At 42.0% G+C, this 264,038-nt stretch overlaps 1 protein-coding gene across 1 annotated transcript; it reads right to left on the bottom strand.

Moving 5' to 3' along the window:
* Positions 1-23,860: 23,860 nt before the first annotated feature.
* SMPD3 (sphingomyelin phosphodiesterase 3) lies at positions 23,861-258,326 on the bottom strand. Its single transcript, XM_050922698.1, has 9 exons — positions 258,204-258,326; positions 170,408-170,500; positions 93,153-94,778; positions 66,473-66,548; positions 47,833-47,988; positions 41,285-41,374; positions 40,119-40,182; positions 34,378-34,540; positions 23,861-29,072 (listed from the first exon to the last, which is right to left on the bottom strand). The coding sequence occupies exons 3-9, from the start codon at positions 94,494-94,496 to the stop codon at positions 28,971-28,973; spliced, it is 1,995 nt and encodes a 664-aa protein (XP_050778655.1). The 5' UTR covers positions 94,497-94,778; positions 170,408-170,500; positions 258,204-258,326; the 3' UTR covers positions 23,861-28,970.
* Positions 258,327-264,038: the final 5,712 nt, after the last annotated feature.

Below are 264,038 nucleotides of genomic sequence, written 5' to 3'. Positions count from 1 at the left end.
TAGTACAAGTAAAAGAACTAGCTTGGCTATCTAACACCTTGGACTTGATTGTGGAACAGTTCAGTGTGGCGATAATGAACAGAATGCCACAAGGATTGATATTGGGCCCAATACTTGTCCACTAGTATAAGCTGCAAGCAGGAATATAGAATGAAACTATATTGCTAATGGGAAAAAATGTAGGAAGCAAAGTCAACGCAGAGGAAAAGGGCAATAACTGTATATGAGACATGGACACACTGGAATCGGTAAATAGTTCACATAAATAGTTGACTTATTCTTACTCTAGTCAATCAAGAAAAAGTATGTTCCTGTGGTTAGGGTAAAGAAATTAAACACAGAATATTTCTGGTGCAAAACCAAACCTAGTTTGGTGAGGAATAAATACCTATAGTGTGTGTGATAGCAATAATTCTGTATTGGATAATATTTAATAAGGTCACCTGGTAATCCTCTTTTTGGGAGGTAGGGTGGGTGAGGGGGAAGAGAGATGTTATTTCTAGCAATGTCAATGAATAACAAAGGGTCAGGTGGCACCTTAAAGACTAACAGATTTATTTGGGCATAAGATTTTGTGGGTAAAAAAATCACTTCTTCAGATGCATGGAGTGAAAGTTACAGACACAGGCACAAATATATATTGGCACATGAAGAGAAGGGCATTACGTTACAAGTGGAGAACCAATGTTGAAGGCCAATTCAGTCAGGGTGGATGTGATCCACTCCCAGTAATTGATGAGGAGGTGTCAATACCAAGAGAGGGAAAATTGCTTTAATAGTGAGCCAGCCAGTGGTGGATTAACAAATTTGCTGCCCCATGTCCCACAAAAAATTGCAGCCGCCCCTCCCACTCCCCGCACCAGCCTTCCTGAGCTCCCTCACGGCAAGCCTGGGCAGGAAGGGGGAGAAGGGGAGTTGTGGTGCACTCGGGGGATGGTGGAGGTGGAGTGATGGTGAGCTGGGGCAGGGAGCAGTTCCCTGCACCCCCCCCCCCCAAAGAGTTACTCCCTGCGCCCACCAGCCCCAGGTCACTTCCACTATCCCCCGAGGGCGCTGATACTTACTTCTCCCTCTGTCCCTCCCTCCCACTGCTTTTGTGCGGCAAGCCTGGGAGGGAAGGGGCAGAAGGGGAGTTGCGGTGCACTCGGGAGATGCAGCGGTGGAACAGCGGTGAGCTGGGGTGGGGAGCAGTTCCTGCCCCCTCCCCCCCGGGTTATTCCCTGTGCCCGCGGGCCCCAGCTCACCTCTGCTCTGCCTCCTCCGAGTGCTGCTACTCACTTCCTCCTTCCTCCCAGCACTTTCGTGCAGCAAGCCTGGGAGGGAGGTGGAAGGAGGGAAGCGCGGCGTGTCTGGGGGAGGAGGCGGGCCGGGGATTTGGGAAAGGGGCAGAGTTGGAGAGGGAGGGGGCATGAGCAAATTTGCCGCCCTAGGCCTAGGCCTTGTTGGCCTAGGCAATAATATGCTGCTGGAGCCAGCCACTCCCAGTCTGCAGAGAAACTGCAGAGCTACACTTAATTTGCGAACTTAACACCATCAGTTTGGGCTTGCATAAGGACTGGGAGTGGCTGGCTCACTACAAAAGCAATTTTCCCTCTCTTGGTATTGACACCTTTTCATCAATTATTGGGAGTGGACCACAGCCACCCTGACTAGGGTGACCAGACGTTCCGATTTTATTGGGACTGTCCCGACATTTGCTTGTTTGTCCCGCGTCCGGACCAATGTTAGGTCGAGACACTGGACAAACAAGCAAAGGCTCCGGAGCCCACAAGGGCTCGTGCCCTCCCCCACCCCGGCTGAGTGTGAGTGAGTCCGGCCTGGCCCTGAGCAGGCAGGAGTCAGAAACGGTACCTGGAGGGAGAGTAGGGGGTGGCCCGCGGGGCCAGGTGGCGGCTGTTCTCCCCACCTGGGCAGCGAGACTGGGGAGCAGCCACTGCTGCAGCTCCCACTGCCTGCTGGGGGAGGAAGCAGCTAAGCATGTGGCGCTTGGCATCTGCCACTTTGGCGCCCGGGCCTGAACCCCTTGAGTGCGGGCCTGCTGCGGGGACCCAGCAGTGCGCACGCTGTGCCCAGTCCCTGGCCAGTCGCGTCTGAGCTGGCTGCCCAGTTGGTGCAATCCCGCGGCGGAGGCATCGGCAGCCCAGCCCTCTTTGTTCCCTTGCAGGACCCGAGTGGGATGGTGGGTCCGGGGCCACCTGTGGGATTGCACCAGCTGGGCAGCCAGCCCAGACGCGACTGGTCAGGGGCTGGGCGCAGCGTGCGCGCTGCTGGGTCCCTGCAGCAGGCCCGGGGTTGGGGGGTTTGTGGGCACCAGAGCCGCAGCCACTGAGCTTGGCCAGCGGCCGCTTCCTTCCCCCGCGGCAGTGAGAGCTGCAGCAACGGCTGCTCCCAAGTCCTGCTGCCCAAGTGGGGAGAACAGCCGCCACCTGGCCCGCAGGCCACCCCTACTCTCCCTCCAGGTACCGCTCCCAACTCCTGCCTGCTCAGGGCCAGGCCGGACTCTCTCTCACTCCGGTCTGCGCTCCCCTGAGTCTCCTGGGCCTCCCTCCACCACTTGCAGAGGGAGGAGGAATCGGGGGTGGGGGATTTTTTTTTCTTTTTTGGCTCTGCCGCTATTTTTTTCACCTCTGCCCCGGACCCTCCACCCCTCGTCCCAATATTTGACCTGGGTGATCTGGTCACCCTAACCCTGACTGAATTGGCCTTCAACATTGGTTCTCCACTTGTAAGGTAATGCCATGCCTTTCATGTGTCAATATATATTTGTGCCTGTGTCTGTAATTTTCACTCCATGCATCTGAAGAAGTAGGTTTTTTACCCACAAAAGCTCATGCCCAAATAAATCTGTTAGCCTTTAAGGTGCCACCGCACTCTTCATTGTTTTTGTGGATACAGGCTAACACCCCCTGATACTGTAAATGAATGTAGCAGGAGGTCACCAGGAAGATGCATAGAGCCATATCTGCAGTTTGGTATCATAGTGGAGCTATGTTGACTTACACCAACTGTTGATCTGGGTAATAGTTTGCAAGAGATGGTAGGAAGTAGGTAACTGATTTTTTTAAAATTGTTTTGGGAAAGATATTTACTAGAGATCTACAAAGCTCTAAAGAGAATAGAGTTGCCAAGGGTAGCAATAGAAATTATTGGAATTCATTGGTTTTTAAAAGTGTGAAATAAAAATAAGTACAGGTGAAGATTACAGTGACTCATAGCAGTAAGGCAATAATGAATGATTTAAAAATAACAGCTAGATGGGGGGAAATAACCTTCTGGGAGAAAGAGAAGAGTGAGGGCAGGTTAAGCAATGGGAAATAAGTTTTATACAAGGAGGTGGCTGAGTTATTCTTGCTAGAGTCAAATTAGTTAACTCCTGAGGGAGTTGTGAAGAAGAAGAAATCTCTACTCCAACTGGAAGTGAACTTGGTTATTATTTGTACTGAGGAGGCCAGGGAGCCACTGTGCTAAGCCCTGTATGCACATAGTGACCTAGAAGGACTTTTTCTGCCCATCAGCTAAAATTTGAAAAAATCTTTTTTGGGTTTTAATAGTGGGGTGGATACACCAGAATCAAGCTGTAAATTAAAACCAGGCACTAGATGTAGCTCTTGTAATGGGAAAAGCTAAAATATGCATAACTGTATACTGTATACCTAAGCTGCAGAAGTTAACCCAAGCACCATCCACACATAAGGAAATGAATTTAAAGTTTCAAACTGTACCCTGCACAATTATGTTGCTGCAATTTGAGAAAAGGGGGAGCACTGCAACTATAGCCTCTGTGGTAAAGGACCACATCAGGTGGACATGTGCAGCAAGCTTTTCTGAGCCTATTTCAGCCTGCAGTTCTGGGGGCCAGCACCATTACTGTTTGCAGATGGCCCCAATATATTTTGACAAGCACTGGTATGCACACAATTATGGACTTGGCACATCTGCATGAGACTCTTCTGTTGGTATGGCAGCAGATGCCTACCAAGTAGATGGTGTGATCTGATGTATAAATTTGAGGCACTGTTTGCCTTTCTGACATGCAACACACATCAAGACATTACATGCTTACTGTGCACCTAATATAATTGTTCTGATGTCTGAGCACCTAAGTTTTGGTGGGAAATTAGTGCTTTCAAATGCAACATATTCATGTCCAACAGCTGTATTGACCTCCCTGTGCTGTGGACCCTTCCAGGTGGAATTATGATACTGCACTATCTGTAATTGCTTGAATAACCACTGCTCCAAAAAGACACTCATTCCCTGACATTGTGCATATCTTTAAGAAAAAACATTTTTCTGTCTCTGTACTATGCCATGAGGCACACCAAGAAATAAGCCACTTTAACAGAAAAGCACACTTTACCCAACAGCAATGCTCAAATTCCCATTTATTCCCAGATCCATACACCAGCACTGTACTAATGTAGTGTCTGAGCTAGAGCTGCTTTGGGCTGCGGCATCCAAATAAGCAGACCAAGCTTTGCAGATTACTTTATAATGACTATAGTCAGCCCTGCCACAACAGGCAGCAGGTTTGATCCCAGCTCAGACATGCCCAAGCTTGCATGCGATCAGCAGTAGAAACCACTGGGGAGAATTATAACTTACATTTTTATATACAGGAGGCTGAGTTTTTAACTAGTCACCCGTTCATGGAAGTGCTAGGAGACAATTAGTATAGTTTCTATTCAGATATGAGCCAAAATCAACATGAACAGGTAGTAGGAGGTGAGTATTTTGGATGTTAAGGTACATGGGGGTGTAGCAACTTCCTCACTTTTCAGTTTTAATTTTTTTTTCAGATTGTAATTATCTGCTCAAAGATCATTCTATCTTCCTTTCAGCCTTTAGATATAAGTGTTACTGGGATCATTTCCATGTTTAGTAACTAAGAGGAACAATCAATACTCATTAGAGCAGCTGAGACTGACACCAGTGAGCCACTAGAGAGTGCTGAAAATTCACTTTCTAATCCATTTTAGTTTTGGTTTTTTTAATGTATTTTTGGAGATGTTCTAGGCTTTCCCCTCAGAAAAGTACATAATGAGACAGACTTGTACAAGGCACCTGGCTGGCTTGTGTGTACATGAGGTATTTGATGCTAAATTAGACACACGATATATGCATGCACCTAATTTGAAAAATCTGGCCCTAAAAGGCTGCAATTTACCATAACAAGACTGCTATGGACTTATATATATGAACAGATAAGCAGCATAAAAAGAGCCTCCATCAAATGTGAAGAATGACAAGAAACATCCCCTGACAGAGAGGGGTCAGTGTGTGTTTGGGTCCTTGTAATCATGATTTACAGTGTCTTCTTTCCACAGAGCTGCAAGCACTTTACATGTTAGTGAATTAAGACTCTTAGCTCCTGAGAGATAGGAGGATATTATCCCCATTGTTCAGATCAGGAAACTAATGGTGCTCTGTGTGAGTGTAGTGATTCACCTACGCAGAGGTCATTGGAATATCAGGGCCTTAGAGCTTAAATCATTTGCTCAAGGCTACGTACCTCTGACAGACTCAGGAATAAAACTCATGCCCTGACTTGCAGTTGCTCTGCTTTAATTGTTTGTTTCCTTAATGCACATACAGTACTGCAACCCTATGAAGTTTTACTATGAGATGCAGCAGAGAGAGGCTTGGTAGCCGCAAATGATTGGTTTATCCCTCACACCTGTGGCAAGAAACATCAGGAGAAAACCAAGGATTTAACAACAGGGCTTGATGTTTGAAATGTATGAAATGATCTGCCTATTTTTCACCAGCTTAAGGCACAAATGACAGGGCCCAGCAATTCCTTGTCTCCATGGATAAGAGTAATAATAATGATTTTAGATTATTACCCTCCTGGCTGCAAAGATTTAGGCCCAGATTCTGCAACTGACTCTCCTTGGGCAGACCTCTGCATACAGGTGAACTCAGCTGGATGATCAGGGCCTTGCTTTACAATTACTCCAAGTAATAGGAGACTGCCTTCCCCCTCAGACTGTTGTGGAACAGGGCTTCACTTAAGCAAGATTGCATACAGTATTGCAACAACATCCTACTTAGATTAATGACTCAGGTACATTTTTGCCCAGTGTACCTGCTATGTCTAATTAAAAAGCAAGCATTCACCACACATTACTGAAGCCTACAGGGAGGGAATCCTCCACAGTCTTAGGGCCTAGCAAAGGAATCACAAAAGCCTTTGGGGCCCATGTGGGTGGGAGGACTTCAACAGCCTTCTCAAGTGTGCTAGGAAATGCTGCATCAATCTCCCTCTGCTTTCCCTCTTGTAGCGTGTTTGTGAGCTGTTAAAGCTGCTGTCATTCCACTGTGGCTGGTCTGAGCCATAGATATAATTCCCCTCCTACCTCACAAACATGGTGTGAGGCTTAGTGAATGAAAGATTATAAAGTTCTTTGATACCCTTGGATGAAAGAGGCAACAGAAGTGTCCAGTATTATTTATGATTAGTGCCCCAGGGACTCTATTGGAGCTCCAAGCTAGAAACTGCAGGCGAAAAGCAATGAAATGAGCATTTGGATAAAGCAGACAAGCAGCTAGAAGGGCAGGAGAGTGAGAAATCTTAACAGGAAATCTCCCTAAAACAACCATCTCCAAGCAATGGTGATTGCAAAATGCTGAAGCCTTAATTTTAATGACATACAGAAAGCATAGATAAACTAAATACTCTTGTTGGAAGGTTGCAATGCAACATTACTTTATGTCTTAACAGTCAGATGCTAACTCATAAGAATCCAAAACCAGACCCAATGCAGGCTGTTCCCTAAATCTGAGTGGCACAATACACCTCAGCTTCACACAGGTTCACTGTTTGCTAGGCCCAACACACACTTCCCTATAGAGCTTCCCAGCCTGCAAGCAGGGCCAGGGAAAAAACACCAACCAACTCTGAAATTTAAGGCACTGGCCTATGCTTTGACAGAGTTTTCAATACAGCACGTTACCCCTCTTATACCAACATCACAGATTTCCCCAGGCATTAAAACAGCACTTGAACTCTGATGACAACACAGAAAAGCACTGCCTCCTTCACTTGCCAGCCACCAGCTGAATTCAAGCCCTCTGTGTTTTCCCCACATTATTAAACCTGAAGTGCCTCCCCCCTGCTGCCATTTAACATTGCTTTACCATTGGGTTCAGTGGCAGCCAATCCGGGCCCCAGACAAGGGCTTGTGGTGAGGGAACGCCCCTGCATGCAGCCCCCAGTGCCTGAACTCCTGCTGCCTGGGTTGTTTTCCATGATTGACTGAGCCTTCCCCTCTGCTCAGGGGTTAGCACAGGCCACCATTTTGAGACCCTTTCTCAGTGGCAGGGTGGCTACGTGCAGGCTCTGAGCTGCACCAGGAGTCCTGCTGGCCCTGTACCCCCAAGGCTGGCCAGGCTTTGAGGGAGGCCAGTGGCTCTGAAGGGGCTGGAGGAGGGACCAGCAGACCTTCCCCATGCAGACACCAGCAGGTAGGCTTGAAGGGGGCTGGGGTGAGGCCAGATGGGCTCGTAGCCTGCTGGAGGTTCAGCTAGTCCAGCTAAACCTCCAGACTGAACCGGTCTCAGTTCCCTCTCAGACAGGCTGGGTAGGGGGAGGCTGCCTCTCACATGCAAAACTCTGTAGGTACATTAATGGGGGAGGGTCTTTTGCCTCATCTAATTCCCCTTTGGGTTCATAACCATGGTAATGTGTGGGGCACGTTGTGTGGGGACAGCCCATGGCAGCAGCAGCATTAGCCATTTGCCGCTCGCTCTGCTCCAGTTTAACGCTACAGATGCTCACTGACTGGCTGTCCCTCATAGGGGTCTGTGGTGCCTCCACGGAGCGTCAGGAGAGTGGTCAGGGGCTTTTTACTGTGACTGGGCCAGAGGAGGTGCCAGTTCTGTGTGTGTGTGTGTACACACACCACGGTGACTTTTCAAACTGAGAAAGGCAAGCAAGTTCCCTGCTCGTACGGCCACCCTGTTACTCCTGAATAATGCCCCACTCTGTGTTACAGCTGGTGTGTAGCCCAGCTTACTTGGGCACTGTGCCAAGCAGGGGGAATTAAGGACAGGGCAATGGTCTTACCTTAGAACTCCCCTGTGTGTGGTTGTGTAATCAACACCCTGAATGTTACTGGGTCAGTTTTTCTCCTTATTGATGTTGCACATCTGTGCAGAACACCTCCTGTGACCATATACTTCCCATGAATGAAACCTCTGTCTTATGCCTTTCAATGGGAAGCCTGTGAGGGGAAGGAAAATGTTCTGAGGTGTATGTGCTACTGAGTATGGTCAGTCTCTCCATGGGGGGAGAAATGTTTAAGTGGTTTCTTTTATGTCCCAGTTGAGAGGAGAGGCTCAGTTCTTCTTTTAGAGATGTATTTAAAACCATTGAAAGCAGGTCTAAGCCATAGTGTTTGAGCCAAGTCGGTTACTGAGCAAACTTGTAGGACTGTAGATGGTTTTGTTTTAAGGCACCGATATGTACAGCTGCAGTATTTAAGCACTGTACAATTATGCATCGTGCTGTGTGCATACTAATGCTAATGTTTTCGCAGTCTCCCTTGTTCTTGGGGAGTGAAGGTCTTGCTTTTTGGGTGGGGTCTGGGGTCTGGCTGGGGATTGGGGGTGGAAGGGAAACAATTGTTCAGCACAATTTCTTTGAGATTGGGCTTGCATCCTGTAGGAGCTTTGCAGCTAACTTGAATGGGAGTGGTCCATTATGACAAGAGAGAACCATTCCTGGTCCCTTTTACCACAGGAGTTTATTGGCCATCAGGAAGAGCTTGAGACAATATTCCCTGATAGTGTGTTAGGTAAGAGTGCTGATGGGATTGACCTCAGGTACCTGCTTGTAGATCCATTCCTATGGCTTGATGACTTTGAGTGGTTTCTCCCCAATCTACTGATAAAATGTCCACTGTCCTCCCACATGCCACCTGTATCCCAGTGTCCTCCAAGAGACTGGGATATTATTTCTCCAGATTCCAAGTCTGGTAGTGCATGAAGTCCTTTTTGTCCACACGGTTTGTGCAGGGACCACCAAGCAGATGCTGCTGCCGTAAGAATGCTGCGATGAAATCCTGGCCCCATTAAGTCAGTGGCTAAACTCCCATTGACTTCAATGGAGTCAGGATTTCATCCCTGGAGCCAGGCGTATGGGAATTGGGGGAAGCAGGGGACTATGTATGCATGTCCCCATGCACATCCACACACAAAGTGCAAATCATTGTGTTGGAGTGGTGAGGAAAGAGGATGAGAGGGCAACGGCTGGCCAAGCCATCGGTTGACCAAGTTGTTTCCTACAATAAAGGTGTTTTGAAGCTCTGTGCATTAAGATTGGTGGTGGCACATGGGGAGGCTAGGTGCCTAGTTGAGTTTGGGATTTACTGAATAAGGTATCAGAGGGGTAGCCGTGTTAGTCTGGATCTGTAAAAGCAGCAAAGAAATCACACAAATCAGATATTAGGAATGGCAATATACAAAAACCTGTAGGATAACACTTCAACCTCCCTGGCCACACTATAACAGACCTTAAGGTGGCCATCCTGCAGCAAAAAAACTTCAGGACCAGACTTCAGAGAGAAACTGCTGAGCTTCAGTTCATCTGCAAATTTGACACCATCAGCTCAGGATTAAACAAAGACTGTGAATGGCTTGCCAATTACAGAACCAGTTTCTCCTCCCTTGGTTTTCACACCTCAGCTGCTAGAACAGGGCCTCATTCTTCCTGATTGAACTACCTCATTATCTCTAGCTTGCCTGCATATATATACCTGCCCCTGGAAATTTCCACTACATACATCTGACAAAGTGGGTATTCACCCAGGAAGGCTCATGCTCCAAAACGTCTGTTAGTCTATAAGGTGCCACAGGATTCTTTGCTGCTGAATAAGGTAGTTCTGGTAGGGAGAGCACGAGAGTCTGAGTTCTTTCCTCGAGGAGGTGAGAGGAGCAGATACATTACTGAGCTCTGCTGCTGCTTTGCAGTTATAGTGGTTGGTGGTGGTGTCACTTGTGATCCAGTTTTTGGATGAAACACATGACCTTGCCTGCACTGGGGGGCTAGCGTGTCTGTACCTTTCAGTATTTCTTTAAGTCAGTCCCCACAGACTAACCAGTGCAGCATAAACCAAGAAGTGTCCCAGAACAAGGTAAGGTGGTCAAGCACTCCCATTCCCCTCCAACAGAAAGACTCTCTGCCTGCAAACAAGGTTGGGTATTAAATGTTGTTTCTACCATTGGAGCTGCACCAGGCCAAAATAACATGAACTTTCTTGGGGCGGGGGGAATAAATGGGGGGTTATAACAAAGCATGTACCATCCTTGCCTCCATTGATACTAGAATGCCAATAAGCTAACACAGAGCCCCCAATCGAATAAGGTGCATTTGGCTCAGAATGGAAAATCTCAGTGGGTGAGGGATATTCATTCCAGTATTGGAATGTATGTTGCAGATTACAGTATATTCATTGTCTGAAATCCTGTCTTTGAACAGGAAGTGTGAAGGTCAGAGTTTCAGGGTGACCTGTGAATTGGCTTGTGGTTAAGTGTTTTAGGTTTATCTTGATACAAGTTCTTCTTTTCTCTTAAAAATTTCTTTATAGTGTTAGAACGCTCCAGCTATAAATAAACTAGTGAGATCAAATTGTCTCAAAGGGGAAAGCCTCTGGGAAACTTTCATACAGCAGGGGTCTTCCACTGATGTCAAACTTGCTCTTTTGACAGAACCAGAGTGGCCCCAGTACAGTATGATGGTTCTACTTGCTTTCACAGACTCTCACTTCCTACCTGCTTACAGATCAGCATTCTAAAGCATTCATCGCTGTCTTGTAAGAAGATTCTGGGGAATTGGACGACACTCGCTTCCCCCTTCGCCCCCGTGCTCTTCCATAGGTGCATTTATTTTGTTTTTGCATGATGCCATAATTGACCTAGAACAGTCCCAGAAATACTAGCAGCACAGCTTATATTGCACAGCAGAATAAGTGAATTACAAGGGCAACCTCTTTATTAACCAGTCTATCCCACCAGCCCTAGGGGCCCCACGTTACGAGATCTAGGCATTTACACAGAAATAAATGTCAAAAACTCATAAGCACTCCAAAGGATGAAATGGGGAGTCAGACTGTCAGAATCTGAGAGACTTTGTCATTAGTTTTTAATAACGAATAGGATGACTTTGTGGTTAATGCATCAGACGGGATCAGATGAGAGTTCAGTTCTTGGATCTGCCACAGACTTCTTGTGTAACTACGGGCAAATCACTTAATCTCTATGTGCCTCTATTTCCCATCTGTAAAATAGAGAGAACATTTTCTGTTTCTGTCTTTATTTAAATTGTAAACTCTTCTGGCAGGGACTGTCTCTCACTAAGTTTGTGCACTGTCTGCACAATGAGGCCCTGATGTTAGCTGGCACTTAAGCAATGATGTAATACAGATAATAACCAAATGTTAACAGTAATGGAAGGAGAAGGTGTGATGTGACTCGCAGGCAGGGGATGAGACAATGCTGACGGAGAGGGCTGCTCTTATGTCTATGACCAGGTTCTCTGCTGGTGTAAATCGATGCTGCACCTTTGTCTTCAATGGAGCAATGTCATTTTACAACAGCTGAGGAGCTATTTGTTCCCATAAAGGGGTTTTAGGTTTTATTCTCTGGAGAGTGCTGAATTCCTTCAGTGATGGTTTGTGGCGTAGAGGATGAAAGCAGAATTCCATATTCCTCAATCCACAATGGAGTTCATGCTGATGTCAGTGGGACACTTGTGCATGTTTTTAGGCCTGTTGTTGTATTCTCCCAATGACCGATGCGACATCCCCATTTAGAACCCTGCTATTTCCTTATGTGTCACACAGCCAGTCAGCTGAGTCATTCAGTCTGGCACACTAACATAAACATATAATCACCCAACAGATCATCTGTTCAGAGCTGTGTAGCACATTATAGCCAACACACCCTTGCCAACTTGCAGTTTCTCTCTGTCTTCACACACTCATAGCCATTTATTATGGAGCTTAATAAGAGAAGACAACTCTGTCCATGCCCCTTAAATTGACTTCCTCAATGGGACTCAGGGCTTCACACACCTGTAGCCTTCTTTACCTCTTCTTAGAGTTGAGGGATTTTGCTGTCTTTTGAGGCAGCCTGCATGAAATTACCAAACCAGCCAATGGACTTCAGGTAAAATAATTGTGTTTAAAAATAAGATTTATTAGCAATAGCAATAAAATTGTAGTAAAGCAAAAGGTACCGTTTGAATAACATATTTAGACTTGTACTTTTCATAATCAGAATTAGACCTGCTGTTCTTCTCAGAAACATGCACAACTGGAGTGGTTCCAGGGTAGTTAGGAAACTCAACATTGAACATTCCTCATCGGGTTCAGAAGAGAACAGCTGTCCCAATTAAAAAACAAGACGTTATAGGTGTTCAACAGGATCTGTGAATTCTCCCGCAGCAGAGGAGGGCTGGGTTGATCCCAGCCAGAGCAGGGAGTTTCGAGTGCCACCTTCTTGCACTTGCCTGGCCCGCTGCACACTGGAAGGGAATTCATCTCAAGGTGGTCAGGTGGCAGTTCTCTGTTCCGTATCTCCCTGTACAGATAACAAACTAGTTCAGCCAGCTAATAAATGAAAGCAACAAATAATTCCCTCCCCTCTTAAATTTATCATTTGTATTAGAATTGCACCTAGGAGTCCTAGTAATGGACCAGGATCCCATTGTGCTGGGAACTGTACCTTCCTCAAAAAGTCCTGTACTGGGATTCCTAGTGCAGTAAGGAGGTGCGCTGATTTATCAAATCCTCTTGGCAAAACTCTCTTCTCAGGCAGCGTCTAGGTCTGGGGCCATATGGAGAAGCTTTGCAAGGCTATCATCACAAATCTTGGTGCTGGGATCAGCTGTCAAGGTGCTGCACCTCAATATTGAGGGAATTTCAGTGGCTAAGAGGCATGTCCTCCTCTCCAGCTGTCTGCAGAATACAAAGTGCATGTCATCTTACTTCAGGAAACACACTCTACTACTCAGACTTAACTATCAATTCTTGGCTTTGCTGTTGTCTCTCGCTTCCGTCACAGGCAATACAAAATGGCATCCTATGTTAAGGAAGGATTCCAGCATCAGATCCAAATGGTGTCATTGAATAGCAGGCTATAAAAGTGAAGGACCTGATTTTTTTTTTTAAACATCTACAAACTTCCAACTGGCCTACTGTTGTCTTGCCCGCCTTCTCAGGACCTTCAGTCTAATGTGGCAATTTTAATTCACAGAATTCCCACTCATTATGCCCTGATAATGATGTGGATAAAGTAAAGCTAGAGTAGTGACCATTGATGGTTGGCCTGCAGCTTCTGTGTGATCCTATATAGCCACACACTTTCTACAGTGACATAAAGACCTTGAGTTCTTTTCTTAACTTTTCCTTTTCTCCATCTAGACAACACCTTGTGGTCATAGAGCATAAAGTGCTTGATAAGGTTCCTCGATTCCAGCATCAGCCATGCCTGATCACAAGAGACATGCAAATTCCATCTACAAACAGTCTCCAAAAACCTCAGTGGAATTTCCAGAAAGCAATCTGGGATCTGTTCCAATCCAGTTTGGAGTCTCTTGGGGGTAAAGATTCAGAATCAGATATTCCAAAAAACATCAGTGTCTGCAATAAAGTTCTGGCCGCTGTAAAGAAATCTATACAGTGATTTCATCAACAATTTATTACTGGATGGTCATCTGATGGAACCAGATCATACCAGGAATTTAGATCCAGCAAGAACGAATAGCGGGCTTTTGATAAAAGTAGAGACCATTTTCACCTTCTTGATCAAACTAGGCAAGAGCGATGGAAAGATACTGTTACCACGTTGTACCCGGAATGCATTCACTTCAAAGCTTGACAAACTATTAAGAGACGGAGCAGAGATTTTAGTCTGGGCAAGAGAGAATACCCAGTCACAGCAAACTCCATTACATTGCAGCTGGTGGCCAATGGCAAAGTCCCTGTTCAAGACAAAATTTTGAGACTTAGTTAAAATGTTGGTTGTTGAGAGATGAAAGGCTATGAGTGCGGACACAAACCTGATGTTTCCTTTTACTGTTCAAGAGCTTGACCTGGCTATGCATCAACTGCAGCCTAACAAGGTGCCTGGTCTAGATAACATCCACAACTAGGTCATCTCTCACTTTGACCCAATCACCAAGAGATGGGTGCTTTGATTTTTGTTGCCCCTAGAATTATAACATTCCCAAAGTCTCTTGTGGAGCAAAGGTTATAGCTGTCCCAAGGCCGGGGAAACCATTGACAGACCAAAGAACTACCAACCAGTTTCTCTGTCTTTTGTTACCTATAAACTGATGGAGAGACTAATATTGATGCAAATTAATGAGGTAGTCAAATCTCACATTCAGACTCGATTCAGGCGGGGATGATGCACCCAAGATCTTGTATGACTCGAGACATAGAAAATACACTTGAAAAAGGAAAGAGAATTGGTGCAGTCCTGGTTGATCCGACAGCAGCCTCCAGTGCTGTGTGGTGCGTTGTCTTGACTGCCAGAATGCTGCATATGATTGCTAGAATATCAGGGTTGGAAGGGACCTCAGGAGGTCATTTGGTCCAGCTCCGTGCTCAAAGCAGACCAATTGCCAACTAAATCATCCCAGCCAGGGCTTTGTCAAGCCTGACCTTAAAAACCTCTAAGGAAGGAGATTCCACCACCTCCCTAGGTAACCCATTCCAGTGCTTCACCACCCTCCTAGTGAAATAGTGTTTCCTAATATCTAACCTAAACCTCCCCCACTGCAACTTGAGACCATTCCTCCTTGTTCTGTCATTGGGTTCCACTGAGAACAGTCTAGATCCATCCTCTTTAGAACCCCCTTTCAGGGAGTTGAAAGCAGCTATCAAATCCCCCCTGATTCTTCTCTTCTGCAGACTAAACAATCCCAGTTCCCTCAGCTTCTCCTCATAAGTCATGTGCTCCAGCCCCGGAATCATTTTTGTTGCCCTCCGCTGGACTCTTTCCAATTTTTCCACATCCTTCTTGTAGTGTGGGGCCCAAAACTGGACACAGTACTCCAGATGAGGCCTCACCAATGTCGAATAGAGGGGAATGATCACATCTCTTGAACTGCTGGCAATGCCCCTACTTATACAGCCCAAAATGCCATTAGCCTTCTTGGCAACAAGGGCACGCTGTCGACTCATATCCAGCTTCTTGTCCACTGTAACCCCTAGGTCCTTTTCTGCAGAACTGCTTCCTAGCCATTCGGTCCCTAGTCTGTAACAGTGAATGGGATTCTTCCGTCCTAAGTGCAGGACTCTGCACTTGTCCTTGTTGAACCTCATTAGGTTTCTCTTGGCCCAGTCCTCTAATTTCTCTAGGTCCCTTTGTGTCCTATTCCTACCCTCCAGCTTATCTACCACTCCTCCAAGTTTAGTGTCGTCTGCAAACTTGCTGAGAGTGCAGTCCACACTATCCTCCAGATCATTAATGAAGATTTTGAAGAAAACCGGCCCCAGGATCGACCCTTGGGGAACTCCTCTTGAAACTGGCTGCCAACTAGACATGGAGCCATTGATCACTACCCGTTGAGCCTGACGATCTAGCCAACTTTCTATCCACCTATAGTCCAATCATCCAGTCCATACTACTTTAACTTGCTGGCAAGAATACTGTGGGAGACCGTATCAAAAGCTTTTAAAGTCAAGGAATAACACATCCACTGTTTTCCCCTCATCCACAGACCCAGTTATCTCCTCATAGAAGGCAATTAGGTTAGTCAGGCATGACTTGCCCTTGGTGAATCCATGCTGACTGTTCCTGATCACTTTCCTCTCCTCTAAGTGCTTCAGAATTGATTCCTTGAGGACCTGCTCCATGATTTTTCCAGGGACTGAGGTGAGGCTGACTGGCCTGTAGTTCCCCGGATCATCCTCCTTCCCATTTTTAATGATGGGCACTACAGTAGCCTTTTTCCAGTCATCCGGGACCTCCCCTGTTCGCCATGAGTTTTCAAAGATAATGGCCAATGGCTCTGCAATCACATCCACCAACTCCTTGAGCACCCTCGGATGCAGCACATCCAGCCCCATGGACTTGTGCTTGTCCAATTTTTCTAAATAGTCCCGAACCACTTCTTTCTCCACAGAGGGCTGGTCACCTCCCCCACCCCCCTATGCTGTGCTGCCCAGTGCAGTAGTCTGGGAGCTGACCTTGTTTGTGAAGACAGAGGCAAAAAAATCATTGAGTACATTATCTTTTTCCACATCCTCTGTCACTAGGTTGCCTCCCTCATTCAGTAAGGGGTCCACAGTTTCTTTGACTTTCTTCTTGTTGCTAACATACCTGAAGAAACTCTTACTGTTAACATCTCTTGCTAGCTGCAACTCAAGTGTGATTTGGCCTTTTTGATTTCACTCTTGCATCCCTGAGCAATATTTTTATACTCCTCCCTGGTCTTTTGTCTAATCTTCCACTTCTTGTAAGCTTCTTTTTTGCGTTTAAGATCAGCAAGGATTTCACTGTTAAGCCAAGCTGGTCGCCTGCCATATTTACTATTCTTCCTACACATCGGGATGTTTTTTTCCTGCAACCTCAATAAGGATTCTTTAAAATACAGCCAGCTTTCTTGGACTCCTTTCCCCCTCATGTTATTTTCTCAGGGGATCCTGGGGGGGGATCAAAGTCTGCTTTTCTGAAGTCCAGGGTCTGTATTCTGCTGCTCTCCTTTCTTCCTTGTGTCAGGATCCTGAACTTGACCATCTCATGCTCACTGCCTCCCATCCACTTTTGCTTCCCCTACTAACTCTTCTCTGTTTGTGAGCAGCAGGTCAAGAAGAGCTCTGCCCCTAGTTGGTTCCTCCAGCACTTGGACCAGGAAATTGTCCCCTACACTTTCCAAAAACTTCCTGGATTGTCTGTATTGCTCTCCCAGCAAAAATCAGGGTGATTAAAGTCTCCCATGAGAACCAGGGCCTGCGATCTAGTAACTTCTGCTAGTTGCTGGAAGAAAGCCTCGTCTACCTCATCCCCCTGGTCTGGTGGTCTATAGCAGACTCCCACCACAACATCCCCCTTGTTGCTCACACTTCTAAACTTAATCCAGAGACTCTCAGGTTTTTCTGCAGTTTCATACCAGAGCTCTGAGCAATCATACTGCTCTCTTACATACAATGCAACTCCCCCACCTTTTCTGCCCCGCCTGTCCTTTCTGAACAGTTTATATCCATCCATTACAGTACTCCAGTCATGTGAGTTATCCCACCAAGTCTGTTATTCCAGTCACATCATAGTTCCTTGACTGTGCCAGGACTTCCAGTTCTCCCTGCTTGTTTCCCATGCTTCTTGCATTTGTGTATAGGCACTTAAGATAACTCACTGGTTGTCCCGCTTTCTCTGTCTGAGACAGGAGTCCTCCCCTCTTGCTCTCTCCTGCTTGTGCTTCCTCCTGGTATCCCATTTACCCACTTACTGATGGTGCAGTTCATCCAAGAAATTATTCATTACCAAAGCTTCATCCTGCAAGTGAAGGTGAAAATCAGTTGCCTTAAACAGCTCCACAGCGGCCCTCCACAAGGGTCACTTTTGCCTCTCTGTTCAATATATACATGTACAATCTTCCTGAAAAACAATCTGAAAACTGTATGCTGATGACATCTGTATTGGTGACGCTGGAAACAACTTCCACAGAATTGGAGGGAATCTCAGACAAGACATGGATACTTTTGTCCACTTACTTTCAGCAATGGAAAGTAATTTTTAGTGAAACCAAGAGAGGGGCAGCTACTTTCCACCTAAACAATCATCTTGCCAATCAGCTCATCTCAATCCATGTCCAAGGATGGCTACTGCCATTCCCACCAGCTATCACATATTTGGGAGTAAAACTTGACTTTAGCCTGACATGTTGCCCTCACCAGGCATACCTGAAAATGAAGAATTTTTCCATATCACCTTGAAAAGAAAACTACCAGGAACCTCCTGAGGAGGTCACCACACTCAGCTTATTGATGTGGAGCTGAATTTTGCCACTCTTATTATTTGGGGCTGCTTGAAGTATACACCAGTCTCCAGGCTGTACATGTTAGTGCATATAGTTCTGCCAGACCTTTGATGAGATGCCATTACTGTGACATCTGCCTGGAGAGCTGTGACCAGATTAAACAAACCTATTACATTTCTGGTTGACTGGTACCCCATTCTCAGTCAGGAAGCAACATACAGTGCCAACTAAAAGGTCTGCTCGTAGTCAGGGGAGGGATCTCAATCCTGCTGACACCACTGCTGATCTGACCATGTATTTTTGTTACTACAGTTCACGTACTCTTGGACAAGAGCACCACTAACCCTTTACCATGCACAGATTATCAGTGCTGTCAGGGAGCCAGAAATGATGTCCTCACAGAGTGGAATCACCCCAAGGAAACAAGATTCCAGCGCTGCATCTACCTCATTGTCTACTTGATTGTAGATCTTGAACCAGGCTCCAGAGGCTGCTCTCTGACTCTACCAGAGTTGCCAAAACTGGGCACCAAACTTAGACATCAAGCTCTGATGTCTACGTAGGAAAGAAGAAGGAAGGTTGTTGGTGCTTTTTGCCTCTGTCATGAGCCAATGGTAAAGAGACACCTTTCTAGTCCCAAGCAAAACACTTGATTAGAATAATCACTGTGTTTCATTGAGTTGTCTTGAACCCTGATTGGGTCTGGCCCTGAATAGCTAAAACGGGGTGGAGGGGGACGGGACTCGGGGGTTATCCATGGTTAAAGATATGGAAAAACATTCCAGGAGGAATAGTTCCCTTCCCTCCCCAGCAGGAAGATGCATGCAAATGGCCTCCTCTTTGATTTTTCCCTTGGAATGTCTTTGGCCAGCAGTTTGCATATTCTCTAAACAAATGATTTTCAGGGCAAACCAATGGGCCCTTCCCCTATTGACCTCTTTCTGTGTACGTAGCTCCTCTTAAGGTTTAGTGGACATGATGATTCAGCTGAAATGTGGAATGTTCTGCAAAAATCCAGTACACCTGCGTACTTTAGATGGACAGAAACCTGATTATTATTATTATTATTTTATTATTATTATTTTTTGACTGACCCTACAATATTTATCCACTATTATTTCTGTCAACGCATAAGTTAGAACATGTAAATGTGGCGTTTAACAGTGGAGCAAACAGTCGGTCCATAGAACAGCTGAGCTGGCAAAGGTTCCAGGGTGAGGTTGAAACATACACAAGGCCAATTGAGGGTTAGTGGAGAATTCCTCGCTGGGGTAAGCAGCAGTTTGTGCTATTTGCCAAGAATCGTCGTCCTCCAACCCTGTTCCAAGTAGTTAAAGAAGCAACTACAGCATAAGGTCCTTGCTGTGAATTACAAGACCCTCTGTATTAGAAAGCAGAATGTCCATGGCTATAAATAGCTTTTCCAGCAAACATGGCAAAGAGAAATTATATGTAACCAAGAAGAGATTTTTACCACAGTCTGAACTGCCATTTTTGTAAACAACTTTATTTTGGGGCTAGGTTAGTACAGAGGATTAGTTTGAGTACTAAAACAGTAAATGTCATTAGCAAAGTATTTTGAGCACACTTGCTGGCATCCCTATTAGACTAAGGATAAATTTCACTTAATTAGTGTCTTGTATGTGTCCTGCCATTCATCCCTTGGGATCCCGAAGGGCTTTTTGTGCTTAATCATCTGACATACAAACACTCAATGGGAGTTCTGACTTCAGCAGGGCCAGGATTTCACCCAAAGAGATCACGTTAACCACCAATGAAATGCAATCACTTCTTGATTGGCAGGCATCGAGTATTTAACAGCACACTGCAACAGTACACAATTGTAGCTTAAACCAAGACATGAAGAATACTGTACTCAGCTGAAATAGTAGAGAGAATTTAGGTACCAAGAATGTTATCGAAATTGTAATTTGGCCAAGATGCTGAAGTTAACAATGCTCCAAAACTCTTGTGATTCCTTGGCATCCTTAATTAAAAAAATAGTCAGGATCTCTGCTTCCAACCAATGTGAAAGATGGCACCTTCACCATCACATTGCCACTTATGTTCCACTGCAGGATTCATTCATGCTTATAGGGACAAGTGCCACCTATCAAACAGTTTTGAGAGTAGTGGTCGTGTTAGTCTGTAGCCGCAAAAAGAACAAGAGTACTTGTCGCACTTCAAGACTAACATTTACTTGAGCATAAGCTTTTGTGGGCTACAGCCCACTTCATCAGATGCAAAGAATGGAACATATAGTAAGAAGATATATATATAAATACACATACAGAGAACATTATCATTACAAAAGTTTTTTTCCTCCTGCTGATAATAGCTCATCTTAATTAATTAGCCTCATCTTAATTAATCAGCCTGATGAAGTGGGCTGTAGCCCACAAAAGCTTATGCTCAAATAAATTTGTTAGTTTCTAAGGTGCCACAAGTACTTGTGTTCTTTTTACTGAATGGTGAATCCATCACTTTCTACAAGTACCTAGCTATCCTTCGGAGGTTTCCCATCCAAGAACTGAGCTAGCCCATACTGAGTATGTGAGCGCTCAGTGGGATCCCAGCATAAGGTGATATGGGTGCCATTGTAACTACAATAGTTTAGAACGACTGTATTGTTTTATCATATAAACAGAGCACAGAATTATAAGAGAACAGTTCCTGGCCCTGAAAGGTTTACAATTTTAAACAGACAAAAGCAGATGAATGGTGAGGGAAAGGATTATAACACAAAGGCAAAAATGATTGAGGCAATGTTAGGCACATAGCTTGTAGTTTTCATTATATTTGTAGTTCCAGTTTTTAAAAGCTGTACCCTGAACTACTGACACTCTTTGCTACCTTATGCCGTGATCACGAAACCACTGTTTAGTCCTTTACCCATTGTATTTAAAGAAGTCTTCACAGTTTTCTCTTTCTCATATGGGGTGTCACTGTCATTTTGTCTATAATTTCAAACTCTTCTATAATTATTAAAGCTGGCTGTTGATACAGACACTCATCCCATAGTCAGCATACTGCACTGTACCATATGCACACATTATCCTGCTTGGAATTCACGTGGGTCAGTGGTTTAACAAGGTTAAATTGTAATCCTTTTCCTCTTTGGAAATGCACTTCTATCCTTCACCATTATTTGCAAGCAGCACAGCTCCTCTGACAAAATACAGCAGTAAGCTAGTAATAACCCCTGCATTTCATATGGCTAAAGCAAATGGATTTGTATCAATTACTAGCTAATATAGTGCTTGGCATATGTATCTGTGAGGCAAATTCCATTTTAGCTAGATGAAAAGTGGTCAGAGACATCAATATTCGCTATGCTAATGACAGCACAGCAGTGAAGAATGCATTAGGGTTCCCTCCGAAGCTCATCAGACTGACGTTTCCTGTTGCTATGCTTTGGAAAAGCGTCAGAAGCAAACGTGTCTGCTGTTTGCTTTTCCAGTCTGAGGTTGAGTTTACAAGTTTACTGGCTGCTATTAACGTGACTATCTTACGTCATGATTTGCAGTGTTCGGTTCGGGTTTTGTGCAAAGCTCTGCTAATTTAGGTGATGAGCATTTGTATCTACTTTTAAAATGTTTTTAAAAGCTCTTCCTCCCCGGGGACTGGATGACTCTAGAAGTCTGTAATGGGAGATGCAGCCTAGGTTGTTGTTTGCTACTTAACCTGATAGAGATTTGAACAAACTGTTCGTACTATGGGAGTATTTGGGCTGTGTGAAATGGTCTGGTCTTATTTCCCATTTTTTTTTGGCCAACATGCATCTACACCACAAAATATATTCCTACAGCTAATGTTAATTGACACACTTGTGAGCACTCTCTGCAGTAAACTGGCCTGAATTATACACCCATCCTACATGCATAGAGTATGGAGGGTGAACTAGAATTCTTTCTTTTGCAGATTCAGATTTTACTGATTCTTGAGCGAGGGTCTTTATATAAAAATGAGTGGGTGTGGGCAGGCAGGGTGGGAACCTGCCAAAATGAGAGGTAGAATCTACTGTTGTGCTACAGCAACAATGCAAAATACTACACCAGAAATTAGAGATAGTAGTGCTTTGGGGTTTTACTGTGGTGTTTTTATATGACTGCTGGGGGAATTCTGCACTACTGCACATGTGCATAATTAATGAGCCACACTTGTGTTTATTTTTTGTGCAGAAAAAATCTTCTGCTGAAATGTTGCTGCAGTTCTGCCTTTTTCCCAGCAGAGGGCACTGTGGTGACAGAACAAAGTAGCAGCAGCTCCCGGACAGTTAGGGAAGAGGAAGAGCCTGCCTTCCTTATAGCACCTGTCAGGCCAGATCAGGAGACAGCGTGGAGTGCTGGGGGTGGGAGGGTCAGACAGGGGCTCATGAAGGCTAGTGAGGGAGGACAGACTGGGGCACGGGCTGAATGGGAGTGGAGGCACAGGGCCACCGAGGAGGGAGGAGCAGGGCCACATTGGGGAGGGGGTACAGAGCTACATAGGATAGGAGTGGCTGAGAAGGGGCACAGAGAAACATGGGGATGGGGGAGGGGTACAAGGACACAGAGGTGGGACTGGCTGAGTGGTGGCACGGGGATGGGGGAAGGGATGCAGGGCCATGGGGGGAGTGAGAGTGGAAGGACACGTGGACAGGGGATGCAAGGACACATGAGGAGTGCAGGAACACAAGGGGACGGGGCAGATGTGCCTGACTGAATGGGAGAGGCTAGGGGTCAGCCTGGGTCTGCATGGGGAAAGCTTCTTAACAATCCTTCCTCCCCCTCCCCCCAAAAAAACAAACAAACAAACCTGTATTCCATACTTTTCCCACCACTACCCACAATCCTCCAAGTTCACACTTAGGCAGGCTGATTCCCAGCAATGTATTTCCCTCTCCCCCAGCTCCTCCATTACCCCGACTCCCCCAAGTCTTTGCACTGCTTCTGAGGGATGTGGGAAATATGGTTCTGTATTGTAGTTTAAATGAATTATTATTCAGACCTCTGTATTAATATGCCTAATAAGGAATCTATTTTTCAACAAACATTTCCTGAATCTTTTTTGTTGTCTGTATTGTTAGGCGTACTTGCTGACAGGTATAAAGTGCTGTATAAGCCTGTAACTAATTAGACTGTAAACTGCCTGGGACAGAGAGTGTAGCTATGTGTTTCCATAATGCCTGTGACAGTGGGGCCCTAGGTCCTATAGTAGTGCAAAACATCATCATCTGAGGACTAACACTGCTGCTGGTAAAGAGAAGTTTGCAGGTGGTGAAGAGGTACAGACCAAGAAGGAAGTCCAACACCCCAGAGGTTCCCCACAGCAATGGTCAAACTGCCTGCCAACCCAAGGTGCAACAGCGACAGTAGGGTGCAGACAGGCTCAAGAAGGTAATAAGGGAGCAGGCTACAGGGGCAAGTCTCTGATTTCCTGTTTCACAAGATGAAAAGGTCCCTTCCTAGCTATTTCAAAGAAATGCATGCACTGTACACATTCTTATTGGCTTGTGCTCAAGAGTTTTTTTCTATTATCAAAGAATAAAAAAAGAAAATTATAGTAGGGCCCCTGTGGATTCTTTTCAGGTGCCTTTGGGAATGGGCAAAAAGGGCTGAAACACCGTAGTGGATTCTCTTCTTAGTAAAGTGAATTGAGTCAATAGAAACTGAACTCTGAACACTCATGTATTTTTTTTTATTAATTTTAACAGAGTTGACTGGAAAAACAGGCTTTTTGGAATCTTTACTATTTAGTTCAGGGATTGGACTGAAGTCACAGGGGCACCAAGATTTACAATTGTATAACAAGAAACACTGGCTCTGTGAAATTTTGCTTTGCAATTAGCATTTATTATAGAAAGAGGAAGGAAGATGGTCTTGTGGCTAAGGCACTGGACTGGGATTCGAGAGATTTAGGTTCAGTACTATGGTCAACCCTAGATTTCCTGGGGGATGACGTAAAAGTCACTTGATCTCTGTGCCACTGATCCCTCCATCTATAAAATAGGGCTAATACTTTATTTCTCCCTTCCTTTAATAGTTTAGATTGCAGAGCTCTTCATGATGGCAACTGATGTCTTCCTATGTGTTTGTATCATAGTTCTATCAGCTGCATTAGACTCTTTTTCAGCATTAATATTTTGTAGACTCCAACACATTGAAACCAAAGTAATAAGTGGACTGCAGAGAAATGTTTGAGCCTTGAAATTTTATTATCTTGTTTGCATCAACCATTAATTCCTTTCAGCACCAGTAAAGAAAAAAGCTATTTTTTTTCCAAAATATCTTGTTTTTATCAGGTGTAAGACTGTGGTTTTCTTACAGGCAAAGAAAACAATGAACATGTTTGGTTTCTTGGTTTTTATACATTTATAACAAAATGTCAGGTGTGTGCTTACCATATAAAAACATTAGGTCCCAGAAGGATACAATACCAAAAAAATCATTGAAATAAAAAAGTCATTTTTATATTGGGTTTCTAAACCTCAGCATTAATACAATATTTAAAAAACATCAAGATTAATAGTCGTATTTAAAACAAGATGATTATGGACAATCTTAATACCTATTTTTAGTGACCCTCATTGTGATGGAGGAGAGCCAGGAATTCTTCCAACACTCTTGAATCCTATGTGTTCCTCTTCTTTCATCCCTCTTGACCCAGAAGGAGAGGGGAAAAAATAACTTAGCCCAACCTAAAGTGGCCTGAGAGCTGCTCATATTAACCTGAGGACAGTCAGATCTGTTTAATCTGAATCACTGGACAAATGCCATTTTAACCAAAAAAAATGTTTTTAAAGGAAAATAATTGTGGGCCCCATAGTAAATCTTTAGCCAACTAGGAGGCAGGGCCTGGTTGTGTCAGCTGCTGGGACAAGACATTGCAATGAGGTGTAAGAGAATTTTGATTCAGCAACATCCTCTCCTCAAAGTGAACTCAGTTCAGCAGGATGCAGAGTACCTGCAACTCTTCTTGAAGCCAATGTTGAGTACAATTCACTTTACTGAGCAGCCTGTTTTTTGTTGGTAGCTTGAATGGTTGCTTAAGTTGAGTCTAACTGCATACTAAACCAACTCCATCACAATACATTAGCCAAAATCTATCTCTCATAAGTACAACATTACACTATGTGGAATTCAGACATAATGTCATAAGCACTCTTCCTCAGTGCTTGATAGAGACTGTAGCACGGTATCTCATTTGATCGCATATAGTCCAGTGATGCCTTTCAGAGCCCCAGGCCAGCAAACAAACAATGCACAGATTAATCAGATCTGAATGAGCCCAGAAAAGCTGTTCTTTTGGGCTGAAAGCCAGTGGGATTTGGGTGCCTAACACCCTTAAGCCTTTTTAAAAATGCTATCCTTAGTTTACTTATTTAAGGAACATTCTCCTGTTCTTCTAAAACTACTCGTAAAATGAGAGTTGAGTGTAACAACAGTAGAAGTTGAAGCTTCAGGCATGTGTGTATTATGTCTTTTTTTAAAAGCCATTAAATGACACTTCACCTAAAATGTCCATAGTCATCCCATAAAGAACTGGTACTAATGTTCAATGATGTTACATTATTAAATACAAAGAAGTATTATCACCCACTCTTTGGAGAGATCTGAAGTTCTATGCCTAATAGGGTGAGTAGCTGTTGAAAGTTTAACTCAAACCCTTGGTAAATTATATATTGCTAATGGGGCTTGTCATGCTGTCCTTAATCAGGCTGGAATTTATTTTAGAGGAACTGCTTGCGTCTTAATTTCCTGTAGTAGTTATTTAAAAAAAAAGTGAGGAAAATGAAAATATCCCATCACATGACCTGGGTTCTAAGGCTTTTTGGATGGATATTCTACCAATAGAGTTACTGTCTGAGTGGTTCTTTTTGAGTCAGCGTGGAGAATATGGTTTCTGTTCCTCTTTCATGTGGCGCACTGTTCTCTGGAGTGGGAAGTGTGTGTTCTACAATCTTTTAAATGCATTTTCTAAATCCCTTAAGTGTATCAAGGCATCAGAAGGCACAGGATCGATGCAAATAAAGCAAAGAGCATTTGTACAATGGAGTCACAATACTATACCTCCCAGCATCGTCCTCCTGCAAAGTTAGATCCATAAGATTAGTAACAACTAACTATATTTGTTAGTGGTGTATTTTGTTTTGTTTTTAAATAGAGACGGTTTTACAATTATCCATTTATCAACCATTAAAAACAGAGAGCACTGAAAAATTAAGAACATCAAAATCTAAGAAACTGCTTACTTCAAAATTGAAAAGATCTCTCATCATATCTCAAAAGGGCAAGGAAAGTGCCTGTGTTTGAGTCGACATGACTTCACAGAACTAAACTAATTTAGACATCATTAGTTTTTACTGTAAATAGCGTAACATTGTTTGGCAGTAATTGTTTGTTTACATCCCACACTGATATCAAATTCACTGATTATCAGTTACAGTTGCTGAATTTATTGACAAACTAATTTACAGTATTAGGAAAGCTATTAAAAATACTGTACCTCAGATTTAGTTCTACTACTGATAGCAATATGGCAGCATAGCTGCTGGGCAGTACACAAATTGCTATTGGTACTGGTTTTTTTAAAAAGGTTAATAAAATACAAGCAAGATAGAAAATAGGATTACAAGCTTTTTTTTTTTTTTTCTTCAAAGTCTTTCTGAGTTAACTGCAGAGCTGAGAAAGCAGGAAACTGCACACACACACTCTGTGTATACAGAGAAAGCTACAGAGGGAAATAAGTAGTGCATTCAGCTTCTACCTCTTGGCACTTGGTTTCAATTCTTGTTTAGACCAAAAGGGGTGCCTAAATTTGGTCTCTTTCTAGTCTCCATTTGTTGTATGTCACAAACCCCCATGCAGTTTGGCACAATTCAGGTGTGAGAGGCAGTATGTGTTCGAGGGAGCCCACGACTGGAAAATGAGGGATGTGATGGGTCAAGGTTGAGATGCAATGGCAGAGCTGTGTGAGGGGAAAACTTGCTAGCACCTGTCTGGCTCTAGCCAGTGATATGTCTCTTTCATTACACTAAGGGCTTCTCTGCATGCGGAGTGACACAGGTTTAACTAAGTGTTTGGTTTTTAAATGTAGGTAGTTAAACTGATGCAAAAATCTGCATGGTCTTGTTTCTGTTTTAAACAGGATTATTTCAGTTTATAGCAGGTTTAAACTAAAGCACAATAAGTGTTCACACAGATGTTTGTATCAGGTTGGCTAAAAATTGTTGTTTTAAACAGGTGCATGTTGGGCCCAGATGAGATGTGAATTCAATATTTACGGTAGAGAATGGGGAAAACACTGTAAAAATGGAACAAGATTAGGGAGGAATGGCTTGGATTAAAGAGCAGCAGGTAATTAGCGGATTGTGTGGGCCCAGACGTATCCTTTTGAGTGGAATACACTTCTCCCTCGGAAGAGAAGCCTATTTCTATAGTGTGGTGTTCGCCTTTGCTTCCATCCTCTGCTTTGCTCTTGCCCCATTTTACATTCCTACGTGGACAAAGGGCCGAGAAGCTCAGTTATGAATCCCCCTTTTTAATTACACGAGTCAGGGAGGTAGGAAGGTGAAAAGGGTAGGGTACTGGGATGGAACAATAAATAGAAGACTCACTGCTAACAGAGGGGCTGATGTACATGTTTGTGCAGTGGAAAGAGAGAACCACCACCAAAATTATACAAATTAACTGGCCAAGACTCGAAGACTGAGGGCACAAAGAATTCAGGGTTGTGTCCCAAACATTACAAATTATTTTCAGTTCAGCAGGAGAGTTCTCGTGTGGATTTCACGTCCCCATTTTTTCTTTCTTTATTCTGCCACCACTTTTTATTCCTTTTGAAAAATCAGTGTCCTAACCAGTCTTTTGTCAATCACACTCACTCTGCTTTCTTCATCTGTTCTCCGAAATTGTCACTTGTTTTTCCTATGTCTCACATGTTTGTTAAAAGCCTTCCTTATTCATTGTATCCAGTCAAGGCAGAGAATTGACTCTGGTATTACCAACGGTACCACATGAATCTATTCAAAATGACCATAATAGTCTACATTAGCATATACTGTAAATCAGAACTGCCCTAAATGTGGGAAAGGAAGCCTATGACATTAAAAGGGGACTATATTCTTTCTCAAAGTAAAAGTGATATTCTGTGCATAGCAAACTTGTGCTCTATTCAGGAGCTGTTACTCAGGCAAAACTCTTGTTGATTTTAATACGAATATAGTTAGAGACTGGATTCCTAAACTTCAGTGTCGGATTTTTAATCATAATCTTACTTTTTCAGAGTCCTCCATTTAAGGATTATCTGCCAATTGGATACAGTTTGTTGTTTTTTTTTTAAAGCCCATCAAATTCATTGGAAAATGTTTAGCCAGTCCTGGAATGCTTTTCTTTGGCTAGTTTCAGATTTTGAATTCTCATTTCTATTCTCATTTCCCCCATGATATCTTAATGACTATTTATCTTAGAGTGGCATGCAATGCGGGCGCATGCTACTGATGCAGGCATGCTACTATGACATTAACCGGCTTGGAAAAAGAAAAGGGAAGAAAAAAGCTTTAGCTTAGTTTTACAAAGATATATTATGCAAAAATCCATCGAGCAGCACTAACTCACAGACGGATTACAAACTAAATTGTGCTATATATTAGTATAAAAACATATTTTAGTAAGAATGGCACTGGTTCAAAAGGTATAAGGACTTCCATCTTGGTTCCTTTCGGTCCACAGTGAAAGCGTTGAGATACAGCCCTGCCCTGTTGCCTGACCAACTTGTGACAATGGTTTGTTATTAGTCCTAACCCACATAATTTCTTCCCTTTATATCCTCCGATCCTAGTACATTTTTAAGAAACTTGAAAGCCAGTTGAGTTGTGGGGGGTAGCCTGGGTCAGGTCTAGTCATCTTTCCTAACGTGGCACCAGAAAAGTTCTTTTCTATCCTCTGATATAGGTCATAAATTGAAACTTTCCTCTTCTAATCTTCTAAGCTGGTCAGTTTTAAGAATCCTCTTCCCCTGTAGATACCATCAGACGCATAGCGACTGGCAGGTGGTCTGTCAAACCTGCTAACTGTGTAATAAAGTTGAACTCTTCCACTTCCTGCAAGGGAACAAAAAAGTGCAAAAATCAATGCAGGGTATTCAAAATGCACCAGGCTTAGATTTTCTACATCTCCTCCCAGTTTACTTTCTTAAGCCTAAAACCTGTCTCCCTGCTTCCATGGATGTAATCAATGCTCTGGGGGTGGGGTTCTGAGGTGGCTGAATGTAAGGCTGTAGAGACAACTTTAATTTTGGCATTTCCTAACTCTTGTGTGCTTAGCATAGGGTGACCAGATGACACAGGTGAAATATCGGGATGCAGGGGGGGCAAAAAAAAAATGCTGCTAGAGGGCCCTCCCCCCCCCCCGCACCAGCTTGCCTTGTCTCCACCTCCCCCGTAGGGGAACGTGCCCAGCTGGTGCAATCCCACCCACTCAGACAGCAGCATTTCAGGCAGGCAGCAGCTCTGCCCTGCAGCACAAAGCACCCTGGGATTACGGAGTGAGCATCTGGGGCGTGCTCAGCCTGCAGCCACTGTGACCCCATCGAGTTGCCCTGCGTGTGGGGTGAGTCTGTCCCCACGTACAAGAACGGCCCCAAGGGGTTCGGGGCAAGGCACATGCGTGCACAACAGCTGGGCAAAGGGGCCAGGGGACACGGGAGCCCTCGAGGAATGGGGGCCACCAGTCAACCCAAGAAGGGGGCTGGTGGGCAGCAGCCCTGCCCCTCAGACATGGGGTCTGGGCGCAGCACTGGCAGCCTGGCCAGGCACCTTGCAACCTCTCCCACCTTCACGTGGCTCGGGAGGCTGGACAAACAAGCAATTTTGTCCTCCCCAAATCCTCGCCCTTGCCCTACCTTCTTCATGGCTGCACCATGCACGCTGGTGTCACCCCCTCCCTCCAACACTTGTGCTGCCATACAGCTGATCAGTGCAAGCCTGGGAAGGAGGAGGAATGCGGTGTGCTTGGGGAAGAGGTGGGGCCAGGGTGGGGATTTGGGAAGGGATCCAATGGGGAAAGGAGGCAGGCGGAGTCAGGGCAGGGGGGCACGAGCCCCTCCGGGCTCCACCTGTGCACTGGAGCGGAAGGCAAAATTGGTTGTTCAGTGTCCCGATTGAACATCGGTCAGGATGTGGGACAAACAAGCAAATATTGGGACAGTCCTGATAAAATCAGGACATCTGTCACGCCAGCTTAGCAACCTCAACCTTCTTTAATGTAACTTCCTGTAACTTTAAAAAAGGCAAACAGGAAAAAACAAATTCTGTCATGTGTAACCATATTGATATCAGCAGGGTTAGAACTTTTAATCTGTCACAGACCTCTGCTATTTGAGGAATACTTGTTAGCACTAAGAACAAGAGTACTTGTGGCACCTTAGAGACAAATTTATTTGAGCATAGCTTTCGTGAGTTAGGCTAAAATAAATGTGTTAGTCTCTAAGGTGCCACAAGTACTCCTGTTCTTTTTGCAGATACAGACTAACTCGGCTGGTACTCTGAAACTTGTTAGCACTAATAAGTTGACAAACCCTTTGGCCAGCCACTAGAGGGAGATATGGCACACTTTTTGCCAGTGAAAAGAACAGGAGTACTTGTGGCACCTTAGAGACTAACAAATTTATTTCAGCATGAGCTTTCGTGAGCTACAGCTCACTTCTTTGGATGCACAGAATGGAACACACAAACAGGAGATATTTATACATACAGAGAACATGAAAAGGTGGAAGCATGCATGCCAGCAGGAAGAGTCTAATCAATTGAGATGAGCTATCCTCAGCAGGAGAAAAAGAACTTTTGAAGTGATAATTGAGATGACCCATAGAAGGTGTGAGGAGAACTTAACATAGGGAAATAGATTCAATTAGTGTAATGACCCAACCACTCCCAGTCTCTGTTTAGGCCTGAGTTAATTGTATCTAATTTGCATATTTGAGTTCAGCAATCTCTTTGGAATCTGTTTTTGAAGTTTTTTTGTTGCAAAATTGCCACCTTCAAGTCTGTCACTGAGTGGTTAGAGAGGTTGAAGTGTTCTCTCACTGGTTTTTGAATGTTATGATTCCTGATGTCAGATTTGTGTCCATTTATTCTTTTGCATAGAGACTGTCTGGTTTGGCCAATGTACATGGCAGAGAGGCATTGCTGGCACATGATGGCATATATCACGTTGGTAGATGTGCAGGTGAATGAGCCCCTGATGGCGTGGCTGATGTGATTAGGTGCTATGATGGTGTCACCTTAATAGATATGTGGACAGAGTTGGCATCGAGCTTTGTTGCAAGGATAGGTTTCTGGGTTAGTGTTTATATTGTGTGGTGTGCAGTTGCTGGTGAGTATTTGCTTCAGGTTGGGAGGCTGTCTGTAAGCAAGGACTGGCCTGTCTCCCAAGATCTGAGAGAGTGAGGGATCATCTTTCAGGATAGGTTGTAGATCTTCGATGATGCGCTGGAGAGGTTTTAGTTGGGGGCTGTAGGTGATGGCTAGTGGCGTTCTGTTATTTTCTTTGTTGGGCCTGTCCTGTAGTAGGTGGCTTCTGGGTACTCTTCTGGCTCTGTCAGTCTGTTTTTTCACTTCAGCAGGTGGGTATTGTAGTTTTAAGAATGCTTGATAGAGATCTTGTAGGTGTTTATCTCTGTCTGAGGGATTGGAGCAAATACGGTTGTATCTATCTTAGAGCTTGGCTGTAGAAAATGGATCACGTGGTGTGTCCTGGATGGAAGCTGGAGGCATGTAGGTAAGTATAGCGGGTCAGTGGGTTTCTGGTATAGGGTGGTGTTTATGTGACTATCGCTTATTAGCACAGTAGTGTCTAGGAAATGGACAGCTTGTGTGGATTGGTCTAGGCTGAGGTTGATGTTGGGATGGAAATTGTTAAAATCACGGTGGAATTCCTCGAGGGCATCAAAGCTTTCTGCTAGCTGTAGAAGAATGCTGAGACTCGGGAATCCTGTTTTCGATTCCAGATTTGGAGGCGTGTACTCTAGTTTATTGCAGAGCCTTCTGCCACTTGTCCCAGTCCTCATCCCAGGTTCTCCATCTCGTGACCCCTCTGAATTCAAGTTAAGCTGATTCCTCTTTCTCTTCTGTGCTACTTGGGCTTCAGGAGCACTGAGATATTCAGAGCACAGGAGACAGTCTCCCTGCTCCCAGTTCTGGACTTGTGTCACAATGGTCCCCAGCAGCCAGGAGGAACAACAGCAGGGAAAGTCCTGCTCAGTCCCCACAGCCCTTGGGTGGTGCATGCCCAGTGCAGACAGAACCTTCAGACAATTTAGCTGCCAAACTTTAATGAGTCTGTGAGCATCTGTGAACTGAGACTTTCAGAAGCTCATAATTTGGATTGCGATTCACAGGGTTGGCAAAAGGCACACGCCTGACCCTAACAACACTTCTTCCCCTCCAAACTCTGGAGTCAAAGCACGGAGGAGCTAGCGCTTGTCAATAAAATGGTTAAGCAAATCCGTTAACCTGGACAAAACAAAGTATGTTTTCCCCTAACCTCAGAAAGAGATGAACTTTTTGATTATTTTGAGGGGGAAAAAAAATCAAGCTGACATCTGGCACAGAAAACTTAAGCCCAAATTGACTGAAGTTTGGCAAAAATATAAGGTACCAAAAACATGGTCTTCTAATGGGAAGTGTTGGAGCAACTTTAACTACTGAGGTCTCCACAGATGCCCCCACAATTTTTTCCCATGCTATGCACCATCTATCCCTGTGGAGCCATCCCCAGTGCAGCTGCTGATCCCAGTGCTTCATCCACCAAATCTGTGCCACACTCAGCCCCCACCTTGCAGCCCGGCCTGCCCAGGTGCAGTGTCACTTCCCATCTCTGAGGAGGGACACAGGCTTCTGGAAGAAGGGGGAGGCTGGGCAGGCTCCATGTGTGGCAGGGAGTCCTAGTGCAGGAGCTGGCCCCAAAGCAGCAGTGCCCGTCACCCATTTCCCACTCAGGTTTGGCTCCATGACCCCTCTCTCATGCTCGGGCAAATGGGGTGGTACAGCTGGGCCAAACTGGTGTTGCAACATGCTGTACAAAGTGTCACCACACAACTCAGGTTTGGCCCCACAGCCCCTATATTATGTGTACAGGGGTCATAATGCCACTCAATTTTTAGCCCCTCCATCATGACGAAGGAGCCATAGGCTAAAATCTGAGGAGTGTTGCAGCCCCTGTGCACTGTGGTCCCAATGCTGCTCACTTAATTTTGGCCACAAAGACATAATTGAAGGGCTGCCAGGCCAAACCTGAGTGGGCAGTGGGGCTATCAGTGATGCTCCTTCTCACCACTGCCAATAGTATGCACTATGCATATGGCTACGGGCATCATAGGATGCCACTATCTGCACCAAATATATCATTTCACAAAAAACTACGTGCAATCTTAATTTGGCTCCCTTGTGTGCTTGTATTATGATTATATTTAAGTACACGATCACTTTTTTTTTCCCTTCTGCCTCATTCAGTGGCCTTATAATGAGACGCTTTGGGCAGTCTTAAGAATAGGCAGCTTTATCACCTCTGCATATAGTATCACATAGTGGGTTTAAAATTACTTTGAGGATCTCCCAGACTCACGGTGTATTGGAAGTACAGTGTATTTGTTTTATCATCATATCGTGTTACACTGGCCAGGATATTCTATAAGGTTTTACAAAAGTTCAAAAATTGGTGCCCATCAAATGAAAAACTAGAGAGTAATGCTAGAGGGCATAAGAAAAAGCACCTTCTGCCCCCCAAAATTACCCCTGCCAAATTTAAGGCTGGAGGAAAAAAAATTTGCATTTTTATTTTGTAACATCCTTCTACTTTCCAGGAAGCCGTATGCAGTAGCTAATTCTACCCTAGATGCCCCTACCAAGAGTAAACTCCATTATGCTAGTCACTATATAAACATGAAATAAGGTAGAGTAGAGGATGTACTCACTGGTGCTATGTGAGATATTAGAATCAAACCCATTTGAACTGAGCCTATTTTTGAGATCTGATGCGTTCCTGAACAGAGCCCATGCTCACAGAAGTTCAGCAAACATTATCTTAGGTTGCTTAAACACTTGAGTAGCTGTAAAAAGCATCGAAGAGTCCTGTGGCACCTTATAGACTAACAGACATATTGGAGCATAAGCTGATACTTGAGTAGCTGGTTAACCTCTTTACCCCACCCCACCTCCAAGGCACCTTCTCTTACTTCCAAGAAGTCCCAGGCTGCCCAGGACAGAAGCAGGAGAGAGGGTCTGAATGGTGAGTTCCCGTTTGGAGATGCGAGTTTGAATTTAGCCCTGTAAGCAAATCTGCAGGGCCTTGTGTGCCATCCAAGCACTTTACATGCTGAGTTACACTTCACTTCACTAGAGAACTCACCACTTTCCATTCCAGGTAGACACCCTCTTCTGTGTAAAGCATGTAGTCAATCCTCCTCCCACTGCCTTTTAGTGATGCCTTCCTCCCCTTTTGACTTGAAGAATGGTTCTTGCTGGTGGGATAGACCAAGTATCCTTTCCTCCCTTCTTCGCTTTCCAGCACCCTGGTTTACAAAAAACAGAAGCCTGTTAAATATTTCCCAGCTCTATCCCTGTGTGTAAAATAAGCTATCGTCAGTATTTTTATTGCAGGCCCCCCCCAACACACACTGCGCTATTCGGAGGAGTCTACAGGGTAACCAGTAGCAGAGTGAAATCCATTGTTTCAGGCATGCATTTTACAGCATAAGGTTATATTAATCTGCAGCTGACTGAGGGGACAGTTCTGCTTGGACATTCTCACAACGAGTCTCAATACTGATATTCCACTATGTGTGTGGATCTGACCCTGATGTCAGCAGGAGTTTTGTACTGGGAAGGAAAGTAGAATATTGGCATAAAGATCCACCATGTGGATTTCGTATATACAATTACTGTATTTGCAGTACCTGCAGCAACTCCATATGCAGGCTATCAAACTCATCTGGTCATCAGCATGTGCAATCAGAAATGTTGAGTGTTGTTTGAGACATGCAGATATGTACATCCTTTTGTGCATGCACTCTTATGAAAATGTGGGCGAAAATGTACAAATGACTTTCAAAACCAAGTAGTTGAAAATGATTTACTTTTCTTACCTGTCAGAACCTGAGCTCAGAGGTCAGTGGTTTCCCTTGTAAAAGTTGATTACATCTTTAAACTACATCATCAACTGTTGCAGCAGAAACACTGAGCCATGAACTTGGGTCCTAGCAGGTACAAAGCCTTTAAGTTCATCTTGAGAAAAAAATGACATTTTGATGTCCTGGCTTTTTAAAATGATCATGAGAGAGTGAGTGTGTGTGTGTGTGTGTGTGTGTGTGTGTGTGTTAAAGGTGACAAGCACAGAACTCTTATGAAATGATTTGAAGTTAGGAAGAGACATAGTCCCTACTTTTATCATCATCTCTCAAAATTCTATCCTTCAAAAGAATCTGAACTTTGATAAGGCAAGAACTGCAACACTTAGAGGACTGTTTTAGTTTTTTGGCGAATTGGGAGTAAATGCAAATTGTAATTGGCGAAAGTTGATTCTTATAAGAAGCACTTTACCCACCTTTACAAGATGATAATCCACCATAACACATTATGGTTGGCTATTAAGTCTATGGAAAATAAATGTATTGCAGATCATTTGTTTCCTCTGATTAATTTCAATGTGAATGTTCTGATGGTTATTAAAAATAATCTGTCTAGGCTTATATAACTATTTCACAAAGGGAAATTTTCTTTCATATAGGATGTTTCAAATGTGGACAGTCATGTAATTAATTGTGTTAAATTAGCTTACTCGAACACGCTGATCCCACAACATGAAGAATCAGACTGTTCATTCTACAGCTTGTTTCTGAAAACAGTGCTCTTTCTGAAAGCCTCATTTAGATTCAAGAAAATGATCTGGCTCTAATGAAGCTGACCTCCATTGAAAAGCAGGAGCCCACACAGACTTGGTAAGCGCAAATTAAACAACAACAGTTGAGCAAAAGTTGCGCAGAGCTGGACCAATACTGCAACAAAAACCCAAACCCCACAATTTTCATCTGTGCAGTCACTTCATTTGAAAGATGACTTCACTTGAGCTGTACTTACACCCCTTTTATATTCACTTCCTGTGCCCATTTCAGTGGCTGAGTCATCTACACAAGTGTTTATGGAAAAGGAATTTTCATCTCAAATACTCCAGGACAATGAATTTTAAATTTTCATGCACCTGTATTCTCAGTAAAATTCAGGTCGCTTATATGTGAGGGGCTGCTGCTTGACACAGCAGGTGCAGAGGGTGTATGCCATGCCACAGAAGTAGCAGCACATAACTACTCCATATGAATGTAATAAGTTATGCCTGGCCAATATGATATATACAGCAATCTAAACTTTATAGGGCTGATGCCTCAGATAAGACCTAGAACACAGAAAGGAGAAAGGGTTTAAAAAAAACCTTCCTAATCTTTTCTCCTTGTGAGATTTAATAGCCCCAGGTGGCTTTTTTAAAACCTTCCTGCCTATTACAAAAGTTTATGACTCCTCCAATTAGAGCATGGAAACAATACCATGTGACTATAGTGGCAAGTCACAACTAATCAGCACAGCTTATTTTTAATATTGAATATCAGACTGTCTGATGAATCCACACCTGCAAAAAGTATGACACATGAGTGAGAGAATGACGTTCTAGAGTCAATTTCACTCCATCTCCACAAAGCTCGGGTAAGTCATCTCACAACCCAGGGGGGCTGGAAACTGCAGGCCCCACAGCCTTTCTGCTGCTGCTGCTCCAGCTTGTGGCATGGAATTGTGGGCCACAGTCTCTTCACACACATTGCTTTGGGGCCTCTGAATCTCATCTCTTGACTGGTCCCTAATGGGGTCTTCTGTGTTGGACTATGAAGACCTTGTTGCAGTATAGAGTCCCAGTACTTCTGTACAACCAGTGAATACTCCACACCCCACCGACCTTTTGTGGTGCTTAAATGATGCAGATGGCCTTGTGTTGGCTCTCTGCATCAGGGTAAATTTCACCTTCTGTGAGAAGAAATTACTTGCCCTAAATTAAAAGTTCAGCTTTATAGCTAAGGCTCCTTCAAAATGGAAGTGTGTTTACATTGCCCCATTGTTCAGAAGTGGAGTCCAAGTTGGAAAAGATCAATATCTACCTTATTAAGTTGTCCCAGCTTTACAGAAAAATTAGTTAACAAACAGCTTGCTCATTATTTATGCTTATTATATTCTGCTAATCAGGGAGTCAAGCTTGTTCTAGCTCGTATGATAGTTCCCATTACTTATCCTTTTAATAAGGGACAAGTCTGTGCTGTACCTTCATTGATTCTGATTTGCTGAACTGTTTCCCAGAGCTACCTCTGCCAACATAAACAGTTTGTTAAATTGGATAGGTTTATATTGCAGCCAAATTTTACTACTGAAGGATTTCTGCAGGCATCTATTTTAAGCCCACTCTGGTTTGCCATCTACATTAACAATATAAATCGGACAGCTGGAAGCTCCTCTCCATCTTTATGCTGATGATACCATTTTAGATTCTCTATGCACTTCACCACTATATCAGTTATGAATGCGCTTTGATTAGGTTTTTAAAAGCATTTTAATTACCTTTTACAATCTAAAATCATTAATGTAACGTGGACTCTAAAATTACAGATAAATGATGTTGTTATAAATCACTGACCAAGGCCTGAATCCAAGTTCCAAGGGTTCCCTTCTGCAGGGGATGGCCTCTCTAAAGCCTTAAATCACTTTCAGAAAAGCTATGAATGAAAATCCCTGTCCTCCTTTAAGGCCTGATTAAAAGTACATTCAAGTCAATGGAAAGATTCCCACTGACTTCAGCAGGCTTTGGATGAAGACTTCAGAGGGTGAAAGAATTGTTAAGTGTTCCAGGAGAAGAAGAGCCCCGATGCTACCGTGGCAGGTAAGGAGTCTTTCATTTAATCCTGCAACAAAACTCCTGAACACCTTTTTTCAGTCATACTTTATATTACGGGTGCACATAAAATAATTTCTAAATAGTTAATACATGACAGATGTTTGAATAAATGACTAATAAATTAAGAGTTCAGTGGATTGCTTATAACCATCTATACTATTCACTTATTCATGTATGTAACATAAGTATTTATCCTTTATAAACCCTTTATCAAGTGTGACGCATCTTTATTACTAAATGCAAATAGCTCCTTTTTATGGTTTTTTTTGGGTATATTTATTTTTTATTTTAATAGGAACAGTAAATCTGTTAAATGACAAATTGTCCCAAAGGACCCCTTGAAAATTAATCCACAAAAATTTTAGGGAGCTCCAGTTTGTAAGTCTCCATGCCTGCACTTGGAGCCATAAAATGGGAAATTGTATTCACATGCATATTTACATTTGCAGATTTGCATGTGCAGGCCAAATGGACCCCTCTTTTACTTGCATAATACCTTTAGTACAGGATAGTTTTGCATCTTGTACATCTGAATGGATGTGCCTGCAAATGTGCATGTAAGAGAGGGGTCATTTGGCCTGCTCAGGCAAATCTGCAAATGTAAATAGATCTGTAGATTTTGGAGGACTGTTGAAAAGTTTGCCTTTAATAACTGCTCCTGACTGCTTATTAATACAGTGTTCCTAAAACAGGCTACAGTTTGTAAATTGTTGAATAGAGGCTAAACACAGATTTTATCTTTTAAAAATCAGTAAGTTCTATGCTACTAAATTTTAACTTAGTTGAGTTTCATGACTACCCTTGTTTCACATAGTTAACCAAGTAACTATTCAAACCACCTTATTATCACTCTAGTATATTTCATTTATAGATTCGCTTGCAGAAATTCCGTAGAAAGTACCTGTAAGCATGTTTTGATACCATGCAGCAGTTGGATCTTCTATACTTATCATTATGAATTATACAATCTACTAATGAAGACAAGATGTCCAAAGGACAAACACATGCTCGTCTGTTAAAAATGTTGCTCAGCAAAGTATTAACCTAGCATCAGAACTGCTTCAACAGTATATTATCTAAGCGTAGGTCTCGTATAGTCCTTAAAGAAATATCTCCTAAGGTTTCATCAGCCTTTGGGTAAGTGGTCTTTTGCAGCAGTGAGTTTAAACATGCCCAAGACACACAGCTAAATCAAACATACCATAAGCATAAACTGCAAATACAGGCCACTACTATTGGCTGATACTCTGATTTTCTTTTTCCCATGGCATGTTTGATATGATCATTTTCCCCCTCCACCCCCTTCATGGTTTATTTATATGTAATGAATTATGGGAGCTTTCTACTACCATGACAGCATCTACATACCTCACAGGGTTAGTCTGTGTTGAGTTTTAGTTCTTGGGCCAGTTATTTTATTCAACTAGTCCCCTCATTGTTAGTACCAAGTCTGCTGTACTGATCAGCTGTGGCGAGAACTTCAAACAGGCTGTGCTATGCCCAGTCTGGTAGCATTCAGAAGTTGGTTTTATTGTCCTGTTCCAGCAAACTGAATATATACACAGATGTGAATTCACTGAATATTAGCCAGCTTTGAATGTTGTCGTGCATGTCTCTTTTGCTAATATAGTTAATAGCCACAGGGTTTGGAGTCATGATCCAAACTTCCCCAAAATTCAAGGTTGGTTAGACCTAGAGTTTACTTAGTCCTGTTTCTATTCCCCCTCCACACCCATTTCATTTTTAAAAATGTTTTGGTGTAAATTTAGTGCTGGTTAAAGATGTCAGAGTGACATCGCTAGAATCTGAAGTCTTCCACTTGGCCGTAAGACAGCATGACTCCCCTATATAGTGCGTTAATCTTCTATTTATTATCTATACATATTTACATTATGCCACGTTCACAGTATTCCTGCGGGTCAGGCAGGACCACCTATAGAGATGCAAAGTCAGTACAGTTTCTAGAGTTAATTAAATCCTTAGTACCTCTGCTGCTATTGCCAAATAAAAGGTAAGCAACACATCTCTCAAAGGCCACCAAACAGCCATCGGATAGTAAATTTTAGTCACTTATCACCGGAATTAAAACATTAAATGGAAAATGACAAACTAGCTTTTCAATTAATTGTCTGTAAACAGTGAAAGAGGGACTGAGTGCATACTTCTGTAGGTTATCTGGAGTGCACACTTCTTCGTCATACAATCCTTCAGGATCTAACAAGGTACCTGTGAACAAAAAGGAACACGTGGCTCAGCATACCTATTGCTACTTGCACCTTGTGTAGTTAATTGTAGCGGTGCAAAGGGAGTGGAATCAGAAAGTGTTCCTTTCTGATTTTATATTCACTTTGCATTTGCTTTGGACAACGGTGCTATCGGTTTAAGATATGGCCTCCCATCAGGGACTGTTTCTTGCCCATGCAGGCTAATGCTTTTGATCTAATGGGATTCTTCTATTTCAGAACGCATGCAAAAATACTCCCTAATTGCAATGAGGATGGGAATGCTTGTACTCAGTTTCTCCACCCTCCCTCTTTCTGATCCTTAAGTGTGTCTTCTCCCTTGCCTCCTGCACAGAACGCGCCCCCCCCCGCATGAACTTTTTAAACCTTTCTGGCAAACTACCCAATCTGACCTACCCTAACCACTTCCTCAATCAGTCAAATCAAGGTAATTAATTAAGTGAAACCACCACTCCTGTTTTTAAATGTTTTTCATGGAAGTCCAGTGGGCAAAGTAATCTCTAGTGTAACTCAGTTGAAATCAGTGGAATTACACCAGGAATGAGTTTTTCCCTAAGGTATGCAGTTTGAGGTGGATGTGAAAATGAAAATGGTGCCAATGAAATTATTTAATTACCTTGTCACAAACACTGATTTATAACATCAGCAATTAATGGGGCTGGAAGAGTCTAGTCATAAGCTGAATGCTTCAGTTTACATACAAACAGCTTGGTGTAACTGAGAGACTAGAATTGGAATACAGAGAAACCACAATGGTTCAGCTGGGTTTTAAAAGATAATTTTAAAGTTTCTAAACTGCGTCAGGGTACTTGAGTAATCTTATAAACTGATGCCATGTTCAATTCCAGCAAGGTCTGCATTTTGGTAGAAACACCTCATCCACTATTTGGGTACATTTTTATAGCCCAATAAAGCGTTCTGAGGCTTACAAAAGAGATGACACTTTTAAACCACAATTTGTACATATTTAGTCCCTGTTTAATTGTTACTGCCCCTTAGTTATACCACATGCTGCCTACAGGTGGTGTCTCAGGAACATATAAGGTTAAATCAGTTGCCTCTGACAGTTTGAGACAAAACCTTACCAATTGCCCATGGTTTTTCCTCCCCAGGACCAAGTCGGCATGGATCTTTGTAGCGTGTAAACAGGGAGTGCTGCTGCTCCAGCTTGTCCTCTGCAAGTCCAAGGAAGGCAAATCAATCACATAGTGCAAGCTTTAAAATACAGTGCAGAAACTGGTACCGTGCAAAAGGCAAACTTGACTCTCCGATCTGTGTCCTCAGCTCATGCCCCTGGAAGGGAGAGGAGGTTCCTCCCATCACTCTGAAGAAACCTCTCTGGTCAAGACTACAGCCGCACTAATTTAATTTGGAACCTGCTTTCATTTTGGTTTCTAAGGTGATATTAGCAATATTCTGTAATGAATTTTAAAAAACAAATAAACCAAAAATCACAATTGTAGTCAAGATTCTTATTAACCATGAGCTACATTTTATAAATTCTCTAAATCTTAGTCCTCAGATTTGACAAAAGCATTTCCTAAATGTCTCCCATTTATCATTAGTTTAATGCTAAATTGACAACTGAAGGAACTGCTGCCCCTTATTTATCTTCAAAACAGCTTTGATCGCAGGCAAAGCAATGTAGATTTCCCACCTTGCCTGGGTAATTTACATAACTCCTGTCCTGGAGGGACCACTCTCCATGCCCTTTCAATTTCTAGTCCGCAAGACTGCCAACAGCGTACCAATTAGTGCCAGTTGTGATGGTGGCACATGCTTGAGGAACTGGGTTAATATCACCAACTCATTTCAACTGGCCCACTGAACAGACAACAAATGATGACTTTTGGGCACTAATTAACTGGGCTGGATTTGAACTAGTGACCTAAGGTGAAAGACCTTAGGCGAGTTGAGATTAGTGGCATTAAAAATGTTACTTGTATATTTCAAATCCTCCAAAACTGTAAATCATGAAAAATAGGCCAATTCCTATTCCTGGTCACCTCCACTCCCTCGTTATATATACGGTCTTGTTGCATCTTGTCTTAGGGCTTGGCTACACTGGCACCCCCCTGAGCGCTGCAAGATACAGCGCTGTAAAGTGCCAGTGTAAACAGTGACGCAGTGCTGGGAGCGTGGCTCCCAGCGCTGCAAGCTACACCCGTAAGGGATGTGGTTTACGTGCAGCGCTGGGAGAACTCTCTCCCAGCGCTGGTGCTCTGACCAACTTTGAAATTTCAAGTGTAGCCATGCCCTTAATTAGGAGCCTAAACTCTTTAGGGCCAGATTTTTAAAGGTACTTGGGCATCTAGAGGTGCAGATCGGTGCCCAATGGGAGTTAGGTGCTTAGTGGGAATTTTTCAAAATTGCCTAGGCACCTGTGTGCATTTTTAGGTGTCTAAATACCTTTTAAAAATCCATCCCTTACTGTTACTATGCAGTGGTACAGCACCCAGCATAATGGAGTCCTAATGTCACTGGTGCTACTGTATAAAATTAGTTGTTAATATCCTATTCTCCACTGCCTGAATGCTCCAAATAATTGTCCCCACCAACAAAATACCACTAAGAACAATGATTCGCTATTGGAAAATATAGCACTTTAAACAGAAGAAAATGTATCAACAACAACAAAGACTCACTGCCAAATCCTGCCCATCTGATTTTTGGGAGTAATTAATGGGCCTGATTCTCCATTGCCTTGCGCTATGTACTGATGTAAATGACTATACAATATAGGTATTAAATGTTAGGCAGTGCAGAACTAGACTCGCTGGCTTCATATTGACAAGACATATGGTAAGTTGGGTATGTATATAGTCTCTGCAGTGCATTTGCTGAAGTTAGAAGTTTGTGGTATGACTGCTTCACAAGATGCACTGTTCGCGAAACACTTAAATTACATAACTAACAGAGTCAGAAATGATATTTTGTGTTGTGATATTGTTAGCCTGAGTATTAAAGTAGTCCAAATTACAAGCAGCATGCCACATGCATTCTCAATGCTTAATTTCTGCCAGAGCACAATTAGTACCAATTTATCTACTTCAAGTCTAATAGCAAATATATGCCGCTAGCATTATTTTATGTAACAACAAACTAGTACTATTGACACTGGATCAAGGAGCTAGGAGAACTAAAATTCAGGGTATACTATTAATTATAGTAAATCTCGTATCTAGTAGTATTTGCAGGATCAGACCCTCAAACTGAAAATACCAACACTACTGTAAATCCAATAATTTTTTTTAAACCTATTAAACTGGCAGTGTCCCTTGATAATTTTCTTCTTTGCAGCACTTCCACCATTTTAGATTTTAGAATTTCTTATCAACAGTTCAAGTTCCCTCTAGGGATCCCTGGAACATTCACAAGTGCCTGCACTTGGAACTAATGTGGACAATAGACTGTGACAAATGACAAGGCAACAAAATCCATAAATGTGTATGAAAATGGACACACTCAAAACGAGGGAGAGGGAACTTCTTTGAAGTTTGAGCTAGATGTATCATCTAAGGAGGATATTGCCCTGCATCAACAGGAGCAAACTAGACCTGCTTCTACAGGAGAGCAACATCATTCTTGCCAAGGGATGATGATGCGTGACTATCTCAATTCCAACTAGAAGGGGTCAGAAAAAGGAAACAACACATGTTCAGTCTGTAGCCACATATGTACTAACCATCCACTGCCCCTGAGGATGTTACAGGCTCTTATATCATTGTCTCTGTTTTGTCCCTAGCTATATGGCCACAGGATCCCATTCTTGCATTTTGTTCAATATATCTTACTGAGCTGAGAAGTGATACCTCTATTGCACCCGCATTGTCTCAGCTGCCTTGAAAGTTGCTGTCTTTAGAACCACAAGACAATTCTGGGGATGAGGCAGTAATAAATTAGCGGATACATCTTGGAGGAATTGCAGAAAACTAGAGTATTTTAGATGTGACAGGTACACTTAAATCACATCCCTCCTCTCTCAGCAGGTTATTGATTTTGTTCAGGTATTTTTATTTTAGGACCAGATGAAATCTGTGCAGTTTTATTTCTCCAAGTTTTGCTCTGTCACAGGGTTTCATATGCCTACAAACCTTCTTTGGAGAAGCCATGGAAAGGAATAAAATTCTGCGATGATTAATCCACTGCCATGCAGCAATTGTTACTATTCATGGCTGAGAGGTACAGCCTAGCCCCTCTCATTGAATGTTATTTTATCTCATAGCAAAAGATTTAAAATATAATAGATTTCCATCAGAGTCAGACCACATCGGCCTGACATTAAAGACAGCCTTATAATAAAGTTCCTGATAACTGAGAATTCAATGTACCGATGTTAGAAGTGTGATAACTCCCTAGTACTAGGGTACAAATGACTTGCTGCAAATGGCCCTAAAACATGGGGTGACTTGTGAATGTCAGATGGATTAATGGTATAACTTTCAACAAAGAGTTAGAGCTGGATTTTCACGGGAGGAAACAAACCATTCTACAATTTCACAGTTTGTAAAAAAAGCTGGCAAGTCTAAAAATATTCAGTTAATATTTTTTCCTTAAAACCTTCTGGACTCTTTACAGTGCAAAACTGGTAAATACTGTATCAAAATTTAGTACTTAAAAATACAAAACCTACATTAATCTAAAGTACATTACCTAACAAAGATCTGTGCCTTTTTAAATTAAAAACATTCCCCTGCAGAGTTGTAAACACAAACACTGCAGCATTGTTCTAACTTAATACATGAGAACTAAAAAGTGAGACTGACTATAAACAGAAAATGAAAGTGGTCAACTTAATTTCAACTTCCATTTCAAAAGTGAAAAATAGTAAACTGCATCAATAGCAAAAATAACAGATTTTCAATGCTTTTAATGATTTAAATTGTTAGCAACATATCTAAGAACAGCTTTTACCTTGTTAGTGTCCCTTTAACCATGGTTATGTTTCAATTATTTAAATCCCTATGCAAACATGCCTACAAAAACTCAACCACTATATAAAAATATATTGTCAACCAAGTAACATCTGACACTTGGCTAAAATGCACATACTATGAATACATTGGATGAAATGATCATGTTTACAAACTAGGAAGTTTCTTTATCTCATCAGAGGTCAACAATTTTAAGATTTGGAGCAAAGCTACACAAGCATGTAAATAAATGAATTTTGATTGGCTGTATCTGAATTCAGCTAAAATTGATTTACCTCTGAGCCAATAAAGCATAGGGACATTTTTGCTTTACTAATAAACTCTGGTCAATAAATCTTGACTTTCAGCTCTAGAATGTTGATTCATAATTCTAGATGCCAAGTCAGCGTCTGCCAACTTCATGTTCTGTTCTTCAGAAACTTTTCTACTCAACTTCAGGGTTCATTGGAGGTGCAATAACTAAATTGACTGTGAGCATTTGATCCAAAGCTGAGTATGAGAGGTTATTCATCTCCTGAGAATCCTGGCTGCCAAGTGGTAGCACATGTAAATACGAGACAAGACCAGGCAATGCAGGGCCAGTCAACATTTTGAATTTTTTCATTTGAACATCTATCCAAACCAGACTGATTAACCTTGTCAGTTGTGATTAGCACTATCTCGATCTCATCAGCAGTTTCAAAAGAAAATCACATTCAAAGACATGATATGAGAGAATAGTAGTTATTTTGGACCGTACAGGAGGTATCTTTTTCTTTGACATACCTGGTACACCCAGCTTCATTAGACGGGATAGATTCCCTATGGACACTAATATCTCCACTAAGCAAATGGGCTTGAACAGTGACTAAGAATCCATAAACCTGGTGGTCCTAAACTTTAGAGCCCAGTCTGAACACTGTAGCTTGAATTCATCTCTAACTTAGCTGACTAAAAGCACAGTATAAACCAATATGCATAATAGAGAACATATTAAGAGACTCACAGTGATCATGATTGTTCCTACCCCTTGTCTCACTGGTTCACACTCTTGCGGTCCTAGTGTATCCATCTCATTGTATGGTCACATAGTAGCAGTAGCTCAGACACCGTGAACTTTCCTCTCAGATGTAGCCCTCTCCATGCTTTTTGCTATCTCCAGGCTGAACTACTATAATGTGTTCTATGTAGGCTACCACTGGAGGTCATTTGGATGCTTCAGCAAGAGCAGTTTGCAATCACCTGCCTATTAAGTGGGAGCGTGCACACACGAATATACACCACCTGTGATTTACACTCTGTGCTGGCTTCCAAGCTGCTGCTTGGTGGTGGTAGCTAGTATCTATAATGTTGGTTGAAAACCTCCCCCCCCGGGCACAGCAAGTTACAGCGCTGTAAATCGCCAGTGTAAACAGCGCGGCAGGGCTCCCAGCACTGTAAGCTAATCCCCTCGGGGAGGTGGAGTACCTGCAGCGCTGGGAGACCTCTCTCCCAGCGCTGGCGCCGTGTCCACACTCACTTCAAAGCGCTGCCACGGGAGTGCTCCCGTGGCAGCGCTTTGGAGTTTTGAGTGTAGCCAAGCCCTTAGACAACCCCTCTCCCTATACTCTTCAGATCAGTTGCTTTTCTGGAAAAGCTTCTGTTGTTTGGGCCCAGGGTTAAACTCTGAGCAAACAGCAAGACATCATTAGTAGACAGCCTTTGGTTCTGAAATTTGCTCTCTGCTACAGTCCACCAGAGTCCAAGTTCACTTGCTTTTGGAACACAATGCAAGACTTTTTTTACTTGGAATATTTCTTAATTTTAGAACATAATTTGGAGGGGATCCCGCATTAACGCACAGTAGTGGTAGAAGTTGGGATGGATTTTTTGATTGATTTGTGCCAATTGCCGGTAATAATTGTTCTTTTTAATTTCTGTGGTATGTCCAGCTAGTGTAGTGATGAGCCAGTTGAAATAAATTAACATCAATTTATGTAACTACCTATACACACTGTGCAAACACATACAGTTGATGCCATTAAAAACATGTACTGTATCATGTTTGACTTTATCCTAGTGTGAGAGATAGTCTTTACTCAGAATTCCACTGTAAATTTAACATCTGTTGGTAGTAAATGTCTACTTCTAATGGTGCCTTCTGCCCTCCATATGTGGAATAACTTCAAAAAATAAGTTAAAAGAATATTAAGGTTGCAAAGTCAAGTCCTTAAAGTTAATAAATGCCAGAATTAAAGTTGCCTTTGGAACATTAATTCAGCCCTCTTGTGCGTATGATAGTCTTTAATTCACAGTTATGTAAGATTTCTTCCACAGTTACCCAATGATTATATGCCTGTTGATATATATATATTAGCAACTAGAAAGAAAGGATATATAGGTGCCATAGTGACAATAAAAATGCAGAGGAGGTAAGAGCTACCTGTCTGATAGTTTGGTGGAGATTGTCAAAGGCACAAATGATAGGACTGCCCTTTGTGCCTTAGAAATCTCTTTAATGAATAGGCATCTCTTAAACATTGAGTTTGCCCACACAGATTAACAATCTTTACTCCCATTTTTTAAATTTTTATAGCAATTTATTCTTATTTAAATGTGATTGCAAAAGCCACATACAATTGCAGATCACTGCTCTAAAACAGTTAAAGGAGACGTTACAACATCTTAGTAGCTCACTGTGATGTTACGTATTCAAGAGGAAGGGTAAAAGCTTGTCTCACCAGATGAGCAGTTGTCAAAGTTGAGATCGCCACAGATCACATCAAAAGCCACCAGCTCCTCTGGATTGGCTGTGCTGGAGGAGGAGGTAGATTTTCGGAAATCAGCCAGCCAATCTTGAAGCAGATCAAGTTGCTCACATCGAACTGTAGTGTCTCCTATGGGAAACACGAAGTAAAAAAGCCTGAGTACAAGGGAATGTGCCTAAAACAACATTTCACTTTGCCGACAGATACTCAGAATGCTGCATTCCTCTTGTGCAGCTAATGGACATTGTTAGGGACGTAAAGCAAAACACACAGGAGGGTGATAAAAGCACAAAACCACTCCAACCCCTCCTACCCACCCTCTCCCAAAACAAGCCCTTGTATTGCATCTTTTCCCCTACTGCATGGTGTATATTTAAACAATTTGGGGCAAGGAATATCTTACTATTTGTGTGTAAAGTCGCTGGTATTGTTTTGGACAGTATGAATAAAATTCATCCTCTGTGCAGAGACCTTGCACAAGGCCTATACACTGCGCAAGTCCTTGACATAAGGTAGAAGTGGGATTTAAATACTTTATAGACCTTCTGCTGCCTCTCTATACAGGGTGAATTACGCTCTCTTTAAATGTAGTTTTTTATATGTAATTTGTATAATGTTAAGGTATAAAGTAAAGCCTTCATAAGTTAAGAAGTTCTAGAATTAAGGTTGCATATGCATTATGATACAGTCTTTAATTACATGATCCCAACCTATTTTGTCCACAGGATCTCCACTCCATTCAGTGCTCAGAATGGATGGTCAAGATTTCATTTTATACTCATTCTTTGATATGAGGCTATAGGCTTGCTACCCATTCAAACCCTCCTCGGACTACAGAATTGTTAGTTTCCCCAGGAGCTTTACGATGGCATGCACCACTGTAAACACCATGGATAGAGAAGAGCTATTTAAGCTATATGACAGCATTGGCACAAGAATAAATGGCTAGGAATAAATTTAGGCTGGAAATCAGAAAAAGGTTTCTAAAATCAGAGTAGTGAGGTTCTGAAACAGCCTTCCAACTTGAGTAGTGGGTGCAAACAACCTAATGAGTTTACCCTAATTGTGAGCTCATCTGTGAAAAGTAAATGAAAATTAATAAAATGTTACATTAACCTATAAACAACAAATGTTGGTGGGAAAAGATGCAAAAAAAGAGACAGACTGAATCAGTCCAAACAAAAAGACCTACTGATGTAATTCAAGGACTGTGTTATGAGCATGCCAGATAAACAAGAACAATGTGAGCCCAGAAATCAATGAACCAAACTTGGTGTCAGAAATTAGGCCTGCTGGTGGATAAAATAGTGGGAGGATGGACTATTCCGCCCTTCACTCCCTTTCAGGGTCATTAAAATAAAAGAGGCTTTGAGATCAAAGTTGTTATAAAGGAAGTGCAGGGGGACAACAGCTGACTAAAGAAGGGAAAAGAGCAAGCTTCACTATCATGGTTGCCACCCTCCCTTATCCGAGAGATCCACTGTAATATCAGTGGGCCTTTGTAGTCTTGATCCCAAGAGCTGTCCTTACCAGACCGAGCTAACAGAGGGACTTGGATGACATTGCCGCCTCCACCAGTTCTGGCTGAATCTTGACTGCCACCAGGAACGTGAGACTTTGTCACCCAAACCTAGTGTGTCTTTTTCCTTCCCCACTGTTTTTCTTCTATTTCCTATGCTTCTCCTTTTGTCTTCTAACAAGTGTCTGGCTTAGCTAGCCAAGACTGCATATTTTGCAACATTACTGTAAGCCTGTGAGCAAAGAGGGAGATAAAAGCAATCCCCTAAACAGCCTGATGCTGATATAAATTTGCCAGTTCTTGTAGTGGTTGAAAAGCCTGTATGCTGTGCCCATGTTTTACCAGCACTGAAGTTGCAATTGAGAGTAAACACCAGAGAAAGAACCTGCATTTTCTTTTTTTCTTCTGCTTTTGTGTGTGTTTTGTCTTGGTTTGCTTTCTAGGAAACAGGATCGGACTTTAACAACAATGGTAGCGCCAGACCATCTCAATTAACTTATTTTTTCCCCAAAAGAATACCCTCTAAGAGACTGTTAGACAAGGGGATTGTTCCTTCCAAAGACTGACTTCAGGGAAAGGGAAAGGAACAAAGGATGTTGTTAAAATGAAAGCCTGACTTAATATGTTATAGAAATGAAGAAAAAACAGTTTAAAGCATTTGAAATCTATCTTTAATAAAAGGTTCAAGGGATTTTTAACTGTTTGCCACAGTATTTAGCAGGCTGAGGTCTCTGTATATCAAACATTGTTTAAAACTATTTAATGTTGGACAGTGACAGGATTGTATTAATACCTTTGACTCTCTGGGCCCATATATTCCATCTAAATAAATACAACAGATCATCATTTCCTTTTTCCTATGCCAAGACTGGGTAGGGCCAATGTTATGAGCAGATTCCATTCACGTCTGTTTAGAACCAGGATTTGAGCCTACTGGGGGTTGCTAGGATGGCTTTATATACTGTATTGTTCCACCGTCGTCCTGGACATCTCTGGACTCTCATTTTCATAGACAACACATTTGGGCAGTTTTAAGATGAAGCTTGGTAAATTTATGAACAGGATTATATGACACTGTTTTCTGCAATAGCAAGGGACTGCATGAGATGATCCAGGAAGTCCCTTCCAAGTCCTATTTAGCATCTGTGTGCTACACAGACACTGATGGATTTAGCTTCAAAACTCCCCTTTTAATGGCAACTGAAGCACAGACCTTAATATCAAAAATGGGCACCCAATTTGAGAGTCCTGTGGCCTGATTTTTCAGATAATTTATCATTTTCTAGAATTAGCCCTGTGCTGCCAATAATAATCCATCCATTCAGCATATCTTTAAAGAATGAAATTCCTCTGTGAAAAAATTGGTGGATCCAAACATCTTGACACTCAAAGAAGAAAAAAATTGTGCTCAGCTTCCACTCCAATTGGGCATCTCTGGATATTTGTGGATTTTTGTCTGATTGGAAACATTCTCTCAGCTGAATAAGATATAGCAGGAATGTCTCTGATCATCCATATTAGCTAATAAACTATTCCAGGGTTTTGGAGTAGAAGAAAGGAACTATACACAAAAGTATATGAGAGTATATTTTACCAAAGGAGTACAATAGCTAATCCATCTTGGAGCTCATTGAGAACACTTTTAAAATAATTTATTTTATAGCTCCCAGTAGTATGCCAGCCACTTCTGAGGAAATACTTAGAGAAAACTGCTGTGAGTTCCAACCTAAATGATAGACTTGATCAATAGATTTTATCAAAATCAAATTTTGTTGTTGTAATTACTTTAAGAAAGCCAGTAAAAGTCCGACTGGTGGGGTGAGTGGGTGAGAGGGAGAAAATTTGTTCCTAAAATAATTATCATTGTATTCTCCCTCCCACTTTTATTCTGTTTGCTACACACAAAATAACTAGCTAGGCATGATACTTGTAACAAATGATGATTATCTTTGATTTTCTGGAACTAGAGTGTGAACTCAGGGAGATAGCTGGCTCAGCCTCCAAATGATAAACATGTCAAGGTAAGAAAGAACAATGTTTCTTTCCTTCCACATGAAATGAAGATTTGATTTGAAATGTCATGTTCCGAGTATATGGTGAACAACATGCCCAGAATCACTCCTTATGATGAAATAGCTTGATTTGTATGTTATATTATTCAGTGTTTTAAAACATCCCAGGCATGTCAAGACTATCTCAGACATCTGCTATCCCTGATCACACAGTATGTAGATGGTGATTGTTTAATACTGAGGGTTATTTGTGCTTATAAAATACATATCTGCTTTTTCTCAGCCACATATGGTAAGTAAGCCGTAATATCAAAATGTTAACTTACATGCATCAAGGGGATGGGAAAGCTAGGCTTTTCTGGCTTGCGGAAAACGCCCACCAGCCACTCCTTGGCGTAAGATTAAAGAAGAGACCTCCCTCAGATGCATATCTTGTGAGATCTGCACTGGTAGTCCTGATAAGAACTTCAAGTGCGAGTTTTATAGCATGCACATCCTATAAGACTTGCAAATGTGCCTGTTATGCAATGTTGATGTAGCCATGCTGGTCCCATAGTATTAGAGAGACAAGGCTGGTGAGGTAATATCTTTTATTGGACCAATTTCTGTTGGTTTCGACTCTTTCGTCAACAGAACGTGGTCTAATACAGGATATTTCCTCACCTCAGTTACCAGATAGGCTTTTTTAATCCCAAAGATGGTGAGCACAGAGAGGGGACAAGTGCTGGTTTATACCCATGGCACTGGTTTTTATTAGTGCTCAGAAGGGAAATTAGAGAGCTTGTATATATGCACGTTGGTTTATATGTGAGGATATTTGGTAAACATACTGAGCAAGCATGCACACATTAAGACAGATGGCAAAGGATGTTCTGAGTTATGCAAATGGTTTTAACGTAATGGGTGTGAGGTTAAGCCTTCGGGATACGTAACTAATGCCTTTGATAATCTGGTAACATATCGTTGAATACTCAATGAAAAATGTGCATCTGAGTATCTTCTAAAGGGGACTATTACTCTCAGCTCAGCCTGGATAACAACGTGCATAACTTAACACCACCACAGCGTGCAGCTATGTGAAGGGCAGCAAAAGCTCCCCAAGGTGAAAACTTTGATTTATAGTTTTATGCCAGTGGGAACATAGTCTAATAAAGCAGGGGACTGGGGCTCTGGATTATATTCATTGTTCTGCCACTGACTCGCTCTGTGGATTTGGATACATATACGTTGCGCATTAAGCCTGGGCTCTGACTCATGTTTGAGCCCAAACCCGCCTTCTGTCCACATACAAATCAGTCTGACTCAGCTCAGCAAGCACTCAGGACCCAGGTCCTATGACCTGACTAAAGGGAGTGGGTCAGAGGCTAAGTCCTGCTGTGACTCTGATCCAAGCCCATTTTGCAGCGTGGACAAAGGTCAAACTTCAGACCTGAGTCAGAAGGTCTGCGTAGTGCAGTACGGATGCATTAGCATGGCCGTCAGACCTGGGTCCAGCAATTGTAAACCTCTTGATGCTAACTGCCAGAAGGCCCAGGGATCCATAGGGAGCTAACAACCAGTTAGTACAGGCAAGACTCCCGACTATCAGCCCAGGGTGCCCCGAGAAGTGTCACATCCAAGTTAACAATGCAGTGTAGACATACCCTAAATCTACAACAGCTTTCTGACCCCTCCCATAACTCCCCCTTTTTGGTGGGGATTCCCATGGTTAAAACACGCTGAAATTTCAGATGTAAACATCTGAAACTGTGAAATTGACTATTTTTAAAATTCTATGACCATGAAATTGAGCAAAATAGACTGAATTTGGTAGGGCTCTATTTATAACTATGCTAGAGGCTAGCTCTCTAGGTGCCTTGTCTGCTGCATTCACTGCAGCCTGTAGGAATTTTTTGCCACTACTTTCACCTTCCTCAATGAAGGATTAAAATTGGGCTCTGTCGTCATGGGGATGTTTGTCCTGTAAAGTTTGCGAGTCTACAATAGTTGTTAAATCATATTTTGCTAACAAAGCCTGATAGTGATACAGAATTGCAGGCTTGTCGAGGAGAAAACCTTTCCTCCTGAAAGGTGGAACTTCTTTGAGCCTTTGTCAGCCAGGGTGGTGTTAGGATGTTGTGACTTTGCACCTTCCGTGGCTACCTGCCTCAGCAGCAAGTGGGCCACTGGATGGGTGAAAAGGAACTCGGCTCATCTGGTCACTATGAATTAGTGACTCTCAGCTCTTTTAGGTGTAAGGGCTAAGAAGGCCAAGGTATGCCAAATCACTCTGGATGGCTCACTCTAGGATGGCCTCACTTCAGAGCATCCCACCTTACTTGTATCTGAAAATAATTTGCTGTCTTCTGTAGCAGAGCCTGGTATTGCTTATGGTCGTCCAGCAGACATGATTAAGATTGAGTGATGATTTCCTCTTCTTCCTCATAGCCCGTCAATCCAGGAGATGTTGTGTGGGAGAGGTGCAGTAGGACTTGTGGATGGATTCTGGACACCTGCCATATGGGTCCCACTGGCCTATGAGGGGTCGACTGGTTGATGGGGACCCACGGCATTGGGTATCAGCAGTCCCTGGGAAAGTGGCATCCAGATCTCCTCAATTCCCTGTTAAGACGCATCTGTGAGGAGATGAATGATCAGCCGGAATGTTTGACTCATCCAAGTTGGAGTTCTACTCTTGCTCCACTGACGGAAGCATTGGTACTGGAGGGCGAATGCTCATGCCTGAGGGTTAGTGTGTCAGTGTGTCAACGTCTCTCAGAAGGGCCGGAGAGGAGAGGGGATTGAGGATAACAGAAAGATACTGTCTGGTGAATATGTGTCTGCACATCCTGATGTTTGGAGTATTCCTGCAGTCGAGACTGACCATTCCAATGTATCCTGAGATGTTGCAGGTGGCCCATCACCACTGAAGAATCAAGTGCAGCATTCGTTGATGAAACTGGTGGATGTCAGCATTTATGTTTAGGTGTCGGTGCCACCAACAGATCTTTCTCTCTTCTGTGCTTTACAGTCCTTCCTGGGAGTCTTAAGCAGTCTAAGACTCCTTATGATCCACATGTTAAGGCTCACTGTATTTGGACAGGGCCAGGGAGAGATCTCTCTTCTTAGGAACAGACCTGGATGGGGATCTGTCCTTGTATTCATGAGAGTGCCTAGGCACAGCTTTAAGTCAATGTAATTTACAAAAACTTGAAAAAGCCACTGGCAACGTAACTTACATCAACTTAAGTGGTAGTGTAGACAAGTCATAAGTCTTTTAGCAGTAGGCAACTTGGACAGATATCTGCTGAACAACTCCCTTCACTCACTCATCTTCTTGATTACATTAATTCTAATGTAAAATCTCGCTTTTCTTCTGCACATCTATTATCATTTACAAAATGAAGCCAACACTGTCTCTCCTGCAATCTTTGCTGGAGAGGCTATGGACACACAAGTCAGCACAAACATTTCTTGGAACTACTCCCTGATCTATAGTTACTGGTTACAGATACATAGATAGGGATACATAGGGAGAGGATGAGGGAAAAAAGACATGTGACAAATATGTAGGCACCTTGCTTAATGCGCTACTGGAAGGTGCTCAGATATTATGGTGATGAGCACATTATAAGAATCTATATCAAACAGAGCCTAGACATACTTTCAGTACACAGCTTGATAGGAATTCAATCTATAATATTCTTAGAAACACCCCTCCTCACCACCGCACTACAAAACCGTACAGAATTACAATTCAGAATGTTAATGGTAGGTGCTAGCAAATGTATTGCCAAGCTATGGCTCACAAAATGGAGCCCTACAATTATAAACATGGTTAGACAAAACAGAAGTAACACACATGGAATAAATTATAGCCCGAATCAAGAGATTCAGCATTCATTTGATGAAAGAGAGTCCTGTTATTTGCAACATATAAAACAACAAACTTCCCTTCAGGCACAATGTTGGTCACAAAACAAAATAACAGCACATGATGATTCTGGCTTTCCAGAGAAATGGTAGTTTCACTTACCATATTAAGTACCTACTTATGTATAATGAAGTCACACCAAACTCTGTGTAGACTAACTTGTGTGTATGTGCGTGCGTGTGCTGCCATTAGGAGAAAATATTTTTGGGAGGAGGTATGGATGGGGTTAACCTGCTGATGTCCCTCTCTCTGACCTCAGACTCTGATGAAGACCCTTTGTTCTTAAAGAACAGTACTGAGGAAATCTGTGCCTTGACAACTGGTTCAGACTAAATTCCAGCAAAATTATGCTGGCTTGTTCAGAGAGATGATGTGAAAAGAGGTGCACTTCCCCATAATTCTTGATTTGATGCTTCAGGAAGCATAGGACAAGAGGCTTCAACCAGGCTACTGTGGCAAAGGGCCACATCATAGTCCTTGATCAGGAAAGAAGTATTAAAGGGGTGGGAGGCTGAGCAGAGGACTGTTTTCTTCTCTGAAACTTCTGTCTCTTTTGTTGTGGCTCACAGGACCTCAGGGAGGGAAGGAATTGGATTGGGCTGGATCTATGGGCCGCCTGAGACTTGTTGAGTTTTCTCTTGTAGATCGGTATATAAATACCAAGAGAACACAAGGTAGCTTTAGAGTCCTTCGGTGTTCGCAGAGATTCATCCATGCTATCTGCAAATAACTGGACCCATCAAAAGAAGTTCCTGCACTCTGGAGCTCTTTCGGAAATTCAGAGAGTTGGAGCCAGGAGGCTCTTCTCATTCCCACTGCTGAAGCAATCGAACAGGTGGCGGTATCAGCAGCTCAGAGGAGGCTTGCGGGGCTGACCTGGGAAGTAGCTGACCCTCTGCAATAACTGCCTGGAACTGTTCCTGTGTTCTGTCAGTAGATGATCCACAAAAGAGGTCAGTTTGGTGTAATTCACACGGTTGTACTTTGTCATCAAAGCCTGATAACCGGCAGTTCTGAACTTTCTCCCCAGTATGTCCCTACGCTTGTGGTTTTTGTCATGAGGCATGGTCTTAGCATGATGCTAACTACCATGTTCATTCACTGAGTCAATTACCAAAGAGTAGGTGATGGATGAGAAAATAACATTTCTGAGTCCTCTTCTGGGACATAATACTTCTTGTCAACTCTTTTTTGCATGTAGGCAGAATAGAAGCTGGGGTGTGCCAGATGATCTTCACTGCATTCAGAAGAGTCTCATTAACAGGCAAGGCTCTACAGGCTGAAGAGGGTGAATGGAGGATGCCAAACATCTTAAGATGAGGCTCTGTCTCCTCCTCAATGGTACTCTGTAGTCTGCGACCCTCCTGACCAGGTCCTGGAAATGTTTAAAATCATCTGCCAGGGATGGAGGAGGCGGCATACTGCTTCATCTGGGGATGAAGAGGAAATGTTCGCCGTAGGAGAAATCCCTTCATCAGCTCTAGCCTCCTGTTCTTCTGGAGGATCAGGCCTCCTGGAGGGAGTAGGTGATGCTGGCTGCTCCTGTCTATGACTGGTGGAACCTGATGCTCTGGAAAACTGTTGGTGATAAGTTGCCCCGGGGTCCCAATATGGACATGGAGAAGGTGCATAAGACATAGGAGGAGCCACCCAAAGGTGCTCATACTAGCGAGGCATTGGTGGTAATTGTGGGCCACAAACAGTTGCAGCTTCATCAGAGGCTTCTAAGAAGCGGCCTCTGTAAGAGTTAGGAGGAGAGCCCTGAACTGACATTTGAGAGAAGAAGGAGAGATCTTCATCAGAATCCTCTTCCTTAAGTTCACTCTGGAATGGTGGAGTAACTGGAGAGATGTGAGGTGAAACAGTTGATATTGGGCAAAGTTCAGGCAATCTGGATGTTCTCTGTACCAACAGCACATTGGAGCCAAGAAGCAGAGGGTTAGGCATCTCAGATACAGCCAGGCCTGGGGACAATGGAACTCCTGAGGCCGAAGTCTCTGCTGAGGTAGTCGTGACCACAGGCTTTGGGCACTCAGAGGGAAGAGCAGTTGTTGATGGAGCGGACAGGGAGCTGCAGACAGGGGAGTTTGAGAGGGAGAGCAAGAGATCCCACTGCTGAACAGGATATCAGGTGAGAATACTAGCTGTTAGTGTGAGTGAGTGTGCTCAACTGTTTGAATTTTAATTGTGATTCTGATTTCAGGTGACTTCAGTTTCAGTTACAGCTGCTGTGGCAGTCGGAACTGAGTGCCTGACCTTGTTCCCTTGATTGCCTTTGATTGGCCTTCCCCAGTGTGACTCACAAGGGGGTGGGACTGACCTAGGCAAGCAGGCTTAAAAGCCAGAGGCAGAGTGACATGGGGAGCTGCAGATAGCGGAGTTTGAGAGGGATGCTTACGATGGTTAGGAAGACTCGCAACATCTGTGCCAGCACTGCTTCTGTCTCCTCCACCTGCGCCTGTAGCCAGACAGAGCACCTGAGTATGGATGCTTCTACCAAGATCCTGGTGTGGTTTTGCAGGGACTGTAACTTGCAATTTCCACTTATTGATATCCAGGCTGGGGGGGCATCTAATGTGAAAGGTGCCTACTGGTGGACTCTCTCAGGCAGGTGGGAGAGCTACAGGAGGTGGTGGCTAGGTTGAGAAGCATCCGAATCCACGAGCAAATCCTGGACAGTGTCCATGTGGAGACAGCTGAGGTAGCTGTCCCAGTACACAGGACTGATGACACACCCATGGTGGAGGAGCAGATGGCTCAGGGTGGACACTGGCAGCTGGTTACTTCTGGCAGCAGGCAGTGCTCCACCCCTGCTCCAAACCCTCTTGCTGTGGTAATAGGTAACCGTTATCCTCTTCTTGATACAGGAGAGAAGGAATCACCCCCTACAGTAAAGAAGGAGACGCCTCGTACCCCTAAGGCTGGGAGGTCTGCTGCCACCACTGCGAATAGGAAACGTAGGGTAGTGGTGGTCGGAGACTCTCTGCTGAGGGGGACGGAGGCGCTCATCTGTTGCCCTGACATTTCATCTCGGGAGGTATGCTGCCTGCCGGGGGCCCATATCCGAAATGTTACAGAGGCATTGTCGAGGATTATCGAGCCTTCTGACTACTACCCCATACTACTCATCCATGTGGGCACAAATGATACTGCAAAGTGTGACACTGAGTGGATCAAGAGTGACTACAGGGCTCTGGGAGTACGGGTGAAGGAGTTTGGAGCGCAGGTGGTATTCTCTTCGATTCTTCCTGTCAAAGGTAGGGGCCCAGGCAGAGACAAATGCATCATGGAGGCGAATGCCTGGCTGTGAAGATGGAGTCGCCAGGAGGGCTTTGGCTTCCTCAACCATGGGATGCTATTCGAGGAAGGACTGCTAGGCAGAGATGGCGTTCACCTTTCAAGGAGGGGAAAGACCCTATTTGCACACAGACTGTCTAACCTAGTGAAGAGAGCTTTAAACTAGGTTAGACGGGGACAGATAAGCAAAGCCCACAGGTAAGTGGGGAACATGGAGACCTGGGAGATGGGTCGGAAACAAGAGGGAGCGTGGGTGATAATGGCAGAGAGAAAGGAGGGTCAGGGCAAAATTGGGAGGCAAGATCAAACCAGTATCTTAGATACCTATATACAAATGCGAGAAGTATGGCTAATAAGCAGGAAGAACTGGAAGTGCTAATAAATAAACACAACTATGACATTGCTGGCATCACTGAAACTTAGTGGGATAATACACACGACTGGAATGTTGGTGTGGATGGGTACAGCTTGCTCAAGAAGGATAGACAGGGGAAAAAGGGAGAAGGTGTTGCTTTGTATATTAAAAATGTACACACTTGGACTGAGGTGGAGATAGACAAAGGAGATGGAAGCGTTGAGAGTCTCTGGGTTAGGCTAAAAGGGGTAAAAAACAAGGGTGATGTTGTGCTAGGAGTCTACTACAGGCCACCTAACCAGGTGGAAGAGGTGGATGAGACCTTTTTTTAAGCAACTAACAAAATCATCCAAAGCCCAAGATTTGGTGGTGATAGGGGACTTCAACTATCCAGATATATGCTGGGAAGATTACACCGCGAGGCACAGACTATCCAATAAGTTCTTGAACTGCGTTGCAGACAACTTTTTATTTCAGAAGGTTGAAAAAGCTACTAGGGGGGAAGCTGTTCTAGACTTGATTTTAACAAATAGGGAGGAACTCATTGAGAACTTAAAAGTAGAAGGCAGCTTGGGTGAAAGTGATCATGAAATCAGAGTTTCCAATTCTAAGGAAGGGTAGAAGGGAGTACAGCAAAATAGAGACAATGGATTTCAGGAAGGCAGATTTTGGTAAGCTCGGAGAGCTGATAGGTAAGGTCCCATGGGAATCAAGACTGAGGGGAAAAAACAACTGAGGAGAGTTGGCAGTTTTTCAAGGGACACTATTAAGGGCCCAAAAGCAAGCTATTCTGCTAGGTAGGAAAAAGATAGAAAATATGGCAAAAGACCACCTTGGCTTAACCACGAGATCTTGCATGAATAAAAAGGAGTCTCATAACAAATGGAAACTAGGTCAGATTACAAAGGATGAATATAGGCAAACAACACAGGAATGCAGGGGCAAGATTAGAAAGGCAAAGGCACAAAATGAGCTCAAACTAGCTATGGGAATAAAGGGAAACAAGAAGACTTTTTATCAATACATTAGAAGCAAGAGGAAGACCAAGGACAGGGTAGGCCCACTGCTCAGTGAGAAGGGAGAAACAGTAACAGGAAACTTGGAAATGGCAGAGATGCTTAATGACTTCTTTGTTTCAGTCTTCACTGAGAAGTCTGAAGGAACGCCTAACATAGTGAATACTAATGGAAAGGGGGTAGGTTTAGAAGATAAAATAAAAAAAGAACAAGTTAAAAATCACTTAGAAAAGTTAGATGCCTGCAATTCACCAGGGCCTGATGAAATGCATCCTAGAATACTCAAGGAGCTAATACAGGAGGTATCTGAGCCTCTAGCTATTATCTTTGGAAAATTATGGGAGATGGGAGAGATTCCAGAAGACTGGAAAAGGGCAAATATAGTGCCCATCTATAAAAAGGGAAATAAAAACAACCCAGGAAACTACAGACCAGTTAGTTTAACTTCTGTGCCAGGGAAGATAATGGAGCAAGTAATTAAGGAAATCATCTGCAAACACTTTGAAGGTGGTAGGGGATAGCCAGCATGGATTTGTAAAGAACAAATCACGTCAAACCAATCTGATAGCTTTCTTTGATAGGATAAGGGGTCTTGTGGATAAGGGAGAAGCAGTGGATGTAGTATACATAGACTTTAGTAAGGCATTTGATACGGTCTCGCATGATATTATCGATAAACTAGGCAAATACGATTTAGATGGGGCTACTATAAGGTGGGTGCATAACTGGCTGGATAACCGTACTCAGAGGGTAGTTATTAATGGTTCCCAATCCTGCTGGAAAGGTATACAAGTGGGGTTCCGCAGGGGCCTGTTTTGGGACCGGCTCTGTTCAATATCTTCATCAATGACTTAGATGTTGGCATAGAAAGTACGCTTATTAAGTTTGCAGATGATACCAAACTGGGAGGGATTGCAACTGCTTTCGAGGACAGGGTCATGATAGAGAATCTAATGTTTGTCTTTTTAATAGATGCCACATCTTTATATAGCTGATCTATTCTTTTTCTATCATTATTCCTTTTTTAAAAGGTGAAATGTTTTGAATCAAGTAATTAATACACTTGACAGAAAACAGCTGTGCCAAACTGTTAGGAGTTTCTTTTCCATTTCATTACGCAAATTAATATGACTAACTGAAGGACATGTAGGCTCTTAACTGTAATTCTGTTGTCTTTGATGTAGCTTGATAGATAAGCCTGAAAATATGAAGCAAAAATACGAAAGTAGAAATACGAAGGGTACTTTATTTTTAAACGGAGAAGCTTAATGCTCTGACTCTGAGAAGTGAACATGTTTTTTGTCCATTCTGTTTTTGTTCTCTAATGTTTTTTGGAATTTGACAGCACTGGTGTCAAAGCCTAACAGAGAGTGGATTATTGGGTGGTGAAAAGGAACAAGAGCTAAATAGAAGCTAAGAATCTAAATCAGGACTCAGAACAACTGCGAACCTAGGCTCCAAAAAACAAATGCTCAGAGCAAGATTTTACCAGAACACAGCAATAAAAATAGAAAACTGAATAATCTTACATTATTAAAATTGAGCTGAAAATTCACGTCTCTTTTTAAAGCTATTCAGTCTCTTCAGTGATTGCCAGTTCTGTTCCAAAATATCTCACTGTTTCTGAAACACTGACCAAACAATATGTGTGTTACTTGTCCTTGATTAGGTTAATGTGAACATGCTCTGGCCTGGAGCACAGGTTCAAGGTTCCATCCATTTATAATAAATCTATGTTTTGCATAAGCCCATATCTGCAATAGTCTTAGTGCAGCCCAAAAGGGATGCAATGTTCTTCCCATCTACTTCGAGCACAATTATAGCCACATTAATAAAATACAGCTGATTGTGGGCACACACAACTCCTGCTAACTTGGGGTCTGATCCTATGTGTTGAGTAAGGGTTTGCAGAATTGTCCTTTGTTTTATTATTGCAACTGCTATAAATTTTAACCTGAACAGGACATTTTTGGTTTGAGAGATAGGGCAGCTAATTCTCACAGCTTATTTTCCAAACCTGAATTGCTGATATTGCAAAATGTATTATGAACTTGTACAAATCAAATCCTTAGAATCCAGTTAGTGTAATAAATGAAATAGCCTTTGAACAAATAACTTATTTTGGAACAGTGACTTACCCTTAAATAACTGATTCTTTGAGATGATGTAGGCAGCATGAAACCAGCTGTAGGTGTCAGTATTCCTCGTGGGCACAAGACTGAATTATTTTGAACAGCAGTGTTCATTGGGGCCATTCATACACCCTTTACCTTCTTGTGCTCTTGTATGAGGGCACAAAAGGTGGGGTGGCCGCAACTCTCTCTGTTTCCTCATAATTCAAAGCCGGCACTAGCCAAGAACTATGAAAAGCAGGGACGGAGGGCAGGCCATGGGATACACACTGACTACAACATCTTGAACAAAATAAGTTACTGTGGTTCTTCAAGTATGTGTCAGTGTGAATCCCACTAGATGGTGGGAAAGAGGCATTTCAGCTTTATCAGTCAAATAACAATTGCAGAACTGCTCTCCCGAACTCAGCATCCGATCTAGCTGCCATGTCCTGGGCAAAAAGTATTAAGAAAGGTCAGTGAGTTGGCTCCATGTTGCAGATCTCAGATACTGGCATGTGTCTAAAGCAGGCTGAAGGCACTGACTGTGTTCCAGGGGAGCATGCCTTGATGTTTAGAGGGAACAACTGCCTGATAGCAGGTGGAAATACATTGCATGATCCACTTAGATTTTCTGTCACAAAAGGCTTGGCCTTTGGATGAGATTGATATGGCTACCAAAAGATGGGGAGACAGCTTTTATGGTACAGTGAGACCTATGCTAACTACAACATCTCAACATTTAGGTCCATCAATGGCTATTAGGGATGGTATCTCTAGCCTCTGTTTGCCTGAAGCTGGAAATGGGCGACAGGAGATGGATCACTTGATGACCTGTTCTGTTCATCCCTTCTGGGACACCTGGCCACTGTGGGAAAACAAGATACTGGGCTAGATGGACCCAATATAGCTGTTCTTATATTCAGAGAACCACTGTTACTGTAGGGTAAGCAACTGTTCTTCATCAAAAGCAGTTATTTATTCAAAGACTGTTTCATTTATTACATTAACTGGATTCTAAGGATGTAGTCTTGGTAAGGTAAGAGAGCATGACTCTTGAAACATCCACCTTATGTAGTTTCTCTTCCAGCATCAAGTGGGTTTTCAGGAAGAAGACTGGCAGGTTGATGGACTGATTTAGGTGAAACTCCAAGACCACTTTAGGGATGAACTTAGGGTGTGGTCTCAATATCACCCTCTGTACCATACTGGGTCAGACCAAAGGTCCATTTAGCGCAGTATCCTATCTTCCGACAGTGACCAATGCCAGGTGCCCCCGAGGGAATGAGCAGAACAGGTAATCATCAAGTGATTCATCTCCTGTTGCCCATTCTTTTCACTATGAGTGGTATCATGGCAGGTGTTTGCCCAAGAGCCTTAGCAGGATTGAGTAGCCTTTCACTTATAGAGAGGGCCAGAAGTTGTCAATATTTCTAATACCTCATAAGACTTTTCTTGCATCATCACTGTCTCTATTCTAGGGTTTGTGCAATTACCATGACAAGTTCTTGAAATGACCAAGTACAGTGCCAGTACCTGTGCTGGTGCCACAGCTTCATCAGAAGATGAAGAAAGGTCATTAGGTGGTGAAGTAGGATGATGATGATACTCTGGACCCAGGTCTGATTCCTCATGGTACTCCTTGCTGTCTGTTGTCAGTGGTCTGGCCAGGGATGCCACCAGAGAGTGTTGCCAGTACCATGGTCTGTGCTGGGGAGCTTTTACTCTGTGCTTTGCTGGTAGGCTGCTCTTTATCACCAGGTTTTATGCCATGTGGGGCTTGGTGATTTTCTTCCCAGAAGGTGCGTGGTCTGTCTCTGTAGAAAGACATTGAGTTCACTTGGAGTCTCTGCCCCCTGCGCTCAGGGTGGTCTCTCTTCATACCAGAAGGCATTGGTTTCTCCATCAGTGCTGATATCAATATGAGTACTGGGTCTTTTCCGGGCATTTTCTTTTCTATGCTGGTCTTAGGTGTGGCATGTTTGTTCATTGGGGCGCTCAAGAGGGTCTGTTTATCTGGTATCTGAGTTCTACTGTCTCCTCCAAATCTTCATAGATTGCTTTAGCAGATGAAACTTCAACTATGCATGCTCAATGAGAATGACTAGCATACCAAGCACCTCTCTAGTATATGGATCTCTCCTAAACAGAAGAGGCATCTGCTGTATCCATCTTACAGGGGAATTAACACTTTTCAAGAAGAGCAGGGCTTAAACTCCTCAGGGGTAGAATCTGCCATGTTCGGGTGCTCTGTACTGACTGGGGGCATACAAGACAGTCAATCTGTCAACGTTCAGTCCAGGTGGTAGAAATGTTTTTGGTTAGCTGATAAGTCCAAAAACATTTGGAAAAAAATTCTCCAATCTAAAACAACGTTTTATTTAAATTTTAAGCTTTTCTACCTTTAATTTAAAAAAATTAACTTAAAAGTAACTTTGAAATGAAATATTTTGAATTGAAGTTGAAACACTTTATTTTGAAAATGTCAAACATTTTGACTTTTTTTTTAATTGTAAATGGTTTTTCAACTGAAAGAATTAGCCAATATTGACATAAATTCTTTAAATGATTTGGTTGATTCAAATCTGCATTGTTGGGGGAGGGGGGCATCAGAGAATTTTATCCGACTCTACCAGATGGGTTGATTTTGTTCATGGTGGTTCTTTATCAATGGATCAGAAAAGTTCTGAACATTTCAAAGAATTTCAAAAAGACTTAGTGGGTGGTAAAGCTTAGTTGGTCAGACCATTTCCAGGTTCTGTCTCACTGTACAGAGAGAGCTTAAGGAGACGCAGGGCACATGCACAGCCCCGACAGACACTGCTATTCAAGACTCTGGTCTCATGTACATAAGGGGCATATGTACCTACAGTGGGATCCACACTGATACATACACTAAGAAGAGCTGAGAAATCTGCTGATAAAGAACATCTTCCCCATTCTTTTAAAAAGAGTTCAAATATACACAATTCGTAGTCTCCCAGGCACTGCTGGGCTTTTTATTGTATTTTATATAATTTGTTTTACATGATGCTGGAAAGTATCATTTCATGAAACAATGCATATAACATAGCAAGCACTATATATGGTAGTAGCTGAAGAAGTGGAAAATGTTTTTAAAATAGGACCAGCAATATTTTCTAAACAGAGCATAAACTTATTAACAATTTATGTTGGAAATGGCAAGCAAAAAATCAGGCAGAGAATCTGGGCTTCTTCCAACTTTTTGATTTCTACTTGAACTGCTCTGTGTGATGACTTCACTTAGCATGGTTTTTCAGGGTGCAGGAAGTTATTCTATTAATAAACTTTTATTACAATTTTCTGGTGTGTTAAAATGAGTCTCAGAAAACACTATATCTTTGGATTCTGGGAAATATCTTGTTATAGGAGCAAGTCAAAAATCAGAAACTTGCTATTTCAAAGTTTTTGTCCCCAAGTTGGGATGAAAAATTCAATTTTTTTCATGAACTGGACAATTCAGAAAAATGTTGATTTGGGAATGTCAAAATATTTTGTGTAGCCTTGGTTTGACAGTAATCTCTGTCACCCTGAGCTGCTGAATTCAGGAGTCTCATGCCCCCAATTCCTCTTAGGGGTCTGGTTTCTACATGCCGCTATTGTCCTCTACAGGCCAAGGAGCCAGGCCGACAGGCAATTACTATTAGGAACTGTGGCATCCCAGTTCAACATTAATGTGTCTGCATGATTAGAAATGTGTTTTGATTTGGGTTAATCTGACCCTAACTAAATATTTTCTTTAGCCTTTCCCAACAGAAAATTAATATTTCCATTTTCCCATGAGAATTTTCAATTTTGTGAAAATTATATTTTCTGTCTCAAACATTTCCATGGAAAATTCCTGACCAATTATGGCATTGTGAACAACAATTTTTTTTATTCTTCTTAGTGCAGCAGTGTGAGTTGCAGCATAATATATAAAAATAGTGACAGTTATGGCTCAATGACAGATGCTTCGGAAAATAAATGGTTTATTTCTCCATTGTAGCTAATACTTGGGAGTTTCTTTGATACCTATCGGCCTGATCCTGCATGGTGATCAGCACCCTTAATTTTTAAGCCAGAGTGTAGTGGGTGCTCAGAGTTGCACAGGTTCAGGTCCCAATGTGCAGTCACTAAAATCTTTACTGGTGTGCAACTTTTGGTTGTGTTTCAAGAAGTGGCTGAAGAATCCATGATGTGTGGCTTTTACAGATATCTTATTTTCTCTTTCCATCCCCTTGCTACTTGCATGACACTGTTACAATGTGGGATGAGGAAAGATGTTTTGCTAATATGCTGCTCTTGTGCTTGATGATGAGAGAAACTTCTGGCACAGAACTAGAAACACAATAAGAACAAAATTGAGAAAAGGAAATCCAGACAATACCTGCCAGAGCTTGCAAATGAGTGCAGGAAATGTATCCCACAATTCTTTGGTCCTGAGGTGTATTTCCCACTTGCACCTAAGAGAAAGGAAGAAAGAAGGCTGTTAATGAACGTCACTACTATGCTCAAGGCCCTCTGTCCTGTGCAGAATAGAAGATTTCAGTTGTTCAATAGAAGCTCTTGAGTTACACCCCTGAAAATACGCCTTCCCTCCTTCATCCAATGCCACTTTAAGCACTTAAATGGATCTAAGAGAGGCAAAAACCACAGGAGATTTTGCCTTAACAGAAGTCCTACTTGCCCTGTCTGTTCACTGCCTAACTTCTCTGTCCACTGCTACTTCAAACTGCAAAGCATTCCCCATTACTCACTCTTGCCCATCCACATCTCAGTGGTTATCTGCCTGCAAACAACTTGCCAGCCCCAATCCTACCCGCCCCTCCTGGCGTGTGCAGGATTAAAGCCCCACACTGAAGCACCCCAGGAGACTAATTAACCGTCTCCACACACACACAAATCTAGACATTTACAGAAAACTGGAATTCAGAAAAAGGGAAGGAGGCTTTGGAAAACAAAACAAAACTGTACACTATTTTCTCTATTTCACTACGTTTTCCCATTATTTTCTCTATTGCCCAATACTGTTTTTTGTTGATGGGGGAGAGGGAGTAAGGGCGTTGGAGAATTTTGCTTTGTGTTTCAATGAGACATTTACATTTTCCTCCTGCAGATTTTCACAACAGCAGCCTCTGTACCTGCCAACCAGAGCAAGGAAAATACATTTTTTCCCCTCACTCTTCTAGATTCTCCCCTAACTTGGGCATTCCACACCCTCTAAAATACAGGTAGGGGATTCTTCCTTACAAGGGTTTACTTCCATGGTAAGTGGAGAGGGGGTTTCGGAAGCCCATTTTGCTACAGTGTAATGTACTCCATCTCTCCCACACACACGTTAGACTATAGCTCTGTAAGACAAACCTCTTGGAGGACACACAGGCACTAGAACTAAGTTGTGCTTTATTCTTTTAATCTTATTTAGCACTAGATCTGCTTCAGCCTTATTCAGCTACCAAATAATAGTGGTGAATAAAGAAGAGATTTAAAAATATATTAGGAACAAAAATAATCCTGACAATGGTATTGGTCCATTACTAGATGGAAATACTAGAATTATCAATAATAATGCAGGTCAGGCAGATGTGCTCAATAAATATTTCTGTTCTGTATTTGGGGAAAAACAGATGATATTGTCTCATTAGATGGTGATAACATACTTTCCATTCCACTGACATCTTGAGAGGATGTTAAACATCAGCTACAAAAGACAGACATTTTAAATTCAGGATGTATAGGTAACTTGCATCCAAGAGTTTATAAAGAGTTGGATGAGGAGCTCGCTGGACCATTAATACTGATTTTCAATAAGTCCTGATGCACTGGAGAAGTTCCAGAAGACTGAAAGAAAGCTAATGTGCTAGTTTTTTTAAAACGGTAAATGGAATGAGCCAAGTAAGCATAGGCATGCCAGAGCCTTTCGTTGATCACAAGCAAAATAATGGAGCGGCTGTTACAAGACTCAATTAATAGAGAACTAAAGGAGGGTAACATAATTAATGCAAAACAACATGGGTTTATGGAAAATAGATCCTGTCAAACTAACTTGCTTCCTTTTTTTTAATAAGATTACAAGTTTGGTTTCAAAAGTACTAGTGTTGATAGAATATACTTAGATGTCTGCAAGGTACTGAATTAGTACTGCATGACATGTTGATTAAAAACAAGAATGATGTAAAATGAACATGGCACACATAAATGGATTAAAAACTGGGAATCAGCCTCAAGTAGATGTGTTTCCAGTGGCATCCCAGCAGACTAGTTCTTAGCCCTACATTATTTAACAATTTTATCAGCAATCTAGAAGAAAATATAAAATCATCACAGATAAAGTTTGCAGATGACACAAAAATTGAGGGAGTGGTAAATGAAGAGGACAGGTCATTTATTCAAAGTGATCTGGATCACTTGATAAACTGTGTGCAAGCAAACAATATGAGTTTTAATATGGCTAAATTTAGGAACAAAGAATGTAGGCCATACTCGCAGGATGGGGTACTCTATCGTGGGAAGCAGTGACTCTGAAAAACATTTGAGGCGTGGATAATCAGCTGAACATGAGAACCCTGTGTGACTGACTGGAAGAGACAATGCAATCCTGGGATGCACAAGCAGGGGAATCTCAAGTAGGAGTAGAGAAGTTATTTTACCTTTGTATTTGGCACTGATGTAACCACTGCTCAAATACTATGTCCAGTTCTGGTACCCACAATTCAAGAATGATATTGATAAATTGGAGAGGGTTCAGAAAAGAGCCATGAGAATGATTAAAGGATTAGAAAACATGCCTTATAATGATAGACTCACAAACCTCAATTTATTTAGTTTAAAAAGGAGAAGGTTAAGGGGTGCTTTTTTATTACAGTCTGTAAGTGCCTACACGGGGAAAACTATTTAATAATGGCCTCTTCCATCTAGCAGAGACAGGTATAATGAGAGCCAATGGTTGGAACCTGAAGCTAGACAAAATCACACTAGAAAAAAGGTGTACGTTTTTAAATGGGAGAGTAATTAACCATTGGAACAAATCTCCATCAATGACAATTTTAAAATCAAGATTGGACTTTTTGTAAAAGATCTGCTCTAGGAATTATTTTGGGGGAATTCTATTGCCTATGTTGTACAGGAGACCAGACCAGATGATCATAATAGTCTCTTCTGGCCTTAAAATCTATGAAGTAAGGAATTTTCCCACACTTGATATGATCTGTGAAAGGGTCAGGCAGATTTGCAGTCATTGCCTTCATGGAAGCACAATGACTGATCATTAGCTAGTTCTTGTGGGAACCCTGCACCTTCAAGGAGTGTAGATGGAATCATGGCTTGTTCCCTCAAGGTACTGGTCAGCTGTACCTAAAGATGAGGAAGTATGCTACACTCTTTTAAAGAGTACAGTAATGTAGATACTCCTCCTAGGAGTCTGAGAACTTCTCCCCGTAGGGTGGTGCATCTTTGTAAAACCTCAGTGAGGGCATGTGGTCAGCAGACACAACTTAGCCCTTAATGGGGAAATAGTCATCAATGGCAAGACTAAGATGAAACCTACCAGCTATGCTTTATAGACTGAGGGCACATATACTGCATGCAAATCAAACCAACTCTCTACCAGATTTCTAGAGAGCAGAATTCTGAGGAAGGTCTGCTTGCATAGAACTTATGACAACAGAGCATAATAATACAAGAGAACATCATGAAAATCACTTGATAGACACAGACTTCAGATGGATTTTTTAAAACTGACTAAGGGTGGAGCATGTGTACAGAATATGTTCTGAACCGATTAAAGTTAATACCAAAACTCACACTGACTTAAATGAGATCAGGATTTGGCCCTAGATGAATGGAACAGAGAAGCTGCTGCAGGTGCTTGATTTTCCTGCTCAGGATTTAAAACAATACAGTATGTCTATCAAAGAAAATGCCTGGAAGGGAAAGTTTTATCTGACCCTCAAAAAAATAAAACCCACAGCTTTGCTGATGACTCCTGTATCACCAGACTTGACGAAGCCACATTAAATTTCATCTGACACCCTTACATAAAAATGCAACCTGGTTTTAAGATGAGTAGAGTTTTGTCCATTTATTTGGATTTTCAGGTTCTCCAACTGTCTTGAGAAATATCCTATTACTTTTACAGGCTTTGCAAGCAGTGAATTTACAGGTCATTTATGCTTGATAATGTCCTGTCAATGTTCATTATTTTTCCATCTGGAAAAAGAAGGCACATAATAAAAATCTTACATTGCTCTAGGCCTAGCTTCCTCACTCATCTTTTAGCCCGTTTTCCAACTGGATTTTGGGAGCTCATTACTGTTCACACACAGTTAACTACTTTAAAGATCATTTCCAGCTAAGTGATGCTTTTCTGTAGAGATCCTATGCTGAGCCTATAGGTGGCTCTAGGGAAAGTGTTTTTAATACAATAGTATATAAATTCCTATAGAAACTACACTCATGCCCTAGATGGGTTAAACTTGCACAGAGGTAGAGAAATTCAGTGTTCAGACTTTGTGTTCTTAACTGAAGTGGAAGGGGAACGAAGACAGGAGAGGTTTGGAATTAACTCAGCAGTTTTACCCCAAAGCCAGTGGATCCTTGCAGACCCACAGGGATATGAGGGAATCCTGACTGGATGCCACTAACTCTTGCAGGAGACTCGCTCTGGTTGTTCCTGCAGGCTGCCTCATTACATACACAGCATTTTTCACGTACATATTAAATGAGTCTTACGCAGCAGGTGCAGCACCAAGACAACATTGTGGGGTTGTTAGTTTAAGAACAACAAGCCTCTATCTTATAACACAAACCAGGGCAAAATATATATTTTTCAAGCCATCTAACCGCAGCCAAGTGAAACGAGATTTTTCACTCAACTACCAAAAAGGACATCTACATCTCTAGAGTTTCTGGCAAATTACACATTTCTCCCACATCTGAGGAGAGACGAGCCTCTCACTCTGCCCTGCAAAGGGAAAAACAGAAGTTGCAAAACTGTTCTTTATTGTGACAAGAGTGTACACTTTACACCTCTGTGTCCAAAACTGGCTGAACCATTTTCACTTTCAGGCTGTGACCAAATGTGGAAAGTTTCAGTCTGAAAGATCAGTCTGAGTAAGTTTTATAGCCAGCTGAAAAGGCCTGTTAGAACGGAATCATTTATGCCACATTACCTTTATAATTGATCTGAGAAGCACAGCTACGATTTATGTATGTACATGTAATTGTATTCACATTATATATCAAACTGTATTTTATACACATATCTCACACAGAAACACAAAGTCTATCCATAATATGTATGTGTGTGAACAGATATGGAAGAGGCCTCTCTGTTTTTGAAATTTCAAAAAAAAAAAAATAGTACCAAGTAACAGCCAAAAAGTTAACATGGCCAATATTTCCATGGAAAGTATCAACGTTCAAGTGCTTGCTGAATAGCCCTTTCCCCAAACCTAAAATTCTGCCATTTTGTAATACGGAGCTGATTTTTTTGTTTCACTGAGTGTCATCATTACCCTAAACCATTGGGCAGGGTATCTGAAGCAGTCATGATGGAAGAAAAGATCTGTGGTTACAATGGGAAAACAAAATACTTGCAACCGCTAGCCCAGTACAGCAAAAAACCCAGCAAACTAAATATTATTAAATAAAATTTGATTACATATTCTATTTGTTATTCTGCAACTGAAAAAGCACTAAAGTATGGACAGCCATGATAGTAATATTATGGAGGTCCAGTAGCTAACCCTATAATTCTGCACATAAGCAGTTCATTGTTTTCCTGAATACCGCGCGTCCTCTGAGCGTGCTCTATTTTAATGGCTATATTATATTGTGAGAACTCCATCTGGACAGCTCTGTAGCCAGTACAGTGGGAAAACAACCCAGAGCATTCACTGTCCATGCAACACAGATCTTGGTGCATTAGTCTGCCTTTGGAAGGAGTTTCCACCTTCACAGAACTCAGTCATGTGGTCAGTATTTGACCAGCAGATTGCTCAAGTCTGGGACAAGTAGTAAGTGTCTGTTTCTGGTTCTTGCAATTGTACTAGGGCAACCCAATTCAAAATCACCCAAACAGGAATTCACTTTACCTGAACTGCATTGTTGGTGCTAGAAGGTCAGTGTCATAACAGATAATCTAGAAGACTGTCCCAGGAGGCATTATCCTACACACTGTTTTCCAAAAATGTCAGACAGACCACAGGCTGAAGTTCACATAAACCCTGTTTACTGCCACCCAGGGCTCAATCTTCCCACCTTTCCTTTGAAAATATTGTAGTCTATACAATGGGACTATTAGCAAAGTAAAATACACTCACTGTGCATAAGAATGGGGATGTGGGACCCCAAGAGCCTAGATTACAAAACAAAATAGTAGCGTCTGGACAGTGTGATTGAAGATCACATCCAAAAGTACCACAATTAGAGTCAGTGGACTATTCACATAGTAAGGAATGGAGCATTTACGCAATAGTTTTTCAAGTGCTTTCGTATGTTTCAGGTTGAAGGGTGATAAGTGTCAAATATGACCACTGTCACAACACAACTGATTTTCACATCATGTGACTATTAGCCTGACAGCAGGAAATATCCTGGGTTTTCTCACTAAAACAAATGTTTGTTATCAATAATCTCAGGAATGGCCTTTCAGTCCCCTTTTCTGCCTTGTTACAGAGAATATTTTACAGGACATATGAACTTAACGGAAAAATCTTGCTCTCATCAATGAAAGAGTAAGAACCCCAAATTAGGCAGTTTTGGAAAACTATATTACGAGCTATACTATGGCTCTAATACAGCCGCACAGGGCAATATGGGAGAGTACAACTTTTAACTCTAGTTGCATTAGAACTGCCCAGATTGTGATTCCAGGTGTGGGGATGAGACCAGGGTTCCATTTCTGATGCTTCGCACTGTGAAGCTGGCAAGACATGAGAAAGTAGTATGCTGTTATCTAAAGCTGTAACAGATCACTTCTGCCACAGCACCAGCTCAGAGGACCACAGGAAATGCATTGTAGAGGGGTGCCTGAAGTACACAGTGCCTCTCAGGGCTACACCCCTGTGGTGGTGCTGTTTTCACACCAACCTTTGCTCTGGAATGTGCCTAAAGGCAAAATATAGCTCAAAATACATAATTTATTGTCACCTGCCACTGCATCCTTCTATTGAGTCTCCTGTTATAATGGCATGGGATTGTGAAGAAGTGCTTGAAACTGCATCCCATCCAAATTCAAAATCCCATTGCGTATCAGGCTCGATATTTGCTCATTTGGACATTTCTGAAGTGTATCTGTATCTACTAGGGAAAATTCCAATAAACTAATATTAAAATACGCCTTTAAAGATTCCAAACCATTTTTGGTTAGATAAGCCACAGCAAGAGGAGCTAATGTATAATGGCCATACATAGATACATACATACAAACAAAAACAAAGAGTCCGGTGGCACCTTACAGACTAATTTGGGCATACGCTTTGTAAAAAACCCACTCCATGCATCTGAAGATGTGGGTTTTTTTACCCACGAAAGCTTATGCCCAAATAAATCTGTTAGTCTGTAAGGTGCCACTGGACTCCTTGTTGTTTTTGTGGATACAGACTAACACAGCTACCTCCTGATACTTGACATACATACATACATCCTGATACATCCTGCTAAACTCTGATGTTATCTAAAGCCAAGAGAATGTGTATGTGATTGAATAAAATGTCCTGCTTATATAATTATACACTGACAAATGCAAAATTAGTAGCTCTCTCAGTATTATACTGCAACATACAAAACATGTTCCAGTTCACAGTACATCTGCAAAGGGAAAACAAGATATAAATGCACACCCACTAATCAAACATTAGGACAAGTATGGAAACATCCAAGGATAGATTCTCATCTCTGTTACACCATTGGAAATCTGAAGCTTGTTAGTTACTCAGCAAATAAAGCTCTGAGAAGAGTTTTTTTTTAATTTCAAAAAGGGTTTAGGAGGCAATTCTGCTAGGAAACAAGCATAAGTCTCTGTTGCTCCTTGTTTACACTGGACCTTCACTTGTGAACTATTAAATCAGTGAACAGCTCTGCAGCCTTCATTTTCATTCCCAGGAGACTGAAATCAATAAAAAGCCCTAGAAAGTGGATTCCTTCTTTTCCTACACCACTCCCCAAAATACCATAGCCCCGAGTCGGGCCTAACAGAATAAGACATTGATTTCCGAGGCACCCCAAGTTGGAAAAGGGGAGAAAACAATTTAATGCCGCAAATCCCTCCAAAAGACAGGAACTGTGTGATGCAGTATACATCCAGCACCCTCTGTTATGGGTGAGAAAAATCATTCATTTGATAGGCTTTGGCTGCCCATTCAGATTCTAAATTTCTCTTTATAATGAATAACAAAACACACTGTCATAGTGGCATGAGTTAATTTGAAGATCTGCCTCCAAATGACAGAGCTCCATGATAAATTTGCCTAACATCATGGCAAAACTCAGTCAGTTACCTTAATACTGTGTAATAGGTAAGACTAGCTCAAACTGACAAGCATAGTGGTTTGAGATTATAGCAATACTATTCTCTCCTTAACAAAAATTGTGTTTAGGAGCACTGCTATTGAATACCAACTATTCAAACAGGGGCTTTCCATTCTGATATACAAGTAGACTGAATGATGTTATTATTTTCCATGGAATAAAGCATTCCAGATTAAGAACACGAGCATGACACATAAATAGGACTTTACAATATATAGCACAGTAGCCTATTGCTACAGGAAAATCCTCCTAATTAGATTTCATCAATGTGGCTCAAATGCAAGGGAATGCTGAGAAATCTTGAGAAGAACAGAGTGTGAGTTTGAACTATGAGTTATAGACAGAGCTATTGAGAGAAGGAGAAAGAGTCTGCATATCTATAAATAAAAGCTAAATATCTATATATAAAAGCTAATAGTAATAGATACATATTGAGAGACAACACACATAATAAAGGGGAAAAAATGGAGTATCTAATTTATCCCTGTGATTGGAGTAAGAATATTCCATGATAGTAATCTCTCAAATTGTTTCAATAAATCACCTAATGAATACTTGTATCAATAGTGCCTCAACCAGTTCCCATGGCAAAACATTCTCTAAGGGACTTGTCTAACCCAGGGAAATCGACCAGCATATCTGAGCAATTTCTCTGCAGTAGACAAACCTTAATTCCTATTGTTAAGAGTTGTTTTCTATCTTCTTCCTTCAGTTTCTCCTTTCCTTTTTTTTCAAGCAATTGCTTCTCCTGAAGCTATCTCAGCTCTTGTGACTAGGCAAAGCTATTTATATACTTAATTGAAGACTTCTCTTTCAGAATTGGGTTCAGAAATCTTGCATGATACTGAAGTCACAACCTGTCTTTTCAACTCACAATCAAGAGGCAAGACCATAAATCGAATACTGAATTTGCTTTAGGCTCCTCAGAGTCAGAATGGTACAAACATATTGGAAAGGATAAGAGCAACAAAAACGATTGCTGCGTTGGAGGGATTCACTTATGAGGAATGAGTGAAGGGCTATATACACATTCCATAGCCAAGCTATATTTAAGGGGTGACATGATGGCCAGTTGCAATTCCCATAAAAACCAATAATACAGAGGGATTATTGAGAGGTATAACTAAGCATAAGGGGATGAAACTATCAGAAGAGAAAATTTAGACCTAATATTGGCAAAAATCTTCCTCATAGATCAATCAGACTGGAATGATCTCCAAGAACAGTGGAAATCCCATTGCTTGGAATATCTAAACTAGTTTAGAAAAAGCACTTAAAATATATTGCAAGAAAGAATTCTGCTATACTGGAATTGGTTTAATGTTGAACCAAGTCAAAATATTTTGATTTACAAATGGTGAACCATATCATTTTGACCAAAAATGTCTAAAAAAGTATTTCAACATGTCCAAATTAAGTCTTTGAGTTTTGCCTGAAGATTTTCAGTTAAAATTTTTTGGCTGTTCTCCTCTTTGATTATAAGTCTAAATTTTCTGCAGAAACCAGTCTTTTTTCATAAAACATTTCTTTTAGGCAAAACTAAATTTTCTGTTGAAGAACATCTGGAATGGAAAAACGTCAACCAGTTCTACTGGTGATTCCCTTGCATTGCTATCCTATCGGTTAGATGACCAAGCCTAATGACTCCATATAGCTTCCAAAGAAGATATATTTTATTCCTACAACATTAGCCTTTGGTATCTCTTGATTAGCTTAGATAGGTTCTACAAGATCTGCAAAAATCGTTATTTTACTATTTTGGCAGCTTTCTGTCTCTCTTGCCTTCAGGGATCTGTTGCAGTTTCTAAAGGAGATACATTAGTTATGTTATGTTAATAATTTATTATTACTATATTATTTAAGCACGTTAAATTTAAATAAATTAAATATAAGTTAAAATGTTAGTGAGATTAGTTCAAAACTCTCCTTGGTACCCATCCTACCAACTACTGCTCTGAGTTCATGTCACGGCAGTTGACTTCACATTGAAGTGGGGGGGAAATAAGATGCTTAAACAACTGCAGGGGAAAATACAACTAGCAAGATTTGCAGGAGTTTTAAAGTGGAGTGAAGGGAGAAAGTGAAACTATTTGAATATAATCAATACCATTAACTGGCAATTACTGGCTGTGGAAAGGACAGAACCTATGCTCCATAATCTCCCCACCCATGCCCTATCCTTATGGCATTTAACTTCTCCCAAGCAGAAAAAGGGAAAGGACAGGGCCAGTAATTCAGACTTTCCTGTCACTAAAGAGGGAAAAATATCCTTCTTAAAGATATTAATTGTAACAGGGTGGAGATACGTGGTATTAAAAAACAAAACCCCCAAAATACACCAATGTCTGACACATCCGGGCCTACCAGACACTAAATAATTTTTGCATTAAAATTATATGATAACAAAGGTTGAGTGTGTAGAAAATATTTAGGTCACCTCTCTGACTTAAATGGAACTGCTTTTAAAAGTTGCTTAAACAAAGCCATGCATGGCAGTATATGCCCCTTTTATACATATTAGGAAAACTGCAGGTATGGGAGTAACAGATTTATTAAAAAAAAAAACAAGAACCATCCCAGCCCTCAGCCCAGATCCCCAAATAATCTTTTATTCAGTTCACAAAATAAGTAAACTACCTTTATACATACATACCCACCCCTTCCCAGTCCCAAAGAGGCATAGGATTCCTACCAATGCTGAAATCCATCTTGGAGCACCAGCAAATCTGAACACCTACTCTGGGTTGGCTGCTTTCCTGAATGTTGTGAGTTCCAGAGACCACCCATCTTAACTTCCTGTCCTTTTCACACCTTTTTCCATTCAGCTGATCCCATCCTAAGAAAACCCACCACACTGCAACAAAAATCATGGTACATTTGCTGCCATCACACTGCTCTTCCTGCTTGTGGTTTATACAACTTTTGCCATCTTTTGCTGCCTTGTCTATTTAGATAGTAAGCTGTTTGTCTAATCTGTCCTTAAAATCCTCCAATGATGGAGATTGCACAAACTCCCTTGGAAGCCTATTCCAGTACTTAACTATTCTAATAGAGAGTTTTTCCTAACTCCTCCTAGCTTGGTGTCATCCACAAATTTTATAAGCATACTCTCCACTCCATTATCAATGTCATTACTGAAAATGTTGAATTCTGCTGGACCCAGGACTGATCCGTGCAGGACCCCACTAGATATATCCTCCCACTTTACAGGGATCTATTTATAACTACTTTGAGTATGGTCTTTCAAACAGTTTTGTACCCACCTTATAGTAATTTAATCTAGACCACATTTCCCTAGTTTGCTTACGAGAATGTCACGTGTGACTGCATGAAAAGCCTCACTAATACCAACATATATCCTGTCTACTGCTTCCCCTCCATCCAGTAGGACAGTAATCCTGTCAAAGAAGGAAATTAGGTTGGTTTGGCATGATTTGTTCTTGACAAATCCATCTTGCTTATTATCTGTTACCGTCTAGGTATTTACAAACTGATACTGTTCCAGTATCTTTCTAGATACTGAAGTTAGGCTGACCAGTCTACAGTTCTCATTGTTCCCCTTTTTAAAGAGAGGTACTATATTTTTCCTTCTCCAGTCCTCTGGGACCTCACTTGTCTTCCATGACCTCTCAAAGATAATCGCTAACATTATCAATATTGTTTCAGCTAGTTCCTTAAATACTCCTGGGTGAATTTTGTCAGACTCTGTGACTTGAATACATGTAACTTATCTAAATATTCTTTAGCCTGTTGTTTCCCTATTCTGGCTTGTGTTAGAACATAAGAATAGCCATACTAGGTCAGACCAAAGGTCCATCCAGCCCCGTATCCTGTATACCGACAGTAGCTAATGCCAGGTGCCCCAGAGGGAGTGAACCTAACCGGTAATTATCAAGCGATCTCTCTCCTGCCATCCATCTTCACCCTCTGACAAACACAGGCTCTCACCCTTGTTGTTAATATTAACTGTAATATTAACTGTATTTAAGCATCTGGTAAAAATTAACCCTTTTAGTGTCAAGTTAAACAAAATAGGTATTAAACATCTGAGCTTTCTCGATGTCATACATTATTACCTCTCGTTCCCCACCAACTAGTGGACCTGCACTTCCCTTCATCTTTCTCTTGCTCTGAATGTATTTATAGAACCCCTTCTTACTACCTTTTATGTGCTTTGTTAGGTATAACTAATTGTGTCCCTACCCTTTCTGATTTTGTCCCAACATGCTTTTGCTATTCTTTTGCCATGTTCCCACTTTCTGTTGGATTCTTTTTTGATTTTCAGGTCATTAAAGAACTACTGATGGGACCATACTGGCTTTATACTATTTTTCCTATTTTTTTTTTTTTTTTGCATTGAGATAGTTTGCTATTGTGCTCTTGTGTTGTTGTCTCTTTGAGGACTTGCCAGCTCTCCTATACTCCCTTTTCCCTCAGATTTTTTTCCCATAGGACCTTACCTACCAGTTCTCTGAGTTTGTTGAAGTCTGCTTTTGTGAACCCCCATTCCCTGACTTTGTTGCTCTCATTCTTTCCTGTATTTAGAATTACATATACTTTCACCCAAATTGCCTTCTACCTTCAAATTCACAATCAGTTCCGTTAGTCAAAAGCCAGTCTAAAATGGCTGACCTCCTGGTTACTTCCCTCACCTGCTGAACCTAGCAGTTGTCCCAAGTACAGTGCAAGAACTAAATGGAGATTTTATATTTTGCTGTATTACTTTTCCAATGGATACCTGGGTAGTTAAAATTAATCTCTGACTAGGGCCCTCAGATGATCCATGGGTGGATGCTGACTCTGTGTCCATTACTGACAATTCATCATGCAACTGAAGCTTTTGGTGTGATTGTTGACCCTGTATAGCAGCATTTCTTCATAAATGTGTTGTGTAATTTGTTGGATTCCATCCTAATAATCTGTCTGTATCAAGAAAGCCACTAAAACCGAACTAGTCCTGATGGATTGCTGGATTTGGCTACAAATATGATCACTGCTTCACAATTTGCCAGAATAAATACAAAATTCCCAGACAAAAACTATGTTTAAGTAGAATTAAAGGTAAGAGTAAATATCTGCAATTTAAGGTAAACTACAGAGATGTTGTAATTGTTCCAAAAATAAGCTTATAACCCCAGGAAATTCACAGGTTAAACTTAAAAGAATTCCAAAAGAATTCCAAACATTTTAAGGGTATGTACATGCAAAGTTAGGACACTCAGACAACCACTGAGAACAATGAGAGATCTTTCTCAAAACAACCACCAACTGAGGGCAGCTGTGGTTTCAGTCCCATTGAGAACAATGGAAGATGGCTACCATTTTGAAAGAAGGCAGTTCTTTGTGGAATTCTCAGTAGGAAACTACTGTATCCTTCAGCCTCTCCTGAAAGATGAACTTTCAGCTATGAAGAATAATGAGAAAAAGTGCTCATACATTCTAAAACAAAATATTCAAATGTAAACAATACAAGAGATTAGAGTGAGTTTTAAGTATATCAGAAGTTTGAACGTGTTGTGTTACTGAGATCATTGGGGGAAATAAAAAATAAAAAAGTCTGAAACTGGTTGCTAAATTTCTTTATGAACCCATAGGAATTTCAATTCCTAAAGTAATAAACAGATTTACTTGTAAATTCTCAGAAATTCATTCTGTACTCAGACTCTTCAGAGTAAGTGCTGTAGTTTTAGTGAGGATACGTTATATTTTTCATACATTCCCAAAAGAAGAGTTTTAATCTCTACTTCAAGTGCACAGCACAACACATCCTTAATTATGGATTTACTACTATCTCCATAATAGATTATAGGACAGCCAATAGCTCTGAATGCAGCTGATTCTATTCTAAGTCTGCTCTGAAATGCACTTTTTAGCATTTGTTACTCCCTGGAGGTTTCTTTTAGCAGATCAAAGAGGAATTCCTTGAATCACCCTCTAGGGAGAGATCTTCTTTTTATAGTAGTGATTTGAATAGCTTTTACTTTGATAAAGTTTCTTCATTCTCCCTCACCAGCTCTTCCTGTTTTTTTTCCAGACAGACTCCGTTTCAACAGCACATTCAGCAAATCCGTATGTTTTGTAGAACAGTAAGTGGTAATGTGATTACAGATACCTAAGTTACCATCATTTAGTTTTATTTGTACGATTGATTTGGCAAACTTTCTGCCTGAAATGTGGAACATTCATTAGGTGCTTGTACCTGTAGTGGGTTATGGAAATTATTCTCTTATTGCCCTATGTTCAAAGCTCACAAAGTGTAGCTCACTGTGTTAGGGGTTGTACAAACACATCATAGTAGATGGTCTCTAGGTTTACTTGGCCCTGCCTCAACATGTTGGGGGGGGGGGAGGGGGAAAGGGGGCTGAACTAGTGACCTCTTGAGGTCCCTTCCAGCCTTACATATCTATGAACCAGATGGTTCTTGATCTGCAAGGAAACTATACTCCTTTTCTATATATCATGCTACCGCTACTACTAAACAATTAGTAGGCACTGTGGATGAAAGCTCCATTAACTATTTGATTGAAATTGCACACAACTGGAGCCTCCTTTTCAAATAAACTTCCCACTTCAGAGAGTTCTGAATTAAGATTAGGAGGTGGCATAGTTTTCCCACTCAAATGTAGGGCAAAATGCCATAGAACACACTGCGCTATGAGAAAAACTATGGGTGCATGTACGCTTCAATAAAAGATCCGCAGCACAGCCGCAGTTTGTCTGAGTCAGTTGACTTGGGTTCAGGGGTGTTATAAAATTGCAGTGTAGAACAGGGGTTGGCAACCTTTCAGAAGTGCTGTGCTGAATCTTCATTTATTCACTGTAGTTTAAGGTTTCGCGTGCCAGTAATACATTTTAACGTTTTTAGAAGGTCTCTTTCTATAAGTCTATAATATATAACTAAACTATTGTTGTATGTAAAGTAAATAAGGTTTTTAAAATGTTTAAGAAGGTTCATTTAAAATTAAATTAAAATGCAGAGCCCCCCGGACTGGTGACCAGGACCCATGCAGTGTGAGTGCCACTGAAAATCAGCTCGTGTGCCACCTCCAGCATGTGTGCCACAGGTTGCCTACCCCTGGTGTAGACAGTCAGGCTTGGGCTGGTAAAAATAAAAACACATACAGAAGAACCCTGTACTTCCAGTGCTCACACAGGAGTATGGGAAATTGATGCTTCAGCCAGGCAGCGGGGCTCCCACAGTCAGATTTCATTTTAGTTGTGGAAAAATGCAGATTTTTATGTGTTTTGATTGAAGAAGTTTGAGGTTTTTGATCATGGAAAACTAGGATCCCTGATGAGAACTCACAAATATTTCCTTGTCTTTGTCCTATCAGCAAAAACATTGATTTATAAAGAATGGGCCACTGTCAACAGAGAAATATACAAATTTCTGAGTTTATCTAAACCATTAGATAAACTGGTTTATTTTAAGCCATTTTTCTGTTCTATGCAATAACATTGTATTTGTAAGCATCTATGAAGTAGACAAAAATACATAGTAACAGAGGGCATGATGTATTCTGTAGCATGTTACGTGTAAGTAAAGATGTCCACATACCAGGACACCTCACTACAGCACTGTGCTATTCTTTATTCAGAAGGGGAGAGATACAGGGTGTTAATATTAGCCAGAATGTATTAAAGTGAGATGGGGAACTAACAGCCTACTGAGATCCCCAACCTGTGCCGGGGTAGGAAGGAAGCTGAGGTAATATATCACATCACAATGCACACAAAAAAAAATATCAAAAATCAAAACCCAGCTTGAAAGAGCATTGGAGTTTCAGTGGCAGGGAAGTTGACAAATTTTATGGCACACACTCTTGGGTGGAACAAGTGGATGAGACAAAGTCCAAACTTAAAAGAGGTTGTGGGTAAGACTTCACCTTCTGACAAACACAGTGCACTGTTTGTTCAGAATAAAAACTATTTGATTTTTTTCCTTACCTAGTGGAGATAGTATCATACATTTTATATAAAAGAGAATGTGTTAAGTTATTCTTCAGCTGAGTGTAGAACACAAAAAAGTGTGCATGTGTGTGTGTGAATGTACTCATGTTAAAGCAAAGTTCATGACTACCATGTACGTGCAGAAGGCCCTGCTTGTATTCACTTTCATCCAATCAGGAGGCAATCTGGCTTATCAGACAGCATCCGGAGCACAGAAGAGCAAGTGTGCCAGTCATACTTTGCAAAGATATCTCATTCCTTTTTGGAGTGAAACAGTATTAAAGGCTATGACAGGAAATGTAAAATCTGCAAAACAGAGTCCAAGGTTGTGTCCTGAGGGAGTTGTAAACAAATGGGGAACTCTGTGCTAGAACACAATGTCACCAAATCCAAGGCAGAGTCTTGCAAGGCCCAAGTTGTCAGAGTATGAAAATGGATTGGTTTTCCAGTGTGTTTGGTAACTTTTTCTCATTAGTCTTCAGTGGCAGCAGAGACCAGTTGATTTAAGGCATTACACATTAAATTGTCTCTTAGATGTGAGTCGAAATTTTTTCTCCAAGATCTCTCTTATTATGTACCAAAGGGATCCTCATATTTGAGATGGAGAACACTGCTGGAGGTTCAAGGGTACAAGGTGCTGGGTTGACAGTTCTGAAGACTTAAGTTCTCCATTTATCCATAGAACAGGGAGAATACAGGGAGCAAAAGCCCCTCACAGCCTTGCTAAACATCGATTTCATCAGTAAACATCAGTAAACATCGATTTCAGCTCACACATTGAAATCGGAAAAAAATTCCAACAGTAACAGTTGGTGACTCGGTGCAACACCTTGCGCCTGCAGTGATCAGATGTCACTGACCTTGCAGCAGCACAGAGAACACTCTGCAGCCCTGTGGTTATGGGAGGGAGGGAAGGACCAGTATTGTGACAATGGAGCTGCAGATGGCTCCTTGCACAGCCACAAGGCCAGTGACACTGGATTCCTATAGGAACATGGTGTGTGGAAGGCTGCAGTCTTGGCAGGGCAGAGCAGAGACCCTGAGCCAGGGCCATGAGAAGGCCAAACCCCAGCTGTGTAGGAGGCCATCCCACTGCTGAATGGCTTCTGCCCGGGGATGGAGCCGTTCAAGTGGGGAGGTCTCCTCAGCGACCGGAGGCTCATCTTCCTCTTCCTCCTTGCAATCCTGGTCAGTGGTCTCTATTCTGCCCCACCAGGACTGCAGCCTTCCCTACACCTTGCACCTGCTGGGATCAAGTGTCATCAGTCCTGCAGCAGCACTAGGGTGACCAGACAGCAAGTGTGAAAAATCAGGACAGAGGGTGGGGGATAATAGGAGCCTATATAAGAAAAAACCCCAAATATCAGGACTGTCCCTATAAAATTGGAACATCCGATCATCCTAAGAAGCACAGGGAGCCATTTGCCGCTCTGCTGTCACAGCCCTGCTCATTTACTCCCAGCCAAGAGTGCTGGAGCCCACCCTGGTCAGGAACTGTTCAGAAGTGAGGTGGCCTCCCATGCAGCCCAGAGCTCGTTCTCCTCCTTGCAACCCAGGGTCTCTGCTCTGCTGGCCCAGGACTACAGTTTCCCCTGTACATTCTGCCCTGGTGTCTTCGGCCCCGCTGCTCCACAGGGAGCTCCCTGCAGCCCTGCTATCAGTGCTGGCAACCCCCTGTAGCCCTGCCTCTCAGTGCTGACTAGACGTAATCCCAATTCTACTCCCTCAATTTCCCACAGCTTTAAAAATACAGTGAAACCCCGCTATAACATGACGTTTGGGTTCCAAAAACTTCCATCGTGCTAAATGCAGGGTCGTGGTATAGTGGGGTTTCAAACCAGTCAGTTTGTCAGTGGTCCCCAAAGCGGTGCATTGATGTGCGCCACCTAGTGCCTAGTGCCCAGCAGGGGAGAGGAGCCGCGGCCCCTGCCTGCCGAGACAGAGAACTCCAAGGCTGCGGGCGCCGGTGCTCTGTGTCCCCGGCAGGTGCAGGGCTGCGGCTTCTCTCCGGCTTCAAGAAGAGCCGCAGCCCAGCGCCTGCCAGGGACAGAGAACTCTGAGGCTGCGGGCACCGGTGCTCTCTGTTCCTGGCAGGCACGGGGCCACGACTTCTCTCCGGCTTCAAAAGGAGCCGTGGCCCCCCACCTGCTGAGGACAGAGAGCACCGGCGCCTGCAGCCCCAGAGAAGCCGCGGCCCTCCCCGCCTGCCGGGGACAGAGAACATCGGCGTCCACAGCCTCGGAGTTCTCTGTCCCTGGCAGGCGGGGGGCTGCGGCTCCTTTTGAAGCCGGAGAGAAGCCGCGGCCCTGCACCTGTCGGGGACAGAGAACACCGCCACCTGCAGCCCTGGAGTTCTCTTTCCTCCGCAGGCAGGGGGGCCGCGGCTTCTCTCCCCTGCCATGGTGTTGGGGACCACTGGTACTGTAGAGTACTGTGAAAACATTATCTAAATTGTATCTGCCTTAAAGGGGAGCCAACCTATGATTGCGTTACATGTGATTTCATGTTATAGCGGGGCGCGTTATAGCGGGGTTTGACTGTAATTAATAATCAGGGGGAAAAAATAAAAAAATCAGTATCAATTGTCAAAATTTGAAAAATAATAAAAATTGAGTTCTGCCAAGCCTATTAATATGCCTTAATCTTGACCTGGACATATCACCTTCTACAGAGGAGAAATTAGTTCAAGCTTCCATGCCAAATCCATGGTCTAGCTCATGAAATTGTCAGCCAAAGTGCCAAGGAGGATGATGGCTTCTGTGATGGACTATAAAATCCACCTTTACACAGACATATAAAATCCCCTTTACATAGGCCCATGAAAAGCGGTCAGCTGGCATCAAGTCAGCCAGCACTGATCAAGGCTAGGTTTGAACCAATGTTAAAAGACTTTGGATTCCATTTCTCTCTCTCTCTCTAGTTCTGGCTCTGCCACTGACCTACTATGTTACCTTGAATATGTCACATCAGCTTTTTGTGCCTCAATTTATTCTTCTGCAAAATAGAGATAAGGATACAGACCTTTCTTTGTAAAGTGCTTTGAGATCTATGGATGAAAAGTACTAGGTATGAGCTTGAGTGTTTTACAGATATTATTAATGATACTTCAGGTATCTATAGCCCCAGATAAACTATATTGTTTGTCTACACAAATCTCTCAAAATCCAGAACTTCACAATTGGGGGCAGGGTAATCCTAATTTATACCAGAGCTCCCTCTTCACTGGAAAAAAGGGCCCATTTCAAATATGCAAGTGTGTGAAATGTAGGGAACTTTTTGGTGAAATAGCCTCATTTTGTAATGCAAAATTTCAACCCTCAAATTTCAAATAGTTTTGAATTTAATTTGAATTTAATCTAGCTTCTTGCTGCATTTGCTCTATAGCAGAGGACAGATGGTACCATTAAAATAAGAGACACACCCATACCCTCCTTTCCCCTGTGCACATTCTTCTGATTTTGGAAGCTAGCTTTTTTTCTGAGATTCTGCAAGTTTAAGGGTGTGTCATCATGATGGCTGGAAACGGTATGTGATTAAATACGTGACCTCATGACACTCACCCCAATCAACTCTTCTTCCCCTCATTCTCCGCCCTCTTCCCCACAGTACAGAGGACATTCCTCTTTTACCTTGAGAGTTGAATCTGTGGTACAGGAGAGGTAAGGGGAAGATTCTGAAGTACTACTCTGTTTTTGAAAGAGACAGCTTTCCTCTTCCTAAAATGGCAGAATGTTCTCCTTTCCACATGAGGCAGCCAGAATACAATCACACAATCCTGCAATATGCCAGCCTGCATAAAGAGTAATTTTAACTCTATCCCTGACATTAGAATGGGGAGCAGCTAGGCTCTTCCTCAACAAGACTACATGAACTCATGCTGAGATAAACCCTTAATTTAAATCAGATTAGGTTGGATATGGTCCAAAACAATGTGGGAATAACTACCAGTAAATGAAAATCTTAATCTGGAAACTAGTGACATCCAGTTCCAATCACTGGCTCCCAAATGTTTATGAATAATCAAAACAGGCTCTAAAGAATGTACTTTGTGAGAAGATAGATAAGGATTGCTTGGGAATATATTTGCAAAATGAGCATGTGGAGAACAGCAAGTTGAAGAAGGGTTCCAGGGAGCATTTGGAGGCCGAGAATGAAGAATGAGATGAGACTAAGAAGAGCCAGATGATAAAGCATGTAAAATTAGTGGAGAATAGGACTACCAGACACCTTGCGTTTTGTCAGGGACATTTTCCATGTTATAACCCTTATACGTTACACAATGTTCCAGCTTGAAGGAAATAGGCAGCAGATTATCTCATGGCCACATGGCTCCCCCATGGTCAAGGGAGCTCAGATGCTGCTCTCCTGTATTAACTCTTAAGCATGGGTCACCATATTTTCTGTGAAATAGTTAATTTGAAAAGACATCTTTCAGGTATGGCAAAAAAACAATATCTTGCAATCAGATAGATTTTATGCTGATAATGTGATGATTAACTTAGTGCTCCCTTGATTTAATGTACTGGCACTTGGATGACTTTTAGGAACAGGGTTCTACTGAAAATTACTGAGATTGGCCTCTGCTCACATGTAGCCCAGGTAAGCTTTTATTAAAAACACAGTTGTCTGTCCTATGAAATCTCATCACTATTGTTCCAAACACAACAAAATGAATTGTGTCACTTTGTGATAAGAGCTCTAGAGCTTTACAACACTAATTATCCTCCAGGGTGTGTTCCACTGAATGGTATTTGCTTCCTGCAGGAAATAGACTTCCAAGCTGCAGAGATGTCTGCAGGACTATATGTTATGTACAGATGCAGACATCCCCACATAAACCCTTATCTAAAGCCCATTGAAATCACTGGAGATTCCTGCTAACTTCAGTGGTCTTTGGCTCAGGCCCATAATATCCAAGCCCCTCATTTGCTGTAGGTTTTTGTTTCAGTAATACATAAACTCTGCTGTTTGCAAAGTGTTAAAAACTTTTACTAAACAAATAAGTTGTGGCAACACTAAACTACATAGATCATCCTGCATCTTCTCATGAAAGAAAATGACCTGTGGCCACTTAATGTACAATGCAAACTGAAAAGCATTTCATAGCACAGAGTACAAGTAATTCAGAATAAAAACATTTGGGGGAATAAAATACAACAACATGTCAGAATCACACAGGCGTGAGAAAAATATTATTTTCAGGCTGAGTCTGAGACCTGTACCAGTTTAAGTGATTTTGGCCCTTCAGGAGTCTTTATAGTAAATTGGACCCTCATCCTCTGCTAAACTGTGACTTTAAGAACTTGAATCAATAATTAAGTCTATCATCCCAATGGTATCTGGAAAAGAGGCTTAATTTTCTGCAAGGGGGAATGGAAATACTGCTGACTTCCTAGCATGGTAACAAATCAATGACGCAGCAATGGGCAGCTGAAAGCAGATTGCTTTTAATCTCTTAATCCTTAATATATGCACAAATTGAAGTGGAATCATTGTGACCTTAGTAGTTTCCATATTGTAGAGTGTTTATGCTCATTTTATGTATGCAGCTCTGAATGATTAGAGAACAAACTTTAGCTATGTTTATCAATAAAAAAGACCCTAAGCTACCAAATTCAGATCCAAAATGTGAACCTCATTAGCTCATGGTGTACAGACCTAGGATTTTGGTTCTGGAATACATATAAGGAATGGTAAATGATTACAGATTATATATGTATGTGTATGTTTGCTTATCTTCTAATTCCCATATTTAAAGGTTCTGATTTCATTGTTATTAGGGTTTACCAAAACATTCTATCAGCTATCCATCCACCTGTAGGCCTTATAGACAAAATTACAGGCACATTGTTGTTCATCACTTGCATTGAACCTTATTAAACTGTACTTTCAGTCTCTTAATGACTATTGCAACAATGGATTTTGAACAATCTAAGGTGCATTTTTGCAAGAAAAATGTATCTGCTTTGAGCACCTGAAACATTTTATTTGTAAATGAAACCTTGGACTTAAATCATTGGAGAAATAATTCTTAAACTGGAAGTATGTGTGGCACTTTGTACCTCAAAGCAGCACCCTGGAACCCCCATATTCACCACCGTCACAAAGCTTACAGGGAGTGGAAGAAAGGCAGGATCAGTAAGGAAAGCTACCTTGGTGAGGTCAGAACATGTAGGGATAAAGTGAGGAAGGCTAAAAGCCGCATTGAACTGGACCTTGCAAAGGGAATCAAAACCAATAGTAAAAGGTTCTACAGCCACATAAATAAGAAGAAAACAAAGAAAGAAGAAGTGGGGCCGCTATACACTGAGGATGGAATGGAGGTTAAGGATAACCTAGGCATGGCCCAACATCTAAACAAGTACTTTGCCTCAGTTTTTAATAAGACTAGTGAGGAGTCTAGTGATGATGGAGGGATGATAAACGGGAATGTGGATATGGAAGTGGATATTACCGCAACTGAGGTAGAGGCCGTACTTGAACAGCTCAATGGGACGAAGTCGGAGGGCCCGGACAATCTCCATCCGAGGATATTAAAGGAACTGGCGTGTGAAATTGCGAGCCTGTTAGCGAGAATTTTTAAGCAATCGATAAACTCGGGGGTTGTGCCGTATGACTGGAGGATTGCTAATGTAGTTCCTATTTTTAAGAAAGGGAATAAAAGTGATCCGGGTAATTATAGGCCTGTTAGCTTGATGTCTGTAGTATGTAAGGTCTTGGAAAAAATTTTAAGGGAGAAAGTAGTTAAGGACATAGAGGTCAATGGTAATTGGGACGAATTGCAACACGGATTTACTAAAGGTAGATCGTGTCAAACCAATCTGATCTCCTTCTTTGAGAAGGTGACGGATTACTTAGATAAAGGAAATGTGGTAGATATAATTTACCTAGATTTCAGTAAGGCGTTTGACACGGTTCCGCATGGGGAACTGTTAGTTAAATTGGAAAAGATGGGGATGAATATGAAAGTTGTAAGGTGGATAAGGAACTGGTTAAAGGGGAGACTCCAGCGGGTCATATTGAAAGGTGAACTGTCAGGCTGGAAGGAGGTCACTAGTGGAGTCCCTCAAGGATCGGTTTTGGGACCAATCTTATTTAACCTTTTATTACTGATCTTGGCACAAAGAGCGGGAATGTGCTAATAAAGTTTGCGGATGACACAAAGCTGGGGGGGATTGCTAACACGGAGAAGGACAGGGATACTATTCAGGAAGATCTGAACCACCTTGTAAACTGGAGTAATAGAAATAGTATGAAATACAATAGTGAAAAGTGCAAGGTCATGCACTTAGGAATTAATAATAAGAATTTTAGATATACGTTGGGGGCGCATCAGTTGGAAGCGACAGAGGAGGAGAAGGACCTTGGGGTATTGGTTGATAGCAGGATGACTATGAGTCGCCAATGTGATACGGCTGTTAAAAAAGCAAATGCGATTTTGGGATGCATCAGGCGGGGTATTTCCAGCAAGGATAAGGAGGTGTTAGTACCGTTATATAAGGCGCTGGTGAGACCCCATCTGGAATACTGTGTGCAGTTCTGGTGTCCCATGTTCAAGAAGGATGAATTCAAACTGGAACAGGTTCAGAGACGGGCTACTAGGATGATCCGAGGAATGGAAAAACTGCCTTATGAAAGGAGACTCAAAGAGCTTGGCTTGTTTAGCCTGGCCAAAAGAAGGCTGCGGGGGGATATGCTTGCTCTATATAAATATATCAGGGGGGTTAACATTAGGGAGGGAAAGGAATTATTTAAGTTTAGTACTAATGTAGGCACGAGGATGAATGGGTATAAACTGGATATTAGGAAGTTTAGACTTGAAATTAGACGAAGGTTTCTAACCATTAGGGGAGTGAAGTTCTGGAACAGCCTTCCGAGGGAAGTAGTAGGGGCAAAAGACTTTTCTGGCTTTAAGACAAAGCTTGATAAGTATATGGAGGGGATGTTATGATAGGATCGTTAATTTGGGCAATTGATTTTGGATTACCACCAGATAGGTCTGCTCAATGGTCTGCGGGGAGATATTGGATGGGATGGGAACTGAGTTACTGCAGAGAATTCCTTCTTGGGTGCTGGCTGGTGAGTCTTGCCCACATGCTCAGGGTTTAGCTGATCGCCATATTTGGGGTCGGGAAGGAATTTTCCTCCAGGGCGGATTGGCAGGGGCCCTGGAGGTTTTTCGCCTTCCCCTGCAGCGTGGGGCACGGGTCGCTTGCTGGTGGATTCTCTGCAGCTTGAGGTCTTCAAACCAATTTTGAGGATTTCAATAACTCGGTCCTGGGTTAGAGGTTGTTATAAAATTGGATGGGTGGGGTTCTGTGGCCTGCCTTGTGCAGGAGGTCAGACTAGATGATCATATTGGTCCCTTCTGACCTATGAGTCTATGAGTCTATAATATGTTCTGTACAAAATATGCCTTGTGAGGTATCATTTTAAAATTCTTGATCTGTTGAACTTTAATATCCTGTTTGATTGTATGTTCTATCATTGTATGTGAAGTCATGAAGTTTTGCGCTGTGTGTATTACGGAAATATGTTTGACGTTGGGAACACCCACAACCAGCCTTTCAGGTACAACAATGGAGTAGCCAGATGTGCTCATGGTCCATTAAAGGGAATCCAGACTCCCAACAACCATCCCAGAAGACTTCTCAGAGAGATCATATAGACTATAGAGGCTGCTTGACCAATGGGGGTGGATCTCCATGTTACAAGCATAGATCTTTCCAGCAAGCTGGAAGAAACTATCAAGCGGGGAAGTGACATTAGGACTTGGCCTCAATCTCCCCACAACTCAACACCTGGAAACATGTCTGGAGGACAAAGACTTTAAACTGGGGAGGGTGGTCCTGGGCTGGAGGAGAGTTCCAGCCTGAGTACTGAAGGTCTGTGACCTGTTTATACTATCAGAGTGAGACACTGCTCCATTCAAATCCTGTTTAGTTCACAGAACTCAGATAGCAAATTTACTTTTATTTCTTAGGTAATCAACCTTGATCTCTATACGTACTACTTATAACCACTTAAAATCTCTCTTTCTGTAGTTTATACATTTGTTTTATATTTTACCTAAAACAGTGTGTTTTGGTTGAAGTGCATGGGAAATCTCAGCTCAGTTTACAAAGGCTAGTGTGTGTCCTCTCCACATGGAGGAAGGTCAGACTGGGTAATGAACTTACACTAGTCAGGCTTCTGTCCAGGGCAAGGTAGTACAGTTCTGGGGTGCAAGGCTGGGGAGTTGTGGGGAATTGGCTGAAGCCTTCTATTGTTGGTTCATGAGTGGTTAGGAGAAGCATTTGTGCAACTCAATTGGGTGTGTCCCTGCCTGTGGATGTCTGCGTAAGTGCAGTACCTGCCAGAGCTTGTAGCTTGGCAATAGCATCACAGTTTAAGAGGGAGCTCAGGTTGGTGGGACAGAGGACTCAGTGGTCCCGCAGTCCAGGCTGCAACCTGGGAAAACCCGTCACACTATGTCAAAGGCCAGAACCTGAAATCTAATACTCCTGGGGATTTTTGGGATACGTTTAGATTAGAAACCCTGGATCTGAGCCTAGCCCTACAGTTTTGGTTCTTAGTCAAATTCAGAATGAAAACGGGTCTGGTTTCTAGTGAGATATACAACCAATCTCATAAGAATTCAACACCATGTGTTGCCAGTCTTACAAAACCAGCTCATTTCATGGAGATGTCTAGTATCTGCCTCCTCTGACCCTGAAAAGCACAACTCTTTACTTCAAATCATATATTCTCACAATCATCATCTTATTTAAATTAACTGTCCTAAGAAAGTGGAAAAAAACAATGCTCTCAAACTTCTGAAGTGGAAAATAGAACGAGCAGCTGCACTCCGAGTGTAGAAAACAGTCCTACCAAAGAGAAGCATCTCAGACCTGCTCTTCAAAGCCTGGTGAATTTTGCAAGACAACCCTCTTGAACAATCACTACGTGACACAGGCTCCCCAGACTTTTTGGTCCACTTATTCTGCACTTGGTACTCACCTAATTCTTTCACTCTGCATGAACTACTATCATAATTTTCAGTGCCAAACATTTTCCTTTGGTTTTGCTTACTTCTTTATCAACTGTCACCTCATACAATGAGAGAGGCATCATTACATGCTAAAAAGACAGTTCACATATCTCTTGAAATAATTTTAGTTTTTGTTTTGTTCTGAGGCTGCCTGTCCCTCAAATATCCCCAATTTCCTCTGTAAACACACAGCACGAGTGAATTTGTTAGCGTCATTGTCCCTCACCTGTTAATGTGTCTCTCTTGAGGCTTATTTAAAGCATACGTTTTAATAAAAGATTTCTTCAAAATGAGAGCAAAATCCCAAGAGAACAGCTTGATACTTTGACACCCTTAAATCTGAAATCAAACCCTAGCCCCAAATCTTCAACATTTCATGCATGTCTATTACTTTAGTACATTCCCTAAGCCACAAATTCTAGCCTAAATGTAATCCAGCTCTGAACACTGCTTCTCTGATCCATCTCTAACAGAGTTCATTTACCAGCAGCACAGCTGATTTATAACCAAGCATGAACTAGAGACAGTTATGGATTTCAAAAAGAAAGGGCCTTACCTTGAGAAACAAGGCCCCCTTGGAAGCCAAGGAGTCTGTTCCTTTTCCATTGGGGTAACAGTGATAGGCAGCATCCATAATTGGGTAGCGGCTGGCAAAAAGCAGGCCACTGTTAACAAACTTAAAGCTGCAGCAGCCATGGCAGCCATAGACCCCAACATCATATAGAATGTATTCAAAATAGTGATGGAGCTGCTGTTTCAACTTCTCTGCTGCTCTTTTGTCAAACACTTCCTGCAAGCACAGGAAGTCCAAGTTGGCAGGGAAGAATGCAGAGATCTCATGGTCAAAGATTTCATCCATATGCTTCTTTTTCCTCACAGAGGTCTTCTTCATGACCGAGGCTTTGTAAAGGAGCTTGTTGTTGATGTTACTTTGGTCCACTGTGCCATCTCCAATGCGAACCTTAACCAGGGACTCTCGCGAGGCAGTGTAGCTGTCTAAACTCCCAGAATCTCCTTCTTTTTGTTTATGGTTGGGTATTTGACCCTTTGGGCTCTCTCTTTCACTTTCCAAGGAGTGTTCTGCTGGGCTACTGATATTAGCCTGGCCACTAATGGCATCCGCTTCTGTGTCTGAAATATGGCCATTATCCTCCCCACTTATGCGCACGATACATGTGTTGTTGTCCTCTCCCTCATTTAGTTCCCCTCCAGCTTTAGTATCTCTGCTATCCTCACTGTTATTTGAGCCAGAATTGTCTCCCTTGTACTCTACAGATGATGTCCTTTTGATGCCTACACTGACAGCACGATTAGTGCTATCTCCAACTTGGGGAGAGGCCAAGCTGCTGAAACTGGCTGCACTGATGGATGTGTTAGTGGGGGAATCTATATATATTTTTATCTGTGGTCTGCTTGCCCCATTTCTGATTCTCCGCCCAATTTCTCTAGCCCGTGCCTGTGTGCTGAACACATTGTTAAATCTTGCCAGAGAGTCTGGTAGCAGACAAACATTGGCACTACCAAAGCAGAAGCTTTTCCCATTGCCTGCAGCTTTCCATTCAGTAAGTAGTGTAGCGCCATTGGCCTGGCTCTTGTCTCCTAGCCTGGAGTAGATATATGGCCTTCTAGCTGACTGGAGAGGTGACCATAACAAGAAGCCAACCAGGGCAAAAGGAAGAGATGCCAACAGCAGTGCCAAGTAGATAGGAGTGGTAATAATAATGCAGAGTGCTTGAAAGTAGCATGGATCGTCTGCCCTTTGACGTTTCTCATAGGTGGTAGGAACAAAGGAGGCAACAAGCCTGTCTGCAAACCAATAACATGGGAAAATCAGGCCCCAGGAAAAGGAATGCAGAACTGATAGAAAACTGTTGGGAAATGGGGAAGTGTACAAAACCATTGCAACTCAGTTATGACAACACCTCAGGGACTACTACATGATGTCACCGTCAACCATCCATCAGAACACTGGGGTGGAGGTCAGGGAAAAATCGTCCAGCCAACCGTTTGGGTTTCCAAGTGTAGTAAACACGTATCACCTTAAGAGCACCATTTCACTTTGTCAAGTAAGAGGGAAACAAGGCCACTGTCTCTCTGTCTTTTTGGCACCTATATTCTTCAAAGGAGGTCATTGCTCACTGCAAGGTATCATAATGAATCTCAGATGGGGCAGATGAAAAACCTGTAGAGACAAAAAAGTAAAAATAGACTTAATATTTACGCAAGGTTTGAAGCATGTTTTTCACCCACTCACACCAGTTTTTCTTCTAAGTCAATGGTTATTTTCCTTTTGGTTGTTGTCATTTCATTTTAAATGGCAATGTGACTGTCCGCTAAACATTGGGTGATATCTTCTTTCAGCTATTTGAAGTAAATCTGCAGTAACTCCATTCACCTGTACCTCTCAACCTGGCCCATTCAACGCAAATGAGCTTAAGGTTGCCATGAAAATTATAACACAATTCTCTGCTGTTGCAAATTTGAAGTCTTAACTTGAGTACAACATTAACAGTTTTTTTGAATTTTATAATCTCTCTCTCTTTGAAGGCTGCAATGTTATTTAAATCAAATATATCTGCATCTCATCAAATTCCATTCGCCAGTTATTTGTAGGTAGTTCTAAAACAGTATTATATTTAGCATCTTATCACTTAAGTTAATCAGTCTTGGAGTGACATAAAAGTTCTTGGATGAACAAGAAGAGATTTATGTGAGTTGGGTTTGAAGGCAAAGGCACATTGTGATAAAGGGCTGAGAACAATTTGATATTTGTTTACCAAAACAAAAAAGCCTTAGCTATGTTGTTCTCTAAAATTTGCATTAGGGTAGCTACAATTATGGCAACTCCACTCTGCTCAAACGGAGATACAGGGGAGTTATCCAACAGGTGGACAGCAGTGAAGGTAGGTAATCAGTACAGCCATGATAAAGGAGCATGAAACCTGAAATAAGAGAGTAAGCATGAATAAAAGGATTTTGTATTCTTCATCTTAGGCTAAATAAATTCAAATCAGTGTCTTTGTCAACACTGCTATTAAGACTATGGAGTGACAAGGGTTTTTCATTTTTTGAATAAAATTCCCTTCTAGAATTGATTTCTATAATTCTAAAACCTAGAATTTCTACAGTATTAAGCCATGCTGACTAAAGACATACCAAATGAGAAAGAGCAGGGATATAGTGAGCTATGCTACAATGCTCATTTCTTTCCTTTCATACTTGGGGAGGGGACAAGATGAGGATTGCAAGAGAATATGGTCACAGCTAATATTTGGGGCTGGATCCACTGATGACTACTTGGGCACTGACAGTGAATTTAAGTGGTTTAGTGCATATTTAGCTCTTATAAGGGCCAGAAACTAATGGGCATTTCTATTAAATGTGTTATAGCAAGCAAAACAACTACATAGCAAGAATAAGTATAGCTATTGAGAGAGTGAACATGTGCAGAAGCTTGGGTTAGACACTGCACTGATATATTATTAGCGGAAAAACACAGTTCCTCAATTTTCTTTCACTATGTAAATTTCCCTCCCTTTGGACCAAGCTCTTAGTATTGATTTATGTTGCCATCGCTAACACATTTCTTTGCTATGTTTAACATGAAGTACCAGACTGCAGCCTCAGAGTCTCCTGTATAGGTCAACAGTAATAAAAAAAATTAGACAGTTATCATTTGTGGTTTCAATAGTTCTCCCTCCTTACCTGCCATGTTATCTGTTTAAAAGGGATGAGAAATTCTTCCCTAGTTCTAAGTTTTCTTTCCATTGTGATAAAACCTTCACATCCCATTTCTACAACCGAAGACTAGAAACAATGATCATTAAGGTGAACTGGAATTCCTCTCCACACAAAACTATCATCGGCAATGAGCCTGTTTTGTTCTGGGAAGTGCAAACAAAAATCTAAATTACCAAGTCATTAGGCTGAGTTTTTTTTCTATATGACAATGCCTTGTAAAATCTGACCACTACATTTAAGAGTTCTTTCCAAAAATTACATTTCAGCTCCACTCCTTCTTCCACGCAGGTAAAAGGCTGAACTTCCATTGACTTCAGTGACAGTACAGAAGGATCTGAACCTTTACTAAGGATGTGGAACATTCCCTATTATTTTAATTAAAAAATGGATGCCTAGAGTGCTTGGTTTGGAGGATGTGATAAGATTCACTTTTGCAAATCTTTGATCCTTCTCTGGAGCAAAGAGCTTAGAAGGCTATGCATCAGATCTGAATCTGTTTTTAGATTCCCTGGGACCACAGGTTAAAGTTTCAGCATCAGCTAAGTTATTCAACCTTTTGAAGGAAGATGAACTGAGTTTCTTGCACAGTTTTTACTGTGTGGTGGTCAGATGGATGAGACCAAGTCAATCCCGATTCAGAAATGCACTTAAGCACATGCTAAAGCTCCTATTGACTTAAATGGGACTTCACCACATGCTTAAATGCTTTGTTGAATAAGATGCCTGAAAGCTGAAGTTCTTGTCTGTTTTATGTGAACAGTGAAAATCCCATGAGAGTGTTCATAAAAGCAGGGGTTTGCCCTTCAACCAAAATTCCATCAGCTTGAATCTCCTCTCATTTACACTAGTGGAATAACTATTTAAGTCAATAGTAATACATCAGCGAAAAAAATAGTGTAGAGAGGAGAATCTGGCTCACCGTCAATGCTCCACATAAGTACGGATATAGCAACACTAGGAAGAGTGTTCAAACGAAAAATTAAAAAGAGTCCCTTTCCCTAAATAGCTGACACCAAGTCTCTGAGAAGAGTCATATTCTCCCCATCACTCAAAAGCTAACTACACCCTTTGCTAATGTCAGAAGGCCAACATTATTCACTGGAGTTTCAGTGAGCCCTACAAGTCTCTCAGTTCTCTGGGCTGATGGAAGTGCTCCAGCATCTCAGAATCTGACTGAGAAGCGTCAATTTTTTTAAAATCAGCTCAACACATTTTTCATAATATCATAACATAAAATCAGTTACTCAATTTAAAGAAAAGTCTTATTTTTCAAGTATGAAGCAACTGACTTACTATTTATCATCTAACTGTTGTTGGGACATTGGGGTGGTGCTGATGGAGAAAAACTAATACATTTGCTCTCCTGAATTTTTCCAAAAGATTTTAGGGCTTTTAAAATAATGTAATGAGACTACACAGAAAGGAGTCTTTCCAGTCTTGCATGTACAAATCAAAGTAACTTAAACTCCATCCAATTATGTAATTATCCAGTAGACCAGAAGATGTGTGAAGAACCCTCTCTAATCTACTGGGTACTTAAAATGTTTTTTTTTAAATCCCTGCCTAATTACATAATTACCCAGTAGGCCTGAAAGGCTCTAATCTGCAACAGTCTCCTGGGTAAATAACACACAATTGTTTGGGGCATGGGAAGAGAGGGTGGAACATGGATTTATATTCCAGTTTTCTGTCTAACAATATGTAAGATTTTGGTGGAACTGATTCTGTTCTACACCAGAAGCTCAATTTGAATTTAATATTTCCTCTCTTTTGTACCTCTTTAAAAATACCAAACAAATAGAACTATGATAGAGACATAATGATTTATCACATCAATTTTCCTTGGACAAATGCATCCTTAAATAGATCATGGCAGATGCAGTGGCTCCCAGGGGGACATATGATTCCTGGTGTCAGTTTTGTAAATAATATAGTTAACACCTACTGGATGACAGGACACCGAAAAGCTAACTAGAGTAGGCCTTCACACACTCAATGCAAGTCTCTTATGGACTTAAGGGTCAATAAACTGCATATTAAGTATTCTTCAAGTGAACCATAATATGATCAATGAAAATGGCTTCAGAGTCAATTATACAAGCATAAAGACCTCTTGCATTCAACATGATCTAAATATGCTGTTGTACAGCTATTTCAAAAAAAAGATGTGTACAAAAAATATTGTTGACTATGACTTCTGATGGCAAAAGCAAATCAATTCAGAAGTAGGGCTGACACTGTTTTAATAACATTTAGCAAGAATGTAGAACTTTGTAAACAGTAAGGGCCTACCTACTGCACACAAACATACAGAAGGACTGAGAACAAACTAGCCCTAACTAAAAATACCTATCGCAATACCCCTGGGGCAGTAAAATATCCCCATTTTACAGAAACTATGAGAGAAGTTAAGTGATTTCCCCACCACACAATCAGTGGCAGAGCCAGGAACAGATCTCAGATCTCTGACTTTCAGTCCTGTATCTTAGCCACCAGAACATGCCTCCCCCTCTGCCAATCACATCCAAGATGCACAAAAAGCAAATGAACAAACAGAACAAAAGAAGAGAAGAGATGTGAAATTTGTGCCACTCCAGCTCTCCGTGATGCTAAGAAAGAAATGGCTCTGTATGTGTGAGCGACAGTTTGTGCTTTTGAAAACATGAACAATGATGTCAGTAATCTCCCTCCTAGAGCGGTGGTTTAAATGGAACCTGAGGCTAAGTGCATAATTCCTCATGTTGAAGGATATTACTTGGTAATCCAATGCTTTATTCACAGGGGTTGGAGGGATTAAGGGAGAACTGAAGATTGTGCACTAAACATATTCTTATAGCATACAGAAGGAAAATAACAGTTGTCTTTAGTTGTTTACTAAATGTTTGAAGTCTTAAAAAAACAATTTATTTTTTAAACCTGCTGATGTGGAAGTTCTTGGTTGAAGTGATAGCAAGGCATCTGGTTAAAAGATTTCAACTAAAGATTTTTAGAATTAGTATTTTCTGTTATCTAGAGTGTCTCAAAAAGTGCACTAAAGAGAAGGTGAGGTAATATCTTTTATTGGACCAACTTCTCTTGGTGAGAGAAACAAGCTTTAGTGGTTGCTTGGATTGTTTACTTGCATGTCTTATTAAATTAACAACAGATGCACCTATTAAAAAATTAAATTAAAAATTCCCTATCTACTTGCATAGTGATTTGATGAAGAGTTAGGAGCTTCAGAAATTTTTACTGTAAGTGATTTGGGAGCGTAAATCACATTCTCAAAAGCACCTAAGTGACTTAGAAAGTTACATCAAATTGGCTTACACAGTGAGTTTAGTTTCTGAACTGCCTTTTTTGAAAATGGGGCTTAAGCTACTGAACTAAATGGTCCACTGGTTTGATCCACTATGGCAGGTCCTACCTGAGACATCTTTACCAAAAAGAGAAGCATCGTCTGTAACCACAATACCATTTAAGGTTTCTGAAGTACCATTCTACAATCAAATTTGCATGACTGTAAAGGATAGAATTTTAAAAAGCTCTTAAATCCCTCAAATCAATGAAATTTAAGCTCCTAAGCAACTTGGGAGCAGTGTTCCCTCTAATTTTTCCCACCTATGTGTGGAATGAATTATGTTATTCATGTGGCAGGGTGGGACTGAGGCATTCGGAGTGTGGGAAGGGACTCGGGGCTGGGGCAGAGGGTTGCGGTGCAGGAGGGTGACGGTTCTGGCTCGGGGTGTGGGCTCTGGGGTGGAGCTGGGGATGAGGGATTTAGGGTACAGTTGGGCTCCTTGGGGCTCCAGTGGGGAAAGAGGACTCCCCCATCCAGCTCTCTCCCTACACAGCAGCACCTGGGCTGGGGAAGGGAGGAAGCCTCTCCCCTGGCTGCGACAGGCCCAGGCCAGACTGGGTCAGAGGCACTTGTCCCCTGGCCAGCAGGCCCAGGCCAGGCTGGTTTGGGGCCAGGGGAGGGGTGCCTGTGCCCCAGCTAGGGCCGGCGCTTCCATTTAGGCGACCTAAGCAATCGCCTAGGGCGCCAGGATTTGGGAGGGCGGCAGGCTGCTCCGGTGGACCTCCCGCAGGGATGCCTGCGGCAGGTCCACCAGAGCCGCGGGACCAGCGGACCCTCCGCAGGGACGCCTGCGGCAGGTCCACTGGAGCCGCAGGACCGGCGAGCAGCAGAGCATCCCCCGCAGCGTGCCACCGTGCTAGAGCTGGCCCTGCGCCTAGGGCGCCAAAAACCCTGGCGCCGCTCCTGCCCCCAGTTGCAGCAGGTCTGAGACTGGCCTGGGTCGGGGCCAGGCGAGGGGCGCTGCAGCAGATCTGGAGCTTGGGGAGAGGCATCTCTCCCCGCTACAGCCCTGAGCATCTGCGCAGAGCTGAATAGGCAGCTGCACGGCCATACAGCTTAGAGGGAACTTAGCTTGGTAACTTTTGAAAAATTTACTCTTAGAATCTATTGATTAACTTATAACAGAGTTTGAATACAAAATGATAAACTTAGAGACCTTAAATGGTGTTATTGTTATAGACAATGCGTCTCTCTGGGGTGAAGCTGACTCACCCAAAACTGCCACAAGTGGTCCATCTAGTCCCATAGCCTCTCTCTGACTATGGCCAGTGCTGGCTGCTTCAAAATCGTGCTCAAGAACCCCTGCAATAGGAAGTTATGATATAACCTGCCCCCAGGTAAAGTTTCCTCCAAATTAGAGTTGTGTAAATAACTGATTTTTTGATTCACTAGCTGTTACAAAAAATTGAAAAAACTCTCATTATTTTGGATTGACCTAAAATAAAAATAAAAGATGTTTCATTCAACCACAAATTTTTTAAAAAATTTGTCTCCAGTCAAACTAAAATCATTTTGGTTCAGCTTTTTAAGATGTTATTTTTTTTAAACTTAAACTAAGTACATTTCCAAACAAAAATAATTTTGAATAAAAAAAAATGTTTTGTTTCCAGACTGTTAAAATGACACATTTTGATTTTTTTGACTGAAACAATTCAACGGATTTAACACAAATTCACAAAATGTTTTGATCAATCCAAATACGCATTTTTCAGTGAAAAAAGTTTCAGATGAAAAATTTTGTTCAGCTGTACCTCTATTAATTAGAGGTACTAAGCTCTGTTTACAATAGAGGTTGATGTATGCCCTGAAGCATGAGGATTCATCTTTTACTTCCAGAATTCATCTTTATCAGGCAGGGAGAATAGAAGTTCCCAATCTACCTTCTGTATATATTACTTTTATCACAGAATCACAGGACTCAAACAGGTCATCTACTCCAGCCCCCTGGACTTATGGCAAGACTAAATATTATCTACACCATTTCTGACAGGTGTTTGTCTACATCCCTGGTAGGCAACCTGCAGCCCATCAGGGTAATCCGCTGGCGAGCCACGAGACAGTTTGCTTATACTGACCGTCCGCAGGCACAGCCGCCCACAGCTCCCAGTTCCAGAGCACTTGCAAACCTTCCCAGCTTAGTATCATCTGCAAACTTTATAAAAGTATACTCTTTGCCATTATCTAAATCAGTGGTTCCCAGACTTGTTTCGCCACTTGTGCAGGGAAAGCCCCTGGTGGGCCAGGCTGGTTTGTTTACCTGCCAAGTCCATAGGTTTGGCCGATCGCGGCTCCCACTGGCCGTGGTTCGCTGCTCCAGGACAATGGGAGCTGCTGGAAGCGACGCGGGCCGAGGGATATTGAACAGAACTGGACCCAGAACTGATCCCTGTAGGATTCCACTCAATATGACCTGTCAGCTTGACTGTGAACCACTGATAACTACTCTTTGGGAATGGTTTTCCCACCAGTTATGCACCCACCTTACAGTAGTTCCATCTAGGTTGTATTTCCCTAGTTTGTTTATGAGAAGGTCATGCAAAACAATATCAAAAGCCTTGTTAAAGTAAAGATATACCACAACTATTGCTTCTCCTCTATCTACAAGGCTTGTTACTTTGTCAAAGAAAGCTATCAGATTGATTGGACATGATTTGTTCTTGACAAATCCATGCTGACTGTTATTCTTATCATGTCTCCTTTTATTCGTCTCCTCTCTAAACAGTCCCAATCTTTTCAATGTCTTCACATGAGAGTTTTTCATACCTCCAGTCATTTGCCACCTATCTCAGAACCCCAGATATTTCTACTATGTCCTTTGTGAGACAGAGTGACTGGAACTGAACACAGTATTCCAGGGAGGGTGTACTATTAACTTGCATAATGACATATTTTTGATATTATTGTCCATGACACTCCTCATGCACCCTAACAGTTTGCTTGCTTTTATGATTGCTGCTGCACATTGAGCAGATATCTTCATTGAACTGTCCACAGATAAATGCATTGGTAGAGGATTTGAAGAAGGTGTTTGTTAAAGGAGTGGAAATGGGGAGCGGCGGATCTGGGCTCCTATGACTGGCATGGCAGGGAGTCAACCCCTCTCCTTTATAGCTCACCTTCACCTTCATTTGAAGGGGGGATAGTAAGGTCCACGTAGTGGGTAGGCTGGGGACCAGGATGGCAAAGGGGGAAGGTTGACAGAAGACCGCCAGGTATATACTGAAATGATCATGCACTGTACACTTTTACCTTCACAGTACACTCCCAGACAGTTGTTAATAAAGTTGCGGCCTAATTAAACCACATCCAGGTCCTCTTGTCCTTCTGGCATAGCCAGTTAATGATGCTCAGGTCTTTTCCCTGAATTGTTACTGTTAATTGAATTGTCTGACAAAATTATATATATTTTTATTTTTCCTTAGTATAATACTTGTATTTTGCTAATGATTTATTAGTGATGAGAGTTTCTAAAATGTAAATAAAGAGAAAATCTTAACTGAATCAATTAGTCTTAATTATTTGCTCAGCTGTATTGTGTATGCCACATTATACCTCAGTTGTATTGTACTATTTCATTGTTCACAGATTTAAAATGGGTGAGGGGAAAAAAAGCACATCTCTGGAATATTTCAGTAAATACTACATGGATTTTTTAGAGAACATGTGTTAATTCTAGACAAAGAGTTTCTTCTTCTTAACCCCAAAGGGGGGGGCCAGCCAAGCAAAATTGAAGTGAGTTGCATGACATTGTGACAGGGCGCAGGAGGTCACAATGCCACTCGCTCAAATTTGGCTCCCTCCCCAGATCCAAGCAACACTTTGACCCCATCGCTGGAGCTGGGTTGCAATGCCTGGAATGGGGAGCTAAACCCAGCCAGCCCCATAGGAGAGGAACCACTTCAATCAGCACAGGACAAGGGGGTTTGTAGGTCAAAGCAGGACAGTCCTGCAAAAACTGGGGCTGCTGGAAGTTTTGCATATGCATCACACTGGTAGAAGTCTCCAAAAAATAGGCTGTGACACTTTCTCAAAGACAAGGTCACAAGTATCTTTTACAATGGAAATTGTAGAGCACCCTAAAGATAGGGGTTGCTAACCTTAAATCATTACAGATCCAAAATTTTTACTGAAATCCTGTTGTCCTATATGAGAACATGACATGGTGATGCAGCTGTAGGCAGTCATTGTAGATATACTGTGGGAGCATTTCAAAAGCACTTTAACTCTGCTCTCACTGAAGTCAATGAGAGTTTTACAGCTTTTGCAAGTTCTATCCACCAACGACTTCTGGATGTGAATCCCCACAGGGTCTACAGCACATGGTATTGAAATAAGAGCGTTACTGTAGATGAATAAAGCTGCATACAGTCTAAATAAGGATTCGTTATGCAGAGATGAAGGAGTATTGTTACAGACTTGAATTTTCATGTGAATTTGGCACATTTTTCATGATCTTTTAAAATGAACTAATCAAACAAACAATCTCCAAGTGCCCTGTAACTTGAATCTATAAGCTATCATCAGGCGTAACCCATTTTAAACATTCTGTCAAACTTAATTGAGCTATCATGTACAAATGTATTTAAACGTGTATTCATAAATCTTGTAGGATGCCTATCCAGGGCTGTCAGCCAACAAATGAAGCAAAAATCCACGAATGTTCAGATTAACTTTTTGTTTAAATGAATGGACCCAGCACTGCGTTTAGCATGCTTATTGAGGAGTTCAGTGCCATACACTCTGCAACCTTTTATAAGAACAAAAAGGTATATAGGACTTGGACTGGAATTTTCAAAGGCACTTAAAGGAGTCAGGCACATCACTACTACTCAATTTGTATAAGAGCTGGGCACCTAACTCCCTTTGGCACAGCCTTGGTAGTTCAGGGTATTTGGAATGGGATACGAAACATAACTGATAGGGGTAACTGTCCAACTCTGTTACAGTCAGATCAGTAGGACGAGAAAGTTTCCTTCTGTTGGCTACTTAACAGCTTAGATAACATGAGTTGGCGGTTGCAGTTGTGTTCACTCAACACAGCATTTGGTTTTAATTGACATCCTTCCTGTCTCCCTCAGCAGAGAAACTAAGCACTGAATTGGCACGGAACCTAAGCTACTCTCTCACATCTAGAGGTAGGTTTCTCTATTTCAGGGTTGAGACCTACTGGTGGTCAAAATGGTGATGCTTGCACTGTGCTTTGCCTCTTGTGTGGATAGACAGGAAACTACCACATCTCCAGAGTTCTCAATCAGGTATTTTTACCTGTCCCAAATTCTCTACGAATTCTCAGACCAAAAAAACCTCAAGCCCTATATCGAACTGGAGTTAAGGTTGAAAATACATATCACTAACTTTAAATGATAGACTGTAGTAATTAACCAGAATACAAGTATTGTATATCCAGGAAATTAAGAGTTAAGATTAGATTTAAAATCCAAACATGTTAATATATAAAAATGCATGTTTATCAGACAAATAATGGGAGCTTGCTGAAAAACGGGATATATTTTTCATTAAAATTGTCAATCTATTTCCAATCAAAATTGCTAAAAATGTTTGAACAGCCCTGCAAGTAGCCTTAGTTTTGCCCTGTTGCAAAAGATTTATTTTAAATTTTCTGGGAATTTATTTCTGTACTGAAAGTGCTATAAATTTGGAGATGATACCCTATATCATTCAGTCATAAGAGACTTAACCATTGCTTTAAATGTAAAGTTCAGCTCTAACAATGGAATCACAACCTACAATTGTATCTCGTGCCCAAATGGAGCCCTATTGATTTAATTGGGGTCTGTCCATGCAAATTAGGTTGCAGATTTAGGATCATAACAAAAAAGATGGAAACATGTTTCTAGGTAAAAGAACTGTGCAATGTAATTTTTTGTTCTTTTGCAAACTGTTTCATGAAACCTGAATAAATGTCACAAGTGAGCTACATGCATTGCTTCAGAAAACTATTAATTCTCATTTGGCTGGGGATATAACCTTGAACACAAGTGCATTTGGACAATGCATGAGAACAAACGTATCACTTGTGTGTGCTGTGGTATTGCTTGGAGAGCTCTGCATGACTGCCATACAAGAAAGAGAAAGGATAGAAGCATTTTCTCAGACACTAGAATGAGTAGCTGATAAGGCGTCAAAAATAACTTTAATTTAGCATTATCTGTAGAACTTCACAGAGTGCAGTATGGCAGAGAATGGAGGCTCTCAGTTATCCTCACTGCTGAAAGAAGAATTTTGGCCATTAATTTTACTAAACTCCTCTGCCTTATCAATGGAACCTCCAAATGGAAGTGCCTCAAAAATGCAAGCCCCAAGTTATGTGGACATGAAAATAGACACACACACTCAATTATTTTAGTGATGCACAAAGACCAGGGATACATACTTCATTATTAAAACCCTTATTTTGTGGGTGATGTCATTACACTTTTTCTTCCACGTGAAGTCTTTATGGGATGTCACCCAGGCTGTTCTTTAATCAGTTGAAACGTTATGATTGAGTGATCTGGGATACTCCTCTCTCAGCCCCAAGAGATGGATACGCTTCTGCCACAGTACTCCCAAACCCTTCTACCCTGAAGAGCAAAGGATTAGGACTGTGATGAAAACTTCTGACTCCTGCATAGCAGTGTAGAGCATATACTCTTAGGCCAGAGAGCTCAGTAAATGGCTTTTGTTAATGCGTGTTTTATTAATTATTAGGGCAGTTTTGTAAGGCATTTTTAAAAGATAGTGTCAAATTTGCAAAAATGGCCTATAATTTTGCATTATCCAAGTTTGTGTGTGCCCCAGTAATTTGTACAAACAACCCGAGCAGTTAGACATCTGCCATGTGGAAACCTGCATGTTAGGGTGTGCAGTTCTATACAAACTGAGGAGGCAAAAAATAAAACAAACAAACAAACAAACAAAATCCAAAGCTACCTCTGCTCATATAGTATGCTGTTGCACATAATGTGCCTCTCAGATTCTCAGAATGCTCCTATAACAGCGCATTGCAATAAATCTTAAGAAAGTTCTTGCAGTCTCCTGGACTGGCAAGTGATAGAAGTAAGACTCCATAACATATTTCTGCCAAGTGCGGAAAAACAGCAGGCATACAACTAGGGGTTTCAAGGGAGACTTGCTATTGGGCAGGACTTGGAAAAATCTCATCCACCCACTTGCTGATCTCATTGAATACCTGAAAAGCAGAACAATCTTTATTCTGAGTCCTTATTTGGTGCAGAGTTGTAGAAGGTCAACCACAGCATGCAAGCGTGTGAATCTATGCTTCTAAGCTCTGTTTATACAATAGAACTGGAATGGGCTCTATTTACAAAATCATTTTTGGTCTGGTTTAGCCTCCTATTTCATAGGAGCTTGTGTAACTCAATAATGGTCAAATAAATCTGATCTTTGCGGACAGGTTGTTTAATTAATCTTAGTGAGGGAAAACAATATTAACTTTGGCTGCCAGAGCCAGAATTTGAGAAAACTTTTCCTATTCATATGTCACCATCTCTGCTAAAACTGACAAAGAGGCCAGAATACAACATCTGCTACATACATTGTGTGGGGGTTTCCCATTAAGCAGCGAGGCTATTCATTCTCATGTGACACCCATGACCTTCAAGCTTCTCATTAGCCAACTATGGGTCAATTAGTGACCATTCTTCATAGCACTGGTCTCTTTATAGCTGAAACTGGTTCTTATCACCTGGTAACAAGTCTCTGTAAGCTACAGTAAACACATGAGACCTTGCTATAAATAATAGTACTTCTATAGAGGTGCTCATCTACTGCTCTCAAAGTACTTAGGAGAAGTTCATTACAATTATTCACATATGGAAAAGTTGAAAGGCAGACAGGTTGTGACTTGGCCAACGTGTCACAAAGTCTGAGACAGAGCTGATAAGGGAAATCAGGTTTCCTGACTCTCACTCTCATATCCTATCCTGATCATGTTGCCTCTGAGCAGACAGAATTAATATTGTACTGTGGTGATCATAAAAGAGTCAGCATTTCCCAAAATGCACCACGTAGTGGTCAGGCTCGGAAACAGGATGTACTGATACTCTTTCGAGATATCCTGTTTTCATAAGAGTTGCGGTCCTCATGACAGATTTCCAAAGAAATATCCAACCATTGAAATTCTCATCTAAGCCAAAATTTCTGAGATTCACCAAACACAGCTCACTGCATCAGCAACCAGGTTAATCTGACCTTCCGTAAATAAGGAATTTAAGCAAGATTAGAGCACTACTTCTTGCACCATGGTGTTTCAAATCTGTTCCAGGTTCTATCAGAAATGTTTTTTGTTTTGTTTTTAAACCCACTCCATCACTATAACATTGTTAGACTGGACTGTTTTAATTCTTTCATATCCATATATGCAACAGAGAAGGTATAAAAAGATATATAGCATAATAGGATTTTTATATTCAGTCTAGTTAACCTGTACTTTGGCTGGGGGAACAGAGGGATTTCTTGACATCTTTAAACAAGCTATGGCTGAATTGTGCTCAGATTTTACAAAATATTTTCCTCTTAAACGCTGGTGCCTACAATATTTGATAGATAATCCCATCTGATTTTGATCAAGGGACACTGGAATCACAAAGGTTGGATCAGAATCCAGGTCAGAACTTTTCCAAAGTTAGCAGGATTCTAGAGCCACCGTTAAGAGGCTGGGGCTTAGTGTAGTGATGAGGCCCTGCTAGACAGTTTGGAACAAGAAGTGGATCATAAAATGTGTGACATTCACATGGGTTCAGATCCAAGGGTTTGATAAAGACCCATTTCTAGTCTTTCATACATACAAAGGGGTAATTAGCATTTGCATACGCAGCTGTCCATTCAATTCCTCATCATAATGAAATTCTTTGACATGCTATACGGCATCAGCTTTGCTCTCAATTATTTACTTGTTATTTATGCTCCCAAAAGAGAATCCCTGAACAGTCTTTCCAGGTTCTCACATTACAGGAAAAAATGGCTGATCGCAACATACTCCAACTTGCTCTTCAAGTTAAACTTCTTTTTCAGTTTTAAGCATAATAACTTTAGTTTTTCAAAAGACAAAAATCAGTATCGATAAAATCTGTTCCTCTCCTTTAGGAATCCTGTTTAGAAATCCTGAAAAATTAAAAAAAATATATGTTCCATATGATCTGAAGGCTTTAGTGCTTTAGTATAGGAAGCACTGATTAATAAGCAAACATCTTTGGAAATGTATTAACACTGATTGACAAGAACCAGGTTTCTTGTCTATAGCCTACAACTCTTCTGTTCTTATTGTTTGCTAACAGATACTTGCTCATGTCAGAATGTCTCTAATTGCATTACAGTGCTGCCTTTCAGTCTCAAATTTCCAGAGATTCCTAGTCCATATATATATAAACATATCAATGGGTGGGCACATTTAGCACAACCAAATAGTAGTGAAACCGCAGAGGTATTTTTCTCATTTATAGCTGCTGGTGCCAGCCAGTCAAAATATTTTAAACCTTTGTATAAGAAAAGAAAGAATAAGAGCAATCCTGCTACTGCTTATGTCTGTTGTTTGAACAGTGATCCTTGTTTAAAAGAAAACAGGCAAGCAAAACTGTGTCAGAGGCAGCCGTGTCATTATCCCTCACTACATAATACAAAATAATACATCAGTAAGAGACATTTACTAGCATCTTAAATATAATATAAACATTAATGAACAAGCAAACAATAAGCAACTATTCAGATAATCTGGTGTTGCATGTTAGAGCACAGGAAATGCATCTCAGTATTGTTATCAGCTGCAAATTAGACATCTCAAAAGTTTCTGGAGGTTAAATTCTATATTTTCCTTAAATTTAGTCATTTTAATTGTCCTTCAGTTACATGTGGTCATAACCATGAGTTAACCAATAGTTAAATTGACCAAAGTTCTACTTTTTCTTAATTCATGTTGCAACAATTTTGAAAGTGTCAACTCTTCCATTTGTTCCAATGGTGAGGTGCATTTTCGGTCTCATTTTTTTTTGGAACAGGTGTCCCCACCTAATGAAGTATTGGCAAAATATCATACTCAGAGACAGCTGCAGAATAGATTTAGTGAAAAGCGATAGGATTTTTAAAACTGTTTTGAAATATAATTTCTATAGGTCTATTGACTTTTGTGTGTATGTATATTTATATACAAACATACACTTGAGAAAATATTTATTTAGCAATTTAAAATTAATAACTACAGTTTTCTTTTAGCAACATCATATGAAGATATAGTAGCACTGAACTGAAGGTAAATATGGTTAATATTTAATACACTGGGTTTTTTAAATTTTACTGAGCCAACACTGTCAAATTCTTTCACTTGCAATTGAAAGTAAAATGTTTAACTAAAAGAGCAGTTGTTACATAAACAATCAGTACAGGCTATGTGCCTAGCTAGAGTAGGAGATGAGAAAATAAATCAAACTTAACAAATCAAAACAACACTGATTTTGAAGGTGTTGAAAATCTGCATCTTCATTTAGACTTGGGCTTATCTCCAATATGAATAGTATGGTCCTCACAGAACTTTTAGCATACAAACATCTCCCAGACCTCTATTTTCTCAATTTCAGTTCTATTGCTATAATGATATTGAAGAGGAGCCATTAGGAAAGCAATATCTGGGCAAGACAATATCTTGGTAGTATAATTATTTAATTGAAAAAGTGATCATGGTGGATTAAAGTTTGATGATGATCAAAAAAGTACATGTGAAAACGGAACCTTTTTATTCAACAGGGCTGCTTTGTGTATGTATATTCAGAGCCAGAGAACTAAGTTTAATGTGAAAAATTTTGTTTTTACTAATCAGCCCCTGCAGAGTCAGCACAACTCTGGGAACTGAACTTGATTTTTTTTTTGGCATGTGGATCATCAGTATAATCATTAACTAAGTAAAATGTACAGGGCCATTTGTGCGGCCCATTATCTTTAAATGGTACCCTCAGTACATATGCAAATCACCACTGAAGTTAATGGAGTTGCACGGGTACAAATGAGGCCAGCATTTGCCTGTAGAATCTTTATTATTTGTGATGCATGAGCCATAAAGATAGCAGATTTTTAAATCCAATGATGAGCTTGTAGTGTTGAAAGCTTTTACTTATAACTAAACAAATTTGATCTGGAAATCACCAGGCTGTGGTAAATGTGGGACCCCATATAATTTCTAAAGAGTCAATTTGTGTAGCGGAAATGCATCTCTAAAAGCATTAAGGAATCCTTGCAGATTCTTTATTAGGATAGATAGCTGTGCACGTCACATGCTCAACTCTGCCATAAGATACCTTGGTCATGAAACCAAGTGGATATGGAACTCCCCATTCCATTATGAGTAGGCTTGAGAGGATAATATTTGTATTGGTAAATGCCAATAAACAGTGATTTCACTGTACAAACAAACTGAAGACAAAATATTTCCATAGATGATAATATGAATGTACAGATAGGAAAAGTAAGGAAAAAAATGCTTGAGAATTTATTAGCGTTTGAATTAAGGAAATTTACTTTGTATATTTTGACATGTGATATTGGCTTCCCCACACACACATAATTTCATGCAACTGGGCAAGTTTTCATCAATTTAAATCTAAAAAAAATGCTTAAAAATAAACAAACATCGGTATTTGCTGGTGAAGTTATATTAAAAAAAAAATCAGATTCTGCCAAGCCTAATTTTGAGCATGTGCTTCCATTTGGCATCAAAGTGGTTGCCACTAAAGAAGTCCATCCTTACCACCTACTGGTGGTCTGATTGTCTCACTGTACTTTGAATAGGTTAAAATGATAGTGACCAAGTGGCATCTGTTGGCTTTTTAATGGCAACCACAGTTCTCTTCATTAGTTGTTACTGGTTGTGTGCAGTGCCATTGCTGGGAACTCCCCGTGCCTGTGCTATAATTTGCAGGTCCTATCAGGTACACTCATATAAATGCTGCAGATAAAGCAGCCCTTTGTTGGTCATGCCTAGATCTCCCACCCAGCCTTTACGGGGATTATTTCCAGAGACAAATTTGCATTAATGAAGCAAATGCATACTGAGCATCAGAGCACGGCCCGGCAGAGTAACTGATTATTATGCATCCTGAGTTCTGTAAAATTGTAAGTGAAGTGGAGGGAACATACTGTTAAGCACCTTACATAATTCATCCTGGTAATTTAAATACATTCTTAAAACAGCATCCCCTGGATTCCTAGCTTTTTAAGTGTTTAACAAGGTGTACATAAAGAGGGTAATAATTATAATAGGGGTCTAATGAGCTTCACTATCAATGGGAGTCAAACACAGTATATTTCTGAGATAATTATTGCAGAGTTCACAAGTGTACCAGTAAGACTGAAAAAAAACAACAAAAACTGGAGCAAACAAGAGCAAACCTGCTAAAAGAAGAACCCTTATTTAATTTTACTCCTAATATATCATGTGAATTTAGCTTCAGACAAGTGCTAGATTTTCAGCACTAGGAACTGAAGGGTATCCACACAGAACAGTACAACAACATGAAGTACCTGAAAGTCCAGTGTGCCAGGGCCACATATATACAGAAACCGTTTTCATGAACAGGACAAACTTGGATGCTCAGAATCAAAAGTACAAGCTACTACAAAGTGACCTAAAGGAGTAACTCCCTTGACTGTATGTATGTAGCAGGCTGTTAAAATCTTTGGGTCCAGCCACTGACAGACATGCCCCAAATCTGTATATTATACAAGTACCTCTATATCAGAATCTGTGGAGAAGGTAATTATCTCCATGCTCCTTCACTGTTAGCAGGCAATGCTAAATAGTTTTGTGAGAGACATCTATCTATCTATTGGGGACTGGAGTGGGAGACTATAAACTCACATGGGGCAATAAACAGCCTTCAGCTGGTTCAACTTTTGGCTATAACTGCCTGTGCTGGACTGAACAGATGACAGAGATAAAAAGCTGGATAGCTCATTAGCAATTTCCTAAGCATCCAGTCTCCCTAAGCTATGAACCATCATACCAAAGGACATTTTTGCTTGTCCAGCATTTTTAATTGTTCCTTTTGGTATTACCACTGAAGATATGTTCTAATGAGAATGCTCTTCCTTATAGCACATCTTGTCTGGAGCATGCAATTAATTCATCACCCTGTGATTAAGATCACAGCCAATCACTTTGGAAGTGACCTGTCACCAGCTGAGCCCTGTGACTTCACTGAAGCAAAGAGGCACAGATAGTGAGCAGTAAAAGTAGTAAGATCTTGCTGTTGCTCATGCTCTTAGGGCTGGAATTTTCAGGGTGTAAAGGGTTTAGGCGCCCAAGTCTCACAGGCCTCTTTGAAAACTCCAACCTAGATAAACAGCAGACTAGAAACATTTATGTTTAAGCACAGTTGCTTCTGGAAGGGCTCTTGAACATGATTCCTTGTATATAATTATCTGTAGCCTTTCCATGACTTTTATGTACATGTAAAATTATAAATATATGTTATACACATATGAACATATATATATACACACATCACTAAAATTACAAGAGAAAGAAAAACAAAGAGCAGAAATATGCAATGCTCTGGATTAGTATTTAAATTTGGTATGTTCTGAAAACTTTGTCCAAGAATGAAATCCTCTCTTTAAAATCAGACATTAATTATTAGGTTAAATATTGCCACACTGAATATTTTCTACAGCACTCAGAACTTTCTCTAGTGTGACATTATCTCTAGACACACTGAAAATAGATACTTCCTAGTTTTGTCTTTGTGATAGGACAAACAACATAAAGCTGGTTAAATATTTTTTTAAAACCTTGTGTTTGCAAACCTTTGTTTGGATTCCAAATAGCTATTCTGTTTGACTCTGTTTGTATCTCTTATTTCCCATTTGCAGACAAACATTCTCACATGCAGGTTTTGTTTGCTCAAATGTTTGGGGAATGGCCGTTTTTAATACCAACCCCCTTGTTTCCCCAGGCGAAAAAGAATGTTGGCTGTTCACCATTTGTTATCCTTCTATTCAGCCAGTTTCAGTCCTCCGGTCAGGCAGGAAAAATGACATCATATGACATGGGTAACCAACCAAACCCAGAAATTGTGAAATGTTCACTTTGACTACTTGCTTAGGACCCACTGTCCACACACACACACACCAGAATCAATCAGCAAACAAGTCTCCAACAGAAAAAAGTGTGAAGTTCCCTGGGTAATTGATTGCAACAAACAATTTGAGTCAACCAATTCTAAGCAGTCTTTCCATAGCTGGGTCTCTTCAAGAATGCCATTCAGCCCACTCGGTTTTGCAGTCACTAATGCTCAATACCAGTCTACATATTATCTTTTACCAAGTATAGGAATCTATCTGGATGAAATGCTGTGAAACAAAAGCTGATTGGTGCTGAAGAGGGCCAGGAACCTCATGCTTAACATTCCTTTTCTAGTACTTTAGTCACTGATTATCTAATAGGGTACGATTCAGTTCAAATGTTCCTCCATTGTGTTGCTCTCAATAGTATATTTGGAAGGCTAAAACAACAAAGAGGTTTATGGGGCTTTCCAGGGGAAAAAATAACTTTAATAATAATCAATTTTGTATTGTCCTCCTACCCACACATGTACTTGAGCTGCACCCCCTCAGCACTCGTAACATGGCCTACTTTCATAATCAAGGGGTAGATTAAGCAATATGCTTAAAAACACAGGTTAATACTCTTTACTGCCAGTGCTATTGTCATAAAGAGATAAGTAAGAGTTAATAGAACAGAAGTACTTCATATCTCTTTTGCCTGGAAAGGGTTGTCAAGATCAGTGAGCCGGCTGTCACCTGAGCAGAGGACCAATCAGGGGACAGGATACTTTCAAATCTTGAGGGAGGGAAGTTTTTGTGTGTGCTGTTAGTTTTTGGTGGTTGTTCTCTCTGAGTTCTGAGAGTGACCAGACGTGCAACCAGGTTTCTCTCCAATCTCTCTGATACAGTCTCTTATATGTCCAGAATAGTAAGTATTAGGTAGATAAAGCGAGTTAGGCTTATGTTTGTTTTCTTTATTTGCAAATGTGTATTTGGCTGGAAGGAGTTCAAATTTGTATTTTGCTGAAAGGATTTTAATTTGTACTTGTATACTTAGGCTGGGAGGGTATGCCCAGTGTCTTTAGCTGAAAGACCCTGTAACATATTCCATCCTAAATTTACAAAGATAATTTGTACTGTTTTTTCTTTCTTTAATTAAAAGCTTTTCTGGTTTAAGAACCCGATTTTTTTTTATTCTGGTGTGAGACCCTAGGGGACTGGATCTGGATCCACCAGGGAATTGGTGGGGAGAAAGGAGGGAAGGGGGAGAGAGAGGTTATTTTCTCTCTGTGTTAGGATTACTTTCTCTCTCAGGGAGAGTTTGGGGGGGGGAGAGAGGAGGAGGGGGAAAGGTGGATTTTCCTCTCTGTTTCAAGATTCAAGGAGTTTGAATCACAGTGATCTTCCAGAGTAACCCAAGGAGGGGAAGCCTGGGAGAGGCAACGGTGAGGGAAAGGGTTTACTTTCCTTGTGTTAAGATCCAGAGGGTCTGGGTCTTGGGGTTCCCCGGGCAAGGTTTTGGGGCGACTAGATTGTACCAGGCACTGGAATTCCTGGTTGGTGGCAGCACTACAGGTTCTAAGCTGGTAATTAAGCTCAGAGGAATTCATGCTGGCACCCCATCTTTTGGACGCTAAGGTTCAGAGTGGGGAATTAGACCATGACAGCTATATTTTTAAATAAATGTTACAGGCTTCAAGACGTTAATAACACTGGATGCACAATATTCATTTGTCCATTTACTACTGAACAGACACTGTAATGTTTCCTGTAAATTCTTGAAACATCAAAGCAGCTGAGTACCAGCTTCTGCTGTAGAGATACAAGGGGCTTTCATGAAGCATTGAGGTTGGGAAGATGCTGCAACCCATCCAGAAGGACATACTGTCTCTAGCCTTCTATGAAATGCAATTAGATATGTTGAAAATAACCTTCTATCTACAGTATTTGCACAGCCCTCACTATCTTTAATATACTTTTCCTCACACCTCTATGAACAGGGCAATGCTACTATCCCCATTTTACAGATGAGGAATTGAGGCACAGAGAGGCTGAGTGACTTGCCCAAGATCTTATAGGAAGTCTGTGGCAGAGCAGGGAATTGAACTGAGGTCTCCTAAATCCTAGGCTAGTACCCTAACCATTGAACTATCCATCTTAAAAAGGTAGGTTATATAAAGGATTTCTTTGCTTTTAAAGAAGTTAGAATGGTCATTCATACTTAGATGTTCAAAGATGACATGCGTCCAATGAAGTGGGTATTCACCCACGAAAGCTTATGCTCCAATATGTCTGTTGGTCTCTAAGGTGCCAGAGGACTCTGTCACTTTTTAAAGATGACTAGTGACTCTGGGTGCCTCAGTTTAATTTGAGACATCTTAAAGGAAAAATGGTTACTCATCTACTTGTAATTTTTCTTCAAGATGTGTTGTATATGTTCATTACATTATAGGTGAGTACACATCCTGTGCACTGGTGCCAGAGAGTTTTCCCTAGTGGTATCTGCTGGAGTGGCCCTGCAGACATCCAAGTGCATCATGCTCTGAAGATAAGGTATAAAAGGTGGAGTCACCCACCTCTCCTTCAGTTCCTTCATACTGGAAGCCAATAGTAGACTCCACTGCATTGGGAAAGGGGGTGGATTGTGCAATGGACATACATAACACATCTTGAACAACATTTATGAGGGAATAACCATTTTTCTCCTTTGAATGCCTGCATATGTCAATTACACTGTAAGCGACTCTCAGGCTGTTATCCCAGGCAGTGGTTCTCAGAATTTCATTGGAAGAGGGACTGTAGAACTGTTTCCCCTATGCTTGTACCTTCCCATGATGCAACAGACAGTGCATAATGTCTGGTGAATGTATGAATGGAAGACCATGTCGCTGCCCTGAAGATGGATATCCATAATTGAGATGTATGGCACAAATATTACTGACACCGAATGTGCTCTGGCTGAGTGAGCTGTGAGTTTGTCAGGAGGCGTAATCCCTTTGATAGGGTAACATACTGAAATGCAGCTGTTGATCCATCAGGTCAGAGATTATAATATTCTTTCTGGAATGCATACCAACTTGTCTATATGGTGAATCTGAGGACGACAGACTTACTCAAGCCATACCTGCAACGTTCTGAGATGCAGCCTGGCATAGAATCATAGACATGTAGGGCTGGAAGTGACCTGGAGCTATCATCCAGTCCAGCCCCCTGCAGTAAGGCAGGACCAAGTAAACCTAGACCATCCCTGACAGATGTTCTTAAAAACCTCCAATAATGGGGATTACACAACCTCCCTTGGAAACTTATTTCAGTTACAAAGTTTTTCCTACTATCTAACATAAATCTCCCTTGCTGTAGATTAAGCCCATTACATCTTGTCCTACCCTCAATGGACATGGAGAACAATTGATCGGAGTCCTCTTTATAACAGTCCTTAACATATCTGAACACTGTTATTAGGTCTCCTCTCAACCTTTTTTTCCTCAAGACTAAACATGCCAAGTTTTTAAAAACTTTCCTGATAGGTCAGGTTTTCTAGGCCTTTTATCATTTTTTTGCTCCGCTCTGGTTTCTGAAATTTGTCCAACTCCTTCCTGAAGTGTAGCACACAGAATTGAACCCAGAATTTCAGCTGAGGCCTCACTAGTGCCAAGCAGAGCTGATAGTTTCCTCCCATGTCTTACACGTGACACTCCTGTTAATACACTCCAGAATGGATATTAGCCTTGTTTTTGCAACCGCATCACATTTTTGACTCATATTCAATTTGTGATCCACTATAACACACACATCCTTTTCAGCAATACTACCACTTAGCCAGTTATTCTCCATTTTGTAGATGTACATTTGATTTTTCCTTCCTAAGTGTAATATTTTGCACTTTTCTTTATTCAACTGCATCTTGCTGAATTCAAATCAATTCTCAAATTTGTCAAGGTTGTTTTATATTCTAATTCTGTCCTCTAAAGTGCTTGCAGTTCCTCCCAGCTTGGTGTCATCTAAGTTTTAAAAGCACGTTCTCCACTCCATTATCCAAATCATTAATGAAAATACTGAGTACTACCAGACCCAGGACAGACCTCTGCAGAACCCCAATAGATACACCCTCCCAGTTTGACAGTGGACCATTGATAACTACTATTTGAGTATGGTCTTTCAGCCAGTTGTGCACCCACCTTATAGTAGTTTCATCTAGACCACATTTCCCTACTTTGCTTACAACAGTGTCATGTGTGACTACAACAAAAGCCTTACTAAAAACCAGATCTATCACACCTACTTTTTCCCCTTTATCCACTAGACAAGTAACTCTGTCAAAGAAGGAATTTTGGTTGGTTTAGCATGATTTGCTTTTGACAAAGAGAGGATGGCTATTCCTTATAATCCTGTTATTCTCTAGCTGTTTACAAACTGATTGTTTAATGATTTGTTCCAGAATATTTCCAGGTATCAAAGTTAGGCTGACTGATCTATAATTCTTGGGGTCCTCTTAGTTACCCTTAAAAAAAAAGATATTATGTTTGCCCTTCTAAAGTCTTCTGGGACGCCGCTGACCTCCATGAGTTCTCAAATATAATAGCTAATCGTTCCAAGACTGCTTCACTTAGTTCCTTAAGGATTCTAAAATGAAGTTCATCAGGCCCTGCTGACTTAAATACATTTAACTTATTTAGATATTCTTTAACCTTTTATTTCCCTATTTTGGCTTGCATTCCTTTCCCCTTGTTAATATTATGTTGTTTATCTGGTCACCGTTAACTTTTTCAGTGAAGACTGAAGCAAAACAGACATTAAACATCCAGCCATTTTGATGTTCTCAGGTATTAGCTCTCCTTCCCCACTAAGTAGATGACCTCCACTTTCCTTCATCTTTCTATTGCTCCTAATTTATTTAAAGAACCTCTTTTTACTGCTTTTTATGTCCACTGCTAGGTGTAACTCGTTTTGTGCCTTAGCCTTCCTGATTTTATCCCTACATACCTGTGCTATTCTTTTGTACTCTTCCTTAGCAATTCATCCATATTTCCACTTTTGGTAGGATTTCTTTTTGATTTCAGGTCAATAAAGAGTTCCTGAAACAACCATATTGGCCTGTTACTAGTCTTCCGACCTTTCCTTCATATCAGGATAGTTTGCAGCTGTGCCTTTGATATTGTCTCCTTAGAAACTGCCAGCTCTCCTGAACTCCTTTTTCGCTTAGGTTTCCTCCCCATGAGACCTACACCTTACCAGTTATCTGAATCTGTTAATACCTGCTTTTTTAAAAGTCCGTTCTCCGAATTCTGCTGCTCTCATTCCCTCCTTTTCCTAGAATCCTGAAATCTGTTAATTTCATGGTCACTTTCACCCAAATTGTCTTTCAACTTCAGATTCGCTAACGGTTCCTCCCTGTTGGTCAGAATCAAATCTAAAATGGCTGTTTTCCCTGGTTATTTCCTCCACATTCTACCTCCCTCCCCTCCCCGCCAAAAAAATTGTCTCCAGAAGCTAGAAATGGGTGACAGAGGATGGATCACTTGATGATTACCTGTTCTGTTCATTCCCTATGGGCCATCTGCCATTGGCCACTGTCAGAAGACAGGATATTGGGCTAGATGGACCTTTGGTCTGACCCAGTGTGGCCGTTCTTATGTTCAGTACATTCCAAGAACTTATTGGAAAATTTGTGTTTTGCCAACAGATGTCTGGATAGTTAAAGTCCCTCCTTACTACCAGGTCTTGTGTTTTGGATATTTCTGGTATTTGTTCTAGAAATGCATCATCTACCTCCTTTTCTTGATTTGGTTGTCTATAGTATGCCACTATCATGACATCACCACTATTTTTTATCCCTTTTATCTTTACCCAGAGACTTTCAACTGGTCTGCCTCCCACCTCCTTCTGGACCTCAGAACAAGTGTATGTATTCTTCATGTATAATGGAACACCTCCCTCCTTTTCATCCTGCTTGTCTTTCCTGAACAAGCTATATCCCGCTATACTAATATTCCAGTCATGAGACTTATCCCACGAAGTTTCTATGACACCAATTAAATCAAAATTTTGCATACGTACTAATACTTTCCGTTCTACTGGGTTTATTCCCCATACTCTTTGCATTTGTGTATGGACATCTAAAATGCTGAGCAGATTCCCTCTGCTTATTTCCCTCTTGTTGATCATAGGACCCTAGTGTAATATTCTGTGTCCCTACCAAACAGTGAGCCCTCTGTAAAGGTTACCTTTTTATGTTTAATTGTGGGCTTTTCTCACCTGGCCCCTTAAATCCTAGTTTAAAGACCTCCTGACTAGGTTGGTTAGTCAGTGCACAAAGATGCTCTTCCTCATCTTTGTCAGGTGGGTCCCTTCTCTTCCCTGAACAGCATGCCATGGTTGAAGAAGCTGAAACCCTCCCACCGACATGATCTGCACAACTATACATTCATTTCCAGGATGAGTACATACCTGCCTAGGCCCTTACCCTCAACCAGGAGGATGGAGAAGAACACAAACCCTTCATCCCAACTCCCAGACCTCTACAGACACTGTTGATCTGCTCAGGGTTATGCCTGGCAGTACCATTAGAGCTCATGTGGATAAGCAGCCTGACGTGGTCAGAGGAACTGATGAGCCAACTTTCCACGTCTTGGTCACAGGCTCCAGGCAGGCAGCACACCTCCTGGGACGCCACGTGAGGCTGGCAGATGGATGCCTCCATCCCCCTCAGAAGGAAGTCACTGGCTATCAGCATTCTATGTCTCCTTTTCTTGGGTGCGGTGGCTGTAAGCCTCCTAGCTTTGGTCTACTCACCTCCTGTTGCAAGTACAACATACTAGTTCTTCACCTTGATGGACAGGGGACTGGGGGGAGGGGAGCAGTGAGCACAATCTACTGCCCAAGGTGGCCTGCAGCCAATTTCCTCCAATAAAGTAGCCAGTTCACCTTCCTCCTCTGGTGCTGGTGTAGTCATCTGTAGATGTCACATATACATATGTAGCCATGTGACCTAGGAGCCTAAGCAATTCCTTTCAGTGATCTGAGGATGGCCCTTGAGGAATGCACCGAGGTCCCCAATGGTCTGAAATCCCCTATGGTCTGAAAAGAAGCAGTGAGAGGCTAAAAGGCATCCTTTAAAAAAGTGGAAGTTAAATCCCAGTGAGGAAAATAGAAAGGAGAATAAACTCTGGCAAAGTTGGGTATCAATATGAAAATTGAAATGTGGATAAGGAACTGGTTAAAGAGGAGACTACAACGGGTCATACTGAAAGGTGAACTGTCAGGCTGGAAGGAGGTTACTAGTGGAGTTCCTCAGGAATCAGTTTTGGGACCAATATTATTTAATCTTTTTATTACTGACCTTGGCACAAAAAGTGGGAATGTGCTAATAAAGTTTGCAGATGAGACAAAGCTGGGAGGTATTGCTAACACAGAGAAGGACCGGGAAGATCTGAATGACCTTGTAAACTGGAGTAATAGTAATAGGATGAAATTTAATAGTGAAAAGTGCAAGGTCATGCGTTTAGGGAGTAATAAAAATTTTAGTTATAAATTGAGGACACATCAGCTGGAAGTAATGGAGGAGGAGAAGGACCTCGGAGTATTGGTTGATCACAGAATGACTATGAGCCGCCAATGTGATATGGCTGTTAAAAAAGCTAATGGAGTTTTAGGATGCATCAGGCGAGGTATTTCCAGCAAAGATAAGGAGGTGTTAGTTCCGTTATACAAGGCACTGATGAGACCTCATCTGGAATACTGTGTGCAGTTCTGGTCTCCCATGTTTAAGAAGAATGAATTCAGACTGGAACAGGTTCAGAGACGGCTACTAGGATGATCCAAGGAATGGAAAACCTGTCTTATGAAAGGAGACTCGAAGAGCTTGGCTTGTTTAGCCTAACCAAAAGAAAGTTGAGGGGGGATATGATTGCTCTTTATAAATATATCAGAGGGATAAATATCAGGGAGGAAAAGGAATTATTTAAGCTTAGTACCAATGCAGACACAAGAACAAATGGATATAAACTGGACACTAGGAAGTTTAGACTTGAAATTAGACGAATGTTTCTAACCATTAGAGAAGTGAAGTTCTGGAACAGCCTTCCAAGGGGAGTAGTAGGGGGGAAAGACCTATCTGGCTTTAAGACTAAGCTTGATAAGTTTATGGAGGGGATGGTATGATGGGATAGCCTAATTTTGGCAATTAATTTGGCAATTGACCTTTGATTATCAGCAGGTAAGTATGCCCAGTGGTCTGTGATGGGATGGGATCTGAGTTACTACAGAGAATTCTTTTCTGGATGCTGGCTGGTGAGCCTTGCCCACATGCTCAGGGTTTAACTGATCACCATATTTGGGGTCAAGAAGGAATTTTCCTCCAGGGCAGATTGGCCAGAGGCCCTGGAGGTTTTTCGTCTTCCTCTGCAGCATGGGGCCCGGGGTCACTTGCTGGAGGATTCTCTGCGCTTGAGGTCTTCAAACCACAATTTGAGGACTTCAATAACTCAGGGCTTGTCTACATCAGAAAGTTGCAGCGCTGGTGAGGGAGTTACAGCGCTGCAACTTTGAAGGTGTACACATCTGCAGGGCACCACCAGCGCTGCAACTCCCTGTTTGCAGCGCTGGCCGTACTCCCGTTTTGTCTCGGGTGTAGAGGATCCAGCGCTGGTGATCCAGCGCTGGTAATCCAATGTAGACACTTACCAGCGCTTTTCTTGACCTCCGTGGAAGGAGGAAGCCTCTGGTAATCAAGCTGGTCTCCTTTCCCGGTTTGCTCTCTCGTTCCCGGAGCCCAGAGCAAGCAGGTCTCCTTCCCTGCGGTTTGCTGGGTGGCTCCGGGAACGCGAGAGCAAACCGCGGCGAAGCGGGTCTCCTTTCCCGGTTTGCTCTCTCGTTCCCGGAGCCCCGAGCAAGCAGGTCTCCTTCCCTGCGGTTTGCTGGGTGGCTCCGGGAACGCGAGAGCAAACCGCGGCGAAGCGGGTCTCCTTTCCCGGTTTGCTCTCTCGTTCCCGGAGCCCCGAGCAAGCAGGTCTCCTTCCCTGCGGTTTGCTGGGTGGCTCCGGGAACGCGAGAGCAAACCGCGGCGAAGCGGGTCTCCTTTCCGGGTTTGCTCTCTCGTTCCCGGAGCCCCGAGCAAGCAGGTCTCCTTCCCTGCGGTTTGCTGGGTGGCTCCGGGAACGCGAGAGCAAACCGCGGCGAAGCGGGTCTCCTTTCCCGGTTTGCTCTCTCGTTCCCGGAGCCCCGAGCAAGCAGGTCTCCTTCCCTGCGGTTTGCTGGGTGGCTCCGGGAACGAGAAAGCAAACCGCGGCGAAGCGGGCCTCCTTTCCCGGTTTGCTCTCTCGTTCCCGGAGCCCCGAGCAAGCAGGTCTCCTTCCCTGCGGTTTGCTGGGTGGCTCCGGGAACGAGAGAGCAAACCGCGGCGAAGCGGGCCTCCTTTCCCGGTTTGCTCTCTCGTTCCCGGAGCCCCGAGCAAGCAGGTCTCCTTCCCTGCGGTTTGCTGGGTGGCTCCGGGAACGAGAGAGCAAACCGCGGCGAAGCGGGTCTCCTTTCCCGGTTTGCTCTCTCGTTCCCGGAGCCCCGAGCAAGCAGGTCTCCTTCCCTGCGGTTTGCTGGGTGGCTCCGGGAACGAGAGAGCAAACCGCGGCGAAGCGGGTCTCCTTTCCCGGTTTGCTCTCTCGTTCCCGGAGCCCCGAGCAAGCAGGTCTCCTTCCCTGCGGTTTGCTGGGTGGCTCCGGGAACGAGAGAGCAAACCGCGGCGAAGCGGGTCTCCTTTCCCGGTTTGCTCTCGCGTTCCCCGAACCGCCGAGCAAGCAGGTCTCCTTCCCTGCGGTTTGCAGGGGGGTTCGCGGAACGCGAGAGCAAACCGCGGCGAAGCTGGTCTCCTTTCCCGGTTTGCTCTCGCGTTCCCGGAACCCCCCTTGAAGCCGCCCAACAGCGCTGCAGTGTGGCCACATCTAACACCACTTGCAGCGCTGGTTGCTGTAAGTGTGGCCACTCTGCAGCGCTGGCCCTATACAGCTGTACTAATACAGCTGTAACAACCAGCGCTGCAAAACTTTAGATGTAGACATGGCCTCAGACATAGGTTAGGGGTTTGTTATTGAAGTGGATGGGTGATATTCTCTGGCCTGCACTGTGCAGGACGTCAGACTAGATGATCATAATGGTCCCTTCTGACCTTAAAGTCTATGAGTCTATAAGTGTAAAAATATAATTAGGAAGGTCAAAAAAGAATTTGAAGAACAGCTAGCCAAAGACTCAAAAAGTAATAGCAAAAATTTTTTAAGCATATCAGAAACAGGAAGCCTGCTAAACAACCAGTGAGACCACTGGACAATCGAGACGCTAAAGGATCACTCAAGGACGACAAGGCCTTTGCGGAGAAACCAAATGAATTCTTTGCATCGGTCTTCACGGCTGAGGATGTGAGAGAGATTCCCAAACCTGAGTCATTCTTTTTAGGTGACAAATCTGAGGAGCTGTCCGAGATTGAGGTGTCATTGGAGGTGGTTTTGGAACAAATTGATAAATTAAACAGTAATAAGTCACCAAGACCAGATGGTATTTACCCAAGAGTTCTGAAGGAACTATATGTAAAATTGCAGAACTAGTGACTGTGGTTATCATTTAAGTCAGCTTTTGTACCACATTACTGGAGAAAAGCTAATGTGATGCTGATTTTTAAAAAGAGCTCCAGAGGTGATCCGGGCAATTACAGGCCAGCATGCCTGACTTTAGTACCGGACAAACTGGTTTTGAAACTATAGCAAAGAATAGAATTGTCAGACACGTAGAGGAACATAATTTATTGGGGAAGAGTCAACAAAGTTTTTTAAAAGGAAATCATGCCTCACCAATCTACTAGAATTCTTTGAGAGGGTCAATGAGCACGTGGATATAGTGTACTTAGATTTTCAGAAAACCTTTGACAAGGTCCCTCACCAAAGGCTCCTAAGCAAAGTAAGCTGTCATGGGATAAGAGAGAAGGTCCTCTCATGGATCGATAACTGCTTGTAAGATAGGAAACAAAGGGAAGGAATAAATGGTCAGTTTTCAGCATAGAGAGAGATAAATAGTGGTGTCCCCCAGAGGTCTGTACTGAGCTGAGTCCTATTCAACATATTCATAAATGATCTGGAAAAAGGAGTAAACAGTGAGGTGACAAAATGTGCGGATGATACAAAACTGCTCAGGATTGTTAAATCCAGAGCAAACTGTGAAGAGCTACAAAGGGATCTCACAAAACTGGGTGATTGGGCAACAAAATGGCAGATGAAATTCAGTGTTGATAAATGCAAAGTAATGCACATTGGAAAACATAATTCCAACTATACATATAAAATTATGGAGTCTAAATTAGCTGTTACCACTCAAGAAAGAGATCTTGGAGTCACTGTGGATAGTTCTCTGAAAACATCCACTCAATGCGCAGTGGCAGTCACAAAAGCAAACAGAATGTGGGGAATCATTAAGAAACGGATAGAGAATAAGACAGAAAATATATTGCCGCTATATAAATCCATGGTATGCCCACATCTTGAATATTGCATGCTGATGTGGTGGCCCATCTGGAAAAAGATATACTGGAATTGGAAAAAGTTCAGAAAAAGGGCAACAAAAATGATTAGGGGTGTGGAACAGCTTTTGTATGAGGAGAGAGTAATAAGATTGGGACTTTTCAGCTTGGAAAAGAGACGAATAAAGGGGGGATATGATAGAGGTCTATAAAATCATGACTGGTGTGGAGAAAGTAAATAAGGAAGTGTTATTTACGCATTCTCATAACACAAGAACTAGGCATCAAATGAAATTAATAGGCAGCAGGTTTAAAACAAACAAAAAGGAAGTATTTCACACAATGCACAGTCAACCTGTGCCAAGACTATAACAGGGTTCAAAAAAAAGAACTAGATAAATTCATAAAGGATAGATCCATCAATGGCTATTAGCTGGGATGGGCAGGGATGGTATCCCTAGCCTCAGTTTGCCAGAAGCTGGGAACGGGCGACGGGATGGATCACTCAATTACCTGCTCTGTTCATTCCCTCTCTTGCACCTGGCATTGGCCACTGTCAGAGGACAGGGTACTGGGCTAGATGGACCTTTGATTTGACCCAGTATGGCTATTCATGTGGCATTCAAATTTACTGCATCTCTCATACACTGTTTATCCCAGTAATTTTATGGTCCTTTGGTCAGCAACCAAAACACTTTTCTATTAGATTTAAAAAACAAAAAAAACAACAACAAAGCCTGGTTTGGGAGCACTTGACATACCTAATGTTCACATGCAGTATGCCACAACAAAGCCACATATAGCCTCCTCCAAGGAACTGGGAAGGGACTGCATTATAAATAGGTCAAAAAGCGCCAGTTACAAAAACTGAAAATGAGAATATGGGAAAATGAGAATAGAATAATCCAGAATACCACATTACAAGAAGTAATTATAAACTTGTCAAAGAAACCATCTGCAAAGGTGGTCAGAAAGCTAAATGCTACAGCTGCTATTAGACAGTATCTTCCATATTTTGTCATCTAAGCCTTGTGTCACAGTTATAGGATAAATTGCACCTTTGACTTCGCACTGGTCTCTACAGAATGCAGTCCCCTGCATTCTCCTGTCGCTGGTTAGAATTCTGCAGTTCTCCCACTGACAGATCAGATCCTGAGCTACAGCCCCACCAAATGTGATTCCTCAGCAGTCTTAACTGGTTTTAGCACTTGCAAAAGAATTCCCTTTGGGAGCTGTGACCAGTAGGTAAATGCAATGACTCAAACCAGCTTCTTCGAAACACTTTACTTACTTATTTATCCAGAGGAAAATAGCAGTTAGAGAAGAGCACAGCAGAAGCAGGAAACCGGCCAAACAACCAGTGGTGCCGCTGGACAACTGAGGTACTAAAGGAGCATTCAAAGAAGACAAGGCAATTGAGGAGAAGCTAAAATTAATTCTTTGCACTGGTCTTCACTGCAGAGGATGTGAGGGATATTTTCCAAAGCTGAGCCATTCTTTTTAGTTGATAAATCTAAGGAACTGTCCCAGACTGAGGTTTTGGAACAAAAATGATAAAATTAAATTGTAATAAGTCACTGGGACCAGATGGTATTCACCCAAGAGTTCTGAAGGAACTCAAATATGAAATTGCAGAACTACTAATTGTGATATGTAACCTATAGATTAACCAGCCAGCTGCCATGCTCTTCACACCTGTGAAAGAAAGAGTAATGCTCCCTTTAGCCTTATAGCTATTGCTTGCCTTTCAAGGACACAGAAACAGGCATCAAAACATGATTGTTAAAACTTTAGACCTTGGCTTATCCTGTGAGGCTGAAAATAGGGTAGTCCAGTTCCTCCATTGATTCTTTTTGCGTGCTAGCTGTGGTCCTTCTTCCCAGGTGATGCCAGCGCTTGTCATTGTCATTTGTCAGTTCTGTCTTGGCCTTACTTGCTTTCTTTTTCCTCCCTCGAGCACTCTATTCAATCACTTGCTCAGCAAGTCTCCCATTTTCTATATGGTGTACATGTCCCAACTACCTGAACCTTCTCTTTTTTTTTTTTGGATGATGATGATGATATTTTCTAACACATGCATGCCTGGCTTAAGATGAGTATTTAGACATGGGTAAGGATACATTTCTTGGGAGACAGGATTAGGGAAGTAAATGGATCAGCAGGCTAGAAACAGAATGTCTGTGCTAACTAAGATCGGTAAATGGGTTGGTGTGACCGGAGGTCCTGGGGAGCCAACTGAAGTCACTCAATTGGGGTGAACTGCAAAGAATGGGACAGACAATCCCCAAAGCTGGTGGATAGTCAGTTGGGGATTGGTCCTGCTTTGAGCAGAGGCTTGGACTAGATGACCTCCTGAAGTCTCTTCCAACCCTAATATTCTATGATATTCCAATACTTAGATTTACCACGCCAGCACAAAACAGCTTCTATAATACCTCACTGGTTATCCAGAAGCCAACAACACAGTTCCCTTAAAGTAACCCAGCCTCAGGCCTCCACCCAGATACCCAAGTCAAATATGATGATGATTACTGAAAATCTTATTCTTCACATAGAAAAGTTCTACCAATTCCAAAGGATTGGACATATTACTTCCCAGGTTAATTAATATTTCAGATTTTACCCAAATACATGCTTACAGCCAATTCTCATTAATTAAACTAAAATTTATTTGAAAGAGAGAGAGAGAGAGAGAGAGAGAGAGAGAGAGAGAGAGAGTGTGTGTGTGTGTGTGTGTGTGTGTGTGTGTGTGTGTGTGTGTGTGTGTGTGTGTGTGTGTGTGTGTGTGTGTGTGTGTGTGTGTGTGTGTGTGTGTGTGTGTGTGTGTGTGTGTGTGTGTGTGTATTGGTTAAAAGATCAGTATACATACAGACCTGAGTACAGTTTTTGAGATCAAATTCATAGTAGAGATGGTCAGCTTTGTAGCTGCAAAGCATTCTTTAAGAAATAGTTTATAGGTTATAGTCCAATGTCCATTTTCAGGGACATCCAGTCAGGACTGGAGATCTCAACCTTTTGACTTAAGAGTCCCCTGCATGAAGCATTAAGCAGGTCTGAGATAAAAAGGATCAGGACCAAAGGGGTTTTTATACAGTTTCAGGTCTTCTTTGACAGCTCAGAGTCCTTCGGTGAACAATAGGCAATTATGGTGACTGGAAGTAGATCTGCTTCCTAAGCATCACCAGTAACTAGCTACACAAATTAACATAAGGCAATTTATCCATTAGGCAGTCTATCACAAACTTTAAAGAGACATACAGACAATCACATTATTTCACCCAAGATTCGTCTAAATGTTAATATTCCCTTTTGATCTCTGAATCAATAGCTATAGTGACAGAGAGGAACTGTCTGTTTACATGGCTAACATTTAACAAGATAGGAGTACACACATACAATTAGTATCACCTCTAATTTCTAACAATATAGGTTTGCATTTCAAAGTTTTAGCCTATATATCATGGAGTGGCCCTAATTACCATTCACATACTTTTCTAACAGGTCTCTAAAGGTTGGCTTTGGGTCATTTAGCCTGCACGGTGCTTAATCCTTTCAGGGCATGTGTCACACTTTGTACAAGATTTGTTCCAATTATATAACAGTGGTAGCAACAATAGTTTGCATGGTCATACTTTAATCAGATAACGTCACAGTCGGTAAGCTAAGAGACAGAACCTCCATACTAGCTAAGATAAGGGGGTACACCCAGTGAACCATTTACAATAGACAAGATAAGCCTAGAATGTAAGATGAGGTAAAGAGTAAATTGTGCATGGATAGTGAGTGGATTGAGCAAGCTGTCCAAGGAGTGGTTCCAACAAAATAATCAAGCCAATCCCAAAACGTATGATGAAATGTATAGTAAAAGCAACATAATGTGTAAATTTATATACAGGAAGAGGTTTTCTGTGTAACTTTTGATGTATGGTACTCTCTATACCCACCCCTATGCTCGAGACTGTTCAACTAACTTTAGCTTTAGTGTATGCCAAATAAAGAAACCTGAGTGATGAGACTGGAGTCAAACTGAGCTCTCGGAAGCCGAGTGGAAAGATGTCTCTGAGGGCATTCCAACAACATGAGGAATCTGTAAACCACAAAGGCCACAGGGACATAACAGATATGTCTTTCCATGAGGTATACCATAACTACTGCGTAACAGAGTGGGAGGGATGGCAGGGAAGAGGGGCAGAAAATCAAATCCAGTTCAATTTCATCATAACTCTTAACTTATTGAAATATGATCATGATTTGCTTCCCTCTTCTCTCCACATTTGTATTTGTTATTCACAGACTGGATTTCGTAGGATTTTACTTCTATCTTTGTCTTTTCTTTTCTGAGAATCTTCTGTTCTCTATCACTGAATTCATTTCACTCTGTGCATGTCAATGAGCATTAAAGTTATCTTTAGTTTCAGTGTTTTGAAATGCAGGTGCCGTGCACCGTGCCTGTACAGACAGCAACATTCAATAAAAGGAAGCAACAGTCTGGAAGAAATCATTGTCAATGGTTCACGTTTGGTGGCTCATCTCATGTAAATGTTGTTATGGAAAAATAAGAATTTTAATAATGCAGAGCAGAGAGCCATCTGACATTGTGGTTTTCACCCTTTGAGCTCTGACATCTTCTCTGCAACTCAATACACCAAGAGAAGCACCTTTGTGAGCTGACCAAGAAGAGACTAACTGGCAAGTTGCAAGTATGGTGGTTTAGAACACTGTATTTGTAGTTCCAAGAAGAATTACATTATCTAAGGATGCCTGAAAGCTATTCCAGAGATATAGGCTATGCAGAAGATAAACCAGAAGATAACCTAAGTGTTTACAAACCTAGCATCATATAATCCAAACTGCCACAAACTTGGCAATGCACTGGTCATGGAAGAATACAAATATTTTCATTTGTGGCTCTGGAGACCATGATCTAGACCTAGTCCCATCATTTATGCCCATAGAAGTGTTGGGTGTACGAAGAATGCAGGACCAGTGGGGCTCCATGCACTGTTTTTGAAGCAGCATTACAAATCTGGCTCAAGCAAGGTTCTCAGATGAAGACGGGTCTTGTCTAGGCAAATAGAAATGCACTTTGCTTTTAGAAGGGCCAGTTACATCATTTACTAAGGGGGCTTTATCAATAAGTATCAATATTTTGGTGACATGTTGCATGGATATTAACTGCATGATACATACTTCTAGTGTTTCACAACCACATTGCTTCCTTTTTACACTAATTACACCTTTTTTCTTCAATTTTTATAGCTTTTTTCCTTAAAAAAGGAAGAAGTTGCTCAAACTCTTATGTATCTATAGATAGGCCAAGACCATTTATCCAACTCTGTCACTAGCTAAAATTAGCAGAATTTTATAAATAAAATCTGGATCACCTCTTATTTGGGTTTTACAAAACCAAGAGCCATCTGACACAGGTTTTACAAAACAAGAATCATCTCCAGCTTTGCTTGTGAAATATCAGTATGTGAGAAGTCAGCCAAGCTGACAAGAAATGTTTTTTTTTAAATTGTAGTCTAGGTAATTACCTTGAAAGTGTTGCAAAAAAAATAAAGAGCGTCTAACACATTTGCTGTGAATAGGTTAACAGACTGTTCTATGTCTTGGGTACACGTGATCACCTCACAGGTAGGTTTCTCTGGTAACTGCACTGTTGTTTATTTAGTAGTAAAGTACACACATTGTGGGGACACACACAACAGCATAAAGCAAGAATAAGACCATGGATCAGAATCTGTTCCATTAAAAGTATTAGACGCAGGTGTCTTCCATTCATACAGTGCTGCTGGAACTGGAGTCTTACTTATCTGTTTTTCCCCCACCTCCTTCTCATTGTTTTATTATTTGTGTTATTGTAGCACCGAGCAGCTCCAGTCATGATGCCATTGCACTAAGTGCTGTATAGACACAGAACAGACAATCCCTACCTCAAAGAGCTTGCAATCCAAGTATTTCTTCTTATAAAAATCATGTATGTGGCAAGGGTGAGATCACAAAATAATGAGAAATCCTTAGTAGTTAATCAGATGGTAATTACTAAATATTAGCACTTCTTCAAACCACATCAGTGTATTTGAACAGTGTGGCTATGATAAATGCCCAACCCTGAATCCCATACTTCACACTATTTAAATATAATGGGCCCAGTTCTACATGTATTACACTAGTGCGGTTTGTGCACCTCAGTGGGGCTGCACAACTGTAAGTGCAGAGCATGGCCCACATTACAACTGACAATGCTGTATTTTTTCCTCTGGGCCAGATTCCTCCTTCAGATTAGATTAGAATAGACTCAATGGTAGCTAGATGTATCTCAGAGCACAATTTGTCCATAGGCCCCAATCTTTCTAGTTTGTTCCATATGGGCAGACCCCTGCACCCATGCTGAGCCCTGATAAAATTGACAGGGCTTGGCATACACTCTGGGAACCTGCTCAGGCAGAACAACTTGGAGGATCGGAGTCTTAGTCTTTATGCAAGTTGTTCATTTGAACTGCACATGCCTGCTTGACTTTTCCACTAAGATTTTGTCTGTGTGAATTAATGTGTGTGTAGGTGTGCATAAACTTTAAATTGTATATTTGCATATATTAATATTGGCTGGTAAAGTTATGTGATTACATAGCAGCTTAATAGCAGGAAAGAATTGGGGGCTTTTTCTTGGTTCTGGTCTGCCTACCTAACACTGTTTGTCTTCCCTCTGTCTGGTGCTAATGGCTCTATGGGGGAGTGCTTTCAATCACGCAATGCAGAATATTTTAATATATACAAACTATACACTACACACACACACTTTAATCTACCATAAAATATAATAGCTGAGACAGAAAAGAAAAGAATAAAAGGCTGCAGCAGTGTTCTCTTCATACAGTCTTTTCTCTCCACTGCACAGAATGTCATGCTTAAATATTCATCACAGCAGCTTTAGAATCAGCAGGGGTAATTCTACTGTGCAATGATCCCAAGGGGGAGTGAGGGAAATTTCTCAGACTTGGAGACAGGTCCATTCTGGATCCTTCTAAAACAGTATATAAAGAAATGTCAAAATATACTATTAAGCATTTTCACCTGACCATTTGGGAAGGCGGGGGGGGGGGGGAGGGGGAGGAGAGTTTCAAAGGCACAAATGAGAGTTAGGCACCCGACTCCTATTGACTTTATATAGGAATTGGGCATTTAACTGCACTTTGTGCCTCTGAAAATCTCCCCCTGAAAGACTAGCTACTCTAAGGGTATGTCTATGCTAAAAGTGAGAGTGGGATTGTAATTTTAATCTAGCTAGCACAGGTAACAATAGTAATGTAGATATAACTGCCTGGGCTCCAGCATGAGCTAGCCACCTCAGCCAAGGTTCTGCAGCCAGCTTGTACTCAGGCGGCTAGCTCATGCTGAAGCCAATGCCATCACATCTACACGTGCTCAGTTACTATGCTCACAAAATTAAAGGTAGCACACATGTATCTTCCTGCATTACAATAGCACCTTCATTTGCATATTATGCAGATCAGTGCCTACTAGGGTAACATATGAAGTGTCTTTGCCAGAGCAAAAAAATGCTGTTTGCACTCAATCCATTCAAAACAGAACCTGAAATATCACACGTGATGAATTTTTATATTCCTAGAACCCCTCAGTGTAAGTGTAAATATCTCTCTGTCTCTAAGAGGATAAGGTAATTTATATGCTGAAATGAGAGATCCCTTCTAATTTGCAATGGCAGGGAGAGGTGGGTTTTTGAACAGTCACGCATCAGTAATCCATCAATCCTCTCTAAATTGGTTTCTAATTAGCCAATATGCCAACCAGTGGCTCATTATTGCTTTCTGAAGCAGATGGCAGTTGCAAACAAGTACACTGCAAGAAACCTCCAACTGTGCAAAAGCCAGACTTCTAAACCCTTTTCTTTCTCATTTGTACTAGCCTTCTCTTTTCCTGTAATTTGCAAAGAAAAAAGCACACAATTCATTACAATTCAGTTTTTCCAGTCAGACTCAACACAACTAAAATGGTGGAATACTTTATCTCCTTGCAGTTCATCAGCAAACAGGAAAGCATCTATTGTCTACTATGGGTTGGGGAAGTGAAATATATACTACAGGCCGGGGGGGGTGGGACGGGGGACAACAAGTACTATAGGCTGGTGCCACATGGCATGCAGAATCACAGACTGTATCATTCAGGGGTAATTTGTGTAGATAAAACCCTATTGATGGAGCTGAAATTTTCTTGCTTTTACAACAAAGTTAGCTCTTAATTTTAAATATATATTGTGGCATTAACAGAAAATAAGGAAACTAATGCCAGCCACTGAGCAACAAAGCATGAATGCATCACATTTCTTCATAGGAGCTGTAGGAGTAGTAATGGGATCATAAAATAAAAAGATTCCTATGTATGAAAACAGAATATTTTCTGAGGTGATGTTATTTAAATTATTATTGAAATGTATCTGGACATGTGTTAGGCAAACAACAAAACTAGGAAAAGCACCCTAATATTACTATTACCATGAACGGTCTATCAAAACTCTCTTTATTTCACCTGCTTGTTAAGGTCTTTCTTAAACTAACATTTTCAACTCTTTGGAGCAGGGACTATCTTACTACATGTCTATACAGTATCCACTAAAATGGAGTCCTGATCTAATTGGGGCCTCTAGATGTTACTGTGTGTGTGTGTGTGTGTGTGTGTGAGCTTCCACATCCAAGGAATAAGCATGAAGTATTTTAATTATTCACAGTAGTTAGTTACCGGTGATAGAAATGTTAGTATAGAAAAGAACTTGGATATAGGTACCTCTGACAAAACTGAAGTCTAAAGCAAATAATGGGAACAATGAAGTCAATAGCAAAAACAATTTACTTCAGTGGGACCTGAACCTCAGCCAACATATTTTATAACTAGCAATAAACTAACAGGGAAGCATAATAGGAATAACAAATCCTTCATTTTTGTTGCAGACTGGAGCCATGAAGCTGAGTATTAGGAAAGCTAACATTTATTCAACAGTCAACATTTTTGTGTGCTCTGCCATTTTTAGGTAGCATTTTTCAGTTTTCCTTCACGAGACTCATCCTTTCCACAAAAATTTAAGACCTGTTATTCCAATAGTCATTGTGGTTGCCTGTATTGTGAACAATGCATTTGGGAAGGTGCAGTTTTATTGCTAAGTGACTAAGTTAGCTTACAAAGGTTTGAACTGCAACTGTGAAACTGATTTAAAGAAAAATATGTTCAAATGAGGGGAAAAATCTTTTGGAATAACCTTAGAAAGATAGGAAAGGGATTTTCCAAGGCACAAAGGGCAGTTAGGCACACAAGAGTTCTTTGTGCCTTTGAAAATCTCCCCTTTAGTTAAGAAAGGACGTCAACAGAGAAGTCTTGCAGTTCTTATTGCTCTTTTTCCTAGCATTACAAATCAGTGCTGTGCTCCACTACTGCAAAAACACTGAGATAGATTTATTCACTTTCTTGGAATTAAGAGGAAAATACTCTCCAATACAAGCAAAATACAATGACCAGGAAGCACTTTAAGAGATTCTGCTAATGGAAAAGGTCACACTATTCCAATGACAACTATTTATCATAATATGTTTTAAATCCATGTACACACAATTGAATTTTTTATATACACGCACTGTTTTCTGGAACACAGTAAGATGCTGTCTCCTTGCCATCAGCAGAACGAAGACAGAGACCAGTGTAGGCTACAATTGCAGAATGGATATTCAAAGATCTAACAGGAAACAGCGTGTCTGAAATCCACCATTTAGAATCATGAGTCCATTTTCAGATTCTTGAGCAAGGAGACAGATGTGCAGCACACTCTGAAGCAATCTTGCCCAAATCCTCACTTGAACTCCTTTGCATATCAGACTCCTGAATGCCTTGAGAAGAATGGAGCATGCACAGAGTTAACAGCTACATGAAGACACTGTACCTAGAAAGAAATGTGTTGTACTCAAGGGCTATTCCGCTCAGGCAAACCTGTATGAATAAACACAATGACTAAATTAAATTGATCAGAGTTTAGTAAAACTCATATGTTTGATATATCCAAATTAGTTACCAATTTAGAGATGGAAGAATCCCATGTGTTTCAGCATATTAGAGTTTAGCAAGAGATTTTCCTTCATTTAAACCATTATTTTTCATGAGAATCTTACTTTTAAAATATGTAGTTCTAATTAAATGATAGCCTGTGCAACACAAACCATATATCCTTCCTCATCAACAATCTAGCCTGCTTCTAGAACTATGGTTTTCAACCTGTGGTCCATGGACCCCTGAGGGTCCACTGACTATGTTTAAGATTTCCAAAGGCATCTGCACCTCCACTGGAAAATTTTTAGGGGTCTTCACAATCAAAAAAAGGTTGAAAATACTCTTTGAGAACTACTGGAGGAGTACAATAGTAGTAATAAAAAGGCATGCAGATGCTTCAAACTTGTCTTTTTGCTAGACCTCAGTGTAGATTGTATAGCAAAAATTTGGCACCCCCTTTGAAATCTAGAATTTCACAGAATAGAATCGTAGAAATGTAAGGCTGGAAGGGAACTCAAGAAGTCACCAAGCCCAGTCCCCTGTGCTAAGGGAATACAAAGTAAACACAGACCATACCTGACAAGTGATTGTCCACCCTGTTCTTAAAAACCTCTAATGACGGGGATTCCATAACCTCCTTTGGAAACCTATTCCAGAATTTAACCATCCTTATAGTTAGAAATTTTTTTCTAATACTGAAACAAAACCCTCCCCAGCTGCAGATTAAGCCCATTACTTCCTGTTCTACCTTCAGAGGACATGGAGAACAATTTATCACTGTTTTCTTTATAACAGCTCTTAGCTTATCTGAAGACTTATCAGGTCTCTCCTTGGTTGTCTTCTATCAAGACTAAACATTACCAGGTATTTTTTAACCTATGCTTCAATAGGTTCTAAATTTGGCAAAATAAATTCTCCTCTTTGTACCTGATTGCCCTTAAGTTAGGTTAGTTGAAAGAGAATCATTTTTAGGTTCATGGACAATTTTTTTCCTTGAGACTAAGGCTATGTCTGCACTGTACCACCATGCTGACTACAGGGGGTGTGAATTGCAGAGCATACCAAGTGCCCCATGTGGATGCTGCTGGAGCAAAATAAAATGCACCTAGTTCACAATAACGCACAGTAGTCCTCTTTCAAACAGCCTTTTGGTGCACACCATCAGTGTTCTACAGTCAGAGCGCAACACTTTGGTCCTCTCTGCAATTCACACCCTGTAGTCCACACTGCTGCAGAGCTTAACACTACAATTTGGGCTGTATCCAAAAAACAGTTTCAATATCAGTTCTTGAAAATTGTTTTGCTGAACTGGTCAAGGTCACTACTGTGTCAAGAACATTTTACAATAACCATTTTATGAAAGGGTTTGTTCTATGCTTGCTAGCCGTCACTTGACAACACAATTGTGTTCAGTGAAACCATTTTCAAGAATAGGTATTTAAATCAGTTTCTGGTCATGGCCCAAACTGCAATGCAGGTGGATCCTAAATTACCTCCAGGAATACAGCTGCTACCATAGCACTGTTCGTGTCTGACATTAAGATACAAATCTAGAGCAAAAGTACAACCAACAGGTCATTCTGGATTTCACTGAGCTAGTATGAAGTTTCAAACACATGGGAGAATCCTATTTACTTTATATGATAGATAGATAGATAAAATAAACTACAGTTTTTCTTTTACAGCCTTTCTGAACAAACTTGTTGAAAAAATAACACCCTGCAATTTAATAAGGAGAGACAATTGCTATTTTTGTTTTCCTTTTCATCTATCTGCTATAGGAACACATGCACTTCATATGATGTGATCTCATTCTATAGAAGCAGCAAAGAATCCTGTGGCACCTTATAGACTAACGGACGTTTTGGAGCATAAGCTTTCGTGGGTGAATACCCACTTCTTCAGATGCATGTGGTGGAAATATCCAGGGGCAGGTATATATATGCTAGCAAGCAAGCTAGAGATAACGAGGTCAGTTCAATCAGGGAGGATGAGGCCCTGTTCTAGTAGTTAAGGTGTGAAAACCAAGAGAGGAGAAACTGGTTCTGTAGTTGGCAAGCCATTCACAGTCTTTGTTCAATCCTGAGCTGATGGTGTCAAATTTGCAGATGAACTGAAGCTCAGCAGTTTCTCTTTGAAGTCTGGTCCTGAAGTTTTTTTGCTGCAGGATGGCCACCTTAAGGTCTGCTATAGTGTGGCCAGGGAGGTTGAAGTGCTCTCCTACAGGTTTTTGTATATTGCCATTCCTAATGTCTGATTTGTGTCCATTTGTCCTTTTCCGTAGAGACTGTCCAGTTTGGCCGATGTACATAGCAGAGGGGCATTGCTGGCATATGATGGCGTATATTACATTGGTGGATGTGCAGGTGAATGAACCAGTGATGGTGTGGCTGATCTGGTTGGGTCCTGTGATGGTGTCGCTGGTGTAGATATGTGGGCAGAGTTGGCATCGAGGTTTGTTGCATGGATTGGTTCCTGAGCTAGAGTTATTATGGTGCGGTGTGCAGTTACTGGTGAGAATATGTTTCAGGTTGGCAGGTTGTCTGTGGGCAAGGACTGGCCTGCCGCCCATGGCCTGTGAAAGTGTGGGATCATTGTCCAGGATGGGTTGTAGATCTCTCATCTCAGGTACTTCAAAGCTCAACTATTTTATTCATTTGCATTATTTCACCAGGCAAAAAAATACACTGAGATTAATGATTTAATTTCTAAGGATGCCTTGGGGCAAAAAAAGGGAGGAAATAATGTATTTTTAAAAATGATGAACCCAGATTCACTTGAGTCTACACTAGTGGAAAGTCTATTAAGGAGAAATGGTAAGCAGGCAGCAACCTGCCCTGTATCAGAGGAACACACAGTCCAATGTAGTTGGTGTTGGCTGGAGTGGATGCAATGAGCTGATGCTGATACAGTGAACCCTCTACCTGCAGAATTCCTATGCAGCCTCAATAGACATTTATACTTGGCCTCCCCAGTGGAAACCCCAATGGAATTCAGAGAGTAATAATGCCTATGTAATAATGCCAGAGAGTAATAATGCCTGGGAATGAATACAGGTTATACAAGTGGCATAACCCTCACTTCTCTGTGTCATCTTGGCAGACTTAGCCTTTCAGCCTCACTGTAGTGAGCTTTTGCTCTTGTATAAAATCTCAGTTTATTTGACAAATAAAATATGAGCAAAATATGGCAACATATTCATCATTATTCAAGGCTTAAATGGTGTCTGAAGAGTAAAGAGAAGAAGGTGTTCACTGTATCTGCTCTGGCTGTAATAGCCAATAAGATATTGATTCATGACTTATTTCCTTCCAGCAGTGCTGGCTGGTGCCCATCAATCTCCTTCCAAGAATTTCCATAAATATTTCTCATTTAAACTCTCCAGGCTTCACCCACAACTACTGAATTCATGATTTCTGTATTTTAAAGATGGGTAAATCCTGATTTTAGCACTCTGCAGCCTGGCAAGCACCACAGAGTGTTAGCTTTACTTTGAAGGACAAGAACCCTCTCCAGAGTGTCTTAAAAGTAACCAGCCTCACCTCCTTTTTCAAGGTACAGCAGAGAGGGGTAGGGGGCAAAACTACTGGGGAGCGATGTGAAGTGGGAAGGCAACACCTCCGTCTACTTCAGTTCACGAAAGGGTGGAGTCTTCCAGATTTAGTGGCTGACAAATAGACAGGGATATCATCCAAGCAGCCCTAATTGCCTAGAACTGAGCCAGCAGGCACCAGGGACAATGATAGAATGGCGTAGGTCTACAAGATATATCTTAATCATCCCTTCATACACTGAGATTTTGAGAGGCTCTACCTGAGCCCCTCATTGACAGACCACTGATACCAGTAATTCTGGCAGAGAGGCAGGCCATTATCTAGAGGGGACTGTGATCATGGGGACAGAGATCTAATTTGTATGAGTTATTTGCTCTCATCTTAGCAATCACTGCATCTCTCCTATTGGGCTAGGATAACTGTCCACAGGTTCAGGGAGGCCAGCACAGGACTTTTCTCAATGGAATACAACTAGACAGGGCCTTTCATGCATGCCCAAATTTCTCTACATTTAGGTTAAGATCAAAGGTTTTGGTTCAGCTCATTACAGAGATAGGGATTAGCTGCAAAGATTTGGAACCAAATCTGGGCTTTATGCATAGTTTGGTGAGGAGCGAACCTAGGGTTTTGTCTTAAGCCCATCACTATTATTCTTTTATAATCTGAGTCATCACTCTCCACTGTTCATTGTCTTTTACTATAATAATTGTTCTTTAACATTTCTTCTCAACATACTTTTATTATAAAACACAGTTATAAAGACTTATGGACAGATATCTAAATAGCTTCAAAAGCAAACACCTCAAAGACATACCAAATATTAAATGGAATACATTTATAACAATGCCAAATTTTGTCAGAGTTCAACAACCCTCTACCTCTAAAATTATCCAGTAAAGAAGACAGACATATTTGGGACCAGTGTTAAGAAGGAAGCTAGAACATCTGCCATGGCGATGCCAACTATGCGAAAGTGGCCAACTAAAGAATCCTTCCATTGAACAGTACTTAGAGAGGGAACATAAGAACAGCCATATTGGGTCCATCCAGCCCAGTATCCGGTCTACCGACAGTGATCAATGCTGGGTGCCCCAGAGGGAGTGAACCTAACAGGTAATGATCAAGTGATCACTCTCTTGCCATCTATCTCCACCCTCTGACAAACAGAGGCTAGGGACACCATTCCTTACCCATCTTGGCTAATAGCCATTAATGGACTTAACCTCCATGAATTTATCTAATTCTCTTTTAAACTCTGTTATAGTCCCAGCCTTCACAATCTCCTCAGGTAAGGAGTTCCACAGGTTGACTGTGCGCTGTGTGAAGAAGAACTTCCTTTTATTTGTTTTAAACCTGCTGCCCATTAATTTCATTTGGTGGCCCTAGTTTTTATAGTTTGGGAACAAGTAAATAATTTTTCCTCATTCACTTTCTCCACACCACTCATGATTTTATATACCTCTATCATATCCCCCCCTTAGTCTCCTCTTTTCAAAGCTGAAAAGTCCTAGCCTCTTTAATCTCTCCTCATATGGGACCCGTTCCAAACCCCTAATCATTTTAGTTGCCGGGACTTATGGAACTTAACAAAAAAAGACAAGGAAGTGTGACTCAGATTAGACAGAGATGCTGGAGCCTTGTTCATGCCCTATGTGATAACTGATGGCACAGGACGGATTCAGATTCAAATAAATACAGGCAACTAACTTAATAAACCAAGCTGTTCAGAGTTAATAGAAGTGTTCTATGCTGATTTATGTCCTTTGCTGTCTTGACTATTACTAGTGGCTTCAGCATTAGCGCATGCATCCACATATGCATGCATGCATACACGCATCCCACCCTTCTACCGTAATATCTCATGTTGCTATTGGTATTCCTCAATTGTGTAAAATTACAACAACTTCTGAGTGTGGTGTTTTCTCTTGGTGGGACTGGCATTCACGCTTATATTTAACTTTATCAAAGTACAAAACAAAAATATAATAAACAGACAATTCCTCCCTCAGTGAAAACCTACATTGATGACTAGATACTTTCCACCAACTCTTCTCATTGTAAGGTTGCCCTCCTAAAAGTTCTTTTCCCAGCATGTCTTTCTGGGGCTAGTCCTTTGAATCTGGCAGAGAAAAACCAGAGCAGCTATTTTCCATCTGAGTATTACTACCTCTCTCTCTCTTTTAGATACTAAGTAAAATTAACTCCTGTTATGTTTTCCCTCAGTCATTCCTAATGAAATAGTAAAATCTTACAAGAAAGTATACTCCTAACAGGATCCCTATGATAACAGATTTTGTATGTCATTATATCATGCAAGCAATTTGCAAGCTTTCTTCTCAGAGAATAACAGAATCCATGACTTTATCTCTTCCCTAAACAACTGTTCTGTACAGCTCTCTCCTTTCTCCAGTGGGTTCCAATCGTCTATACATAATTTCATTTTCCTTCCAAAGCTAGTCCACTATATTTGTTCAATTACTTCCTGAGCCTGCCCCAATGTATAATCTCACTTCTAATTACAATATCAAATGATCAATCACTGAGGCTCACACTATTTTGTCTTTTATATATCCTATATTGGCTCATTTCCTAAGGTAAATGTATAACTGTCTTTTAGCTGGGAAGCTGTTGACCTTCCTCTGAAAAGAAGGAGCTCTGAAGTGATTTAAAAAAAAAAAAAAAAAAGCAGCATATTTCCATTGTTGTTTTGAAATTACAATTCCAGTCAACATCCAAATATGGTAAGATCAGTGTCTTGGCCTGTTTGCAGATCTCTCTCATTATACCAAATCTTTGCCTTTTCTTTTCATGCTGCCTGAAGGGTTATGACAGTTTCCTATAATAAAATTTTTAATATTATTTCTGTCATTCACCTCAAAGTAACCAGCCCTGCTGAGGTAGCCAATTTATATCAATCATTCTTCCTTGAGCAGTACAAGAAATAAGCTTGCTCACCATCATGCTGACACGGACACTGACACACACTTGATTCAGATAATAATAGTCCTGTTGATTTCCTGATGTATCCTAATACACTAAATCAGGGGTTCCTAAACTTAATTGCACCACAACCCACTTCTGAGAACAAAAATTATGTCACAACCCCAGGAGTGGGGACCAAAGCGTGATCTCGCCCAAGCCCCACTGCCCTGGGGGACGGGGATGACCAAAGCCCGAGCCCCACTGTTCCAGGAAGGAGGGCCAAAGCTCAAAGGCTTCAGTCCCATGACCCACTTTGGGGTCCTGACCCACAGTTTGAGAACCGCTGGACTAAATCAAAGACATTTCCTTTAAATTTTTGTTTGGAAGTCAGCAGAATTTCTCTTTGAATCCCTTTATCCATGAAGCAACAGGGTTTATTTTCCACTCCTTCCTCTTTTTTTCCACTGATAATTTTTCTCTCTACCATTCCTTTCTGACTCATTAAAATTGACTCCTTCTAGAATGATTTCTGATAGGTGAGAAATGTGCCTAAGCACCATTCTCAAGCATATTTAGTGTCTGTAGATAATCTTCTCCTTCTCTTATTCTTTAGAAGAATAGTACTGCTACTACTATCTGAAGCCAGGATAAGCTGAACCACACCAGATCATGGCTTACAGCTGTTTACCCTCTCTAAACTAGGCGACTACACTAGTGCAGTTACAGCAATTGCTGTAATCATGGCAAATCCACACTGCAAGCAAAACCTCTCTCTCTCTTTCTTGCAGACAGAGTGAGAGGAGAAATCGAACTGGCTGTCTCAAATTTTCTCTCCAATGCTCTAGCACCAGTACAGCATCACCAGGGCTAGCAGCAGTGCATACAAGGCATACGCTTTATATCATTGTCACCTAGGCATTTTCAGTTCAGACAAGGTGACAGGAGTCTAACAAAGTTCTATGCCACACTAAACACATCTGCGAACATATGTTCTCTCTAATGTGCACAAATTGTACACAGAAGTTAAATCTTCACAGAAAAAAATCTGCATGATGTATGAATACACCTTGAATACTGTGAGCAGTTCTGGTTGCCCCACCTCCAAAAAGATATTAGAATTGGGAAAAATTCAGAAAAGAGCAACAAAAATGATAGGGGTATAGACAGAATCCATATAAAAAGAGATTAAAAAGAATGGGACTGGAGAAAGTAAGTGTTATTTACCTCATAGACTCATAGACTTTAAGGTCAGAAGGGACCATTATGATCATCTAGTCTGACCTCCTGCACAATGCAGGCCACTGAATCTCACCCACCCACTCCTGTAACAAACCCCTGACTTACGTCTGAGCTACTGAAGTCCTCAAATCGTTTTCTGAAGACCTCAAGGTGCAGAGAATCCTCCAGCAAGTGACCCGTGCCCCAAGCTGCAGAGAAAGGCAAAAAACCTCCAGGGCCTCTGCCAATCTGCCCTGGAGGAAAATTCCTTCCTGACCCCAAATATGGTGACCAGCTAAACCCTGAGCATGTGGGCAAGACTCACCAGCCAGCACCCAGGAAAGAATTCTCTGTAGCAACTCAGATCCCAACCCATCTAACATCCCATCACAGGCCACTGGGCATATTCACCGCTAATAGTCAAAGATCAATTAATTGCCAAAATTAGCTTCACATAACACAAGCTGAGAGTTGATGACAGGGGATGGATCACTCAGTGATCACCTGTTCTGTTCATTCCCTCTGAAGCACCTGACATTGGTCACTGTCAGAAGACAGGACACTAGGCAAGATGGACCACTGGCCTGACCCAGTATGGCTGTACTTGTATTCTTATTTGTCTAATTATTTGTAATAGGAACTGAATTGACTTCCACTAAATTAGATAATTTTTCAAAATTTCACAAGGTTATTTCTCTCAGTCAGCAAATAAAATTGAATATTGTTCATTACTTCTTTATTTCAATTTAACTTAAGGAAAAAGATGAAGGGTGATGTATTGCTTTTATTGAACAAACATTGCTGATTTGTCTAAAAGCATGTGTGTGTCTCCAAGTACTGGGATACTGCATACTATAGGGAGATGCTTTGCAGAGACTTCTAAAGCATGCAGTATATCCTTTACAAGGTCTTTAGGTAAGACTGAGCCTCAAATTTAAGTTTTAAGAGGCCTTCATGTGACTAGTGAAGTCCCTTTGCAATTAGACAGCAGAAAAGAATGCTGAAGAGAGTGCTGTAACAATTTGGTACAATTTTTTTCAGACAAAAGAGCTGAATAATAAATTGAGATGAGTACAGTAGTCTCTTTTTCTGTTTACTAGAGGTTCGTGAACAGAATTTGAAATTAATTTATTTGATTCTTCAAATATTCCCCCCCCCACTAAGAACTGTTTATGAAAATGGTCATTAAAATATTCAGAATTTGCTCAATGTTGGTAAGCCACATGCATCACATAGCACTGTTTTCATTCTCCGACTGATGGGCTTATGAAATTTACTAACATAGTGCAAAGTTTTAATTTCAGATACTGCAACCTTATGTATTTTTACATATAATTTCATTTTTAGTGGATAGTTGAATTTAAAGGTCCCCCCACCGTATTTATGCAGTGAAGCTTGATCACTTGAATATTTGCAGAAAAGAGAATCCAGTGGGTCATGCAGGGGGACTAAATAAAATTAGTATTCAAATTCAAATGGATTATCATGGAATTTTTCCCATACACTTTGCTGAACTCTAACAATAAATAATAGCAGGTGGAAACAGAAATTAGAAGGGGCAGACAAGGAAGAAAAGATAAGTGTTCCGATGAGATTCGAAAAGAGCTAATGAGCTGCAGAAGGATGCTCCAAGTGGCAGGAAAGGCAGACAAAAAAAGTTGTCTCACCATAATTAGTGAGATCATGAAGGGGCAGAAAAGACCAATGTTGGGAGTCAAATAAAGCAATATAATAAAGGCAAAATAGACTTGTCACAGTTCAGGGCAACTGCACTTGTATTTTTCCTCAATAGTCCAGAAAGTGCACCCAAACCTCAGACTTCCAGCTCTCCAGCTATTGCCTGGATGGTAGGGTGACCAGATAGCAAGTGTGACAAATCGGGATGGGGGTAGGGAGTAATAGGAGCCCATAAAAAAAAAATCGGGACATCTGGTCACCCTACTAGATAGAGATATGCATCCCGCCCTCTTCTGACTGAGGTATTTCCAATTGAATACCTTCACTGTGTATTTCCCAGCACAGACAAGTTGCCAGGACACGTGCTGGCTTTTTTTTAAGAGATGGTTAACAGATGTAATTGCATGCAATTGCATAGATGTAGTTGCAGTTGGTACATTTTTAAGTACCATGCAGTTTCTTCTATCAAGCCTGTTTTATTCTTAATGTAAAAAGCAGTACAGAGAACACATTAAACAATAAAAAACCTACAGGCTTACAAGAATTAACCCCAACATGGATTCTGACAGGACCAGTCAGTCAACCCCTCACTCAATGGAGATTCCTTGTGGTTACCAGTTCATCACAGGGGTTCATCTCAAAACCAGCACCCAGTCTTTCCAACCCTACCAACAGGATTGGGGTCCTCCATGGACCAGTTGTCTTATCCCTTTGCTGGATCAGAAAGAAGTTCATGAGCCAATTTAAAACCAAACTATTTATTCAAAACCCCTTTCATTGTCTGTCTCTCCCTGGAGAATCCAATTTGAATTAGTATATGCATACCAATCGGGGCAGAATTGGGGGAAGGAGGAGCTTGGCTTCTCTGAAGATGTTACAACTTAGTGCAGGGGTCCCTAACACGGTGACCGTGGGTGCCATGGGCATCTAAATACACCCTCGTCCTGGTTGGCGGTGGAGCATCCACCAAAATGCCACCGAATTTCTGCGGCATTTCAGCGGCAACACCTCTCGATGACGCCGCTTTCCACCAACAAAGCAACGTGATCGAGAGGCGGCATCACTGAAATGCCATAGAAATTCGGCAGCATTTCGGTGGATGCTCCACCGCAGCCACGGTCCTTCGTCTGGCTCCCGCCAGACGAAAAGGTTGGGGACCACTGACTTAGTGAATTTGCCTAATCACCCCCCTGCTGTTCTCCCATGGAAGTACACACATTTCCACGATAACAAACATGTGATGGAATTTTTAATACTATGAACTCCAAAGACATTAAAACTTATTCAGTAAGGTTTAAATTTACTCTTAATTCCATAAAGTTTGTCCAGTCCATAATACAGGTCAGTCTGTCACAAGTCTGAAGCAAATTTATGGAAGATTTTACAATCTTGGAGGGCAAATTTGAACGGGATCGTGAAATGAATGAGAGAACACAAGTTTTTGTGCAAAGAAAGGTCTGGTTTGAACAGACAATGCAAGTTGAGTAGCAAACTATGTGGTAGATATATTATAGTAATGATCTTGCCTCTCATCACCAGTATATACTGCTGTTGTCATCAGAAGCATTCAGATGAGAAGGGACACTGGAAAGACACCAAAGGAATTTAAGAGCCCAAAAATGTAGTAGATAGAGGCTGTATGCCATAGGGAGCTGTCTAATGACAAAGAAAATGTACTTTTGTTTCTGAAATTGACTGTTACAGAAAGCATGCAGTTTCCTACTGAGATACCTGTATTATTCACATGGCTTTGAAAACAAATAGCACTGTGGGGATAGGAAATTTCACAGACTATATATAGATTCCTGCTCATCTGTTCAATAGAAATCATTAAACGTTTGTAGACTCATTCACCTCCTTTTCAGTGATTTATAAACCAAATCAGATAGTTAAATATTTCACCTGCTGATGTCCAGGCTGGGTGGCTTTGGCAAGAACTCAGATTTCTAAGCTAGACTGATCAACAGCTTTCAGCATCCAGCAGTGAGGGTCAGAATCTTTACACGAACATCGCAATCACAGTGCTATTGGAATGTAAGCTGGCACTGAAATATAGACAATGGGGTGAAATATTACAATTAACTTGTATTACAATAGTGCCTGGGTGCCTCATTGTGCAGACTCTATACAAAACACATAGAAAGAGGTAGTCCCTGCCCAAAAAACTTACAATCTAAATATATGCAGGTGGGAATTTGAATCCTGGGATGGATTTTCCAACTCACATTTTGTTTTGCTTTTTTAAAATGCAACTATTAGAAAACTACAGCATGTGTATTGCAATATATTATTGGTTTTAAAGAAACTTTATGCAAAATAGTGGCCTTCTAACATCATTTACTCCACAGATCTTATTTCTCTTTACTCCCTTCTTCAACCACTCTTTTCATGCAATCTCACCTATGCTGACACATGAAAGCCTTCTCTTCAGCTGCCATCACACAGAGCATCCTTCTTGCATCTCCTCCACTTCAGCTCTCCATCTTTCTTCTAAAACACATTTTTCCTTTGCTTACATGTCTTTTTAATTGTATCCATTTCCAACTTTGACTACCAGTAAATATTTTGATCAACAGTATTAAATATATAACAACTATGTGCAATACCCGTTGAGTTTAATGGCAGTCACAGTGAATACTCAAAAAAAATTCCTCTAATATTAGCATGTAAAAATGATATTGTCACCAGTACTAGCTGGTATAGAATAGTTTACTAACCTGTGTTGACAGAAACAACATGAGCTGATATTAGAAGTCCAAATTTTACTCTCGAATATGCTACACTGTGTTTGTACATTTTACTGCTAGTATATTTAACTGTATTTATTTAGTTATAAATATGAAAACACAGACCTATAAGATTTCTGGGTACTCTGACAATTACTGTTGCCACAAAAATATATCACCAGAGGCATTAAAAAACAAACTTTCAAATAGGAACAAGTATCACATTACTTTGCCACCACTACAAACAAGGCTTAGAAAACAATCCTGGTGGGTTTGTTTATGAGTTTTAAGGGTATTTTTACTTGGCTCGTTTGTGTGGTTTTTTTTTTTGTCTTTGACAGCTAGCATGATCCACTGGCAGAAGTAGACAATTTTCCAAATGGCAGAAACATCTCTCTCCTCCAAGAAACAAAGTCTGCATTGAGACCTGCTCAGTAAGTATCTTCAGAGACTTCCAGCAACCAGTAATTAATGTTTATCAATTCTAGTGATGATCATATTAGGAGAACCTTTGTTGGGAGACTTTCATAATTTCATCATATGGTGTAATTTAAGCTCTATCTGAGTCTAAGTGATAATTAGCTGGGGTGAAACGAAAAAGATATTTCAGGAAGCTTGTCAGACCTTACTATCATCTTGGAAAGCTCTAGTCACAGAGTTCTGCAGAATTGGCATAAACATTCAAATGGATGCCTCTGAGACCAGACCAACCACAGCATAATGCTATTCTTAACATCTTTAACCAAAATCCCTAATGTTTGTATTAGATCACCATCAACATCCAGTGCAATCATAGCCCACTTCCTGAGTTTCAATTTTCTCCTCCTCTGTTTCTTCACAAATCAAGGCTATTTTAGTAACATTTAATCTATAAGCATATCTTTCAGGATTTAAATCCAAAAGCGGCTCAGTGGAGTAGGATTAGCACACCAGCACCCTAGTGGATCCAGCTGTAAACTCCAGACTCTGCTCCTTATTCAACAAATTAATCCACGGAGGGAAAGGTCAAGTGACAGGTTTCTCCTGCAACATCCCAGCAGAAAATGGAGTGGATAAAGAGTAACGAGTGCTAGGAGAAGCCATATGTTTATTACACTTGATGTTTTAATATGCCTTCTATTTTTAGAATGCAGTCAGAGTTAATATGTATAAGGTGCACTTTCAATCAGGTGGTTAATTTCCGCATTCAGGCAATCTGATGCGTTTTAATTCAGCGCAGAGCTTTGCTTACACATCAGAATACAAAGTTCATTTCCTGTTTAGTAGGAGGCAGATGGAGAGAATAGAGCTACCTCTTAAATCAGGTTTTCATCTGTTCTGCCTGAACAATGCATGGTGTAAGATTAAAGTGACTTTAGCTTTGGTTTGTGCTAGTTCAGGATTAAAGGCTTTGTGTTAGCCACAGACCTGCTTATTACTGCTTAGAGGATGAAATTTTTAAAGTTTAATCTCGATGAATAGACATATATATTGTATGTTGCCTTAACCTTGCTGTTACGCCCCATGTCAACTGTTTTCCATACTATCTACCTCTTGCTTGGCCAGGCACACCCCACTTCATAGGGTGTGAATTTATAAGTTTTTTTAAATGTTGTTACTTAATTTATTTCCCTACTTTGTCTATTTGACAGCAAGAACAAGAGACTTTAAAAAAATACAGCATGTTCACAGTAACGTCATAAATGTCAATAAGGGTGGCAGACTATGAGTATTATGTAGCACTAGCAGGTCTACAATAAAATATTGTCAGATTTTGTTTCCAGTGGGATCCCTCAGAGTTATCAGTGATCTGAAAGAAAAACTTATTACTGATAAAGTTTGCAGAGGACACAAAAATTGGAGGAGTTCATTGATTCAGAGTGATCTGGATTGCTTGGTAAACTAGATGCAAATAAACAATGTCTGTTTTAATATGGCTACCTGTCCATGTGCACATCTAGGAACAAAGAATATAGGTCATACTAACAGGGTGGGAGACTCTATCCTGGGAAGCAGTGACTCTGACTATGATCCCCCTCCTAAAAAAAAAAAAAAAAAAAAAAAAGATTTGTGGAGGTCACAGTGGATAACCAGCTGATCATCAACTCCCAGTGTAATGCTATGGTGAAAAGAGACAATACAATCTTGGGATGCACAAACAAGGTAGAGTAGAGAGGCACTGGAATACTGTGTCCAATTCTGGTGCCCACAATTCAAGAAGGATGTAGATAAATTGGAGAGAGGTTAGAGAAGAGCCACGAAAATGATTAAAGGATTAGAAAATATGATTTACAAGAGTTCAATCTATTTATCTCAACAATGAGTCAGTTAAAGGGTGACTTTATTACAGTCCATAAGTATCTACATCGGGAACAAATATTTAATAATGGTTCTTCAACCTAGCAGATAAAGGTATAACATTATCCAATGGTTAGAAGTTAAAGCTAAACAAATTCAGATAGAAAAGGATGTGAAAAGCTTTAACGGTGAGAGTAATCAACCACTGGAACAATTTACTCAGGGTCGCAGTGTATTCTCTATCACTGACAATTTTAAAATCAAGATTGGACGTTTTCTAAAACATCTACTCTAGGAATTATTTCAGGCAAGTTCTTTGGCCTATGTTATATATAAGGTCAAAGCAGATGATCACAATGGTTCCTTCTGGCCTTGAAAACTATGAATCTATTGTTATTCCATTGCTTTCAATGACAGTTTCATCTTAGTATTGACTACAGTATTTGGCCTACTAATAATATTTAGCTCTTGGAGAATATGAGCTGTCTATGGGTATGTCTTCACTACCCGCCATATCGGCAGGTAGCAATCGATTGCTCGGGGATCGATATATTGTGTCTCATCTAGACGCGATATATCAATCCCCGAACGCGCTTATATCAATTCCGTTAACTCCACCAACCCGAATGGAGTTGCGGAATCGACAGGGGGAGCCATGGACATCGATCCCGCGCCTTCAGGACAGTGAGTAATTTGATCTTAGATACTTCGACTTCAGCTATGTTATTCACGTAGCTGAAGTTGCGTATCTAAGATCGATTTTCCCCCTTAGTGTAGATCAGCCCTATGATAATAGAGGGATTCTAAGACAGCAATAAGATTAGAACTTACAACTTTTTGTCTCTCAAGGATAACTGTGCCACAATGCTGTTGAGTCACTGACATTTTCATAATGGTAAATGCTAACAGTAAGAAGTCTATTATGGGTGATCATTATACACTCCCTGGTGCCCATAGTATATCAAACATTTATAATGAGCTCCACAAGTTCAAAACTTAGATAAGATGTACGCTCAAAGTATCTAGGAAAAAAGATAAATTGATCAAGCTTTGCCTTAGAAATCTGATTCTAAGAGTTATGCTCATCCAATCTTGATGATGTAATATGAAGATTTTATTTGTGAATCTGGCTTGGGAGCATTATTCTCAAACAGCAAAGCCATAGGTGAGTTATCACCAGTCATACTTGCATATCATACCACATCCTCATGTATTCTGTGTATCCCACATTTTAAATAAAATTTTCCTAAAATAGTTTTTAATTTATTTTATTTTATTTTATTTTTTAACTTGGGACAAATTTTGTATCCATCTGTTGGTAACTAAGACACCAGGCTTAACAAAGACTCCAGCTGTGCAGGGATCAGATATGGAGAAAAATATGACATTTTTAAACCTCTAAAAATGACACCAGATATCACATTATTATGTATAAAAAGCTAATATAAAGTTCAACATCTCAGACCCTTCCAGGGCTAGACGAGAGTGCTGGCTCCTGTTGGAAAAGGGTACATCTCTACAACCTAATGGTATAAAGTTCCTGTTTCTACCCTTCTAGGGTCACAAGATATTGAACTTTGAAATCATGACACTTTGGGTCTAGAAAACCTGTCACAGGCCTAGCATTCAGAGCTCGGTGAAGTATTTTTGGAAAATTGTAAATTCTCAGAAAAATGCTTCTTTCAGGGCATTGGAACTGTTTGTGAATTTTGCACACACTTTTGGGAAATAAATAAAAACATACATACAAACCACCTTGAAAGCAAAAATCAAAGTTATATTTATGAAATTAAATATCAAGGAACCAACACGCAAAATGCTTTGTTTGACCTGAACTAATTTTGGGTGGTTTTTTTTTTATTTTGTTGAGAAAAGCCAAAACAAATCAGTTTCAATTCAAAAGGAATTTACTCCCTCCCCCCACCATCCTTTTTGGTTTGGCCACCAAACCAAACCAAACATTAGCTCAACTCTAATTGCCAATCCTTGGCCTGAGCTACTTCTGATTCTGGAGTATTTTCATATTTTTGGGGTACAAACATTTGAAGCAAACATTTTAGAGGTTGACTAAAACAAAACAACAACAAAAAACACTGGCAGATAAGGGTCTTCATATATTAAAATAGGTCACAGGGAAATACTTTAGTGGGTTTAGGGCAGGTGAGGCAGTCAAAAGTGCATGATAAATAAATGTATCTCACGGCTTTCTGGTTTATCACTCGTATACCATCTCCATGTATGTATATATTGAAATTCTAACTGGGAGTCACTGTGTAACAGATTACATTGTTAATACTGAATTTAAATATCTATTCCCCCTTCTCAGCCTTACTGAGAAAATACCTAGGAATTGGATTTGCCTTACTGAGAAAGTACCTAGGAATTAGGTTTACCTTTTGAAGGTTCTCTCTGGAATATGAAAGACTTCCTTCTGCCACATCTAAAATGATTCATCCAGGCAAAACCAGTGTCTAACAAGAAAGACTTGACAATGGAGCTGCTCTCCTTTATAATTTTTGTCTAGATTATTATTTATAATAATTCTCTGTGTGATAGTAAAGTCAACTTTAAATTCTTATCGCTACAATATACTCAACTGCTTCCAGTCGGTTTAATCTATGTTCCAGAGCTTTAGCCATCTTAACTTTCTAGACAGTGATGTATGTCGAGTGGCAAACCCGCGCTTCGATTTGTTCCATGTTTAGGTTCAATAAGTCCTTTAAATTCTTAATAGGCAGCAGGTTTAAAACAAACAAAAGGAAGTTGGGTGGGTTTTTTGTTTTGTTTTTTTTTACACAAACCTGTGGAGCTCCTTGCCAAAGGATGTTGTGATGCCAAGATTATAACAGTTCAAAAAAGAACTAGATACACTGTACATTCATGGAGGATAGGTCCATCAATGGCTATTAGCCAGGATGGACAGCTGGATGTTTGCCAGAAGCTGGGAATGGGCAACAGGGGATGGATCACTTGATGATTACCTTTTCCGTTCATTCCCTCTGGGGCACATGTCATTGGCCACTGTCAGAAGACAGGAGACTGAGCTAGATGGACCTTTGGTCTGACCCAATATGGCCATTCTTATGTTCCTAGTATCTACAGTAAACTCGAAAATTTGTTTAATTAGCTTTTAGCTTGGATTTGACAAGTTGGCTGCATTTTTACTTTTAAATGTAAATTAAAGACACTCTTCTTTGTTGCTGGACTGAATGGCATTTGAATGTCATGTTCCAGAAAAAAAATCTCATGAAGGACATTATTTAAATGTATTTAGTATTCATTCTACTCCATTGTTTTACAGCACTGAAGTACAAGCAGTGTAACAGAGGTAAAACTATTGTAATTTAGAGGTTTTTAATTAGCTGTTATTTTGTCAAAGACACTTCTACTTAATCTAACAAAGACTAGTAAGTTTTGCAGCTGCCTGGGCTTTATAAAGCTTTCAGTCTTCATGGATGTCTTCCAACCCAGGTTTTACACTAAACAATGCAATTTCTAGAATGATTCAAAAAGCATTAGCAAAAACACACACAGAATTTCCATGTATATAACCAGTCTCTGTTTTTTCCAGGAAAGTTCAAGTAAACAAACCTGGCATATATAGTAAGTATAAATGATTATATCTGAATTTAGCACGTATCCTCTCTCTCCCCAACTCCTCCCTCTCCCCTTCCCATATCCACCAAAGACACTTAAAACCTATAGTTACAATTAGTGTATATGACGGCCATAAAAATCACCATTACTTGTACAAGCTCTACTCATGAATAACTAGCCTCTTATTCAGGGTGAGCAGATGTCCTGATTTTATAGGGACAGTCCCGATATTTGGGGCTTTTTCCTATATAGGCTTCTATTACCCCCCCCCCACCCACTGTCCTGATTTTTCACACTTGCTATCTGGTCACCCTATCTTATTCTGAATCAGATTCTGCCCCGCCTCACGCAAGAGTATGATACTGGGAAAGGAAAAAGGAGGCCTCCCTACCCCCTGCAGTGTCTGCTTAACTGTCACAAAGAAATGCAGTCCCTAGGCTCAGTAAAGAGCAGAATGTTGTGCTGAGTATACCCCTCGGGAGTATAAAGCACCCAAAGCGAGCAAGGAGAAAGCCATGCAATTATCCCACCCCTTCTTTATGCTGGCTGCAAAGAAGGAACAGTGTGCAACAGGAAGCAGGCCATGCCCCGAGTGTTTAGTATTGGATGTGCATACCTGGCATGTTGGACTTTTGGAGGGTGCCCAGAGAGGAATTCTGCTTTCCTGATACTGCCCTGCACAGAGGAGCTCTGCACTTTATCTCACTCTGAGATGTGCCTTACAGGTCTAATCTAGCCCATGGATGGGTCAAACTTTTTATTTTTTTTGTGAAGCTCTGACTGTAGAGTAGTGGCACAGAGCAGGAACAGCTGGCTTCAAGTATTTGACTGCTTGTCAGGATGACTGGGCTGCGGATAAGATTAGAGTCAGAATTCACTCTCCCCTTTCTTACACATACATCTTGTAATATCTTACATGGAAGATGGATTTCTCTGTCCTGTGCCTTAAGATGCAGAGCTCCCTCACACTATATGGCGATAAGCCACTGAACCATGTGAGTGGGGTGCGGAGAATGACAGAAAGACAGAATTAATGTAGAACACTAATACGCCACTTGCAGTATATAATCTACATAGGGATTTAGTGTAACAAACTCCTCACCCCACCCCATGGAAAGGTACCCCCCTACCGACTAGCAGAGCTTAATTTCACAGCATTCATCTCTGCTTGGTTACACACCAGGGAACAGTGTTGCCATGGTAACTGCAGGTTCTATGGCTCCCCCTCCCTCCGATTAACAGCCATAAGAGTGTTTTCTGTGAGCTTCAGGATCAGGTAAATGCTGATTGATAGCACTGGTTGGTATGGGTGGAGGTGGTTTATTTAAAGCTGCAGCTAACCCGGCAGGAGGGAGCAACACAAGCACAACTTGCCACAGATTGTAGAGCAATTCAAACAAAACTTAGATGAAGATGGACAGATTAGTCTGGAAAAAATCATACATGGTTGCTTGTTATTCTGTCTGACACTGTAGCTGGAGAGAATTCTGATATCAAAGCCTTTTAGCAATCTGAACATAGTTACCTATAGGGGGCTTCACCGATCTTCTCTACCACCCCAAGACAACTGTTTATCTGATTAAGTCTAACAGCAATTACCATATCACAGTTAGGGAGGGAGAGTGGGAGTGCTGAAGCTGCCATGTCCCACATAAGAACCAACACATTGAGGGTCACCAGATTAATAAAAACACCTCATGGCTTAAACTGTGTAACAGCCAACTGGGTTATATTGCCTTACATGCAGCATCTGCTGTAGGTCTGCAAGGTAAGAGCGTAACAGTTCAGTACAGAGAAACCATATGAAAAGAGAAGTTAGTAATGTGCTAAGAAACAGGTAATGTGAGTGAAAAAAAGATCCTTGGTTATCTCTCTTTTCCTTTCTGACACATGCACCTTACATGGCAGATTGTGAAATACATGACCATTGTCTCAAATGGGTTTATTGCATCACATTTTTCAAAGGAGAATATATTTCTCAGTTGTCTAAAGGAGCCCCCAAGACTGTCTCTCCTCTCCCTCTCTTCCCATTGCCAAGGGAAGCTCCTCCACCTCCCTAGACACCCCCACCCCCAGGCCTGAAGATAGTCTGAACCTGACAAAAGTGGCCAGAGTCCCCTAGTGTGTCTGAAAATCCTTCAGTGCCAGAGAGCAGGAACAGCTGGCTCTATACCACTGATTTTCACACCCCCTGGTGTAGAAAGTGCCAGAAACTGTCAAGAGGCTGGCAAACCCTGGTTACTCTAAATTGCTTTGAGGGCTATATCACATAAGATCAGCCACATGTCAGCCAGGCCTGAGCACTGGGCCCAATGGCTTTACTCCTGTTTAACTGGTAAAAGATTTGGCCCCTAATGGTTCTGCCCACTAATTTATCGGCAAAGTGACTATTTAATTTGCTCTAAATATATCTGTTTTCTAAGTATATCCTCAGTTTTCAGGATTTTGGCAACAACAGAAGGGTCTGAGATAAATTCTTCTGTTATACCCATGAAAGTCTATGAAAATCACAAGGATTGTACTGTGTAACTGAATGCACAATTTTCCCAATGTTTTTAAATTTACTCCTAGCTCAGTTTTGCTCACACACTTCAGATATATATTTTTAGTGTGAAATTTAAATTTAGAGAAGGAACTGCATTAGTGAAATGAAAATATCGGAGTTTTATAGTAGCCCAAATATCATCTTGTACAACTTAGTCTAATGTATTTTGTATTCTATTCTGTTATCTTCAGTAGAGGGTAACCACGATTAATGTATTATAAACTACAGATTCAGTCCTATGAGGTACTAAAGGGTCTGACCCCCATCCAGCAAACCACATATTTAACTTTAAACATGAGTAGTCCCATTCATTCCAATCATATGGATTCAATATGTATGATCCCAAGGGGACTATCCATGTGTTTAAGTATGTGCTTTGCTAGATTAGGGCCAGAGTGCTCAGTAATTTAAAGTACTAGCACTGTGTACACAGTAACCTCATTTTTACTCAAAATCAGCTGTGCTGCTGGGTTTTTTAGTTTTAAGATATAAACAAACAAGAAATATTAGTATTATCAGTAATCCTGACTTGATAATACTAGTATTATCAGTAATCCTGGCTGGCTGTTATTAGGTGGCACTTTCCCACATGTGAAGGGATTTGAAGACGGACAGGGTAGTAATTTTATGAGTGAGTCTGGAAAATTGTTTCATGCCTGAGGGCTGGTACAGAAGAAAGCATCACACAGATGAAAGATATAGTCCTAACCCCCAAGTAGATTACAACTGTCATCAGACAATATAAAACACACCATGGGACCTACAGGAAGGTCCTACTGTAGACCAACATTTTATTTCTTTGATAGTTGTTTGGTAACAGGTGTGTGATGCTATTTTTGGTGATAAAGATTATTTGTGAACCCCATAAAAATGAATACTGAACTCAAAGGTCACGACTTTGAGTACTAAACCAAGCAAGACATCTATCCTTACACAGCATATATAGCAGACAAAAGTTTTTCCTTTGTCATTCTCCTCTAATTGAAAAGCAAAATTTGAATGACAAGTATGTAGAAACCAGATCAATGTAATTAAAATAAGGATAATGAAAGCAATTCAGTACCAGAGGAAAGGTCTTGGCTTCTGTAGCTATGGTAGCTTAATAACAACAGAATATTTTTAGAAGGTCAGGGAAGTTAAAAATGTAAGTCAGAAAGGGTGGGTTTATAATCTTCCATTTGGAATTTAAATGGTTCACACTTAAATGAAATAGAAATCTTTCAGAAGGATTAGAATGTCATTGGACAGTAATGTATTAAGACTAAATGGGTCTCGATTCCTACACAACTAAAAGGGCCCCCAACACCAAAAGAAAGAGAAATGGGCCAAATTCTACTCTTGTTCCCACTCAAATTCAGTGACCTTAGTGGAAATGCAGAAGTGTGACAGAGATCAGAATTAAATCCATTTAATTCCTAGAAACCTACTATTTCTTTGTTTTAAAACCAGTTTATTTAAAGTTAAGTGACTTAGGTTGTTTTCAAACAGAGCAGAATTTGCCCCAAAGTTATTTTAGAATAACCACATTAAGATTCGGTTTCATATATAGTGAGACAGTTAATATGCAAATTGTTGTTGTTTTAACAGCTTTAAAGAAGGACAAAGGAGTCGTTCTTCAAGCTATCTCCCAGATATTCATCTGGAAACATGACCTGCAGTGTAATTAAGCATGTCTTTGCATATCAGAGAAGAGAAAAAGGATTGGGAACCATCTCTAACACTATTTACCTATTTCCCATCACTGCTCTATTTTCCCCATTTGTAAACGTACATCACGGATAATCTTGACCCAGTTCTGTTTACCTATAGTACCTGACAGCTGTTGTGAAGATTAACTAATTAACACTTATAAAAACACCTTGAAATTAAACACTACTATATTGGTCCTAAGAATAACTACTACAGTATCTAATGACTTTACTGATCTTTAACATAATGCATTACCTTTTCAATCAAACCGTTTGAGATGCTTTTATAATATCCTGGCATTTCTACAGTAGTTAGAAAATGCATCAATTGAAACTATACCCTGGGCAACTATATAATGATGCATTATTGCAGTACAACTAGGGACCATCCCTCTGCTTGCAGAAATGTAGGTAGAATTTAGCTTGATGGTTTATGGATTCCCACCCCCCGCACACTGAATTATCTGTACTGCCAAATCTATTTCTTATATTGTAATTTGGTTTTTCAAAGAGTCATTCATTTCTCAAATTAATGCAAAGAGATTTTTCTCTAGTTTTTAAATCACATCTATTTCAGAAGTGTTCTGTTTATTTCCTTTTATTGGTTACCCACACACTATTTCTATTTTTGGCAGCAGAACAAATTAAATCCTAGGCATTCTTTCCCAGAACACCTTTGCTGTCGAACACTAAGGTAAAGAGTTGAATTAATTTGTGTAAATTTGCTGATTTCAAGTAATCATCCCACACTTCTCAACCCTCATGTTTACTCTGTGATCCCTGAGACTGTTTTGTTTCATAACTGCTCTAAATTAATGTCATCCCACCAATGGAAGTCAACCCTCCCTACCCTCTCCTCCTGTGAGTGTTCAGAACATTTTTGCCAAATCACTGGGGACCAGGTGGATGTTAGGTTAAAATATTTCACGGTTTGAAGCTGAATAATACTAAACTGCTCACTTTATTCTGAGAATGGAATCCTGGGTACATATACTACTCCACTCATGCCTAATAACTGAATGACAGGCAGAAATAGCATTGATAATGACCAAAGTTATATTTTTACTACATTGTGAGGAATGTAACCTTCTGGTCTTCTTTGTTTTGCCATTGGAAAGAATGAATTGCCTCTAAAACAAGAGCTTTAAGACATTCCTGAATAAAACGGTGGAGTATAGGACTGACTAGTATATTTAGAACCTAGAGCAATACATGGTGCAATTTTATTTCCATCATCTGGATTCTTATAAGGATGGCTTGCATATTGTTCTCCTGGCTCGTAAAGTTGCTACTGTCCCACACTGATGATCATGTACAAAACAAAAACCATCAGTATATTTCAATCTTGATAAAAATAAAATAGTGGTATGCGTTCAGAGGTTAGCTGCAAACGGAAATCCTTCAAATGCATTTTGGGACACTTCATCATCCAAATTTGTTAATGGAAAAAGCAGTGCAAGTATAGTAGGCAAAGTTTAAAACATAAGATGATCTATAAGTCCACAGAACCCATTTAAAAAACCTACTCAGATTCAAGCATGTTCACACTGTCTCCAATTTATTTGCAATAATCTCTGGGTATCAGTCTTAGGTTTGTGGCTCATGGTTAATTTATAAAGGCTGGAACCAATGAGGAAATGCAAGATTGCATTACACAGCTATGCACTTTTTAATACGGAATAGAAGCATAAAGTTTTGATTCCTCTCCATATCATGACCATCATAGGTTTTTCATATCATTTGGAAACCTAGATGTATTTTATTTGGGAACTGAACATCTGTATTTTAACACAGACCTGAGTTCTGCATTCTCACATTCCTCGTGCAGTACCATCTGTCTTACAGCTATGAAAAAAATACCTTTGCCTGTGTATAGCATCTCTCCTCCCAAATCATTTTTAAAATAGAATGCAGCAGCTGTTTAACAGGTGCTCAGATACTATAGAAATAGGCACATTTAAAAAAAACTCAGTAGAATAGTATACAGAATAGAACTCAGAACAACATTGAACAATACCATATGGTAGGAAGTAAAGAATTTTGTATGCATATGATACTACAGAGATGGAAAGTGCAATTACCTGGAAAGAAATTTGGTCAGGGTATAATAGTTAACAGCCTTATTCTTCTGAAGAATGCAATAGCACAGTATCTCTATCGATCACAAATTTCCTGGATGTTAGTTTCTTAAATTGTCTAAAAACATGGCAGTACCCAAGTACCACCAGAGTTCAGTGCTGATTCAGAAGGAAGCACTCCACATATTAATTCTTTCCACAGCACCTAGTTGTCTCTTATAAGTCCCCTGCCAAAGTACTAGGTTGGTCTAAATTTGCAGTTAGAGATCTGCTTGGGATTATAGCAAAAGTGATTTATGGCTGTAAGCTATTTAGAAGCATTTCAGTTGTTTATATAAATTTCCACTTGTATCCATTCAGTCCAGTCTTCACTCTCAGAATGAACATAACATGTTGTTAAGAAGCACGCTAACTGTTTTGGTTATTTCATGATATGACCTAATCACATGCAATGACGAGACAGGATTTAATAAAGGCAGCACAGGAAATAAAAGGAAATAAGATTATACTAATTCAAACACTGAATAACAAATGGACTGGCTGTCTTAATTCAGGCAATTTGAATTATTAATGAACCATTTGCTTATTCTATTGGAAATATTTCCTCAGCTGTCTGGATCAGGAAATTGGGCCCTCTGCTTCTAAAAGGTCAGGCGCAACAGAGTAGAGAGAGCTGTTCTTTTCCGCAGACTGATTTTCTGCATTCAAACAATGAAAGGCACGACCTGCTTGTCTTTAAAAACAAATGAGCAACAGAGAGCAAAAGTAGGAAGACTTAGGGAGGCAGGGGAAATCAGCAGGACAAATTTTGCTCCAGATTCACACCACCAGAAACATCAATTAAATCAAAGGAGATATTCTGGACTTGCACCATTATATCTGACAGCAGAAATTGCCTGAGTTACTTTAGATGGAAAGCAGCTGAGACAGAAAGAAACAGACAAAGCAATACAACAAATTCTAAGGAATATACTGGTCTGCTGTCACAATTATGAGCTTCTGAACACATGTCAGTCATGCATGGGTCAAACACTTCCTTAGTCAAACTGCTATAATGATCCTCTAAGACTTTCTGTACAAAAGCTAGACAGAATTCTTGAAATTTTGGTGAAAAAACAAAGCACAAATGTTCAAAACAATTTCCTTTTTAAAAATTTACAGAGCTAGTAAAAATAATCTTTTTAAACTGTCAAAAAGAGGTAAAAATTTTATGTGAAAGATGTTCACCATTTTCTGACTAAATCTATTCCTTAGTCCCAATCTAGGGCATATATGACAGAATACTATAAAGTAGTTGTAATCTAGAGCAGGGGTTGGGGGAAAAGGGTGGAAGGCTTCTTAGAGTACCATGCTTATAGCTTTTCAAGCTCCATACCAAATTTGCTTAAAATAAGACTTTTTTTCCCCCACTCCAACTCTACCTGGAATCTACATGTAAAGCTACATTCATTCTGGCTCATGCATCATCTCTAATCTGAATTTGATACTCCTTTTTGGTTAAGATTACTGATAATGATGCATAAACAGGAACAAATACAGCATACTACTTTTGATTTGTGCATTGGGTGGGAGCCTATCTAAATATCGTTACAACCATGAAAATAAATCCTTATAAATGCACTGTCTCTGTCAAACTGTCTCAATTTAATAAATTGAATCTCAGGCTGGCGTTCAACTGCAGAATCATTGGTGAGCACCAATGATCCTAGAAATCCATCTGCCACAGAAAAAAATGTGGATTTTGTATTTTTACAGAGAATCTTCAGTTTTTAAATGTTGTGAAAAAAATTAAAATAAACAAACTAAATTTTACTAAAACTACTAGTCTCACTTATTCAATGCATGCAACCTCCCCATCTTGTGGCTTATTTTTGAATGAGCTTTAAATTTGCATAGCTAAACATACCCCCAGGAAACTGCTTCCAGCATATAGAGGTTACTCAATGGCATCATAGCGGTTCGTGTTTTAATGCGTCTCAAATTTCACTTCAGTCTCCAGACATAATTAAACTTATGAAAAGATGCTGAAAACTTTAAAAAATCACTCCTCAGACTGTCAGTGAGTTTGACAAGGAAAAATTTCATGTTGATGGTAGGCTTCAAACCTACCATCAACATGTAGTCAAAGGGGTATTCTGGGTTTAGGGTAGGAAGCTGTGGACCTGATTCAAAGCGCACTGAAGGTAATGGGAATCTTTCTACTGACTACAATGTGGCCCTGCCTGTTTATCTACATTACATTACACACACTTCCTGCAAGTATCAGAGAGGTAGCCGTGTTAGTTTGTAAAAGCAGCAAAGAGTCCTGTGGCACCTTATAGACTAACAGACGTTTTGGAGCATGAGCTTTTGTGGGTGAATACCCACTCTGTCGGATGCATGTAGTGGAAATTTCCAGGGGCAGGTATATATATGCAAGCAAGAAGCATATAAACCTGCTTAAAAATTGTAATCAACTGATACCTATATATATTGTGACTAGGGAAATTAAAGTTCAACATTTCATTTTCATTGCAGAAAAACACAGATTTTTATGTTTTTTTTTTAAATTGGAGACCTTTGGGGCTTTTATCAGTGAAAACTAGGATCCCTGGTGAGCACCAATGCAGGGGAAAAAAAAAGATGAAAACCAGAGACCTCTAGTATAAATCCATTTTTAACTGTTATGGATGAGTGATCAATTTGAACTGGGTTTTAGAATAATTCAGCTACTTGCTAAGAATAGCATTGTTTTTTAAAGGCATGTTCCGCCTATTTCTGATGGTTCAGTATATTTAGTGCACTGTGATATGGCAACTTAACAGGAAGCTCAAACTTTTAGTTTACAACCACATGCTGTAGAAGTTCACCAAAATATTCCATGAATATACTTCAGTTCTGGAATGGATAATTTAAAAGATAGAAAGGAATGAAAGAAACAAAGTACCCTCTAGCTCTTCAAATTGTCCCATTCAGGTTCCAATTTCCTGTAGGTTACTGTGTCAGAAAACTTGGAAATAAGAGAGTAAACAGAATGGCAGGTGTTTACTTCAAGTTTCACTCTCTATAACAGCAGCCAGGAGCCTGCTCTATGGATCCTCCATGCATGTAGTCAAAGAGGTATTCTGGGTTTAGGGTAGGAAGCTGTGGACCTGATTCAAAGCGCACTGAAGGTAATGGGAATCTTTCTACTGACTACAATGTGGCCCTGCCTGTTTATCTACATTACATTACACACACTTCCTGCAAGTATCAGAGAGGTAGCCGTGTTAGTTTGTAAAAGCAGCAAAGAGTCCTGTGGCACCTTACAGACTAATAGACGTTTTGGAGCATGAGCTTTTGTGGGTGAATACCCACTTTGTCGGATGCATGTAGTGGAAATTTCCAGGGGCAGGTATATATATGCAAGCAAGAAGCAGGGTAGAGATAATGAGGTTACTTCAATTAGGGAAGGTAAGGCCCTGTTCTAGTAGCTGAGGTGTGAAAACCAAGGGAGAAGAAACTGGTTCTGTAGTTGGCAAACCATTCACAGTCTTTGTTTAATCCTGAGCTGATGGTGTCAAATTTGCAGATGAACTGAAGCTCAGCAGTTTCACTTTGAAGTTTGGTCCTGAAGTTTTTTTGCTGCAGGATGGCCACCTTAAGATCTGCTATTGTGTGGCCAGGAAGGTTGAAGTGTTCTCCTGCCATTCCTAATATCTGATTTGTGTCCATTTATCCCTTTCTGTAGAGACTGTCCAGTTTGGCCAATGTACACAGCAGAGCGCCACTGCTGGCATATGATGGCGTATATTACATTGGTGGACATGCAGGTGAATGAACCGGTGATGGTGTGGCAGATCTGGTTAGGTCCTGTGATGGTGTCGCTGGTGTAGATATGTGGGCAGAGTTGGCATCGAGGTTTGTTGCATGGATTGGTTCCTGAGCTAGAGTTACTATGGTGCAGTGTGCAGTTACTGGTGAGAATATGCTTCAGGTTGGCAGGCTGTCTGTGGGCGAGGACTGGCCTGCCACCCAAGGCCTCTGAAAGTGTGGGATCATTGTCCAGGATGGGTTGTAGATCCCTGATGATGCGTTGGAGGGGTTTTAGCTGGGGACTGTATGTAACGGCCAGTGGAGTCAAGAAACCAACAATCCATACTTTCTAGTCACAGGAACTCAGAAGGATTTTCATTTTAAATGGGTATAATCAGAAAACATTGTCATTGAGCTAGGCATGAGAAGTGGTGAGCTCCATAAAAGAGGTTTGCTATCATCCGAATTTAAAAAGGTCATATTTTATTATGCTTTAAGCTCAGCTACCAATTAAGATGAACAAAAATGAGCCACGTACTTTTAATGTCTACAACTACAGAACTCTGCAAATGCAGGGAGTACAGATTCTTAAACCATGTGAGTAAAAATCTTGCAGGTAATGTTATAAAATTAATTCCCTCTTCCCCTTACCAGTAAAATATCATTTGGGTTAATACTGATCTGCATCTTAAACACCATTTTTAAAAAAAATGCAACTTTTAAGTGTCTATTGTACTCTAAAGTGATTCCTGTGTATCTGCTTTTGCCAAATCTCTCCATGACATGATAGAGTTGCCACTAGTTAAGTTACCAAGCCTGAATTCACCAGCATGTCTATCACATAAAGTAGGGCTTTAACAAAGTAGTCAAAATACATCTAAAAGTAACTTCTCATGTTCTGTGATTTAAGAACATAAGAATGGCCATACTGGGTCAGACCAAAAGTCCATCTAGCCCAGTATTCCATCTTCCGACAGTGGCCAATCACAGATGCCCCAGAGGGAATGAACAGAACAGGTAATCATCAAGTGATCCATCCCCTGTCGCCCATTCCCAGCTTCTAGCAGACAAAGGCTAGGGACACCATCTCTGCCCATTTATCTTCCACTTTTGACTTAATCATCTACACTCTATCTAGTCATAGAATCATAGATTATTAAGGTTGGAAGGAACCTCAGGAGATCATCTAGTCCAACCCCCTGCTCAAAGCAGGACCAATCCCCAAATGGCCCCCTCAAGGACTGAACTCACAACCTGGGTTTAGCAGGCCTCTAATAATATTTCACACCACCTTCCTAGCAGCCATCGTCTTTAAAAAAAAAACAACCCACCACCAAAACACACACACACACACACCTTGCCACAAAAATAATTCCACCAAAATTTTGGCCTTGTTGCAATTCCTGTGGAGCTGCAAGCTGGGCTTTTTACTCTTTCATAAACTGCAATTAAAGCCTTGTGTGTGGCTGTGGGGATACAGTCTCTGCTTACTGCTGCTGCAGCTGTTGTTCTGCCTGCCACTGTTCCTTTGTGCAGGGAGTATTTGCAAATCCTGCCTCTAGTAACAAATGTGAATGGGATGACCATGTCAACAGAGCACAGAGTTTGAGTTTAAATCCAAACTCACCCCCTTCCTGGCATATAGCTTTACTGGTACATGACAAATTCTAATGAAACAAACAACAGCCTAACCTTCTTCCCTGAGCTAAGCTGTCCCCATGCCATGTCCTCCTCAGCAATAAAAAAGGGAAAGCCAAGGAAAAGCATAACAGGTATTTAAGGAGATAAAGATACAGCCAGCATATCCTAACTACAAAATGGCCCCTAGTCACAGCTGATTGTCTGCCAAATTTAAAGGGCCAACACTAGAAAGGCATGCTAGGAGAAGCATGCCTCTCAGACAGCAACTGTGCATTGGGGAGAGTAAGCAGAACTAAGAAGTTAAAGGAGCTGCTTTGGTAGGTTTGCCAATTTTCTAATTGTTGAAAACCAGACACCTCTGCCCTGCCTCTTCCCCTGAGGCAATGCCTCCTCCCATTCTGCTCCCTCCCACTCCCTGAGGCCCAGCTGCTAGGGATGGGATCAAGTGAACCAGAAACATGACAGGGGGCTCTGTCCTTCTCTCTCTGTGCCTCCTGGCACATTCGGCCACTCTCCTTGGCAGCTGGGGGCAGGATGGAACCACTTCTCCCTGAGAGAACCTGGCTAGGAGGCAGCGGAGGCCTGGGGACAGGGGCTGAGCAATCAGTGGGGAGACGGGTAACGACTCTGGCTTGCTTGGTCCCTGTCTTAGTCAGCAGGGTCCAGGCAGGGGCGGCCTTATGCTGCCCTGGCTGCTAGCGGCAAGGGTTGAATGAGCGGAAGCCCCCTGCCCAGTCAGGTCTCTCCGCCTAAATGCCGACGACGATCAGGGTGGCCAAAGATCTGGCTGCCGCGGTCGCCGCCCAAGGACCTGAAATGCCACCCCTCAAATGCTAGCGCCCTAGGCGACCGCCTAGGTTGCCTAATGGGTTGCACTGGCCCTGGTGCTGGGAGGAACCCAGTGCTGTGGGTGCACTCTGCACCAAAGTAGAAGCACTAGGTGCCTCATTGGGCTGCTCTGGCTTCAAAGCTGGGCACAAGACAGCCTGCCTCAGGACGGCCCTGATACATATGTCGCACTCCCTCCGAGTCAGAGGCCAAAAAGTTTTTACAAATGCGACAGCGCTTCTTTATGGTGATTCCATGAGACAGCTTAGACAACTATCATGTGGGTCGCTAACAGACGTAGGTCTGTTACATGTGAAACATGGCTTAAAACCCAGGGACTGCAGCATGCCCTGCCTAGGGAAACATCCCCACTGGGACACTAACACTTAACAGCTATTAACAACTAACAACGGTTAAACTATTTACAGCTAGAAGCACAAGACTGAGATAGAAGAAAAACCGCTTTGCCAAGTGTATCAATTTTTATAGTGTGGCCCTCTACCTATAGACCACTAGCTGAACTAATCTGACAGCATCTGTTCTGGGTGTGCTCATGCAGAATGCTGAGGAATGGTTGGCACACTGCTAGCGCTATTGTGCAGGGAACAGAAAAAAGATTTTTCGACATGTTACAACTGGGAGTAGGTCTGTGTTATGGAAGTTCCCAAAGCTGAGATGTGTTTGGATAAAATTTTCAGTTCTTGGCACTCTCTTTAGTGCACCAAACTAGAAATTTTGATCTGAATATGAACTTCCCTGAAGTTTGAAATAACAGAGATAATCCTCTGGTTTCAACCCATCTGTACTTAAGAAATCCTTCCAAACAACGGGCATTGTGAAATTTCTAGGGCTTCTATTCTCTTCAGATTTTTATTGCATGCGCCTCACCATGAGACTACAGTTGGGACTGCTAAAGTCACACAGACCAGAAACTGCAGATAATGGTCAGTGTTATAAGTATTCTGAGTAAATAAAGTAAATCTCAAAGTTACGTAAAAGCAGAGGGGAAAACATAATCCCTGTCTGGAAAATCACCTGAACACTTAAAAAGCCCAAACAAATAGCAAGTCTTAGAAAATGTGCATGCATGTTTGTCGAGGGGAAGGGAGCAAAGATTTCCTTGGCCTCTTCTCTACAAATAAATTACGGCTTCTAAAACAGGTTTCTTTCATAAACACTCCCAGGGATCAACCAGCGAGCCCTTTCTTTCTTTATCCCTCCTTTGCCCCCTACCCCCAAGGTATGCTTTTACTCTTGGGGTGTCTCCAAACAGAGGAGTTCTGGAGAATGAGAACTTTCCTTTCCTCTTCCTGCTCAAAAGCAGCTTGAATATGCTCCAAATTTTTACATTTAAAAACAAATAACTGTCCCAGTACCGAGACTGGAAAAATAGGGTCTCTTTTCCATTCCCTAAGGCAGTTCTAAAATACCAGGTGGGGAAATGGGGGAGGGGCGGAAGAGAGACATGTTTTCAGTCATCTTAAAGGTTTAAATATCAAGCTTTTCAATACTGTCTTCCCATCTGCCAGGCTCCGCCTGTTCCTGTAGCAACAGGACATACAGTGCAGTGTGCAACACTGGCACACAGATGTTTCAGACTGTATTTCTGTCCATTTTCTCTTTACTATATGCATTTTGCCATCAATAGGAATTGCACAGGCAGGGCCCAATTCTACAAGTCTCCTGTGACATGCAGAGCACCCTCAACTCCCATCAGTTGTGCTTACCACCTTCAAGGATTGGGCTTGTAATGAAGGGAAAATATATTTTTAGCAAATTAAAAATTCTTCAACCAGAGGACAATTTTTAAAAAACTAATATTTAAGTAAATACGTTCTTTTATACAGTTTAGTAACAGTTATAAACACAAAGATTTACAAGTGTTTTCCTTAGTTTTCCAGTGACTATAAGGCATACATACCTATTTCTCTCCATATCCTTTCATAGCTGAAGTGCACACAGAATAGGTCAGGTATATTTTTGTGTGTGTGTGTGCATGCGCACAAAACTCTTTGCACTCTCCTGTACCTGGGACCACTATATGTTGAGTCTGTTCCCCTGTGTTATTAGAGCATCCTGAAGCTACTTTGAAAGACACTAGCTGCAAAAGCTGCAGCCAGGGATTAGTATGTTGTAGCGATACACCATTCACCCTCCATCCATCTGGCATAGTAGGGACATGGGCATTGCTGGCATACGAGTCTCCAAACTCTGATTTCACTGCTGCGTCAGTTCTTCCATCATGGAGAAGTCAAGCTTTCAGAATAAGTGTGACAAATTTTCAAAGACCATCCTTAGAACTGTTATAGGCTTTTCCACATCTGAACATGGGAAACCTGAGTTACTGCTCATTGCAACAATCTATGGACCTGGTTCAAATACAATATAAGTCAGCAGGAATCTTCTTGGTGACTTCTATAGGAACTAGATTCAGCCCTATGTAAGCAAAACTTGCAGGTGCAATTTTAAAAAGTTTGGCTTTGAGGATGGCTGAGCTATTTTAACTGTACCCACCATATTCGCAGCATTATGTGTAAAATAACTTGAAAAATGATCATCCAAGCAGGCCTAATGTTTTAGGAGCAGACCCTCAGCACCAAAGCTATTCTCTTGCTGCAAATAAAGGCACGAAAATGGTCATCAATAAATTGACCCAATCAATTCCTCTTTGGGAGTTCTGAGAACATCTACAGAGGATGTTATTTACTGGTATGATACAGTTAGTGCCCTTTAGTAGTAGCTTGATAGATGTGCAATAAAGCCTGAGTCCTCATCCATAAAGGTTGAGGAGACTGTTGTAACTATTTTCACTGCAATCAAGGCAGTTGCAGCAAAACCATTTTATAAATAAACTGCATGCCAAAATCATCATTATTGTATAAACAAAATAAACATTACTTAATAAGATATATTTGGTATGCACGGAATTCAGGCACTGTGTATTGTATTGCAAATAAACAGTGACAGTTATACCAAAGGAACTTAGAACAGATCTATTGGCGCAAGCAATTCAGCATTCAGTTTCTTCCAGTAGAGTTCAGTATCAGATACTGAAGAGAAAAGTGACTGTCCCTCTTTCCCCCCATTCCAAAAAACCCCAAAATTAAATGTCAACAACCCCAATTCTGCATGAGAAATTCCTTCCTAACCCCACATTCTCAAGTGATAAAAAAATCATGCCATGCTTTGAATCATGAAATGTGGTTACTCTCATCTCTTAGCTTGTGTAGCTGTAAGTGTTACTAATGGTCAAAATTATATAGCTCATTTAAAAATCCAGCCACAATGTTTGTTTCAGTGACCTCCTGTGAAGGCGAGTGCCACAGGCTGACTCTGTTCTGCACAAAGCAGTGTTTCATTTGAATGCTTCAAAATCACTGCAGTGTAGTTTAATCTAAGTAAAAGTAAGAGACAGTGGGGACAGAGAATATCACAAATCTGAAAACTAAAATTTTTCGTTTTCGAAGACAAATGAAAATTTCAACTTGAAACAAAATGTTTCAAACAAAAATCTCAAATCAAAACAAATTCTCCAGTCAAAGTGTTTCATCTGAAATCTTCACAGGAACCAATTTCAAATTTAGATACCAACTGGATAAGTGGGGGTTAGACAATAGGTCTTGTTCCCACTTATATGACTGAACTGATCACTAACTTTGGTGATGGTCTCGGTCATGGTACATTAGCAACAACCCTGGGCATACATCCACCTTTCTGTAGGGCATGGAGCTATCTTCATCTCTGAGTGTACACCACAGACTCAACTTCCTGGGTTTGCATAGCTGATGGTGATGAACTTCAGTTCTGTCTACATTCCTCTGCTTAATCCACCCTGCCATATGTGTTAATGGGTTCCACAAAGTGCTATTTTCCCATGCTTCTAAATTATGTTTATAGGCAAAAAATGACAAACCACAGAAACTAAACAATACTACCTGAAATATAAGAGTCAGCCATGCTTATATATTAATTCATTCTAAAAAATACGGTACATCCCCTCTAACTGGCAAAACACTTACCTCTCTGTAAAACCAGATAACATTTACTTTCTTCCACCCTTTGTAAACTCTTAGGGGCAGTGACTATCTTTTACTATGTATGTGCCTAGAGAAATGTGGCTCTGATCTCGGTTGATATCATCATAAACACAAGTATCAGAGGGGTAGCTGTGTTAGTCTGGATCTGTAAAAGCAGCCAAGAATCCTGTGGCACCTTATAGACTAACAGACGTTTTGGAGCATAAGCTTTCGTGGGTGAATACACCCACGAAAGCTCATGCTCCAAAATGTCTGTTAGTCTATAAGGTGCCACAGGATTCTTGGCTGCTTTTATCATAAACACAAATAATTAATCAACTGAACAAAGTGCCAGGTGGACAGGGAATATGGAAATTAATATACAGTTCACGTGCAGATTATTTGCTAGAATATGTTCTTAGCCAGTTTTTGTTTTGTTTTACTTAAGACTAAAGCAAGAGTGCAATTCTTCTAGTATTTTTATGATTATAACAAAGAAATACCATGCCATTAGTAAACTAACACTGTTTCCAAGGTTGGATCATCAAACTTTAAATTAGGGCACAATTACAAAAGCAAAATTAACATACCTGGAAAAGGACGTGTATAGTTGGTTTTTTCTGTTTCAAGTTTTCATTCAATCCTTGCTACTTCTGTATAAGTGTCTCTGAAAATTTCTTCACCTGAAATTAGATTTACATTATGTAAGATTTCTTATGAAGATGGGTAAAGCAGTTGCATCAATTACTCACACATGCTATAGAAACTTATCTTAGTGTTAGACTACTATATTGTTCCAATATTTGGTACGCACGTTAGCCTATATATGTTATGTGTATGCTTATGACAACTGTGCAACCAAAACTATCTGGCATATAAATACAATTGTAGTAACTACACAAGAATGAGGCATCTAAATTGCATAAGCATTTTTGAATACATAATTCTATAAGCACAATTTTTCAAAACAGTCTCCTAATATTTACATATTCTCCAATTTAAATGGGATGTAATGATTCATTCATGATCCACAAACAAAATAAAACTTAGTTTTCTCCAGTTAATAAGTAAGCAAGCCTTTACCAGCCTAAACTTTCCAAGTATCAAACCACAGTGAAATGTATGTGGATAGAGATGAAACTTTAAACAAAAAAATCCTACTTTTTAAATCTTAATGCAACAAATTGGTTGCAAAAGAAATAAAGGTTCCTTGTCAAATGGGCAGAGAAATAAATTGTGTCACATATGTTGGGCCAATTAATGCTCCCCTAGTCACATCCCATTACTTACACGAACAGGATTTTGCCAGTAATGGGTATGCTCTAGGGCCAAAGGTATATGGGAAGAGGTTTTGAATTTTGTCACTATGGTTCAAAGGGTTAAAATTAAAAACACTCCTGAATGAGAGTGGAGAGACAGGGAGTATCATCTCTCCCTGTCCTATTCAAGCAGAAAATGGTTCGAGATGTTCAGATTATTATGTCTCATTAAAAAAATGGAAAAATCTGGCGGGACTTTTGTACAGCAAGTGGAAGAAACTTAAGTACAAGAGAATGACAGTACAGCTGTATGAAAAAACAATCAAGAGGTATAGGTTGAACAAAGACAGAGCACCTTTATATTAATGTGAGGATGATAAGATTTTTTCTTTAACTAAAGGAATTACATATGATTAGTGGTCAATAAATGCCAAGAGGTGTAAGGTATTTATTTCCAACTCTGGGGGCACTAGGACCCAGGAGGTATCTCCCCTTGATCCCCACTCCCCACACACACAGGCTTGGGAGAAAGCTGCAAAGAGGAACCAGCTAGGACAAAGTAGGGGCACAAGTAGCCAAAGAAGAGACCTTCAGAAATCTTTCTGCAGTTCTGACTGGACATTCTCTACCTTGTGCTGATTGGCTATTTGCTCCAACCCTCCTTCTTCCCCACAGTTTCTTCACCTCTGCATCACTCCTCTTACCCTTTCTTCCTCTTCTTTTCAATGTCTCCTCTTCCCTTCCCTGTTCTTTCCATTTAGCTGATGCCCTCCTAACTAAACCCACCAAGAAAGAAAGAAAAAAATCACTGCACTAACATGACATTTGTGGTCAGCCCACTGTTCATTCTGCCGGTGTGGTCTGCTCCTCACCCACCTGGGTCTGTCATGTCTATTTAGATTGTAAGCTCTTTAGGGCAGGGACTGTCTCCTACTCTCTGCACCAGCAGCCCCATTCTTGGTTGGCCTTTAGGCACTTTTATAACAAACATTAAATTATCAATATTTTAAACTGGCTTGTACACAGGGAATACTAAAGTATTTCAGCAATGCATTCTCTAGTTAAATAACAGAGTAAAATTCATCTCGGCCTGCAGCCTCTATGTAGGCGGTTGAAAAATATAATCCACCAACTCAAATCCATGGGTAGGCAGTGAGGATAGAGCACAACCTCTCTGCAGCTATTACTTCAGCCTACAGGCTGGAATAGTAGCCACTGCCCCTCTGTATCTCTAATATAAGCAGTTTGGAAGGTGGTTTGGACCTCAAGTGTAAGGTTACAATACGTCCGTATTTTCCCAGACATGTCTGGCTTTTTAGTTCTTAAATCGCTATCCGGGAGGAATTTTTAAATATCTAAACGTCTGGGAAAATACAGACATATGGTAACCCCAAGTCCAAAGTCCTGGGGCTGGCTGCGCTTCCTGGGGCAGCTCCCGGCGCCTGCCCACCAGCAGGCGCCTGCAGCGTGGGTGGCCCCTAGGCACAGAGGCAGAGGGCGTTTCCGCATGCTGCACCAGCTCCCTTCTGCCCAATCAGAGCTGCGCGGGCAGGGCTTGCAGGCACCAGCAGCGGGCAGAGAGCCCTCCACCCCCCCACCAACCCGAGGAGCCAGAGGGACCTGCTGGATGCTTCCCAGGAGCCGCCCCAGGTAAGCACCGCCGGGACTCTCCACCTCACCCCCCGGCAGGTCCCTCTGGCTCTTAGGATTGGGTTGGGTCGGGTTGGGGGTGGGGTGGAGTGGGGAGGGCAGGGCAGAGGGCTCTCTGCATGCTGCTGGCACCTGCAAGCCCCGCTCCACGGCTCTGGCAGCTCCACTGGCACTTTTCCCAGCCAATGGGAGCCATGGAGCTCGCGCTTGTGGCGGGCGCAGCACGTGTAGATCCTTCGGCTGCCCCTGATCCTAGGAGCCAGAGGGACCTGTGGCAGGAGAGGTGAGTAGGCAAGAGGGGCAAGGTGAATGGTGAGCAGCGGGGGTTGAGTAGGTGAGGGGTGAGTAGGTGAGTGTGGGGGTGTGTGAAAAGGCCAGCAGCGGTTGAAGAGGCGAGCGACAAGGGAGGCAGCAGCAGGTAGGCAGGCGGGGCTGAGGAGGCAAGAAGCTGTGAGCCAGTGGCAAGCGGGGGTTCTTGGGGTGGGCATGGGGGTTTCTCACAGGGGAGCGAGGAGGTGAGTAGCATGGGGTTGGACTAGATGACCTGCTGCGGTCTCTTCCAACCCTAATATTCTATGAGGTGGCGACCAGTCGGTGAGGGGACTGAGGAGGGATGCAGCAAGCCAGCAGCGAGCCAGGGAGTGAGGAGTGGTGCGGTGGCAGGGCCAAGCAAGGAGGGGGCGGGACCTGGGGCAGAGTGGGGGCGGAGCATGGGAGGAGCAGGGGTGGACTGTGAGCAGGACTGACACCCTCCATGGAGTGTCCTCTTTTTTTGAATGTTCAAATATGGTAACCCTACTCAAATGAGAAAAATGTGGGGGCGGGGGAAGAATGCTGAAAAATGCTCCAAGTCTCATTAAGGTCTGAGCACTCTCTACTCCCAATGATTTAAAAGATCTTGCAATAACACTCCAGATCCACGTACATTTATAAAGGATAGAAATGTACACATTGGCCCTAATCCTGCTCTCAGTAAAGTCAGTAGTAAAATTTCATTGACTTTAACAGAAGCAAGAGGAATCATCATAACTATCTTCTTTAGAGTAATATCTAATGCCCCAATTAGAATCATAGAAGATTAGGGCTGGAAGAGAATTCAGGAGGTCATCTAGTCCCCCTGCTCAAAGCAGGACCAACACCAACTCAATCCCAGCCTGGGCTTTATCAAGCCAGGCCTTAAAAAACTCTAAGGATGGAGATTCCACCACTTCCCTAGGCAACCCATTCCAGTGCTTCACCACCCTCCTAGTGAAATAGTGTTTCCTAATATCCAACCTAGACCTCCCCCACTGCAACTTGAGACCATTGCTCATTGTTCTGTCATCAGGTACCACTGAGAACAGTCTAGGTCCATCCTCTTTGGAACCCCACTTCAGGTAGTTGAAGGCTGATACCAAATCCCCCCTCACTCTTTTGCAGTAAGAAGTGCAGTTCCCACAGTATCTACTCATAATTCATGCCCCCTAATCATTTTCTTGCCCTCTGCTGGACTATCTCCAATTTGTCCACCTTCCTTCTGCAGCTGGGGGGACTAAAACTGGAAAAAATACTCCAGGTGTGACCTCCCCAGTGTCAAATAGAATAATCACTTCCCTCGATCTTCTGGCAATGCTCCTACTAATAAATCCAATATACCACTGGCATTCTCGGCAATGAGGGCACACTGCTGACTCTCATCCAGCGTCTCATCCACTGTAATCCCCAGGTCCTTTTCTGAAGAACTGCTACTTAGCCAGTTGGTCCCCAGCCTGTAGCATGGGATTCTTCCTTCCTAAGTGTAGGACACTGCACTTGTCTTTGTTGAACCTCACATTTCTTTTGGGCCAGTCCTCCAATTTGTCTAGGACACTCTGGACCCTATCCCTACCCTCCAGCATATCTACCTCTCCCCCCATCTTAGTGTCATCTGTGAACTTGCTGAGGGTGCAATTAATCCCATCATCCAGATCAGGCATCAGCAACCTTTCAGAAATGGTGTGCTGAGTCTTCATTTATTCACTCTAATGTAAGGTTTCTCGTGCCAGTAATACTTCCAAAATTTTTAGAAGGTCTCTTTCTATAAGTCTATAATATATACCTAAACTATTGTTGTATGTAAAGTAAATAAGGTTTTTTAAATGTTTAAGAAGCTTCATTTAAAATTAAATTAAAATGCAGAGCCCCCTGGACCAGTGGCCAGGACCCAAGCAGTGTGAGTGCCACTGAAAATCAGTTTGCGTGCTGCCTTTGGCACGCGTGCCATAGGTTGCCTATCCCTGATCCAGAACATTAGTAAAGATGTTGAACAAACCAGCCCCTGTAACCCCTACTCATGCTTAGTAATCCTGTTGGGTATGATGGGATTACTACCCTGCAGTATCTATCCATGATAAATAAGGGATGTGGATCTGGGCCTTACAGTATACAGAGTAACTTACAGGATAAGTAGGTACATAGCATGCACTATACTATACCGAATACATTAACAGTTATGGAACAGAAGAAATTCCAGCCTAAGCAACAAGACTTCTGATGTTTTCCAGGTTCTTTAGTGGGATGTTCGCCAGACAACAACATTGAACTTTGTATACTCTAGGTGAAATTGTTCCACCCCCCTCCCTTCTGGAACTTCTCAAATAAAGTGTGTATATTTCTACACATGTAGCTAAGTGCTAGAAAACGCAGTTTATTTCTCAGGAGAAACATTTCTGAATATTTCCTCCCCTTGAAGTTTCAAGTCTTCTACAGGCTGGGAGACTAACCAAAGAATCCCTTTCTGAACCACTGCATCTTTTAGTGTTGTAGCTTACAAGAAAAAGCACCCTCTTTAATACATTAATGATTCCTCTTTTTATATATACATTCCACATGCAGTTCCCATTTAATGTCACTGCAGATGATTCTGATATATGTCAACTTCTATGAAAGTCTGAAGAAAAACATTTAGTAATATTATGCAACTACTGTAGTTAAATTGTTCACATAGAGAAAAGCTTTATCAATGTTTTTCAGTTAAACAGTCTTTAAAAATAAACTTATAATAATAAGCTGAAATAACTGCTCCAAGGTATGAGATATGCTTAGTGCCCTACCAAATTTAAAGTCCATTTTGGTCGATTTCATGGTCATCGGATTTTAAAAATAATAAATTTCATGATTTCAGCTATTTAAATCTGAAATTTCATCATGGTGTAATTGTAAGGGTCCTGATCCAAAAAGGAACCGGGGGTGGGGGTCACACGATTTTTGCATGGGGGTTGCGGTACTGCTATCCTTACTTCTGTGCTGCTGCTGGCAGCAGCACTGCCTTCAGAGCTGGGTAGCTGGAGAGCGGCAGCTGTTGGCAAGGATCCCAGCTCAGAAGGCAGAGCCACTGTCAGCAGCAGTGCAAAAGGAAGGATTGTATGGTATGGTATTGCCACCTTTACTTCTGTGCTGCTGCCTGCAGAGCTGGGTCCTCAAATCAGCAGCCGTCACTCCAGCCGCCCAGCTCTGAAGGCAGCAGCACAGAAGTAAGGGTGGCCTGGTATTGCCAACCTTACTTCTGCATGGCTGCTGGCGGGGCACTGCCTTCAGAGCTCAGCACCCGAGCAACAGCTTTCCAGCCACCCAGCTCTGAAAGCAGCACAGAACTAAGGGTGGAAATACCACAACCCCCTTCAAATAACCTTACAACCCCCCTTCAACTTTCTTTTGGGTCAGGACTCCCAGTTTGAGAAAGGCTGATCTCTCCAGTGAAATCTGTATAATGTAGGGTAAAAGCACACAAAAAGACCAGATTTCACAGGGGGAGACCACATTTCACAGTCTGTGACACATTTTTAATGGCCGTGAATTTGGTAGGGCCCTAGATATTTCTCTGCATTACCAGGGTCTCTCCTGTTCCAGAAAAGTAGCTAGAAAATTGAGAAGACATTTGCTAAAAGCAGTACAAGGCAGGAGTTTATGATCCATTACTAAAGTGCTGCTTAATTCATCTAAGGGACATGCTGCACAGTTAGGGCTAGTTTACATAGTGGCGTAATGCTGAACTACAGAGGTGTGATTTCTCAAGAGCACTAATATATTGTATATTCATTGGTGCAAGTAGACCCTGCTGGTGCACTTAAACATAGTGGTATTTGAAACAGCATTATATTAACATGCACTAGGCCTAGAGAACTTTAGCACACACCACCAGGGTCTACACAGACGAATTAATGCACAACACATTAGTGCACTTTAGAAATCACATCTCCAAAGAACATATTACCCCACCTTGAAGACAAGCCCTTAGTTATTCACACAGGACAAAAGATCATTCTTTTGAAAGCAACTGGTGGGAGAAAGACTGGTGGGAAAAAAAGTCTTTGCTTTTAGTGTATTCCAGGCTTTTAATACATACAAACATATTCCACTAAAAAGCCATATAAAAATGTGGATCATAAACACCCCAGATAGTCAAATAGATGCACGTAACCATGTTTTCCCAAACCTAAGTCTAGCAGCTGAAATTAGCAGACAGTTGGAAAGCAATAGTCTGCAAGTGTAATATGGAAGATATAGGTCTGACTGTTCCCTTCAAGTTCTTACTTGTTACTTTGGTTGAGACATGGTGAGTCATGTAAAGTATGAGATTTCTTGTGAATACTAGGAAAAGTAACACCACCTCTAGGATGACCCATGTATTTTTCTTCCCTTTTCATTTTGTCAGTGCAGCACTGTGGCTCTCTTAATGAAACCATAACTACCCCACTGTGTACACTTGCAAGTATGTTAGTTAAGAAGCCAACAGGAATTGTCTGCCATTTATCACTCATGGAAATCCCCGTCACAGGCTCCTAAAATTAATGCATTTCAGGGACCAGGTCATGTACTCACTTGTACTTTGTGCAGCCAACCACAAAACCCATCTGAAGTGATGTTTCACTGAGCCAACATGACTGTTAGTGCCAAGAAGATGCCAGGAGTGCGGGGGGGGAGAAAGGGGAAGAGAGAGAGAGAGTGTGTGTGCGCGCGCACATTCCCAGTTGTGGGTGCCTGATCTCTGGAGCTCCCATGTGCTCCCAAGTGTCTAATCCTGAGTCTGTCAATGTTAAATCCTCTTTAATGTTTTTAATAATTAGTCAGGATTTGGACTGTTCTCCCCCCCCCTCCACAATATTTTTTATTGATGGTTTAGGCCATGCAAGCTTTCATTCAGGACATGATTTTGTACGTAAATCAAATCTGTGTTCAGTATTGTAATCATTTTTACTGTACCTGCATACTTTTGTCATAGGTACTTTGGAGATAATCATTCAGATTTGCAAATCTGCCATGAAAATTTCCCAGCCCAGGAGCAAAATCTACACTTTTTTCTACTATGATGGTAAAAATGCAAACACATTTTACTTACTCATATTTTAAAAAAAAAGCTCTCTGGATAACTTTTCTTAAGTATGCAATTAATAATATTATAAGAGCTGCTGCCAAATATGTTACCATTCAATCCAGACTAGGACTGGAATCTTAAAATCTATAATGCTAACAGTAGTTAAGTAGAATGCTTTAGTTTCCTGAAAGGACAAAAATAATATGATGCTGAATTTAAATCTAAAATACACCATACTTTGCAAGAAAATTGCTTGTATAACAATAGGTACGTTTTACTAGCAAAATAACTCATTAAATTGCACAAAATATGGCCTTTTTTGCTAAAAAAGATACATTTTGTCTAGCAATGGAAAGGGCACAACCCTTTGTCTTCATAATAGACTTTCAGCTTGATGTGCTGGGCTTTAGTTATGTAACTACTAGCATTGATGAGAATGCATTGAGCTGAGACTCTGTTGTGCTCATGCATTTCAGAACTACTGAGAGAAAAAGGCTAAATTCCTCATGGATAGATAATTAACTGCCATTTTCAGTTCCAAATAACCCAATTTTCATATCTGGATGCCCAAGTTAGGCACTAAAAGCAGTATCTAAGCACTTCATTCAAACACATGGCAAAGACAATATTTGCCACAGGGAAATGAACACTCTATACTTTCCTGGGAGAACTGCTAATCTTGAAGGAGTAACAGAAGGAGAGATCTTGTCACCTCCAAACTTTTTTAATCCCATTATGCTTAACATGAATTAGGGTAAATGGGCTTTCTGAAAAGGAGACCAACTCAGGAGAAATGGAACATCCCAAACAATATGGTCATTCAACCCGCTTCTGGAGACCAGATGGTTCAAATAAGAATCTGAAATACCAATGAACCAAGCCTGTGGCCATTTGAAGGTTCACTCATCACATAGGCAGGCAAACAGCAAAGATGGGATATGTACATCTACTTATAGGTTTAATGTGCAGCAGTCCCAGAGAGGAATACACTCACAGCAAGTTCTCCTGAGTTAGCTCATCTTTGAGTGAAGAATAATCAGCTACAACTAGTCCTTATTCGGAATTGGGTTTAATTTTAAAAAAAACTTTGCAGCAGGCACATGGAAAAACTACATTAGGATATAGTCATTCAATGTCTGTGAGGAGTAAGGGTATACAAAGTCTGCATTCATTGTTTGGCTCTCTGTGGAAGGACAAAGAAAATAGTCCTGCCAACAGAGCCAGTCCTAGGGTACGTCCAGACTATCCACTGGATCAGTGGGTAGCGATCGATCTATCGGGGATCAATATATCGTGTCTCATGTAGATGCGATATGTCAATCCCCAAACGTGCTCCCATCGACTCCGGAACTCCACCAGGGAGCGCAGCGGAAGCGGAGTCGATGGGGTAGCCGTGACTGTCAATCCCGTGCCGTGAGGATGGAAAGTAAGTCAAAATAAGATGCATCAACTTCAACTACGCTATTTCCGTTGCTGAAATTGCATATCTTACATCAACACCGCCCCCCCACCAATCCCCAGTGTAGACTAGGCCTTAGGGACATAGTGTCTCTCTTGGCAGCTTAAGTCCCAGGGCTAGGAGTAATTGCAGTAAAATACACTTTTCTTTAAGTAGGAATGGGCTGAAATGGGGAGGAGCTACAGAAGAAGGTGGTTGAGTAGCAGGACATACTGTTGCTGAAGGAGGGGAAAAGAAGAAACTGAGCTCTCCCACCACCAGGCAATTCCTGGACTTCCATTAAAAACATGCAGAACTGATGCTGCCTGTGTAATAGATCGAAAGGGAAAGGAGGATGCCTTTTGTGCATCCTTCTACAGGCTTTCTCCAAATATAGAAAATGCTCAAGAGATCTTTGAGACTAAGACAGAGTTCATCTGGATTAATTTTACAGCCAGCAGCCAGTGCAGCCTTCCTACTAAAAATGACAAACAAGGCACAGATTTCCTAGAAATACATTAGCTCTGTTGACTAAGAGAAGTTTCTCCAATAGGTGATAAGATTTGGGTAATCTTCCCAAGAAATAAAAAGATGATTTTGGTGTGCTCCCACTAATGCTTTTTATTAAAATTCAATTAAAGAAAGTCTCTGCTGCCTGGCCAGATGACTAATTAACAAAACTGGATGAAAAAAGGATTCTGCACAGCTTATGTCTTATGTAAGTGTTCATGATTAGGAAATTATATTTGCTCTTAACAAATTTCCACTTCTTTGGTTAAAAATAGGCATGGTTGCCAAGAGGAAGAATGTTATTAACATTGTTTCTCAAATATATTTGTTTATTTTATTAAGGCAAAAAACACAGAATTACATTGTTAATTAAAAAAACACCATAATGAATACTATTATATGATAGAATAATTATATATATGCCTTTATATGGAACAAATATTTTCAAGAATTGTACAATCATTAATTTAAGACCCAGTCTGCAAAGGATTATACCCACCTATAGTTCCAAATGGAAGTAACTGCCCATCAAGGCCCAACAATTTCCAGAATTAGGACCTAACTCTCTAGGAAGAACATAAGGTTTTATGGTTAAGACACTGGACCAGGACTCAGGAAAAAAACAGTTATCTGCCTTTTGTAACTGTTCTTCTAGATGTGTTGCTTATGTCCATTCAAGTATGTGAGTGCGCACCGCATGCACAATCGTCAGAAGGTTTTTCCACTAGCTGTACCCATCAGGTCAGCTGTGGAGCCCTCTAGAGTAGTGCCTTCATGGCCGTGTATATAGGTCCCTGCAAACCCGCTGCCTCTTCAGTTCCTTCTTGCTGGATATGCCAACAGAGGGGAGGTAGGTGGGTCTTGGAAAGGACAAGAGCAATACATCTCGAAGAACAATAGTTACCAAACATAGGTAACTGTTCTTTCTTCAAGTGATTGCTCATGTCAATTCCAAGTAGCTGACTCCCAAGCAGTTCCCCGGAGGAGGGATGAGAGTTCACCAAGTTGCAGACTGAAGCTCTGCTCTTCCAAATGCAGCATCATCCCTAGCCGGCTATGTGATGGTGTAGCGTGCTGTAAAGGCATGGATAGACGACCATGTCGCCGCCCTGAAGATGTACTGAATGGCATGCGTTTTTGAGAAAAACACTGTCAGGAAAATGCCCTGATTCACATGGAACTGCAAAACTACTTTGGGGAGAAAGGCTGGGTGCAGCCACAACTGCACCTTGTCCTTATAGAAAACTATACAAGGGGGCTCAGAAGTTAATACTTTGAGCTCAGACACCTTTCTGGCTGAAGTTATGATGACTAGGAAAGCCACCTTGCAATAGAGGTAGAGCAAAGAGCAGGTTTCTAGAGGCTTGAAGGGGGGGTTCCATGAGCCTGGAGGGGATGAGGCTGAGGCCCCACACAGGGATCAGTTGCCACACCTGTTGGTATAGTCTGTCTAGCCCCTTAAGGAAGTTTCTTACTATGCGGTTAGCAAATACTGACTGCCCTGCCGCACTTTGGTGGAAAGCAGAAATAGCAACCAGGTTCACCTTAATTGATGAGACCGCCAGCCCCCATTGCTTTAAGTAGAGTAAATAGTCCAGCATAAAGAGGACTGAGGATTGGAGTGGAAGGGTACCACTGCTGCAAATTTGGAGCATGAGTCTGCTGGGAGCAATTCCTGCAACTTCGCCAAAGTGTTCCAGGAATTATAAGCATAGTGGCTTAGGTCCGCATGCTGGTTAGCTATTTGAAGCTTGAGCCTCCCTGGTGGAGTATACTTTTCGACCAAAGAGGTCCAGCTTTCTGGTTGGATTCCTTGGATTTAGGCATGGGCCTCGGATGCCCCTGCCACTCCTTATGATTAGCCATCTCCACCACCAGGGTGGCAGACTGGGGGTGGGTAAAGAGGTGCTTGTACCCTTTAGACAGCACAAAGTATCTCCGCTCTACCCCCTTGGCTGTTGGCGGGATAGAGGCAGGAAGGTGCCACAATACCTTGGTAGTATTTTGGATAGTTTTAATGAGTTTGATGGCCCTTCAGAGGCCAAAATATCCAGCATCGGGTCCATGTCCTCTGTGACCTCCTCCGCCTGAAAATTAAGGTTTTGGGACACCCTCCTAAGGTGGTCCATAGCAGGGAATGTGGTGGATGTCCCTCCCACTGCCTCATCAGGGGAGGAAGAGGATGACCTCTTTGGTGGCATGGGGTCATCTTGACCTTCTGGCTCACAGGGGGTTGCCTGGATGTCGTCCCCTTGCATTGCAGTGGCTGCTGTGATACCCGGTGCTGCAGTGGTTACAGAGCTGGTGCTCGTTCCAGTGCCCTGTCTTGTTGATTCGTCAGCCTGAGTCTGTGCATCCCAACCTCAAAAGGGTTCTTGTGTAACCGAGGAGGCCGATGCAGGTGCACGGCCACTGACATGGCCCCGGACCCTGACACTTGAGCCTGGTGATAGGCCCATCATGTCCAAAAGGGTCACTGAGTGGGCCTCTGCCACTGAGAGGGCCAGGACATTACAGGATCGGTGCCAGGAGTGGTACTGGCTGCAGCGACACGCATAGGAGTCCACCTCCAACTCCAAAGAAAAGTCCGAGCCCAACCATGGTAGAGTGGACCCAGACGGGGCTGGGGAATGGTGCCGCATCATAGTGGGCTTATCCCTTTGGCGGACAGGCATTGCTACCACTGCCAGTACGCGGGTACATGGGGAATTAGCTCAAATATTAGGTTTCAGACTAACAGCCGTGTTACTCTGTTTCCGCAAAAAGAACAGGAGTACTTGTGGCACCTTAGAGACTAACAAATTTATTTGAGCATAAGCTTTCGTGGGCATCTTCGGATGCATTCGCTTAGCATGTGAGAGGTAGTGGGATCGATGCTCACATTCTCCAAGCTGCTGCTCTTTCCTCCTATCTCTCTCTTTGGTGGGGGGAGGGATAGCTCAGTGGCTTGAGAATTGGCCTGCTAAACCCAGGGTTGTGAGTTCAATCCTAGAGGGGGCCAATTAGGGATCAGGGGCAAAAATCTGTCTGGGGATTGGTACTGCTTTCAGCAGGGCATTGAACTAGATGACCTCCTGAGGTCCCTTCCAACCCTGATACTCTATGATAGGAGACTGTGCCATCATGGCAATCAACCAGGTCTCTTGCTGCCTTGAATGTGTCCGGCGTGGACGGAAGAAGGAGATCTTCCTCCAGTTCTTCCCACCCCAGGGAGTCCACCAGGACTGGACTCAACAGACCTCCCCACAAGGCCAAAGTCAACAGTGCTGGCATAGGTATGCCTGAAGCTGGGTGTCCTGATGTGGGATGCATCCCACTAGTGCCCGCACACTCCAATGGCTTGGTAGGGGAGCACCCCCTATCAGCTCTTTTCTTCTTGTGCACACTGGAGACTGAGAACGGCACCACACACTGGAGCTGGTTCTCAGTGCCAAGGCTCCTTAGATGAGTCCTTCCTCAGCGCTGAAGCCTCCCACACCGAGGTTGGGACACTGCACATCGAAGTTCCCAGTGCCAGGTCTGACACTGCCTGGGAGCGAAGGGCTAACTCCATGAGGAGGACTTTCAGCCAAGAGTCCCACTCCTTTTTAGTTCTGGAGGTAAAGCACCTGCAGATTTTGTACCTGTTGGCTGGTGACTTTCACCCAGGCACTTGAGATGGGAATGGTGTGGGTTCCCTCTGGGCATGGGCTTAAGGCACGACCCACACGACCTGAAGCCCTGAGACAGAGGCATGCCCCAGTCCTGGGGAAAAAGTTACGGGAGACCCCCAAAGTAAACTGACATACTAAACTACAACTAGAGCTATATATAACTATTTACAAATAGACAAGAAAGAAGACCACTAGGGAAGCACCTGAAAACCTGAGAGAGAGAGAGAGAGAGAGAGAGAGAGAGAGAGAGAGATCGCTGCTCCAATGATCACATATACGCGGCCATGAAGGTGCCTTTCCAAGGGGACAACCTGACTGGTATCACTAGGGGAAAACCTTCTGACAATCGTGCACACAGTGCACACACACACCTCTACTTGGAATTGACATAAGCAATCAATAGAAGAAGAAACTTGAGTTGAATTCTCAGCTCAGCCACAGACTTTTTATGTTATCTTGGCAAAGTCACGTAACCTCTCTTTGCCTCAGTTCTTACTTTTTGGTTTGAATGTTCTCTTTCACTCGCCCCTTTTTTCCTTGTCAGTTCAGAAAATAAACTATTCAGCCTAGGGACCATCTATGTGTACAGTGCCTAGGACAATGGTTGGTTTCAGCCCCTAGGTCGTATTGTAATACAAATAAATATCACCACCCATACATGTCCATTTAATGGATGAGTAGACTCATGCAGATCCAAAAGTCACACAGTGAAGCAATGAAAGACTTGCAATGGTCATAGCTTTATTCTTGTCTCTCACCATCAGAGCTCTAGCCAACCAACATGACATATAGAATCACTTCCTTCAGATTATTGGGTGGTGAATTTCACTTAAACTGCTAGTATAACAGAAGTTGTAACAGAACGCACCCGTGTCCACATCCTTCACGCTACTGTAATAACCTTTGTGCAAAGTGTGCCTTATGAGATATCATTTAAAAGTTTATAATTTGTTGATGATGGCAAAATGCACATAGCAGCGTTATGTGAAGTTATAAAACTGAGATCATGACTAAAAGTATGTTTTCCAAAGACATCTGGTGAGTGGCCAAACCAGTTCCTCAGAGACAAAGGGCAATCTGACACCTCAGCCAGGTGTAAACAAGGCTGATGGACCATCACTTGCTAAGTGGGCATTCTTTGGAAGGAAAGGGGGCAGGGGCATAAAATCCACATCTTAGAAAAGAAACAGCAAGGGGAAGTTCCCTTCCACACAGCCTGCCTGTTGCCTTGTTCCCAGCTGGAAATGCTTCTCAAAGTGGAGACAGGACTATAAAAAGAAAGGGAAAACATCCTCCGGAACCCCTTCTCTTTTCTCTCTTTCTATCTATTCACTACACCAGAAGGAACAGAGAAAGCAGCCACTGAACTGGTGAAGGGGTCCTGGCCTAAGACTGCTGAGACCATGTAGTGAGAAAAACTGCCTTGAATTTAGCATAGTTCGTTAAATTAGGCACCAGCTGCATTTTATCTTTATTTTTCTTATAATCATTTCTGACTTTTATGCTTCATTACTTGTACTCAATTAAAATCTCTCTCTCTGTAATTAATAAACTTGTTTTATTGATTTACCTAATCCATTGTCTTTAAATCCAAAGTGTCTGGGAAACGCCATTTGGAGTAACAAGATGTGTGATTATCATTTCTAAGATTCAAACAACAGACTTTATATACATTTGTACTGTACAGGAGAGGGCTGGGTAGTACAGGATATACATTTCCTTAAGGAAAAATCTAGGACTGAGTATGTGTTGGGGTCACCCTGCAATATAACCAAGGCTGGTAAGAGTCAAGGTGTGGTTGATTGGTTGCAACACACAGTCATAGCTAGGATTGACTTGCATGCTGGAGGCTGTCTGTAAGGTATCCAGACCGGAGGCTACAGCAGCAAAGCAGTGTAAAGGGCACCCCAGGTTAGAGGGCAGGAGTGACACAGCTACTCATTAGTCTGTACTGTACTCTGGATATGTCACAATCACTTACAGTGATACATGAACTGTACAAATGATACACATCAGCATTCAACAGCACCCTTTCTGATAAAGAAATAAATATGCTAATTGATAGACACCCCTCCTCCATTATAAAAATCAGCAAAATACTGCCACTGTGTGACGCTGATAAAAGAAGAGCCTGTTAAGTGAGTTAACAGGGGGATATATTTAGGATTGTAACCAGAATAATCAGATCGCATTTAAAAAAAGGTGTCTCTCTTCTCCTAAATCCACCTCATTTTGTGCCTTCCCAATAACTCAACAACAAGTAGGATACAAACATAGGCAAAAAAATTATTGGATGGCATACGGAATATAATAATAGTACTCTCAACTTAAAATGCTTTTTCATGAAAAGATTGCAAAGTAGTATTCCCATTTTGCAGATGGGGAAAAGACCCCAGAAAATTTAAGCAAATTACCCCAGTAACAAAGTGTGTGGCAAAACCAGGAATACATAATCTAGGTCTTGTGTTTTGACCATTAGAAAACAATATTTGCCCTTAAATGTGTATAAGGCTCAATCATGTCTCAATTGAAGATTTAATTTATTACACTTGCCAAGTGACAAACATACTTAATGCTTAAAGATTCTCTGTGCTATGTCTAAACAAGAGCATAACCTCCTTGTTGGGCTGGAGTCAGAGGTAGCATATCCCCTTCTGCATACTGAAACCAAGAAGACTGATCTGAGTCTGACATGCACATTAAAAAAAGTATCAAGCCCTTATGCTGGTTTTGAAAGCCTCCTCCACAATAGTTTCAGCGTTCACCTCTACCAAAGGAAATTAAATTGCAACTTTCATCTTACTTGGAGGCATAAAGAGGCAGCAACCACTCTTTCTTGCCAACCTTCTGTAAAAATTGCCTCTGTTAAAAATATACATTTCCAAAGATTTCTAGCCAAGAACTCATGAAGCTTCAGATAGTATTCTCTCTCTCATCCTTAAAGGGCACTAGAATATATATTTTAAAAAATTAATTGCAGTGTCTGTGAGGAGCCCAAAATGACATGTTCTTATATATCATGATCAGAGTGACAACTCTTGAGTTGCCGATGATCACATTAGTGGCTTTAAAATGATGTCACCTAATGATACTCAAGATAAATGTTTTCCTCCAAAAGATGGACATGGAAATTAACGTAAATAGGGTTTAAATTCCTTTCTGTTGTAAATAGTCTCTTTATAAACGGATATGGGTCAGATTATATTGATTCTCTTTGTGGCCTCAACATTTAAATACTACACTTTAAATTTAATGTGAGGTGAGAGAAAAGGAGGAAAGAAAGCAAAATATTGTCCCTGATGCTTTTTGCTCAGCTCAGTTTCAAATATACCGTGAGAGGATAAAATATGATATAAGTTACAGTAAAAAAGTGTTACTTGTTATCTTCACACATTTTAAAAGTATTATTTACACCACAACACTCCTATGATATAGGCCACTACTATCCAGATTTACAAACGGGGAAAACTAATGCACAGAGATGAACAATCCCTTATGGGGCTGCAAGGCCAGCTGGGAAAATCACCAGAAAGCAGTAGCATTTCAGCATGTCTGGTTTCCTCAGCCACACAACTAAATTGGGGCAATGAAGGGAGGGGTGATAAAGGCCAATTACAAAAGGCTCTACTACAGAAATAAAGGCTCTACTACAATCAAGGATTCCCCAAAAGTAAGGGAATCCTCAGTGGGCTGATTAGGCCAGCTCAACTAGCCTTTTGTGCCATCAGAGCCATGCAAAAAGTGGTAGCAATGGCTAAGATCTGTTGTCTCTCTCACATGCAAGCTACACTGCAAAAGAGAATGGAAGAGAAGAAATCTGAAGTATGTTTAAAAGCAGTATGAGGGGTTTTTGTGCGTTAGAATGAGACAAAAATACACCAACTCCCCTTCACTCAGATTTGTTTTTCCTCACCTATAAAATATACATATAATAAATAAAATAGGCTACTTTTTAAAAGTGTTTTATCTGAGTAAGTATGCAAAGGTGCACCCTCAAACTTTCTGCACACATATTTACACATGTAAAAGCCGGCGTTTCCACACACATACACACACGCACTGTATGCACAAATATGTGCCAACATTTAACTTAACATGGGGCGGGGCGCTTTCTGAAAATTTGGCTTTCTGGGTTTTACCAACATGAACCTCACTGATTTTAACGGAAGTTACATGACAAAGTGAAGAAGCTTGGAAACTTAGCAGCAGTCTTGTCATCACTCTGGCACATTTTGGCATCTTTTTTAAATAAATACAGGAAAACAGAGAAGTGCTGAACAGCTAAAGACAGGTACATATTTTTACAGTCAAGGCTTTATAGACACACTCCAGGTATTACTAACACCTGGATGGTTTCACACTAAGGGACTGACCTGCGGGCTGTTGCAGGGTATCGTGGCACATATCTCTATTACTGCCTGTCATGAATGATGCATCGTTAGCAGCTGTGAAATTACTGTTAGGCTGTATCATGTCAGCCATGTGTTATTAATTCTACCAGGCACCTCAACCGTCAGAAATTGATACTATTGTTTTTTTCAGGACGTGTCTGTGTATGTATGTGGCCAGACATTCTAAGCCTGGAAGGAGCTCTTGAAGATCTAATAGTTTGCAGAATGGGGCACTGTAAGGGCCTGATTCAATGAACTGAAGTCAAAGGGAGTCTTTCCACTGACTTCACTGGGTTTGGAATTAATCCCTAAATTTTTAAATGTTCTGATGATTTCCTGGAATAAAAATTCTCTCAACAATCCTAGCAACCAGAAATTGCTTGGGGGTGTTATCACCAGTAAGCTTGCTCGCTGAAGGGATGACATAATATCAGCAAGGTTTCCATTAAGTTATCTGATATATTTAGATTCTGGTTCCCAGCATGATACAGCTTATAAAAGACAACCCTGAAATAATATTGCAAGGTAAAATGAGAGTATTAAAATGTGACACTGCTCAAATTTACACGATAACCTTAGAGGCACTGAGTGGCCTGGATTTTTTTCCACCCTTTAAAAAATTCTTTGCAGCCAAGAACAAAACATTTTTCTTTCCTGAGATTAATAAAGCAGTTATTACCCATGTACAATAACAGTTTTTCGTGGCTCGTTAATATCTGCATTTTATCTAGGACCTGAACAAGATGAGGGAGCATGACGACATGTTTGCTTCCTGCATAATTTATAGAGGTACATTTCTAAAGGATTTTGTTAATATTGTATAATAGTCAAAATGTATTAGATAAAATTATGAGCTTAACTGTATCTTTGCCACAAGCCCTGAGCAAATGGCAGCACATAGTTGTGCAGCCTTTGAAGCAGATCAGGGACCAAACTGTCTGGTACAATCATGTCCCTGGTTTTCCCTGTTTTCTCCAAGTGGGTGCAAGTACCATAATCAGCACCAGCCCTATACCTGGGGCAGATTACTTTTCCCTCTGTGCTGGCTCAACTACACTAGCGAGTGGTGGGGTGCGGGTAGAACCAAGTTTTTGGACTTAGCTGCCAGCCTATCCAGGAGGAAGAGTAGCAGTCCTATTGAGGCTGCTCTTCCCACCCTACCACCCAGACCGGTGATATCGATAGCCCATGCAAAAGAAGCATATAACTCACAAGTGAATCGTAAGTGATTATAACGCCTCATGCCTCTCCTCTGTCTACTCCCCTGCCTCCCTCTCTGCTCCCTACATTCTTCCATGGTTTCCCCCTCTACTCAGAATTGCCTACCACTTGTTCTGCAGCTGGAACTCTTTCATATCCCTCCATGAAACACATACAGGCATTACAATGCTGATTTCAACAGACTGTACTGATTTTGCATTTGAGCTGTACACATGCAACACATTAGTAGAATGAATTAGGGCCTGATCCTGCAACCCTTATTCATTTGAGTATCCCTTACCATGCACGTTATCCCAGAGAATTACTTCCACAAATGAAGGATAGGTCCCTAATCCTGCAATGAGCTTCAACAGACAAATTCCTGTATCAACAGTGATCTATCCAGCAGAGATGCACCCACTTACAGGGCACTGATTAGGACCTTGGATTGTATGCCCCTTAGAGTAGGGACTTTGTGTTTGTAATAGCATAGACTGCTAGTATGTTCTGTAAATGGCTTTTCTATGCTGTGAAGGAAAGGCAAATACTTATAAACTAATGTAGGAATAAGTATATAACACAGAGAGCCTGCGCCTCACCCTTTTCTGCTCCAAACTCTTATTTAAATTCACCACACTAGCAGCTGCTAGCCAGCTCTAGGTAGACCATCATTAAGTCAGGTGCTGCCTTTCTGAATTGCTATGAAGCCCACTTTGTCCATGCCCATCTTCCTCCCCTTCTCACCCAACCCAGCCAGTATGTCAGAGGCTTTGCTTAAATAAATAAATAAAAGTTCCATTCCCCTCACTCCAAGCCAAATTTTAACTACCTTCTTTGTCCTCTGCCCTTCCCCCTCTTTCACCCTCAAAAGAATTTCTCCTGGTTTTCCCTTGAAACCAGAGTTCAGTCCAGGTTTGCATGAAACTTGGCCTAGGCTTGCTGACATTAACAAGAACTGGTAAACCTGGCCATACTTGACATACATAATGAAAGCCAAATCCAGGTGGCTTTCTGCTGTTCTCAGATTTCACAAAGAAAGATTTCCCCAGTGTTAGGCCCTACCAATAATCTGTTTATTTGATGGTTACTTGCTGCTGAGTTCCTGTTAGGCTACAGTGTTGGGCTGCTAATCTTCTCTCTCCTTAACGGCTACCGTACAATTGCCTTTTTCCAATTCCTCTCCCCGGGAGCGATTGATCTTTTAATATTTCAGGATTGGGTTGCAGGCTATTCTTTTATTTCACAGAGGAAATTGATAACCCCATTACTGTTTAAATCAAATATAATGAGACATTTAGCTCACTCTCATAACTTTAATTATCATCACATTGCAGAGTGTATCAGATATTAGTAAAAGCAGCAAAGAATCCTGTGGCACCTTATAGACTAACAGACGTTTTGGAGCATGAGCTTTCGTGGGTGAATACCCACTTCGTCAGATGCATGTGGTGGAAATTTCCAGGGGCAGGTATATATATGCTAGCAAGCAAGCGAGAGATAACGAGGTCAGTTCAATCAGGGAGGATGAGGCCCTGTTCTAGCAGTTGAGGTGTGAAAACCAAGAGAGGAGAAACTGGTTCTGTAGTTGGCAAGCCATTCACAGTCTTTGTTCAATCCTGAGCTGATGGTGTCAAATTTGCAGATGAAATTTTGACACCATCAGCTCAGGATTGAACAAAGACTGTGAATGGCTTGCCAACTACAGAACCAGTTTCTCCTCTCTTGGTTTTCACACCTCAACTGCTAGAACAGGGCCTCATCCTCCCTGATTGAACTGACCTCGTTATCTCTAGCTTGCTTGCTAGTATATATATACCTGCCCCTGGAAATTTCCACCACATGCATCTGACGAAGTGGGTATTCACCCACGAAAGCTCATGCTCCAAAACGTCTGTTAGTCTATAAGGTGCCACAGGATTCTTTGCTGCTTTTACAGATCCAGACTAACACGGCTACCCCTCTGATACTCAGATATTAGTGCGAGTGCTGAATTAGAAACACAGACAAGAAGATAGTGACCCCTGGTCAAACTAAGGATACATTTCCCAATCCTCCTCTTCTCTTATATTGAGTCCAATCCAGGGCTTAAATTCAACCAGAGCTGTCTGGAATGGAGCTCTGATAAAATATATTTTCAAACTCACAGGGAGCCCTGGTGCACCCAATGGGGCTGAAGCGCCAAGCCCCAGCATACCCCTTTCCCATGGTCCTAAGGCCCTGAGAATCCCCTCCCCATAGCTGAAGTCCAGAGTCCTGCCTCCTTGCAGAGCAGAAGCTTCCCGCACCAGCCCAGCAGCTGAAGCCGGGAGCCTGCCCCTCCCTCGCTGGGCCCTGGAGTTTTTATAGCATGCTGGGGGAGGATGTGAGGGGCTTCAGGAAATAATATATGGGAATTTAAGTCTTGGTCCAATCCTCCTCCTGTTGAGGGGATGAGGGTTAAAAGGTCTAACCCTATTACCACCATCTCCTCCAGAACTTAAGACTCAAGAATTCTGTGTTCCTTTCTAACATTTCTCTACTGTCTAGTATATAGCTAGGAAATGTATATGCTTACTACTTCTACCCATGACTTCATCACATGATAGCATAACTCTGCCTGTAGCAGGTGTGAAAGTAACTTACAGGACTTACCAGTAGTGCTGGAGCCCTGAGGGGGGCGTGGCCTCAACTGGAAGAGGCAGGGCCTCTCAAGATTTAACGGCCTTGGGGCACCGGCTGTGGCTGGGAGCCCCAGGGCCTTTAAAATCAACCCAGGGTTCTCAGCTGCAGAGGTGGCTGGGAGCCCCTGGGGCTCAAAGGCAAATTAAAGAGCCCAGGGCTCCTGCCACTGTGGAGCTCTGGACCTTTTAAATTCCCACCGCAGTTTTGGCTGTCGGGGGTGGGATTTAAAGGGCTCTGGGCTGCCTGCAGCCGTGGCAGCCCAGAGCCCTTTAAATCCCACCCATGGCACCCGGAGCTGCAGTGAGGATTTAAAGGGCTCTGGGCTGACCACAGCCGCAGCAACCCAGAGCTCTTTAAATCCAGCCCTAGCCCAGCCGCCCGAGCTGTGGGCGGGATTCAAAGGGCTCTGGGCTGCCCGCTGCAGTGGGGAGCCCAGAGCCCTTTAAATCCGCGCCGCAGAAGCTGGTGCGGTCCAGCACGACATACTGGCTCTTGCCGGTACGCTGTACCGGGCCAGACTGGCTTACTTTCATCTCTGGCCTGCAGCGACTCAAAGGCATTAACACTAACTTCAGGGCAGACTGTTAGGAACCAGAGCACAAACCCCAAATTGATTGTGAATTCTATACTTAAATTTCACCAGCCAATTCTCAAGCATAAACGTCTCAGGCACTATAACAGTCTAATCACTGAGTCAAAGACAGATCAATGTACCCTAAGAAACTATCTTGCCAGCCAGGTCAGCATTCCTTTGTGATAGATGGTTCCTTACACCAAGAATCACAGCAATATTCAGATTACTCCCAGTGCCAAAGTCACTTAACCCAAGTCAAGTCCATCCTAGATCTCATACCAAAGACATGCTTGTAGCCAATCCTATAAACAACTATATAAAGATGTATTAAATAGGAAAAGGAAATGTAATTTATTTACAAAGTTAAAGCAGGTAAAGATAGATATATATGCATATGTAAGGGGACTGTTATCCCCTTACTGATATTCAGTGGAGGTGTTTTGGTTGCTAGCTCCCAGCACTAAAAGGGGAGGGATCGATGGCAAATCAGGACCCTGAGACTGACAGTCCCCAGGAACAATGGCGAGAGGCCAATGCTCCAAGTCACCCTGATTGACAGGGCAGGCAGGCTAATCAAAGAAACAGAAGGCCAGGGTGGGTCCCATCCTCCATGTGAGCTGAAATTGCCTGGGTCGGACAGAGTGGGGCCGAGCTAAGGCGAGAGTAGGGGCCCAAGGTAAGCAGGTGGGAGCAGAGCTGCAACCCAAAAAGCCAGAGCACAGCCCAGAGAGAGCAGACCTGCCCTGGGAGGGGAGCTGCAGCAACCAGAGCCAGAGGGGCCAGATAAGCAGCCCAGGAAGCGGGTGAGAGCTGAGAAAGAGAGACACAGAAGCAGCTTGCAAAGAAGACCTGCCCTGGGAGCAGAGCTGTAGCAACTGGAGCCAGGGAGGCCAGAGAAGCAGCCCAGAGAGCTGAAGGCAGAGCAGCAGCAGCAGTCGTGCTGAGGCAGTGTGGAGCTGGGGCTGGAGCAGTCCGGAGCTGGGTGCGGTAAGCAGCTGGGGAGAGCGAGGGGGACCCTGGGCAGTGGGCCCAGCATAGGGAGACGACTCAGCCAAGAGGCTCTGCAGGCCAGACTTGGAGGGGGATCATAACTCTGACAGAGCAGGGGTGACACTGGGGAGAAGGGTCCTGCCACCCAGAGCCTGAGAGAGTGTGGCCACCACCAGAGCAACTGTCTGACCCGCAGCATCCCTGCAGCACAGCCAGGGCCTGAGAAGGAGGTCTGAGACCTACAAGGAACAGACTGTGAAGTGTCCTGATGTCCAGAGACACTGTTTGTGATGGTCCCTGCCACAGAGCGGGGTGATGTGTTTTCCTTTAACCTTTCCCATTTTTCCTTATTCTTTTTTAAAATTAATTGTTATTTAAATAACTTGTATTTGCTTTAAATTGTATGATGTGATCGGTGGGTCAGGGAGGTGTGCAGTGCAAAGAGAGTACCCCGGAGTGAGGACATCCGAGCCCCTGTCCTGGGTGACCACAGCAGGGTTGGGGGTTGAGCCCCGCAGGAATCCTGGGCCCAGCCTTGCTGGGGTTATGAGGACTCTGCCAGACAGGAGAGTGGAAAGGGAGTCCTCAAGGGCAGGGAGGCCTTTGGGTAAAGGAAGTGGGAGCGAGGACTCAGATCCTTTCGCTAGCCCACTTCACCGAGGTAGTGCAGAAGCCAGGAAAGTTCCCCACAACAGCGGGACCATTCCCCCGCTTACACATACACACACACAAATAAGTTACAATCTTAAGTTTCAAAAGGTAATAGACACTCCTAGGATAAGCAAGTTCTATATGTCCTTTAGGGCTAACCCAGACTAAGCAGCTGAGGATCTCTTGCTTATGCCTAGAAAACAAACACTTGCGCCTCATGCCCTCCCCCCCCCCACCAAGTCCAACCAGCATAAAGATAATCTGTTATTTCTTGTTAGGGCTTTTTATCCCCCTCCTGCTATGCATTCTGAGCTGCAAACTCAGCTGATGGGAGGAATCCACTTATACGACTCATCTTTGAGGTGAAGAAGAGAGAGAGCACAACAAAAACCATGTTTTGTCCTCTTTAATGTCCCACAAAGTCCATCTGGTGTTGATGTAATTAATGTCTCTCTTCTGTCTGGTGATTTATACACTACAGAGAGACTGGATACAACCACTGAAATATTAGCATCCAATACGGGATACAGCTGCTCTAAGAGGGTTTAATGCATGCGAGAACTCAGAAGCATTCAGCAAAGTCTTAACATAGTCTTTTAATTCTAATACCTATTTTAACAATACTGACACACAGGTGAGCCAGAATGATTTCAACTATGTATTTGTCAGTGTTCAGTCGAGATATGGGGACTGTGATATAAGCTGGCACTTGGTCTGCCACTGTCACAGACAGGTCTGTGCTGTGGACCTAAAGTTTCCAACCATGTTGACAACTCAGATGGAGTCAGTCAATCTGTTTCCACAGGATAAATTTTGTGTGAGATGTTTATCTGATTTCCTATGTTTTTAAAAGCAAACCAGGTTAAGAACACAGTACTTACAAACTCAAGCACTCAAAGGTTAGGAAACGCTAGAATTAGGGCTGCTTCTTAACTCAGTCACCTTGTGCAACCTAACAACATGGATAGAATCCAGTTCTCCAGGATGAGTCAATTGCCTCAACCACAAGTTCATCACTTCTCTTCCTGCAATTGCCTGTGTCTCATTCACTACACAACCTTCAAATACTGCAGCAGATGAGCATCTTAAACAGCCTCAGCCACTATGCAGCCCTGATTAACCTGCAGAATGCAATCAGTCCTGTTAACTGAATGAGGCACTGATCAGCTGTAATTTTGGCATTTCTCATCTTTTGAGTTCTTGGTTTTACAGCCATACAGCTGTCTTTGAATAGAGCTTCTTTAATGTAATAAAGAGTTTTCCAGAATAGAACCTCTCTCTGTATGAAACATCCAGCATAAGAGTGAGTCAAAGCACATTTGACCCATTTGAGACTAACTTCTCTTGAATTATCTGGCATTTCCAAATATTACACATGAGTTTAGCTAGATAACATTTTTTTCCTCGACTGCAAATAATAGCTTCTCAGTTATCTCAGTTATGGAAATAAAACTGTATTCCAGAATATGCAAAAGTATTCAACATTTAAATGATTGTCCATATGTAGATTGTATATTTCTAAATACCTTCTACAACTTACATGATCTACCTGCATATAGTAAATTAAGGTTATGGTTTAGACGAGCAAAAATGGCAAAAAAACCACTCAGTTATAATGTATACACACTATGAAAATAAACCTACCAAAAGCAGTACCATTTCTCATTTGCAGTATGGCATAACTGCCCCCCCTCAGACTTCCAAAACACTTTATAGTGGAATAAGAAAAGAAAGCAGAGCATTCTAGTTAACCTTTATTTATCTGATGGGGTTTTGTTGCAATATATATTTCAGCCTGCCAAAATATAGCTCCTGAGGTCCAAAACCAAAACACAATTTCTAGATCAGTTGCTGGTGAATTATGATCTGAGAAAATAGTAGCTGTACTACCTCACTTAGACAGAAGAATTCTGCTTATTTACAAGTACTGACAAATTCTAAACAATGAAAACCCTCATTTGTTTTTAACTCAGGTGTATTTACAGAGCTTTTACAGGAATCATTGGCAATTTCTCTTTACAACTGCATCTAGTACAAAAATATTAGTCTGAAAAACTAATGACAGACAATCTGAAGCTTTCATAAAAAGCTTTCCAATTTTGATTAGAGAATAAAAAAAATCCTTGATTCCCAACAATTCAAAGTAATAAACAATCTAAAGCCATGAAAAATTTGGCCACAGATGACTGCAATCTTCCAACCTGAGTACATGCAGAATTCTACCAAGGCACAACCTCCACATGAGATTTTAAATAATGTCATTTTGCTTTAATATTCCATGTCTCAATAGACAAGTAGGTGGCATTGTCAAGGAAATTACAGTCTAGGGGTTAGCCAACCTTAAATCTTAAAAATAATTATCCATTTAAAAACTGCTGAAGGAAAGGGTGCAGAAGGTGGTTTTCAAGTCATATTATATGAAAGGAAACAAGTCTGACAGTTTCAGTTCCACATTAATTGTTCAGAGAGAGGTTTTAAGGTATTTACATATATCCTCTGTACAAAGGTATAAAATATAAAGTATGCATGGGCATATACAAAAAATCATTTTGTGTATATTTAAATGAAGCAACAAGCCTCTCTGACAAGTGGGTTTTAAACTATTTCTGGAAAAGATAATCAAGAATTTAGGCCAAATTTTCAATTAGCCTCCGTTTTGTCTGAATATTTGCATGCACTGCCTTTTGCATGTACAACCCCCATAACTGCATAGGTGCACAGGTGTTTGCATGTGTGGATAGGTCACCACACACCTGTTCACTCACATTAAGTGTACTAAAAAAGGCTTTGTGAGCAGCTGGCTGCCCAGATTTATGTAGTTCACAAAGCTATAAAATGCTGAAATCTCAACCCTGTTATCTAATTCTTACTGGAAGGGAGGTTTTGAGTAACTAAAAAGTTACTGACCCTTGTGTTGAAATAATATCTAAGAAGAAAGCATTTGGCACTAAAACCAAATGGATGTTACTTTTCCAATCCAAGGATCCATAGTTCTCTATATTGAAAATCCAAGTTCTTTTATAGCTTTTACAGTGCCCTTTTCCACTAAATGTGGTTCAGCTTCACTTTTCTGCTGTTTAAATTCTCAAGTTATGTGACCTTCAGTCACTAGCAGAGTGTCATGAGCTTAGGCCCTCTCTACACTGCCACTTTACAGCGCTGAAACTTTCTTGCTCAGGGGTGTGAAGTTTCAGCGCTGTAAAGTGGCACTCTAGACAGTGCACCAGCACTGGCAGCTACTTCTCTCATGGAGGTGCCACAACTACAAAGTCACATTAAAGTGCTGCTGCAACAATGCTTTAACATTGCTAATGAAGACATACCCTCAGAGTTTAACGGTTCAGCTGAGCATGCTAATTTTTGGATGCCTATCCAAACTGAAAAAAACCTTTAAGACTATTGCACTTCCTCCAAAAGTGTTCTAATAAAGATACAATCCAAAGTAATAATACTAAGTATATAATGTTGGTAATCCTTCTAGCCACAAACAGAAGGAAAAAAGGTTGGATTGATACCCTGAGGTTTCCTGATCATTATGCAAAAAAGCCTACAATGTACCTAAAGAAAAGCCTTTAAAGGAGGGCCAGCAAAGAAGAAAATACCCTAGTGGTCATTATTTTGATACAACAGAGGTTGGTGGAAACCAAGTTATATTATGGGGGGAAATGAATGCTGCAGTGGCCCACATACATCCCTACTGTAATTTCATTGAAGTCCATGGATTCATTTGGCCCTATGCATTGATTAGCATGAGGACAGGATCCGGGAATGAGGTGTATTGCTTGATTTGTTCTCAGAAACGTATCATCTTAAATTTTACTCTCCATTTTTATCCCCCCGCAGGTGCAAATGTTCCTATGCTCCCCTTATCACCACCGTCCCTGAGGTTATCACAGACTAGAAGACGGAAAAAAAAAACCGCACTTGTGATGACGTGTTTTCCGAGCTCATGCAGTCCTCCCGCACTGATAGGGCACAGCTGAATGCATGAAGGCATTCAGTGGCAGAGTCCAGGAAATCATAAAGTGAGCACAATAAGAATCAAGATGCAATGGTGAGGCTAATGGGGGAGCAAAGGGACATGCTCAGGTGTCTGGTGGAGCTGCAGGAAAGCCAACAAGTGCACAGACCACCACTGCACAACCACCTGCCCTCCTCCTCAAGTTCCATATCCTCCTCACCCAGATGCCCAGAAATGCAGGTTGCAGAGGCTCCGGTCACCCAGCCACTGCACTCCAGAGGATGGCCCAAGGCTGCCAAACAGTTTTGATTTGTAGTGTGGCTACAATAAGCAATGTGGCCTTGCCTTCCCATAGCCCCTCCTCCCTCACCCCACCCAGGATACCTTATCAGTTATCTCCCTTTTAAAAAAAAATAAAAAATTATTTTATAATAATAATAAGAAAGAAAGAATTGTTTCAAAACAATAATGACTTTATTTCCTTTGCCAGCTGTGATCGAAGGGGGAAGAGTGGGAGTTTAAAAAAAAAAAAACTCAAAGGGGGGCGGGTATGCATCAAGAAGAAACACACACACACACACACACACACACACACACACACCTGTCACACTGTAGCCTGGCCAGTCATGAAACTGGTTTTCAAAGCCTCTCTGATGCGCAGTGTGCCTACCTATGCTCTTCTACTCACTGTGGTGTTTGGCTGTTCAAAACTGGCAGCCAGGTGATTTGCTGTAGCTGAAAGTTACTGGTAGATTTTAAAATTTGCTCCAATCCCTCAGACAGAGATAAACACCTACAAGATCTCTATCAAGCATTCTTAAAACTACAATACCCACCTGCTGAAGTGAAAAAACAGATTGACAAAGCCAGAAGAGTGCCCAAAAGCCACCTACTACAGGACAGGCCCAACAAAAAAAATAACAGAACGCCACTAGCCATCACCTAAAGCCCCCAACTAAAACCTCTCCAGTGCATCATCAAAGATCTACAACCTATCCTGAAAGATGATCCCTCACTCTCTCAGATCTTGGGAGACAGGCCAGTCCTCGCTTACAGACAGCCTCCCAACCTGAAGCAAATACTCACCAGCAACTGCACACCACACAATATAAACACTAACTCAAGAACCTATCCTGGCAACAAAGCTGATGCCAGCTCTGTCCACACATCTATTTAAGTGACACCATCATAGGACCTAATCACATCAGCCACACCATCAGGGGCTCATTCACCTGCACATCTACCAACGTGATATATGCCATCATGTGCCAGCAATGCCCCTCTACCATGCACATTGGCCAAACTGGACAGTGTCTATGCAAAAGAATAAACAGACACAAATCTAACATCAGGAATCATAATATTAAAAAAACAATGGGAGAACACTTAAACCTCTCTAACCACTCAGTGACAGACTTGACGATAGCAATTTTGCAACACAAAAACTTCAAAACAAACTCCAAAGAGAGACTGCTGAACTCATATTAATATGCAAATTAGATACAATTAACTTGGGTTTAAAAGAGAGACTGGGAATGGTTGGGTCATTACACTAATTGAATCTATTTCCCTATGTTAAGTTCTCCTCACACCTTCTATGGGTCATCTCAATTATCACTTCAAAAGGTTTTTTTCTCTCCTGCTGATGATAGCTCATGTCAATTGATTGGACTCTTCCAGTTGGTATGCATACTTCCACCTTTTCATGTTCTCTGCATGTATAAATATCTCCTGTCTGTGTGTTCCATTCTATGCATCCGAAGAAGTGAGCTGCAGCCCACAAAAGCTTATGCTGAAATAAAATTGTTAGTCTCTAAGGTGCCACAAGTACTCCTGTTCTTTTTGCGGATACAGACTAACATGGCTGCTACTCTGAAACCTGGTAGATTTTAGTGGGTTAGATGCAGAGCTAGATGCAGGCAACCCAGGTGACCGCGTGGGGTGCCAGGCTCGGGGTGCTGGTTTTTGTTAGTGACAAAAGGGAAAAATAGAATCGGTTTCTGGTGTGTGGACAGCTTTGAGGATTCTGCTTACACCGTCGGTCACAGTCATGAGTGGTGAGCTCAGCTTTTCAAAGCTCATGGTCATTAAAACATCTTCAATTGACGATGGCGGATGAAAAAAAATTGACATGGCTTGCTATTTTATCACTTGAAAATGCCATTGGCCAGTCTTTGGAGTTCTCTGATGCTGTGCATCAGTTTGTGAGAGGAAAAGGTGAGAAAAGCGACCTTTTGAACTGAAGGACTAGGGTTAATATTCTAAAGCTGTCACACCTACTGTAACACTGTTTAATATTGGTCCACCAAATATTGATGCACAGTTCAATTTCTTGAGGTTAGTACATTTCAGTTATTCTTAAAATTAAAAAGTTTTATAAGCTTAGAGGAAATGATTATTTTTATTTGCTTATATGACAAGAATAAATACAGATTTCTAGATTCCAGCGTGCAAATTTATCATCTTATATGACCAGGATAAATCATGCATGCAAATAAGGCAAAGTTGTTAAAATGGGCTACAAATGCAATAAAAAATAAGGTATTCAAAAGTTTAACAAATGGAAGGGGCGCCAATGATGCTCCTTGCCTGGGGCGCCATTTGGTTTAGGATCGGCTCTGGTTAGATGTACATATGAATCCACACCAGCTGGCCCTGGCACAGGGTCCCTCTTGGCCAGAAGTCTGATGGAGTACGGTAGATGTCAGAGAAGGTTGCTCAGGTACCTCAAATCTTGGCCTTATGGCATCAGGGCTTGTGACAGAGATACTCAATATACAGTCACAATCTAGACAGACTAGGTCATTGATGTAATATTTCTTTACTATCAGGCATCGTTCAAATTGTTTACTTATTAAAGTAATGACAGCTTTCACAAATACAAAGGACAAATAGTTGGTCATCCAAAGGAAAGGCTTTATATTTAACTGGAACATTTAACAAGATTGTTAAATCTGTGATCATACAGTGAAATTCTCCCTCAGGAAGGAGTCCTTAAAATAGGGTTAAAGCAGTGCATATGCTTTCTGCTAGCCCTCTGTACAATTATACATAAAGTCCAAGATCCTCAAAGATATTTAGGCTCCTAACTTCCATTGAAATAAATATTTCTGACAATCTGGGCCAAAGCGCTTATTTCTCCTGTTTTAAAAAAAGAGGTAACAGACACAGAGATTTACCTAAGATCAAATAACGAAAAATCACTGGCAGCATTAGGGATAGAATCCAGATCTCTTGACTTCTAGGTCTTGTATTCAATCCATTACACCATATCAATGATTCTAGTATGCATAGGAAGCAGTAATAAATCTCTTTAGTCTCTAGACTGAGTGAACTTAAGGTTTAAAAAAATTATGAACCAAAAATATATTGTAGCTTTGAAGAGTCAGGCCTTCTAAAGAATAAACTGTGAGGGTTCAGATACAGACAGGAATTAGAGGAAAAGAAAATGACTGAGATTAAACTATTACTTTGCATTAGCCTTTGGAAACAAAGACAGCAGACCTTTGAAAAATTAAATTTACAGAGAAAGAAAAATAAAGAATCAAGAAGTGAATGATAGAAACAAAACTGACTTGTGAAAGGTACAAAAACTTTCAAACAGACATGCTAAAAAAAAAAAAGGACATGTTCCAGAGAGCTAACTGAAGCGGGGATACAAATAAGATGCTCTCAAGTATTCATGTGTCTCGACAGAATTATGTGATTTAGATTAGGTAATGATGGAAAAGTTGACAACTCAATGGAATGTCACTATTCAAGAGGGGGGTTAAAAAAAAATCACATAAGGTGCCCAGACTTCAATGGAGATTTGGACATCTGAATATGAAACAGTGAAGTTCAGATTCCAAGCAGGCACACTGAAAGGCCTTAAATCCAGAAATGGCAGTTTTAACATAGCAGCTGTCCCATTTCATTTGTCTTTCAGTTACCGGCAGCAATGAGTGGAAGGTGCAAAACTAGATTATATAGCAAGCCTGATAATCACTAGTCAGAAGCTGCAGTGTATGAAATCTTAATATTGTCTGGGAAGAGACTAGAGAGACATTTTCTGGTATATCAAGGAGAAATTAATTACAGGTGATGGGGGATGGGATTACTGCTGTATAAATTACTAGTTGAACTTCATCTGAAACATATGGTCAATTGCATCTACTACAGCAAGACTTGAAAGAGTGCAGAAAAGATCAGGAATATTCAAACTATCTCCCCAAAGAGAGAAATTATGTAAATTAGCCTGCTTTTTTTATATTTGAAAAAAATAAGAGCATAAATGAAACAGAACCAATCCTAGTGAATTCTTCACACTTGGAAAATATACTCAAGCACAACATGAATTGTGTAGAAATAGAGGAGACAGAACTGAGGGACTGATTCACTGCTAAAACCAATGGGATTCCTCTCTGAGGAATTTTGTTATTGTTCATTTACATCGAACTCCCTGTGTCAGTGATTAAGTGAGATTATAGAATGGCTTGGGGAAAAAGCTTTGATCTAATCAGCCAAAGATGGTCCACATGCATGTTGAACTATTTTGTAACATTTGCTGGGAGTATAAACTCTTCACCAGCTTCCTTCCCAGTGCGGAATATTTATATAAAAAACAAATCACACTAAACAGGAATCCTTTCAGAATTGGGTAGGTCTCTCTGAACATCCTACAGGGTGCATGAGGTGTGTGATTCAATTTTGGTAAATTTCCCTTCTCTCACTCACTATTTTCCTTCCTCTCACCTTTTCTTCTCCTTCATCCCACCCACCTTCCTCTTGGATACATGGCAGTAGTGCGGCTTTGAACGCAGCAGCCTACAGTGCCCCCACTTGCATCAGCTGTTTGGCTATAGCAGCAGACCTACCCCTCTTTGAAATGGCAGTACATCAAAAGTCCACTATGGAAATTTTACTGCTTAGTAATAGGGTCCACATGGAAACTTAGCACATGGCAGCCTAGTGCACTGTACACTTACATCTTGGCTTGCTGCACAGTAAGTCGTCATGCAGACAATCCCTTGGTGTAAAGGAAAGGAGCCTGCAATTGGCAGACAGACCTGCTGCATCTAAAAATTTGCAACTCTAGCCACTTAGTCTGTAGATCATACACTCTGTGGGAAATTTTGTTTGGATGATTAATACCTTATAAAAATGGTCTATGGGAGAGAAACACTTTAAATATTTAGAAGTTAGACATGGAGGAATGTTATGAGATCATACACCAATATGCACAATGCTTGGTTCTTGACACTCAGCTGCACTACGAACACCATTAAGGGACTTTTAGCGCACACCAGAATGGTCTACACAGACCAGCTAATGCGCAACATGTTGGTGCAAACTTTAAAATTCACACCTTTTTAGTGCACATTGATGGACTACGTAGACAAGTCCTCAGTATTTAAAAGGAGACTTCAGATTGTACTAGAGAAGTTCATAAACACTTGAAAGTATATACAAATCTTGCAGGCTTCATACAATGTCTTACAACAGCCAGAACTTTCATAAAATATTTGTGACCTCACTCTTTCCTGAACTCTCCTGCTGCAATCCACAGATTCTAAAAGTTAGCCATGGCAGCCTACACATACAGGTTTTCACTAGCTGACTATCTGTAACTGATACTTTGACACACAAAGCTGCCTTTTGCTTTCATTTGCTTCTCTTCACGGTTTGCCAGGTTTAGCTCTTCACATGAAAGATACCATCAAGCCAGTCCCAAGAGAGAAACCTAATCAAACGAAACTTCCCTTAAGAAGCCACTTCTCTGCTGATAATCAGGTCTCAAATTGGAAGGCACATGCTATTGCAGTATCTGCATGCCGCCCATCAGATAAGCTAGGAAGCCTTGAAATGTAGGATCCATTTTCTCCAGTTTCAAGGTTTAATACAAGTCTAAAATTATTTTTAAATCATAAACAGTTTACTTTTAAAACAGCATCTACCATCCTAAAGGATCCTAGACTACCATATAAGCAAGAACAGTGGTTCCCAAACTGAGGGTTCATAAAATATTACAGGGGGTTCTCAGGAAAAAAAATTACCTAATGGCAGACAGAGCTGTTCCTAGGGACCCTGGGTAGCACGGGGCCAGCAGCCCGGAGCCCCTAGACTTCTAAGAGCTAAGCAGATCAAAGTAAGCATTATCTATCACACTGAGATTTAAACTTCAAGACTCCTTATAGGAAATGGAAAGGGAGGTGGATTTTTTTTTCTGTTTTTAAAATTAAATAGGCAGCTAGTATTGTTTTTAAAATTATTATGAAGAACAAGTTTAAGCTTTGTTGTAATGTCAGTTGCTTGCCTAGACTGCTCAAAACCTGAATGCTTGTGCAGGAGGAACTCTTTGAGTTGGCTTTTTAAATACCTTCATGCTGTTTCACATCTGATACTCCTTGATGAAACACAGGAGCCTTGTCTTATAACAGGCTTATTCAAAGTGATACACTATGAATGTGAGATCTTGGAAGAGTGTTGCCGTTTTCATAACATAATAAAAATACTGTAATGATAATTAATAATAAATAGTGTGTAATAAGCATGTCAGAAAAACAAATTTTATATTCCAAGATCACTGCTTTTATAATTTATACTTGGGTAAAGGAGAAAATCCCAGGAAATATTCATTTTTAAGAGGGGGGATTCGTGAGACTTGACATTTTAGTGAAAGGGGTTCGTAGGTTGTTAAAGTTTGGGAACCACTGAGCTAGAAGCTATAGCCACCAAATGCTAGTGAGCATAGTGCCTACTAAAGCAAGTAGTTCCATTAGCGTCAAGCTTGGGCTCCATGTATGTACAGGATTAATTTCACCAACCAACAAAATGCTAATACCTTTGGGATACAAGGCAGCAGCTGTTTAACTGTGTGCGACAGTCTAAAACAAAAGCAAAGAATATCACAGCCCATTGAATGGCAGGAGAAATGTAGGCAGGCAAGATGTAACTAGTTTTGGAGCTGGGACCAAATCCTAATTTGAGTTACTAAACCTTCTGCTCATGCAAGAAGTGTCATAGGCTCTTGAATGATCACCAGTGGTGAAGATATCAAATTTACTGTGTTTTAGATGAGACACAAACTATTAAGCTATAAAATGCCAGTTGAATATGTATGTGTGTTACACAGTATAGTTTGAGTTAAACTTTGAGTTTATTTCCAATAAATAACTTTAGTGACAAGTTTGAAGGAAATCTGTTACTACACAATAAAGATATTCAGAGGCAGAATTACCACTCAAACAAAAGAACGACAGTTGTGGTCAATATTTCCCTCAGAAGTGTCCCATATTGTAGAAACATGTTTATTTAGGCCAAAATCCTGCTATGAGTTACTCAAGAGTAACTCAGGCAAGACTTCCATTGAATGCAGGAATTGGATATAAAGAAGTTTCTTCCATTTTCAAAATAGGTTGGTTTGTGAAGGACACATTGGTTTACACAGAATGCTGAAATGCACATGTTATTTGCATGGGGGGGGAAGCCAGTACCAGCCATCAGGTTTATCTGACTTGACTATATTTAAACTTGAAAGTGTTATATATCAGTTTGAGTGAAATGCATTAGTATTTCAGTGCATGCTCTACACCAGGGGTGGGCAACCTATGACACGCATGCTGAACGCGGCACGCGAGCTGATTTTCAGTGGCACTCACACTGCCCGGGGCCTGGCCACCGCTCTGGGGGGCTCTGCATTTTAATTTAATTTTAAATGAAGCTTCTTAAACATTTTAAAAACCTTATTTACTTTACATACAACAATAGTTTAGTTGTATATTATAGATTTAGAGAAAGAGATCTTCTAAAAACGTTTAAATGTATTACTGGCACAAGAAACCTTAAATTAGAGTGAATAAATGAAGACTCAGCACACCATTTCTGAAAGGTTGCCGACCCCTGCTCTACACTTTTCCTGAATGAAATGTAAACAAAACAATCTACACATTAAGCTGGCATTTGTTATGCCCTTCTTTCTGGAAAGATACAGAGGTCATCACTATTTACTGAATTACTATATGCAACGCCATATGCCTCCTAGTAAATCTGTAAATAGATTGGTGGTTGCCTAGATTTTTCAGATCGAGAGGAATGACAATTTTAAGTTAGCAGTCATTTTGAAACACACATTTAGTACCTTTTGGCAGAACTTGCTCGCATTGCTAACTTCAGCTGTGTTGATCATCCCTCCATAGTTTGCATATTATTAATCAACATTTGTAGCCCTCAAACCAACAACAGCTTTCTAGAAGGAAGTGTATATGATGTTTTATAGTCTTATGAAGCAATGTTGAGGTAGAGTGGAAATGATGGCCCTACTGAAGCCAACAGGGTCAGGATTTCACCTACACTGTGCATCACTGAGCTGCACGTTCACAAAGTCATAGGTTGAAACAGGTCACTGAAAACGCATATTGTTTCTTTTGTACCTACCAGGACAGATTTATTCTTATTCAGAGAGCCATTATTTAAGCCCTCGGAATAAGGTTTAAGGAGGACTCAAATGTTGAACAGAGGTGCATTTTACTCAGTGCATAGATTGTTTACACGGGTCAGATTAAGATCACTTCAGCCTACAACTCAATGTTTATGCATAGCACAAGGGATAAAAACTATATAGCGAGGTGCCCAACCTACAGCTTTTGGGGTGCTCTACTTCCTCTGATTAGTTAAATCACTTCTAATTTATGACCAACTTACAACCACTTTTAAGATACTTTATAGAACTCAATGGGCCCTAAAAAAAGACGGTTACTCACCTTTGTAACTGTTGTTCTTCGAGATGTGTTGCTCATATCCATTCCAGTACGTGTGTGCGCGCTGCGTGCACGTTCGTCGGAGACTTTTACCCTAGCAACACTAGGTGGGCCGGCAGGGCGCCCCCTGGAGTGGCGCCGCCATGGCGCCGGTTATATACCCCTGCCGGCCCGCCGCTCCTCAGTTCCTTCTTGATGGCTACTCCGACAGTGGGGAAGGAAGGCGGGTGTGGAATGGATATGAGCAACACATCTCGAAGAACAACAGTTACAAAGGTGAGTAACCGTCTTTTCTTCTTCAAGTGCTTGCTCATATCCATTCCAGTTAGGTGATTCCCAAACCTTACCTAGTCGGTGGGGTCGGAGTGAGACATTGCAGAATGTAAGATCGCTGAGGCAAAGGCAGCATCGTCTCTCGATTGCGCAAAGAGCGCATAGTGAGATGTGAACGTATACACTGACGACCAGGTAGGTGCGCGGCATATCTCCTGGATGGGAATGTGCGTCAGGAAGGTGGTCAACGAGGCTTGAGCCCGAGTAGAGTGGGCGGTGAGACGGCCAATCGGGACGTGGGCCAAGTCATAGCATGTCCGGATACAGGACGTTACCCATGATGAGAGCCTCTGAGAAGATATAGGCATACCTTTCATACGCTCCGCCACTGCTATAAATAACTGGGGTGAGCGTCTGAAGGGTTTTGTCCTCTGGATGTAAAAGGCGAGGGCTCGGCAGACATCCAGGGTGTGAAGCTGTTGGTCCCTGCATGATGCGTGCGGCTTCGGGAAGAAGAGCGGTAGAAAAATATCTTGATTAATATGGAAGGCAGAGACCACCTTGGGAAGAAAAGCCGGGTGCGGGCGTAGCTGTACCTTATCTTTGTGGAAGATCGTATATGGGGGGTCTGCCATTAAAGCACGGAGCTCCGAAACCCGTCTGGCCGATGTGATAGCTACCAGGAAGGCCATCTTCCAGGACAGGTACAGCAGCGAGCAAGTGGCTAACGGCTCAAAGGGTGGGGCCGTGAGCCGAGTCAGGACAAGGTTGAGATCCCAGGTAGGGGAAGGAGGCTTAATTGGCGGGTAGAGGCGCTCCAAGCCCTTAAGGAACCTCGAAACTATCGGGTGAGAAAAGGTGGAACTGTTCGACTCCCCCGGATGGAAGGTGGAGATTGCGGCTAAATGCACCCTTATTGAAGAGAGTGCCAAGCCTTGTTCCTTGAGGTACCACAAGTAGTCCAGGACAATAGGGACCGAAACGGCCTCAGGAACTAGGGAACGTTGTGTACACCAAAGAGAAAACCGCTTCCACTTGGCGAGGTATGTCGCCCTCGTGGAGGGTTTTCTGCTTCCCAAAAGGACCCGTTGAACCTGGGCAGAGCAGCGGAGCTCGGATTGGTTCAACCAGACAGCAGCCACGCTGTCAGCTGCGGGGACTGCAGGTCTGGGTGGTGAAGCCTGCCGAAGTCCTGCGTTATAAGATCCGGGCAGAGTGGCAGTGGTATCGGAGTCGTAAGGGATAGGTCGAGCAGCATGGAATACCAGTGCGGCCTCGGCCATGCAGGAGCAATTAGGATCAGCCTGTCCCTGTCCCTGCGGAGCTTGAGCAGGACTCTGTGGACTAGGGGAAAGGGTGGAAAGGCATAGAGAAGACGTCCTTTCCAGGGGATCAGGAACGTGTCCGACAGAGAGCCTGGGGAGCGGCCCTGAAGGGAGCAGAACACCTGGCATTTCCTGTTCTCCCTGGAGGCAAATAGGTCTATCTTGGGAAAGCCCCACTTCTGGAATACAGAAAGAAGGATGTCTGGACGGATGGACCATTCGTGGGACAGAAAGGACCTGCTCAGGTGATCCGCGAGAGAGTTCTGGACTCCCGGAAGGAAGGAGGCTACGAGGTCTATCGAGTGGGCTATACAGAAGTCCCACAGTCGCATCGCCTCTTGGCAAAGGGGGGAAGACCGTGTGCCTTCTTGTTTGTTTATGTAATACATGGCCGTTGTGTTGTCCGTGAAAATCGCAACACAACGGCCTTGTAGATGGTGTTGGAAGGTCTGGCACGCCAATCGGACTGCTCTCAGTTCACGGACATTGATATGCAGACTCAGTTCTTGCAACGACCAAAGGCCCTGGGTGTGAAGGTGCCCTAGGTGTGCACCCCAGCCCAGGGATGAAACGTCCGTCGTTAGAGACACCGAAGGCTGTGGTGGGTGGAACGGGCGACCGGCACACACGAGGGAAGGTGTCAGCCACCAGTTGAGGGAGTCCAGCACTTTTGGTGGGATCGCGACTATCATGTCCAGGGCATCCCTGTGCGGACAATAACTGAGGCAATCCAAGTCTGGAGAGGGCGCATGCGGAGTCTTGCGTGCTTCGTCACGAAAGTGCACGCAGCCATGTGGCCGAGTAGAGCAAGGGTGGTATGGACAGAAGTTGTTGGGAAGGCTTGTAGCCCCTGGATGAAGGAGACTATAGCATGGAACCTCTGTGGAGGTAGACTGGCCGTTGCAAGATTTGAGTCCAGCATGGCCCCGATGAATTCTATTCTCTGCGTAGGAAGCAGAATGGATTTGTCTAGGTTGAGGATCAGACCTAGATGGGAGAATGGGTCCCTGATGATGTTTACGTGTGCGGTAACCTGAGCCTCGGAGGTCCCTCGAATAAGCCAGTCATTGAGATATGGGAAAACATGGATTCGATGGCGACGGAGGTAGGCGGTGACTACCGCCATACACTTTGTGAACACTCGAGGGGCCGAGGAGAGGCCGAAGGGAAGGACCGCGAATTGGCAGTGTTGACAATTTATCACGAAGCGAAGGAATCTTCTGTGTGGGGGGTAAATCGCGATATGAAAATATGCGTCCCTCATGTCGAGAGCAGCGCACCAATCTCCGGGATCCAGGGAGGGTATAATGTTTCCCAGGGATACCATGCGGAACTTGAACTTTGTGATGAACTTATTCAGAGCTCGCAGGTCCAGGATGGGCCGGAGGCCCCCTTTCGCCTTGGGAATTAGGAAGTATCTGGAATAGAATCCTCTTCCCCTTAGGTCCTCTGGAACCTCCTCTATAGCTCCCAACGCAAGGAGCTTCGAAACTTCCTGCAGAAGGAGTTGCTTGTGAGAGGGTCCCTGAAGAGGGACGGGGAGGGAAGCTGGGAAGGAGGGGACGAAATAAACTGAAGACGGTAGCCACACTCCACTGTGCTGAGAACCCAGCAGTCCGATGTTAGCTGGGACCATGCAGGGAAGAATGTGGCAAGGCGGTTGGCGAACTGAAAAGGATCCTGGGAGGTAATTGGTACAGTGCTCTCGGGCGCACCCTCAAAAGTTTGGCTTCGGTCCCGCCGGTGGTTTGGTGGGGCCGGAGTTATTACCCCCTTGTGGCCAGACTGGCGTCTCCGGGCAGTACGGCCTCTCCTTCTGGAGAAGTCCTGTCTTGGCCAAGGTGGGGGATAGGGGCGCTGGGGTTGTGAGCGGAAAGATCGCCTCTGAGTCTGCGGCGTATGCATTCCCAGCGAACGCACGATCACACGGTTGTCCTTCAAACTCTGAAGGCGAGGATCCGTCTTTTGGGAAAAAAGGCCCTGACCGTCAAAGGGTAGGTCTTGTATGGTATACTGCAGCTCGGGTGGCAGACCCGACACTTGCAGCCACGATATGTGCCGCATAGCAATCCCAGAGGCGACAGTTCGAGCTGCCGAATCAGCGGCATCTAACGAGGCCTGGAGGGAGGTCCTTGCAACTTTTTTCCCTTCCTCCAGGAGAGCTGAAAACTCCTGGTGGGAATCCTGCGGGACTAGCTCTACAAATTTCCCTATTGCCTCCCAGGTGTTATAATTGTATCTACTCAAGAGGGCTTGCTGATTCGCCACTCTGAGCTGGAGGCCTCCTGCGGAGTAGATCCTCCTTCCCAACAAGTCCATGCGCCTGGCCTTCCTTGATTTAGGCACAGGGGTTTGTTGGCCATGGCGTTCTCGTTCGTTGACGGATTGGACTACTAACGAACAAGGAGGAGGGTGTACGTATAGGTATTCGTACCCCTTGGATGGAACCATATATTTGCGTTCGACTCCCTAGGCTGTAGGTGGTACGGATGCCGGGGTTTGCCAGATTGTATCTGCCCGAGCCTATATGGTGTGAATAAAGGGTAGGGCCACCCTTGTTGGAGCCTCCGCCGATAGTATGGTGACCACTGGGTCTTCCACTTCAGGAACTTCCTCCACGGGTAGGTTTATGTTAAGAGCGACATGGCGGAGGAGGTCCTGGTGCGACCGAAGGTCGATTGGGAGCGGTCCAGATGTGGCCGTCCCTGCTACTGCCTCATCTGGTGAAGAAGAGGAAGAGACCTCGGGGACCAATGGATCTTGAAGTGACTCCTGGTCCTGTGGAACGTCCTGGGGTGGTTCTTGCAAGTCCGAGACCTGCGCTGGGAGATGTTCTGTACCCGCTGGAGGAGGTCTGCTCAGCGTGGCCTCTGGCACCCTATGTTCGGAAGGGTCAGAGCGTGGTGGTGGATGTGGGGCACCTTGGCTCTGATGGTAGTCCCAAGGTGTCCAAAAGGACCACTGATGAGGGTCCTGCTGATTGTCCGATTCCCCATAGGACGCCGACCCAGCATGGGAGGAGATTGATGGCTGACGAGATGGCCATGGCGGGGCGGAGACCGTGAGGTGATGGTCCCTGCGTCCACTGGAACCATCCCTACGCGGTGTTAGGGAGTGGTGCCGAGAGCCTCGATGGTGCCGAGATTGCGACCGGGACCTGCGACCAGTGCGGTGCCGGGAGGTCGACCGGTGCCGGGAATCGTTGTGCTGAGATTGGCTGCGGGAAGCACGGTGCCGGAGTGATGACGAGATCTGGAACAGTGCCGGTAGTACCTGGACGGCGACCGGGACCTCGAGCGGTACCGTGAGTACGACCGGTACCGTGATGGGGAACGGTACCGGGACTGCGAGCGGCCGCGGGACTAAGATCGATGGCGGGACTGTGAGCGTCTGCGGGACCTGGACCAGGACCGAGAGCGACAAAGTCCCATGGTACCGGGCGAAGAAGGTCTTACAAGTGCCGGCTTGCCTGTGGATTAGGGACCCGCATCGGCAGTGCCGGGGATCGAGGCAGCTCAGGCTCCGTTAAGGCGATCAGGTCCCGTGCCGCGGAGAATGTCTCCGGAGTGGAGGGTACGACAAGCTCAACCACGGCCCGCGCCGGGGAGCTGGTAGGCACCGGACTCGACGGCTCTTCCGAGGCCGGAATCAACGGTGCGGTGGAAGTCGGTGCCGCGGCAGACGGCAGTGCCGGGCGGTCCGGCCTGGCTAAGCGCTCTGACTGCGGTGCAGATATAGCAGCCGCAGGAGGCTTGCGCTTCTTGCTCAAAGGTGAGAGTGAGCGGTGCCAGGCAGAAGCTGGTGCCGGAGAAGGTCGGTGACTTGGAGTCTTCACTGAAGAGGTATGCTCCGGTGCTGAAGAAGCAGTTGTTCTCGGTGCCGGTGCCAAGGACTGGGGAGCCAGCGACGCCTCCATCAATAACTGCTTGAGGCAAACGTCCCGCTCTTTTTTAGTTCGGGGCTTAAAAGCCTTACAGATATGGCACTTATCTGTCAAATGAACCTCGCCCAAGCACTTAAGGCAGCCGTCGTGCGGGTCACCAGCGGGAATCGGCTTATGACAGACAGTGCACAGTTTGAAGCCCGGTGAGCCGGGCATGAGCCCGGTACCGGGGTCGGGGAAGGGGCTAACCCCCAATCCCGTTAAACTATCTACAATACACCAAACAAAACTACTAAATAACAATAACTAACTACAGTTGAAAGATTGAACTATATACAATATAAGAGAAGACAAGTGAATCGCTAGGGAGGTGGAGAACAGCAAGCTGCGCTCCACAGTTCCAATGACCGACACGGGCGGTAAGAAGGAACTGAGGAGCGGCGGGCTGGCAGGGGTATATAACCGGCGCCATGGTGGCGCCACTCCAGGGGGCGCCCTGCCGGCCCACCGAGTGTTGCTAGGGTAAAAGTCTCCGACAAACGTGCACGCGGAGCGCGCACACCTACTGGAATGGATATGAGCAAGCACTCAAAGAAGAAGTATACTTTACAGTCCAGTGATGCTCTAGGTGGCAAACTGAACAAAGATGAGCTCAGAGGAAGCATTTGGGTTTGAGGGCTTTAGAAAGATGAGAGCTTCAATAAAATGTGTCCTCTTTAGACAATCTACTAATAATTTTAATTCCTCTGTTATGGATATTACAGTTCACTGCTTCTTGTACCCTTCTTCAGTCCATCACCAGTACACCTCTACCCCAATAGGACATAACCCGATATAACATGAATTTAGATATAACGCGGTAAAGCAGCAGGGAGCCCCAGGCCCTTTAAAGCACCACCTGAGCCCCGCTGCTTTACTGCGTTATATCCGAATTCATGTGGAGCCCCAGGCCCTTGAAATCCCCACCCGAGCCCCGCTGCCAGAGCTCTGGCGGTGATTTAAAGGGCCATGGGCTCCCCACAGTAGCTGGAGCACCGGGCCCTTTAAATCCCCGCCGTGGGCTCTGGTAGCCAGGCTCAGGCAATGATTTAAAGGGCCCAGGGCTCCCCGCAGCGGCTGGAGCATCACGCCCGTTAAATCACCGCGGGGGAAGCCAGTTCAGTCCGGCACAGCGTACCGGACCAAACCCGATACAACACAGTCTCACCTATAAGACAGTGAGATTTTTTGGCTCCCAAGGACTGCATTATATCAGGATAGAGGTGTACTTGGCAAATTTTCTTGGCTAGCTAGAGATGTGAGGGAAGAGTACTCAAACTCCTCTCTCACCCAAATTTAATAGTACAAAAATATTGTGCATAAAGCCTCAAGGTTTGGCTGCACAGATCATTGCAAATCCAAATACCTGAATTGCCCCAAAACATATACTTATTAGAGCTTGTCATCAGCCTAGGATCGGTTTTGGGCAGTAATATTTAAATCAAAGTTGCACTGGATCCTTCAGGATGAAAGTGCATATGCAAGCTATACACATGGATCACTTCACCCATTAAGTCATCTTTGGGGTGGAATGCAAAAGCTGTTTAACATAGGAATGAAGAATGCTGTAATTCAACAGAAACTATGAACGTAGTTGTAATTTGGCCCAGACACCCTACTGTTACAAGACGGGCCATGCACTCTTTAATGACTGCAAGCAATCAGCTCTCTGTTTTAAGACATTTTGAAGTAGGTCTCTAAAACAGTGCAATGTCTCCTTTCATCATGGTGGGAGCACACAAGTGCCACCACCTGAATCAACACATCAGCAACATTTAGATGGGGGATCTCTTAGCATCAGCCAAGTAGTTATCCAGATCAACGTTGCTTAGCTTGTGAAATAGGATAGGATGATACCATAAGGTGGAATGGCTGTAAGCTTATGTAGGAGATAATTTTTCATATCTGCCATTCCAAAAGGGCAATAGAATTGTACAGCTCACATTTTAAATGATTTCTGTTGCAAAATATAAGTTAAAATGAGGTATTATCTATCACATGACCAAATATGTTGCAGATATATATATATTGTACAAGCACAAACACGGCACAGTATACCAAAAACCTGAACTCGAATGGATTAATAAGATCAGCACCTCATATCCACCTGTGAACAGACATGCATTTTACGCTGTCAGCCCTTTAGATTTTGCAACAGAGCATCAGCACTGCATGACTTTGTACGACACTGTCTGACTGAAATAATCTGGTTAATGGTGCCCTTGTGAAATATCCCATGAATTCACCTACGGACAGTTTCCTTTTAGTTTCATACTTAGTAATTCTCCCCCTGCAGCACACAAACGTCCTTTCCTATTACGCTCACCAAGTCTGCTTTTTCTAACTGTAAAGGGATAGTGTTTTATTCTGCTTTGCTTCACAATGTGGAGCAGCCACTTCCACTCAAAAGGTTTTGAAGCACAACATAAATATTAAACTATTTTCTCTATTTGCAACCTATAGATCTCCTTAATTTGCCTGGATTCCTTACACTTTCAGGTAATTTTAATATTTTGCTCCTATATATGTGCCTGCAGGATTTCAACCTAGCTTTGAATTTTGTGACCTCTAACTTCACAGGTAAAATTAACTATGGGTAAAATTTTGAGGGTGCAATTATCTGAGGATGCAAGTGATGGGACTTAGCCATTTAATTGTCTGGTTTATGGTCAAAGAGTTGCATCATTTGCAGCAACGGCAAAATTGCTGGTACAAGTTTAGATGCAATTTTTGAAAAATTTGACCCACAACATCCTATTAACAACAGTGGTTGTTCTGTATTCTGCAACATTGTTGCCATATTTGCTTCTTCTTAAAGCCCAGTTCCTGGAACCATGTGACTCTTCATTTTTAACGAGGTGTCCAGCCCTCATGATTTCAGAGAGAAGCTAGAAATCACAAAACTTACAGGTTCAAATGCCAGAAGGCAAACAAAAAGTCTCAAGAATTATTTAAAATTTCAGTTTAGGCTCCTCATTTTGGGGAATCTTACTTTTAATGCTTAGAGTTGACAGTAATATAGTTAGGGCAGTAGCCTAGGACTTAGGAAGTCTATGACGGAGCAAGGAATTGAATACAGATCTCCTGTGTGACTTTGAGCAAGTTACTTAACATCTCTGAAAAATGGGGACATTATGACCATACTTCACAGAGGTGTTTAAGGATAAATACATTAAAAGACAGTGAAACACTTGGAGATCTACTGATAAGAAGCACTATACAAGATCTAGGTGTTATTACTACTACTCAGAAATTGTAACCTACTAATCTGTATACTCTGCCTGCTTAGGCAAAGCAGCAGTTATTTTTCTCCTACATCCATATTTTTATGCCATTATTCATACCTCAACTCTCTAGAAACATCCATGGTTGTGGATAATGTTTTTACTGAGATTTAAAGACTGCTAAGAACTTTCTTACTCCATGAAATAATTTAAATATTCAATAAGTAAGGGAAGATTGCAAATTAAGAAAGTGAACAGATGTGTATGTGACATTGCATCCCATAATGCTTTATGGGAATATGCTTATGAATGTATATATGACATAAGTGGAATATCTTTTATGCTACATATGCCATGTAACATATCTCTGTAAAGTTTACGATCTATTCAATATATTCATCCTATTTGTATGCATATATCATTTTTGTTTTCAAAGCTATGAATATTGACTATACACTTGTTTAATTTTAAGTAGCCTCAATGAAGCAGTTGATCAGCTTCCTGAGAAAAGACTATTCTCAGTAAAATGCCCAATCAAGAAACACTTAAGCTAACAATGAACTTGGAGATGTCAATCCACATATGAGCTTTCCCAGGAATGCAGCAAAGAGTCCTGTGGCACCTTATAGACTAACAGACGTTTTGGAGCATGAGTTTTCGTGGGTGAATACCCACTTTGTCGGATGCACTCACGAAAGCTCATGTTCCAAAACATGGGTTAGTCTATAAGGTGCCACAGGACTCTTTGCTGCTTTTACAGATCCAGACTAACACGGCTGCCCCTCCGATACTTTCCCAGGAATGTGACCTGACTGGTATGGAACTCAGTCATGCACGGACATATGACCTGCCCATGTGACTCCAAAACTCCATCCAGCCTCTCCACCCCGCCAAAGTAAAGAAACTGGAACAAAAGGACAGTAACCACGGGGGTGTGAGTGATTGCTGGACCCAGACTAGAAGGAGGCTAGTCTGTAAAAGAAGCTTACTGGAACATCTGAGGGCGAGATTTCATCTGTAATCATTTTCTTACTGTATTAGGTTTACGCTTGCGTGTTTTGTTTTATTTTACTTAGTAATTCACTTTGTTCTGTCTGTTATCACTTGGAACCACTTAAATCCTACTTTTTGTATTTAATAAAAATCACTTTTTAATATCTGGGCGGGGGCAGCAAACAGCTGTGCATATCTTTCTATTAGTGTTATAGAGGGCGAACAATTTATGAGTTTACCCTGTATAACCTTTATACAGGTTAAAACAGATTTATTTGGGGTTTGGACTCCATTGGGAGGTGGGCATCTAAGTGTTCGAGACAGGAACACTTCTTGAGCTATTTTCAGTTTAGCCTGCAGCTTGTGTGGGACGTGGTTCAGACCTGGGTCTGGGTTTGCAGCAGGTTAGCGTGTCTGGCTCAAACTGGCAAGATTCTTGAGTTCCAAGCTGGCAGGAGAAACGTGGTAGAAATAGTTTCAGCACATCAGTTGGCAGTTCCCAAGGGGTTGTCTGTGATCCAACCCATCACAGTGTATCCTTCACGTATCTTGAATCACTGAACGTTTCACATGAATCTATACAGCTTTCAGAGAAATAGAGCACAAGATTGAGGTCCATTTTTCCAATGGAAACATTTCTATGCAAAACACTGCCTTTTCAAATATATATTCTTTTTGGAACTCATCATCACCCTATAGTGCTTCTGTCTTCAAAGGGTCTCTGAGGAGTTGATGCTTTTCTTGGGTAGCAATTGTTGTAACTGACAAAAATTTATGAAAGGTAACATTTTTCTTCATCATTCTCAGCATGGGATGATCAAGTGTAGAAACCCTCAGTATCTTATGGATCTTGAAAACAAAATAATTGCAGCTTTGGAGCAAGTTTGTTGTTGGATATGTTCTACCTACTGTAAACACTGATAGCATTTAAAGACTTTATAAATATTGTTCATAAAATATCTCCTGTTCTTTGAAATGCAGGTGCAAAACAATCAGCTTCATTAAAAATGACTACGTAGTGTTACTCAGAATGCAGTACGAAAGACGGATCCCTGAAGGCTTAACCTAGCTGTCCTGTCAAAAATAATTTAAACCTTGGGGGAAAAAAATTCAACTTGTGGTTCATGATCAGTCATTCAGAGTAGAGATATACTTACTGATTAGTGAAAAGAAATCCCTATCTAGATGAAGTTATGCTGTATTTAAACCATTAATAGCATTGATTCTCAGCACTTTGCAGCATAAGCCTATCAAAAAGCTCCTGTACATTGTATCATCTTGTAATAGGATTCGCTCACCACTGTGGCACCTCCTGCTGGCTATCTTGGGAGTTCATTCTGCATGGTAGTGTGCCCTCTTTGAGTGGTGCCTCACCACTATCACTCCTGCTCTAGGACCCATGTCTCTCCAAGGATTGCAGCATCCTCTTCAGCAACAGAGTCCTCCAGCTGTGCCACACTCTATGCTTCCCTGTTCAGAGGGCCTGCAGTCCACTGTTCAGCCACCTCCCTTAGTGGCTACTGCAGCAAATTGTCTGGCCACTTCCTCGTGGCCTCGGTAGCCTCTATCCTCTTTGCCCTTGCCTCAGGGCCTCAGCCTGCAAACCCCAGCAGCCAGACAGGAGCTCTCTCTCTCTGCCCCGGTCCTTGCTAGCAGCACTGCTCAGTCTGGCATGCTGGCAGTTCTCTCAGCCCTCCAGAGACACAGTCCTTCATCCCTGAGCTCCCAGGAGAGAACTGAACTCCTCTGCCCTGCTGCTCCCCTTTTATAGGCCCAGACTGGCTGCTCCATTCAGCCTCTCTCTGATTGGCTGCCTCCTGCACAGCCTCTCTTGGGCTTTATTAACCCCTTTTCTGCCAGTGAGGGGCAGCTGCCCCATCACACATCTGCTTCAAGTTATTTTTGTAGTAGACAAAGATAAAAAACAAAAAAGATACAGAAGAGTGTTACACTGGTAATGTAAACAAACACAAAATGCATTTTTGTTTATTATAGACAAGAATATGCTAAAAGCTATCAGATAAATTAGAAAAGCAGCATTTATATTACAGGGATAGTGAGGAGTTCCAGTCAGAGATCATTTGACAGCAGAACCCCACCCATTCTGTTTTAAAGAATCAGCATCTGCAGAGGGAAGTGCTAGATTTGTCCTATAGTAAATACTAAAAGCCATATTGTGCCATTTTTTAAATCCAGGACTCCTCACTCCATCTAACTCTAAATATCTGAATTCCAACCAGCCCAGGATTTTTCAATTGCTGATAAATTTGTGAAAATCGAGCCTCTTCTTCTACATAATCATTTAGATAGCACAATTAAAGGGCCAAATGTCTTGTCTGAATTTAATATTATAAGCTTTTTGCTGGTATAATAATGCCAGTCAGGAGTGCGATTCTTTGAGACATTTTTATAACAGCAAAAGTTTCTAGTGTAGACACAATTATACCACCAAAAAAAGTTGTCTTGCCAGTAAGGCTTATTTCATTCAGTGAACTGGTATAAAAGCTACACTGTCAAAAGAACTGTTTTGTTGGTATAAGCTATCTCCCCATTGGGATGGTGGTGCTGGTATAACTAAGCCAGCAAACTCCTTCTGATGTAGACAAGTCACAGTTCATGTCATGAATTAACATTCAACCCTACTCACCAGCTACTTCAGTCTCATTCCCCGCTCCCCAAAAAATAACAAAACCTCAACATTTCTGACATCAGCATTCTTTTCAAAGCACCTGGAAGACTTAAGTGAATTTTTATGTTTTAGGACACAGAGCAGATTTTTTTTTTAAGATTTATATGCAGGATGGTATTTAATAATTTAGTAAAAATCTGCCAAACAGCAAGGAGTAGCTGAAGTGCAAGCACACTGCAAGTCCAATTCTCAAATGTACACTGAATATTTAATCCCGCCCCCCTTCCTTTTTCACTTGCCTAATGTTTGAGACACAATTCCTTAGGGCTTCACAAGAGACCTGTAGAAATCAATCATCACCAGTTGCTGAAAACAGACCTTTGACTATTTTGTTTTTAATGTCAGAAGCTTGCATTAGACATTTCAATAGGAGAACTGAAAAGTCTCAAATGCTCTATAATAGTGCAAAGTGTCCCTATAGCCAAAAATCTTTTTAGTTAATACATGGGTCTGCTGAGATGTGACATGATAGTAAGTGAATATGCTATAGGAAGACTGTGCTATATAGACATATGGTAAAGATTTGCTCTAATGGCCTTTTTATGAAGACTCCTCTGTAGCCAATTGTTTAGATATAAGTTGACAGCTGGAGTTCAAAGCTGGAGTTGGCTATTTCTTCTTGTTTACACCAGCACAACCAGAGCCGCCTTATTCCTCAGATCTACTTTTTTCCTTCCTTTTGCACTCTAGTTTAGAACATTCATTCTGGCTGCTTCTTCTGGCATAGGATTCGTGGCTTCTATTCACGGTTCTCATGAGGTTTCCCTCTACTCCTCACCGCAACCTATAGACCACTCTTTAACTGACTCAATTTCTGTTCTAGTCCCCCATACCCCTGCCACTCCCAGATCAGCAGGAAGGTCCCAGCAGTTCCATTAATTGCTCTTTAAGTCAATATATTTCCTATCTTCAAATGTCACCAGCTGTGGTTTCAAGAATTACCAGTGTATCTTGGGATCTGCATCCACACCTGAAAGCAGAGAGCGATCAGCAGAGTTGGGCAAGGAAACCATTTTCCCATCCAGCAAATATTTTTGAGTACAAAAAATTTCCCCATCCTGAATCAGGGTGAAAAGTCAAAGTCTTAAAAGCTTTTTCAGTTTGGGTCAATCAACATACCTTGTTTCAATAATTTCAAAACACTATTTTGATTCATACATTTTTCTCTGACTTTTTTAGTCAATTTTAAATTTTGAAACAAAGTTGTTTGAAACTAGAAAAAATTGATTTTGTTTTGAAAATACATTAATAAAGCGACAATTTCAAAATTTTACAAATATTTTTGAGTCAGGAGATTCATTGAAACCAACCCTGTTTCATGAATAGCGTAGGCTTCAACAAAAGATGTTCAGCTGAAAAATTCCCCAACCAGCTCTAGTGATTAGTAATTTGGAATGGAAGCAGTCACATTTGAGAAATGGTTCAAAGCAATAGAATTTAGTAGCGTTGACAATGTTCAAGTTGCTTAAAATAGTCACATCTATGAAACATGCAAGAAAGCCAGTTTTAATCAAACAGCAACAAGATACAGTCTCCATGAAGTGGCCTTAAGGTGGGTGGGAGTTTCTCTGGAAAAGCTGTAGGGAATTCAACAGAACGTTAGATCAGGCTTATAAAAAATTACTCATCCACTGGCAAAGACAATATTTTGGGACAGGCAAATAAGATTAGTTTACAGTAGCTTCAATCATAAGAGGGCTGGGGTATGGACTTTGTTGGTAAATATTTATGATTTTGTATTTTATAAGTGTTTTAATTGCACTTTGTAAGTACTAGCAGCAAAGAATCCTGTGGCACCTTATAGACTAACAGACGTTTTGGAGCATGAGCTTTCGTGGGTGAATTCCCACTTCGTCAGATGCATTCACCCATGAAAGCTCATGCTTCAAAACGTCTGTTAGACTATAAGGTGCCACAGGATTCTTTGCTGCTTTTACAGATCCAGACTAACACGGCTACCCCGCTGACACTTTGTGAGTACTAACATTTTTAAATACCTGACAAATATTTCATGAAGACATATTTTCAATGTTTAACAAATCACTGGTTGTTTGAAACACTGATCTGCTTGTTAAGTAGATATCAGTGAAATTAGTAAGGATTATTACTATTATTGTAACTAGATTGTCTTTTATTTCAGCATGAAAACTTCAAGCAGTACACAGAACTGTGCAGACTGCAGTCTTCCGTCTTTGGGGCCAATTCTAGGTGGTCTCTAGTCACGTTTAAGAGACGGTTGATTCATGTATTAAACACTAAATAGCTTTAAGGCGACTGCTTATTAGAAATAGCCTCTTAATAAAGCTGTGTTTATTATTTAGTTTATCCCATCAGGCTTAGTATTCCTGCCATATTCCTGGAGTTTCGAACTAAAGATCAATAGGATCTACATGCACTTAATTTGATTGTGATGTCATAATGGGCTCACAATGTCAATGAGATATGAGCTGAATCAGATTCACTGTGTTAGCCCCAGAAAATGAAATATATTCTCCCAGAAAAACATCCATGGGATCAGAAAAAAAAACTCTAGAAATGCAAAAATGAATAGTTATCTTCTTAAAAAGGAGAGGAAGTTGGGTCTCAAGAGAAACACTTCAAGTACACTTTCTCCAAGATGATGACTGGGATGACAATCTTTGTTGGGGGGTTAGTTGAACAGTTGTATTTTAGTTTTCATTTGAACATTTGTATATTACAATGGCTCATCTTATCCTCATTCGGGAAGGATGCAAAAAAGTCCTTCCCCAACCCCCTTGCATATCGTGCACAAAGGGCTGGGAGAGCAGATTTCATGCCCCATAAAGGGTGGCGAGGAGTCGTGACTCTGCCTGGACAGTGCAGGTACATTGCACCTGGGGAAACAGGATGCACCACATTAAAATATGGGTGCAGTCTGTGCACTCTCTTTACATGAGAGTGTTCCCTGAGGCAGAGTCATTCCCAGAGCTCCCCATAAGGTAGTTTGGCATCACACTGTCTCCTATGACCCCTTTTAAGCTCCCAGACAAAAATGTTTTGTTTCTTCAGCTGCAGCAGTCAACTAAGGGCTTGTGTACACTTACAGTGATGCAACTGCACCACTGAAGCACTTAGTCGAGACACTACATATGCCGATGGGAGAGCTTCTCCTATCTGCGTAGGTACCACAGCTCCACAAGAGGCGAGAGCTATGTCAATATAGCGCTGTCTATACTGGTCAGTATGACTGAGTTGCTCAGGGTTGTGGAGGACTTTTGCTGACACCAACAACAAGTGGAAGTTGTTAAAAACAACCATGTGAATTTCCATTTTAAAAGTGTGTAGGGTGGGGGGAAAAAAACATCATTTGAGAAATACAATATCAATGCTTGTTTTCCAGTTTGTAGGAAGGCATATATAAAGTTTAAAGTGACAGCAAGAAACTCATCCATGTATTTTATTAAGCTCATCTATACTTCATTCTTAACCTTTCCAAGGTTTGATTCATCATGAAGACTCCCTGTATGTGGAGCCCTAGATATTTTGCAAGTTCATTTTACATCCATATAATTATTCTTGGTGCCTTACTGGTAAAGAGGTTTAAGTCTTTATATACAGGTAATATAGTTACAGTAAGAAAGAGTTCTACTGATCAAAGGCATCAACCCAAGAAGAGTAATACAGAAAACCTAATTAAAACTTAAGTGTTTAATATAGAATACTCATGATGACTTTTCTTTTAAAAAATTCAATTTTGAGGTGCTGAGCAACCACCCATTAGAGGACAGGGTCAATACATTATAGGAATGGATTTGTCTTAAACTGGTTTAAGATTAAGATGAACTATTCAAAGATAGAATTGGGAATCCTCTAAAGAATACAAATATGTAATAACTTACAAATCATGTAACTGCACAGGAAGTCAGGATGAGTCAAACTTTACTATACCCTGACATCTCTGTCAGTCAAAAGGCAGCTAGATGAAAGACAACCTTTTCAATTTAACATTTATTTTATGTTCACTCTAACTACATTAATAATGCACTCAGAATCACTTACATCGAAGTCAATGGGAGTTTTGCATTGACTTCAATAGCAGCATAATTTTTAATAATAAGGTTTGCCCAACCTTTATGTAGTCTGGAGCATAGCATAGAGACAATGCAGATGCTGCATAGTGGGCAACATTATGATTACCTATGAAGTCTAAGTGTTTATATAGCACGCCAAAATAGAGCCTGAGGGTATGTCTACACTGAATTAAAAATCTGTGGCTGGCCCATGACAGCTGACTTGGGTTAAGGGGCTATTTGATTGAAGTGTAGATGTTTTGGCTTAGATTGGACCCCAGGCTCTAGAACTCTTTGAGGTGGGAGGGTCCCAGACACTGTAGACAATGAAGCTCCAAGTTGGGACCCAGGGTTCAATAATTCCCAACTTTGGGTTACAGCTGAATGTAGCTGATCAAGCTCTAAGTTAACAAACCCAGGTTCTGCTAACTTGAGTTCTGCTAACCCTGTACTTACACTGCAGTGAAGACATACTCGCTGTGTTTTTCATATGAAATGGAAGTTGAATCCCTGCTGTAAGTTGAATTCTGTTTTTCACTTACAACTATGGTGTTGTAAACTTGTATTATCTTTCTCTATTTATATACAGAACATATATAAATAAATGATTCAATACTCATCTTCTCCGCTCCAAATATTTTTGCCTCTTTCTATATTTAGAAATAACCCTTTACCTTTTCCTCTTTCTTACAAGCAGGAACTCACCCCAACACACACACACTGTCACTATCACCCATCCTCTCTCTCTGCCCTAGCACCAGCCCAAGTACTCACTCCCAACTCCCAGACAGTCAGATCCCTGACTCAACAAATGAGCAGGTTTCAGAACACTGAACATGATGACAGAGGGGCTAGTGGGACAGAGGTATTTACAGCATGCTCATCTCCATGGTATCTGAACACCTGCTTCTCCCACTACTGCTGCTGACTAATTCCCTCTCTGCAGAAAGGTCTGTGGCACCCATTCCTCCAAGTGTTTCTGAGGTTTTCATGAGGGATCTAGAGCCATGGAAATGCAACTCTGACCCCATTTGAAAGATACAGGGTGCTACTGAGCAGATTTTAAACTTCTCTGTGCATATGCTATGGCTGTTCCCACTGCTTCAGAAGTTCACAAAATAAACATTAAACCAGGGGTAGGCAACCTATAGCACACATGTCAAAGGCAGCACATGAGCTGATTTTCAGTGGCACTCACGCTGCCCAGGTCCCTTATCGGTCTAGAGGGTTCTGCATTTTAATTTAATTTTAAATGAAACTTCTTAAACATTTTTAAAATTTTATTTACTTTACATACCACAATAGCTTAGTTATATATTATATACTTATAGAAAGATCGTCTAAAAACATTAAAATGTATTACTGGCATGCAAAACCTTAAATTAGAGTGAATAAATGAAGACTCAGCACACTACTTCTGAAAGGTTGCCAACCCTTGCATTAAACTATGCTATTTGGGCTAGATATTCAAGTGTTTAGGCACAAAACTAAATGTACAGATCTTTAAAAGAGCTTGGCACATTGGCGCTGAACTCTTTTCAAGATCTGGTGCAAATTGTAGATGTTGAGCACTTAAAAAAAATCTGACCTTGAGCTTTTTTTAAAACATGGCTTCATGTACTCAAAAGTTACACTGCAGCTTCTAGAGCTTTGTGGGACTTGACATTATGCATTTCCAACCAGAAAGTAACGAGGCATGTGTCAACCTGGATCTGACAAAGTAGCACTACTTCAAGCAGCAAAGCTGACTGGTGCTGTATTTATTACTATTGCCCATGGGCCAAATTCTTGCTTTCATTCTTGTTTTGTTTATGAAACCCTGTATCTAAAACAGTGCTGGGTAGCACTTCTGTTGCTTTGGGTTTCTCTCAGTTATTCAATTATGTTGGCCCAGCTTGTCATTAACAACATTATACTAGATCCAGAACCAGATTATAAACCTCTTAACTATCCTGCTAAAAAAAAAATGCAGTAGTCCCTCATGACTTGATTTCCCTGTGAGCAAAACAGGATGAACCTGTTTCAATGAAGATACTTCCATTCTAACTGCGGAAATTTGACTTTACATTTATAAGGCACATATAAAATTTACTAGAAAAAAAAAGTGCACATGCAGCAAATAGAACTCTATATATGTTTCTTGGTGACAAAAATATGTGATGTGTTCCCTAAAATGTTCTGTAATTGCATCATTTAAGTTAAAAAATGTTTTGAGAATCACTTTCTGTGAAAGTTGGTACATAAAATAAATTTGAATTGTACAGTTTTTCAGTGCTTGTCCTTCTGAATGTGTACATACTGGTCAAGGCACTATGTTCCAGTTAAGCGTCCTGCCTGCAAGACAAATCCCTACTGAAGTCAATGTAAACTTCACCTTTGACTTCAATAAGGCCAGAATATGTTCACTGGTCTTTTCTATTTAGTATTTTCTTTTTCTAAAAAAAAGAAATCAGTTATTTACCCTGCTATTACTTTTGAATGTTCAATTATAATGACATCTACCACAATTCTGTGCAGTTGCTTTACCATAAAAATCAGTTCCCGTTAGCATCATAGATTGCTTCATAGCTCAGACAGAAAACACTGGACTTGTGTATGTGTGGAGAATAGAGTAATCAGGAGAAGGCCCAGAGCATCTGCTAAAGAATTATCACCTTTGGAAAAAACACTTAAGACCTTTTCCCCCAGAAATAAAAAGTTGTGCTGTTAGCACATTCCCTGTAAACCTAAACATGCTACATTTTTTGGCCTAACACTTTCCCCGCCCATTTTTGGATATGTGAAAATGTAATGTTTGTATAACCTGATATTAACTCCTGGCTTATCCAAATGTAGGTGATTCTTATTAGAGAAAGCAAATTTCAGAGGATAAATGTGAAGCCTTTTAATACATTGGCATGTAAGAAATTAACTTACATAAAACTGCTTACTAATAATGGGTGTAATTTAAATGCATTTATTCTGCTCCCTGAGCAAGTACCAATTTGCTAATCAATTGGTCCCAAGTTCCTAAAATCCTCACAGTTAGGAAAACACAGTATAAAGACTTACGTAGAAGGGTTCCACTCCAGCATATTCAGAGTTCAGGGTACTCACCTTCTCACAGGATCAACCCCTTAATCCAGCGAGTAGTCAGTGTTTGCTTTGTCTAATTATTCAGTAAATTCAAAGTGTGAAAGCACTTGCCCTATGAGGTTTTGTTACTGTCTGTTGTTCCCTTTGACTAATTATATGTTTTGCAAGCAGGATTCTTTATTCATAAGGTACAATGCAAATTAGTCTGATGTGTGACTCCACTGATTCTAGCCTCAGACTTTTAGTTTCAATAAACATAATAAGTGGGTTGTATTGTAATTATCCGGAGAGATCTCATCTTGATACAGTGTTCGGTAACAGACTATACCTATACAATAAGCCACATTATAAATTTGGAGACTAGTTCTGCCACAGACAAAACCCTAATATAAAATAAAGTCTAATGCAATATAGGCACCTTGAATTTATCTTGAATATGAACGTTAATTTTGAAGAGAATAAAAAAAATGTTTAGAATACTAGGGCAAGTAAACTGGGCAAGTTCACAAACTCTGTTAGCATCAGCTGTCCTGCAAAAACATGTTTCACCTTACACAAATCATCCAGCTGAAGCTGTGCCCTAAATCTACCCATCCAATCGAACAACTGTGCACTGCCCACCAGCCGCTCCTCAGTTCTGTGCCTTGCAATTTTGTGTCCTCAGTCTTCATTCAGGCCCACATCTTCCCCTTATCCCCACCACACCTCTACTCCCATAGCTCCACAGGCTCATCACCCAACCTATCCCCCATGCCCTGGAGACTTGGGGAAGGGGGATGCTAACACAGCCCCAGAGGCTCTTCACTCCTACCTCTCCCAGGGGTAATCTCACAGGGATGGAGACAGAGTAGCCAAGTAATTTTCCTCAGAGGGGAACACTAGAGGGAGCAATGGCACCCTGAGCTGCTGGGCATTTTCTACACACGCCCCCCTCCCAAATGAAAATGCTACTGGCTTCTCTCCCATCAAACACTCATTTGGTTCCAGGGGGCAGGGTTGGAGAGCGCAGCTTGCCTCCTGCAGCAGTTCTCATTGGAAGGGCTCTTATGAATGTCCACTAAGGTGGCCTGCAGGCCTGGGAGTTGAGGCTGGAGGTCATCTCCTGTCACGATGAGACTGGATCCAGCAGGGACCAGAATGGCAATAGGCAGGATGGCTGCCCTGCACACATCTATCTGAGGAAGGGATTCCCCACTTTATACGCACAGGTCAGGCTGTGCAGGGGTGCACAGCTGGGGCAGCCAATGGCCCATGGGCATGGCTAACTTACAGGCAATGAAAGGCAGATGAGTCTTTACAAGAAAAGCCAGAAGTGGGAGGATGATTGGTAAAGGTTAGCTGTACAGGAAGCAGCCTGCATGGAGGAATGGCCCATAGCCTTTAAACACAAAGCCCTCCTCCCTCATTTCTGCCTTTTCTGCTGGAGAGGTTATGGGGATACAAAAACAAGAGTAGTGTCAACCTGTCCTCTAGCCTACTGGTTATATGTTAACATTTTGTTTGGGGGCAAAACTGGGCCGTTAGTTTCTTTGTTGTATTAATTTTAGGAATTAAACCAGTTCCAAAGAGGAATTCTGGTTCCCACACAAACTATTGCATTGTGTTTTGTTACCTGTGTCTTTCTGATATTGCAACAGCATGATCAAGCTACACAGCCAGACTGTGTCAAACTCAGGAATAAGATGCAGGTAAACTAAGTCCCAGGCTAGATACTATAGCAGTGGTTTTCAAACTTTTTTTCTGGGGATCCAGCTGAAGAAAATTATTGATGCTCGTAACCCAACGGAGCTAGGGATGAGGGGTTTGGGAGGGGCGGGCTGCAGAGTGGGGCCAGGAATGAGGGCGTGGGAGGGGGCTCTGGGCTGGGGCAGGGGGGTTGGGGTACAAGAGGGGATCAGGGCTCTGGGTGCAGGCTCTGGAATGGGGCTGGGGATGAGGGGTTTCGGGGCAAGAGGCAGTTCAAGGTTTGGGGGCGCTCAGGGCTGGGGCAGGGGTTTGGGGCTCGGGGCTCAGGGTTGGGGCACAGACTTACCTCCAGCTACTCCTGGTCAGCGGTGCAGCCGAGGTGCAGAGGCAGGCTTCCCGCCTGTTTTGGCACCATGGACCACACTGCGCCCTGGAAGCGGCCAGCAGCAGGCCCTGCTCCTAGGCAGAGGCATGCAAGCAACTTTGCACGACTTTCACTTGCAGTATAAGGAGGTGAGTAAAATAACTCCTGCATAGTCTGAAAGGATGGGACAGCACTTCAAAGAATAAAGATTCATCTTCTCACTGTAGATTTTTAAAACTCTTCCTGTAACGGTACAAATAACTTCTATACAAACATAGTATGTGTATTTACATTTATAAAGTTAATCAACTTTGAATTTGAGAAATATTTCACAAGTCTAAAGAAGACATCCATCTACCCATCAATTGCTAACATTTGGTATTAACAGCAACTTTGACAAAGAGGGGGAAAATGGATTGAATGTTATTCAGTGTGAAACAGAATCTTTTAAATGAACGTTCTAAATTGAAAGACTCTCTTTATTTCTATAAGAATTATCTTTGGGTGGGATAAAGTTGAAGTCATTAAAACCTCCTTACACCGTCCATCTGTACATCCTGGGCCAATTTCTACCAAAACCCAACCTAGACTGTCTGCAGAACTATTTAACTTCATGATTTTTGTGGAAATAGCATGTAATTACTGGAACATCGAGGGTCAAGTTTTCCAAAGTGGCCTGTATGTGAAAATGAAGAAATGTTAAAGATCTGATGAAAACTTGCCCCCAAAACTTCTAGTTGATTTGTGGGTACAACTGTTCTACAGTGTCATTTGTGCCTGCAATTGACTGAGAGCAAGACTGCAGCTTTAAAATTAGAGGCTGTTTGAAAATTTTTCCGTTTATGTTTAACTCTCATTTAAGCCTTTCCTCTATAGAAAGAGCCTTCAAATCAATGTAGTACATGTGCCATGTTTCTCCAGACTTTTCAACTCCTGGACTCCAGCCCTTCACTCTGAGCAACAGGTATTAGCTCACAAAATACTAGCACTTGTTTTCCATAATCTTAGATGGTCATTTTATGACCTAGTTGATAATTCTGATCCACTTATTAATATTCACTTTTAAAAATCACATACCACTTTTTAGCCTTTGTTCTAGTTCAGAGGTTCTCAAACTTCATTGCACTGCAACCCCCTTCTGACAACAAAAGTTATTACGCCAGGAGGGAGAACCAAAGTTTGTGCCTGCCCAAGCCCAGCCATTCTGGGTGGGGGAGCCACCACTCTGGGCAGGGCGGCCAAAGCCCAAAGACTTCAGCCTAGGGCGACCAGACAGGAAGTGTGAAAAATCAGGACAGGGGTGGGGGTAATAGGAGCCTGTATAAGAAAAAGACCCAAAAAATCGGGAGTGTCCGTATAAAATCAGGACATCTGGTCACCTTACTTCAGCCCCAGGCAGGGACCTGTAACCTGAGCCCCACTGCCCAGGGTGGAAGCCCTTGGGCTTCAGCTTTGGCCCTGGGCCCCAGCAAGTCTAAACCAGTCCTGGAAACTCCATTAAAATGGGGTTATGACCTACTTCCACTTCTGGTTTTACTTCCCGCAGTGTCACATCTGTCTTGCTGACTCAGTCGCTCTTAATGGTTCTCCTTGTCTGCCTCCGTGCAAGTCATATTGAGCACAACATAAGGTGTTAGTTTCCTCCTCAAAATCTTGTGAAACAACCACTCCTACACATTCAGGACAGTCTCCATTTCAGTCTTCCACTGCATCCTTGTCATTCATGGATTCCAGTTTATACTCTTCATTTCCCTTTCAACTAGGCTCATTTGTAATTACCGTCTATTCATCACTTCCAGTTTTAATTCCCTAAAGTTCTTTGGTATTTTACTCTACTTCCACCCACATTTTAGTCTGTGCATCTGAATCCTACATTTTGTTTGTGTGAGCTGAGATTTGACTTCAAGGACACTGACTACTCTGTCTTCCCAATAATTTAGTTTAGTTATTTAAGTTATAAGAACCCGACTAGAATGACATCTACTCCTAGTGTTATCTAAGCACTTTATAGTTGTGCATTAAATTTTGTGGAAAAAACATGTGACCCATGGTAGTCAATCTAGTCCATGTGGTTTTTAAAAAAAAATAAAAAAATTGTGCTGTGTGTTGTTAGCACAGACAGGTACAAGAAGTTTCCCTTGCTCTTTGAATGGAAGGTGGTGAGGTCTGCTGATTTTTAGATCCTCTAGGAGTTCATTCCATAATTTCAGCTCTCTCTCTTACTCACGTATCTTCATTCGTGGCCCCACAAAGTTGTAGAACTTTGTTGTAAACCTCCTCCTAGAGGAGAAGGAGGTTGGATGGGATGATTTCTTGCAATCATGACTGTGGGACTCAATTTTGTGTTTTTGTATGTTCATGTCTCCAGGCAGAATTCCTGTGAGTGGCATCTACCTGTGGGCACGATCTGTGGTTCTCTGCTCGGCGTCCCCCTCTGGAACCTTGATTGTAAACCTATATTCCTCACTCCTGTTACTGTTTTTTTCATTTCTTGTCCCCAATAATTAATTAATCCGTGTGTTGTTGGTTTTTTTCTGGTCCTTCCCCTCTGAAGAGCAGGAGACCCTTCTGATTTACGAGGTAGATCCTTTGGGGATCTGTCACATACATGGGGACCAAACAGCCTCCCTTCCCCAAGTAAGTTGTTGCCTTCTGCACAAATAAGGTTTGCTCTAAGAGTAGAGAGTTCTGTTGTGCCACAGACTGGCACTCTCAACCACAGTCTATATCCTGGAACTTTGGGTGACTTTGGTATCATTTCTAGGCCTGAGATACCTCAAATTCTTATACTCCAATTCTCTAATGTGCTGGATACATATTAGGACTGTCGGTTAAATGCAGTGGACAAATTATCTTTTCACCTACACCAATGGTCTCCAACCTTTTTATGCACAAGACCATTTTTTTAATTTAAGTGCAACCCAGGATCGACCTTGTCTTTTCCCCAAGCCCCCGCCCCTCTCACCCCTTCCCCCACCCCTGTTGCTCGGTCTTCCTCACCCTCACTCATTTTCACTGGGTGGGGGCAGGGAGTTGGGGTGCAAGTTCTAGGAGGGAGTTTGGGTGCAGGAGGAAGCTCCAGGCTGGGGCAGAGTGTTGGTGTGCAGGCCAATGGGAGCTGCAGGGTGGTGCTTGTAGGCAGGAGCAGCACACCAAGACTCCTGTCCCCCCAGGGGCCGCAGGGGCACCAGGGAGCCTGCCTTAGCTCTGCTGTGCCATCAGAGATCGGGATAGACTATCAGAGGCTCCAGGATCAACCAGTCAATCGCAATCTACTGGTTGGTGACCACTGACTTACACTAAAGTAACCACAATGTCTTTGGAGTTGCTAGTGTAATCAAGAAAATGTGGCCTACTGTTATTCAGAATTCTGGGTCTGAGACTTGGATAGCAATACAAATAAAAATGATTGCCCAAGGCCAAAGCTGTGCTTATCTACTTTTCCCTCCCATGTGCACAGAAACATGCAAGGCCTGTGCCACCATGGTTAGAGCAGGTATATCCATGGATATAAAGTGGATATTAGCAGAGTTCCAGGGCTCTAGCAACAAGAAGGGAGACCAGTAGGGCCATGGCCAGTGATCAGGCTAGGAACCGCAGTGGTGAAAGCAGCAGCATTTTGGGCTGCCACTTGCAGGAGCCAGCGCCCAGTTTGGGCAACTCCTCTGGCGTGGCTATGCCACCCCCAGCCCTGTCCACTGGAACAGACACCAGGGCTCACTGGCAGCTGTCCTTGGTCACACTAGCATGTGCAACCAGCTCACATGCTCCTGGACAGGAGTCCCCTCCATGTAGTGGTGTGCGTCTCCTGTATTTCAGTACGTGAGCCGTGTGCGCACACTAGCATGATCAGGACAGCTGCCGGGTCAAAGGTGGGGGGCGGAAGGGGAAGGGCAGAGGACAGACTTGACATTTATGTGGATAGAATGGTTTCATTTCAGGACAGAGTAAGCAACTTAAGGATCCAAAAATCTGTTTACGAACTAGATTAGAATCACTTTACTCACCATTGGACTGCAGCAAACTCCAAGATGGGGCACAATTGTTTAACACTGCACAGCAACACAACAACTCATGTTAAATGATATATTCTGTTCATGATTTAATATAAGGTTCAATTTAAACAGGCAAGGTGTAATTCCCCAATTAAATGTTTGGGAGCACTTTTTACTGGGGTGCTTGCATAAGTTATAATGGGCTCTTTAATGACCAAGCTGTGAGGCCCTTAGTGTTCTCATCTGGAAGGTGGCAGTTTCAACACTGAAGTGCTTCTTAACACCCTGCTTACATTCATTCACCAATTCAACCAGACAAATGACTCCTACGGAACTCCCCTGAATCTCTCATCCAAGCACTGACCGGCTCTAAGCCTACTGAGCTTCTCAGCTCTGACGCAATCACATCCCAAGGTAGTACATCTGCAGGGTTTGGTGGAATGGCTTTCAAAATGTCTGTCATTAGCTCTTTACGGCCAGTTTGCACTGAAGTATATATGTTCGCGAACAGTGAGAAGTTGAATGTAAAAGTCTCAGAATCATGATAAAGAACAGCACAAAAAAATGTGAGCATGCAAATTAATGTTTCAGAAATATTTAAATTCCAGTTGATCTTTAGAAAGAAAATGGGTACTCGTTTCATCCCACAGTAATATATGTTACTTCACACTCTATGGAAGTGGGAACATTCATTATGTTAAAAGCACTGACTAAAGTCAGAAGAACTGGATTTTATTCCCAGCTGTGCCACTGATCCACTGTATTACCTTAGGCAAGTCATCTCGTCTTTGTACTTAAGAACTTGTTTGTGCCAGAAAGTTTCATTGCTTTAACGATACTATTGAAGTTAATGCAGCAACCCAACTACCCACCTGTGTGATGCGATTACACTGGCCTAAGAGTGCTTATACTGATATAGCTTACTCTGCTTCAGGAAACAATATACACCTCTACTCCACTGCAACACAGTCGCGGGGAGCCAAAAATCCCTACTGCATTACAGCTGAAATCCTGTTACATTGGGGTAGAAGCAGCAGGGCTGCGGCACTGATTTAAAGCGCTCCGGGCTCCAGCCGCTGCGGGGAGCCTCAGGCCCTTTAAATCGCTTGCGAGCCCCACTGCCGCAGCCCTGGGTAGCAGTGATGGGCCTCCGGTAGTGATTTAAAGGGCCCTGGGCTCCCCGCAGCAGCCGGAGACCCTGGCCCTTTAAAGCGCTGGCGAGCCCTGCTGCCGGAGCCCCAGGGTAGCAGCGGCAGAGCTCCAGTGGGATTTCAAGGGCCCTGGGCTCCCGGCAGCAGCCGGAGCCCCGGACCCTTTAAAGTGCCACCAGAACCCAGCTGCTACCGCGCTATATCCGAACCCATGTTATATTGGGTCGTTTTATAGTGGGGTAGAAGTGTAAACTATAGTTATAGAAGGCATTTTACACCAATATAATTGCATGCACACTAGGGCTTATAACTATATTGATTAAAAATCCACTATACCCCAATGAGGCACACTTAGCAGTACAGAATTTCTGGTATATACAAGGTCTAATTTTCATTTGCCATAAAATAGGTCTAACACACCACACGAGGATGTTTAGTTTGTAAAGGGCTTTGAGATCTTCTAAGAGAATGTGTGCAAAGTATTATTTGTCAAAGTCTCTCAAAAACCTTTATAAACACTAGTTTACCCTGCCTTGCAAGGATGTGATTGCTTTAATTGTTCCCTTTACCTAACTCAGAGCTACAAATGCCTTCCTTCAATAGGAATGAGGGGTCAACCTGCCAAAGCGTCACATCAGAAGTCCGGCCCAAACCAGCCAACCTCCTCTGCTTGTTCTACCATTCTGTAGCTTTGTTTCAGATAAAGATAACATGCTAGTTCTCTAAGGCCTAGGATGAATGCAGCATGCTTCCAACAGCCAACATATTAGTTGTTCATAGGGAGCTTGAACAAAAAAACCATGATAACAAGGGCACTTTTAAAAACACTGGACTATGAAGGAGAAAGCAATCACACCATCAACTAAAGGGAATCTTAATTCATTTCTCTGCACAGAAATTAAAGGCACTAAACAGTTTACAAATTACTTTTCTACAGATAGCAGCAGTGACCAGCTTCTGACATGTTCAGAGGGTAGAAGTCTCTCTGAACTTGTGCACTTTCAAAAGTAACATTTTATAATTATCTTTTACAATTTGTGTATTAAGTTAATACGTTTTACAGCATGAACATTGAGAGCCTTGGTTTAATCATTATACTACACTATTCTAATGACTTCTAACTCCATTTAATATAAGTCTTTCCCTGAATGCATTACATTCCATCAGCTAGGCTACAGAAAGGTTCCGCATAATAATCTAAAGATGTGCAGGAATACAAGCAACACATACCAGGAATCCTCTATTTTGGATTATTAGAGGCAGGATTTGCATGATACTGTGGTGGAGAAACAATGGATATGTTATATAGAGTGGTCATACAGTAAATTGGGGAGAAGGTTAAGGAGCCTGACAACTTTTAGCTCCCTTTTTTAACTGGTTTAGGTTGGTTTGAAGGTAGGGATAGGTGTAGAACAGAAAGAGAACAAAGCAAAATAATCTCTGGTGTAATTCCATTGACTTCAAGGATTTATTTGGCCTGTTCACCTGAGTAAGATGTTTCAGATAAAAATGGCTTGTTTAGCCCTTTAAAAATCCCTGCCTCACCATTGCTCAGATGCTTGCAGCTGGTGCTTTTAGAGCAGAGAGAGAACATTCAGGGTTCAGTCACAGATTAGGGAAGCACTGGATATGTGCTACAGCTGTACTGTATCGGAGTGAATCCCAGCAGAGTTTTATATTTATCTATAATATATTAGAACGTAAGGCTATATACATACACACACACATATATATACACACACACACAAATTAAATGTGTTGCTGTGTGCCAACATTGCCTTACGTTCTAATCCATGTGGGTTCACATTCAGAGTTTCACTTAAAACTCTAATAGAGCCATTGATTTTCACATCAAACCCTGTAAAACTGCATACTTTCCTTGACCATCAATCAGTTCAAGATTACACCAAAATTTTATGAACCTTAAATGTTTTTCACAGCTATTCTCTGCACCCAGGACAGCCACCTCCTCCTGTGTGTAGTCAACAGAAAATTACATTGCCAACATTCCAAGTTAGTTTAGCATTAACTGTGCCATCCAGGTGATGTTTTATGATGTTCCTTTAGTGTACATGGACATTGATTTCATGCTCTTTTTTTGAGCCCAGTTCTTTGTAGGTACAAATAATGAATAGCTCTGAATGTATGATCCCAGAATCAGAGTCTCAGCACCTGTGCACATCTTTACTGTGTAACCTGAAGAGACCGGTTATTCAGAAAATACTCCCATTGAACTGGTTAAATTAATGAAGCAACAGCAAGACAAGAGCTTAGATGCAAGGTATGTGGATGCCTCCAAATATTGTAGTTCAGCAGTGAAGCATGTCACTACTTTGATCACCACAAGGATTGTTAATTTACCTTTTCATGATCTTTTTTATTTGAAATTATGTCCCCAAGTAGATGCTGTTATTTAATGGCATTATTGAAAGCATCTTTCTTTGATGGAATATTCATAGTTTTGTTTCCCCTTCTCTAATAAAGCAGAACACTAAAACTATAGGGGTAAACATGCATGTGCAAATCTAACTCTGTCCCCTTGTACATTAGAATCGCAGTGTAGTTACATGAGAATATTTTTTTCTCAAATACAGACTCCGCCCCACCTTACAAAGCCATGCCTCATTCAGGACTTGAAGCAATGCTAAAGCAAGTCTGAATTTGTTTCCCCTGTGACTTTCACTGAGAAAAATGAAATTTTCCATGGAAAGCAGACACTTTTTCACTAAAAGTTTGATTTGATCAAAAACTCAATTTGTGTTTTGTTTTTTAAATGGATGAAGATTTTCAACCAGTCTTATCCAATTGCCCATGAAAGTCAACGAAAGATACCTACAACTTAATGAACTTTGGATCAGCCCTTCACTGCGCACTGAGTGTTCTGCTGTGAATACATGTGTAGCCAGAATACTATCGCTGTGAACATGGCTAGAAAGTGCTTTAAAAATATTGCACTGGTTTTAATGCACAAGTGTAATAATTCAGAGTTCATAGCTCTTTCAAAACAAAAACCAGTTCTCTGGAACACTAAGGTACTTCTCAATGGAGTGTTGTTTCCTAGCCAAATTTCAAAACTTCTGTCTAGTCATTTGTTGCTAGGGCTGTGACCTTTTTCGAAATAGTTTCTTATGAAGTTTTCCACCTTTCTGCTTGTACCCCAAAATGGATCAGCTGTTTTTGCTTAAAGTTCACTGGTCAGTACAGCCCCAGCCTTAAAAGCATAGACTAAAATAAAAAGGTTTCTGAAGCCTACAAGCAATTGAAAATGGGGACTTAAAATGGATTATCTTATGCAATCTTAACTATAGCAATTACTACCACTTCCACCATAAGTAATCAAGGAATGAGCTCCTGTATACAAATAGCGAGCAGCAGTAACTGCCCTAAAGAGATTTGTAGTACTGTAATAAAAGCTATCCTTTCTCCCAGTGCCAAAAGCTTTCATATGCTTGCTAAAGGCCAATGCGAAGCCCCCCGAAGTCAAAGAGGCTTTCCAACTACAAAGATAAGCCCCCTGCCTCCCAAAGAATACAGCTTAGTCTAATACACAACATAATGTTCCATAATATTAATCAAGCTAAAAGCCTAAATGTTGCAAATTAAATGCAACTAAGACAGCGAGTTATATCCACATTCTTGGAAGAGTTGCTGGAAATCCATCCCCTTCACTACTTGCAAAATAAAGCAGGCTCTTTAGTTCCCCTCTCCAATTAAAATCCCAACCCCCCTGATGATTACATTTCTTATTCTGTCAAAGGAATGGTGTGGTGTAAACTTAAAGGTAATGGAACTAGTATTGTTAACAAAACAAGGGTGTCATGCAGATTGTCCCAATCAGCTCCAATGCAAAATCTTAAATAGAAATTGAAAAAGCTGTAACTTGCAGAAAGCATGTATTATAAATTCACACATTAACCTATATATAGTAATGCATATTCCACACTGACCCAGTGGTCTACTGGCACAACGCTCTGCACTATCATTGCTTATTTTTTTTTCTTTTGTTTATAGTCTCTTCCAGTTAAGATCACTCTGGAGGCAACATTCTCATTTGTTTAACAGTTTGGACTGTGCTATACAGCAGAGGTAGACAGGTTCTCCACCCTAATATTTAATTTAGATATATGGTTAGCTATTCTAAATCAGTGCTTCTCAACGCACAGCCCAGTCAGCACACAGCTGTAGCCCATGTGACATACTCAGGGGCATACAGGTTATAGATATATTGTGCCAATGAGACTCACATAACAGAGAGCTGCATATGCAGCCCCCAAGGGTAAATAGGTTGAGAAAAACCTTTTCTAGATGATCAGGTCTTGAAACAGCACGTCTCTCCCTCCTCACGTACAGTGAATTGAACTATACTGAAAGACTTCAGAAGAGAGGTGTTGAGGAGGGTTTAGGCCTTGAGGCTGAGAAGCATGCTTTACATTGCTTAAGTGTCTCTTTTGGTTTATAAGGAAGGGCTTTAAATCTTCCTACTGTGCCATATTATGGGCTTGGCTACACTGGCGCTTTACAGCGCTGCAACTTTCTCGCTCAGGGGTGTGAAAAAAACACACACCCCCTGAGCACAGCAAGTTACAAAGCTGCAAAGCGCCAGTGTGAGCACGGCTCCCAGCGCTGTAAACTAATCCCCACGGGGAGGTGGAGTACGTGCAGCGCTGGGAAAGCTCTCCCGCAGCGCTGGCACCGCGACCACACACATACTTCAAAGCGCTACTGCGGGAGTGCTCCCGCAGCAGCGCAGTGTAACTCTAAGTGTAGCCATACCCTATGTCTACTCCTTTTATGCTAGATGAAGTTGCCTGCCGACTTGTAATTTGATACTAGACAGGAGGGTGAGGTAGGAGGGCTTGAATAGCAGAATCTTCAGAACTCAAAGGATATATTCCCTACCTTCTCTCCCTGGAAAAAGCTGGGTGTTTTAATTTTATTTATACCTACATACTACACAATGTATTATATAGCTATAACGGAGAACTGTTCTACCACAAACTGAAAGGGTGACTTGCAATGGAATGCAAGAGTCTGAAAGACTACTTATTCTATACAAGGCAGGATGGCAGCAGCCAAAGTAATGTAGTTGGAGAGACTTTTCAGAAATTCTCCCACTCTTGGTTTAGCACCAGCGTAGTTCCCAGGGTTATCAACAGTGGAAGCAAGAGTGTAAACTAGGCACAGCCATTTTTACTAGGGTGTAGTTTTATCATGCTTAGAGGGTACATGCCATTTAATGTGAAGTACACACTGGGGAGGTGTAGCTTATCCACTTAAGGGCTTCATAGTGCATATCCCCTGTGTGGATAACAAGGAGCCTCTCCCTCTACATTGTGCTCAATAAAATGGGACTCTTTATGCTCAGTGAGATAAGTATTAGGACTTGCTCAATTCCCAAGACTTGCCTCTAAAAAGGGAGCATGGAGGGACTTGGATCCTGGCCCCGCATCCCCCACTCATGCAGGCTAGAAGAGATTGCCAGGTACAGAGGAGACTAGGCATTCCAGCCTCAAGGGTGTCAGTGGTTACATGTTCCTTGAAGTCCCAGAAATTATGCCTGCTTCAGGCAATACCACCCCAAGTTTCTACTGGGGTGGTGCACTCTTCACTGCCCCAGTATGAGCCTGTAGCTATGTGCCACACACAGAGACACTTTGTTCAAGCAACACACAAATATAAATGTGAGCCTTTCCCAAGTTATGCTGAACCTAAAGGGTGCAATGGAGTTTGAGGCTAGCCTGTAGAAGCTGGCTTCTACTAGCTTGTCATTACTCTTCTGCAATCTGTGGAATATTGACTTTTCAGTTCATGCTTCTGATCTAAGTCACTGATTATTTTGCAGTAACAGCATGGTGAATAGGTAGTTTCTATGTCTGAAGAGGCATACACCTAGATAAGGGAGAGTGGGAGTCTGGGAAGAGGGGTGAGAAAAGAAAACAAAAACAAATGAACAACTGTATTAAATGCTTAGATCTTTATTAAAACAGAGTTGGGGGTGGGGTCAGGGGAAGATGAAGGGAGAAGAGAATCCCAAAACAGGATGAACAAAATGTGACAAATTTAAAGAACAACATTTGTTGTACTTGAATGGCAGGCACAAGAAAAAAAAAAGTTACAAATCTTGTCCAAGATTAAAAGATCCTGGTAAAAAGCTCTGAGGAACCAGACAAAACCTACAAATAACTTAATCACTCCCCTTCCCAAGATTACAGCAGAAAGCAAGCTCAGTGCCATACCCATAAGTAAGTGACTCTCTAGCTATAGCATTGTATTTTAATCAGACGGATGGTCTGAAGGTGGACGGGAGTCTTTACGTGAATATTACACATACCCCTAGAATGACGAGCACAATATAAGAACCTATATAGGACAGAACTGAACCTGCCAACTCTAATTAGTCAAACTGAGAAATAGTTAAAGTCTTACAGGGTAAGGCCAAAACCCAGTGTTTGGGCTGGATATTAAATAGGTGCTTGGAGGAGGAATCCTCCAAGCTGGGAGCCACCTCAGCCAAGGCTACTTCAGACCAATGGCTGGAATAGCCTGCACAAGTTTGCACAGTCCTTCCCATGCCAAAGTAGGAAGGATACATGCAATGACTCTCCCACACTAACGTAGGGAGGATCTATGCAGTACCAGATTTCCCGGACTCTCCTTCTCATTCCTCTGCATGCCACCCCAATCCTGCACAGCAAAACCGCACCAGTTCCACCACCTAGAGCAGGGGTCGTCAACCTTTCAGAAGTGCTGTGCCGAGTCTTCATTTATTCATTCTGATTTAAGGTTTTGCGTGCCAGTAATACATTTTAACGTTTTTAGAAGGTCTCTTTCTATAAGTCTATAATATATAACTAAACTATTGTTGTATGTAAAGTAAATAAGGTTTTTAAAATGTTTAAGAAGTTTCATTTCAAATTAAATTAAAATACAGAGCCCCCCGGACCAGTGGCCAGGACCCGGGCAGTGTAAGTGCCATTGAAAATCAGCTTGTATGCCACCTTTGGCACACATGCCATAGGTTGCCTACCCCTGACCTAGAGATATTGTACACTGAGCAGCAAGAAGTCTGGATCTGGGCCAGAGTAGAGTGAGAATCTTGAATTGCTTCAGTGAATGCATTTCAATGCATGTTCACTCCTCCTTATGACAAAGCTTCATGTAATTAGGTATCGATACAGGAATTCTTAACCTCTTCCAACCCAGGACCACCCCCAACCAGTTAGCAATATGTGAAAAGCAGAGTGGTTATGATCCTTTGAGGCTTATTTGTGATCTCTCTTAAGGGACTGAACTCCTAGCTGAGAAGCTTTCCACTAATCCCTTTGGAATACAGCAGGTAAACCCTACCAGATAGGGGTTAAATGCTGCATTCCAGAGATTATTTCCTCCATCTCATGATGGCTGAGCAAAGCAGGAGGCAAAGTTGCTACTATTTAATGTGGGAAAGATTTAAGAATCTCTGCTCCTGGTCTTGGTGCAATTGCTCCCAGCAGGGGATGAGTTTATGACTTTCCTCTCTTCCTCCCCCGCCCACAAAATTCCCAGTACCCATATGACCTGGGGGAAAGAAAAGTCCTAATTCTGCTCAGGGTGGAGAGAGCATATCTTGCCAGGCAGGCATCTCTTGTCAAAATGAAACCCTGATTAATGAGAGTTCATGTAAAATTTCAGTGTAACAGGGTTTCTGTCATATGTGAAGTACAGCAGGAAATGTAGGATACAATAGAGCTGCAGTCTTACATCATGTGAAAGAACAGAAATACAGGCTCTCCCAGAGATTTATCATTTGGCATCTTGAATGAACCACTTGAAGATAGGGGATGTAAGGATAATTTCTCATTAAATTAATTCAGGCAGAGACAAGGAGTGTGTTCAGTGGCACTCTTCTGGCCAGAAGCCACTGCAAAGCTTTATCTCTAAGTTTCTTCTGATAACGTATGCAAATCCTAATACAAAAACTTGGCCCAACTGTACAGTTCTTGGTTGTATTTTTATTAAGGCTTGTGACAGCATAAACAATCAGAACAATCTCTAGCTGTTTCTATTTTTTCCCAAATTGCAAGATTTAAAAAAAATAAATAAATGAAGCCTTTAAAATAAGACTTTAAAGTCGTTGCCCAAATTGCCATGAAAGCAATTTTTTTTTTTTGCTGTGCAGCTATCCACTGGCATGTGCACTGACTGGTTCTGCATGTGTAAATTCATACAATGCACCATTAACTTGCTTGTATGTACCATAGGTAAAGTTATGTTTTAGTCACAAGTATTTAGTAAAAGTCACAGACGGGTCATGGGCCATAAACAAAAATTCATGGGCCCCGTGACCTGTCCATGACGTTTACTAAAAATACCCCTCCTGACTAAAACTTGGGCAGGGGCCTGCTGGTGCTGAGGAAGGGAGGGCCACTCCTGTTAGTTGGGGGGAGGCAGGCTGCAGCGTGAGGCCCAGGACCCCTTCCAGTGCTGGGGGAGGAGGCGGCGGGGGTTGGCAGAGGCTTCCTACCTGGCTCCGCATCCTGCAGCTCCTAGGCAGCTGAGGCAGGGACTCCGCTGCTCCCACCACAAGCACCAGATGCTGCAGTTCCCATTGACAAGGAACCACAGCCAATGGGAGCTGTGGGGGCAGGGCCTGTGGGCACAGGCAGCGCGCAGACCCTCCTGCCACCTAGGAGCTGCAGGGAAGCCATGCCAGTGGGAGCCAGGGAACCCCCTACCCCAAGCTAAGTATCCCCCTGCACTCTCCAACCTCCAGCCTCCTCCCACACACCCAAATTGCTGCTGCTGCCCACTACAGAAGTGACAGTCTCACAGCCTCCATGACCTCCATGACAGACTCACAGCCTTACATTTCCAGTAAATGCCAAGGTCTTGGAATTTGGAGGGAAACAAAAAAAGCCACAATTGTATATCCTTCATAGATGGGCTTGAGCAGAAGAAAGTCAGAGGCCACGAGGACTTCAATAAAAACTTATACGGTACATTCATGACTCACCCTACCCTGTCACTGCTATGTCTTAGGGTAGACTGAAAATAAATTTTCATCCAATCATGTGCGTTTCATATTCTATTTGACAGCTTCTGAGGCAGGCTGAAGGTAAGGGTTTTGAGTGGAATGGGATGAGAGTATATTATGCTGCTGTAGATACAAGCTGGTATGTTAAGGTTTTTTGTTATGCTGTTAGTGGTGGTTCTCTCTATGTAGTTTTAATCGGTGTTAGAAGCCAGAGCTCCTTTAAAGCAGAAGCGGTAAGCAACCAACAACACATCATTGATTGCCTAGAACACCTTAGCCACCTACTATAGCTCTTTCAGTATTAGAACTTCCATCTTACTCTTAAACAATGAATTATTTTTCTCATTCTGCAGGTGTTTTTCAATCTTCCATTCTCAGTCCTCAAAGTTAAACATGCTTTAGCAAAACAGATTGTTTAATCGTAGTCTATGCAACTAACTTCCAATTAGTCCAATATCACTTAAATCAGAAAGCACTACAAATTTGTTCAAATCTGGTCTATTGATGCATGCAGGGAATGTGGGAATTAACATGCTAGTCTGACAGAGTACTTGCAACAGCTTAATAAATGTTGGGGTGATAATATAAAGCATATCTTGCCAGATAAATGAGAAGCATTTGTTATATTTTTTTAATCCACAGGACACAGTCTTTAAAAAGAATCAATTATGTTAGATTATGCAAAGAGCTTGATCCATAGAAAATGCCCTATGTACCACTTGTTTAAAGAATTGTCACATTGACAGGGCAGAATATACTTCATAGTAACATCTGGGGGAAGGGATAGCTCAGGGGTTTGAGCACTAGCCTACTAAACCCAGGGTTGTGAGTTCAATCCCTGAGGGGGCCATTAAGGGAACTGGGGTAAAAATCTGGGGATTGGTCCTGCTTGGAGCAGGGGGTTGGACTAGATGACCTCCTGAGGTCCCTTCCAACCCTAATAGTCTATGATTCTATGATCTTTAAAATGGTGACAACTGGACAGCTACATGAGATATGGAAAAAATCTTACCTAAAGAGACAAAGATGTACAAGTGAGAGATGCATAAGGCGGGCATTAAAGAGGGAACACTAAAGAGGGAGCACAGGCAAAGGAATGTAGTAGTCCAGAACTGTGTTTAAATGTTGGCTTGTTTTTATATAACATATACATACGTTTTGATAACATATAGCTAACAAAATCAAATATACTTTAAAATAGTTTTAGTGAGTAGGCAAGCAGAATTTTGTAAGATTAGAATTATCTACAAATTAATTTGTGCTTATTTCCCTGGAAGGCCATTAAAACAATACCGAACAGAACAGTAGGAGTAGAACCCAATGATATGCCTATTTTCAAAATACGTAGTTAGCAAAAATACCACCCTGTGTGTTTGCTATAGCCAAGGATAAAAATATGCAAAAGAACATGCCAGACAGCCAATACCATCATACAACAAATGCTTCAGTGCACATTTCCACTACAGAAAACCCACACCATGTAGCACTGCCAAGAAAAACATTTCTGATGTAACATCAGCATAGGAAATCTGTCCAAGAAAACCAGTAACCTGAGAATAATGTGCCAAGATACAGTGAATACAGTCCTTAAAACTTCACCCAGCAGCTGCATGAAAGAGAAAGTAAAAATAAACCAGTTCATGTGCAAGTTTCCTTGAAGTGACTCCCTCACCCAGCTCAGAACTGTCATTGCTACTTGTATTTTAGGCCATTCATGCAGGTGTTATCACAGAAACTAGACTTTATTAGGTATGAATGCAGGTTTTAATGCAAAGTTCACGAACACACTTGCATATTCCTTTCTCATGGTACCAGTCCTGGAACCTTAAAAATCCCACCTGTTTCAAAGGAAGGGAATGTGGTTTATACAGGAAAACACTGAGCATAATAATTTACCTTGCAGAGTACATGGACTATTAAGGACTTTTTTTGCACATGTACTCTCTCTTTCTATTCTGATCAAGAGAGCTAGGAGTCAAGAGTACCTGGGAAAGGCTCGTTCAATATAATATGGGAATATGGATAACAGGTTGGATGTGGTTTGTGAGGTTTCTGTTCTCCACAGCCCAGGAGAGACTGGCTATTTTTACTGTCTTGCAATCTGGAGGAAAAGGAAAGTATCAATATAAATGTTTAATGGTACTTGTTAGTTTTAATTTGAAATTCTCTGAAATCACTTTGATGTGAAGTCTAAAAATACTTTGAATGTATAATTTTAAATATTGACAATATTTCTTTTGAATTTGCACTGGCATCAAAGATTGTTACCTATCTCTGGCTTAGTCTCTGCCTCTCATTACATTTGGAATCTCTTTAGACAATATCGTAAGTGATCCCATGTCTTGGTGGTCCTAAACCAGTGTCTCAGTATGATGCTAAGGAGTACTGGTGTGATGGCAGTGCCTCTCTGGTGGGATGCAAAACCAAGCTCCAAAACACATGTGGACTTCATGGCATTTTTAGAGTGTAATAGTACTCAAACCAGTCTGTCAGGTAATTAACCTTTTTGTAATCAAACGTGGTTTAATCTGAATGGAGTTCATTTCTTTTTCTGCCTTCTCTTTGAAGTTGTTCACATATCCTCTCTACTTCTGAACTCCCTTCTCCCTTCACTGAGATGGCTGTTGAAGATGAAGGCAGATTGCCCCTTCTCTTCCCTCCTTTCCCAGGGTGCTTGGATGCAGCACTTCTGATGCTGCTCTGTAAGTGTGGGACTGGATTTCTTTTGCATTTTGTCATCTGCCTGCCAGTATGTCCCTCAGGAATGCCTACACTGCAGCTGGGAGTGAGCCTACCAACCCAGACTTACACTAGCAGGCCTCAAGCTAGTACTTTAGAAATAGTTGTGGATGTTGCAGCTCTGGCAGTCTTGTGTTTTTCACCTGAGCTCAAGCCCATCCAACCCCCGAGATTTTAGCATGGGTGGCTACATGAGAGACTGCAGTGGCAGCTCTGTGGAAGAAATATTTTAGCTGCAATCAATCAGCTGATGGCCAAAAGATCGTATCAGCCTTACAACCCCTCTCCCAAATCCCAAAATAAAATCAAGGCCCCTGTGGCTTGTAGAAAAGTGGCACAAAGATGTGCAGTCATTGTCTGGCCTCCAGCAGCTATGAAGCTGTTAATTATCACTTGTCATAGTGCAACACTCTGCCCTCCCATGCCTGGTCAACTAGAGACCAGGAGGAGAACAGGGTCTGAACTGCAAAGTTTGAAAGTAGATCTGAACTTAAGCAAAATGAGGGCATTTAAATCCTAGTGAGTGGATCTAGGGTTTTGGTTTGTGCCCCACCTACATCTAAAAGATAGGTGAGCAGCAGCAAGCTACTTCTTCCAAATGAGATTACTATAATCTTAGCTTCTTTAAATGAGGTCAAAAAGAGGTAAAATGGGATCCTGTGATTAAAAGTATCTTTTCAGACTCAATCTTTTTAAAGTAACTCTTTAAAGGAGTTCAATATGTATGTGAATTATAACTTGGGTTTACCAATATGTATTTAGAATTCCATAAGCAGGTTACTTTTGCTGCTGTTGTTGCTTAACTAGATAGTGGCTGAGTTACTCAAAAGGGCTTCTCCAATTATTGTGCCACATTAGAGACAAAAAAATCACCACCTATTCATTTGCTCAGCTAGCAGATTTGAGGAACCGTGGTACATAAACCTTGAAATTATAAGGCACTACTAAAATATACAAACCAAGCCAGTGCCTTTTTAGTAAGCAAGACAGCAATTTATCTTCACTACTGACTACAGTAAATACAAGACAACATTCTATCCTATACAAACTGCTCAGAAAAACCCTAATTATCAGAGGAGCTCTCAAGACACTTTTTCTAGGATTTGTACTGCATCAGTGGTATTTGTAGCTATATTTCCCCAGGAGACTGTGATAGGGTGTGGCCCTTGATTTTGACGATCTGATTTAAATGATAGAAATGTAGAGTTGGAAGGGACCATCTAATCCATCCCTCTTGCTAAGGCAAGAGTAATTATACCTAAACTATCCCTGGCAGGTGTTTGTCTAACTTGTTCTTTAAAACCTTCAAATATGGGGATTCCACAACCTCTCTTGATAACCAATTCCCATACTTTAACTATCCTTACAGTTAGGAAGATTTTCCTAACATCTAACCTAAATCTCCCTGGCTGCAGATTAAGGTATTACTTCTTGTCCCACCTTCAGCAGACATTGACAACAGTTGCTCACCATCCTCTTTATAACAGCCCTTAACGTATTTGAAGACTATCAGGTCCCCACTCTGTCTTCTTTTCTAAAGACTAAATATTCCAGGTTTTTAAACCTTTCCTCATAGGTCACAATTTCTAAACCTTTTATCATTTTGTTGCTGTACTCTGAACTCCCTCCAACTTATCTAAACCTTTCATATTATATATTTTTATATATACACACACACACTTATATACACATACAGAGAGAGCGAGAGAGAGAGAGAAACTCCTGGTTTACGCTAGTGTAACTGATCACAATCGGTTTCTCTCCCCCCCCCTTTTTTTTGATAGGTTATTAGTGGAGTGAGCAAACAAACAGTTGATTAAATTGTCTGCAGAATATCCAAATACTTTTTTGAATGCATTTGTTGGAAATTAGACTAAGATTTTAGAGTAGTTTATTTTATGCCTTACTGTTTGCAATGTAAGCTATGTTGCTGTTGGTCACATGATTTCTGTTTTGGAGAAGTAAATCGGGCTTCTGATGAGCATGTCTGCAGAAAAGGCATTTCACAGCTTGCTTTCTATACATTTTGTAGCATACATGCTTAACACTTGTGCTAGTATCATATCTTTGCAGAATTAAGACACAAATTGGGCATTATCGCAGTTGAAGTGAAGTTTAGGAATTCACATGAAAATTCAGAATTTTGTAGCAATCGCAGAGCTCTGCTTAATACACCCAATCCAATTTTTTTTAATGAATATAGAAAGTTGGGCTATTTTAACACTTTTATTCCATTGTTTTCAGCAAAAATGAGACTTAATAAATCCCACTTTGTACATGGTTCACTGTGGCAATTTCACTGTTTAAACTGATTGTTTTAAAGTGTTTGGCAGGTGTGAAGCACTTTCTCTAGCACGAAGTGGTCCCTGCCTTGTATCTGCAGTCATTTCACATCTCCTTGTGTATACTGTGTATTCATAGCATGATCCCAGTGGGAAACGTGCCTGTGTTGTCATCCTTGTTAACCCAGGGCCACACTCAAGCAGTGTTTCAGATCCCTGTGAGTATATTTTTTTGTGATGTAGTCATTTTAAACAAAAGTTTTGGGGCAAAAAACCCAGCAGTTTAAAAGGCAACATGTTGGAAGTCCTGAAATTACTATACTTTAAAAATTTGATTAAAGAGTGAGCAAAATTAAATTTATACTGGTTTTGCTATAGATACTTCTTGCAAATATTAGGAAGCATTGCTCTATATTTAATGGATTTTCCCATTTAAACTTGATTGAGATTTTGCAGTATGCCAATATATTGTTAGGCTATGGTAAGCTTTGGTAAACATATATGTACTAGTACTGTGCAAAACTGCAGCTCCTACTTCTACTGTGTAAGGATGTCCTTTGGTTTCATTTCCCCAGCCATTTGGGAGATGGTATTGGGATCCAGTAAATGTAAAATTAAAAGCAAAAAACTTAACCAATACTGCAATTTTTCCCAGATCACAATTATATAAAGCTACCAAAATCCACAAAGTAAGAGAAAAAGTACCTGAAAAAAAATCACCAAGTCTCACATTTTTATATGTTAAACACCATTATAAATGCTGGAGGTGAAGTGGGGTTTGGGCTGGAAGCTGACATTTCGTGACATATATCCCCCCCATGTAATAACCTAGTGGCCCCGAAGGGTCCCGACCCCCAGTTTGAAAACCCCTGCTCTAGTCCACTGCCCTTTACACCTAGAAGAACTTCTGTGGAAGCCAACATAGCCTGTCATTTGATGCCAATGGAAGTTATATGATTAGCTTGAGAATAGCTGTACATTGTCTTCATTGTGGACCGATCCTGCAAAGACTTAAGCATGTATCTAACTTTTATATACTGAGTAGTGCCTACAGACTTCTGTATGGCTAGTCACAGCGTGTCAAATTAAGCATGTGCTCAAGTCTCTGCAGGACTGGGGCCTATGCTAAGAATATTGCTTTTATATACATTTAAATTGCAATCCAGGTTACAAGTGAGAGGAAACTATGATGCCTGTCTAGTTTAGTCCTCCTTTGAATTAGTAGGAGCACTCCACAACCTTCTCCTCAATACTCTGTCTAGGTCATTTCTTAAAACTATTCAGACCATTCTTTCCTCTTATCCTTGGCAATATGAATGGCTCTGAAAGAGATTGTCTCTGTTCCTTCACTGTCTTTCCCCTTCTGTTTGTAAGCTGGTATAGACCTTTGTTCTTTTAACTTGATGATAGCTGAAATAGCCTTGTAGAAACTTTCTATTCCCAACAAGCTTTTTTAATACCTCAGTGAACCCACCATTCAACCTCATCTGTAAAGAATCCAGTTGTAGTTTTCTTTTACCATATTAAAAAGGTAAGATTCTTGAATCTCTCTATTACTGTTTACTCTCTGGTTATTCCATCTCTAACAGTTTTTATAATTAAGGGGATCTGAGCAGCTCCTAGTACTTGCAATAGAGTCTCATTCTTTCCATGTGAAGTGCTGTACAATGTCCTTTAATGGTGGCAAAGGGTCTCAGGCAGGCCCTGCGCATGCGGGCAGAAGGAGGCCTCAGGCTGGCCCTGCATGGGCAGATGGCAGGAGGGCTTGGGCTGCCCCAAGCACCAGGGGGGGCAAGGGGAGCTGGCACGGCACAGAGAAGAGGGAAGTCTCTGGCCAGCCCCACATGTGCAGGAGGCAGGAAGGGCTTAGGCCAGCCCCAGGCAGGGGATGGGGGGGGGGGGGGAGAAATGGATGACCTCAGGTCAGCCCCCTGGGATGTCCCATTTTCCCTGGAGAAAATATGGGCACCTTAATGCGCTGGTATTTTATGGCTACTGGTTAAGTCTCACATAAGCCAGATATGCTGTATGCTACACATCTAGTCTAGGCTCCTCTCATTACATGATACATGCACACACTCATTTGGTGTCTGAATTTTTTTTAAAAATAGAAGTTTACTGTTTTGAGTAGATTCTGACTAACCTACAGACTGTTACCACTCAAAGTAGTAGACAGCCAATTGAGTTAAGAGTAGGACAGATTTTGATCCATTCGACCTATTTGCCCACTGTTTTTCGCCATTTTGTACTGTAACTACACTAATTCTAGAGCAATTCTCATCCAAAGATCTCAAAGCATTTTAGTTAATTGAGCAGGGGGTAGCCATGGTAGTCTGGATCTGTAAAAAGTGGCAGAGGGTGCTGTGGCACCTTATAGACTAAACAGAAGTATTGTCGCATAAGCGTTCATGGGTGAATACCCATGTCTGTGTCTGACGAAGTGGGTATTCACCCACGAAAGCTCATGCTCCAAAACTTCTGTTAGTCTATAAGGTGCCACAGGACACTCTGCCACTTAGTTAGTTGAGTTACTTCACCTCTGCAAGTGAGGTCAGCATTGTCCTATTTTTACTCCTGGGAGAATTATGCACTACTGCATGGGTGCATAATTAATAAGCCATGCATATTTAATTTTTTGAGCAAGAATAGAAAAAAGCTTCTGCTGAAATGTTGTGGCAGTTCTGCTGTTTGCCCACCAGAGGGTGCTGTGGTGATAGAACAGAGCAGCAGCTCCCAGCCAGCAAGGGAAGAGAAAGATCCTGCCTTCTTCACAGTGCCTGTCAGGCCAGATCAGGAGATAGGGGTTATAGGAAGACAGACAGCGTGCAGTGCTGGCGAGGGTGTCAGACAGGGGCTCATAAGGGCCCGTGGGGGAGGACAGACTAGGACATGGCCACATGGTGATGGGGGAGCGGGTGCAGAGCTACATAGGGACAAAGGCTGGCTGACCGGTGGCACAAAGACACCTTGGAAGGGAGTACAGGGACACATAGTGACTGGGGAGCGACTGGGTGGGGGTCTAGAGCCACATGGGGAGGGGGTACAAGGCCACTAGGGACAGGGGGAAGAACACCTGTGGACAGGGAGTACAAGATGCATGAGGTGCAGGAACACATGGGGACAAGGGCAGATGTGCCTGACTGAATGGAAGAGGCTAGCGGTCAGGCAGAGTCTGCATAGGGGAAGCTCTCTAACAATCCTTCCCCACCCAAAACACACACCCCTGTTCCATACTTTCCCCACTCATACTCAACAACCTTCCAAGTTCACACCCAGGCTCCTTCTCAGCAAGTTCACACTTAGGCTTCCCTCTCCCTCAGCTGCTCTGTTACCCCTGACTCCCCCAAGCCTTTGCACTGCTTCTGAGGGGTCTGGGAAATATGGCTCTGTAGTGTAGTTTAAATGAGTTATTCAGAATTCTGTATTAATATGCCTAGTAAGGAATCTATTTGTAAAAAAAAGCCATTTCCTGAATGTGTCCCCATGCAGCTCTGTGTGTGTGTGTGCACGCACATACACACACACCCCCATCACACGTGGCCCCGTGCCTCCACTTCCATTCAGACATACTTGCTGACAGGTATTTTGAAATAAATGACCAAAAATGATTGAAATTGAATTGATATGATATGTTATTTTGACAAAATATGCAGAATTTTACAATATTGTGCACAGAAATTTTACATTTTTGTTGCAGAATTCCTCCAGGAGTATATTTTCAAGGCAGGACTCAGAGGATTAGGCCAAACTTTCCAAGAATGGCCACTAATTTTGGATGGTTTGTTTTTAGGTACTCCTTTTCCGACATCTTGGGCCCCAGTGCGCAGAGGCAATGCGCGCTTAACTACATTTAAGTTAATGGAAGCTAGGGATATTCAGTATATATTTGAAGAGTCCAGTGCAACATGTTTCAGGCTGGGTACAGAAGACAGTGGCTGCTTTTGAAAACGCTGGCAAGCTGCTTCTCAATAGTGAATGAAGGTAAAGGTGGAAACAGAACCTGCTATAAACACTTGATACCACTTGGTCAGAAGAGAAGTGGAAAATTGAATTGGAAAATGTTTTATTGAATAGGTTGCTTTGCACAGCTGTCATGAAAAGTTACCAGCCCAAGCACAGCATTACACCAACTAAAGGAAGTTGAGTGACTGAATACAAAATAATGCTTAACACCAAGCTTCTTAGGCTGACAAACAGAGGGACTAAATTACACAGGCAGGGACTTTGGGGATGCTGCCAGAGCATCCCCTTCTGTACAGCATACTGAAGTCAGTTACATACTAAGCCTTAGCATTTTGGCTTAAGATTCACACTCTCATTTCTCAGGTCCTCAAGTCTTCACTATAACATTTTGTAGGTGATATTGTCAAGTTGCACAGTAACCCTGCAATAACTTGATCCTGCTTGATTTAGGTCAATAGGAATCTTACCATTCACTTCATTAGGACCAAGAGAAAGCTTTGTTACTGACAAACAGACAGGTCATGTCCAGGTACGCCTCAAAAGGAGAGTTAAAAGGGGAATTCTTGAGTGAAACCACTCCCAGATTCACCAAAAATCAGGTGTTTTCCTGATTGGCATTGTTTTTACCAATTTTCCTCCCAAATGACAGAAAAACTGGGGTGAGATTAAGTATAGAGAAGCAAGTGTCAGACTTTTCAATTTTCATTTAGGGACTATCCTGTTCTTGGACACACTGTCTCCAGATGGCTGCCGCAATCTCTCCCAGAAACTTCTAACCATCCAAGATAAAGTTACCACATCCTGGCACATAAGTCTTTTTAAGATAACACTCCATTGTGTGCTCAAGTTATAGGCTGTTTCTTGTACCAGTGATTGTCTGATGTAGCTGTAACTTGATCTTTCCCAAAAGTTGTGAAGACTAACACATAATTGATTGAAGTATATTTTATACTCTTTATATACACATACAGTTTTATTCTTGATTTTTCCAGAGAGTTTGCAACATCATCAAATATGCATAGTTTACTAAGAACTGCTGAGTCAGCCAGAGTGATCCAGTTGATGGCGTTGCACCACATCATGTAGTGAGTTCCTAGATACTTGCAAATACATGAATCTCTGGGATGTGTCCACAGGTGGCACCAGGTAGGGTCAAGGTGTGCACCCCTTTGCGTGTTGATAGAAAGTTTCAGAGCATGGTGTGCTGGGATGTTTTTGTCCATCCTGTTGACATGGCTGAAGAACATGTAACACCACTTTTGAATATAATAGGCTAGATTTTTGCAACCGTGACATTGGCAGACCAGGTGCCAGCTCATGCCAAGGCTCCTAGGCCTCACTGAATACTGACAAATGCATGTAGATAAACCAATCTGGCTCACCTGTACGTTATTATTTTAATGATGCTAAAGTTAGAAAAATGTGTTTAGACTTTATGAAATGCTTGTAAGTTGCTGCATGCACTAACTTCAGTTATAATATCTGTATCCTATGTTAAGATATTTAAAATGTTTGCTTTGTATCTATAAAATATAGCAGCAGCTACTATCACCTTTTGGAAGCTAAAACTAGTTTACTTACGTGTGTAGGTTTTATCTGCTTTAGCCTTTTAAATAACTCATTTCTTTTTCCTGATTGAGACATTTATTACAGGATTGGCTATAATCATTTACTCCTAGCAGAATTCCGCACCAAAAAACTTAAAAAAATTCTGCACATTTGTTAATATAATCATGCCAGTTTCAATTTTTTGGTAATTTATTTTAAAAAATACCTGTCAGCAAGTATGGCTATAACAATATGGATCACAAAAAGATTCCCCCAGGAGTAGAGTTAAAGAAATCTCCGCAACAACCCAGCTGCTGTTTCTATTATGCTTTAATTGGGCACCTCAGTCTGGGTGTGTCACACATGCCAGCTGGGCACATCTTGGGAGAAAACTCTGCCCCTCTGATCTTTAGTTCATTTTTTCTTATTTGCTCTGCCCCTGTAGAGTTACCATACAGAGGTTCCCAAATAGAGGATACTGCCAGGGAGGAGGAATATGCTGGAAGGGATATATGAGTGGCGGTGGAGGGGTGTGCGCGTACTGGAAGGGGGCATGTGGGGAGGTAAAGGGGGCTGCACAGGGCCCCCTCTGGACTAAACACTCTCCCCCACTTTCCCCAGAGCCCAGCCACAGGGCCAGACATCCAGCCCAGACACAAACACACACCCCTCCAGAGCCGAGCTGTGGGGCCAAACATCTGCACCCCCAGAGATCCAGGAGGAGAAACAGCCTGATGCTGGTCAGACTGGGCTTGTATGGAGTTTCCTGCACACCACTTCCTTCCTTCAGGATGTGCTGGGCAGCTACCAGGAATCCTCCAGCTCCCCCTTTCCTTCCCACCCCCTTGGCAGTGTCCTCTATTTGTGACCTGGGGAGCTGAGCTCTGTCAGGTCCAGCAACTCCTAGGGTGGCCAGCAGCTCTGCAGCACCAATTCTGAAGGGAAAAAATAAAATGTGTGCAAAACATTAATTGTGCATAAATTCTGCATTCAGCAGTGGCACAGAATTCCGCCAGGAATAATACATTGTCTTGGGTAAGAGACCAGGGATAAGTGACTGGTCTTTTGGGACTGGGAGTAACCTGAATATATTTATACCAAAAGTCACAAAGGACCGTCTACCACAAAGGCAGGCTTGCCTGGGTGGCAAGAGCGTCTATCTGTGTCATGGGACTATCTGTGACTTCATGCTAAGGCTGTTATAGTGCTTGGAGAGTTCACACTTGGTCGGTGAAATCCAGTTACAGAACATACAACCAGTTTGGGATTTGTACCCTGTTCCTTGACAGTCTGCCCTGGGACTGGCACTCATGCTTGTGAGCTACTCTAGACAGCCTGACAGCAATACCTGACATCTCAAGTCAAACCACTTTATACTCAAGACTTGGTGCTGACAGTGCATAAGCCAATGCCTCTAGCCACTCAGTCTGCCAGTAAAAGGGTCTAGGCTTATAACCATACATTATAATCCCAAAGTTAGTGTTCTTAATTTAGAACCCATTGCCACAAATGTTACTGAAAATACTGCTTACTACCTCGAATAGTCCCAATGAGATTACTCCTGTAAAAAATCAACAGGATCTCTCCCCCAAGAGTAAGCCCTGTGCTCAGTAGTAAGTGTTTGGTGAACTGAGCCTTTAATTTCTTGAAGGGAGAATTGTGTAATACACTAATAATAAGAACATTTACAGCAGATAAAAAAAGTTCTAATTATAGTTAATGCAAAACATACTGCTAAATTGAGGTGGAGAGGTGGTACAATAAATGGAGTTATTTGCCTCTTCTCTTTCAGAACTAAATAAATTACATTCACTATATGCAGCCACCGTCCAGGAAGGTAGGAAACAGTAAAATCCTCTGCTTAAAACACACGATACTGAGTGACCTATTGCACTACTTATTTGGTTCTGTTCAGCATCCAAGTAAATATGCTTTTCAGTCACTTTTAGTAGTAGTATCAACTGAGAAATACTGAATCACTGGTTTCCAACAGCATCTGTGCACACTTTATACTGAGCCTGTTCATAAGGATGTACAGTATTAATCAACACTGCTATTTCCTAGCTACATACCCTGATTAACTGTAATAAATGGGAGCACATCATTTTAAAGATATTTCTCTTTGGTTCTGGCACATTTAGTGTCTGAAAAAAACAAAACCAACAGCTTTTACATAACTTACGTCCAAAAGAAACATCTCCATGACTTCAGTAGTCTAGTATAAAAAGCTTTGTTTAAATAAATACTTCTCTCCAGTGTTTGCAACTTAACTTTCCTGCATAATGTTAGTTAATGTCCCTTTCCAGTTCTCATGCACTAACGGAAACAGAATCTGCATGCAAGATGGATGCTGACTAGTTATTGTCCCGGCTGAGAGAAATGTAGATAAACTGCAGAAATAATGAAAAAAGTTACTTGTGCAATATATGCTTTGTTTTAATTAACTGGGGGCAGCACAGGAAAGGAAGCTTATTTTTAAAATATCCTTGGCCCTATTAAGATGTACTGCAGCCAATGCAAAGTTCACAAAGCAGCCGTAAAGCTGTTCTAAATGGCCAGATAAGGAAAGCCTAAGAGTTAGAGCAAGTGGAGCTGCCTTTATGTCACTCTTCAATTCAGTATAGGAAATATTTCTTGGGAAAGGGTGTGGCCAGCACATGTGTTGCTTAGCTGAACCTCAGCTATTTTAATGGCCCCCGAGGCTATTCAGCAGTGAGTTAGAGGAGGGATCTAAAGTGGCCCCAGAACCTCCCATATAAGCAGCCACCTTTGTCCCATGATCCAAGAAGAGAGACCTATTTTTAACTTGACCATTTCCTTTTAAATTAGAGGTAAATAATGGCATTTAAATATGAATCAATTTAGTCAGGGAGAAGACAGTTACCACCATTAAGTAAACAAGCCAGATCAGTTAAGAGCCAAGTGACAGACCTCTCAATCTGCTCCCTTTAATGAAACCACATGAGAAAATTCAGCAGCATGGCAATCATAAATGGTTAATCACAATCCACAGAATTTCCCCAATTACTAGTGTAAAAAGTTTATTGGAAGGAAGAAGCAGTTTTGGGGAATATCCATTATTTTTTGCTGGAAGGGAACATAAAAGGCAGCCAAAAGTCTAACAATTTTACCTGTAGTAAGGTGTACAGCTAAATCCACTCCTTTGGATCTTACATCTACTTGCAATTTTTAAAAATTGCACCTGATTTTAAAAGCATACTGCACAAAAGGAGCTTGATCCTGTGCTCTGTACACCAAAGATAGTCACAGAAGTCATGAGAGTTTTAGGTGTGCAAGCAATATAGTACAGAGCCCAAGATGTTCCATTTATTTTTTTATGCGACAGAGATCATATGTCTTTTATAAGCCATTTATAGAATGGCCTTAAAAGAAAGCAAAATATTAAAAACAACGTTATAACATGCAATGGCTCTACTGGACTTACTATGAAGTGTGATTAACTAGTCTTTCTGCATGATAAAAAGGAACCCACTTCAACTAGTTTTACCCTGCATGCTGTACTAAGTTCCTGCCAAACTGAATTACATGAACTCCAAGCACTTGGCAGACTCATGCATAAGGCTTGTTAGACAAACTAAATTCTTCTAGAATTTAAACATTACACCACCACTTATGTGGACATTAAAATCACAAAGCCATTTTTGATGCATGACTCTCAGTCAATAATGAAAAGAAATACAGCAAAAATCTTTACTTGGAATATGCTGCCTTTAATAAGATAGAAACTAAGACTAGGCACATCTATTTGCCTTTAAAATAAGTGGAACTGCATTACTATTCCCAGTAATTGTTTATATTACTTGTTTCTGGAACAATACAGTAGAGTAATAAAAAAAAAAATCTACTTTACTCACAAATCCCTTCTTACTATAACCTGGAAGTAAAACGTGAAGAGTGCAGAACATATGTCAGTGTGCTAACTGACCTGCATTTGGTTCTCAAACTAAGCAACGCATTCCCTCTCAGTTTGCATCTTTCCCCTGCTGAAGTCAACACAGAAAACATTTGAATGCTTTTTGTCTTTGCTGGAAGAACAATCCTGGATTGAACTTCATTCTCATTATCCACATCCAAAATAATCATTTCATTGTGCCAACCTCTTATTTCAGCATCTGTGAAATAACTAAAGCAACCATAATCCCCAAGCAGAAGAAGAATGAGATATCCTCAATCTACTACACCTACTATGACTGGTCTGGGACAAAGCATATGATTTGTTGAGTTTACAAGCCACTGTACAAAGAAAGCGTTAAAGGCACACCATGCTTTATTATGCATGTTCAATATTCACACTCGACTCCCCTTCCACCACCCAACACCATCTGAGGAAGCCTGAAGCACCAGGCAGAGAAGCACAATGGATGTCAGCAAAATTAATTCACCAAATAGGTAACTTGACATTTGGCCTTAAATATATTTGAGATTCCTTCCTTCCTCCCCTTTCTGATGCATATTCATAAGAACTACATTCACTAGCCTGTCTCAGCCACTCGATGAAGCTAGCAACCACGACAGGAATGAATTAGAAATTACTGCAGTGGGCAAAATCATACAATCACTACCGATAATGGGAGTACACAAGGAAACCATTTTGCAACCTTTTACTATAGCATTAGGTTGTAGATACTACTATATCACAAGAGCTACATTTCGTTTGTATGCTGCTTAACCGCGAATTTACAAACATGGGTGCCCCGCAAAACCCACTTTACTGCACACGTGAGGGTTTGCAGATACAGCTAGGGCACAGGTATTTGCATTCAACCTCTTCCTCCGTTCCCTCTCCCCCAGGAAATTAAAATAATGCAACTGCTTAAAAGCATATGGAGCATGCAGCTTTGTTCCCAGCGGTGCACTGCAAAATGCTCCCCTCAGTGAATCCACTCTTCGTCGCAGGCTCCAAAGGCATCAAGAAATGCCCCCTTGGGACTTAAGCCTCACAGCCACATGCAGCACAAAGCCGCGAGGCGGGCGGGGCGGAGGATATACCTGGCGTGCCCCCCCCCCCGCAAAAAAAAGCAAGTGGGGCGCTAAGGCTGCCGCATGCAAACCTCTGGGGCTGAGGGGCTGCTGGAGTCACTCACTGTGCCTGAAGGAGGCGATTTGATACTAGTCCCATCGCAGCCCGTGGCAGCGTCGAGAGGAAAGGGCAGCAGAACCGAAGCCTCCCTAAACGACCGAGAGACTCAGCACCTGGGCGCCGAACAGCTCCACACAGACCCACGGGCGGAGCCAGCCTCGGAGAGCGCAGCCTATCGGCGCGCGCTGCGGCCGCTGCCGCCGGCCCCCTCTCTCCGCCCCGCAGGCCTCAGCGGGCTGCGCCGCCTCGGGTCACGGATTGACTCCGCCGCCAGAGCTGCGGTTCGCGGATTGATTCGGGTACGACTACGCTCGCTCCTTCCTTCCTCGTGCTGCTTAGCCAAAGGGAGCCGCCTCGCGTTTTTAGGCTTGAGGGAGGAACTACATCTCCCAGCAGCCTCCGCGGCCGAGCCGCTGGCCTCTGGGCTGCCTAGTCCTTTGACTCAGAGAAGCTGCGTTAAAGGGTCTCTTGGCCTCGCTGGTCCGTTCGGCCTGAGGGCGGGTAGGCGGGATAAGTGAGGGAGGGTTGTTAACAGAGGCCCCGGGGCCAGGGCTGTCGCCTGAGTCTGGGACCATGCCTACATTTCCCAGCATGCCTGTTTGTGAAGCGGGAAGAAGTCTGATCCTCGTGCCCGGGTAGCCGCCGGGTGTGGTAAATGGGCCGTTGAAGGCAGGCTCGTGCCTGAAAGCAAGCCCGAGCCAATAGGAGCAGGCTCGTACTACCACTGCCTATTTCCTAGAGCCGGCTGTCCAGGTCACAGCACCCGGCTGCAGGGTGGCGTAGCCCTTCAGTTCTCACCTCCCACCGGTGCCCAGAAATCCAAAGCGAAGCTCCCTGCAGCTCCAGAGCCGGCTTCGGGGGTGCACGTGCACGTGCACGTGCCACGTCTCCCCTGCCTGGAGCCGTCTCGGCGTGGCCAGCTTTCCGGCGGCTGGTTGCGGCAGGTGTGTGATATAAAGACCCGGCCCAGCTCCTCAGGCTGCGTTACAGAGGCTTAGCTTTTAGTTGGGAAAGGGGAAGAAAACCGGAAGTTGCAGTCCTCGTTGTTGCGGAGGCGAGCTGAAAAAATGTGACACTTCCCCTCCCCCCAGGCTCAGAAGGTGAATAAAATCTTTTTTTAAATATAAGGCACGGGTTTCAAGCTAATTGAATGGGGTTGGTAATACTTCGTAGACCCACAGAAAAGGAAGGGCTCTTGAGAGGTCATCTAGTCCAGTCCCCTGCACTCAAGGCGGGACTAAGTATTATCTAGACCGGGGTCTCAAACATGTGGCCCGCAGGGTTATTTCCTGTGGCCTGTGCCTCCCGCCAGGCCTACCTCCAGGCCAGCGGTGGGCAAACTGCAGCGGATTTCCCCCTCTCGAGCCCTGTGCCACTCCCTGAAGCGCCTGGCATCACATCCCTGGCGGGGAGGCAGTGGGCTCCATGTGTTGCCCTGGTTCTGGGCACTGCCCCCCCCCCCGCAGCTCCCATTGGCTGGGAATGGAGAACTGCAGCCAATGGGAGCTTTGGGGAAGGTACCTGGAAGCATGGCAAGCAGCACACGGAGCCCTGCAGCCCTTGGGGTAGGAGGGCCACAGGGACATGGTTACAGCTGCTTGCCAGGGCATCGTGGCCCCGGTGTGCACCGCTGCAACCCCGGAGCCACTCTCAGTAAGCAGCTTTGGGCTCTGGCCTGAAGCCCTCCTGCACCTTGCCCCCCCTACCCAGAGCCCCCTGCTACATCCCACACCCCTTCTGTGTCCCAGCCCCCTGCCCTGAGTCCCCTGCCGCACCCTGCACCCCAACTCCCTACCCTGAGCCCCCTGCATAAACCCCAACCCCTTGCTGCACCCCAACCCTCTGCCCTGAGCCCCCTGCTGTATTCCACACCCCTCATGCACCCCAACTCCCTGCCCTGAGCCCCCTGCCTGCACCCCAACTCCTTGCATGAGCTCCCTGCCTGAACCCCAACCCTCTGCCACACCCTGCACCCCAACTCCCTGCCCTGAGCCCCTTGCTGCACCCTGCACACCTCCTGCACTCCCTGCCCTGAGCCCCCACCACACCCCTCCTGCACCCTCTGGGAACAGGGAGGGGGCAGAGTTGGGGTGGGGACTTTGGGGAAGGGGTTGGAATGGAGGCAGGGAAGAGGTGGGCAGGGGCGGGGCAAGGGGGCAGCAAGGAGTGTGTGTCAGTGATGCAGCCCTCAGGCCAATGAACTAGTCCTCATCTGGCCCTCATGGTCTGAGTTTGAGACCCCTGATCTAGACCATCCCTGGCAATCCAGTGGGCAACCCAGGTGTTTGTCCAACCTGCTCTTAAAACTCCCCAATGATGAAGATTCCACAACCTCCCTAGGCAATTTATTCCAGTGCTTAACTGCCCTGACAGGAAGTTTTTCCTAATATCCAGGCTAAACTGCCCTTGCTGCAGTTTAAGCCCATTGCTTCTTGTCCTATCCTCAGAGGTTAAGAACAATTCTTCTCCTTCCTCCTTGTAACAACCTTTCATGTACTTGAAGACTGTTATCATGTCCCCTCAATCTTGTCTTCTCCGGACTAAACAAACAGTTTTTTCAGTCTTCCCTCAGAGGTCATGTTTTCTAGACCTTTAATCATTTTTCAGTATTAATCAACAAAGAGTCCTGTGGCACCTTGTAGACTAACAGACATATTGGAGCATGAGCTTTCGTGGGTGAATACCCACTTCATCGGATGCATGCCACCCACGAAAGCTCATGCTCCAATACGTCTGTTAGTCTATAAGATGCCACAGGACTCTTTGCTGCTTTTACAGATCCAGACTAACACGGCTACCCCTCTGATACTTGAGTATTAATCAAAATGTTTGTGAAAGATTCTGCAAACTTAGCTGGAATTTAAAATTATTAACAAAAATTGTTCCAGGCTGAATTTTACAGGTTTGTAGATAAACATCACTAAATACTGACACTTATACAGTGATTCCCAGGCCATTCCAAAGCACGGTGAGGATTGTTCCATAACTGTTTTGCAACAGGGGAAACTGAGGCAGAGTTGAAATTAGGCATAGAACCCAACATTCCTGCCACACATACACATTCTACCTATTAGACTGCAAAAAAAAGAATGAGGGGGCTGTGCTTGGTATATACAATTTAAGGTCCCTAATTAATTAAAAATTAAATCAGGTTACAGTAGGGATTGAGGCGGGGAGGCTTCCATTTTTAAATAAAAGGGTTTTTTCTTAATTTTCTTAATCCCCCAATATTGATCAAAACCAATGGAAATGTACTGAAAAACTCATTTATTTCAACTCTTTGAAGGATAGCTCAGTGGTTTGAACATTGGCCTACTAAATCCAGGGTTGTGAGCTCAATTAAGGGGGGGCATTTAGGGATCTGGGGCAAAAAAAAAAAAAGTTGGGAATTAGTCCTGCTTTGAGCAGGGGGTTGGACTAGATGACCTCCTGGGGTCCCTTCCAACCCTGATATTCTATGATTCTAAGTTTCAATGTGCATGTTCCAAGCTTTTTTAGGTGTTAAAAGTAGTTTATTTTACATTTAACTTAATTGTTTAGAAGAAGCAGGACCTGAAATGTATATGTCAAGTTGATCTGCGCTCCCCTGGTAAGACCATCTAAACTACCTTATACCCACCTGCTACTCTTTTCTTTCAGGACCAAAGGAAGTTTTTCTAGTAATAGTACTGAAAATAAACTGAGATGCAGGATATTTTAGGATTAGTGCACTCAAGTAGGCAGCTTGTTTTCTTTATATTTTCCCAGCTACAGAAACTTCCTTTGAGTCTTGTTGTCCTCTGCATAGACTACTTTGACACAGAGGGTCAGGGAAGTTTACTATGCTTTCTTCCAGCACATAGGGACCACACTGACTCCCGGTCTCTTTTCTCCTCTTTCCAGACTTATGTCAGGAATGGCTCCAGGAGTTCTGGTGGCAGTCTCCCCTGCTAGCACTGGACCAGTAAAGAAGGTGCATCCATGGAGTAAGGCTAAGGAGGTGGGTAAGTTAATGTTCCCTATACTGTTATATCTAGTCAAGGGATTCTCAGACCTGGAGCGCAACATCAGGCTAGTCTATACAAACACTTAGTTTGTAGCAAGTTGGGATGTAAATGTAGTGCATGGCAGGTTAGTGAAAGGTAGTGTCCATGTGAACCCTGCTGCCGCACACTGTGTTCTGTACTGTGCTTTGATCTGTTTTGAAATGGGAGTAGATGAAGATGCAGTAGGAAGCTTTTAGAGCATTGCAGCAGGGTCTACGCAGAGATGTGGCAGAGTAGCTCATAACTGCATACCACCCTACTGCAGCTTGTGTACCATCAGTGGTATGTGTACAGCAATCTGTGAACTATCTCAGTCCATTCCCACCTGACCAGTGTAGGATTACTCCCTAGACTATGTTTTCCAGTGCTTTGTAAAGGACTCATTTAGGCCAGATACTTTTTTGATTTCATGAATGCACAAGAAAGGGAAAATCTTTTCAGCATTATGTGGTTTTGGTAATATGAATTAGGCAAAGTTAGAACAGTATTTACCTTATTGCAACTGAAATAAATGTTAGTATTTTTGGTTGTTGCCCTGATTGTAAGGTAAATGTTCCACTTTTAATCCTGTTTATTGTATGATCTTACATATAATCTCTTGAACTATAGTGAAGAGACATCAGATACGAGACAGTCAGGAAAATAAGAAATTTATTTCCTCTACCTGTTTCTCCTTCCTACCCAGCTCAACCAAGCAACAGTAGCAGCATATCTCATGTTCCTCTGTGCTCCTGCCCATAATAATGGAGTGAAACTGCAAGTTTTGTGTCAGGACCAACTTGCTGATTTTTGAGAATATGCCATAACTGAGAGAGAGGCACTGGTGTAATTCTCCCAAAGGGGAATTTAAGAACATAGTAGAGCAGGGGTGACAGGAGCATAGGAAAATAACATATTCCCATAAACCTTTCTGGAATTCAGGGCATGAACTAAATCTCATTAATATCAATTAGAGTCTTTTCACTGACTTCAGTGGGTTTTGGAACCAGCCCTTAAACCTCTGGCTTAGGCACTGAGGTCCCATTAGGTCCCTTTCTCATCTGAAGCTTCTCTGCTGCAGTGGTTGTACTACTCTGCTTTAGAATGAAGAACAGACTAGGCTACACAAGGAACGTATCCAAAATATAGGCAACTTAAAGTTCATTCATTCAGCAAGACTGTTCCTATTGTCCTCCAATTAAAGGGCCTGGTGAGAACAGCCATTGTATGTTACCAGGAGATACTTTGGCTCATCTAGAAACACATGTAAACCTCAAACCCCAAAAGTGCTCTGAAATACCGCTGCACTGCAAATGCTTTCTGGGCACAGTTATGGAAGAACAAGCATCACTTTAATTCCAGATTCCTAAAAAAAAAAATTCCACTAGGAACAGCTTTGAAAATGGAATAAGATCTGCTCAGGATAAGTATGCAACTATGAGCTTGCATATAGTTTGTTAGAGATTATCATGGTTCATGAAAGTGGAATGGCCATATCAAATCAAATATAAAGTATGTTTTAAGGTCTCCCTTAGGCAATATTCAGGCCTTCTAATAGGGCCAAGTAACTGATTTCATTCATCCTGGCTGCTGCTGACAGCAGCTCAAGTATATAGTTGCTGACAACAGTTCCTGCAAGCCAGTTACTCTCCTTTTTCCTTAGCACATGATTCAGGAAACGAGAGGAACCCATGTTCAATCTTAATGAGAAGAAATAGCTCCCACCCTGTGTCAGCAGCGCAGCCCTCCCTCCTCCTCATGGAGAAGAGAGAAAAGGTTGTCTATTAAGAGTAATTTAATGTGTTGCTTGTTTTCAATTTGTTATACACCCAAAT

The sequence above is a fragment of the Gopherus flavomarginatus genome, chromosome 14, assembly GCF_025201925.1.
Source record: "Gopherus flavomarginatus isolate rGopFla2 chromosome 14, rGopFla2.mat.asm, whole genome shotgun sequence".
In the NCBI taxonomy this organism is placed as follows: Eukaryota; Metazoa; Chordata; order Testudines; family Testudinidae; genus Gopherus; species Gopherus flavomarginatus.
The sequence above is the reverse complement of the archived record's forward strand: the minus strand, read 5'-3'. Positions and strand labels throughout refer to the sequence as shown.

What these genes read in the sequence shown, in the direction of transcription:
- SMPD3 (XM_050922698.1), bottom strand. Translation starts at nt 94,496, where the DNA reads ATGGTTTTGTACACTTCCCCATTTCCCAACAGTTTTCTATCAGTTCTG. An exon ending in CTTTGACAACTGCTCATCTG is followed by an intron (nt 41,375 to 47,832) that starts GTGAGACAAGCT and finishes TTGGACTTGCAG; the next exon opens with AGGACAAGCTGGAGCAGCAG. An exon ending in TCTACCTGGAATGGAAAGTG is followed by an intron (nt 29,073 to 34,377) that starts GTGAGTTCTCTA and finishes GTTCCCTTGCAG; the next exon opens with GAAGTGGAAGAGTTCAACTT.